This window comes from Citrus sinensis, chromosome 5 (genome assembly GCF_022201045.2).
Source record: "Citrus sinensis cultivar Valencia sweet orange chromosome 5, DVS_A1.0, whole genome shotgun sequence".
NCBI lineage: Eukaryota > Viridiplantae > Streptophyta > Magnoliopsida > Sapindales > Rutaceae > Citrus > Citrus sinensis.
The window spans coordinates 31944399-32223593 of record NC_068560.1 but is presented as its reverse complement, the minus strand read 5'-3'; the positions used below and the strand labels follow the sequence as shown (position 1 = coordinate 32223593).

At 34.7% G+C, this 279195-nt stretch overlaps 37 protein-coding genes, 1 long non-coding RNA gene, 2 other non-coding genes and 1 pseudogene across 60 annotated transcripts; 20 read left to right on the top strand and 21 right to left on the bottom strand.

Moving 5' to 3' along the window:
* Positions 1-2222: 2222 nt before the first annotated feature.
* Positions 2223-6052, bottom strand: LOC102614614 (probable beta-D-xylosidase 7). Its single transcript, XM_006472568.4, has 6 exons — positions 5586-6052; positions 5182-5481; positions 4666-4835; positions 4496-4593; positions 3052-3816; positions 2223-2911 (listed from the first exon to the last, which is right to left on the bottom strand). The coding sequence occupies exons 1-6, from the start codon at positions 5991-5993 to the stop codon at positions 2322-2324; spliced, it is 2331 nt and encodes a 776-aa protein (XP_006472631.2). The 5' UTR covers positions 5994-6052; the 3' UTR covers positions 2223-2321.
* Positions 6053-11938: 5886 nt separating this feature from the next.
* LOC127902629 (uncharacterized) lies at positions 11939-15324 on the top strand. Its single transcript, XR_008055055.1, has 3 exons — positions 11939-12577; positions 12662-13594; positions 15115-15324. It is a non-coding gene; the product is annotated as an uncharacterized LOC127902629 (long non-coding RNA).
* Positions 15325-24915: 9591 nt separating this feature from the next.
* On the top strand, positions 24916-30280 carry LOC102614324 (uncharacterized WD repeat-containing protein C2A9.03). 5 transcript variants are annotated; one of them, XM_006472567.4, is made up of 9 exons: positions 24916-25120; positions 25341-25503; positions 25608-25775; positions 26252-26338; positions 28595-28729; positions 28812-28922; positions 29024-29115; positions 29206-29311; positions 29413-30280. In XM_006472567.4, the coding sequence occupies exons 2-9, from the start codon at positions 25345-25347 to the stop codon at positions 29911-29913; spliced, it is 1359 nt and encodes a 452-aa protein (XP_006472630.2). In that variant the 5' UTR covers positions 24916-25120; positions 25341-25344; the 3' UTR covers positions 29914-30280. The 5 variants fall into 5 exon arrangements, with proteins under 5 accessions (XP_006472630.2, XP_024952864.2, XP_024952863.2 ...); XM_025097095.2 differs by lacking the exons at positions 24916-25120; positions 25341-25503 and adding an exon at positions 27223-28046 and having other exon boundaries at positions 25731-25775; XM_025097096.2 differs by lacking the exons at positions 24916-25120; positions 25341-25503 and having other exon boundaries at positions 25713-25775; positions 26252-28046.
* Positions 30281-41630: 11350 nt separating this feature from the next.
* Positions 41631-43908, top strand: LOC102614029 (ethylene-responsive transcription factor RAP2-13). 2 transcript variants are annotated; one of them, XM_025096479.2, is made up of 2 exons: positions 41631-42615; positions 42799-43908. In XM_025096479.2, exons 1-2 carry the CDS (start codon positions 42492-42494, stop codon positions 43599-43601), a joined length of 927 nt encoding a protein of 308 aa, XP_024952247.2. In that variant the 5' UTR covers positions 41631-42491; the 3' UTR covers positions 43602-43908. The 2 variants fall into 2 exon arrangements, with proteins under 2 accessions (XP_024952247.2, XP_006472629.2); XM_006472566.4 differs by having other exon boundaries at positions 41631-43908.
* A 2763-nt stretch (positions 43909-46671) lies between these two features.
* Positions 46672-53556, bottom strand: LOC102613724 (uncharacterized). Its single transcript, XM_006472565.4, has 13 exons — positions 53162-53556; positions 52627-52700; positions 52213-52296; positions 51997-52077; positions 50804-50884; positions 50200-50292; positions 49402-49581; positions 49202-49269; positions 48989-49040; positions 48075-48128; positions 47896-47988; positions 47697-47763; positions 46672-47289 (listed from the first exon to the last, which is right to left on the bottom strand). Exons 1-13 carry the CDS (start codon positions 53301-53303, stop codon positions 47198-47200), a joined length of 1161 nt encoding a protein of 386 aa, XP_006472628.1. The 5' UTR covers positions 53304-53556; the 3' UTR covers positions 46672-47197.
* A 12273-nt stretch (positions 53557-65829) lies between these two features.
* LOC102613435 (probable trehalose-phosphate phosphatase D) lies at positions 65830-68394 on the top strand. Its single transcript, XM_006472564.4, has 10 exons — positions 65830-66049; positions 66158-66465; positions 66595-66735; positions 66858-66929; positions 67045-67137; positions 67233-67391; positions 67506-67653; positions 67763-67833; positions 67942-68034; positions 68157-68394. Exons 2-10 carry the CDS (start codon positions 66163-66165, stop codon positions 68214-68216), a joined length of 1140 nt encoding a protein of 379 aa, XP_006472627.2. The 5' UTR covers positions 65830-66049; positions 66158-66162; the 3' UTR covers positions 68217-68394.
* Positions 68395-79238: 10844 nt separating this feature from the next.
* Positions 79239-80793, top strand: LOC107176294 (F-box protein AUF1). The gene has a single exon (XM_015528556.3). It carries the CDS (start codon positions 79658-79660, stop codon positions 80606-80608), a length of 951 nt encoding a protein of 316 aa, XP_015384042.2. The 5' UTR covers positions 79239-79657; the 3' UTR covers positions 80609-80793.
* A 1229-nt stretch (positions 80794-82022) lies between these two features.
* LOC102613149 (uncharacterized) lies at positions 82023-84193 on the bottom strand. The gene has a single exon (XM_006472563.4). It carries the CDS (start codon positions 83477-83479, stop codon positions 82310-82312), a length of 1170 nt encoding a protein of 389 aa, XP_006472626.2. The 5' UTR covers positions 83480-84193; the 3' UTR covers positions 82023-82309.
* A 3877-nt stretch (positions 84194-88070) lies between these two features.
* LOC102612852 (uncharacterized) lies at positions 88071-89749 on the top strand. Its single transcript, XM_006472562.4, has one exon. The coding sequence runs from the start codon at positions 88359-88361 to the stop codon at positions 89427-89429; it is 1071 nt and encodes a 356-aa protein (XP_006472625.2). The 5' UTR covers positions 88071-88358; the 3' UTR covers positions 89430-89749.
* Positions 89750-90831: 1082 nt separating this feature from the next.
* Positions 90832-94446, bottom strand: LOC102612550 (TPR repeat-containing thioredoxin TTL1). The gene is made up of 7 exons (XM_006472561.4): positions 92985-94446; positions 92704-92899; positions 92415-92587; positions 91788-92121; positions 91501-91705; positions 91324-91424; positions 90832-91210 (listed from the first exon to the last, which is right to left on the bottom strand). The coding sequence occupies exons 1-7, from the start codon at positions 93998-94000 to the stop codon at positions 91058-91060; spliced, it is 2178 nt and encodes a 725-aa protein (XP_006472624.2). The 5' UTR covers positions 94001-94446; the 3' UTR covers positions 90832-91057.
* Positions 94447-101518: 7072 nt separating this feature from the next.
* Positions 101519-103671, top strand: LOC102612250 (uncharacterized). Its single transcript, XM_006472560.3, has one exon. It carries the CDS (start codon positions 101787-101789, stop codon positions 103065-103067), a length of 1281 nt encoding a protein of 426 aa, XP_006472623.2. The 5' UTR covers positions 101519-101786; the 3' UTR covers positions 103068-103671.
* An 11554-nt stretch (positions 103672-115225) lies between these two features.
* LOC102611951 (uncharacterized) lies at positions 115226-119022 on the top strand. The gene is made up of 3 exons (XM_006472559.4): positions 115226-115640; positions 116915-117666; positions 117800-119022. The coding sequence occupies exons 1-3, from the start codon at positions 115353-115355 to the stop codon at positions 118326-118328; spliced, it is 1569 nt and encodes a 522-aa protein (XP_006472622.2). The 5' UTR covers positions 115226-115352; the 3' UTR covers positions 118329-119022.
* Positions 119023-119432: 410 nt separating this feature from the next.
* LOC102611456 (uncharacterized methyltransferase At1g78140, chloroplastic) lies at positions 119433-122307 on the bottom strand. The gene is made up of 8 exons (XM_025096248.2): positions 121900-122307; positions 121707-121810; positions 121471-121611; positions 121021-121102; positions 120588-120781; positions 120392-120503; positions 120195-120302; positions 119433-119907 (listed from the first exon to the last, which is right to left on the bottom strand). The coding sequence occupies exons 1-8, from the start codon at positions 122065-122067 to the stop codon at positions 119767-119769; spliced, it is 1050 nt and encodes a 349-aa protein (XP_024952016.2). The 5' UTR covers positions 122068-122307; the 3' UTR covers positions 119433-119766.
* A 1291-nt stretch (positions 122308-123598) lies between these two features.
* Positions 123599-123671, top strand: TRNAK-CUU (transfer RNA lysine (anticodon CUU)). Its single transcript has one exon. It is a non-coding gene; the product is annotated as a tRNA-Lys (tRNA).
* Positions 123672-127459: 3788 nt separating this feature from the next.
* On the top strand, positions 127460-130982 carry LOC102611175 (uncharacterized). 2 transcript variants are annotated; one of them, XM_006472556.4, is made up of 5 exons: positions 127460-128156; positions 128248-128321; positions 129319-129454; positions 129533-129841; positions 130424-130982. In XM_006472556.4, the coding sequence occupies exons 1-5, from the start codon at positions 128031-128033 to the stop codon at positions 130694-130696; spliced, it is 918 nt and encodes a 305-aa protein (XP_006472619.2). In that variant the 5' UTR covers positions 127460-128030; the 3' UTR covers positions 130697-130982. The 2 variants fall into 2 exon arrangements, with proteins under 2 accessions (XP_006472619.2, XP_024952544.2); XM_025096776.2 differs by lacking the exons at positions 127460-128156; positions 128248-128321 and adding an exon at positions 128660-128820.
* Positions 130983-135110: 4128 nt separating this feature from the next.
* On the top strand, positions 135111-141832 carry LOC102610670 (putative pumilio homolog 7, chloroplastic). The gene is made up of 6 exons (XM_006472554.4): positions 135111-135273; positions 135473-137496; positions 137616-137778; positions 139542-139705; positions 140971-141226; positions 141329-141832. Exons 2-6 carry the CDS (start codon positions 135815-135817, stop codon positions 141431-141433), a joined length of 2370 nt encoding a protein of 789 aa, XP_006472617.2. The 5' UTR covers positions 135111-135273; positions 135473-135814; the 3' UTR covers positions 141434-141832.
* A 543-nt stretch (positions 141833-142375) lies between these two features.
* LOC102610372 (annexin Gh1) lies at positions 142376-145151 on the bottom strand. The gene is made up of 5 exons (XM_025097044.2): positions 144888-145151; positions 144473-144618; positions 144147-144365; positions 143233-143445; positions 142376-142865 (listed from the first exon to the last, which is right to left on the bottom strand). Exons 1-5 carry the CDS (start codon positions 144961-144963, stop codon positions 142569-142571), a joined length of 951 nt encoding a protein of 316 aa, XP_024952812.2. The 5' UTR covers positions 144964-145151; the 3' UTR covers positions 142376-142568.
* Positions 145152-145434: 283 nt separating this feature from the next.
* On the bottom strand, positions 145435-148929 carry LOC102609085 (MDIS1-interacting receptor like kinase 2-like). Its single transcript, XM_006472549.4, has 2 exons — positions 145970-148929; positions 145435-145873 (listed from the first exon to the last, which is right to left on the bottom strand). The coding sequence occupies exons 1-2, from the start codon at positions 148620-148622 to the stop codon at positions 145563-145565; spliced, it is 2964 nt and encodes a 987-aa protein (XP_006472612.2). The 5' UTR covers positions 148623-148929; the 3' UTR covers positions 145435-145562.
* Positions 148930-149517: 588 nt separating this feature from the next.
* Positions 149518-152789, bottom strand: LOC102609737 (serine/arginine-rich splicing factor SC35). Of its 2 annotated transcripts, XR_003064707.2 has the most exons (9): positions 152601-152789; positions 152421-152499; positions 152242-152321; positions 152059-152125; positions 151834-151905; positions 150447-150653; positions 150188-150356; positions 149929-150112; positions 149518-149752 (listed from the first exon to the last, which is right to left on the bottom strand). XR_003064707.2 is itself a non-coding variant. In XM_006472552.4 (8 exons), exons 1-8 carry the CDS (start codon positions 152674-152676, stop codon positions 150107-150109), a joined length of 756 nt encoding a protein of 251 aa, XP_006472615.2. In that variant the 5' UTR covers positions 152677-152789; the 3' UTR covers positions 149898-150106. The 2 variants fall into 2 exon arrangements, 1 of the variants encoding a protein (XP_006472615.2); XM_006472552.4 differs by lacking the exon at positions 149518-149752 and having other exon boundaries at positions 149898-150112.
* A 1111-nt stretch (positions 152790-153900) lies between these two features.
* On the bottom strand, positions 153901-156376 carry LOC102610051 (MDIS1-interacting receptor like kinase 2-like; annotated as a pseudogene).
* A 9805-nt stretch (positions 156377-166181) lies between these two features.
* On the top strand, positions 166182-167420 carry LOC102608787 (hypothetical protein). Its single transcript, XM_006472548.4, has 2 exons — positions 166182-166494; positions 166629-167420. Exons 1-2 carry the CDS (start codon positions 166273-166275, stop codon positions 167067-167069), a joined length of 663 nt encoding a protein of 220 aa, XP_006472611.2. The 5' UTR covers positions 166182-166272; the 3' UTR covers positions 167070-167420.
* A 4086-nt stretch (positions 167421-171506) lies between these two features.
* LOC102607710 (synaptonemal complex protein 1-like) lies at positions 171507-178555 on the bottom strand. 2 transcript variants are annotated; one of them, XM_006472545.4, is made up of 19 exons: positions 178210-178552; positions 178067-178116; positions 177286-177493; positions 177082-177207; positions 176819-176917; positions 176067-176743; positions 175734-175982; positions 175523-175651; positions 175366-175434; positions 175183-175293; positions 174588-174695; positions 174389-174499; positions 174223-174309; positions 173719-173808; positions 173517-173624; positions 173279-173365; positions 173070-173132; positions 172707-172810; positions 171507-171936 (listed from the first exon to the last, which is right to left on the bottom strand). In XM_006472545.4, exons 1-18 carry the CDS (start codon positions 178352-178354, stop codon positions 172709-172711), a joined length of 2619 nt encoding a protein of 872 aa, XP_006472608.2. In that variant the 5' UTR covers positions 178355-178552; the 3' UTR covers positions 171507-171936; positions 172707-172708. The 2 variants fall into 2 exon arrangements, with proteins under 2 accessions (XP_006472608.2, XP_015384220.2); XM_015528734.3 differs by lacking the exon at positions 171507-171936 and adding an exon at positions 172165-172574 and having other exon boundaries at positions 178210-178555.
* A 2353-nt stretch (positions 178556-180908) lies between these two features.
* LOC102607422 (probable mitochondrial adenine nucleotide transporter BTL3) lies at positions 180909-186797 on the top strand. 5 transcript variants are annotated; one of them, XR_008054623.1, is made up of 6 exons: positions 180909-181581; positions 181743-182046; positions 182276-182743; positions 184060-184166; positions 184751-184831; positions 184909-186797. XR_008054623.1 is itself a non-coding variant. In XM_052440690.1 (5 exons), the coding sequence occupies exons 1-4, from the start codon at positions 181115-181117 to the stop codon at positions 184126-184128; spliced, it is 1308 nt and encodes a 435-aa protein (XP_052296650.1). In that variant the 5' UTR covers positions 180909-181114; the 3' UTR covers positions 184129-184166; positions 184909-186797. The 5 variants fall into 5 exon arrangements, 2 of the variants coding, with proteins under 2 accessions (XP_052296650.1, XP_052296649.1); XR_008054624.1 differs by having other exon boundaries at positions 184686-184831; XM_052440690.1 differs by lacking the exon at positions 184751-184831.
* On the bottom strand, positions 184983-186460 carry LOC107176354 (uncharacterized). The gene has a single exon (XM_052440691.1). It carries the CDS (start codon positions 186458-186460, stop codon positions 185924-185926), a length of 537 nt encoding a protein of 178 aa, XP_052296651.1. The 3' UTR covers positions 184983-185923.
* On the bottom strand, positions 185090-185812 carry LOC127902446 (scopoletin glucosyltransferase-like). The gene has a single exon (XM_052441352.1). It carries the CDS (start codon positions 185810-185812, stop codon positions 185090-185092), a length of 723 nt encoding a protein of 240 aa, XP_052297312.1.
* Positions 186798-188399: 1602 nt separating the features above from the next.
* Positions 188400-193670, top strand: LOC102606844 (uncharacterized). Its single transcript, XM_006472542.4, has 8 exons — positions 188400-189431; positions 189519-189659; positions 189783-190010; positions 190271-190478; positions 190998-191134; positions 191768-191848; positions 192026-192092; positions 192172-193670. Exons 1-8 carry the CDS (start codon positions 189097-189099, stop codon positions 192469-192471), a joined length of 1497 nt encoding a protein of 498 aa, XP_006472605.2. The 5' UTR covers positions 188400-189096; the 3' UTR covers positions 192472-193670.
* LOC102607129 (multifunctional methyltransferase subunit TRM112 homolog A-like) lies at positions 192999-193670 on the top strand. Its single transcript, XM_006472543.3, has one exon. It carries the CDS (start codon positions 193149-193151, stop codon positions 193518-193520), a length of 372 nt encoding a protein of 123 aa, XP_006472606.2. The 5' UTR covers positions 192999-193148; the 3' UTR covers positions 193521-193670.
* Positions 193671-194233: 563 nt separating this feature from the next.
* On the bottom strand, positions 194234-195711 carry LOC102631223 (signal peptidase complex-like protein DTM1). Of its 3 annotated transcripts, XR_008054626.1 has the most exons (3): positions 195183-195703; positions 194599-194749; positions 194234-194546 (listed from the first exon to the last, which is right to left on the bottom strand). XR_008054626.1 is itself a non-coding variant. In XM_006472540.4 (2 exons), exons 1-2 carry the CDS (start codon positions 195434-195436, stop codon positions 194662-194664), a joined length of 342 nt encoding a protein of 113 aa, XP_006472603.1. In that variant the 5' UTR covers positions 195437-195702; the 3' UTR covers positions 194234-194661. The 3 variants fall into 3 exon arrangements, 2 of the variants coding, with proteins under 2 accessions (XP_006472603.1, XP_006472604.2); XM_006472540.4 differs by having other exon boundaries at positions 194234-194749; positions 195183-195702; XM_006472541.4 differs by lacking the exons at positions 194234-194546; positions 194599-194749 and adding an exon at positions 194761-195095 and having other exon boundaries at positions 195183-195711.
* Positions 195712-204633: 8922 nt separating this feature from the next.
* On the top strand, positions 204634-206269 carry LOC102620141 (transcription factor MYB93). Its single transcript, XM_006472946.4, has 3 exons — positions 204634-204802; positions 204912-205041; positions 205137-206269. The coding sequence occupies exons 1-3, from the start codon at positions 204670-204672 to the stop codon at positions 205918-205920; spliced, it is 1047 nt and encodes a 348-aa protein (XP_006473009.2). The 5' UTR covers positions 204634-204669; the 3' UTR covers positions 205921-206269.
* Positions 206270-216080: 9811 nt separating this feature from the next.
* Positions 216081-220961, top strand: LOC102630424 (cryptochrome-1). Of its 2 annotated transcripts, XM_006472537.4 has the most exons (5): positions 216086-216705; positions 217226-217444; positions 218134-218840; positions 219449-220251; positions 220531-220961. In XM_006472537.4, the coding sequence occupies exons 1-5, from the start codon at positions 216393-216395 to the stop codon at positions 220532-220534; spliced, it is 2046 nt and encodes a 681-aa protein (XP_006472600.2). In that variant the 5' UTR covers positions 216086-216392; the 3' UTR covers positions 220535-220961. The 2 variants fall into 2 exon arrangements, with proteins under 2 accessions (XP_006472601.2, XP_006472600.2); XM_006472538.4 differs by lacking the exon at positions 220531-220961 and having other exon boundaries at positions 216081-216705; positions 219449-220255.
* Positions 220962-221191: 230 nt separating this feature from the next.
* On the bottom strand, positions 221192-223125 carry LOC102630930 (nodulin-26-like). Its single transcript, XM_025096336.2, has 5 exons — positions 222377-223125; positions 222060-222278; positions 221751-221957; positions 221575-221636; positions 221192-221461 (listed from the first exon to the last, which is right to left on the bottom strand). Exons 1-5 carry the CDS (start codon positions 222515-222517, stop codon positions 221242-221244), a joined length of 849 nt encoding a protein of 282 aa, XP_024952104.2. The 5' UTR covers positions 222518-223125; the 3' UTR covers positions 221192-221241.
* Positions 223126-227674: 4549 nt separating this feature from the next.
* Positions 227675-232366, top strand: LOC102630126 (probable protein phosphatase 2C 10). The gene is made up of 6 exons (XM_006472536.4): positions 227675-228048; positions 228168-228324; positions 229166-229402; positions 229502-229778; positions 231575-231729; positions 231841-232366. The coding sequence occupies exons 2-6, from the start codon at positions 228286-228288 to the stop codon at positions 231979-231981; spliced, it is 849 nt and encodes a 282-aa protein (XP_006472599.2). The 5' UTR covers positions 227675-228048; positions 228168-228285; the 3' UTR covers positions 231982-232366.
* A 1768-nt stretch (positions 232367-234134) lies between these two features.
* On the bottom strand, positions 234135-235798 carry LOC102629265 (uncharacterized). 2 transcript variants are annotated; one of them, XM_006472533.4, is made up of 4 exons: positions 235075-235787; positions 234876-234968; positions 234707-234774; positions 234135-234610 (listed from the first exon to the last, which is right to left on the bottom strand). In XM_006472533.4, the coding sequence occupies exons 1-4, from the start codon at positions 235702-235704 to the stop codon at positions 234454-234456; spliced, it is 948 nt and encodes a 315-aa protein (XP_006472596.2). In that variant the 5' UTR covers positions 235705-235787; the 3' UTR covers positions 234135-234453. The 2 variants fall into 2 exon arrangements, with proteins under 2 accessions (XP_006472596.2, XP_006472597.2); XM_006472534.4 differs by having other exon boundaries at positions 234579-234610; positions 234707-234799; positions 235075-235798.
* Positions 235799-238358: 2560 nt separating this feature from the next.
* LOC102628987 (14-3-3 protein 7) lies at positions 238359-241859 on the bottom strand. The gene is made up of 7 exons (XM_006472531.4): positions 241690-241859; positions 240662-240968; positions 240161-240248; positions 239939-240048; positions 239604-239752; positions 239113-239147; positions 238359-238545 (listed from the first exon to the last, which is right to left on the bottom strand). The coding sequence occupies exons 1-7, from the start codon at positions 241754-241756 to the stop codon at positions 238540-238542; spliced, it is 762 nt and encodes a 253-aa protein (XP_006472594.1). The 5' UTR covers positions 241757-241859; the 3' UTR covers positions 238359-238539.
* A 1469-nt stretch (positions 241860-243328) lies between these two features.
* On the top strand, positions 243329-246441 carry LOC102628610 (uncharacterized). Of its 2 annotated transcripts, XM_006472530.4 has the most exons (8): positions 243334-243569; positions 243820-243890; positions 243989-244238; positions 244420-244572; positions 244852-244957; positions 245071-245185; positions 245874-245955; positions 246050-246441. In XM_006472530.4, the coding sequence occupies exons 2-7, from the start codon at positions 243843-243845 to the stop codon at positions 245919-245921; spliced, it is 720 nt and encodes a 239-aa protein (XP_006472593.2). In that variant the 5' UTR covers positions 243334-243569; positions 243820-243842; the 3' UTR covers positions 245922-245955; positions 246050-246441. The 2 variants fall into 2 exon arrangements, with proteins under 2 accessions (XP_024952111.2, XP_006472593.2); XM_025096343.2 differs by lacking the exons at positions 245874-245955; positions 246050-246441 and adding an exon at positions 245352-245867 and having other exon boundaries at positions 243329-243569.
* A 479-nt stretch (positions 246442-246920) lies between these two features.
* LOC102628320 (5'-adenylylsulfate reductase-like 4) lies at positions 246921-249688 on the bottom strand. The gene is made up of 4 exons (XM_006472529.4): positions 249146-249688; positions 248247-248434; positions 248034-248158; positions 246921-247580 (listed from the first exon to the last, which is right to left on the bottom strand). The coding sequence occupies exons 1-4, from the start codon at positions 249332-249334 to the stop codon at positions 247120-247122; spliced, it is 963 nt and encodes a 320-aa protein (XP_006472592.2). The 5' UTR covers positions 249335-249688; the 3' UTR covers positions 246921-247119.
* Positions 249689-250331: 643 nt separating this feature from the next.
* LOC102628030 (uncharacterized) lies at positions 250332-255906 on the bottom strand. The gene is made up of 4 exons (XM_006472528.4): positions 254667-255906; positions 252693-252834; positions 251501-252610; positions 250332-251045 (listed from the first exon to the last, which is right to left on the bottom strand). Exons 1-4 carry the CDS (start codon positions 255803-255805, stop codon positions 250677-250679), a joined length of 2760 nt encoding a protein of 919 aa, XP_006472591.2. The 5' UTR covers positions 255806-255906; the 3' UTR covers positions 250332-250676.
* Positions 255907-263139: 7233 nt separating this feature from the next.
* On the top strand, positions 263140-266661 carry LOC102627736 (uncharacterized). Its single transcript, XM_006472527.4, has 5 exons — positions 263140-263375; positions 263678-264114; positions 264247-265588; positions 265685-265831; positions 265966-266661. Exons 2-5 carry the CDS (start codon positions 264061-264063, stop codon positions 266502-266504), a joined length of 2082 nt encoding a protein of 693 aa, XP_006472590.2. The 5' UTR covers positions 263140-263375; positions 263678-264060; the 3' UTR covers positions 266505-266661.
* Positions 266662-268119: 1458 nt separating this feature from the next.
* LOC102627246 (protein WHAT'S THIS FACTOR 1 homolog, chloroplastic) lies at positions 268120-270720 on the bottom strand. 2 transcript variants are annotated; one of them, XM_006472526.4, is made up of 2 exons: positions 269106-270720; positions 268120-268606 (listed from the first exon to the last, which is right to left on the bottom strand). In XM_006472526.4, exon 1 carries the CDS (start codon positions 270386-270388, stop codon positions 269207-269209), a length of 1182 nt encoding a protein of 393 aa, XP_006472589.2. In that variant the 5' UTR covers positions 270389-270720; the 3' UTR covers positions 268120-268606; positions 269106-269206. The 2 variants fall into 2 exon arrangements, with proteins under 2 accessions (XP_006472589.2, XP_006472588.2); XM_006472525.4 differs by having other exon boundaries at positions 269101-270718.
* On the bottom strand, positions 270644-270737 carry TRNAY-GUA (transfer RNA tyrosine (anticodon GUA)). The gene is made up of 2 exons: positions 270701-270737; positions 270644-270679 (listed from the first exon to the last, which is right to left on the bottom strand). It is a non-coding gene; the product is annotated as a tRNA-Tyr (tRNA).
* A 695-nt stretch (positions 270738-271432) lies between these two features.
* LOC102626579 (probable pectin methyltransferase QUA2) lies at positions 271433-277070 on the bottom strand. Of its 3 annotated transcripts, XM_052440813.1 has the most exons (10): positions 276740-277065; positions 276107-276255; positions 275537-276016; positions 275322-275454; positions 274645-274885; positions 273582-273807; positions 273219-273394; positions 272680-272983; positions 272165-272303; positions 271433-271981 (listed from the first exon to the last, which is right to left on the bottom strand). In XM_052440813.1, exons 2-10 carry the CDS (start codon positions 276250-276252, stop codon positions 271823-271825), a joined length of 2004 nt encoding a protein of 667 aa, XP_052296773.1. In that variant the 5' UTR covers positions 276253-276255; positions 276740-277065; the 3' UTR covers positions 271433-271822. The 3 variants fall into 3 exon arrangements, with proteins under 3 accessions (XP_052296773.1, XP_052296772.1, XP_006472586.2); XM_052440812.1 differs by having other exon boundaries at positions 275537-276263; positions 276741-277070; XM_006472523.4 differs by having other exon boundaries at positions 275537-276255; positions 276740-277069.
* Positions 277071-279195: the final 2125 nt, after the last annotated feature.

The window sequence follows — 279195 nt, the reverse complement described above, 5'->3', positions numbered from 1 at the left end:
AATAGATCATGTCATTCAAACCCAAAAAATAACACTTAAGAAGATGCTTACTGTCCGGTTCAATTTCATGGCTAGTTCTTTTCTCAACCTTACGACATAGTATAATTTTGAGCTCACTGATTGTCTAGACACAAACAAGCCTTTGCCTCCTGCAAGTCAAAATTTTTCATATGACCTGGAACTTGGATCAAATTTCATTTTTCTATACAGAGGGTTGAACTTTGACCGTCATTAGGTGCCTTCGTGTTTTGTCCGTTCAACGGCTAGGCAAGATTAGAGTTTGGCTTACTTGATAATAAATTCAGCTTTTAGGGAATTAACAACCTATTTAAGAGTCCTTAACTCTTCACTGTAGTTGCTGAATTTTTTTCTTCTTTTCCCCTTGTTTTAGAATATGCATTAGTGCTTAGCTTGTCTCTTGATACCTGGGGCTTTTGAAATTTTTTGTGGGGCAGAAAATCCGTGTCAATGTGTTTGTGAAAATTGACTCTTCTTACAATGTTGTGATACATTTTGTTTTCTACACACTATTTTTGAAATTTGTCTCTGATTACTTCTCCTGTTGGTTTCGAAACTTGCTTCACAATAATTATAATTGTTAGAAATTAGTTCAGTTTTATCACTTTCGGCATCTGTTTAATGACAAAGCTAGATTGAGAAGAAATGGAAGTGTTATCCTGCCTCTGAATTGTCTTTAGGTGCTAAAATCTTTGTTTTCTCAATCTGCACTACATGATACAATGCACAGTAGTTAACATCTCATCCATTCTTTTGTTAATTAGCTCATCTTTCCACCACCCTAATATCCTATACAAAGCCAGGCTGGTACTAATTCCAAAACCATCTGTTTTTGAGCAAGAAAGCGCATACACAAGTTTTTATTTTCCCACCTAATTCTAGTCGCTGACGGTTGGGTGGAAAAAGTAAAAACTTAACCCGTGTCCCAAGTCCTACGAGTTGGGTCTAAATGGGTCAGGTGTCCAGAACCCAAATTGTATGAGTTGGTCTTATTATTCACCGTATGACATGTCGGTTACCTTTTTAAATTTTGTACGACTCGTCCTATAATCGGTTAAGTTTTCATAAAGATACTGTTAAACTTTTTAGCCCGGTTTGTGACGAGATGCTGCACTGTAAGCAATTGTAACACCTAAAAGGAAAGAAAATAAAAATGGAAAAGCTCAATGAAATCAAGTCAACATAGTTCGAATTTTGACACATGGAATAGAGCTGCCCCGTTGGCCCCTATATGATAAAAAAATATTATTAAATACACAACGTAAATTTATAAATTTAGTGTTTAAAATAGTTGTTTTGTTGATTTGGATAAAGCAATTCATATTTAAAACTTATAAAAACTATAATTTTTTATACATAAATGAAACTATAACTTGATTATTATCTGTTCTTATTTTCAATAAAATTTACACACACATACACACACACACACACACACACATATATATATATATATACATACGGATCACATATGTGTGTGTGTGTATATATATATGTATAAACTTCTTAAATTTTAGTTTGTTTTGTTTACTAGTCCATTATCGTAAGTACTAACAACTAATTCTTGATTCAATACTACATCATCTTCGTACCATAAAATTACAAATCTTCATACTTACATACATTAAGAAATTATATTTGACAAGTCGAGTTTATTAATAATTATCGTCGACAAATCATCTATGGGCTTGAATTTAGTACAATTCTCATCCTATAATTTTCCCCTTGGACTAAAAATTGTATGGTTATTGGTGATCTTGTAAATATAATACGACAAGTAGATTATCTTATTAAGGCTATACAACATATCGGTTGTCATGTAACTGTCATATGACATGTCGGTTTAAATTTATGCTGGCATAAAAGTTTTATTTTCGCCATCCGCCCTCCCCCAATTCAGTCGTGCACGAGCGATATACCGCTTCATCGAATAGTTTGTTTGTCAATCAAGGAGGGTTCAAGTTGTCAGCTGATTTATTGGGTCATAATCCCTATTATTTGATTGTTAATTATTGGTTCCAAATTTAGTTTAACAAGACTGAGAGACCTCGGCTTCTTGTTCCAACGCATTGTCCTCTTTACGATAGTTATGCATTCAGCTTATCCTGAAGCTAACTTCGGCCGTGAAAACACTTTATATGAAGAACGGAGCTCGTGCCTGGAACAGTAATCAAGATGGAAATGCAATAGAAGCGGACTCAGTATGGCTTCATACGCCTCTTTATTTGATCAATGTTTCAATAAAGATTTGAATAGAAAAATTGGCTTCATGTTGTCAAGAACCAATTAATTTCTCATATTAATTAAACGAAGATGCTAATTGGGTATTCTTCATCTCCAACAACCAAGAAATGTGTTCCTTCTTCTATCACCATCAAGCCATCTTCCCTAGCTCTGCTGAGGCTTTCACAGGGGCTAAGCTCAAAAACAATTTCAGCTTTTTCTTTGGCATTTAGAATCACACTTTGGAATCCAACCAACTGCTTTATTGGCCTCCCATTTCCACGCCTTGCAGGCTTCACAAACAGCAACACCGGGTGCTTACCCGCCATCTCTCCATGATTTTTAACTCCGATGGTAACCAAGAACTTCCTTGTCTCACAAAATTCTGTGCCCAACTCTGGAACAGACTTGTAATGGACTACATCTTGATTTTCAACCATCTTTGTAGATGATGACTGATTTAAATAAAGCTTGTTTTGGCTGACAGATTTGAACTTGTAGGAATACTTTGAATAGCTGAGACCACAACCGAATGGGAAGACCTCTTTCCCTTCGTAGAATCGATATGTACGTCCTGGATTACCTGAAGTTGCTTGAGGTCGCATTTTCATGTCCGTCATTGGTACTTTTATATAATCTTGTGGATACCAAGTCATCGGTAATCTTCCTCCTGCATGGCAACATCGAATGCACCATTTTAGTCTAAAAGTCTAAACGACTCGTATGACCACCTTCAAATCTCAGTGATCCAGTTTATAAACATCAAATAAAAATCTTATTGCATTTCAACTGCAATAACAGTAAATTCACCTGGATTATGGTCACCGAAAATGACTTCTGCTAGTGCAACCGCTCCAGCTTCACCAGGATAACCTGCCCACAGAATGCTTCCAATATTGCGGTCGTGCTTGGCAAAAGTTATATCAACAGGACCTCCACAAAGAAGAACCAGAATAACTGGTTTCTTGGCAGCTTCTGCAACTCTGGTGATGAGTTCTTGTTGCCTTCCAGGAAGCACCAAGTCCACACGATCAAGCTCCTCCTTCTCTTGAGTTTGGTCCAATCCCATAATCAGCACCACATGATCAGCCCCTTTTGCTATGTTCACTGCCTTGTCAATTGAAGCTGAAGAGCAGGCCACTGTATCGCAACCAGGGTAATAAACTGTGTTCTCAACATAGTTTTGCAATGCTTGCAATGGGGTAATGGATCTGCAAGAAGGACCTGCATAGTTTCCTAGAAGTGTTTTTGCAGAATTGGCATTAGGACCAATTAGTGCAAGAGACACAGATTTTGATTTTGGTAGTGGGAGGAGCCCATGAGAGTTCTTCAGCAGGACAATTCCATCTTGAGCTGCTTGAAGGGCTAGAACCTGGTGAGCAGGAGAGCAGACAACGTCCGCTCCTATTTTGCCAAAAGGCTGCATTGTTGGGTTGCCATTGAAGAGTCCTAACCTCATTCTAACAGAAAAAAGATTGTGAAGGGCTCTATCTATTTCAGATTCTGGCAATTTTTTCTGCTTTACTGCTGCTTTGGTGTGTTTTTGCAAGAAGGATCCACAATTGACATCCATGCCTGTAATAGTTGTTGCATTAAGACAATCGAATAAGCTTGTTGGTAATGTTACAATGCCTAAATTTTAGTGTCTTACAAACTTTGCAAGCATCTTAAAATCAGTTTAACAGGAACTCAGGTGTGAACTTATGATAAGATTTAATACTTGGGAACTCCAGGCCATTCATGTTCAACGTGACATCAATTTCACCACATTTTAAAACCTTGATCCCAACTTACATTCCAAAAAGAAAAATCTCCTAAACAAAGAGTGTAGACATAGTAGCTATGGCAAAAGTTGGTCTCAACGGTAAGCGTTAGACATTCTTGCATTGTCAGCGTGTTGGTCATTCATCTAATGAATACAATTGTAAGAATCCAAATTGAGATAGGTTTTATAGAACAGGCAGTAAATTTGAATATTTTTGAAATGTACATATGTATGGGTATACACACACACACACTCACACACATATATATAAGCGCAACTGTCCTCAACTGCAGGAATCTGATGGCCATTTAATAGGTTGGTTGAGAGTTGATCACAACCGTTCAAGTGCAAAATCCATGAGGAGAATAAAATATGCACAGCTAAACAAAGAGACAACCGACACTAACGTCAAAGTCTAAACTATAAACACAAGCACATGTCAATTTAGACAATCAACACAAGAGAAACAAGGATAAGGTCCCGCCATACCTGCTTTAAGCACATCGACAACAGCATCTTCGGGTGATTTAGCATATCCTTCAGCATCATAGATGATGGACACCGCATCACAGTCTGATGTTATGTACCTGATTAATTCATCAAAAATACATTAAATATTCTATCAGATTACACATGACAGTGTTTAATGTTATTTTTACCCGTGGAACCCCCACAGTCTTCTGGCAGTTTTGGATAAGAGATTGCGATCAGCACAGCTTGGTATTCCATTAACTCTATTGTAAGCACACATTATTCCACTGGCTCTTCCTTGCTTCACACAGCTCTCAAATGGAGGCTGGTATGTGTCAGCTAAATCTTGCATCGTCACCTAAGCATGGCATGAAAAAAGTTTATAACAAAAATTCTTAAAAAGGGCTTCTTACCCAAAGAAAAAGCAAGAGTCAAAAGTAACAATAAGTCCGAAAGCAGATTGCAGCTTTTCAGCAGTTCATTATGAATTACAAATTAACAATGCGACAAAACCCAATAAAGCACAATTACAGCATCCATGATCCAACCACCAATAACCAATCTGATCTTGGAAAATAAAATATAAAACTTGGCAGCGCATGAAGGCCAAGGAGGAATCTTCGAACGCTTTTCGGAAAGGGTACAAAAAATCAGGAACATGTTAAGAAAAACATCCAAAGGAAAGGGCATTGGTTTTCACTTACACGAGCATCAAACTTGTAACGAGTGGTGCCCTTCCAGTTGTCCAAATCATAAGCAGTAAAATGCTTACAACAAGCAGAAGCTTGAAGCTTCCCTTTAAGCTTCCCTCCATTAAAAGTATCACCTTGAACGCCTCTCACATAAGACACTGCATATTTCCCAGTAACCAATGGATCCTCGCCAGGTGTCTCCTGGCCTCTCCCCCATCTGGGATCCCTAAATATGTTAATATTTGGTGCCCAAAATGTCATACCAATTGCTTGTCCAGCATTGTACAACGCTCTTGCTTCAAGTCCAATAGCCTGGCATTGTCACATAATCAAAATGTTACGTATTAATTAATTTAAGAGTCATGTTAGTTAAAGCAAATGTTATGCAGTCATTTGTATAGAGTATTAATGCTTACTTGGCCAATGCGGTACCACAAGTAACTATCAAAGGAAGCTGCGGTGAGGATGACTTGAGGGAAGCTAGTGGCGCCTCTAATGGTTCCATTGAAGAAGATGCCTTTCCCGACACCGGCGACGCCGTGTAATGCCTCGGACCACCACTCATACGCCGGGATACCGAGTCGGGGAATAGCTGGAGCTGAGTTAACGAGTTGGGAGATTTTTTCATCTAGTGTGAGTCTGGAGACCAAGTCCCTGGCTCTCTGGCTTATGGGCAGCGTGGTTTTGCAAAAAGGGAAGGTTTCGGTCGATGGGTTCGACGGGTCACATGAGAATGGAGGCTGAGTTGAGTCAACTCGGGTGAGGAGTGAAGTGAAGCAGAGACAAAGAAGAGGAAAAACAAGAGAGAGCTTGTGGAATATCATCCTTGCTCTTGTTCGGTGTGAGAAAGCCAAGCGAGCGATGCCAAGTTAAAGGGAGAAAGCTACTTTGGCAGTTGGCTTTGTTAGTGTAAGTTGAATGACAGAATTGACCTTGTGATTTATATTTCATTATCTCTAATGTGAATTATTGGTGTCATTGTGAAGGCCTTGTTTATTATTAAAATAAAATCATCTTGTCTTTGGAATATCAGACGTAGAGGTAGATCCCTTGATAATTGCATGCGACTCTCGAAAGCTTCTTCCTGTGAAGTCATTCGGGTCGACCAATAACCCACAGGCCACACTCATGAATTTAATTTCATCCAAAACCTAAGACATTGCCAATTTGCCATGGCCGCAACATTTCATGACAACGACGTCCAACTTGTATTTGTCGCATTCAAAGAAAAATTAATGCAAAGGCCCGGTTGAATGACTGAACATTTGTACTCTTTCTGTGGGAAAGGATGCTAAATTCTTGCATGATTGTTAACCCAAGAAACTTGAACGAAATCGGGAATGCCAGCTGTTTTAGGGTACTTTAGCAGGTAAAATTAGATATTGATTGAATTCGATTAAGTTGGATTAAATTATTGAATATTGTCTTATGTTTGATCTAATATGAAAATTGAATTATATTAAATTATATTTAAACGTAAATACCAACTATTTATAAATATTTAATAGTAATAATAATTTTGATGAGTAATTAATAAGAAAATTTAATATACAGTAAATCAATTATTGTTTAGTCATAATTATAATAAAAAATATAATTTAATAACAAAATATTTTAAGTTTTTGATTACTTTTTATTACATATTTTAGATATATTTACTTTATCAAAAAGTTAGCAAATAATATATATAAAATCAATTAGTTACTAGTATTATTAATTTCCATGATTATTTTTAATATTACACCAATGATTATTAAATTTAGTACAATCAATTATTGCAATAAATTATAAATGAAAGAAATGTCATAAATGAAAAACCTTTCTTTTTTTTAAAAAAAAATCTAATCCCATTATTTAAAAATTAAATTTAAATTTAGTCTCCCTTAGTCCAGTCCAATAAAAAGTTGTCAAACATAGAATAAGGCACTGTTTAGTATTAAGGTGTAAAAAATATAGTTGCTGCAAAAAAAAATTATAACTATAAAATAAAAGTTAATAATCCATAATAAATAATAATTTTAATTAAATTAATAAAGATATAATAATTGTTTTTATCATACAAATGTAAATTCAAATCAACTTAACTTTTAAACTATAACTACCTGTTCTTAATCCCAAACATAACCTAATATTAAATTCTAAAATTAGTCTAACTCCTTACTTAATCCTTGCTCCCAAATATAACCTTAAATTTTTCTAATTATGTAGAATTTCAGCCCTTTATTAACACACCTTTTCCTCCAAAGGAATATATTTTATCTAAATATGAACTTGAGAAACTCGTATGGGACTATGGAACTATAATTATATCAGTAATCTAAAAGTTGTCAAAACCAGAATAATTAAAAGTAAAACTTGTAAAGTTTTGCACTCTACAAGAAAATTTTGAGCCCACCGTTTCGTTTCGAAACCACCCTTGTTCTCATTTCACCTTTTAGGGGCTATTAATATTATCATCTAGTCACTGGAGTTTTCTCATGGAATCAACTGAGTGTGATAACTGTAAGCTTTGCAACACTACACCACTAAAAAGTTTCATAATGTTGCAGTCCAATGCTATTTCACTAACTTTGTAAAGGCCAGTTGTCAATTTTTGTCAAAACTAATAAAACACACATCTAAAAAAAAAATTTATATTTTTTTTTCTCTTTTACAAAATTAGCATAAATTTTAAATTCAAAACATTTCAATATAACTAGCACATCTTCACTCTATTTTTTTTCGGCATATTAAATCATCTAATATCTGAAAACCACATTGGATCTTGTAAAACTCTTATAACAAGTATTTAACGCAGTTGCATTATCAAATCTCGAATTGATAACCTTAATTAAGTAAGAACAATCTCATATCAGTTGATCTACGCACTTGTTGGTTCACTCTAATTTATTTAAAAGTGTAAAAAGAGAATTTTACAAGTGCAATGGATGGAACCTTTGATGGAGCTAATAAAATAAATACCAATAGGTTGTTACATCTTTTAAGCCTTTAGTAGGAAATTTAGAATCGCTAATGGCGCTAATTTTATAAGTAAATCTCTAGTTTTCTCAGTTTTTATGGCCAATTGAGATATTATGATAATAATTATTGTAAATATAGAATTTCTAACAGGAAGTAAAAGAATGAGTATAAGGAAGAAAAAAAATGGAGGATGCTTTTGTTCCCTCTTAGAAAATTTTTTTAATTCGGATGGTACAATTATACAAGCTGTGAATTCACTTATTTATAGCAATCAAAGACCAATCATTCACTTATTTACAGCAATCAAAGACCAATCCGAATTGGCCATGTCATGCTAGATGGGTAATAATACAAGTTAACGACCTTTATTTATCTCGGCTGTTTTCGATTTGGCCTGTAAATAAGTACTTGATAGTTAAGCCTCCAATCAATCCCAGCGGTGCTTAAAGACATGCCATGCGGGTAGCCAAAACAGTTGAGAGGAATGTTCTCAAGTTGACAGTAGCCTCTCTGATTGGATTCTTCCCACGTGTCCTTTGCTTACTGCAAACTTGCAACCCAAACTGACCACTTGTGGATAGCCACCAATATCACAACAAAAAAGAAATATATAACCCTTTCACTTTTCGAGGTAATTTTGATCTAGATTGGCGTTAAGAATGTCACTGGACTTGGGCCTATACAATTGGGCTTCAATTAAACCTATTCAAGCTCAATTGGGCCGCACATGGATTGGCCTCGATGTTAAATTATGAAGTGTTTGAACTTAAAAACTCACTCTCTCCTCCTGAATAAGAGGGATGATAATTGCGAATCTTCAATTATCTTTAATTACAAAATCACTCTCAGCTCAATTTATGTATATAGGGGAATGATAATCCTAGTAAACTTGTTTGTGTGAATTAGACAAATACTTGTTTCAATCAAAATGATGGGCGTGTCAATTATATTCAAAAGCAAGGAGATCAAACATTTTTATTTAAATAATATGGGCTCAACCCAAATTACATGTTTTCTTTTTCTCGCGAGTTCATGACGTTGGAAATATTTTCTTCGTTTCCTTGGAGAAAAGCCCAATTTCCTCATGTCCCATAATAAATGTTTAATACCCCACATTTTGAGTTATTTTTCAAGGGAAGGTGATGTGTCCTTGAATTCGCAAGCCAAGAGTCATTGTCCCTCTTTTTTATTTCTCCCCCTAAGAAAATAAAGCAAAATATTAGTGATCGGTTCATGTAGCAAAGGAAATGAAAACAAAAAAAATAAAAATAAAAATAAAAATTGCCAAGTGGCCTTATCTCTTGTTTGTTGAATTATTTTTGAAAAGCTATTTAATTGATAAAGAAATGTCATATGAAGTGTAATTAATCAATTCATTTTGATAAATACTAATTTTACACTAAGCGGCTAAGCCAATCGCTGCAAGCTACTTGCTTCTCACCCGTTGGCTTTAGTTTGAATCATCCCATTGTCGTTTAACATTCCCACATACTTCAAAACTATGAAAATGTCGGCAATAAAAAATAAAATAAAATAAAATAACGTTTGCATCATCACGTAATCTGTAATCTATATTATTGATATGGTTAGTAAACTAGATTATCCCAATTTATTAAAATTCTGGACATGGTTAATCGGAAAATTAGGTGTCAAGTTTTAAGTTAGGTTAAAAGTAACTCCTCCTGCGTTATGCTTATAGTGGTGATAAATTAGATTGGGCAGTAGGTTTGTTTGGGTTGAATTAATATTAATTCCTTTTCCTACAAGAAAAATCACTTTCATTTTGCTTTCCGAAGAAAGAATTGTCGTTAGACACGTGCAACTGCCCTTCAAACTGCCACTGATGTTATATTTGGATTATGAATTCATATTGGAATTATTAGCAGATTCCCAACTTTTACATCAAAATAGGACATATCGATCCAAATTCCGAATTTCATTCAAACGATTGATTTCTAATCACATCAGTCTCGGAGGATGAAATTTTAAATTTGTGTTTGCACATGGGATGGGATGGGTTTGACTGTTAGGGTGTAATAGAAAAGAAAAAAATTTGAAAATACACTTTTTTTTAAGATTTAACGGGTAAAGTGTCCTGAGATTTTTAAATTTTGTTAACATTATTACAGATGGGGAGAAATTTAACGTATTTATTTCTCACGTTTTATGAACGAGTATAATTATTCATAGTTTTTCATAATATAACTCAATGTATGTTTTTATTATTATTATCTTTTAATTATAGTATATGTGATGGCAAAATCTGGGTGTTTTGTGTGGTGAAATCTTCCCTCATGATTTGCTACTAGCCGGTAGACCAACCATAAGCTACTATTTCGACATTAATTTTTGAGATAATGTGGACTTTGGAAGATGATTTTATATATTCAAAGTAAAGTAAGAAGCTGACAAATTGACCCTTGAGTTCACATTGTAGATGGTAGTCTTTGCTTATCTCTTTATCCGATTGAATAAATAACAATGTCACTATCCTCCTGATGATCTATATCTTTTGATTTTTTTGCAATTTTTTCTGATTTTTTTTGTCAATCTCATATTTAATATATATATATGGTCTGCCGAAGTTACGTTGAATGTAATTTACGGCTTGACTGTAAGATTTTGTTCAGCTCCTTTTACTCTATGTTATTTATAATTTTTCATGAATATTGTAAAATTTTTTGCATTGTAAAATTTCGTGTAACCCCTTACACTCAATTTTATTTTATTGAAACCCTAGAGTACGAATTTGCCCCCTATAATTTTAAATTCCCAAAATAACCTCTATTTAATTAAAAAATATAATAATTATTAAATGAATTATAATTATAATTATTATAATCATAAATATAATTATATTTTTTAAATAGATGATTATATTTTTTTAACAATATAAAGAGAAGATTGATGGAGAACTTTAAACAATTTGACGTATTCACATATTTATATGTATATGCGAGTTAAACATTTATTTATTTATTTATTACATTCTTTTTGTGAATTGTCAATCATAAGGAAACGACTTTGAGGGAGCAATTAAAGTCACAAGTCCCTACTATTTCTTTTATGTAATACAATTTATGGAGTCAATTAACGGTTGCAAAAAAAGCCTCATGATGCTAAGAGTTTCAATGGGTGTATTTATAGTAACTCCCCCAATGACTTGATGACCCGAGCATTATTAAGTGAGTGAATCTAATTCGAACTGGTTGATGTATTATTCTGTTGCAACTGATTTTTTTAACTTTAATTTTTTTTTTGGTAGGTTGGTGCAGGTCGCTGAGAGTCTTAAGCATTATGGTTCAAGGCTTGAGGGGAGGTCATTTCAAGATATCTGGAAGTACAAGATCAGAGTAGAATCGGAGGGCGGTACAGTCCCACCAATTTGGTGCGTTGACACTAGAAGTAAGGGGTGGGGTTTTTCCATGTTGAATGCTTCATATGCATCAATGGAGCGTGAAATGAAGGACAATCGAGTCAATCTTCAATAATTTATCACTCCGCTCACTGGAATGGATGCAACTGAGGATCCTACTATCTTAAACTCGGAGTTGGAGTATATCGTTAGAGAGACCGGGCAGAAACCAATGGCGGTAGTTGTCTTTCTGTCATTCTCACCTCCGGCTCCATTTTGGTTGCGGCACGCTAGAGCAACTGTGAAGAACAAGCCTTCCAACCAGAAGATCATATGACTACTTAGGTGTTTAGTTTAAACATGCCGTAAACTTAGAAGTGGTAAACTTCTAAGTTCACAAAAATACATGTGTACTTGGACTTTTACTGCATATAGCGTGGGATTGACTGAGTGGTAGTTGCCTATTTGATAGATTCACCACTATCATTTGACAGTGTCTCTCACCTTAACGTTAGTAACATCATCCATTAGATTGTTATTTTTGGGTTCTTTTTTTGTTGTCTCCGGTTTCATTTTCTGCTATTTTTTTATTTTATTTCTTGCTGTTTTTTTACTTTACATTTTTGCAGTTTCTAGGTTAATTTACTATATTTTTTGGTTTTGATAGCCAAATTTTGTAAATTCACTATCATACTTGACATTTAATAGTGATTTTATTTATTCATTTTGACATTTGATTCAGATTCTTATATTGGATCATGCATAGATTATTAGTTGTATAACCTTGTTTTGTTCTTGTTTTTGTCGGTATTAGGACATAAGGCTGCTTTTGAGACATGTGGGTAGACAGATAGTGCGCCATGTTGAAGGTTTAATAATTTAATTTTTTGTATAATTTTTTATTCTTAAAACTTTTAATTTTATGAACTAACTTCCCCCCTTAGGAGAGGCACTTGGCCTCCGTCATTTTGACAGGTCGAGTGCGCGTGGGTCACTTGATAAGGCCGAGAATGAGAACCTGGAGAAATTGTGTGACCCGTCAAAATTGTTTCATGAAGACGAGACTGATCTTGATGACCCGAGCATTATTAAGTGAGTGAATCTAATTCGAACTGGTTGGTGTACTATTCTATTGCAAATGATATTTTTTAACTTTAATTTTTTTTTGTTTGGTAGGTTGGTGCAGGTCGCTGAGAGCCTTAAGCATTATGGTTCAAGGCTTGAGGGGAGGTCATTTCAAGACATCTGGAAGTACAAGATCAGAGTAGAATCGGAGGGCGGTACAGTCCCACCAATTTGGTGCGTTGACACTAGAAGTAAGGGGTGGGGTTTTTCCATGTTGAATGCTTCATATGCATCAATGGAGCGTGAAGTGAAGGACAATCGAGTCAATCTTCAATAATTTATCACTCCGCTCACTAGAATGGATGCAACTGAGGATCCTGCTATCTTAAACTCGGAGTTGGAGTATATCGTTAGAGAGACCGGGCAGAAACCAATGGCGGTAGTTGTCTCTCTGTCATTCCCACCTCCGGCTCCATTTTGGTTGCGGCACGCTAGAGCAACTGTGAAGAACAAGTCTTCTAACCAGAAGATCATAAGAGGGATGATGCGGGTTTCTGGAGCGGCACCGACATGCAGCAACAATTTGTGAAGGTCCTTAACTTGGCGAGTCACATGGCAGGGGTCATCATCGGCTATGGTGATGAGACTTATACCACACAACTGGGCAAGTTGTTTACTCTAGAAGATGCACGATATGGTAAATTACTCGTTGAACCTTATGTCGTCCACGTGAAGGCTAGTATGATGACATTTGTTAAGAATATTTTACGTGTGACAGGTAATATTTATTGCTTTAAATTTTATGCGTGACAGCTCTCTATGATTATGCCTTGATTATTGAATTTTTTAATTTAATTCATCAGTTTTTCGTTTATCTCTTTATTTTCACTTCTAATTGTTCAATACATAATTGTTATGTTTAAATTGTATGTTGGCGTGAGCTTCCTGATCAGGAGAGATAGTGGGAGGAGGTTAGAGAGAAGAGCTGACATATGCGTATCTGTATAGAAAATTGAATAATAGAGAAAGTGACAATTGTGATAGGTAAATAATTTTGTGTTTTTTATGTGTTACGTACGGATCTCCACTTGATGTATATGTACTTGAATGTTTACTTTATGTATATGTCAACACATATTCTTTAACTACATGTAGTGTGAGATGAAGAGTGGTATGTGCCTATTTCATAGATTTGTTATGGTAACTTGACTGTGTTGCTCACCTTGATGTTAGTAACGTCATCCATTAGATTATTGCTTTCACATCCGTATATATTTATAACTATATGTAATATATACTCGTATATCTCAATAATTTGTATGTTTATATGTCTGCTTATGAGTGCATATATGTGCACTTTAAAATGAGTAGAATTTGATAATTGCAATACATTACAACGCTTTAAAAGTGAACATCTAAGTATATGACTACTTAGGTGTTTAGTTTAAACATGCTTAAACTTAGAAGTGGTAAACTTTTAAGCTCACAAAAATACATGTGTACTTGGACGTTTACTGCATATAGCGTGAGATTGACTGAGTGGTAGTGGCCTATTTGATAGATTCACCACTATCATTTGATAGTGTCTCTCACCTTGGTGTTAGTAACATCATCCATTAGATTATTACTTTTACATCTAACAACAATTATATTATTAATTTTATATGTATATGTACTTATATATGTATATATTTTATGTAATGTATAGTTATATATCTCTATAATTTGTGTGTTTATATGTCTACTTATGAGTTCATATATGTGCACTTTGAAATTAGTAGAATTTGGTAGTTGCAGTACATTACAACGTCTTGAAAGTGAACATCTAAGTATATGACTACTTAGATGTTTAGTTTAAACATGTCTTAAATATGTCCAGCCTACAACACACAGCCTCCTCCCTTAAATTTGACCAAGTAAAAGAGGCATTGATTAGCTATGGATCTGTCAATTCAGATTCTCTAATGAATTCATTGAACATCTTCATACTATTAGCCTCTCTACCCCCATTTGATTTCTCAGAGGGGAATCTAATTAAATGAAAATCTCCACTGACACACCAATTAAGACTACAAACACCATAAAGGCCAGCCAATTCCTCCCAAAAAGCCATTCATTTAGTTTTTAAATTGATTTGGCCATTTGATCAGCAGGAATTTAATGAAACTGCAAATTGAAAGGTCTTTAGGTTCTTTGCATTTTTTATTTCCTTCTATTGTTTGGCCTTTTTTGCCCTACTGTTTCTGAGTTAATTGGCTGTAATTTTTTGTTTTCATTGGCTGCTTTTTTGGGTTCATTTTTTGTTGTCTCTGGTTTCATTTTCTGTTGTTTTTGGGTTTTATTTCCTACTGTTTTTTGACTTTTTATTTTTACGGTTCCTGGGTTAATTTACTGTATTTTTTTGTTTTGATAGCCAAATTTTGTAAATTCACTATCATACTTGACATTTAATAGTGATTTTATTTATTCATTTTGACATTTAATTAGGATTCTTATATTGGATCATGCATAGATTATTAGTTGTATAACCTTGTTTTGTTCTTTTTTTTTTTTTTTTGTATTAGGACATGAGGCTGCTTTTGAGACATGTGGGTAGACAGATAGTGCGTTATGTTGAAGGTTTCATAATTTAATTTTTTGTATAATTTTTTAGTCTGAAAACTTTTAATTTTATGAACTAACTTCTCTTCTTAGGAAGGGCACTTGACCTCCGTCATTTTGGCAAGTCGAGTGCGCGTGGGTCACTTGATAAGGCCGAGAATGAGAACCTGAAGAAATTGTGTGGCCCGTCAAAATTGTTTCATGAATATTGCTAGTGTCGATAGTTGAATAGTTTGTGAGCCAGTGGATCTAAAACTTTCTACTCATGATCATTATGACTTAAGCTTCTCTTAAACAAAATACACGCAAGTAAAATTAAAGACTTGATTAATTTTATGTTTTAGTATCAATATAGACTTGCAAAGTTAATAATTTTAAGACCAAATCAAAGCTACTCGGCCTTTGGCTAGGTGGTTAGGGCTGCTGCCCTCCAAATGTGAGGGCAGCAATTTGATCCCCCACAATCGTCTTCCTTAATTATAATCTATAATCAAGTGGAGGCAGTTTCCTCTCTTACCAAGTGTAAGTGGAATATATATCCCTCGAATAGTATTTTGTAAATATCAATTATAGTCTCATGTAATATGAGTTGTAGTATGAGCAATAATTTTATGTAATTAAAAAAAAATACCAAATTAAGTGTACTATATGTTGATTACTGTTTTCCATCTTTTATAATTATCACGACACAATATAATAAGTTTTTAACCCTTGTATTATGGTTATTAGAAGGAAAAAAAAAATGAGAGAAAGAGAGAGAGAGAGAGCATCATATTACAAATTGGGATCCTCTTTTTATCTTTTGTATTATTATTTATTGTTGATAAGAAAAATGCTGCTATTATAAAGTTGGGATACTATTTTACATTTCACTTGATCAGGCATACATGTTGTACTCATAAAATCATCGTGTATTAATACAATTATAAAACATGTCATCATTGACACATGCGACAATTTATATTAATATCACATCACACGCCGCACCTTGAGAAATGCTAGACCAAATCCTTAGCAGCATGAATCTAAATTTCATTATCCCAATACAAAATCAATAAATTGATACATCAGCCATGCTCTTTAAGATTGCTCATGGAGCTAAAGAGTTGATATTCGACTAGTCGTTAAGAATTTTGATGTTTATTATCTTTTTTTTTCCTTTTAATATCCTAATTAAGAACTGGATGATCAAGATTGATGGAAATGTAAAATCTAGCCACTGAAATGGGTGCATGCTAGGCCTTCCGAAGTAAGGTGAAAGAATGGCACTGGCCCGCCAATTAAATAAAGGAACCAATAGGATTCCATTAAATTTGGCTGCACCTTACCCGAAATTCAATCATACGCGACCATCTCAAAAAATTAATAAAATAAAAAATAATCTATCCGTCAATCAATTAGTTATTTAGGCCACGTTTTAGATTGAGATATTATAATTTTTAAGTTATAGTGAAAAAAATATATAATTATAAAATAAAAATTAATAATATATAGTAAATATAAAATTTAAATAATAATTTTGACAAAATATTAAATATATAATAGATTTTCTATTATATAAGTGATAAATTATATCAACATAACTTACAAACTAAAGTAACTAGTGTTTACCAACACTTTAATACTGCCTAACCTCAATATCAAACAACTCTTAGCGGTCCTTTTTTAGCATCCGCCCATTTTTTTAACTCGCCCACTTTTTAATTTGGTGGTCAGCAAGTAGAAAAGATGTGAAATCCCCCCCTCCTCTTATTTTGTGAAATGCATTACAGCCTTATCTTATCTCGTTAGAGTCCTCAATAATTGTATTCTCTTGCAGCTAGCTATGAATGAATGTAAAACTGGAAAAAAAAAAACAAAACAAAAGATAAAGGGTATTTAAAAAAATTGAAATTGTCGATGATGATAATAATTTTGGAAGTGTTTCTTGAAAAAGATTTTGATTGAAAGTTTGAAATGAATGAGGAAGAAGCAGAATAAGTAAACTGTTATATTTCTAGTCTACTCAAATTTATTATTTTGTGTTCTGACCTTTTTTTTTTTTTTGGTATAAGTTTGTTGCTTTTATTTTAGAATCCTCGCTGGGGAAAAAAAAATATAAAAAGATTCTTAACGTCGCCATTCAAAGTTGGAGAAATTTAATCACGATGAAAAGTGAGGAGAGATTCTGGACTATACTAAATATCACAATCCTCATAGCTGGAAATGCCTTGGTACATGAAGTATACAGTCAAGAAAACAACGGCGATATTTAAAAAGCCAGTCTTTTTTTTTCTTTTTTAAAATGCAAGTCCAAGTAAAGGAAATTCCAAAGCATGAAAAAGAAAGGCCCTTTGATTATACTTGTCTTCTTTTTATCCCCTTCGCAAGAGTTGCCGACTTGATTAGGCATTAGCCAAGAAGGCATAAATTGTTCCATCCATTCATTCCTGATGCCTTTCACCTTTTTGACCTTTTCCTTCTCCTTCCCCTCTTACCTATTGGCTACTGACACGAAAAATATTTAATTAGCTTTTCAACTGGAAGGGATTTTTTAAGTAAAATAAAAATTAAAAATTATACAATAAAAAAGGAAAAAAAATGCTGTTGCCCACAATGCGTTTTGAAATATCGGGCGAGGAAATCTGATTTTCTTTTTTTTTCTTTTTTTAAATCAAAACCCTTTGTCCCAATAAAATTTGATTTGTATAGACCAATAATTGCTCTTTTTGAGTATGATAATCTTTGTTTTTAAAAGAATAATAATATATAATAATCCCTTCCTTGGAGCCCAATCCAGGAGGAATATTAATCCTTGTGATTCCTTTAGTAATAATATTAAAGATGATCATTATTATATTCTTCTTCAGAATCAAGCTTGTCTTTTAGTAATTAAATATCCCAAAACGTTGTTTAGAAGATTGAAATCCCCAAAAACTAGGATTTTGGTTGAGCCATTATTATCATATTTAAACAGTGCAAGTACTGCTGCATGCTTTGCTTAACTCATTGTTTGTATTCTTTGGATTAAAGCGTTTTGGTTATACGAGTTAATTTTTTAGCTTTTAATTATTTGGTGGGCGCGGGTGCAGGGACTAGGGTCTAGGATTGATGCTTCTGGCCACTTTGAACTTGCTTAATACGTTTTGCTTTCATGATATTTATGCTAAAAACGATTAGTTAATCAATAAACTTTCACTTTAATTTGTAGTAGTGGCTTAGGAGCTAAAAGCATGCGTGGTTGATATATAATCATAATTAATGATTAAATTAACTAAACAATGGAGGTGACATTTGAATATAGAAAGCATGAATAATATAGTATTCGATATGGCAGACATTTTCCCCTGCACATTCAACAAAAAATTTAACATAAAAGATATCATAATAAATAAATTATAAAGGTCATAATTAAAAAGGCTCCTCGTGCAATGGAAAGCCAAGCATAATATGCAAGAACAGACAAACTTTCGGGAGCAAAGCTCAGAAATAGTGCAACTTAAACAACAATAGGGAACCTGGTACCGGCTACAGCCTACAGGTCTGCGGCCAAGCCATCGTTATGATGAAAGATTAAGGCTTTTAATTAAGTTTTTTACTTTAATTAATATCGGATAACTCCAGAAGAAAAGCAAATGCATATCCTCATCCATCAAGAGGGAGATTTTTTTGTAGCTAATTAATTTATAATAATGTCCGGGGCGGTTGATTTTAGAACCTTTTGGCTTTTCATTGTGCCCCACCGCCACGTGTGTGCTTACACTTAATTTTCACATGTGCGACAAGAATAACACATCCAATATTTATTCTATGGGTATCTTCTGGTAAAGTTGTTCTTCTTTTTAAAAGATAATTTGTATTATACCCGCCCACGAAAAAAGAAAAGAAAGTTATATAATTTTAAAAGCGACGGGAGAGAATTTGATAAAAATGAAGTTGATTAATCAATACAATCAAAAGGAAGATCGCGAGAGCTGAATCAAAACTACATATATAAACAAGTCATGTGCCATAACACAACGCTGGGACAATCTTTTGGAGTTGCTTTTAAGATATTTTACAAAACGGTGGCTGGGACAAAGCTGAGAAAAATCCGTGTAATGAAGTGAGCTAGCTTGCCACATGCAAGCTTAGAAAATAGAAACACAACATCGACTCGAGAAATTAACAACACAAATATGAAATATCTAGCAACAAAATTAATAACCCATGCAATATTTGGACAACCCTGTGACAGCACATGTGATGGATCAACAACGCAACGTACGTCGTCAATGTTGCCACAAGTGAAATGGGTCTCGCGATAATTTTCGGGTCGCATTTATTTATTTTATCGTATTTATAATTTGAACGGTTTGGCTTATTTATTTATTTTATTTTTCGATCTTTTCTTTTCCAGCTTCAGCAAATGAGATTCATATAGATGCAACTACGTAAATGGCCAAGCCCAGATAAGCGGCGGGGACCAGGAGTTTGTCGGTTTCAATAAAAACGAAATCGGAATAAGAACAAAGGAGAACCGAGTCATGCGGGCAGCGGACATCTCCTCTCCGTCTCCTGTTTTGTTCATGCATAAAACAAATGAACACGAAATTAAATTGTCCTGCTAAAGCAAAAAGTTAAAAGTTAGCGCTCCCTACTTGTCTATACCCGAATCTGCCTTCGGAAGTGGTTTTAAATTTTAATGCATATTAACATTGTTCAACATTTTTCGGCGTTAAATGCTAAAGTAGATACCGTTTGCCTGTTTTTTTTTTTTCCCCCAATTCACGTGATCAGTGATCGGATTTGCAAATTATGCCGGTATGATTTTAGCTATAATTTTGTTACCCCTTTTATTTAAATCATTAAAGTCGTTTGACGTTGTCCTTTTTTTTTTTTTTTTGGTAATTTGTCTTTCATTGTAATTTCTCTCTCTTTTATGAATTTTCATGTTAGATTTTCATCATTCAAATCTCAAAAGATCAAGCATCTGCCTAAGTACTATGTATGTAAGGCGTCATTTAGTCATCTATAGCGTTGATCACATGTGAATAAAATATGTAAAATTTAAGAAAACAGATAACACACTACTCTTATTATTATTATTATTATAAAAAAATAAAATTGTAAAAGTAAGAAAAAAAATAAAAAGTAAGGGTAGGGTATCAATATTTTAACGGCTGAGATGTTTCAAGGTATTTTTTTAAAATATAAGGACTAAATGAATACTAATATTAAAATACATGGACTAAATAGATTTTTACCCTTATTATTATTATTATTAGGGTTCCTCTATGATGCTGTAATTTTTTTACAGCATTAATAATGTTTTTAATTGTGCACCATTGGATTTAATCAATGGTATACAATATTTGTAGGCAAAAATAAAAATAAAAAATAATGGTAAACGGTTAACAATCGTGTAAGGGGTGGAGAAGTTTGTAAAATAACTATGACCACCCTTAGAGTTTGAAACAATTTCACTTAAATAGCATATTTTATTTAAAATTATTTTTCAATCCCCCTTTAAATTTGAAATGTTATAATCTTTTTTAAATAAATCTTCCAAAATCTATTTCCATTAAGTATAAAATATAATGGTAGGTTATTTAACACAAATCAAATAAATAAGTTGCAATTACAAAATTTATATATGATATAACACTAATAAATAACACAACTAAGTACATATACTTAAGTAAATGTCATAGTTACATCAATAAACTCATTGTTGAGATTGCTTGCAACATAAAAATTACTTGATCACACATGTTTTAATAAAATTTAATATCGTATATTAAAATACTCATTATTTTATATAATACTATGGGTCATTATATAATTGATCATGAAGTATGTATTATTTTTAATACCCATTTAACATACTTATTTTCTTAACTTTATATTTATCTCATAGTTAATATCCTTACATGTTAGGAGTTTTAAGTTTTATAAGCTTATATATTTTCATTTTATTTTCAAATATCACTTTGTTAATTTCATAAAAGTTAAATTGAATATATATTCCTAATGAGCTTTAGTTTATGAATCGTGAAAGATTATTTTATTGATATCGTTTTATTGTAATTATAAAATTTTATGTTATGACGAGTCATTACTTTTGTTATGATAGTTAATAGTGACAATAAATAAAATATTGCCTTCAATAATATTTACGTGGGAACAAAAGTGAAAGAAAATCATTTATATTTTTAGATTTTTATTGACATGGTAGGAAATTATCTCAGCCTTATAAATTTAACTTTCACAAGCTTGTTTTCATTTTATTTTCAAATGTCACTTTGTTAATTTCATAAAAGTTAAATCTAACACATATTCCTAATTAACTTTAGTTTATAAATCATGAAAGATTATTTTATTGTTATTCTTTGATAGTAATTATAAAATTTATATGCTACGAAGCGTCATTACTTTTATTATGATAATTAATAGTGACAATAAATAAATATTACATCAAATAATATTTAATGGACAAAATGAGGAAAAAAATCATTGTATGTTTTTAAATTTCCATTATAAAGATATGGTTTGTGATACTTTAACTTAAAATTTTGGTGCAATATTTGAGCCACTAATATCTCATAGTTTAATGGTTGATATTGAAAGTCAAAGCACCATTTCATAATGTTATATCATCCACCATTGAATTGTATGAAATAAATAGTTTAATTTTTTGATAAAAATTTAAATCAAAATATTTCTCACTCTATAGTTATATAGACATATATATTTTTCAATAATAATTGGTGAATAAAATATTTCTCATTTGTTATGACTCATATAGTATTATTAATAAAACACATATAAAATCGTTTATTGCAATGCTTTCTATTATCATTATTGTTTAGGTATTAGTGGTTTGTAATTAAATTCATACAATACAAATTATTACAAGACTTTGTGTTAAATAGCCTACTTGATATTATATTTTATACTTAATGGTAACTGATTTTGGAAGATTTATTTAAAAGAAATTATCATATTACAAATTTAAAGGAGGGCTGAAAAGTAATTTTAAATAAAATATACTATTTAAATGAAATTGTTTCAAACTCTAAGGGTGGTCACAATTATTTTACAAAAATTATCTATCCACTTGAACGGTTACCATTATTTTTAAATTATTTTTTAGTACAAATATTGTATACCATTGATTAGATCTAATGGTTCATAATTAATACATTATTGATGTTGTAAAAAAATTTACAGCATCATAGAGGAACCCTTATTATTATTATTATTATTACATCTTTTGCCGTAATTTCTTTTTTCTTTTTTCTTTTTTTCCCCCATTTTAGGGCTAAATCAACTGAACTATTATCATATTATTAGTTAAGGATGTTACTTTATTACATTTGAGATTTTTTTTTTCAAGAAATAGCAAAGAAATTTTTTAAAACAGACACTTCCCAATTGCATGGCCTGGCACAGTGAACCAGGCCAGAAGTACTTTCTTCAAAATTAAGAGGTAACCGTATTTGTCAAAACGTGGCAAGTGCCTTGTTGCTTAAGGATTAAGACTAAGGAAACTGCCTCCTAATACCAACATCCAAACACGCCCTTATTTCATTGCCCAAGCCAGGTTCGTCCGTAGCAGGAAGAACTACTGAAGCTCAACCTGAAAGTGCAATACTGCAAACTCCGAAAGGGACCCGCCCAAAAACCAAAAACAGACAATAATTGTAAGAGTTAATTTTCTTCTTCAATTATAAAATAATTCAATAGAAATAACAGAAATTTATAAGAATAAAGTAAATTAATTTCAATAATAATTTGATTGTAAATATAAACGGTAGTGTAATGAACGGCAATAATCATTATAATATCAATATAATCAAAAATATATAAATATCAATGTAATAAATAAAAAAACGCATCCCATGGGTCCCTTTTAACCGACCCTAAACCGAAATTAGGACTAAAGCCGGTTGACGATAACCATTCGCCAACAAACCACCATTAATAATAATATATTCAACTAACCATGGTTAAATTAACGGTATTGTTTGACTTTAACGCCGTCAATTACGGGAAAATCGAGGTAACACTAGATTAATGACTCGTCATCTGCCTTAATCCACGTGGTCGAAACAGAGCTTGCCATGATTCTCAACTCGTGCCATGAACCAACCACGTGGATTCAAATCGTTACTGGTGGACTCAACTTCAATTTCGCTTGGTAGCTGTCTTGCCCCATCTAACATTATTACTTTATTGTAAATTATGTTTTATTACATTCAATAAGACGTTTTGGGGGGTGCGTTAGTTGTTAACTGACAGCTGTCAGGTCTACCCATTTTTATTGTTTGTACGACGCGTCCGCGGATGATCCGACCGGTAGTCAAATTGTGGCGGTTATTGACTTCACAGTTTACGAGAACTAGTTTTACAGAAATGTCCTTCAGGTGATCGGGTTAAAAGGACAGCACGTTTTTTTCTGATTTTACACATTTAACTTGTAATTTTCACCTTTTAAAACATGTTAAACTTATTACTTCCCCAAAAAAAATGTTAAACATATTTGATTCATTTGAACTTGTCGTGAATGATGATGATCATAATTAACGTTCGTTAACAATATTGGGAAAAAAACAATTTAGTGTAGAATATGTTCGTTAACAATGTTGAAGAACATTTAGAGTAGAATAAAACTAATATATCTTTAATATTTTTAAACAGAAAACAATGAAATCCCTTTCATAGATGTTTTGATGCAGAGTAAATATGTGTATAATACAACACGATATAATTTAAAAACGAATATGTGTTGAAGATTTCGACACGAATACGATAAGATTATTATACAGATAATTTTGATTTGAGACAAACCGATATTTTATATCAACACGTGTTTATTAATTTCGTTACGTAATCATGTTGCCTTCTAATATCATGACCTAAATTATCACTTTTAACTTTAACCTTTGAAAATTTATCCATAATGAATTGATAATACTTATAAAGATATTCAATGTTCATAGATTATTGATTTTTATTGACTTTCGGAAAATGATTATAATTTTCTTGAATAACTACAAAATCATTTAAGTTGAAAATATGTTCAAGAATGACAATATCATGATAAAAATATTGTTCTAAATCTTATAATTTCCGCACACACCAATAAAAAAAATAGTTATGAAGAACTTTATTACACATGATATGCACAATTGATTTCTATTAATTCATAATCTTATATGATAATCCTTATCTTTAGTGCATAATTACCTTTCAAATGAGTGTATAACTTTAAATCACAAATAAAATCATTCGCAAGATTTTTTTTTCTTTACTTAGTGTAGAAGAAATCTCAAACTTAATGTTGATGCAGTCACACAAAAGGAGCAACGTGAAAGTACCCAAAGCAAACAAATCTCGAACTTAATGTTGATACAATCACACAAAAGGAGCATCATGAGAGTACCCAAAGCAAACACGCATTGGTTAAGTTTTGGCACTAATTTAGGAAAAAAAATAAAAACCGGTAATTACGTGCCCAAAATTGGGAAAATGGGGATCCCAACAAGTAATTAATAGTTGCTATATATCGCCACCTCACCAACGCAAAGAATCCCCTCTAATCAAAACTGACAACCGGTAGTTATCGGTAAAAGTAAAACTTGGTGTGGAGCCCATTGGCACACGGATTCCACATCTCAATTTTTTATATGACGGGGGCGCTCCGTTTGTGGGAAACCAAACCGTCTCGTGGGCCCCACAGCTCTTGCTCTTTAGACAAGGCCTGTGGCCCCTGCCGCACTCAACACTATAAATGGAACGTCGAGCTCCTTCGTTTTTAGCTGTTTAGCAAAGCTCCTGTTTTCGGTCTAGATTCTTCTCACTGGCTTTAGTATTTCACATCAAAACACTTTCTCCGTTTGTTTCCCGAGAAAATTGACTATAAAACTGTTTCACTGCTCTCTGTTCCCTCCTTTTGCTCTAAAATCAGTGCTTCCTTGTGATCTAAGTGTCCGCCACAATTCGGAGGTATCAGTTTGTTCTTCGTTCTTTTTCCCCCCAATTCGTCTTTCGAAACTCATTCGTTACTTAAATGTTTACGTTTCATGTTTGGTTACCAAAAAAACGCTTGTAACTTTTCCTTTAAATAATATATAAAAGATGAAAACATGTTTTACATTGAAGGTGACAGTTCATTTCAATTCTATGCGTTGTTCTTTAAGCTGAACAACGTTGATTGCAATTGCAGGATAATGGCTCAGTTCCATTTTAACAACGATGAGCTTGAGTACGTAGTTGATGGTTACTACGATGCTGCTGATTTTGACGATGATCCTTTCGGCGAAGTCGAGTCTCCGAGAGCTAACAATTTCGACGGAGTTGACACGGACTTTGAAGATGACTTTGAAGCGGTAAGTTTATTAAACTATGACTAGTGTCATGAGATTTGGTTTGCAATTTTTTTATTGAAGCATTGTGACGCTGTGAGTGATGATTGAGGCTGTGGCGTGTACAGAGTAATCCGACGACTGATACCTCTGCTTTGGAAGCGAGAAATGGAAAAGATATACAGGGAATCCCTTGGGAGAGGCTTAATTTTACAAGAGATAAGTACCGTGAGACGAGATTGAAACAGTATAAGAATTACGAGAACCTTTCTCGTCCCCGCGAAGAGATTGAGAAGGTATAGCTTCGATATCTCCTAATGAACTATTCTCACTGGCTTTTTAAATTAATCTGTTGATTGCCTTTAAGATTATTATGTAAGCAGCCCCTAGTTTTATGTTATGTTTTTTCTTTTATTCCAAAAGAGATTCTTAACCAGCTTTTTTTAGATTAATTGTAGAAGCTGATGTTCCTGAGAGGAAAGATTTTTATTATACATCATTGTCGTTCTATTTGAACACGACTTTTTTCTTTTAGATTCTGGATACGCTTGGATCTTGAAGAACAAATTTTCTGTTACATAGTTTGGAAATATGAAATAAAAAGAAAAAAAAAAAAAACTCCTTTTCTAGTTTTGTGCCTCTCTCTTTTGTTTTTTTTACTATGGATTTAAAGATTAAAACAATTGGAAACAAGCTTTTCCGTTAAAGTTTGTCTGGGGTCCAAGAACATATATTTCTTTCAGAATTGTTGCTAAACTTGTTATGTTGACAGGACTGCTTGGAAGTAGAGAAGGGAAAAACCTTCTACGACTTTCAGTTTAACACAAGGCTTGTCAAATCGACAATTGTGCATTTTCAGGTAGACTTTGATCATCTCTCCTAACGTTCTGATTGTTTAGCCGTTTCTCATCATACTAGTTACTTAATGAATTGAGGAAACAACCATGTATGTTGAAGTTTGGTCTTTTGTTTTCCTTTTTTATTCAATTTTCTTTACCATAAATTGTTTCTGGCATTGTTCCTTCTGAGCCAAGATTTGTAGTTCTCAAAAAAAAAACATTGAAAATTCATTTGAGCCATGAGCTTTTGGTTATCCTAGTCTAACAATTAAGATTTGCATGTTCCTTTTCATTTATACTAGGGAAAGAGTTGAGTAAGAAGTTCTTTGCACTGGTTGTCACAGTCATTTTTATAAAATAAAAGAAAAGAAAAAATATTTACTCCATGCCTTACTTTCAGTTTTCATAATTGGTCACCTTTTATAATTTATAATTATTCAGAAGTGCGCTATATGCATATCATAATAGATTTATAAGTTTTGCAGGTCCTGTCAATATATTAGTATTCTTAACCGAAATTATAAAATATGATTGTTGTTCTGTGCATCAATCATTCATTGAAGGTATGAATCTTGCTTGAATGTTTAGGTTGAAATCGATTTCTTATTATTACTTAAGAGAGATAATTGACTCACCTACAGCAAAAATGATTTTGAGCACCACTTCAGATCAATATGTGGTCTACTGTGGCCATCATCAGTCCCTTTTGCAGATTTAATAACTGGTGATACAATCTACCCTGAACTAGTGTTGGTATCCATGTTTCTTCAAATGATGAAATCATTTTTCAACAGTAGTTTTTGCAAATTGGTTTGTTTAAACCTTCTATTTTTCCTGTTAAGATTTGTGTTTAACTAAACTCTCCTAGTGGGATTCATTACTACCAGGTTAAATCTGTTTGCAGGATTCTCAAAACCGGATTTTGTTAACTACTCATTTTGGAGTATTCTTCTGTTTTTGGAACTTTGTTTTCCTAGAAACATGCCAAAGAAGCGCCTCACTTGAGCTATCTTGTTCGGGTTTTTATTCACTCAATCCTTTTGGTGCAGAGTTATGAAAGATGCTTACATTATCATTTGATAATTTTATAATAAATTTAGATGACGAATTATTTCCAAAGGTACAATTTTGAACAGACAAGAGGATTAAATGTCTTCTTACAGTTATCCATGTTTTAATGTTGACATATCTTCTAGATGCAAAAAGTTAGATAATAGTAGCTTTGATAAGAAAATTCTTTACTTATTTGTCTGAGCACATGCATCGATGTAAGATGCTCAACAAAAGCATGTTCTCATGCATGCATTGCACAGAGAAATGCACACTAGTCATTGTCTACTCTATATCATGAATTTTTAGAATCCCACACTAGGTTTAAGAAAATATAATGGTGGTGGTCATGAAAATTGCTCAATTCCTGAATCTGGTTTTCTAGTGTGTTACATACCTCTTCAAATTTTGGACTTTTGACTTGCAGTCTGTTTTGAGTGCTCTGTTGCTAGTTATTGATCTAATGGATGGTTTAATTCATCTCTGTGTGTTGTGATATTATCTCTGTATTCTGATGATTACAGCTAAATATATTGTTTGAAGTTGACTGTTGTATATAATTATATGAATTTAACCCTATGTGGCATTAGGACTGCAATTTTCTCTTATTTCAGCTTATAAAGCAGGGTGGGAGTTTTATCTGAGCAGCCGGCGCCATAAGGATACATTGTTTATATGGTATGATAGGAAAATATTTGAGTATTTAGAGGACTCTGTAGCAATTCCTATAGTTTAGAATGAATGTGCACTGTTCATGGGGAGCAACTACATTTGCCCTTTTTTTTATTATTATATTTGTTGGATGGATTTTCTCACATTATTGCTTATCTCATTTTCTTGTCCTGATCCCAATGCACTGCTTTATCATTTTTAATTAGTCAAGCATTTGGTGATTTTACGTTTGAAGATGCATTTTGTATGTCTTTGAAACAAACTCATGAGTCAGTGATAAAAGGATATCTAGCCATTAATTACACTAAAGATGGTAATTCTTCTAGTGAGTTGCGTTTTATTTTGCATCTGAATTCTTTCTAATTCCTGATGGCTGGAAGACTGCTATCCTTGGATTTTCCATGGGTTGTCGGTCTGTAAGTCTGTAATTAAACTTAAGATCACCTAATGGATCCTTAACTTCTTAGACTTGTTTTGAAGATCTGTACTTGTATGTCTTTCTGGCACAAGTTTGCTGATTTGACCTGTTGGCTGTTGTCTGTCCTTCTGTGCAGTTAAGGAATTTGTTATGGGCAACATCAAAGCATGATGTGTATCTGATGCAGAATTATTCTCTAATGCATTGGTCTTCATTGCTCCGTAGAGGCAAAGAAGTGCTCAACGTGGCAAAGCCAATTGTTCCCACCATAGTATGTGGCTTGTTGACCAAGATGTGAACTTTGCCTGCTTGATTAAAGTTAAAAATGGTCTGAATTGATTTCCTGTTTACAGAAACGCCCTGGTTTGTCAGCTCAGTCTCTGAATAGAGTGCAAATAAGCACTATGGCAGTTAAAGATAATCTGATGGTGGCTGGTGGTTTTCATGGGGAGCTTATCTGCAAGGTAAGAAATGGCAAGATATTGGAAATGTCAAATTCAAAATAAAGCATTAAATTGCATCCAGTTCTACATACATTTTTTAATATATTCTTATATTTGCCCAGTACTTAGATCAACCTGGGGTTGCTTTCTGCACAAATTTAACAACAGATGATAATGCCATCACCAATACAGTGGATGTGTTCCAGAGCCCTAAGTAAGGAACTCTGCCTTACTTTTATTAGAAATTGTTGTTATCCCTCTATATTTGTTTGGCAAGAAGTGTAATTATATCTTCTGTGTGTAGTGGCTCGAAGAGGGTCATAGCAGCAAACAATGATGCCAAAGTTAGAATATTTGACGCTGAAAATTTCAGTTGCCTTAATCGCTTCTCATATGATTGGTCTGTGAATGTGAGTGCCCCGCCTGAGATATACTTTATAGAAGTTTGATCTTGATTGTTAGTTGCTTGACTGGCATGGGACCAATATATTCTTGTTTGTTGGTTTTCCAGAATACCTCTGTTAGTCCAGATGGGAAGTTGCTTGCAGTACTTGGGGACAGCACAGAGTGCTTGATAGCTGATGCTCAGTCTGGTAAAGTCACTGGGAACCTTAAAGGACACTTGGACTACTCATTTGCTTCAGCCTGGCACCCCGATGGAAGAATTTTAGCCTCTGGGAACCAAGACACTACTTGCAGGCTGTGGGACATAAGGAACTTATCGCAATCCCTGACTGTGTTGAAGGGAAATATGGGGGCCATTAGGGCTCTCAAGTTCACCTCCGACGGCCGGTTTCTGGCAATGGCTGAGCCAGCAGACTTTGTTCATGTATTTGATACAGAGTCTGGATATGTCAAGTGCCAGGAGATTGATCTATTTGGGGAGATTGCCGGAATATCCTTTAGCCCAGACACAGAATCTCTATTTGTTGGTGTCGCTGATCGCACGTACGGAAGCTTATTGGAGTTCAACAGGAGGCATTACAACCAATATTTGGACTCCATATTCTAATAGGATGAGCCTTAAGACCTGGGAAATATGTATATGCAGTAGAACTTTTTGTTTTTAAAAGTGTGTGAGGTTTTTATAAATTTGGGGTTTTGCCTTATTTCCTCCCAATTGTAGTATAGAAAGCAGGGTGCAATTACAACAGAGGTCTTGGCTTTAGGAAATTTATTTCTGTGAAGGTGATAAATGTCGCCGCTGTGTTGTATATCATGCGAACGCTGTATAATCTATAGATGGCATGTGTTTAATTCATTTATCAAACAATATGAAGTTCTTTTTCAGTTCAGAAAACATTTGCCTTAGTTTCTTAGTTTTGCTATAATATTCTTCTCCCATATTATAAATAAAATGAGAGATTTTTTTTCTATAATTGTGAAATTGCAATGATGTGTACACAGTATTAAGTTATTTTTCAGTTTAGCAACATTTTGTCTTAATTTCTTTAGTTTGTGTATGATCTATTGTTTTAATTTGTCACTCGGAACAATTTCTTTGGAAAGAAATGTTTAAGGAAAGAAAAAGTTTCAACCAAATTCCTTTTACAAGGCGGCGTAGGCGTAGGCTGTTCACCAGGGAAAACAGTTTTAAAGAAAAAGAAAAAGAATGTTCAGCATTAGTCGTGTAAAAAGAGAAGTGAGATGTTTGACGATAGTTATCACTTATCAGTAATAGCTCCATCGTAATCGACATCATCATACTATTCCGAAAATGATGTTCATCTGCTTTATATGCAATTACGTAGCTGGTTTTTTGAGTTCCACCCAACTCGTATTACCGCGAAAGAATCTTCAATAGTTGCTTTCATAATCTACGAGGATGACTTGAGAGTGCAGGCATCTGGCTTCTGAGGGTCCCCCACAAGAATAAATCCCTTGAATAAAAAACGTTGGTGGAACAGAAGAGTTGTCACGTGTTACGTTGCGGCATCGTCTTTCTCGATGGTAAAAGAAATGAAAGCAAGGGAGTGAGTGGGTCAAGTCAACTCAGGACATGTGCAAGAAATAGTATTGGTTTTCAGAAATGTCGGCATTTCCTGATTTGTTGAAATTTATTAAGTCTGCCGTAGCGATTAGGAAATGGTAGACCGGGGAATTTGGTATGTATTAATTGCAACATGTCCCACCGACTACTGCAATTATTGATATCCGCTCGACTTGCATAAGTCTCTAGAAAGCACACAATCTTCTTCCAACGCGTATTCGCAGATTATGAACTCAATGTATGGATTATGAGAGAACTGTCTACACAAACAATATCGGATGGAAGAATAAATTTTATATATATTGCAGCAATATGACAATAGATCAATGCTTTTGTTCATCATCCATTTAAAACACTTGATTTATCTGAGGAGTTTGATTGTGAAATTAAAGAAAGAGCCTTACTAATTAAGGGGATAATTGCGGTGGTTATTTTAGGAATTAAAATGAAATATAATACTTTTTATTAAAAAAAAAAAAAAAAAAGCGTTTGATAATTATGACAGGTGGGGTGCCGATAGCACCACACCTAAACTAATTACACAGTCCCAAATTTTACCTCAACAAGAGTGGTCCATCACCTATTAATTAGTTGCAGGCCGAATTAAATACGCATGGCTGCCACGAGCACTTTTAAACTATCGTTAAAGAGTAAGCATTTGATACAAACTAAACTTCATCACATTAGAGAAGACGACCAAATAAAAAACGTGGGCGGATTTATTTATATAAATTTTTGCTACTTAATATAAAGGATAAAATTGTAAATACAAAACAAGAGGGGTTTTGTAAGAGAAATAGAGAGGTGCGAGTAGCGCCACTCGTTGAATTTGGGCCCAATTTGAAAATGATTTAGCCCAAAGAGCCAAAGGGCTTAAACAGTCAAACCTGCAAAAGTGCCAGCGGCTCCAGCTACAATAACAAACAAGTGGGACGGCGGAGACTTCATAGACTCCCCAAATGCGACCGTCCAATTAATCAATCATTCATTGCCGCTGCCTCACCACTCGCCCACACACCTACCATCGGCATTATCATTAAGCTTCCAGCTTTTCTCCACAGTTTGAAATTAAAATGGGAAAATATATTTTCATATATTCTTTATGATAATAATTATTGTATGCCAAGATTCAGGAGTTTTATTAACGGACAATCTTTATACTAATTACTACTTGATGCTACCCAATATACATTCTCATTATTAAATTTGAAGCCAAAATATAAATTATAACGCAACCTGAATTCCGATGTTCCAGGTTCTGAAATGGTCGGAGCTATGAACTTTTAAAGCAGTACTGTTATACATCTCAATTTTGTGATGCTTTCACACAAAATCCCAACCCCCCCCCCCCCCCCCCCCCCCGCGGCGGGACATAATTTTTGACAGTATAATTGAATTCTGCAATTTAGAGTGGTGATTGGCTTCCGAGGTTGGGGACAGGGGTCATGTTATTTGTCCAACCCAACTCAAAAGCTGACGAATCATCTTTGTCTCTTGTGATCAATGATTAAACAAGAGTCGGTATTAAGTAGATATTGGGGTAATACTATTATACAAGACTGTTAACTGATATTATGTCGTGGCATGACCGATGTAATATCTAAAGCGCTAGCCAAATGCTATCTAAATTCTTTAAACCCTCTCAAATATTCGAGGGTTGTCCACTCCACTCACATTTCATAAGGGATAGACCGACTCTCGGGAGGATTGTAAATAAGCCTCATAAATACTTTTATGAAGTCTCGAACCCTTGCACTCAACATTGTAAGTGCAAGGGTTCTCCCACTGGACCAAAGGCCCATTGGTTATTGGGGTACGCACTTGAAAAGAAACTTAGGAGTAAAAAGAGTCACTAAGCAATTAGAGTACCAATACGCATAGAGTATTGGGATACAAAAATTATTTTTCAAGTGATGTGTATGTATTAGTATGTATTAAAGTAACAATAATTAACTTTATCCTATCATTAATATGTTAATTATGAATATTAGTCATTAACTTACTCATAAATGCGTAAGAACAAATTCTAGAATACCTTTGAAATATCATATCAAACATATAATAAGTAAATAATATTATCGCATGTGTGCATTTATTTTAGAAAACCAGAATACAAGTGATAATTATATAAAATTCAACTACATATAACATCTATTACCTCATAAACCCTTATCAAATTTATGATGCAAATCATATTATTTGTTCCGGAAACATCATTGTCGAACTTCATATATCTTAGATCAGACTTGTAGAATTACGCTTGAGGTTAAATTTTAAATCTCGAAAAATTGGTATCAACATGTCAGTTAGATTTTCGCCGTCAATTAACTTAATTCCAATCAAGTTTTGTGTTACTACCATTCTCGCATCTCTTTATCATAATGACTTTAATATTTTTTAACGGGACATTTGGATGTAAGTTTGTAACCCTAAGTTTGAGGAAAGGAAGATGGCTCTATTGGAACGAAAACAGATCTCGCCAAGCCATCATTCTCAAATCTCAAAGGATATATTGGAAAAGAAAAAATGATTGTATTTCATAGTTTCATGGACTGCTCACTTTTGTGCAACATTCCACAAAGGGGCAGACATCAGTGTATTAAATGTTTTATTTGGTGGGTTCAACTAAACTCCAATCGGTAATTACGGTATATGGAATTGATTTTGATAAAACAACTAAACCGTATCCTGCTTAAAAGAATTTGAAGCCTAAAAGTAAACAAAACTATACATCAAACGTAAATAATTCTGAAGAGGGCCCTTCTTGGGAGGAAAAAAACAGCCAATTTGAAAAGCGCAAGAAAAAGAAACGAGAACAAAAATAATTGCGCAGGGGTTGCCCATACTGCCGTGTTTGGAAAAGTTAAATTAAAGTTCGCCCACGAGATCTAACCAAATATCTTTGGCTGTAATGACAGAAAATTGCTGTGAAAATGACAACAATTTGCTTCCAATTAAAATATAAAATTGGTGGAAGCATTATCAAAGTTACTGTTTACTTTCTTAACTTTCCAGCTCAAGAAACCCAGATGGGAAAAGAATTTTACTCAAGACGCAAATGAAGCTGCGATCATAAATATTGACCTTTGGAGAAATAATGTTTTGGTAGTTGTTGTGTGTCCTCTTTTTTTTTCATTTATCTTCTCTGGAAGCTAGTAGTGGTTTAGGTGGCCGCAATGTAACCTTTAATTAGCTACTTCGAATTGGCCAATAAACAGAGCCGCTGGCCTTGGAACACCACTTTGTGGTTAAATTTTACAATATTTTTGTTGGAATACACCCATCATATATACGATATAAGTACGTGAATTAAATACAACTATCAATTATATGATGGTCTTTTAAAATAAAATACACATATATCATCATACATATAATAAGTAGATTTAATACAACAAAATGTATTTTACTTTGCGATAATATCAAAACTTGGCTTTGCTTCAAGTTTTGCTAATATCAAATCACAATTGAATTTAATTTGTTTGACTTATTCAATCAAATCTATAAAAAATTCAATCACGTTGCTAATTTAAATCAAACACAAAGAAAATTTGTTCTCACTCTCTTTCAAAGTGAAATAAGATTTTTTTTTTTTCAAATCAAACACACGACTAATCTATACCTTATAGTTCCTATAGGATTCTTAACGTAGCGTACACGAGTCTTTGGTATATCTTTGATATATAATATTTACATTTAGTTAAGTATTAAGTTGTATGTATTATAACTTATACCACTCATATGTACAATAAATGAACCCTACACTACCCATTATTTATGTGAGTGAGTGTGTACATGTAACTTAGGGGCTCCCTTACATTTAAGATCATTAAACATCAAATTAGTAACGTTCTATGGATACAGAGCTGTAGCAGATTTTCGCTCCAATCGAAATGAATAATTCTTCTCGCACGTGAGGAACCCACATTTCTCGACAATTCACAAGTACCCCGTGAAATGGGTCACCGACGGTGGTCCGGTGGGTGGGGTTCTACGTACATGTATGTGTGACACGTGGCGCGACGTGAGAGGTTGCTCAATTTTATGAAAAACGGCCGCGTGAAAAATGAAAACGAAGGGACGAAAGTTTGAAAAACCGCGTCGAAAAGGAAAGGGGAAAAAAAAAAAGAAAAAAAAGGAAGCAGCTTCCGTTTTTACATTAGTTGGGCCCTACCGACCTTTATATTCTTCACTCCACTCCACTGGCACTGGACTTCGCTTCCCCTTTACGCTTACGCCAGTTTATCTTCTCCCGATATTTTGACTCTTTGTTTCCCGCTGTTTTGACTACTTCAAACGCTCAACTTAGTTGGCTGGTCGGGTTTTTTTTAAATGCGAGTCAAGTACTCGGGTTAGAGAATCGGAAGGATGAATTATTGTATCATTTAGTCGTACAGACTTTACCGTGCATCATTATCATCGCGCACAGCACGCTGTTAATTTTAAGTTCAGACAGCTATCGCGAAAATGATATTAGGCCTAGATATTGATAAAGAACTTACATTTAATATGTGATAATTGATATAATTATAAGCTTTTGGCTCAAATTCGGCAGCCAGCCTGTCAGCATGCGTGACGATCGAAAGAAATGATCACAAACCATCATTATCTTGGCTTTAATCTTAATTAATTTGTCTCAATAGAATTAGTAATTACCGACTAAAACTTGCGTTTCGGGCTTCAATAGGCGGGGCATATTTGAATGCTTCATATGGACACACATGAGGACACGTAGCCATCAAGAACGTAACGGCAGGCCACGTGTTTTAAAAGAAATACGTGCATGTCTTCTTGACTCCCTCTTGAGCTTTTTCACTGAATTGCAACGCGGTACTTCTTTCACTTTCATTTCCTTTTATTTGTGGGGGAGCGTTGAGGAGCTAATAAGGCCACAAAATGATGATTTGTAAATGAAATTTATTTCAGAAGCGAGTCTGCCTCTTACGTAACCGCATGATTTTAACTTGGATTGGCCCTTTTTTCAAGAGGAAAATGAGTTTTCAGCTGTGATTGATTATCAAGTGGCAATGAACTTTTTATTCCTTTAGTACAAATTTAATGAGTAAATGGTTGATTAAATTTCATTTTTGGTTGTAATAGTTTGATCTAATCTAATACTTTTGGCTTAGCTGATTGTCGGGGAGACTTAACATAAAATTTTTAGGTATCCAACCCAAAATTCTAGTCTTTTAGATTTGATACTTATAAATATTATGCTAAGTCTCCCAACAAGTGGTATCAGAGTTAGACCCTAGTAGCCAGAATGTGGTGGTGAAACATCTCATGTGTGTCGGACCAAAGGATCAGAGTCTGGCGGTGGTTTCGTCCGAGGGAGGATTGTTGAGTTGTGTCCCACATTAGTTAATAAATGGGAGATATTTGGGTTTATAAGGAGGTAGATCACTCCACTTAGAAGACTAGTCTTTTGGATTGAATACCTATAAATCTTATGTTAAGTCTCCCGATACTAAAGTTAACTAAATACAAGCATATACACGTATCTGGTCATCTCATTTTTTTTCTCAAATTAAATGTCCCTACGTATAGAAATGATTTATCAATGATTTATAATTTTATTTTAATCTAGTTGGTGTCTTAAAATTTTAGGAGATTCAATACCATTCTTTGAATATGGTTATACTACCATTTGATTTAACTCATTACATCAACATCAGCTAATGTAAAGTGTCAACTAGTGTTATAATTATATTGCCAATGTTATATTTTTTGGAAAAAAAAAAAAGAAATCATACGATTTTCACTTAAAAAATGAAATAACAAAGTGGTTAGTTGACTATAATACTCGCGTATTAGAACCTAATTCGTCAATTTCATCACATTCTATTCATAAAATTGACATAAATTTACTCTCATTTAAAGAAAATATCGTCCACTTTTCGCATTCTGTACTCCTGAATTAGAAAGAAATGCACCTTCATTCTAAAGGGAGGCAGCCGTAAAAAATGAAACTTGAATTTCAAAAGGTGAATAATGTGTCTGATCATTCGTCATTGGACCAAACCCCGCCGTAAAATACGTCAATTGCATTATTGTTAACGTCTTGTTCACTACAATCAATAGAATATCAAACTCACAGAGCACAACAAATATTTGCGTATCATTAACTCTGGTGATTTGTGAATAAAATACGATTTTATAATCTCAACTTGTATCATTTAAAAGAATAAATAAATACATAAAACAAATATGCATATATATTAATTATATAAAAAAATAAAAATAAAAATAAAAAAGAGTGAAGGCTGCGATGCGAAGCATGTGTTGCGGGTTTTGGATTCCCGCCCGACATGCTCCAAAATTCATTCCGGATCCTCTTGACCTTGATCTGGTCAACAAAACTAACCTGTAACCTCCGTTTCACACTTCACTAAGATTTTCTTCTACTCATCGTCACAATGGCCAAATTGAAAAATTATAATTATGCGCGAAGCCATCACGCACAATATCTCTTCTGACTCAAATGTCAACGCGTGCAGCCAACATTCTTTCTTAGTGCGACACGTAAAAGAGCATGACTCAGGTCCTGGCGTACGCGCGCGTTTTGAGAGTGGGTCATTGGTTTCAAAAGCTGTGCCGTTACAAAGTCCAAACTCTTCCAGTAGCGACTGGCGCCGCAAATGAAGAGCTTGTCCAACGCGCACTACTCTTGCACGTGACTTGTTCTTCACTTCACCCTTAACGGAACCACGGACCGAGTTTTATTAATCATAGTTAGTTTTAGTAATTCAATGCCTGTCTGGCTGTCTCCAGCCTTGCCACGTTCTTCTGTTTCATTTGTTCGCTCATTGAATTTTAACCTCGTTAATTTCAGTTTGATAAATATTCTTTTTCTTAAAGGGTTAAGATACCACCTAAAATTTATATTTTACATGATGTGTTGTACGACATGTAATTAGTTCACTAAAGATTGTGCAAATATTTTCTTAATTATAACATAAAAAAGAATATAATCATTTATCATTTAATATTTTTGACATATTATTTTACCATAAATTTTTTTATAATTATTTTTCATTTAATATTTCAACTTTATTATTTTACCACCAAACTCTTAAAATTAACATAACTTTAATAGAAATTATGGTAAAAGTTTTTTTCCCCCCTAAACAATGTAAGTTTATATATATATTCAGTAGGAAGGACATCCTCACATACTAAAATACAAAAAGATGTACATATTTGAATATATTAGAGAATGTATTTTTTTAGTTGTTAATGTATTAGAATATAATTTTTTTTTTTTTACTGTTAGTAGTATCCTCACTTTATTAAAATGAGCATGCCCTATATATATGTGTGTGTGTGTGCGCGTGTGTGTGTGTGTGTGTGTGTATCATGTCTATGATATATTTGATTCAAGGCAATGATTATGTTTGAGACACATTATCACTTTGATTGTGTAGTTACGAAGGAGTGCTCCACCCTGAATTAACTCTAATATAACACAACCCTTAATTTAAACAAGAGTTTCATAAAAAAATATGATAACGTAAAATAATATACTTGACAAGTTAATTCTGAACAAGCCAGTGGATTTATACCCCAACAGTGAACTGTGCCCCCATAATGTTAAGGGCACCAATTTAAGCACTATGAAAGCTCTTTTTTCTTTTCACAAAATATGGAATAAGGATAAACTTTTCCACAAGTTGCTCATGAAAGTACATTTTAAAATTATGCTTGATAAATATTTGGGTAGTATCATAAATATATGTATTTGGATTTTTGATAAGCTTCTAAATATTATATATAAACTGTTATGATTGAAGAGGAACTAAACAATTGTGAGATAATTATTGTATCTATTAATTTTAGTCAATTATTTATATTTCATATTAAATATTTTTCTTAAAGGTTGACATTTTCAGTAGGATAAGATGTGAGAATTGTATAAACAATGATTAGTGGAATATAAGCTAAGTTTGGAAGATAGTATTGGACTCGATTAACTTTTAGAACTAGATGGAACTGTATTAGAATAGATTTGGATTGGATTATATATGCTACTGTAATGTCGTACAAGATTATGTTAAATGTAGTTTAATAAATGAGAAATTTTAGAATACATCTGAGGTACCATGTCATTTATACAACAAGCAATAGTACCATAACATGTGTACATTTATTTTGAACCACTATCATTCAAGTGGTGGTTGTATTAAATTCAATTATACTTGTCATACATGTATCAATTAGTTGTAGTACATCTGATGTATTCTATAATTTCTCTTAATAAAGATGAATATTATTTATCATTTAAATAGAATAATTTTTTAAAATTATATTAACAAATGTTGAATTTAATATTAATATTATTGTAAATAAATAAATAAATTTATGTTTAATATTCAATATTATTTTAAATAAAATTATTGAATGAATTTTTGGTACTTAATCTTATATTAAATATTGGTGTTAATAAATTTTGAATTAAAATTTTAATTTTTAAATATAATTTGAATTATAGTCTAAATAAATTAAGAAATTAAATTTACATACATACGTATACAGATACACACCCACCCACCCACACACTCATGATAGTTTAAATAAAAAATAAAGTAATAAAGAGAATTCGATCATAATGAATAACACATCATTTTAGATGAAATTTAGAAAAAAAATTTGAGACAATTATCATTATTCTTTATCTGACATAAATGTAAATAGAAATATTTATCAATAGTTCAATCACTTTTGAACTAGTTAGCTAATCTGACAACCAAAATCCCTAAAGTAATGTTTGGTGGATAGGATTAGATTAATTTTTAGGATAAAAATTTGTTTATCCTATTTAAGGTCATGTTTGACTATACATATAAGTCAGTTTGGGATTGCGGAAGCTGATGAAATAAGTTATTTGTGCTGTGCAAATGAAATAAGTTGCTGATTAAAAAAGTAGCTTGGTGCTTGGCAAATTGTGCTGTTGCGGTTGCTGTGAGTTTGAAAAGTAGAGTACATGCATTTGGTAAATCTTATTACGAAAGTGCTGTTGTATAATATAATGATCAAAATGGACATACGTTTTAATTGTTTTTTTTTATTTTATGTTTAATAAATTGTTTAGACATTTTTTTCTTAAATATGTAAAATTAATTAAAAAAATCACTTAAGAAAAATCTGAAGAACTTCATAATCTATTACATAAAATATGATAAAAAGTAATATGTATTACATTCACAATAAATTTTTTGCAATAAAATTGTGGCTGTAATATAATATCTAATGATTTATATATTAGGGTTTATGAATAAATACGATATAATTGTCTTTTTATCAAAATACTAAGGTTATAATAGGTATTTTAAAAAGGCGTAGTAGTTTATTGAATAAGCTGCTTATGAAAAGCAATCATCTACCTGCTTTTAAAAGCTGCTGACGAAATGGAGAAAATTATAAATAAGTCGCTTTTACAAAATTTACCAAACATTATTTTTATCAAAAATTATAAAATAAGCAGCTTATTGAATTTTAACCTCAATCCCAAACAGGGCCTATACATGATTATCAAATTAATCCAACTTTTAGTCCAAAGATTTTGGGACTATTAACCTCTTTTTTTTCATGAATTTAGATAATAATTTATATAAAGTATTATTATAAATTATTCATTTATAATAATACTTTATATAATCTTATTAAATTCAATAATTGGTAATATAATTAAAAATAATTAAACCGTTCAAATAGTTATTTTTCTTTATTAAATTAAATTCAATACAATCTTATTCAATATTATATCAAACAAAAGTCAAAATTATATATAAACTAATTAAATCTTAAAAATTAATCCAATCAAATCTTGTGGGTCAAAACTATCTTAGAGCATCACCAAAAGACTCTGCAAATAAGATTTTATTACTTATTTGAAGAGCCACATCAATATTTAAATCTCCAAAAGACACTTCAATTAAGATTTTTCAAATAAGAATTAATTCTCTCTCTTCAAATTTAGAGAGTTAATTTCTCCCTCTTTAATTTATATTTTATTACTTTTCATTGAATAAAGAGAGAGAAGTGTTTTAATTGCTATTAACTTTTCATTTAAAAAATTAATTATATGATTAAAATAATATTAACTTATTTCTATTTGAAGAGTCTTTTGAAGAATATTATATTTTTTCACCATTTGATTTGCTATATAGGTAAGTAAATAGATATTTAAAGAGTAAAATTTATATAGACTTTTAGAGATACTCTTTTAACTGTGTAATTCTTTATTCAAATATTATTTCTCTAGAGGCTTCCTCCTCTGGCTGTCCACACAATTGAAATTCGGCCCCATGCATTATGGTTTTGGTTCCCACAAAATAGTACTCTCAAATCAAGGCCTTTTTATTATTAATACAGACTGTCACGACATGTCATTTGAAGGCCTAATAATGATCTACGGGTATATCATACTCCAAAAAAATCCATAAAATAATTGCTCGTGGAATTTGGTCAAACCAGGAAATGGAGAAAGTTGGTAACCCATTATTAATTGATCACACCCGTTTTATCAACGGCCTCACATCGTTGCACAACCTTATCCCTTGGATTAAATTAACTCAAATTATTACTGTATTAGCCGTGTGATTTAGGTCGTGTCATTAAATTAATGACTTTTGAGGAGCCAGAGCGTGCAATTTGTGACAGAAGAAAAGCAAATGTGAACGCACCCACATAAATGTCAACATGTGATAGTCGACAAAAAACAAAAAACCTCTCGAGTAATGACAACTACACTCCCACTAACATCTGACGGTCAGCAATGGAAATGTGGGACAGGTGTCAGCAGATAAGCATCGCCTCGATATACGTGTCGAGTTATTACTGGGTGGAGGGCATTGATTGATGAAGCGTTACGTCATGAATAGAGCTGGCAAGTTGAGAGAAAGACGTGTAATTTTTAATAATCGAGGGATAATTGAAATTGACGATATGATTAGGTGAGATAAACAAATGGGCTCAGCCTCTTATATAACGAGTGATGCAGCTGAACGATTGGCACAAAGAAAGGCCGAGAGACAAACACACAGAGAGAGAAATTGAAAAAAAAAAAAAAAAGAGAGAGAGAGAGAGAGAGATTTTTCATTTTTGAAGAGTGGTTTTGGTTTTTGTTCGGGTTTAATTCACAATTTCCCCCTCTGTAATTCCCCGCTTCTCTGAATCCCTTTCTGTTAATCATCTGTCTTTGGAAAATCTGATTTTTGGGTTTGTTTTCAAAAAGTATAGAAAAGAAACAATGAGTTTAAAGCAAACTTAGAAGGATTTCTCGAAAGCCAGGTGTTTTCAGAATCGAGATCCAGATTTCTTTGGATTATTTTTAATAACTTTGTTTTCTCGTTAATTTTAGCTCTTCGTTTTCTTTTTTTCCTTTTTTTTTGGTTAGTTGAATCAGCTTGGAGGGTTATTTTTGGTCCCTCTCGAAGTTGGTTTTAGGTTCTTGAATTCAAGGGGTTGTGTATTTTTAAACCTCTTTGATCTTTTTCAAATCTAAAGGCCTTGTTCTTTAATTTTGGTGAGAACCAGGGTGTTTTTATTTATTTATATTTTATTTTTCTAACAAATTTTACCTAAAGTGTTTGGTTCCAGAAATGGCAGCTACAATGGATTTCTACAGTAGCAGACCAGTTGAATCATCGTGTGATCCGTTTGGTGGTGAACTTATGGAAGCGCTTGAACCTTTTATGAAAAGTGCTTCTGCTTCTACTTCACCAAGTGCTTCTCCTTCTTCTTATTCTTCCTCTTCTTCTACTCTTCCCCCTTCTACTTCTTATAATTACCCGTCTTACCCGCCTCCTTTTCCAACAATTGCATCACAGTCCAATTTGTTGTATCCTGATGCGTGCTCTACGTCGTCCACTCATCTATTTGCTAATGGGTTGTCGATGAATGACTTAGGTCTCCAGCAGCAGCAGCAGCATTATCAACAGGGCACTGTTGGGCTAAATAACCTTAACCTATTCCAGATTCAGCAGATCCAAGCACAGATCCAGCTTCAAAATCCAAACTTTTGGCCACAGCAGCAGCAGAAAAGTCATCTTTACCCTCAGGGTTTGAACTTCCTCTCCCCGAAGCCAGTCCCGATGAAGACGGTGGGCTGTCCTCCGCCCAAGCCGGCGAAGCTTTACAGAGGAGTTAGACAGCGTCATTGGGGCAAATGGGTCGCTGAGATCCGCTTGCCCAAGAACCGGACTCGGCTCTGGCTCGGCACTTTTGACACGGCCGAAGAAGCCGCGTTGGCCTACGATAAGGCGGCCTACAAGCTACGTGGCGACTTCGCTCGGCTCAACTTCCCTAACCTACGTCACAATGGGTCTCACATCGGTGGCGAGTTCGGCGAGTACAAGCCTCTTCATTCTTCAGTTGATGCGAAATTGGCAGCCATTTGTGAGAACTTGGCCGAGACGCAGAAACTGGGGACTAGTAAGAAAGAGAAGCAAAGTAACTCCGCCCAGAAGAAACGACATCGTTCCGGGAATAAGAAAGTTGACGTCGTGGAGGGAGCCGGAGGTGCAGGCGTCGGTGTTAAGAGCGAGTGCAGTTTGAGTGATGGGTCAGCTGGGTCTTCTCCCGTTTCGGATTTGACGTGTCAGGATCTTACCGAACCACCTTCTGAGCTGGAATTGGATGCTGCTTCGGAGAATTTCATGTTGCAGAAGTACCCATCTTATGAGATTGATTGGGCTTCAATTTTATCTTAAGTACAAGTCATTGTTTAAGGCGTGTTTGTAATTTGTAATTTGTAGTTGGGTTTAGGGTTTAGTAGGAGAGACTTAGTTGTTAGTGGCGGCTGCAATGGAGTTTTTGGCATTTGCAGCGCCAAGCTTATTATTAGTATGTTAATATGGATGTAAATCTCCACCGTGGTCAGCTGGTTTTAGTCATGCTGAACCTGGGAGAAATTCGTGTTTCTTTCCTTGTATGTGTCCATAGACTATGTATCGAATGTAATAAGTGTCTCTTGTAATCGAATTTTATGTTGGTATTGAACTAGTTCTAGTTTATTTATTTTTGTGTACCCGTTCTCTTCTTAATCTCGTCTGCGATGGTTGATATGTTGTTCTTGGGAGTAAAACTTCCCACGAAATCTTCTCTTGAAAACTTTTTTGTGGTTCTGGAAGATAAATTAATGGGAGGATCTTGTTACATTAATGATATAAGATTTTTATAACACTTATTCTCGATGAAAATTCTAAGGGGTTTTGGAAATATAAGGTGCTAAATTTTTTGAAAATTCTAACGGTTCTGAAAATTTAAATATAAGATATTAAAATCTTCAATTGTTTGATGAAATATAAATATAAGAGCGGAGAGCCTAACTGTTTGATAAAAATGTTAATGGTGTAGAAATATAAGGCCGTAAAATTTTGTTATTTCTGCAGTCTTTGAATTTTCATCAACGAAGAATTTTGTATGTCACGCATAATTATTATGTAAACTAAAGCCTTAAATGGAAATAGCGTACAGATACAAGGGATACTAGTGACCAGATCTGCTGAATCTGTAATTGTATAGCTCAAGTGGCTAGAGCCACTCTCTCAACGCGTATGAGAGAAATGGTTCAAGTACCGCAGACGCATGGGTTTAATTTAAATTAAATTTTTTTTTGAGCTTCGGAGCTTTGATTGAAGATAATTTTTTTTAAGAGAAGAGTAGATTTTTATCGAATATTTAAGAGAGTTAAAAAAATTTAAACGGTATCATATTAAAATTGATGTAAAATAATTTAAATAATTTATATAATTATAAATATCATAGGTAATAGTTCTCTATAAAAAAAAAAAAATTTCAAGTAGTTACTTCGTATTTTTCAGTCATTACAGATGTAGGTGGGCAAATTGATTCTCAGTCTTGCACTTCAATGGCAGTTCTTTTATATCAGAAATTTGCTTATTAAGATAGGAATCTTAAGCCCTTTCTGTACGGCGAAACCTATTACAATCGTTTTGTGTTTTTTTTTTGGGGGTGGGGGAAGGGGCAGTGAGTCTGGCCTTTTCGCGTGTTTTTCAAAATTTTGTGTTTTACAAAGTATTTATGCGTGAACAGGGTTTCTGCCTTTCTTGGGAGGGAAGCGAATCCAAAGTAGCATGCCATTTGGTGCCGAGACTCTTCTGAGGCACGCGTAATCCGAGCCGAGATCTCAACCACCGCACTTTCTATGACTTTTTGGAGTGATCAACTAAATACATGTACGCAAAAGTACTAGCACTACTGCTAAAGGGATCAATTTATCTCATGATTGGTATGTACAAGATTGTCTTTAGTGCGGACGCAGATCTTCTGTCCTTGTGAGTTGCGCTGTAGCCTCCCCTTACCCGCCCAGCATGAAAACTTGTGAAGTGGGCTTTCGTGAAGTACGAGGATGGTGAATATGATAGTGCGCCATTCAATTATTCAATTACATCGTTCTGTTCGAGGACATAGCAATATGCGTTCCGTTGTGTTTGAGAGGTTCATTGCATATCAGCGCAACAGGAGGGAAGAGGAGACAATGTGTGAACCGGCAAAATATGCTTAGAACAATGCAATTAGTTTAGTTTAAACTTTCTTTTTTACTATATGGTTCGTCTTTTGCTATATATGTAGGAATTTTCCTCGACGGACGCTCTCTCGAAAGTGTAAATACAACCTCAGTTTTCAAAATTGTCTTAATTTTTCTATTTAACAACTAGGAATCAAGTCGGAACAATTTTCCAAGGAGCACGTACGCTGATATACTGACGATCTTTGGTGCTATATTAACAACAATATTTTCTAAGCTTGTTATATATAGAGTATCTATCTCCACATTGTTGTCTCATTGCACTGGACAGCAAACTGCTTCTTTTGAATTTTTTTTTTCACATGGGTTCGACAATATTTCGTTCATAAAAAAAGGTTGATGTCTCCCTGTCACTTTTTTTCTCAATAATTTTGTTTTGCTTTTCATAGGAATTTCTCGAGCTGACATCCAGCTTCTCAATTATTTTTGCCACTTGCTGCTGGCTTCTCAATTTCAAATGTCCTATTACTAGTTTTGTTCAATTTAAAAGATAAATGAGAAACCTCTACTTGCCCTTTTATCATCCTAATCATAATCATATCGCATCGCATATCCATCCTGTCGGTTCATTTTTGAATGATTTTCTCTCTTTATTCTTTATTCTTTCTACGCAAGAGATAGAAAGCGATCCTGGAATTGTTTATTAGAAGCACATTGGGTGCTTCCAATCCTATCATTTTGGTAAAAGAACAATTTCTGCTTACTGGTCAAAAATATTCCGAGCTTCTATCCGTATACAAATGTGAAAGCACCAAACAAAAAGCCCAAAAACTGGGGTGCGGACCGATGGCCAAAACTACGATGTCGGTGGTGACAACCGTAGATCCGCTGGTAAGGTATCTTTTGATCTACAAGTCTAAAAGCTCAGTGCCGCGTCTCCTGGAATAAGAATCTGAACCGCAAACCCTTGTGCATTAATTTAACCGTAGCTCGCAAGATGGGAATACGTAAAGGAGAAAAACAGGTTAAACATACAATTCCAGAATCCAGAGGACATGGTAGAGTCGTCAGACATTTTATGGGAATCCAAAATATTCACTAATGGCATAACAGTATTCCAAAAAAAAAAAAAAAAACCACTAGTGGCTGGTGGGGAACTTCCAGTAAAACTTTCGGTTCAAAGGGGAATTATGGTAACCTTTCATACCTATTGCTGGTCTTTTACTTTTCTGAATATTGAGTTCTTCTCTAGAACATATTTAACAATTTTGAATAATGAAAAAAAGAAAAACAACAAATGATTCTTTGCATTATTTTCCCTGTACTACTTATAATGGTTCATCAAAAACCAAGCCGGATAGTCAAAGCACATAGACCTATTTTGGTACCCGGAGAGACATGCAGAATGTGGACTCATTTTTTTTTAAAATAATAATACACATGAAATTGAATCTTGCAGCAGGACATGACACTTAATGGGTTATAATTACAAGTATACTACTATAACCCCCCTTAACAAGCTCCAGCAAGTTTAGCGGCAAAAAATGAGGAACCTCTGTATCTTTTTTCCAACAAATACAATCATCAATGCAGTTGCAGATAAAATTCACAGAGGCAGCTTTGACATTCAAATGAACTAAGAAATTAGTCTAATTCAGTAATGAAACAGACTTGTTATGACTAAAAAGAGCCGATCAAACCAACTGGGAGAGTCCATTTCATGGTTCCCATTTTCTTCAACTGATTTTCTCACAGGCCAGCCCACTGGTGGACTAACCAAAATACGGCAATTACGGTGGCCAAACAGATGAATTCTCAACTAAATTTACCAATTTCTATCTTCTTCTTGATTGCCCTTTGACCATGATATATAAATGCATCAATTATTCCCGAAACTGTGAAAACACCTGAACACAATAATCGAACATTGTTTTACACTTCCATTCAAGACATTTATCAATAAAAAGATATAACTGCTTATCAGTAAACAGAGACAAGCCAAGGCAGCCAGTCACCCCAATGTTGGCAGCTAAGGGAAGCTTCGTTGTGTTTTAATAGAAATAGAGCAAATGACTAGGATTTTACGCAGAGGTATTTAAAACCTATAACTTAGCAATCTCATCTATTGGAAAAGAAAAAGATGACAAAACATCAAGTTTGAAAGTAGGGTCATTCACTGATACACAATTCATTTAAAGAACCAAAAGAAAGCACCCTACTCACGTATAAATCAGTTTCCTCTCTTTTATCTTCTGTTTTTATGAAAGCTTTTTGAAAGAAAAATGGTTCTGGGTATGGAGAGATTAGGAATTACCTCCAACAATTGCACATACGTTAGTTAGGAAGTGTAGGAATGAAACGTGTTCCTCTGTGAAAGTCACCTGCACAGGCAAACCACATGAGATAAAAGATGGGGAAACCAAAATTTTGAGACACCAAACTTCACCCAGATATCAATAACCACAAAATCAGATCTAAGACTTGCTTATGGAATTGTGTAAACTAAAACACACCTTGATTGGAGAAAGGTCATAAAAGAAGAAGACTCCAGGAAGGGTCTGAAGTCGACCTTGTTCTGAACTCCTAAAATGTTCAGTTACAGAGAACTGCCAAGAAAAAATAGCATTGATATCATGTCATTTTGAATTAGTACAGGATGAAATCAGAGAGATATAAATGAGTTCAGTCATACCTGATTTGACTGGATAGTGTGCCCGCTCACATCGGTGTATACTGTAGGTACAACCTAGAATACAGGTAAAACACAGTAAAAAGTCCTCACTCAACTGAGTGTTTCTCAATTACCAAGGCCGAAAGCCATCTAAATTGACCGGTAAAAATTATAGTGGAAATCGTGGAAGCTTATGTAAAATGGTTAACACAGTATAAAAAAATGAAATGGGATCTGAGTTTGTGTATTTGTGGATATGGAAATGGTTTCAATACAAGTTTTTTCCACGCATTTATTGGCCAAAATATAATTATCCCGACACCGCACTAAAAGCTCAAGGGCTAAGCATGTTGCAGCAATGACCAATTCACTACTATATTAAAATTTGTCTTGACTAATTTTAAAGAAATTGTGGAATAAGCACAAATGAAAAGGTGCTTAATAGACAATAAAGCAAAGCAATTATTCACAAATTTCAAGGTACAGGGACAAAAATTACAACCATAAAAGAAGGTAAAGAAGTCAAAATGTTGGCAGCGTAAGCACAAAGCTGCCAAAGCAAAAAGCCAGAGAAACCAACTCAATATGTCTAAACCTAATTACTTTAGGAAGCATGTGTGCTGATACAATTCAAGTCCATTCGAATCATTGGTTGCGTATTTCATTCAACACTCCTAAAAGCCTAATAAAACCACATTTCCAAACTACGCACTAAAACTATTAAAGTTAAATTTCAAATTGCTTACACAGAATCTTCCACATCAACTCTTTTCTTTTGTCTTTTTTTAAAGAAGAATTTGTTTTTAGATTAAAAAGAAGTCAATTAAAGCAAACTATGTAGAACCAGGACATCATAATGCCCTTAGTTTCCATTATTAAATTGAAAGGGAAACATGAAATGAAGAAATATAGATGCATTAATTCAGATCACTTACCTTGATAAAGTACTGGTACATTCCACTTGGGGTTTCTTGAGTCCAACGCACACTGAAAATTAAATAAAAAAACAATAACAAAATAACAATAAGTCAATATGAACATAAGGAGAAATATAGATAATGCCAGAATCAACCAATTTAGAAGGATCAAGCTCCAGAAAACAAGGCTAAACTGAAAAAAAAACTTCGAGGAAAGAAAATAGAAATTACCCGTCAAGAGGATTCACAACACCGGGAAAATGTTCTCCGAAAGCCAATTTGTTGATCTTGTGACTTATCTGCATCACATACAGTGAATTAATAGTATGGCTTACTTAACAAAGCATGCCAAGCAAATCAAAAAGTGATTTGAAATTTCAGAGGCATTCTCTAATGTCAAAAATAGAATTACAAGTATGACAAAGTCTTACATTAAAACTATCCCTCTGAAATGCTAGTATGTCATGTACATGAACACCTGACTGATGAAAGCTTTTCCCAGGAGCAAAGTGGAAATTCCCAGCCACCTTATTGACTTCCAAGAATCCATATATGTTACACCCTTCACCTTCTTCTTCCTTGATTCTTTGTAAAAATCCTTCTCTTTTGCACTGAATGACCCAAAAGAAAAATATTAAACTTCTACATGACTAACTTTCCAATTTGCATATTATAATCAAAATAATTTTTTGTTACACAAGTAAAGCATTGGTAGCAAGGCCCATTGCGAAGATATTAGAAATGGCAAGATAAAAGATCAATTAAACATATCGATACACCTCTGAAAACTAAGCCAACAGCTTTTTTTCTGACTGACACCGGTGCAGGAAATTACCTATTGACATGTCAGATTTACTTCCATACACAAATCATATTGCCCTATGAAAAATTGTGCTACATGTAATGTCAATATTGTTGGCATGCATTCCAAATCCAAGCATCAGCTAAAATTCAACCGAGTCAATAAGGCCTCTCTCTAAAATGTCTAAGATAAAAAAGATTGATGAAATTATGAGAATAAATTGAAAAATTGGATATAAAGGGAGAATGCATCTTTGATAATGAACAATTGTTTGAATTTTTCTCGAAAATAAATGACCCGGTAACTTGACTATAAACCATTCCATAATGTAATATAGATTATAAATTCAGAATCATTCATAATAAGTCAGTTATGTTTGTGCTATAAGAAGTTTGACAAATCGACACAAACTCTCATTCTCACAAACCTGGTCAATCAGATCTGGATTTGACAAAGCCCAACCTTTCTTTCGGTATGCTTCACGAACCTCCTCACAGTTATTACAGCAATCTTCATCTGACTGCACGGTAACAACAAGGATAATTAAGAAAAATAACAAAAGAAATTTGCTTAGGTTAATCACATAAAGAACTCCTTCTATATGTGTTTTTTTTTTTTTTTTCAAATAATAAGAAGCTCAGACAACATTTGTTAGGCTCAAGCCAGACATAATGCAAAGCCTAAGCAGAGAAAGTGAGAAACTAAGGAGTAAGAGTTAAATTTGAGAGGAAAAGTGACCGCTGTCAAAGCAAACGGTAAAAGTATTGAATCGTACATACATCATTCCAAGTGACTGAATTTTTCTCAGTTTCTCAGTTAAGTGGTACAGATAATATGTCACACATAATTCCACAGCAATGTTTATAGGAAGCACAACTAAGCATCTACAAATAACAATCCACGTTTAGCTGAACTAAAAAGGTATTGAGCTGCCATTCACATGCCATTTACAACTATCAAATAAACTAAAACCATGAACTAGTTTACATGACATTTAAAAAAAAAAAGACGAAAAAAAGAAAGGAGCTCACAGATTCTGCACCGTAACAGGAACCACAGTATGTCTCATTGTGTTCAAGCCTGCCACCATGTCTTTGCAAAGGCTTGTCAATCTGTCCATGCGAAGAACAGTAATGAGTAGAGAATGACATGACTGACAGAGGTAATCATAGCACCCCACATTTATTTGTCAACAGAATATCCAAGCATACTGGCCATATGAGCAGTGTGAAAGAGAACTAACAAAGCTGTGTTTTTGTCTGGAGAATTCACATAATTAATCAATTTCACAGGAAATTCCACCGTTTTACAATCCTAGTTGCTGAACCAAAGTCAGAACTACCTGAATCTGAATTTCTCCTGAGCATCCTCTCCCTATAATCAGATTCACAGACCCTAACACGGGTGACAGATATCTCTCAGATGCATGATTGCACCTGTGCTTACAGACTCAGTGAAAGCTTAGGTATTTGTCTCCTTCAGAGAATCCTAGACTGACAGGTTATTTTTATACTGTAGAAGGATATACCATGTTAGAAACCCTATAAGAAATACTCCACCTGGTTGTGTAACCCTTATCATTGTTACTTATCCCATTCCCAACCACATAACCTTCTCTCTCTCTCCATGATGAAACCTCCACATGCAATTTCAGATGCTTTCCACAATTAATATCCTCTGAACTGAGTTTGCGCTAAAAATACCTTACTAAAAGTGGAAACAGTTCATCCTGTCTCATTTGTCCTAAAAGAGGAAACAGTTCATCCTATCTCATTTGTCAATTCTTTGGTACCTGTCTTTCCCAGATTTAATAATCCCAGGTATGCCAGGGGTCTAATTCTTTTATTCTTAGTTAGTGATCAAACCTAAGCGACTGAACCCGTTACAATCAGAGGTCACGTCCATTATATCAACTAGGCAATATTACCATGATTCTGGACAAGGATAATCCAACCTGATCAAGATGAAAAATTCCTGAAAAACGCTGCTGATTTCAATATAGCAGTTGATTTTCTCTATGGCTATCCCCTGGAAACTCGCTTAGTTATGGAAACATGCGAAACTAGGCTTTAGTGACTGTACCCATTGCATGTGGAAGGCTAAAATCCCCACCCCATATTCACATGTGAATATATATTTTCAATATAAAAAACAGTTCAATCTGCAGATGTTAAGAAAATATCGGTGCTTAGAAACTAACTTCAAGCAATATCATGCCACTAACCTTAGGAGCACCAATCCCATCTTGCCTTGATTCAATAACATTGCCCTGACTATCCAATCTTTTCTTGAAAATGTCATGTTTCTGCAAGGAGCATGAAAATCAATGCAATTCAAACTTTTAAAGAAGTGTCAATCACAGAGATAATTATCACAAACTTGATAGAAGAAATGTAATCAATAAAAGCAAAGTGAGAACACAACCCCGAATGATACATACTACATCAAGGTGTTGCTCCCCACTAATGTCCATGGCATCCACACTTAGTATTGAACATGGAAGGGCAGGAAATGTGACATCAAACTGCAATTTCAAACATTAAAGAGCAGACCAATTAGTTTTATTAAAATTAAAGCACAAGTTATCGAACAAGTGTATTACTACAAATAAGCAAAATCCCAATATCAGAGCATGAAAGATACAATAAGTCATAGAATGTCCTGAATACAAATGTTCTTGATTTGAAAGAAATTAAAGCTAACTGATGCGTAGGACAGAGAGTATACGAGAAGAGAACACAACCCCAATATAGTACTAAATTATTAAACTAGAAATGTAAATAACTTAATGCAAATTCAAAGTTCAAAAAAGAGAAGGTGGAATATTGGAAGTCGCAAGCAGCGAGCACATTACATTGATACGTAGAGTTTCTCCTCTAGAAGTATCTACCAGAAGCTTCGTTTCTGTCACAGCATTGAGATATAATCCTGCAACCAGAAGACAAACTAAAATTATTACGCAAGAAAAGCACAAAACTACATTCCAACTAAATTAACACTGAGTTTCGATTTCTGGCATTCCAACTTTCAGAGGCCTAAAACTACATTTTAGATGCAAACCAAATGGTTGCAAACTAAAGAATTTGCACCAAGTAACCATAGTCAGAAAGCTGTTACATTACAAGACAAATAACCATTCACCAAATTGTTAATTCCACCCTAAGCATTTTGCCTCAACAGCAATCTAAAAAAGCTTTTAAAACTGTGATCTAGTACAATAATTCTCTAAATTAACAAACAATAGCAGACAAAATCACACGCTTTGTCAATTACCTAAAGCAAAACATACAATAGAGAAAGCTAAAGGGCATAAAAACAAAAAATACAGATCTAAACGAAGCAAGAAATATTATAAAAAAAAAAGCAGGGGAGGAATTTGAAAAACGTACGGAGTTCGGAGAAGAAGAGCAAGAGCATGACGATGGAAGAAACGAGAGTGATAACGCCGCCGGAGAATGTACGGCTGTAAAAATCCTCATTGATTTTGGGATACGCGTCCAGACTCCTAATCTTGTTCATTATAGCGTCCATACACAAGCCCACAGGTATCAGCTGCGATTCAATTGATCGGCTGATAATACTTTTTACTTCGTTAATCAAATAAATTTTAAAACCTAAATCTATCTATCTGTCTATCCGTCTATTAAACGAAATTCGTTCCAAAGCTAATCGGCTCTAAGACACCCCGCCCTCCCTCGGTTCTGTTTTCGATCTGACGCTGTGCGTCAACAAGGCGTTTACGATTTTGCAGACCTAAAACTACGGTGTCTTTTTGTCTTTTGTTTTACAACTTTTTAATGTTTTTTCAATACGGCCCTGACATTTTGCTATATTTTCGTTAGGGCCGACGCACGTGGTGTATGCAAAATTTTGTTTTTCTCAATTTGTGTTGATTTTTAAAATTTACTACATCTGTGCATGTTTATATATATATATAATAGGACGGATAGTTAAGTGAACACAAATAGTAAATCATGGTGGATTCAATAAAAATATAAATCAGAAATAGTTTGTCAATTAATCCACGCCGCTGAGGCAGCAACGAATCCAAAACGGATTTCTTCGTGTAATATTTGTCATCAATTTAAATAGCTTTACCGATGTTTGGACTACCGATTTTCCCGCAAAATCTATCTTCTTATTTGCACGGTAAATTTATATGATAACAAAAATATATATATATATTTTTTCTACGTACTGCATTTGAACTTCTGAAATATGAAGTCAGTCAATGCCGTTTTTAAATCCGCTTTTGAGTCATACAGCCGATAAACGATTACAATCTATCCTCTTAAGTGCTGAAATGGTTTTTAAGTCCTTGATCTTATATTTTCTTTTAAACACGTGTTTGAGAGATACAGAGAGAGAGAGGCAAGTTCTCACCTTGATTGGACATGGATAAATTTACTGTCATGCTCATGTTATGCCTTCCGACTTCTTCTATTCAATTCCAACTTGCTGCCCTCAACTCTCAAAAACAACCTACACACACAAAAGATCAAGAGATAACGAGATGAGAGTGACTGCACTCTTGGTCAGGTATCAATTTTGAAAACAATAACTCCGCCAGAGTCACTTATGTATTATGGTTAAGTGTAGAGACTCCCTATGTGTTAGTATAAAATTATTCATTTATTATGAATTACAATAAAATATATACGCGTGCGTGTGTGTATCCATAATATATTGTTGTATAGGGTGTAGTAAAATAGGTCTCATTAATATAATATTTAATTACAAAATAAATAACTCTATCAAAATTAATTCTTAATATTTAATATTAGTCACATATTAATCTAGTAAACCATCACATAATTAGATTGATTTATGTTAGATCTTAATACATGAGAAATAAATGCAACACTAAGGACACATAATCTCATGTGTGCTAGACACTTGAGGTCACTGACTAGGCCTTTTGTCTAGGGCTTAATTTTGATCCATCAAAAAAAGACCTCTTACTATTTGAAAAATAAGCCTAGCATATATAACTGAGCAACATTTTTCTACCGGGCGATGTGAGATTCTAACACCTTCACTCCTAGGCTTGCAATATTTGAAGGTTTACATTGTCGTAGAACAACTAATTTTATGTATAAAATACCTCTCATTCTTCTTCTTTGAGAAGTGGTTGGTTACTGGAGCAAAATGGGGGAGGAAGAGCTACCTTGAAGAGCAAAGAGTGGTTTCCTTGACAAACCCCATCATTTTACTTACACTTTGAGACGGACCCAAAAGCCCATTAATCGATCTCAAGAACTATTGGGCCAATGGAATGTTTAATTGCTTCAAGACCCAACTTCAGAAAAATAGAAACTAATTATGCATTCTCGACATGATTGATTGATGTTTCTCAATCAACTGGACTTTGCTCTGGCGTCAGCTCGCCAATTAGTGCGGTTTAGGTTACTTGAAATGATATTGCCGAAAAGTGACATTAATTATTGCCATCACTGTTAAAATTAACAGTGACTTATGGCTGCAAGGCCCCTGCAACAGCAAACAGAAGTTGTAACGATTATCATCATCTTTTTGTATTTTAGTAACTTAACGAGTCCCACAATTTCGATACTTGATCAGCTCTCCTGTACGAACTCTTTTTTGTTCAATACGAAAACAGAATAATAATCAAGCTGATGATTAAGAGCAGTCAAATCCAAAATTGTATCTTTTTTGACCGTCGATCTGCTTATGTGCTGATAATTTCATAACATCTCGCATGTGATAAAAAGAATATTGTACATTTGCCTTTTAATTTCATTGGAATTTTGGCTTGCCAAATTAAAGTTAATTAGTCGGCCCCGACTAAAACTTTCTTCAGTCAAATTGTATTTGCAGATGGAATCAGAAAACTATTTCGAAAGTACAAAAATAATAGTTTGTTAACAAGTTGGCATTCAATAGTGCAATTTTACAATTAAATCTTGAAAATGCAACTCAAAATCTATCAATTTTGTATCAAATCGGCAAGTGGCAATTAACTTTTATTAAAATCTAAGATGCCAAACACTTTCATTTATTTATTTATTTGTGATTGGACAGGAAATTGTTCCTACTTGGAACCCACAAAATCTTAAGTTCATTTGGGGCAAATGTTCCTTCCATTATGTTTCTCATATATAGGCCACGTGAAAATTTTTCAAAAAATGGGAATATATCATATACCACTTTTTGACTTTTTTAACACATCAGTCTCAATCGCTACGGTGCTCCAAAATCTAATCAAATTATTTTGTCGAACTGGCTTTGGTTTCTTAAGTGAACTTAGAAGGACATTAAATAGTGTTCAATTAAAATATGACTGTCAATTTGGTCTTGTCGTATATTCTAATCAACGTTTCTAGTTCATTAATAATTTTTGGCATTGACTCTAAGCAAAAGATTTTCAAAATAAAAACGAAGAAGAAAAGACTGATTTTATTTCATAATTTTGTCACCTTCAAACTTTTTCCTTTTTCCTTTTTCCTCCCTCTTATTTAAAAAAAAAAACTGACTTTATTCATTTTTTCTGGGAAAAAATTAATTAACATTTCTTGATGATATTCAAAAGAAAAAGCAACAAGCTAGAATAAAAAAATGAGAAGCAACTAAATTCGATGAATGGGACAAAATGCACCTCGCAACACGAAAGTCACAAAAACTTTTATTACGTAAATGGCCATTTCATGTACGGAAGAGCTGCATAACTTCAATGTTTAGAAGGGCACTTAGCTTTGTTGATACCGTAGCCCTTATTCGTTGTTAATCATCTATTTCTTTACTCTCTTTTTCCAGCAAATCCCCGGTTGTGGTAAATAACAAAATAAAAAGGCGAAAAAATCAAAATAATATAATCAACAAGCGCGTAGATCAAATGGCATGAGGCTATTATAGCTTAACCAAGGTCATCGGTTCGATACTTGGGAATACAGCTACGTTAAATTAAATACTTGTTGAGAGAATTTTGCCACCCTAAGTGGTCCTACCCGGCTCGAATCTGGATTAGTCGAGGCCTAATATAATTTTCGGATACCAGATGATTTAATACATCAAAAATCAAAATAATATACAAACAAAAACGATGGCTTGTTAATTTCCGTGAATTAATCTTCCTTCTCCGTTGCCCTATTTCACTGATTCAACGCTAAGATAAAACATGAGTTGATAGCACTGATCTGTAATCGATTCAACTTTGGACTACAAGAGTTGGTGCCAATTGCACTAACAAAACTTTGAAAGGAAAGTGGGAGTACTTTCGGATTTCGACAATAATGATGAGTGCAATCAATGAGAAAAAAATTAAATATTAAAATAATCTTTTCCCAAGAATGTTCTAATTTTTTTTTTCCAAGTACAATCATCCTTGATTTTTACGAGTTAAAAAAATAGAAAAGAGACATACGAAGATTATGTATAGCTAGGGGAGGAACTATGGAGCTGTCATTAAAAACTTAAAAAAAAAAAAGCACCATAATCTATGTCATTTTATCCTTTGTTTGCTAGATATGATGATACCCTAATCTACTTTTGTCCATGATCTATAACTTTCATTTGGTACAAAGATGGTAGATCTTCTTTTAAGCCAGGCACCTAATTAAAGTAGCTGGGCGCCTTTGATTAGAGAAGATCACTAGAATATAACCACACACAAAACGTATTTGTGCATCAGAGCTTTGGAATCATGAATGAGCGACTTTGAATCCATCACTTTTTAACATTCGGTTAATACTTATTACCTATCAAAAGGAAAATTAATACTTGTTAAAGGTGCATCATCATAACGTGGTATTGATGCAGTAACGTAAAATGATAAATTTTAGGATTAATGTGTTTGTAAAATGTTGACACTTAGATGCTCCAAGCATAAAATACCAACATTCTACTTTTATCCTCCATTGAATTGTGAATTTTAAATGCCCCCTGGATATATTAAACTCTAAAAAAATCTTGAAAAGAAAGAAGAGGGGGATATTCAGATATGGGTATCGTGCTTGGTGATCGGTGGTGGGGTTTAGAGATTAGGGTTTTTCTTTTTCGTTTGAGTGGACAATGGAGTGGCGGGCGTGGTGACTGAGTGGGTTAAGCACTATGAGCACAATGTTGTGGGTCCTGATGAATCATTGCCATGGCAATATGACATGTCGTTTTAAGAAAACGAAAGAAAGTGGACCCGAGTTAACTCCTTTACTGCGTCGTCTGGTTTTTTTTTTTTCCTTTCAAGGGTCCCATAACATTTTGTTAACCGAAAGCCCACGGGATCTAGCTAGTTGTTATGGCAGTTTTTTCAGTTGAATTTTCGTTGCCAATTACGTCTAATGTCTGTTGTTGCAAGATCGGCTTTTCCTTTTTGGGAATTTTTTTTTTCCTTTTCCAGGCGGAAACTTTTGGAGGGCTAACGATAATAATCTTTGCCCTTGCCGTAATCGGTAACATCATAGTTTTTCTTTTATGACTTTTGATCAAATTCAAAGGATGGCCAAGAATAATGAACTTAAAATAATCTAACTACTCCTAGAATCCTTAATAAAAGTTATATGCATATATTGAAAAATTATTTAAGCTCTGGATAAATTAAATAAAATGTAAGTACTCCTTTTTGTGGCTGTCCAACATTAAGTGAAAAGATTAATTGCAAAGCTTGCATGATGTATCAATCTATGAGCGAGCTCAAAGTTGGAGTGGTTATCTGTGAGACAATTTACTCAGAACATGTCATGTGTTTTCTCATATGTGATGTCTAATTTTACTAGACCACTTTGCTACTAGGTCTGCATCATTCATCAAATCTGACGTTACATGCATGTGATGCATGAAGTACTTGAGGACAGGAAGTAGGCACGATATCATATGAAGCTTTCCAGAGATGACACAGGACTGACTTGGATTGCCACTACTGGTTAGCTAGCTAGACCTAAGTTTAATTTGTTGATCGAGTTAATGTCATTTTTTGCTTGTAAAGTAAGTAAGGGGTTTTCAAATCTCTAATCTCGTTTTATACGTGAGCCACATTTTTCATGCCAATAGATTTAGAATCGCTGATCTAATTTCGTATTGAGCAAAATATAAAATTTTGATTTGTGATGACAAGCAAAACTTAGATTTGCATGTGATCTAGATACCTTAGTAATTGAGTGGACCTTCTTCTATGGTATAATATAGGTCCAAACCTCATTATAACGATGTTATTTTATTTATTATTTTACTATTCTACCCACACTCTTGATATTAGCCATAAAATTTAAATATTTTAAAAATATTTTTAACCAAAATTACTTATATATCCTTAATGATTAAATTAATTTAATAACAATTGACAAAGTATGGAGAAAAATTACAAGTAGAAGAAATGTCACAAGTACCCTTTCTAATTGTATAAAGTATTCATTTCAATGAATATAGTAAACTTGGTATATTTTATTTGCTTCTTAATATGGTACACAATCACTCGTTTCGTTGGAGAAGTATTTATAAATTGGGCCATTCCATACACATTTTGTTGTTTACCACCGTTATAATTGTTGAATGCTTACTTACTTATGCTAATTAAGTGATCTTAACTTTTTATTTCTCATCAAATAATAGTAAGTGTGTGTGAATTATTATTTCGCCAGTGTTTACTTATATATCCCTTTCATATAGTATTTTTTTTAATCCCTTTAATTTATTATATATTATTCACTTGCAATCAATTGTAGGTGAATTTATTATATTTAGTCCAATTATTTATTTGGCCTTTATTTGCATGCATATTTGGATCTTTCCTTCAATTTTATTTTATTTTATGTTTTCTAAGGTATATTTTGAATCTCAAATTTCATATAGTTAAGTTACGTTTTGGTACATTACGCCTGTTTAATATTATTACTAAAGATATTTATGATATTTCTCCTACTTTTAATTTTTCTCCATAATTTACTATTTTTTTCCTAATTATATGAAAGATACACATAGTAAAAATCTAAGATTAAAAAGAATAGAAAATTTGAGATTAATTAGCTAGCTAGGAACCCTAACAGAGAGAGTAGAATCATATCTTCCATAATCGTATCCTCTTTCAATGTTGGAATATTATGTATTCCTCCAAGTTATAAGAAATAAATTAACTGTGCATCTTCTGATGATGCACCACTGCAAACACTAAATTCTCTATAAATCAAAGATTAATCGGCGTCGGTGGCAAATGGTAAAAATATTCTTATGAGATAATTTAGTGGCTACTTAAAGGTCTAAAAACTAAAATCCGAATATGCCATCAAATCTCCATTAGATTCTTTAAGGAAGATAGAAGAACAAGGTGCTTTTTGAAGAGATGTAGAAATAGATTAATTATGCTTATGGCCCTATGGGTTATGAAATCTTTGGCTCGTGTAACGCAAGGCACATTTAGATACCGTATTTGACTCAAGAGAACATCTATTTTTACTATATAAAATTGACATAAATGTGCTGCAGGAATTATGCTTATGTTGAACAATTGTTGAAAATAAAAGGCTAAAATAAAATTTTCTAAATTAGAAAAAATTTGAGTCAACGTAAGATGTCACGGGATATTAACTTTATTATGAGTGAACTGATGCGCAAGAAAGGAATATCGGGCAGTTGCGACTTGCGACAGCACGCGACGCCCACGAGCGATGAGTTGGCGGGTTGAATCAGCCAACTGTAGCTGAAAATCTAGTGGCAACGAGTCTACAGAAGAGGACGTGGACACACCGCTGCCTTCCTCCTTTTTGAGGCCTCACCAACCAATCAAACCAAATCTCACAATTTCCAAGAAAAACCATAAAAGTCACGCGATTTTTCTTCCCTTTTTTTTTTAATATTTTTTACTTTTCTCGTCAAAGTCGTGAGTTAATAGTACACATCACAGCATTTTTCACACGGCCATGATGCGCTATTTTTTACCTTACAAATTTTTTTGCATTTTGTTAATTTACATGCTGTTGTAATTTAAAACAATTCAAAAGTTATCCGATGTCTAATAATTTGAAAATATTTGATAATTAAATTATATTTAGAGTTAGTTTGTTAATGATGTAGCTCTTAAAATAATTGTTATTAATTATACTTTAAAAATAATTAACTGTGAACAGAATTTATCAAACGTTTAGTAAAATTTATTTTTAAAAATATTATAAATTTTAAAAGAAGTAGTATAAGATTGAATTGCACATAATATTAAATAAAAATTTTACACATTTGTGTGTGTGTGTGTGTGTAATAATTTTTATTGTGTATATATAATAATTGATAACTAAAATGAATATTTTATTTTATTGATTTTATTTTTTATTATGTTATCTCAATATAATTGGTAACAATAATAATTTCTTTAATATTTTATATTTTTATAATATATATATGAGAATTTATGTGAAATTATATTAAGTATAAAACTGATTTTTAAAATTAGATTTTGAAAAGCAACTCCTTCTCTACTTTTCAAAATCAATTGTAAAATATGATGATTTTGTCAAAATTGAATTCTAAAAGAATTTATCAAATATTAAAATTATTTTTTTTTTGCTTTTCATAATTATTATTGAGCCCCAAAAAGCAATTTCAAACGGGTCCTTAATTTGATTGGTTCAACCCTTGAATTGTTGTGAGTTACAAGATTATTTAACTTAGCTACACCTTATTTTTTTTATTTTTGTTTTTTATTGTTATGAGACTCTTAATGGTTTGGTACTTAATATTTAATTGTTTCGCATTATTCGATACCTTCATAGTTCATACTTCGAAATGTTATATGTTAAAATCAATTTGCGTTATACTTATTACTTAAATGATTAGGTGTCAAAAGACATATATAAGCTAGACTGAAAAATAAGGTATAGTTGAAATTTAATTTCTGAACTCAAAATTTATTTCTATACCTCATAAAAGAATGTTGTCAGCTTCCCGATTTTACATTAGTCTAGTAAACTTTGAAACTACAAGTATTATTTTTTGAATTTTAGTGTGCAAGTTTTATAATGTAAATTGTGAAGGAGAAAGATCATGTACATCATCGGTACTAATTTTACCATATAGTATAAGAATCATAATACTGTATGAGCCTTTTTTTCTTTTGGACAAGCCCTAAGAACGGGTAAAAGTTCGTTTAGTCCCTATATTTTGAAGTTAGTGCCCGTTTAGTCCCTATATTTTTAAAAATACCTCAAACCATCCCTACCATTAAATTATTGACACTTTTGTCATTATCTTTTGTTCCTTTTAACTTATTTTTATAATATTGCCCTATTATAATAATTTTTTAGACATTATTAAAAAGAAAAAAATAACCCTATTATAATAATTTTTTTAGACATTATTAAAAAGAAAAAAATAAATTACCAGTTTAACAACAAAAAATAAAATAAAATAATATAATATATATTAATTTTTGTGGAACACACTCTTGAGTTAAAATATTAATTTTTCTAAAAAATTTAATAATTTAATTTTTTACGATATTAATTTTTTAGACATACGTGAGCTTCCACAAAAATTAATATATACATTTTTTGTTTTTATTTTATTTTTGAGTTTAATTTGATAATTTAATTTTTTATTAATATCCAAAAAAGAAACACTATTGTAAAAATGTAATATTGTAAAAGTAAGTTAAAAATAAAAAAAAATAATGGCATAAGTGTCAATATTTAGTAGCAGGGACGTTTTGAGGTGTTTTTAAAAATACAGGGACTAAATGGACACTAACCTCATAATATAGGGACTAAACAAGCTTTTACCCCCCTAAGAACTGTGTGAACAATTAGCTAGTGTGGCTCGTACCTTAAAGTCACACTGCATTATTGTGTGGTTATTGCCGTGGTGCAACGGACAATGCATATGTCACCGTATAGAAGGCAAGAAAACATTATAGAGACCCAGAAACCAATTATTTACTAAATTATTTTGAATGGATTCGCCCACATGCATGAGCGTGTGATTACAAATCGCAATCAGATGTTCAAGAAACATATATTGAAACCTTGAATAACAGTTGAATCCATCAGTCGTCATATTCGATTCATATATAATTGATGTAAACTGTCTTGGACAATAATGCATGCATGGAACTAGCATCGTGCCAAAAGAATAATTTGCTTAACCAGAAAGTTATTCTGAGGACCAAATGAAAAGTCATTCTGCATTAAATTTCTTGGTATGCATCAATAAAGAGACGTTTAGTTTTGCCTAACTCTTTCCTTTTGACAGCCGTCAACGGCCCGAACTTTGAAACTCAGCCTCTACATCACATGGGCAGCATCTCTAAGGCCTCCGGTTTTGACTATTTTTGGCTACCATTTCAGAACAAGATTAACAACTAATAATATTATTCCATTCGTTATTCATAAGAATGAAGTTCTTGTTCATGAATTCTCCGGAGCTCGATCTCCCTTTTCACTCCTCGTTTATGATTCATTGTATTCCTAGGAAACTTCCGCGTAGTATCTTTCTTTAAATAAATTAAATAGACAAAGAAGAAAAAGCTTTCAATCACTGATAATTGAAATGGAATTAATGCTTTATAATTAGTTAATGCTCGACCATAATACGGAGTTTAATTGGCCGACCAAATTAATGAAAAGGAAAGGCCATTAAGCCATGCACAAATGGCCAAGTAATCGAAACCTAATTGAAGGACAAAGAAACGCTGCTGGTTTTAGTTTAAAACTACTGCATGACGGGTTAGGTTTGCAGCTGCTGTTTCACACCACTTTAAACAAGGGGCGTAATAAATTAAAGTTATGCTATTTTTGGCCTGAAATTATGCCATTTGCTCATTTGTACTTTCTAATTATGTATGCATGCATATGGTAATACTCGTAGTCATGAGGATAATCGTACCATGCATAAATATTCCAATATTAGTTATCAGCTAGCTACTATTTTAGCTTCAGAAAAAGTCATTGATTGTTATGGGTGCAATTAATTTTTTCTTTTAACTTTGCTTTCCACCCCCCCTTTTTTAATCATTTTAACTTAAATGTACTTCTCTGACTGTTTGGAAGTTTCTACGTGAAACCTACTTTTTCTTCTTCTTCTTCGTCTTCTTTTTTTTTTTTTTTTTTACTTTTAAACCCACAATTATTGAAAACGAGAGGAGGTGCCGACAGCAACTCAACTTAAGGAATACATTGTTGGCTACATCAAACCTACTTAAAGTCTCATAAACTTACATCATAAATTGTTTCGTGATGATCGTTTATATTATTATTTAACAAATTTTAACATAAATATAGACTTGACATAATTTTATTGTATGAGCAACATGCTATTTCTGATGTATTAATAATTTTCTCCAATAATAATATAACTGTAAAAATTCTTAGGACAATTCATATACAGTAGTTGTGTTTTATAATAATAAATTAATTCTCAACTAAATCTTTTTCTTTTTCTTTTCCGCACACTATATTCGAGAAGTCACTGGCTAATTACCCTTCCCCAGACAATTAACTTTCTTTTTAGTCCTTCCTTGTGGAATAATCTAACCCTTCATGCAAAACGTATGGTTTTTTTTTTTTTCAAATTACCACTTGGAAAATAAAGTTATCACTAGCAAAAATACCTCTGCCGTTTAGTCAACCTAAGAACAATCAAATATAAATAGCAGCGTGAATCAAAGTGGTCCTTCTCCATTTTCTTATTACTGCTTTAAGGAAAAGGCCTGAGGGGGATTTTCCCCTCTGGTTTGTCCATATAGTGAAAATCTCTCCCAAGTATAATTAAAGAATCTATAATTTTTTTAGTTAAGCTAGCTGAAAGTGAAATGTTCTAAAGACTACTTGTTATAGAAGCTTAAAATCTAGAAGGTTTGTGTCCAAATAGTAGCACAATAATGATCTACACGACTTAAAAATTGGCTACAAAAATAAGAAAAAATTGCTCTAAATAAATAGTGAAAATATTTATGAGCCCCACAGGTTAGGTAAGAACCATCTACCCATTAGTCAATAAATTTTAAATGCCGGGGAAAAATTATGAAAATAAGAATTTAATTCATGAAGCCCCACATGATTTTAACCATAGCTTAAAAAAAGAGTTTGAAACTTTGAATTCTAGAAGGAATATCATGAAGTGTCCTTACAAGCCTACGAGTCTCTCCTTAATTAGTAGCCGCAGATATCAGAACTATGATTTTGTTTTTGGGAAACGGAGAAATCATAAACTTGAGAATGTCTAAACTAATGTTAGGATAATAGCATTTGAGTTTTAATTAATGTGGCAATCTTTCTATAATTACTATATTAGCTATAGTATTAATGACATCGAGATAAGCTGACATGCCAATTGAGAAGTTCTGATTCAAATGATAAGATTAGCATCATTGATAAAAATTATGTGAACAATGACTAAAAATGTATATATATTTTTTCAAATGGGTATTGTAAAATTTTAATTAACATCCTTATCTTTTTTTACCATTTCACGACAACATATATTTACCTAAAAGTAAATATATGTTAGTGATTGATTGTCATAAAATAAAGGATAATAAAGTAACAAAATATGACCACCAACAGTAATGTACAAGTGACATGAGATTTCTAAAAATTTAAAATAAGTAAAACAAAAAAGATGATCCTTTTCACTAAGTAATAATTTAAGTGTTTCCTTCCTTTTAGAAGTATTTTCGTCCATTTCACACAAACATCATGAAAATGGACATAATTTTCTTAATAACATAAAAACACCCCAAATACGACCTAACTCACCTCGTTAAAAGTCGAGGGGGAAAAAAAGAAAAGAAAAGAAAGAAAAAAAAAACGCAACAATAATGAGGGCATAAGGTTGAAGAAATAAATTAATAATTAACAAAGCTGATGTTCCATTCATACATGATACGACGCATAATATTCAAAGGGAAGGGAAGTTAATTAGATATAAAAATAAAAAAAAAATTGAAAAAAAAATCGAAAGAGTTGAATGGCCAATGGGATCAGAAAGCGTGGTCCCTCCATTGAAAAATATGGGATGTGGTCGAAAAGTGCAGGTAGCCCAGAAAACGGGTGGTTGTTTCGTCCGCTTGTGCCGTGAAGCAAACTAATATAAATTGACTACTCCATTTTCCTCCCAAGACCAAGTTGTCACTTGTTTTCTATTCCATGTAATATTTAGTTTCTGTGTTTAGTGCGCGTTTCGTTCGTGCATTTTCACCTTTTTGGCTCTCCTTATAACCTCTCCCTTTCTCTTTCACTTCACTTTAATTTCTGTTTGAGCCACAACATTCCATTACCCTCTCTCCCTCTGTTATCTCTCTCCTCTGTTTTCCACTCTGTTCCTCAACCTTCTCAAACTTTCAGGTACTAATTGTTATCATTTACCATCATTTTTTTTTTATATGGTTACTAAACAGCAACGTTTCTTGTTCAATGTTGTTAATTATCTGATTCTTGATGTTTTTGCTGCAGAGAATATGACTAACCAAAATGTGGTGGTGGCTTCTGACCGGAAATTCAGTAATATCGGGTTGAAGATCACAGTCACCTTAACCAACTCCACTCTGTTTTCGGGGGCCGATTCGAAGGCCCTGCCTGCTCCCGGCGGTGGATTCATCACCATTTCTCGGAAGAATATCCTTAGGAAGCCTACTGACACTAGTGATCAAGGAGGGAACAAAATAAATGCATGGGTTAATTCATTGCGAGCTTCTTCTCCTACTCGTCTGAAATCCTCTGTTGCTTTTTCACCCCAAACTGAAGAGCAAACTTCTTGGATTGTAAGTACCTCCCTACCTACACACTCACAGAGGTCCATATATGTATATACACAAGTACGTACACAAAAAGTGATTTCTGATAATATTGCTGATATATTTATACACATTTGTTCTTGAAAAATCCAACAGGCTCGTCATCCCTCAGCTTTAAGCAAGTTTGAAGAGATAGTGAATGCTTCAAAAGGGAAAAAGATTGTTATGTTCCTCGATTATGATGGCACCTTGGCACCTATAGTGGAAGACCCAGATCGAGCTTTCATGACCAACGAGGTTTGTTTTCTTCTGTTTCTTCACCTCTGCACAAACTTTCTCTCTCCGTTACTTGCTTCGAACTAATTACTGTTATGTTCAATACTTACGTTTCTTTTTAATCTTTTCTCGAATGGTACTAGATGAGAGAAGCTGTAAGGGACGTCGCTAGATATTTTCCCACAGCTATAGTGACCGGAAGGTGCAGAGACAAGGTACATTTTTTCTTTCTTTGTTTCTTTCTTTCTTTTTATATCTACTATGGTTTCTAATATTTAATATTGTGTTAATAACAATGTTGTTTCGTCTCTTCTGATTTTTAATTTGCAGGTTTTTAGCTTTGTAAAGCTAGCGGGGCTTTACTACGCTGGAAGCCACGGCATGGACATCGAGGGGCCTTCCAAAAAGCGTCGATACAAGAAAGTGAGCGAGAAATTTTATTTAATTAAGGAAAATGCTGGTACAATTACTTTTTCTCCTCCTTTGTTTCTTAGTTTTGAAAATTCTTTTTCGTTCAGGGTAATCACGGGGTTCTGTGCCAGCCCGCGAGTGAATTTCTACCGATGATTAATGAGGTGTACCAGACATTGTTAGAGAAAACCAAATCAATTCCGGGGGCTAAAGTTGAAAACAACAAGTTCTGTCTCTCCGTACACTTCCGTTGCGTTGATGAAAACGTACTACAATTCAGACTCAACCCACTTGTGCAACTTTTCCTTTTTCAATTCATTTATAAATTTCAACGGCTGATATTGTCTCGTTTCGGTTTCTTATTTTATTTTGATTTGCAGAGCTGGGGTACATTAGCCGAGCAAGTAAGAGTAGTACTTGATAAGTATCCAAAACTGACACTAACTCAAGGCAGAATGGTGTTAGAAATTCGTCCCACTATTAAATGGGACAAAGGCAAAGCCCTTGAATTCTTGTTAGAAGCTTTAGGTGAGTAGTCCTTCTTCTTTTTTTTTTTAATCCTTTGAGGATCTTGATATATCATTATTATTAATGGAGTAATAATTATTTTTTTTTTCTATTACTTTTGGTTCTTTAGGATATGCCAATTCTAAAGACGTTGTACCGGTGTATATTGGAGATGATCGAACTGATGAAGATGCGTTCAAGGTATCTAATTTCTTCAATTAATCAACTTTTTACGTCTATGATAAATTAATATAATATTTCTTGAGTCTGATTAAAATTACTTACTAATTTTTGTGTGACAATGAATAGGTTTTGCGTAATAGAGGGCAGGGTTTTGGTATCTTAGTTTCTAAAACTCCAAAGGAAACACATGCCTCTTACTCTCTTCAAGAACCGTCCGAGGTAATTTTAATATATAGCATGCTATTTATGTTGTTTAGTTAAATATTTATTTATGCTCTTCTTTTTTTGTTTATTTATTTTTTTGAACATTCAACTTTAATATTCTACCAATGATTTTACAGGTCAAAGACTTTTTGCGGCGTTTGGTCCAGTGGAAGCGGCTGTCTTTACGACAAGTATAATATATATTTTGTAAAGAGAGTTCAGAAATTGACGATCCCAACCCAAAATTTGAAGGGTGGATCAAGTAATGTAATTTTCTTGTTAAGAGATTTTAATATATGATTGTAAAAAAGGAAATTTCCACAAGCTTGGGCAGAAAAACAAAAAAAAAAAAGACTGTTCGGTTTCTGTTCTCTACCTGCATGAGCATCTCTAAAAAGCTCTATAAATTTTACTCTTCAAATATTCATTTGCTTACTTATGTGGCAAATAGATGAGTGAAAAAAGATATTGTTCTCCAAAAAACTCTTCAAATAAAAATGAGTTAATATTATTTTAATTAAATAACTATTTTTTTTAAAGGAAAAGTCAATAGTAATTAAAGCACATTTCTCTTTTTTTTCAACAAAAAGTAATAAAATATAAATTGAAGAGGGAGAAAGTAACTCTTCAAATTTGAAGAGAGATGATCATTTCGTATTTGAAGAATCTTAATTGGAGTGTCTTTTGGAGCCTTAAATGTTAATGTGGCTCTTTAAATAAATAATAAAATCTTATTTGAAAAGTTTTTTTGTGATGCTGCTCTTCATTGTTGGTACCGAAAATAAAGGGTAAAAAAAAAAAATTAAGGGAGAAAAGAAGAAGAAGAAGAAGAAGAAGAAAAAGAGGGAGAGTAAAGAGATATTGGGAAACGTTTCATAATCCTGAAAGTGCTTATCCCACGGTTATCTGTGAATTATCGTACTATAATGCAACCGGTCCAGGGTGATACCGATTTATTTTTGATATTATGAATGGTGCTTTGCAACTTGAAAAGCTTCAATCGAAAGAAACCACTTAAGGTTTCATAATCGGTGTATTGATTGATGGAATCAAAGTTTTGTAAAATGTATTTTTAATGGGTACCCAAAGGTTTCATGTTAGTCACACGGTGATATAATCCTTAATTTATCAATATCGTTAAGACTTGTGTTTAATACTCATTTGTATAATTACATATTTATATATTCAGTTAAATTTTTTGATCTAATAGTTATTCTATTGTAGTATTAAAGTCAAGATCTCATGTTCGATTCTCCCATAAGTAAATTAGATTTTTAATTTTTCGTTGGTTTATTAATGAACTATTCTGGCAACCCATTTGTCTCTTTTACACTTCTCCTTTAAGAATCTATTAATCCTTAAAATTATATCATTAAGACTTGTATTTGGTACAAAGTATGTATGAGTCCTTACATATGAACTTAATCTACAATATTAATTAGCTTTTCCAAACAATGGAAATGTGAGAGACGTAGCCCAAGAACTCCAATAATTTCTTAATTAGTTTACCAAATCTTCGAGACCTTGTTTTCTTGTGCGCTTATGGTTTTTTAAAGCTATTGAATAGAATAGCTGGCTGGGTTTCTCAAGTTATATGGTAATTTTTACCCGCACCAAAATCAAGCAATGGAATTGTAGTGTAAAATTATTGAACTCAGTGTGTCACCATCCCTTATGTCCATACTAGAGTGTGCATTATTATTTATTTGTTAAAAACTCAAAGACAATGGAGAGAGAGAGAGAGAGAGAGCATTTATAACAGTTGTAAAGATACTTAAGAAAGACAGCGTGGCTCTTATGGGACATTAAAGATATTTGTATATTTTAATATTGCTTTAGGTTTATAAACCCATGAACATATTCTCTCCTGATCTAGTTACTAAAATATAAGCTTTTTATATATTATAATTTATTGGTATAATTACTAGTAATTAGTTAAATCATAATCATATATGATCCTAAATACACATGTGAAATAAAATCATTAGAGGGGTTTTAGATCAGAAGACAGATCGGAACTCCTCCGGTTAAGCAATGAGAGCCCGTGGCCGCACAAAATGTGCGAGTTATTGATGTTTGATGCTTATACTCTTCTAACGACATGATGACAACGAAATTGAACAATGCTCAAATTTATGTGCCAGCAGCAGCAGCTTTTTTCATTCTTCAATCGTAGCAATTAAACAAATCGGTGAAAGTGAAAACCGGAAGAGTGCAAGATGTCAAATAGTACAGTGTACTGATAATTACCAACAGTTATTGCAACTTCGTCAACGTGTGGGGGTCCTTCACATCATGGGAGCATGATATTGAAAGTAAATTGAATTACGTATATGGTAAACAACTCATCCCTATTTGCTTATAAGGACCTGACATAAGTCGCCTAATTGTTGAAAATAACATTTCTTACCAGATTTCAATGTGATTTCAGCCTGATATTTCTTTCTTTAGAAAACCAACTCCCCTAACCGGCTAACCCAATCCTTCTTGCACATGCACACATTTTATCCTAGTCTCAGAAAATAATTTAATTAACTGGGAAACAAATTAGAGGGTACATAATCATGATTGTGAAGCACGAGTACGACATTATCATGTTTGTGGAGCACAATCACAGTTATTTATTTGCTAAAGATATTAATTTAGGAGAGTTCAAAGTACAGAGATAAGTGCTTTAAAGTAAAGATATCATGAAATTAAAGTTTATTGGCGGTACGAGATCTTCATGATCCTTTAAAGAGACAAGGCGCTCCAATTACCTAGTTCAAAAGATCACTGAAAAATCAAGGCCATTGCTCACAAACAGAAATACAAACATAAACCATTGGGTGCTTAGATCTTAGAGAGCCCACCTCGAAAGCTTAAAGGAATCTGAAAGTTGTAATTTAATGAATCAAAGTTTTCTATTTTAATGGTTATTTTCAGAGAGTTAGGTGGTGAAAAGGAAACCCACTACTTAGCTCTCCAGCTTAGCTAGTGAAGTTGAATGAGGAGTTGGAATCCACTTTATTATAAGCAAGATTTGAATGAAGAAGAGGACACATGGATTTTTCTATCTATATTTATGTATATTACTGGGACACCCCCCAACATGCTTCCAAGCCATGAAACATACACACACTCACAGTATTGATCTGGCTCTTTTAATACGTGTAAAGAAATTTTGCCACTATATTCAACCCATCATTGCTGCCCCTAACCTGAAATAAAATATATAGAAAACTACTTTGAATTGAACCTCCAATTATTGATGGAAAAAAGACCCGCTACTTCCCCCCATAACAACCAACTAGTTCTCGCTAAATGATCCCACTTACACAGAATTAGTGAACCCTTTAACTCAGATCTTCCATAAAGTGGGCTCCCAAGCTTTAATTAATTAATTAAAATAATGTTCGTATCAGAGTTTACAGCTTCAACCCATGATGTGGAACAGTGCTTGAAACTTTAGTTTTTGCTTTCTAGTGAGATGCTCCTGTGCCGTGCCGCATTTCTTTGCCGTGGAGATGCTCAAAACCTTAAACGTGTCAAGCTAAGCCAATGGTCCCCCTCATAGAGGGTCGAGTTTCTCATGAAATAAAATGATAATTTTTGGTACTGAAAGCTGATAATGGTGCAATGATGTTGTGCAGATAATTATTTGATTCCCATGTGATCCAAATGACCTTGTTTCAGGGGGCAAATTTATAAGATGTTTCATGTTCTGTATATAAAAGATTGTCGATTGGAACTTGGATCGTACTAACATCATATTAAAGATTAAAAGATGATACGTACCGACACGCAGGAGAAGAATCAACCAATTACCAAAACAAAACCACCATAATATAGAATATAAATATTAATGTGTATGGAATATATAAATATATGTGACATGTAACATGAATGTTTATATAGATCTGGGCTGGCTGGCAGGAAGATACGGCCTACAATTTAAAAAAGGTAGTAGGTTTTGAACTTCGGATTCTTGAAAAGAGAGGCAATTCTTAAATGTAAATGGTAATTATTAATTAATCCCAAATCAGCTTTGCATATGATAGATAGTTCTAGTTTTCAAATTAATGAGGGTGGAAGCCTGTGTTACCAAAATCCCAATTTTTTTTTTTTCCGAAATTGTCTCTGAAGATGTTACCTCTTCTAATCCAATGAGATACATATTTTTATATGTACACTGATATTTAGTGAAATAACTGTTAGTTGATACAAAATGTAAAATTTAGGTGCTGTAAAGCCATTACTAGAGTTTCATAATGGCCACATGGACTTTCAATATAACTGGGTGTATAACTATATTTATACATACCGGCCTGCCCCAGCTTCATAAATGCTGAGAGTATATTTTATGCTTTTAAGTCTTGTAACCCTCAATGATTTGGCCCCTCGACTTCAGTGATCTGTCTTTTTACCTTGTAAAGTTTCAAAAGCCCAAGTTCGCCGATAAAAATTTATCTTGGGTATACATCATGAGTGAAGATGTAAATTTTGTATCTACTAACTATATTTTAAATTCAGTGTTTACCTCGTGTGTGTGTCTCTCTCTCTCTCTGTGTTTTCGTGTATGCATATACATACATACATATACACACACTCACTTTTGGGAATATTCCCCTCTAATATATATATATATATATATGTCCATTACAAAACCACTTCTTCTGATGACCAAGTAAAACAATGGATGAGTTCCATTACAAAGTTCCATGAGCTTATGCTCGCCTTACAAAACCTTTCCCAAAGCCAGATTTTCTCAAAAGAAGAAAAAGAAAACCATATCTCCAAAGAAATCTCAAAACCCTCTTCTCAAAATATGATTGTCTCTGGTGAAAGCTCTTCTTCTCAAATTGTGCTTTCCTAACCATCACCTTCAAAGAAAACCTCCGATTGGTTTGATAAAACCCATTTTTAAAATATTATTTCTTTAGAAGATGGATTTTACCATGCTGATCCTTTCCAAGCAATTTCAAAGTTCTTCCCTAAGGGCTGATTTTTTAAACCATGGGATTTAACAAAACCCCAGTCCTACTATCAAAGCATTTTAGAAATCACTGATTCAGTTAAGTTCAAACATTTCTTTCTCAGTGAATCTCATTCAGAACCAGCCTATTCCACGGCTACTATTTTAAACGTTTTGAGCCCAAACCAATGGGGTGACCTACTCCATAATTTTAAAATTTTCCCTTTAAATTTTCAAACACGTTTACCTCATTGTCAGACTTATTCCTACTGGGATTACCAACAAGCCTGGTATAACACATTTTTTATCCAAAATCCCAAAAAATCTCATTCTTGGTTATTTTTCTTTAACCCAAAAATAACCGTTTATATATATATATATATAAACCAATTCAATACAACTGGGCTTCATGAACCTTTGTACAGAGAAGCCCATCAGCCCGTCAACTAAAATGGGAGTCATCGCGAAATAGGGGTCCTATTGGCAACATCGTGAATGGGTGTAAAAGGGGTTTTGACTTTTCAAAGAAGTTTGGAGGGGTGTGAATAGTTCGACTATCGCGAAAACTGTGGCACTGGGTTTTGGTGGTTAGGCGTGTTAAAGAAGTTTAAATAATAATTACTTAGAGCTTAAAATGTTGGGTAAGTGATAACTGATAGAAGAATGGTTTGGTAGGATGAGTAGGGAATCTTTCTGAAAGTATAGTAGTTTTTAGTTATTATTATTATTTTTTTTCGTATAGTTCTCAGAATCTTTATTTTTTATTTTGAGATATCGGATTTGTATATTTTTTTTATTTTTCTTATTTAGATTAGGAGAATTTTATTATAAAATAATATCTTGAATTTACTTATTTTGATAAATTCATGATATTTAGAGTTAATATAAAAAGAATTCAAAACCCTACTTTTGTTCACTTACATTTTTCCAATAAAATTTTCATTATTAAAAAACTTAATTTTTTATCTATCAATTTTTTATGTTTTCGCATTTCAATAACTCAACGTGCATTAGAGAATATTTCTTAAAGTTTTGTGTTCGAATTCTACTTAAGCGAATGAGCTAATGTATATTGGATCAATATAACAAACGTGAGAAAGAATGGCGCTATTTTCCCCATTCTTTGCATGTATTCGATAAAATATACTCCCATTTGATTCCCACCTTACCCTAACTATCACTCTGACGTGTTATTTTTTTTTTTTTCATGAAATATGAATATTTTTTTTTCTTTATAACGACTGATTAATTCCTTCCCCTTTGATCTCTAAACTCTGCAATAAAAATACTGCTCAGCTTTCATTTTTGTATCTCTCATCTCTTAAAATATAATCTATCATCCTTTTCTTTTTCCATTTTTTTTTCCCACATATCGTATGCATTTTATCAATCCATAACACACTCACCATCAACACAGCGGTCAGAAAATAAAGAGCATATCATTAAACCACTGATGTTTTACTCTTCTTCAGGTGATAAAATCTAACGAAATTGGAAAATTATATAGAGAATTTGCAGCTCTTCAAATAAGTACCTGTACAAATTGTGCGTGATACGTATCCAAAGGCCCAACTACTGATGCTACGTCGCTTCATCCAATCACAAGTGAAGAAACAAAAAGGAAATGAGCTAACGGTACCCATTAATAACTTACTGTTAATATGACATAATGAATAACTATAGACTATAGTAATTGACGTAATAAACTATACATATAACATTACTCGTATTCATATAGCAATATGGTAAACAAAACTGACATAGGAAGGAGAAAAGCCCAAAGGGTAAGTAATAATATTAATCAGTTAAAAAAAAGGAGGAATAAGGAGCCAAATTGAAAAAAAAAGAAATGAATGTCTCAATGCTATAGTTACGCCGAGCTTGTTACTATTATCGGAATCTAAATGTACACAAAGCCATCATCAAGCTTCAAATGATCAAAAATAATAACAAGTAACAAAAAGGGCTAACCAAAATGGATCAAGAATGAAACTAATTTAACATGTACAATTTCCATTGCTAATCCTCTGTTGATACCTTGGTTTAGAGAGTCACTAGACTCGGCTATCTGTTTTACAACGGTGGCAATTAAGGGGCACGTATTGGTACCTTTTGCCAGATCTTGTTTCCTCTCTACGAGAGGGAAGCAATTATAACACCGCCTTCCATGCTCAGCCGATAATAGTAACACGTTCAAGATGAAAGCAAAGGCTCTTTTCATTGGGTTTTATCTAATAAAAAAGAAATATACTAAAGCGATGCCAAGAAGAATGACAAGAATAGCAGCCAAGAGAGCAAAACACAAACCGCACGACATGCATGCCCTTTTCTTTTGATTAATATCAGGATCGCGCTGCTGAGCGTGCAATGCATTTTCTGGAGGAGGGAAGCGATAGATTTGATCTTTAGGGATTTGAACTACGTACGTGCCCGACCTGAAGGTCGTCTGACCATCATTTGTGATTATACTATTGTGATGGGGATGTTGATCATGTGATTTGGGGTTTGGTTGATCAATTGTGCTGGATAGGACCCGCTCCGCCATAGGAAGATGGGGAGCGGTGGCGAGGCGATAAAATGGAAGGTGGTGTTGGTGTAATTGGAAAACGAACGAAGATGGCTTTGCATGGAATATTTGATAATAATGGGAGGCTGAGAGAGGGATCAAAGGTATTAGTGGATTTTTTAGTGAAATTACATGAGAGCTTAAAACTTGATGTACTACTTTTAGAATCGTTTACTTGGTCAACTTTCTACCCTTATGTCCCTTCAATGGTCTATCTCTATAGAGTCTCTCTTTGCTTCATTCATGACAAAAGTATATATATTTCTTTTAAAAAAATGTTTTCATAATAATAATAAGAAGAAATAGTAAAAATGTGAGAAGAAAAAGAAAAACAAGAAAATCTCTCAAAAGAACATTTTACACAAAATGAAACGAATCGAATCCCAATTGGTTCTTTCACAATGCTGAATTTTGAGTGCTTTTCTAAATAGGCTTAAGGAGGTTTAAAATAACAAGATGCAAGATGTATTATTCATTCATATTTTTAACACGTGAGATAGATTTAAATAAGTTACCCATTTCTCCATATGGCACCACAGCTGTCTCCGCAACATTGGGTTTGGACTGGCATAAACAGCCGTTACCTAAGACACAAAAACATTGTTCCTGCAAATTTTAAAATGGATGAACTGCCTGTGATTAATTGAGACCTCCACCTCTATAGAACTTCGCCAAAGAAGCCAAATTCCTCCAGAAAAACCCACAGCTTCCACCTGGTGCGAGTAATCAAATCCACTTTTCTTTATAAATTCATCGGCTTTCACCCCACTAGTACGAGGTTCCATTAACACCACCATCGATGGGTTGTAATTTGTAATAATAGTCCTAAACGAGCGCCTGAATTCCCCCGAGGCTGCCCCTTGGACATTCCAGAACATAATACTGACTGTCATAAAAAATATAAGAAGAGAGAACATGAGGCTATTGTTGCTGTCCAGAGACATCATCCATCAATGCCAACGGCGTTTCCTGAACCATCGAAAATTCATCATCAGTCATCCCATCTCCATCCATACCACTCATAGGAACATCTGGATGGTTACAAACATGTCCACCTTCTTTCACCCGAGAAGTGTTATGGTTATCAGGAGGGTCTGCTAAGGGTTGCGGATCCGATCCCTGCCTCTCTATATGATCTGTGGCCACTTCCCTTACATCTCCATTAAGAAGTGTTGGGGGAGAACAAAAAACCACTGTGTGTTTAGTAGGATCCAAGGTGGATTCGAAAGAAACCACACGTTGGTTGCTAGATACTTTCTTGGGGAAACTATGTGAATTGGATTTTTGGTTGGCATGGGGTAAGAGAGTTATATCCTCATCTTTGATACTTAAATCACTAGGCTGGAAAGGGTTACTAGTAGGGACCACTGGAGCATTTAGCTTTCTGCTCTGATTCCTTATTACCACGGTCTTATTTTGCAGCTTTCGACGAGCTAAAATCTGTACTGTGTTATCTGTTTTGGCTGTAAATGTAGGGTTTGAGGTGGATATGAAAGGCTGCCGTGAGGTGGAGGGGAAGTCTGTGCAAGCCTCCTGCACTTGGTGTCCTCCTTCATCCGGGACTTGGGATAGAATGTGAAACCTTGAGGTACCAGCTCCAGTAAACTCCCTATTCCGATTTAAGTCTCCAGTATTCACCCTTCCATTATTAGGCTTTCTTCCTCTCCTAGGAGCCATCATCCAGGGACCAAATGGTTCCACAGTGCTGTCGCCATTACAACCTTCAGCCTGTTGGCCAGGAGCCTCGTTTCCCGGCATTGCCTGATGGGATTGACCAGCTTCTTCAGAGCTTGTCGAGTTCTTAGCATCTTTGCAATTACTACTACTGTGCCCGTAAAGTCCACACTTATAACAAATTACTGGCAAGCCCTCATATTCGACCTTCTGTATCTTCCCATCCAACTCAAACTGAGACACCAGTGGCCTAGTTAAAGAGATACTCACTGCAAGGCGGGCAAATCTTCCACGAGATGAGGAGGCTGTATTCGAATCGATTGTAATCACGTTCCCCACTAACTGACCCAGCTTTTGAAGAACTTTTCGATCGTAAAGATGAACAGCAAGGTCAGGTAATCTGATCCACACCGTGACCTGTTCAAGAGCCGTGTTTGTGAAGTCAAAGGATGGCGTCCATGGCTGCACCATTAAATAGTGACCCATGACAAGCCACGGCCCCTTGGTTAATGCATCCATAGCATCCCCTACCGAGCGAAACCGAACCAGATAATAGTTATTCTCAAAGTCTATCACTGAAAACCTCATGGCTGATTTCCACATGCCATTCAATCTTGCACAAAGGGCTCTATAGCCAATTGTGCGGCCAAGCAACTTTACAACAACCGAGTTCTTCCAAGGCTCACTTAACTTAGCATGAACCCTAGCCGAAAAAGTGATGGATGGCATGGATCCCTCGTTACTTTCAGTAACGTCCCCTTCCTCAAAATCCCAGTCATCTAGTCCACCTCCAACTCCTTGCTCCATCGCTTGCGTCGCATTCACTAGGGTTTCTTTGTACGATACCTGAGCAGTGGGATCACCAGCATGTTCCTCATCACGAAACCTCGCTTTTTTAGTCGTTCTAGCCTCCCTAAACGGCGGGGGAAAAATCCCTCTGGAGATAGGGTTTCCTTCACGTCCGTGGTTTTCGGAGCTTTCCATTGAATTTCGCTATAATTGGCAGATTGCTATCACCCATATCTATCGTGAAACAAACTCAGCTGCGGACTTCATGGCTAATATGGCTCATTCAGCTCCTCTTGGATTGCAAGTGTTCTCTGACCCTCCTCTGGGTATATATTCTATCATTTCGCAAGACTTGTTTGGGGTTACTCAACCCCGTTTTGTTTCTGTTTAGCTCGTTTTGACGAGCCCCCTCTCACCAAAAAAAAAATAAATTACCCATTTCTCTTGTAAAAGTCTCATACGTTTTGTATTTACAATTTTATCTTTTATATTAAAAGCAAAATGCTTATCTAATTGAACCCGACTTTTTCTCTCAATCTCTCTCTATATTGCATTGCAAACTCTTTAAACTCACAAAATTTACAAACATAAAATGGAAGTCAGTAGGAGTAAGATTTTGAAATGAAAAGCTACGTTCACAACCAAACCTTGTGCTTATTTTATTTTCTTTTTGAATTCAAAATGCTCAAAAGTAGTTATTCATCTTCTTTATTGTTTTGGAGAAGGCAAGCGTACTTTTTCATGTTGCTTAGAACATCAGGTGCACATTGGAAAAGTGGGGTTTGACTTTAAAATGGGTGGAGAAAGAGCCCTACTAATTGAGGAGGTTATTTTAGGCATTAAGAAATATATGTATAAATATAAAAGTCTCCAAAGTCAATTTTAACATTTTATTTTGCTTGGATGGCACAATCTTAAGAAATGAATCAATGTCTATTAATTTTTAAACTTTAAATAGTCTAAATAATTTTTTAAACAATGCGTGAGATTTTGAGAATCTCAGTTAACATTGTAACATATATATAATCCAATATTTTTTTCTTAATGGATTAAAGAAACTCATACTAATTCCTGCTCACAGAAATGTCAAGGCTTACGCTATTATCTACCAAAGTATCAATAATAACACATAAATTATTGTTAAGTTGAAACAAACTCCAACCACGTTATGTGCCACTTGTATAAAATGATTAAGCACGCAACAACTTCACAAATTCCTGCAAAGATTTTTCCCATAAACGACACTAATAATATAACAACAAAGAAGTGGATAAAGTATGTAACAGACACTGGCAGTTGGTGCTTGATAAAGCGGACGGTGACTACAGCGACAACACCTAGCTGTTGTTCTAACAAACGATCCCAAAAAACTATTCCTTTTTTCTTTAGCGACCTCATTAAATAACTTCACCACCTCCGTAGAAACCCAACTATTAAATCCTTTTGCCAATTGCCGGCATTGAGAAACCCACGTCAACGGTCAAACGTACAACCACTTAAAGGCTAAAGAGCGCGGACACAGAGACACACGCACAGAGAGACAGCCAAGACCCTCTTCTCTTCGTTTTCTCTTCATTAATCTTGGCTTTGAAATTTTATTAAAAAGCACAGAAGAAGCGAAACGACGAAAGCCTCAAAGTTAGCAAAATACGAAAATGGACCATTTCGATCAGCTTCCAGACGCTCTGATATTGCTCATATTCAGTTCAGTTTCCGACGTGAAGACCCTGATCCGGTGCCGCTCCGTTTCCAAACGGTTCAACTCACTCGTCTCACAAACCGAGTCGCTCTCGTTAAGGGTCGACCGAGTCATCTCGCCCGATTCAGACTCCGACTCGCTCTTCGTCACTTTCCTTAAAGTCTTCTTAAAGTCCCTCCAAGACCTTCTAACCAACACCACCTCCAAACCCCAGACCCGGCCTCAGCAGACCCAGAACTCACCTGCCGAAATTCTATCCCAGTTCTTGCGGATCAAGAATCTCCAGATAGAGTTACCCGGCGGTGACTTGAATTTGGACAAAGGCGTGACCGTGAAGTGGAGAGCCGAGTTCGGGAAGAGTTTAACGAGTTGCGTGATAATTGGGTTCAAGTCGGGGTCAACAGCTACAGAAGAGGACGTGGACATTGCCGGCGGATTGAAGATGCGAGTGATGTGGACGATAAGCTCGTTGATTGCGGCGTCAGCGAGGCATTTTATGCTCAAAGAAATCGTCGGAGATCATCACGAGATGGAGAGTTTGCTTTTGGTTGATAGAGACGGGGAGGGTACGGTGGTGATGGACAAGGAGGGGATGAGGGAGTGCAGGTTAGAGGCGGCGCAGGTTAGCGAGGAGGAAGGATGGGGGGGGATCCGGAGTCGGACTCGGACTCGGACAATGGTGCCCAGCGTCAGGATGCGTATGAGGCACGTGCCGCGGCTCATGCTTGCTGGTGGAATTTGGGTGGAGGGCGCCACGTTGGTGGTGGTCAGGGCCAATGCCGGCGGGAAAGATGACGTGGAGGATGCTGAGCTGGCATTAGGAGCGTTTGGTGATGGGAGTTCTAGGGAGGCTGTGCTGGAAATGCTGAAGAGCCGAAGCTACATGCTGGAGATGAACTCCTTTTGATGTTAAGTTGACATAAAGATTTGGTTTTTTGGGATCGCATTGGCCATCCGAGTTTGCTTGTGTTTGTAATTTGTAAAAGCAACATCACCAGTGTTGGTTGTTAAATTGTATGCATATACTAATGGTGATCTTTCTTGGGCAAAAAGACTATCAAGTGCTATCTTCAGAATTCCACTTGAAAACTATGGTGTTTGTTCGTGTGTTTGAGCTTCATTAACATTCCAGGGAGCTGATCAACTACACAGAGTCGCAAACTATAACATGTGTCAAGCTCCCCATCGTGCGCATCACATTTCTAACGTTACAACCACAAAATTGGTCCCACGATGTTACTTTTCTCTAAGAATTTGCTAGATACCAGAGCCATAATCCTTAAAAAAAAATCCCTTCGTAACAAGCAACAAAATGGCAAGGACAATACTTAACATCAATGTGGTGAATCACACATAACCCGCGACTCAAGTTTGATTTCAGTCAGAGAAATTGCTCAAGCACTAAAATCGGCAATGGTGTCCAAAAAACTCATTTCTCTGGCAAAATTGAAATGAACAGCAACAAGAGAATCCACAAATTAAATACATACACAGCAATTAAATGATCAAGCTATGTTTGAGATTGTATTGTCTCTTGCCAGTCTTGTGCACCAACATATTTGACATACAAACTGTAAAGCATTGAGGCAAATCATTATCAGATGAAAATAAATGGGTCTAATACACAGGATTTGCATTACGAGCGTATCGATGTACACATGTTAAAATGCCAAACATTGACATAAACACAGTAATCTGCAAACTATGTCCTCTGTGAGTGGCAGACAAAAACAAACTGGAATCGGCAGGCTAAGTGTGAGAAACCAATCCAGGAAAAATGATCATTCACAACTTACAGGTCCATGATGTTCCGCACATCACAACAAAATTTAGACAAACTATTCTAAATGGAGAGACTTACAAGAATACATGTTTTCCTACAAGAGCAATGATATATTTTTGCATAAAATATCTTTAACAAGTCATGTTTGTTTTAACAGAGAAGTTACGATCGGTGCCAATACCTCGATAGAGTCCTTTACATTTTTTTTTTCAAAGAAATTCCTAACAAGCAGCCAACATATTGTTTCCATCCAACTTCTCCTAGCCTTTCAGGATTTTGTTGAACCAGCAATGCAATGTAATTATACAAATAGTAAGTTATAGGATATGATTACATGAAGCTGAAGTAGTAACGAGCATTCAGCAGTCCACATTTCGGCAAGCAGATGACAACTTTTAAGCAAATATGAAATGCTTTGACGATTTTGAAACAAAAATATCTATTAAAATCTGTATATAAAGCAGCCATCTAAAATATATTCTTTGCAGTTAAATCCATGAAAAAGAATAGGAGACAAGCTCGCGCAGAAGACCAGATATAGGAATCCAAATGCCCCAGATTATATGAAAATCCTCAATACATTCTACTCTGAAGCATAGAATTATAGTTCAATCAACAAGAACAGAGAAGTGAAAGTTTCCTCATCAAGCAGCAAAGAAGAAAACACACAGACAACAGAAAAATTACTACCTAAATATCATAAATCATTTCCAGCTTCTGTTCATTAAAGCTAAAAAATGACCAAAGTTCAACAAAAAGAGAAAAAACCTTGAAATGATTACTACTTCCTTCATACCAGAGAAATTTCACGTGAAAACACATATTTCATTGACTTTGAGGCATAGCTAGAAAGGATAAGTCCCCAAGTTCATCCTGATAAGGCAGGACATATTTCTCTAAAAACTTTCCTTTAGACAACTTACAAACTGTAGCCAAACCAGTTTTTCTTCGGAGCAGATTCTTACTTTTCAGCATGTCATAAACTCTCATCCGCGGTTTTAGATTACTCTCAATGCTGCAAAGAAACAATGAAGCATTATTAACTATAGAAGAAATATCCACATCCCGTCTGCGAAGCAGTGTCTCTACTACCGATCGAATTTTCCTCTCAGATACGGTGAATGCAGGGGGCATGCTCCTGAACATCGAAAGTATATTATCTTCACTAAACCCCAAGCTCCTAAAAAGCTTCAACTTAAGCTCCCATTTTTCTTTAGTCATTGAACTCATTGTCCGAATTGCAGGGAGATACATCTTAGAGTTCCTATCAAATCCAATTTCATCAACTCTTTGCACAAAACACCTAACCTTCTCAGGTTTATACAGAAAAAATGTGGGGTAAGTATACACATATTTAACAATCTGCGACGAACTAACTCCGCAATTCTTTAAAATGTCAATGGTGGGTATTAAAGTCTTCTCCAAATCACGTCTTAAAAACCACCCAGTTGCTTTTATCGCCTTACAAACACCTGCATTCGACCCTAACACACTATTCAGCACCAAAAATGATCGCTGAAACTGATTTTCAGCGCTTCTATGTAAAAGCCAGGGATCAGAAGATATTATATCAACAATATCCGAGGACGAAAACCCAAATTCATGAAAAATCTTGATTTTTGGCTTGAGGGTATTATGGAGATTGATCAAAAGAATATTGGGTTTTTTTGCAACCATTTTCTCAATATGGGTACTGGAGAAACCACTTTCTCTGAGAAATGACAGCACTGAATCTGAATTTTCAGTATCTTTCAGGGAAAAATTGAGAGAAGAGGCTTCTGAAGCAGATTCCGGAGAAAAGTGCTGTCGATTGATCAAGTAATCGGCCAAATCAATTTTGGTTTTTTCCTTTTTCGGAATTGAAGAAGAAGAAGAAGAAAAGAAGAGGAGAGAGATTGAGGACAGAAATGGTGACTTGTGGATGTGTGCAGAGTTGTTGAAGTTGAAGTTGAAGTGCAGCGAATCAATAAGGGTTTTGCAAATAAAGCGATACATTTTTCTCAGAGGTTTTAGCTACTGTTCGGCGTATCAATTACATAAGTAGAAGAAAAATTAAGAAAAGAAAAGAATGCAATACTTGCCTTTGCCCGTTGTAGCCAGATGCTAGCACTCTAATACTGATTGAAACCAGACAGACATAATGATGAATTTATCATATTTTTTATTTTGTGATTAGAGTTTGATGAAACAGGGGGGATGCCATGCCAGTATGGTTTGAGAGGTATGCACCTCCAAATTAGGGTTTCAATCTGGATCCAATATGGTATGGGTTCTGTGCGCATCACGGCCTACAATGCCCAAAGATAATAAGCCCATTTACACAGGTGTTGGTTAGTCTGATGAGTTTTTCTTATGATTTTTCTTTCTGCCGCAGTGTTAAGAGTAAGATAGCTCAGCAACGATGGATTGTTAATTAATAATTATAAAAGAAATGGACGCATTCTCTCTATTACTAAGCAGCAGCAGCAGCAGCATCCTTTTTACCTCTTGAATTTTCCTCGCATATACGGCAAATGTATCGACTGAAGCGTGCTCCAAAACAATGAAAGTATATTAATCCCAGGCTCCTAAAAAGCTTCAACCTATGCTCCCCAATTCCCAGTACTCATTGAACTAATTTTGTTAATAACGGGACGAAACATCTTAGATTTCCGATCAAATCTCGTTTAATAAACTCTTTGCACGAAATCCTTGATGCTCATGCTCCCATGCTTACTGCAAAAATAGGTGCTTAACAATGTGCCAATTGGAACCAGCATACACCATCCAGATACCCTCAACGCCATGAAGGAACGTATACTGTACACACACACACACACACACACACACACATAATGACTTGATCCATAAACAATGGAGAGAAATGCTTATCCTTTTTTATTTCAAACAAATTAGTTAAAAATAAGAAATCAAGTAGTACCCAAACTTCAATTAAGATCTCCAGCAGTAACCAAAAATTTACTCTGCTTGTCCATTTAAAATGCAAGAACCAGTTTCAAAAATCATGTATAGTTTCATCTTTAGTAGAACTTCAATTATATGGAATTGAGACTTAAAAAGGGAAAAAAATTGTTTATAGAAGCTGGAAATTATAATTTATCAAACACGCAGTACGTGGAACTACTGTCTCGTGTATAAAATTTTTTGAAGGGGGTCCTGGAGCTAAGAATGGTAATGGGCACCATTTGTTGTGGGTTTGTCATTATCAAATCTGCACGTGTAAAAAATTTAAATTATTAAACCCACGTGTAATCTCCAGTTGGTTTTTACTTTTTTTTAAAAAAATAAGTTACTACGACTTTCACAATTACTAAATCCACTCGCAACCCACAACAGATTTTTTGCGGGTTTTCTCATTTTAAATCACAAATATTAAAAATATACTTTTAATAATATATAAAAAATTAAATTATATAATTCAAATTATAATTTTATAACAAGAGCTTAAAAAATCAATATACAGTGCTCAATTCTAGATTTTATCAATGTAAATAAGAAATTAAAATTTTAACCTTAAAGCCAATAGACAAAAATGTATTAATCTAACACAAAACATTTTTATTTTAGGCAAACTATCATCACTATTATCAATGTCTTGCTCCATCTTTTAATCAATATACAACTACGGTTAACAATTAATTAATTAATTAAATATTCAATTTTAGTAAGTAATCATTAGGTTCAAGTCATTAAAGGAAAATAAACTAAATCAGTCAAATTAAATTAAAATATCAGTAACATTAAACTCGAAAATTGCAATGAGATAGGTTATGTTGAAAAATTAAGAATTTTAACTTACACATATTTATGATTAAAATTTTAATATAATTTTATGATTAAAATTAAAAATATGCATAATTAAAATAAAGAATACGGTTGATAAATGTTCACGCTAATATCCGGTGGATTTTTTCTAAATATCAAACTCACTCACAACCCACAATATGTTCAAATTTGAAGTGCCTAACCCCCTACAACCGACAAATGAATTGTAGCAGGCGAGGTTGACGGATTTGCGGGTGGTGGGTAATTTCGCCATTTCTAACTAAGATAATATTTAATTGCTCCGAGATGCATACAGCTATAGGATATAAAGCATATATGCTAATATGAATCAAAATAATAGGAAGGTAATTAATATAAAACTAATTAAAAGATGATTAATGATTGGCAGAATTAGCATCTCAATCTGGTAATCACGTAACAGCAATGGGCATGGTATAGGGGCCGTCCTAATCAATAGCAAGTAATCTTTCTTTTCTCGTTGCCATCAAGTAATATATATATATATATATATATATATATGTTTAAGAATTTATAGGACGGTTTGGCTATGATATTTTGTTAAAGCAATAATTTGAACCGAAACCTTAAGCCCATAGATATGGATATCCAACAATATGTTCATAATATTTGCAGTTTGCTAATATGGAATCCATATCCTGACGCTTACTTGTAAGACGAACAAGGGAAATCTGTCTGTGAAGTGTGAACTCACACTCTGCACTACACTCAAATATTAATCATGATAACGGGACATTTAGATTTAAATAAGCAACCATCATTCAACCGCTTGTTCATTGATTAAGAACAATTTCTTTTGACAAATTGTGCGGGTGGTTCCTTAGGGAATAAACAATATGAAAGAAATGGAGAAGATAATAATGATGGAAAGGAATCCTTAGGCTTTCACATCATCAACTCACTCACCCATCACCTCTATAATTATTTGATGCACTTCTTTTAAAACTCAACTTCGCCATTGCCTGCCAATGGGCCTTTGGTCCAGTGGGAGAGCCCTTGCACTTAGAATAATGAGTGCAAGGGTTCGAGCCTCCATAAAAGTATTTATGGGGCTTATTTACAATCCTTCCTCAATTATCACATAATTGAGTGGAGCCAGTCTATTCCTCACGAAATGTGAGTAGAGTGGACAGCCCTCGAATATTTGAGAGGGTTTGAAGAATTTGGGCAGCGCTTCAGAGGAGTACATGCCACGATGAAGGTCCCAATTATAGAATCTGTGCTTAAATATTAATTATAATACCTACAGTCCTGTTTATAAACAGTATTCAAAAAAAAAAAAACTTCGCCATTGCCTGCCAATTCCTAAGTGCCCTACACGTACACGTCTTTTTTATTCATTAGTTGTATTTACCTAACTTTGGGCTCAGCTGCTCGGCCCGCATGCTTTTCTTGCATTGTCTTTAAAAGCTACCGTGAAAACAGAATAAGGCTTACCTTGGCGACTGTGCAAAACCCTTTCTGCATTCTCTGCACCGGTTTTGTTTCCTTTGACCACCATCTGTGACTTGTAATCCCAAGGAAATGAGGAATGCTGTTGGTGCTCGTAAGGATATGTACAGTGATGACTGACAAACAGAGTTATGTTTTATTTTACTTCATTTTATTTTTTTAAAAAAAAAATTATTTATAGACAGATGGAGCATCTTAGTAGCGTAGTATTTTAGAACTGTTGGATGTATGTGACTGAATCTAAATTAATTATAATAACGTGCATCTAGGATTGTTTTATATTAGAGATGTTCTAATTTAATTGGACCCTTATTTATATTGTAATTAAAAATATATTAAGATAGGTTTTCATGGATAAAATCTATCTTGAAATAAAAAGAAACTATTTCAAAACGAAGAAAGATCTACCTCTCTGTTTACCATTGATGAGGACGGAATGGCTGAGAACCACCCACAATTAAGTTTGATTTTAGATGAAAAAAAGAAGAAGAAAGTAATAACCTATCCAAGTTGACTTCAATGGCAGTATAAAGTAGAGATGATCCATTTATGACAAGCTACTACTTAAAAGGGAAATGGGGGTTTTCGTTACCCCACAAGCGCATCTAGTTTTTTATATCAAGATAATAATTATATAAATTAGAAGTGTTAAAGAGACTAAGATAGCAAACTAGACTTCATTCACGTCATAGGTCCCAAACAATAATGCAAAGAAAGTCTAATCGGAAACGCAAAGGTGTTGTTTTAGTGGATGGTGGCGACCGAGGGGCCGTGCCCTCGTGCTCTCGAGTGCTTGACTACCCCCATCATTATAGCATCCTCACTTTACTTCAACCGAATTTTTTTCCCACCTTATTTATATCTTTTGGGTAAAATTTGCAAATTTGCATTTCATTTCATGGTTAAAAAAATAGCACTAATTACATGCACTTCCATTCAGTCTATCAACCTAGTCCAACATAGGTGTCATTCATAATATTATTGGTTTAAGAGAGTTAGGTGTCTCTACTAGTACTTGATTAGCTAATCTCATTTTAAAATAGTTCTTTTGGTGACCCAATTCGAGATGTGTGTGGTTGCTTCTGCCCGATACTTTGAGAGATGAGATTTGTGGGCACAAGCAAATTAGAGGAAGAGCATTGAGTGATGTTTTCGCCCAACTGGCATGAGGATGGGCTCACAAGTTGAGAGCGTGATTGGATCATGAAACAAAGCTCGTGGGCTTTAACTTTCCCATTCAACTTTCTTTAATTTTTTAAACATGTTTGGCAAAGCTATGCATTAGATTAGATGGAGAAAAAAGAGAAAATAAAAATTAAAAAAAAAAAAAAAAAAAGGTGAAGGCTAACAATAATAAAGAAAGCAGCTAACTTGTGACTTGTGAGTCTGTGACCCCATTTCAAAGGAGGCAGCAAAAAGGAGTGCTAGAAAAATGAAGATACAGATAGTAAAGAGAACCACCACCCAAAAAAGAAGAAAGTAGAACAAACAAAGCTGTAAATGCCTCCCTCCCCTCCTCTCTTTAAAAATACCAACCAAATTCCAAGACCAACACAAACCCAAGAACCATAACAAGCGTAATAAAGAAAGGAGAGAAGAAGCAAATTGCTTAAACACAATGAAAGGAAGAGAAGCCAAAGGAGCTCCACCAGCAGATCTATTGGTATGCTTTCCATCTAGAGCTCATTTAACATTAATGCCAAAGCCACTTTGCAGCCCAGCTAGGCCAGCGGAGGCTAACAAACGAATCAATCATCAACATCACAGCCAGAGCCAGCACCAGCACCCGCACCACCACCACCAGCACCACTTAAAGAAACTAAACATCAAAGGAGCTGGCCATGCCAGCCCTCTCATGTGGGCTAAAACAAAGCCGACCGGGCCGGAGATTGCAGAACCAACGTCCCCAAAAGTGACGTGTGCTGGGCAAATCAAAGTGAGACCAAAAGCTAATTCATGCAAGAGCTGGCAATCAGTGATGGAAGAGATTGAAAGAATTCACAACAACAGGAATAAACACAAGAATAAGAGACCTTCTTGGGCTGAGTCCATCGGGCTCAAGAAAGAAGTCATGCAATTCTTGACGTGTTTAAAAAACATAAGGTTTGATTTTCGCTGCTTCGGTGCTTTTCCTCGAGCTGATATTACTACTGACGATGAAGATGATGAGGATGAAGATCAGTATCATGAGAGTAATCATCTGGGTGTGGAGGGAAGTGATGGCAATACTGATCAGGCTTCATCAAGAACTGTCTTTTCAAAATGGTTTATGGTGTTACAAGAGAATCAAAACAATTGTTATTATAAAGAAGAGAAAGAAAGGTCTTCTAATGTTGAGGATTCGTCCGCTGCTGCACCCGCGGCTCCTCCACCAAATGCTCTGCTGCTGATGCGCTGTAGGTCAGCTCCTGCAAAGAGCCGGTTCCAAGACAAAGCGGAGGAAAAAGGAAAAGAAGATAAAGAAGATGATGATCGTGAAGAAGAAGAAGAAGAAGAAGTGACTCAAGTGAAGAAAACAAAGAATTTGAAGTCATTAATGGAAGAAGAAAAGAGAAATAACAAAGAGAATTTGGTGGTGATGGCATATGACACTGATTTCTACAAAATTTCATCTGATGTAGCAAAAGAGACATGGATTGTTGATGGCATGAAAGATTTATTATCAAGGAGTCGAAGTTGGAAGAGATGACCATCATGATCAAGATCCATCGATCCTGGTGATTACTACTACATAGAAATATATATTTTTAATTATTTCATTTTCAATACTTTTTATGTGGGTTGTTTTGTTAAACATATTCCATAAGTTATATTGTGCGGGAACTGGGTAAATCAGTCCTGATCATCACCCATTTTCACTTTCAATCGACGTTATCACGTTTGTACAGCTTAATTTTCTTTTATTTTGAATGTAAAAGATTTTTGCTCATGTACATTTGTGTTCTGTTTTCCCCTAATCCCATCTTAGTAAACCTTATAATTGATACAATGGATGATTTGATTTCTTAAGATCTTTATCTGTATTACGTGCACACATAGAATGCATTTGTACCTTTACATGGATTTTGATCTCAATCCCATTTCAATTGATATATCTACTGTTCATTTGCCTCAAGCAAGCTAATTTTACTTTGTTGTGCTCCATATTCTCTGTTGAAAAAGAATGTGTAAGAAATAAAAATTCAAATAAAATCGAGTACATGGTTATTCACATGGCACTGATGCTGCAATGTGCTGTCTTTTTCTCTGGCCGCCAAACTTATTAGTATTTTGGGATCTAAATCTTTCAAAACAGAGATGATGAGCGTGATGTGCCTGATTAGTCAAATTTTGGGTTCTTGAGTTGTGACTTGGCTTCTTTTCCCCGTCATTTTATTAACTTTCTCGCTCGGTTAAACCTTTAACGAAAAGAAAGTAAATCAGAAGAATGAATGTTGTTTGGCGTCCTAATAATGACTCATAATCGTGTCCTCTCTCATGCTGGGACAGCTAACCACCACTTGATTACTTTGTTCGCTGCATACGTGGCGTAATTTATGTTCCAAATCTTTCATTGTTCGTTGAAATTGAAATATGATAGCCACAGGATTAGGAGACTGGGATTTTGTCTTTGTAAATGCAATTGTTCCACCATCTGAACAGTAAAATCCATCAAATTCATCTGCATAGTGGGCTGAAGGCTAAAGAAAAAAATAATAATAAATGATTAAGTTAACATATTGTTTTTAATGTGCCGACAATCATCAAATTGATATGGGCTCTTGAGAGTTGAGACGTGTCCATGAAACTGATCCAATGACGGATAAGATTCTGGGGCTGCAATAGAGTCGGTCCAATTGTTTTTATGATGATCAATTCAAAACAATCAAGTCCTCACAATCTTCTTGTTAAAAAAATAAAAAATAAAAAAATGAAGTCCTCGCAATTTGATGTTATTTATACCTGGAAGGACAATCATCTGCCATTTTTCTTTTTAGCCTAAGACATAAACAATCATTAGCAAACTGTACTGTTCGCTAAACATAGGCACAAACATCGGTTAAGAATCAAGTCAGAGGCAATCAAAGAACCTTGAAAGAGAAGTCATAATCAAGCACCGCAGATCGACTCATCCTTAATAACTCTCTTTACTAATTTAGTTTACTTCATCGTGCAGCATTGATTCCTTCACATATTTCTGCTAAATATGCAATGCCACAATGTAATCTACAGAGGCTATCAACCCACATTATCTTTTTCTCCCGGATTGAGGTGCTCTGCCCCAATGCATTACCTAGCACAAATGTTCTGTTACTATTTTGTGCAATTTTATATCTTTCAACTGCTGTACAATTTGACTGATTTCTCTAACAATTCACATTGGTGTCCTGGAATTTCTTTGACTCTTGATCCATTCTTGTATATCTTGAAGGCTGGAATTGAGCTCACTCCCTCTGATTTTGCTATATATGGGTGGTCTTCGACCTCCACCTATAATCATCAACCCACATTTAGGAGATATCTGAACCTAAAACATATTTTATGACTGAGAAATGAGAACTGGCCATAAGAAATTTTTATTTATATTTGCAGTTAGACCAAACCTTGAGGAAGTTGACTGAGGGGAATCTCTTGCAGACTTGCTCCATTAGCTGCAATACTTGCTTGTGCTCTGCCTTGCTACAGAATAGCACCACAGCCATCCCTGTTTTGAGAAAGCTCGATTTCTCATCAAATTTGTCCAAAAGAAAGAGCAAAATTGTCATGTATAATGTACTCACCAGGTGAGGTTACAAAGTGTCTGAAACGTTCATTGCTAGAGACGAAAACCAAGTTTGAACCGAATTTCATGTCCTTAACATCTTCTCCACGTTGCTTTTTGAGCTGCACTTGAGCCTCAAACAATGCCCTCCCCACTTCCTCATTTCCTGGAATTTCTCTGATCAACATCTCGTAATCTTGAATCGCAGCTTCTAATCTTTCCAGCTAATGACATCAAACAGGAAACTCCATAAGCAATGGTATTTGATTAAAGAAACTTCATATAATAATAGCACCGACAATTCACCTTGGCATTGCAGTCTGCCCTGCGTAACCTGGCCTTACTATAAGAAGGCATCACGATGAGAGCAGCAGTGCAATCTTCAACAGCTTTTTCGTATTGGCCTAGCTTGGATCTACAAGCTGCTCGATTGCATAGTAAGACTGAGTTGTATGCTTCGTGCTCGAGTCCTTCGCTATACGCATAACATGCCTCCTTGTATTTTGATGCCTTAAACAGCAAGTTACCACGTAATCTAGCCGATGCCATTGCTTTAGCCATCTTTACCCCTTTAATCACCTCCTTGTTATTCGGGTCAATTTGAGCTGCATCCTGGGCTGTTTTCACGGCATCTTCAAACCTATTCGCCAGCAATCAATTTTATAATTCTAAAGCAATGACCCTGAAGCTTAACATTTTATCTCCAGTAAATTGAGAAATAATATGCATCATTTGGGAACACAAACGCTGGGACAAAATTGCCTTGCTTTCCAATGTTTCAGATAATGACTTTTCAAATAGGCTCAATTATATGCTGAAAATAACATGTTGATCTTAGTAAAAGTCAAAAATAGAAAATATTGCATAGAAAAAAAATCCCATATCAAGATATTAGAGCTGGCCTACTTTGTGGAATAAAAACAGTTCACTAACCTGCCAGCAGCGATGTAAACTTGCGCTCTCACTATCAAGAGATAAGCACCACCAGCAAGGCCAAACAACTTAGTAAAATATTCAAGGCAGAACTTCGGACTCTTATTGTAACTGTCATGAGCCTCTTGATGTCTTTGGAGCCTTAGTAAAGCCTCAGCTTGCAGAGCATACACCTATATGCAAACAAATTACATAATCTCTACATAGGGAAGTAATCTGAGATAGGTTAACACATGTAAATTTATGAATTTTTTTAATAAAAAGCGGAGTCTAGACGAGCAAGACTAACCTGAGGAGCTGAATCAGCTCCAAATGATATTACATTCTGGGTTTCTTTCAACAAATCATTCCACCTCTGTAACTCCCGAGCTTCGTTACATTTGGTGAGATGTTTATGAAGAGCCTCAGCCTTGGCAATGTCTTTCTGGTTGGCAAGGGAGCTTGACTTCTTGTAGTGAGATACTGCCTTCTCTGCTTCTCCTAGTCTGTGTAATTTCGCATTATGAGTAATTTATAAGTATGATTTGCAATCAATTAGACCATTTTTGCAATAGTAAAGTGTTTAAAAACCTGAAATATAGCATTGCCAAACGGTGATGAGCCCTGTGATAAGAAGGATCAATCCGGATAGCCTCTTTGCATTCAACGAGGGCCTCTATTAGACGGCCTAAACCTATCAGAGCAGCACTTTTATTACTTCTGTAAGTGGCTTTGCTGGAATTAATAGTAATTGCTCTATCATATAAAGCCAAGGCATCTTCAAATCTAGCCTTATTGTATGCCTCGTTTCCCATGGACTTCAACTCCTCAGGGTCCAATTTATTGAGCGAACTTATACATTGAGGAAACTCACCACTAGGCTGCTTCACAATGTTTCCCATACCACCATTTCGACCAAGTCTACTTTCTCCATATCTCTGTTTAGGCACATCCTGAAGGTTCTTGTAAAGATAGTCAAAGGTTTTGCCTGTTGCATTTGGACAATGATTCCCCAAAATGTTCCCGGTTCCAAGCTGCTTCAAGTTTCCCAATTGGCCAGAAGGCATTATATTACTTGAAGTGGCTCGAACAAGACCTTTTCCGTCATTTGTTTGTTGGTAATCACTGGTGATCACTACAGTGCTAAGCTCTAAGGAGTTGCAGGTGGGATATTTACTTAGCTTTCTCTTATCATCCTGAATTTTTGACGCGTTTGTTAGGCCTGAACTGGTGGAGGAGGATGTTGAGCTTCTTGCAGCATCAGAAGACCTTCTATTATGACGTTTCTGCTGAGAAGTTGAAAGCTTGGGAGGCTCAGAGCTAGTCCTCCTTGGGAGTGTCTGGTTTGGTTTTGGCGAAGGTTTAGCCACATTGGCCGTGCCTATAAGCACATTCTCTGCAGAGCTGCTACGCCGTTTTTTGGAATTTTCTGCAGGAGGCTTCTTATGATTATCAGAGATTGGCAACTTCAAATCATTGTTGCTACCTTCTGTGGGTGGTGAAGGTAGTGATTTTTGGGCTGACCAAAAGCTCCGGCGACTGAAAATTCTTCCTATAAAACCACAGCCCAGTCCACGCTCCATTGAACAATTGGCCACTTCTGCCATGACTCTCTGTTAGGCCTTGACTTGAGTCTCGGGTGATTGTTCTTATACGAATGAATTGTTGTAAAACAATTGAATCAAGTTAATAAAAGCATGATACTTGTACTGAAATAATAAATACAATCAAAGAATTGAAGGAATGTGAAAATTGTCAACAAAGAAAACAAATGACCAAGAGAAGGCTTCTGAGAGAAGGATTCAATGCAACAGGCATAGAGTCCCCAGGAAAATATATATATTGAACTCAAAGGCTCCGAGAGACTGGAGTGGCCTTCACGAAACCACCTTTATTGATAAAAAGAGAGGCAGGTCAAGCCCTTGAATTAAAGAAAGAAAATGATAAATATATTACGGGAGTTGAAGCATTCTGAGCATTTACTTTTTCAAAATAATTTCTTCCCACCAAATCCTTAATGCATCAAGGAGTAATGACCGGATGATACAGAGTTCACAAAAGGAGTAGCGCTGCACAGTAATAATTATTATAACTTACAAATTTGAGAGGGAAAAAAATGATTTCTATTTCGATTTATCCAAAGTTTGTACGGTAGTTGCATGAAATTTTCATTCAGAAATAAAAAGTTCATGATAGGTTTATTTTACTGTAAATTAATCATCAATTACGACATACACACGCACGTGAAAAGCCTCTAACTTAAGCTAATAAATATGTAATATATCACTTTTCAAAACGATAATGATTTGAGTTTGAGCTGTCACTAAATCACAAATAAAGCCTGTACTTGTCAATTTCTATGCCCGTTTTATTTTTTCCCTTATTACTTTGCCCCTATTACCGGCTCTCTTTTCTGCATTTAATATTCGTCTCTGTGTCTTTTCTTTATAACCGCATTTTATTTATTTTATTTTTGAAAGCCTATGAAGTCTAAATCGATGGTTTAAACCTGAGCCTATGTGCTCCATTTGTAGGTAATTTGTCTAATAGCTGGCCCTTCTAGACCTTTTTTTTTTTTTTGGATACGTACTTTTATCACTCCTTAAGTTAGGAAAACGGACAATATAATAAATAGATAAATTGGGAGTGCTTATTACAATTTTGTTTTAATAATTGTAAAAATTGAATACCGACGGCAGCCTAACTGGAAAATTATATGAACCAGAATTTGATGGGTACGATTGGTGCTCACTGTGGACAACAACTGTTGGCGCCGGTGATGCCCCTTTTGAGATTCGAAGAACAAAGACTTGTCAAAAACAAAGAGACTCAAGTTAAATCACTGTTTGGCATTAAACGCCAGCTCTATCCGCTTTTTTGGACCAAATTTTTCAGGTTTAGTCTGATCGCCCTTCCATCTTTTTGATTGGTGGGTTGGTAGCAGTTGCTACTCGGTGTCGTTTTATGTGGCAGTAATAACAGGTCCATCGCCGCATCACCTTCATGCAAAAATGGGATTTTCAAAAAATTTAGAAGAATATTTGTCCATGACCGAGCCTACATTTTGTACCCACTATTGATTAGTCGGTGCCGGCTTCTACTCCTTTCTGTTCATAGCAAACTCCAAACACTTCCTTCCCAGATGCCCCCACCCCCAGCTTCGAGCGGCAGCATAACCATCATCATAATCAAGATCAATTATAGCTGCTTGTTCGTTTTCCGGGTTTTAATTAATCGTTAATCCAGTGTTTAGTGAATGAATGTTAATGATACTTATCAGTCGAATGGCTGGGGATGGTGACACTTGTTCAAAACTATGCCATCCACGTGGTTTTCATTTTTTTTTTGTTTTTTTGTTTTGGGCACAGCTGTAATAATCGCAAACGCTCAAAGAATAATAAATCTTAAAAGCTTAGTCAAAGTTTACTGCTTACATGAAAAAGGAGAATCTATGGTGTATAAAATACAATCTTTTAACTATATACATCATGTATTTGTCTTCGACAGGTTTCACATTTGGACAAATTGAAGTAGCACAATTGCTGATAAATCCAATTCCCAAAAGAGATTAGAGTTAATGGTTTTGGACCTCTGTTGATTTGTATAATTCAGTTCACATATCATCTAACCCAATAAAAGTGATGTATACTGAGTTTAGGAGAATTGTATTTGATTTTAGTTACATGTTCATTTGAGATTAGTAAACTAAAATACCCAAAATTAAATATACATAAATAAATAGATCAAAATTGGAAGCTTATCCATATGTAATGATTTCAGCGTGGACCAATCATGGATATGCCTTCCCCAATTTGCAATCTAAAGGAAAGGCACATGTGATCAACATTGGCAATATCAATTCTTATCTGCAACTCGTTTTTAATCACAAGTAGCAATTAATAACAAATCTTCTTAAATACTCAAGTTTGAAGAAGCTTTAATCACTCGAATAAACAAATCCCCCCGCTGTATATTTGGTGCCAACCAACTAGAGCTTTAAACTGGTGGGGTGCGTTACCGCTTTCCACTCAATGGTGCGTGCATGGCCACGCAATACGCTTCTCAAAGTATACACCAAATTCTTTGATACAAAGCTTAGTCTTAGTAATATGTGAGCCTTAATTAAATGAATGGTAGCCAATTATTGTTCGATCACTAGCTATTAGTAGTCGACGAGACATGTAAGTGTAAAGATACAAAATAAAGATATGCATATATGCAAATAATTAATTAAAATTTTAAAAAGATAAATTTTTTTTCTTCTTCGTCAAAATTGGTAAAATTCTTTTCAAAGGAGCTTCATCACTACGTATAGGATTGGAATCTTCAAAAGGTTGAGAGAGACAGTGGCGATATTGAGGCAAGGCTTGGGATTCAAGCCTTTAAAGAGTATAAAATGATACTCGCAATGTGTGTGAAAGTTGGCAAAGTCTTGAAACTAAAGGCTCGATGAGAAGATACATAAAAAAAGTGATACTGATATACGTAGAGAGATTGAAAAGGGTTTTGTATTAAGCAATTTACGTAAAGGAGTAACATGATCGAACATGTGGTCGCGTGATCCGAGGCCCTCGGAAACTTTGGTTATAAGCTAGCGTTGATGAATTATTGAAGGGACTCGTTGGTTTTGCTTCGCATTGGGATCACCCTCAGCAAGACATTCTGGGCGTTATATCACTGGCCTCAATGCAGTTACATTTCACGTAGAGATGTTAATATTATAAAATAAAATATCACGAACAATCCATCATCTTAACCGTAACATACAGAAAGATTCTTGATCGTTCAATAATTGATAATAATTAATGATTATTCATCTTCTCATATATATGCCACATGGTCCAGTTGTTGCCGTACGTGGTCTGCTGATGATACATATTAGATCCATATTCAACTGTACCTACTAAGACCTAAGACGATAACATGATAAACTAATTAATTAATAATACTAATGCATTATGAAAATATCAATTAAAATATTTCAAACTTTTAACTTGTACTAATACTAATGCATTATGCATTATTCAAGATAAATTTTTTGAATAACTTCTGTCATTATTTCGAACTTTAAGAATGTCAATTAAAATATTTCAATTTTTATTTTCTCTCGTGTAGAATGGAGGTGGGGCTGGAGCTGGTATCAGAGTGAACCTACTCAGACCCCTCAATTTATCACTTTAAACCTTCATTATTATTGTTATTTGTATGTCAATTGCTATTTTTTTTTTTTTCCTAAACTAATTTATTGAATTGGGCATCAATTTTTTTACTATTTCTAGGCATTCTTACTCGACAGTCGATACCAGTAGCTTCTACCTCCTGCACGGCTTCAAAATCTTCTGTACCAATTTCTAATTAAAGTGCCCAGTATATTCATTTTCTTCTCTCCCGAGTTCTATGGGGTATTTTACTCGGCACTTGCTTTGTAGAAAGAAAAATGTAAGGATGCAGGGCAATTCTAAAACTCTACTAAAATTTAAGAAGAATTATCTTCGGAATTGGGGTCTCAATGGAGAAACGATGGGGGTTGAATAGTTGTTCTCATTGGTAGGCAATTACGTACACTTTGAAATGGGTGTTCGTGTTAGTAACAACACCCAGATAAAATAAAAAACCCCTCAAGTAGGCCCAATGGGTTTAGAGTTTGGGGATAAAATTGAGATGTATATGCTTCCTTGGTTTACACTTCACTTTAATAAAAAGATAAAACTACTTTAAAAATCGCTACACATTTTGCACATTGATTCCCGAAAGTCGTGGTGAAGAGGAACTTTAGCATCCGCAGAAAACAAAAGACATAATATTTAATTATTTGCGGCTTCGAATCTATTTATTATTTTGGCTTTTGTCTGAAGGGACAAAGCGTGCTTAGCATCTTAAAAAGCCTTGAAGATTAAATAAAATAATTCTATAAATCTTTTGAGCTTACTATCTGCTGCAATCTGTATGCACACAATAAGAACAAAATTTAAGATCATAATCATGCATTATATAATAAATAAAAAAACACTTGGATTTAAAACCGTTGATGCAATACGTGTAGAAGGCCATCTCAATATGCATGCTTCACGAGGCAAGGTGTCCACATCAAAAAGGAAAAGGGAAAATTAAGCCCATTATTCAATTCAATTCAATCTTTGGGGAGATGGTATAAATTTGGAGCAAATACACATCACATGGAATGGAATAGTTTCTTTGAAAAATCGAAACAAATAATTATGGTAACAAAGAGGAGAGAAATAAAGAAAATGTGATGCGAGTGTCCACGACCACGAACAGCTAAGCTAGCCATCAGCTAATTATCTCGAGCCTTATCACATGCCTTTGTATTGTGTTGTACACAAAACAATTAATGATAGATGTGAAAGGATGAAGCCATCGTTTTGGTACAATACAATTAGAACAAAAATTTTTAATATTCCGTGTAGGCATAAAAGACGTGAGAGAATTCAATTCGGATCTTTTTTAGATTAGAGTTTTTGGGATTTGGTCTACATGAGTAGGGCAGCCCCAAATCTACTGGCTTTATTGCCGCTTTTACATATATATAAAGAAAAGCCATTTATAGTTTTGATGGTTGTAGCCAATTTTGTTATATGGTTGAACTGATCTCCTACCCATCCAAAATTTGTACTTATTATAAGTTCTTTATTATTATTATTATTATTATTAAAGGAATCGAAGGAAACAAAAGAACAGAAAAAAAAAATGATACTAGGGCATCAAAGATTATAAAATGATGATATATATTAAGTAAGTAAATTTTTAATATTAATGAACACATAAAATATATTTAAAAGAATAATGGAAGAAAAATTAATAAAATCAACCATCTTGTTCAATCGATGTGCTTAATTTCTGGCGACCAAAGTGGTGAAGGATTCTGTCACACGCTCTGAGATTGCTCAATTATGGCTTGGATTTTGATTCCGAGTTTGACCTGGTCAAAAGCTGAGGATTTCGGTGAGTTGTTGATGCATCATAATTCTTACTTAGAAAATCGTAGAAAATTATTAGTACATTCAACATTGAATTTGAGAACGGACGCCACAGGAATATTATGCCAGGTCTGCAGTGAAATCATAAAATCTCCTCTGTGCACAGTTGTTTCAGAGCAATCATTAGGAATGGAAAAAACGAAAATAAAAGAAATTTTATTCGTAGGATTTTTTTTTAACTAATTAATTTAATGAATATGTGCGGTGTATCTCTAATTAATTCGATGTATGCATATGATTATCGCATTTATTGTCGTGACTTCACATGGATGGATGGCCATCTCTGGTGCGTGCTTAAAAAGTCCTCTGTTAACGCGAGATTTTATAGTAGAACATCTGTGGTGGTGCTTCTTTTGGGTAATTTTTAAAAATCTCTCTTAAGGTTTGGGTTTGTTGTAAGTAAATGACGAGAATTTATTTATTTGTAAAAAATCTCCTACCATCAGTTAATTTTAATATTGATCGTTAGTTGATTGTGCAAAGATAATATTACCCTTAATAACGATTTGTAGACGGAAATAACTAAAAAAAATTAAAATTGTTGGCTATTTTACCCTCTTTAAATTATTGATATTTTCTTAAAGTTCCTAAAAGAAAGATAAAATTAAAAAATTCTCTTTAAATTATTAATATTTTCTTAAAGTTCCTATAAAAAGGATAAAATTAAAAACTTGAAAATGAAATAGTTATAATCTTTACCTATGATATTGTAAATCTTTGGAATTGACAAGGATAAAATTGTCAAAAAATAGGGTTTGTGCTTTTCGCGCCAACAATTTTAATTTTTTTTTAGTTATTTCCGTCTACAAACTGTTGTTAAGGGTAATATTGTCTTTGCACAGTCAACTAACGGTCAATATTAAAGTTAACTGACGGTAGGAGATTTTTTATAAATAAATAAATTTTCGCCATCTACTTGCAACAAGCCCAAATCTCAGGGGAGTTTTATAAAAATTACCCTGGTTATTTTATTACTCTACCTTCTTACAAAAATAAATAAATTCTCACAACTAACAGATTTTTATCGAGTCCTTTTTTCCTAGTTCCTTTACATTTTTTTTTTTTTGCTGTTAAAGCTTTAAATCCCTTCTTTGTTATACATTCTCCAAGGGGTAAGGCAATAAATCCTCCTAACTTATGTAATTATTTGCTTCTTTTATTTTCAATATATAAAGTTCCTCCTCGTTCCATATCCAACTTTCTTAAAATAAATAGATATGATTATATGATAGTGTTACTATTTAATCTTTTATTCTTCAACAATCACGCCCATATATTTGCTTGTTAAACTAAAAGTTAAGAACATTGTAAAGTTACATTTTATGTAACTTTATATTACTTTAGAATGGTATCCAAAAATAAAGTGTAACTTTAGTTATCAACCTCTGTGTCTCTGAGGTCATTAGATACCACTTATGGGTTGTGACATAAAAAGAATTTGATCCAATAATAATTAATATCTTACCATGAAGAAGAAACAAATATGTAACTAATGAGAATTAAACTTCTCCCAACGAGTATATATTTGTTATAAACTAAATAAATTGCAATATTTGACAACTCCTTTATATATAGGGTGAGAGTCCCTTCCTAATAAGGACTGTACAAATAATTAATTGGAAGTAATTAATGTTTGAACCTAAATGTGTGTGTATACATAGTTGATAATTTAGTTCTAGTATTTCTTGATACACATAGCTCTTTTTTTTTAAATAAATAAATTTGATAACTAATTTGAAGTAATTAATGTATGAATATATATGTGTATATATGTGGGTCATGTAATTCCAATATTTCTCAATAGTACGCAAATATTTTTTAAAAAATAAAATTGATATTTTGTTACAATTTCCCATTTTATTTCCGTGTGAAAATGTTATGGTAATTATTGATGAGAGCATATAAAAGATAGTTTCAACAATATTATAATGGCGGACGAAAAGTTGTTTGCATCACTTGACACCCTAGCCCAACTTGTTCCCTTAAACAGTAAACCTTTTCATTTAATCTTTACATTGCTTTTTTCATTTTTTTTCTCTCGAACTTTTGCATTTTTTCATTTTTATCTCCAAACCAAAACTTGTAGAAGATCACATCACTTTCTCCCCTTTCACATTCGTAATCACTCACACAACACAACATAATAGGTAAAAGCTAGCTAAACCTATGCCACCTTTTATATTTCTCTCTCATATTCAGTTTGAGTTTGACCCGTTGCCAGCCACCGGCAGCTACCCCACCACCCTCCATCTTCTCTAGGCCCCAAGATCTTCTCGGTAGAAACATCTCTTTTAAAGCAACATTAAAAAAGCTTAAACAACCTTTCCTCTCCCTTCTTTTCTCTCTTTTTCCTCCTCCAAAACCCTAATTCAGGAACACATAGAATCCCAAAGCTATGGATTCTGGCAATAGTGGGAGTATGCAATCATCAAGCGGTGACGAAGAGTATGATTCAAGGTCTGAATCAGCAGCAGCGCCACCACCACCACCTGCTTTCTTCAACTTTTCAAGCAATAGTATCAATAACTTTGCTGGTTTCCAAAACCAACAACCACCCACTTTCTTCGATATGATCCCCTCGTCAAGTTATCTCCAAGCTCACTCTCAATCTCAATCTCAATCTCAACCTCAACACAACTCAAATCCAAGCTCCTTTCTGAATCTTGACTTGGTTGGTTCTAGAACTACTAGAAGCTGCAGCCTAATCAGATCATCAGAACCCAGCTGCACCGACAGTAGTACTGTTGCTCATCAAGGACTCATTAATCATGGATCATTTTCAACCGCACCATCATCGTCACACATGCAGCAGCAGTCTCGGTTACTGGTCAACGATCAATATCAAACAAATGTTGTCGTCAAGAACCCGAAGAAGAGAACAAGAACTTCAAGAAGAGCGCCAACAACTGTTCTTACCACAGACACATCTAATTTCCGAGCAATGGTGCAAGAATTCACCGGCATCCCCTCACAGCCTTTTTCAGTTGGCTCTTCCTACTCTCGCCGGCTCGATCTTTTTGGCCCCGGCTCGGCCATTAAGTCATCAGGTAATATTCATAATCATCTTGAACCAATGGGGGGGCCTCTTAATTACCATCTCCGTCCTGCTACTCAAAAGTTTCAACCAAACCTCTTTTCATCTCCTTCTTCTTCATCTTCCATGATTGATGCTATTGCTGCTGCTGCTAGTACAAGCCATAACACTACTAGTAACTACCACGTCCTTTCTGAATTAGGCCTCAATAGTAATAATAATAATAATACTAAAGAGCCTCAAAATACGTTGAACAATATTATGCAATCACAAAACTTAAATCACCACCCAGTTGTCTCATTCCAGTCTATTCTACAACACTCTAGTCCTCTTAATAACCCTTCACTTACTTTTGGTGCAAACAATAAGTCTCAAGCAAGTCATTTTGGTGCGCCTTCTTTTGAAGATCATGATCATCATTTGGCTATGAGCCATCATGCCAGCCATGTTGGGCTACCAAATAATCAGGATCAGTTTAGGTCATTCGATGGGAATTTTGCTAATTCATCACAAAGGGCTACAAGTTGTAAGTTGAACTACTCGGCTTCCTCATCAGATTTTCACCACAACAAGAATTTGGAGAATGTTTCTTCAAGGGGTACTGAAGGTACAGTTGATTCATGGATTTGTCCTTCAGATTAATTAATAATTAGGATCTACTTTGCTGCAGTACTCTCATCACATTATCTTTAATTCTTCTTATATTTTGTTAGTTAGAAATAAATATGAAGTCTAGTCAAAATATCTGTCATCTAATTAATTTCTTCACCAATATATATTTGATCAGTTAAAGATGTAGATGTAATCTTTTCTTCTTAATTATTAGATTAAGTACAATTACACAAAAGAAATTAGTTTCAAACCTTTTAGTAGTTTCTTTTATATTTATAGTTGGGAGTTTCATGATCTTTGAATGTTGGATCAACAATTTCTTCCTCGTACCTTGCCTCCTACTGGGATCGAGAAAATATGAAAAGTCGGTGCCGTGTTCATAAATGGTGCTGCGCGTATTCCACGAGTCATATTTGCCCATATGCTCTTGTTTTTTAGCACTTATCAAACCAAAGAATAATATTATGGGTGGTCCAAGTTTTGTTTTTCGTTGCAATAGGACAAGGGGTTTTAGGTGCCGTGTCCAAAAGTGATATGTTTCAATTTTCATCCAATTTCAATTCAGTTTTGTAGTTGCTACTCTTTTATAATCACACTTTTATTATCAAATAACAAATTAAACCTCCAATAATCATTTTTGGTTGTTAACAAGTTAATCTGTTTACTTTAATTGTATTGATGAATGAGATGATGGGGCATTTATCCTCGTGTTGTGTCGCTTAACTCTATGATATAACTTTTGAGGTTGAGAAATGATTAAGGGAGCGATTGGTGGCAAGATTAGGGGAATCCTTACCTGCCGCAATCATAAACTCTAGAAGTTGAAATTAATTATTTGTTTTCTTCATTGTTGATATATATATATATTTCGCTTATTTTTAATTAATGAGATGCCGGTCAACAAGAACCATTTTGCTTAGTTAGTTCCCTTATTTGATACCCTTTTGTAGACTTCGTATCTTCATAATTCAAGATAGCTAGCCAATCATGTTTAAATATGTGCCGAACTCTCTCTCATGCTCCCTCAGCTAGAGACTTGTCTTTCCATCGTTTTAAAAACAATCCCTAGCTGATCATTATCCGTTTCACATAATTTTTACTTCAAGGCCAGCTATATTTTATTGTTCGATATATTATATAATAAGTATAAAGAGTACAGCTTCAATGAAAAAAAAAAAAAAAAGGTACAGAGAATACAGCCACCGCAAACAGACAATCAAAGAACAGTATATCCATATGTTAAACATCAATGCCACACCACAAAACAGACATTTTTATAATTGTTGTCGTTAAAAATACGATTAGCAGGTGATCCACGCATTCCACTTCTTAAATGAGATGATACAGAAAATGATCTATTTGCATGGGTGCCTAATATAATTGCAATATAACGGCTTCCTCGAAGTAGATGATAGATTATGTTTTTCTATTTTCTTTTTTATTAATTATTTTTGTGTCGATGGGCAATCGATCATGAATAGGTAGATAGTTTGGCATTTAGACTATTGGAAATGAATGATAATGTTATGAAATTAAGAAGTATTATCATCTCATATCGTTATTTTATGAGCTTTTAATAATTTTGTGTGCGAATCCTACTCAACAGAATACGGAGATATTTATGGCAGAACGAGTGAGTTTGGTCTTTCATTAAAAAAAAAAAAAAATTGATATGTGTGTCACCTACATTTGTATCCCAACATTTAGAATGTATCTTAACATCTAAGTCTCAATTTAAGTACTAACGGATGTAGCGTTCATTATTCATTTATAGAATGGTTGTTAAATAATTTTACAAATTATATATGAAATCCATCATCTAATAAATAAGTGACAGATAGTATTGAAGTTTAATTTGATATTGAAATATTAGTATTCCTATCCCTCAATATTATTGTTATTTTTATAACTACAATTACCCATGAGTATTTTACAAATTAAAGGTTACGAACGAGAAGGAAGAGATCATTTTTAAAATGAATATAAGAGAAAGATATCTCATTGTCTCTGAGAGTGGGTTTCATGAATAATAATTTGATAAAATAAGAAAAGAAAAGAAAAGAATAAAATATATAATTAGAGGGATGATTAGCCATGGCAATTTGGGAGAAGAGGACAAATTCAGAGGATGTGGTGACATGTGATTCTTTCTCTTTTTGAATCATGGTGGCCTACGCCAGAGAGTAATCTGGTTTCTAGCAATGATGATCTTTTCCTCCCCCTCTATCTATCCAGTATCCATCGACCTCTCACTCACTTGTCTTCATATGCCTCAGCTCGTCAGTCGTCACTCTTCAAGGCGCTGGCCTCAATGTTTCAAGTACTGAAAGAGGCAAAAGACTAGTGCATATTTGATAATGTCATTCTCTCTTTCTTCATTCAATTTAGATTTTAGAGCCAACCCCAAAAGTTAGAAGCCTTTTTATAGAATCAGACGTTAATTTTCTTTCTCATAAGAGCTAGCAGCCTAGCACACAAATTTAAGGGGAGATTGCCAATTTACTCCTTCTTGTAATTAATGTATACCATTTATTTTTTCTTTCAGGAATAAAAAAAAAATTACGTATTAAAAATAATAGATTAAACAAATCACATAAATAAAAATTAAAATAAAAAATTAAGTATTAAAAATAAGAAATATATGTTTTGATGTGAAAAAAAATAATAAAATATTTTTTTATACTTTTTTATTTTATAAACATTTTCTTATAATAAATAAATAAGAAAATTATTATAAAACGATTAAAAATTTATTATAAGAAAACTTGAATGATAAAAAAATTATTATAAAATAAATAATAAAATATTTTTTGTACTTTTTACATTTAATTTTAAAATATTATAAAATATTTATTAGAAGAAAATGTTTACAAAATAAAAAAGTACAAGAAAATTTTTTATTATTAATGTTTTGTTCACGTCAAAACATATAATTCTCTTTTTTAGTACTTATTTTTCTATTCAGTTTCCATTCATGTGATTTATTTAATTTATAATAAATATAAACAAAAGTATATTTGAAAATATGGGTAATATTGTAAACTAATACTGTGAGAGGGGTTATTGGCTATAATAAAAACAGTAAGGAGGTAAATGGTATATATTAATTATAGTAAGCGAGAAATTAGTAATCTCCTTGTAGTAAAGTATACAAATCACTTAGGTTAACAAATTGCGAGTAGAAAGGATGTAATTGGAACATTATTTTATATAACAAACAATGCATGTTACTTGTTTAGCAACTTTATAATCGATCATTTCTTTTCAATTCATGCTGTTGGTGATTGTTATGGCAACTTGGATTTAACTATTAGTTTATAAATGTACTTTCATTATGATTCAATTGTGTGACTTAGTATGCGTAAGCAATGATGAAATTAGGCTAAGTCCTGACGTAATTGGGTCTATTAGGAAGACTGATGATGATCGGAGCCAGAAATTATAACTTATAGACTTAATGCTGCAATATTAGACCACAAGCTTGGGGTCTTGGCGAGAAGATTTCAATTCCGTTGACAATACCTTGGCTTAATTGCACACCACGTTAAAATGTTATTGATTTGACAGAGATTAATGTTAATCACTGTCGTCACACACTAGCGTTTTCTATGCCTATCCATGCCAACAACGGACAAGTCGCCTGCTACATTTAGCAGCACAAAAACATGCTTTTCATTAGAATTAACAGAATTTTATTGGTAGAAATGGATTAATGAACACAATTTGGGTGTCCTAGTTATGCAACTTGATGGGAGCTATTAAGATTTCTTTAAATAAAATTTTATTCTTGAGTATTTACCTAAGATCATCATTCTCTTACAATGATATGAGCTTCTTCTAGAGGAAAATTTATATGATACAATTTCAATGAGGCCACCAATTAAATGTACATGTTATTTATTCTAAATAATTATTTTTTCTTTATCATGATTGGTCAATTTCAAAATTATTATGTATGTGTCAAAGGGAGATTGGATGGGCGCACGAACAACATAATGTGATTGTCCTATGAGAACTTTTTTCTTTTCTTTTTCTTTTGAACAAAATATAAACATATGATTGGTGATTATTAGATAAAAATATAAAATTAAATTAATGTTACTATTTATTGTCAAAAAACACACAAGATATAAAATCTTTAAAAGTTTAAAAGTGCTCAGATTAATGGAGGATTCTCTAACTCATTTATCTATAATTTAAAAGTTGGAGTCTAGTGTTTAAACTAATATAATATCAAAGATCCGCTATCCAAATCGTCACATACTTATTTTGTAATTTGTATCAATTACTTCGGTTTCGATTCCTGTCCATTTTTCTCGTCGAGGTTCAATTAATAATAGTAATAATTATTAATAACAATAATAAAATCCATGCCCATTTTGACCCGTGTGTTTCAATCCTAAGCCATTTTTATGGCGGGCTACAACTAAATTAAGCTTTTGGGTCTACAGTTTAACTGCCGCAAGTATCCATAAGAATGCAAAGTGCCTATAAAAGAACATGTGAACTCACAAACGCAACTAGCACTGGACCTTGCCATATATGCGAACCATTCTGAACTGTTACATGAAGGAGACCACAACATAATCTTTATTAGAATCCAGTTCTGAACATGAATAACTTGGCATCATGCATCCTCGGTCTTTTTCGTCAGTGCAGTTAGGTAGCCCACTAGAGAAAAGTCATCCGTTGGAAAGATCGCCCAAAACCCACAAATATTGCAAATTTAGTTAAAAGTTGGTCAAGTTGAACTACCAAGTTCCTTATAGTCTAATTCCTTTCATTTTTATGGTTTGAAATAGTGGGCTGCCAACTTTTAACTGGTCTTGCTTTCATAATGTAATCCTAGTTATAAACTTCCTGGACTACTGCTCATTCCCTAGTTGATTCCTTTTATGCAGCATAGGATATAAGCTAGCCGCTAGCCTACATCTTTAATTTCCTTTTCACACCGAAGTCTCGGCAAAACTTGTGGCCATTAATGGCGGTTTTGTGTCCAATGTTAAATTAAGTTGGGCTGGAACTTTTTAAAAATTTTCTACCACGATTGCATTTATAATAAAATATGATTAAGATTGAATTATATATAATTTTTTATTAAATAACTATCGATCAACAATATTATGATTCAGTACAAAACTCAATTTATAACTAAATCCAAATTCCATTAATGATCACTATGCCTTTGATTTGTTTTGTGAAAAAAAAGAATAAACTAAAAGATTTTGACGAGAGACTAGCATGGTCAGTGATGCATGCATTTTTATGGAACCCTAATTCTTTGGCAAAAGATAGCTAGCAAGAGACATAACGAAAAGTCATGGGATTCTTGTAAACATGGAAACTTATTTTGTGTCTGTCTCAGCAGCTCTTAATAGTGTTTTCATGAACCCCACGTGTTCCCCACTATAAATCTTCTTTTCGGTTTAACAGCCCATTGAGATTTGTGATGCCATGATGCCTCTCCATCTGAAGAGCTAAAGATTAAACATGCTTTTTAGCCATTGTGTCGATAATAATTGACAAAATAACCAAATAATGATGAATGTGGCACGAAATATTCTACATTGGAAATTGCTGTAGAATCCAATCCAAATGACTGTAAAATGAGTGTTGTGGGGTTCATATTCCTTTTCCTTTTTCTTTTTTGATAGAGGGTTCGTATTCCTTTTTTCTTCAATACTATTATTATTTTTAAAAACAAATTACTAAAGTTTGCAAAAATGCCTTCCTCCTGTAACCCACATAAAAAAGGCTGCGGCGGCCAGAATATATTTTTACCCAGATCTTTCATATGATATAATTTCGTTTTTGATGCAATGTTAATTGCTGCAGACTGATTATTATTAATTTATTTGGCGAGTTATCATGACATCTTATTATTTGATACTTAGCCATTGATTTAACATTGAATGAAATAATATCGAGCAATCATGTAGTGACGGGGGTTGGCAGATTGAGATTTGGGATCCCGTCTCGAACGTTACGGGATTTAGCATAATTTTTTTTAACCCTTCTTTATTATTAGGATTGAAATTTGGGACTCAATTTTAACTCGATTTGCTATATGGGATGAGGTTCGGGACATTTCAAAATCCTAATATAGATCTCGAATATCCCAACTGTGTGTAAAGTGAAATTCAAAATCTCAGATTCTAGAAGCGTATATAAGTTGGTTTGACGAAGCGTAGACATCTGACATTTCCGTCATATGTATACAACAAATCAGTTTGATAGAGCAAAGAGATCTTATTTGCTGATCATATACAATATGATATGTCGTTTATAATAGAATCTGCAGTGCATGATAGCAAACTCACGTCATTTTGGATCTATATTGGGAATATGAAATTTATGAGACTGGGAATGATTATTTATCTTGATTTACCATTCAACACAATTTTTCTCCATTTCATGATCAAGATGGGATCGGGATTGGCTAATCTTGATCTTGATCAAGATGTGATTGCCAACCCTTATACTGACATAAAGGCACAGTAGTTTTGCGTACAATAAAACCTCATTAAATTAATACTTGATAAATTAGTAATTTCGATTAAATAATAATTTTTTTTGGTCCTAACTTGGGGCAACGTGGTAAACAAATAATTCGAAAAATTTATTAGATAATAAATTTTTAAATAAATTTTATTTTTTTATTGGAACCATCATGAAACATCCCCTAGTAATATCGAGCAGCTCGTCATCTAATTTTCGATTACCTAATATTATTGTCTTCCTGAAAATTTAATTAAGCCTAGAAGTCTCATAACGAGAAAATCAATTTCGTAGCAAAAGTAAAACTAACCTTAAGGAATTTCCTGGACATTCAACAAATAAACTAACACAGGAATTTATTTTATTTAATACAAAAATTTTAAGTAATAAACCAACACAAAAGTTCATCTCTACCGATACACTTCAATTATACAAATCACCAGACACAAAAGTTTTCAAACAATACACAAGAAACAAAACTAGAGCTTTCACATCAGACTTCGATCTAGGGTCCAGATTTTACCTGCTTTCCTCTGAAAAATAAAATTGACAAAAGGGTGAGCTGTCACACTCAGTAAGTAAAAACATGCCTAACAAATAGAACGGTATCTTTACTCAATATTTTCATACATTCAGTTTAACCTTAAGTTTAGAATAAACAGATGAATCTTCATATAGAAGCTTGCTGAGCATATTTTGCTTAAAATAAATTCAAACCGAATAGTTCAAACTAAATTCAAATTCATAAAACATTTATCATATCAAAACACATTAAAAAAAATATAACATGTCAAAACAAATCCGAACATATATTGTATCATGACTTTTCATATAGGAGGCTCGTGTCAAATAATATCGCATGCACCCACAGTGACCCCACATAAATCAAATCATATAATTTGAACAATAAAATATAATTTCATTAGTGAAAGTCACTCGTTTCTCCCGTTGACCTCGCTAGAACAGAATATATCGTATCAGAATATAACTATCGACATTGAGCCAAAACATTTAAACTATATTCACAAAATACAAACTTGAATCTCATATAGTGACCCGTATGTGGCATTTCATGGCACATTGGCCTTCGAGAGGTGGCCTTTGTACAACTCACACTCTTAAATTACAAGCTTTTAATTCAAACTTGTCTAAACTTGAGCAAAGATTATTTAAATATATTTAGTTACACAAAAAAATATACATAACTTAGTTAAAGAAATCATAATTTGAAAAACTTTTGGAAAAAAAAAAAAAAGAGTTCACTATGGATTGGTCTACTTACTTGAATCCAAATTAATCCTTAACCTTTCACTTACTAATCCGAAACATCACCAACACATCCTAAAATTGAAACATATGTTGATTTATTATTAAATCCATAAAGAATAAATCATAACTTTAACTGAAATCTTTATCACAAATGAATTACCAAAATTCTGCACAATAGTCCACAACCAAAATATAATCCACATGCTTAAAGACCTTAAACAATTCTAGTGTTTTCCAGAACATTGTCTCCAGATGTGAACTAATTAATCCTTAAGCTTCAGAATTTGTTACTTAATAGATCAAAAGATCTAATTCTTGGAATGTAGTGAACTCAATCTCCAATTCTCAATCTGCCAATATCTGAGCCAAATTTCATAAAATGTTTGAAAACCAAAACGAACTTCAAAATTCACAAACTTTATACATACCAAAGCTACAGATGTCTAGTGTGATAATCCAAAATTTCATAATCTTATTCCTTATATTTTTTGAGTTATAAATTTTCAAATGATCAAAGGTCAGTTCTGTCAGAATCATCCTTCAGTAAATAAAGCGGATTTTCTCAACAATTTAGCAATCCAAAAGGTCACCAAAAATTTATGGAAATTTACAGCAAAACTTGTCCGCACCTGTATTTAACCACATCCAAAATTCAGAATTTTATTCCTCATATTTTTATAGTTATGAATTTTTGAATACAGAAAGGTCAGTTCTGTCAAGACGTTTCTTCAACAAATAATGCGGTTTCTTTCAATAATTCAAAAACCCAAAATGCCGCAAAAAAACTATAAAATTTCACGGAGAGACTTTTTCATACGTGTGTTTAACTATACCCACAATTCAGAATTTTATCTTTCATACAACAATTTGGCATTCTAATTAGCAAGCAATACATGGCTCATCACGTCTCCAACAACACTCAAACTATTAAACTCTAACTCCAACAATTTTAGTAGCTATAACTTCATCCAATGGCCATGTAGAGTTTATAATAAAGTAAAAGAATTATTCTAAAGCAATCAAAATTCAGATTTTATTTTTTATAAAGAAATATTTTATTTTCAAAACACTTCCAAGATCAAACATATATCCATTTCCCATGCTCATAATATCAACAATTAAAAAGAAGAATTTACTTACTGAAACTGAGAGTGCAGGAAACAATTCTTAAAGTTGTTTGAGAAAAACTTATGCATAAAAGGACTGATGAAAATAAAAATTTGCAACTGGTGGCTTAAGTTCCTTAGATAGAGAAGTTAAAAACAATTATAAAAGAGAAGTTAAGAACGGTTTCAAAGACATAAACAATATGCACATGTTCCTTAAATTAAAACTACATATATATAACCTACCCTTTGTTAAAAGACATGCTTGGATATTACACATCAATACATAAATTAATAGTTAACTAATTTGAAATAAATGCATACGACATGTTTTATGATTTTCTTTATTATATTTATATAATGCTTTACACATCTTTATACCTTTAAGATAAAATGTCAATTTGTATTCCATATACCATGTTAAGATAAATAAGAAAGATAATCGCTTAATATATTGCCTCAAAAAAATTTTATATGATAAGTTACTATGTAATTATGATCCAGTCAAAAGATTGTTAAGTGACTAATTCACTCAAGCAGTATTAAATCAAAATTGTATAAGATGGTTTGACGAAATCAATACATTCTTTAATTATATTGACTCTATACTTTATAAAAATTCATAATATGCATGTGATTTTTTTATAAATTAACAAATTATTAATTTATCAAAAAATTTAAAATTATTAATTATCATTATATTGATATTCATTAAATTAATAAATTTTTTAATGTACCAGGACTATTAATTTTTGAGATCCTACTAAAATTATAATAATTATCATAAAAACATTGATACTCAATTACTCGCCTATAATAATACGAGGAGGGCAACATAAGCGACATCCCCTGATGCTATTTTTGTCGCCCACTTATTATTTTTTGTTTTCCCATAAAATATGGGCAACGAAAACAACTGTAGGGGTATCGTTTTTTTATCGCTCTCCCCTCACCTTTAAGATGGATGAGTATCATTTACCTTATCATAATAATTATAATAAAACATAAAACAATCAAACAAACTTAACATGACTCGGTCTTTCGGCGGAGTGGTCTGTTGTGAGGGTAACAAATTTGAATCCCGACAAAAGTATTGTAGGAGTAAATATGAGTAGTATTCTCGTACAATACGAATTAAAATTTGATTGTAATAGAGGCGTTAAAAAAAAATTAACATGAATTAGTTGCCCGGTAATTATTAACGGTAAAACTGGGAAAAATGGCGAAGGGCACTCTCGTGTCGGAGCCTTCACTCACGGCGTGACGTAAAAACTACGTCAGTGCCAGATCATATGCCCAAAGGAGAAGAATGCACGTGTGAGAAGGACATCAAGAGCGGCAAAGGCGGGAATCGAGGAGCAAGGATCCACGCGTAGGGTCGGATGAGGAAATCCATGTGGGAGATGAGGGAAAGATCATGATTAAAACTTAAAAAGTGGGTGGTGTGGCGGAGCCCATATGGAGCGGAGGCGGTGACGCTGCCCTCTCACTCGTGTAAACTGTACGAACATATAATCATATGCATCCACCCCCGTCCCCTCAGCGATCATGTACTAGATTGCGACCTCTCCGTCGCTTTCACAATTAAAAACTCACCACTTCATAATCCGTGATTTTGCAGAATTCCCACGCATCTCCAAGAAAGAAGACAATACAATCCCCCGTGTGTATATATATATATATATATATAGAGTCAAAAATATATAGAGTCAAAAGCTAAATTATAATTATTGTAACATACATATCTCATGTGAATTATATAAATTGTGGATCCTATAATTTTATGTGGTTCACATGAAAAAGACTCATAATTTGTATGGTTCACATGAGAGATGTATGTTACAATAATTATAACTTAGAGACTCCTATATATATATAATTTTAAAATCGTACGATTTAAAAATGTATAGTTTTAAGTCTTTAAAATTATGTAGTTTTAAAATTTTATTGTACTTTTTCACACTTTAAAATTTTAAATTATAACACTTATATATATATACATATATATATATATATATATATATATATATATATATATATATATATATATATATATTTTCACTCGATACAATTGCTGATAAAATATGATTTTTGTTGGGGTCGAGAGAATCTAAATGCAGAAGTTTATTAAAAAAATATAGAGATGGACCAACTCGAAAATTTATTCCCACACCAATACTATCTTAAAGATCATATATTTTTTAAATGAAAGTAAAAAGTCCTCGTTGGGGCTCGAACCAGCCAATGGACTACAAGACAAAAGCTAAGGTGTCCCTTTTTTTTTATATATATTATTGAAAGGACAAACCTAAGAGTCACGCAAACTCGAGCATGTTTAGAAACCTACACCGTAGTATCTAGGGAGGGAGGAAAAGTAGAAGTAGGCGGAGGCCAAAAACAGAATCTTCTTTCACATCATTATACGAGGCAATTTAGAAGGCCCAGTTGTCAAAATTTGTCACTGATTGACCCATATCTAAAGGACGTACCCAGTTCGTATGGACATGGACATATAATACACATTTATACAAAGGCTAAGCAATTGAGCTTGGGCCAATTCTACTTCCTTTTTTCTGGTTAATCATACGCCCAGTTCCAAGAAACTACAGCAGCATCCCGAGTGTGTTCTTTATTCTGTACACAATGTTAAAAGAGGAAAAAAAAGAAAAGAGAAAAATTGAAGTGGTAAAGAATTTCCAATGTCGAAATTGTTACTATATGAATCTTACACAAAGCGTTTTGCATGCAGGGAAAAGGTGTTTTGGAACTTCCAACGATCAACAGAACATTAACAAAGGCATTCTTCTAGTAACTCGTTTTGGCAATTTCTGTCCCAATTCACACAAAACCGGAGAATGTTAAAACTTTAAAGCAGTATATGCTGGAACATTAATGTGCGAGAGAGAGAGAGAGATATACCGCAATCATAGGAATTGTCTGAACCCGCCACATTTTTGCGTCGTTACACGTACCACACTCTCAAACCCCCCTTTATTTGCCAATATTGTCCCCATAAATGCCGCCACCTGTCATTGACCGACTGACCATGCACATGCAGTCGTTATCCATAATTCATTGCTTGAAAGTAAAAGTGCAAAACGGCTAACAGTAATCCATATCCCCCAAATTTGAACGTTTTCTCATCTAACCACTTAATTTATATCAAATAAGTACCTGCAACCGCGAACTGAACGGTCTGAAGTCTAAACCCCACCATAGAAATAAGAAAAGATAGGGACTTATTTCATACAAATGGAAAGTTACATCCTAATTTGGGAATTTAGAATAACTTAGGGATCTAAATACTATTATTACTCTTAAAATTTGAAGCAAAACGAACAAGACCACTTTGTAGGCAGCAATAAGCCTCTTCTTCTTCTTCTACCTTCACAAAACGAAAACGAAAACGAAAACGAAAAATAGACCAAAGGCAAACAGGAGAATGAAACAGGAAACGGTAACGCTGTTTCTTGTGAACTTAGCTGGGATCATGGAGAGAGCTGATGAATCGTTGTTGCCTGGAGTTTACAAAGAAGTGGGAGCTGCCCTTCACACGGACCCAACTGGATTAGGTTCTTTGACTTTGTTCAGGTCCATTGTGCAGGCTTCTTGCTACCCAATTGCGGCTTACTTGGCGATCCGTCATAACCGAGCCCATGTCATCGCCTTAGGCGCCTTTCTCTGGGCTGCTGCAACTTTCCTTGTTGCCTTCTCCTCCACTTTCGCTCAGGTTCAGTCAAATAAATCGAAATATGAAGTTTAAATCGAATTTTTTTCCCTATTATTTTGGATAGAACTGTTTCTGACTTGCTTGATGCATGGGAAAATTAATTAGAAGTAAGGAATTACGGGACCTGTAATTATGGTTTTGGCTATGTGAAATGGAATAGGCAGTCCTAGTCGACTTAGAAAATTTTCTAGAATTGAATCGATTGAGGCCTGGTTTTCCTTGTGCTTTTACTTTTACTTTTAATTTTATAAGCCATTGAATTGGAAGTTGGAATGTACTAATAGCATAAGGTTTGATTCAATTGTTCTATGTGGTGACGGTTGAATGGTTTGCTTGATTGTCGATTTGATTACTAGGTGGAGTAAGAATTGATAAAAGGTATTTGTTAAGTTTCGTGCGTATCTTTATTGTAATATTATTTGCTATTTGGTAGAACAAATGATGAGGAAAATGTCTTTCTTGGTATTATGTTTTAGTTTGTTTAGAGTTTCTGAATGTGAAATGTTTGATCTAAGATAAGAATCTGGTCACCTTGGTCTATTAAACCAAAAACAGGATAAGAATATAAGGTAGCTTTTCTAAAAGAGAAAAAATAAATAAGTCATTTCAAGCCCCAATGTGTTATATTCTTGGAGGAATATTGTGCTCTGGAAGAGTTTCGGAAGAGAATCTGCATAAATTAAGCACTGTCAATGATAACAAGACAAATGGGAGGATAGATCCTAGATTAGAGTATAAAGTGGAGAAGAAGAAAAGAATATAATTTTAAGGTTTTGGTTTATCAAAAATGAACTTCCTTTCTGTTATTCCCAATGGTTCATTGAGAACTGAAAGGCCATTATAAGAATAGCATACCAAGAGAACTAAGGGAAAAGTCTCAGGTGCATGGATTTCAGAATCAGGCCTAGAGGTGATGTTGCATATAAAAGTACGCAGGCAGAAAGAAATATGAATAGCTTGGGACGAGCTGGTTAATAATTTAGAAGATCAGTATCAGCAAAGAAACCTTTGTGAATCAGTATGATTAGACCAATGCGATAGTGTATACTAGTACTATCTGTTGTTGTGGACCTAACAACTTCCGGTCACTAAACATTAATATAATATGCTGTAAGGATTATACAAAATCTCTGAATACATTCTTTCCATACGTTAGGGTTTGATTGCCGCTAAGCACATTAATGAACTATAAATAGTGTATACGAAAAGCCATATTACCTACGACACCCTAGTTAATCATATTCATCATAAGTTATTCAACTTCTTTTGAGCAGGTGGCCATCTCTAGAGCTCTGAATGGCATTGGCCTTGCATTGGTTGCACCTGCAATCCAATCTCTTGTTGCTGATTCAACTGATGATAGCAACCGTGGTGTGGCTTTTGGATGGCTACAGCTAACCAGCAACATTGGTTCACTTGTTGGTGGACTCTTTTCAGTTGTGATGGCTCCAATGACATTCATGGGAATTCCTGGTTGGCGGATTTCCTTCCATATTGTTGGCCTAATCAGCGTCGTGGTAGGAACTTTAGTCCGCCTCTTTGCAAATGATCCACACTTTCCAGATGGTGGTACAGCAAACAGTGATCAGGTTTCAAGTAAATCATTCAGGTCAGACGTAAAGGTTCTGATTCAGGAAGCCAAGTCTGTAATTAAAATTCCATCTTTCCAGATTATTGTGGCTCAGGGTGTCACAGGTTCATTCCCCTGGTCAGCTCTGTCATTTGCCGCAATGTGGTTAGAGCTTACTGGATTCTCCCACGAGAAAACTGCATTCCTGATGGCATTGTTTGTAATTGCCAGTTCCTTTGGAGGACTGTTTGGAGGCAGGATGGGAGATTTCCTTTCTGCACGATTCCCAAATTCTGGAAGGATAATTCTAGCACAAATTAGCTCATTATCAGCCATCCCTCTAGCAGCTTTACTTCTCCTGGTTTTACCGGATGATCCATCCACACCAGTGATGCATGGTTTGGTCTTGGTGGTCACGGGATTGTTCATATCCTGGAATGCTCCAGCCACAAACAAGTATAGACTCTCATAAAATTGTTCTTCCTTTTGTTACAATCAAATTCGCTAAATATTAATTGCATTAAAATCAAATTTTTGCAAAATTTTGGAGACGTGTTGTTGACTAATCATTTGCAATGTGTTTATGCAGTCCAATTTTTGCAGAGATAGTACCTGAGAAGTCCCGAACTAGTGTCTATGCTATGGACCGATCTTTTGAGTCCATACTATCATCATTTGCACCTCCTGTAGTCGGGATACTGGCTCAGCATGTTTATGGCTTTAAACCTATTCCTAAAGGATCCAGTGCAACTGAAGAGATTGCCACAGATAGGGCGAATGCTGCGTCATTGGCCAAGGCACTTTACACAGCAATAGGAATTCCTATGGCTCTCTGTTGTTTCATATATTCATTCTTATATAGCACCTATCCAAGAGACAGGGAGCGAGCTAGGATGGAAGCACTTATTGAATCAGAGATGCAACAATTAGAGTCCAGTAATTTGCCTGCTGCTGTAGAATACTCCCATGTTCAGTTCTCTGAATCCGAAGTACTCTCTGTTAAGAATAGAACTGTTATTGAAATGGATTATGACTATGAAGATGGTCTCGATCTTGATGATAATGATGAGAAGATATTGCTTCACCGACAGTTGACATTCTCCAATTTAGGTGAATAGTGAGATGCTTTTAACTTGATGGCTATGATGGGATGAATTGGATTTCTGCAGGTAGCCCATTCTACTTTAGCTGAACTTCAAACCAAAGGAGCCGAATCTGACTCTGCCAACCAAGTCATCTCTACATCCAGCTCTTGGCACTAATGATGGGGGGATTCCATAGATTGTGATGAAAGTGAAAATTTTCATTTAGGTGTATACTGAGTATAGGAGGTTTGTTCAGATTTTTAGCAGGAAATTACAATTAGAAAGAAGAAAACAAGAACCCACTGCTTTGTGAAATCAATGTCTTTATAGGTACCTTTTTTTTTTTTTTTTTCCCTGTTACAAACTTCACCGCCAATTCGTTATACTGTACAGTAAAGAGGGGTTTAAGTCTTGAATTGGGGTGGGAAACTTTGGGGGGTTGTGGTGGGGGACGGATGAATTTGATACACAAATTTGACACATGAAAGGAAATTTGAGGACTTTAGAATTTTGAGGACTTGGTGATACCAATTGTTTATTTCACTGAAATGTAAATCGTGCAATTGGATACAGTTTATAACTGATGGTGGTGGTTGAATTACCCGTCTGAAATGCTGTTTGCCATTAACATGATAGTGATTTTGGTAAATTTTGTATATGGCTCCACATATTGATGGCTTATTGTGTATTAAAGCTTTTAATCTAAGGTCCTTTAGACAACTTTAAATTAACTTCTTGTAGACTCATAATTTGTCACATTGATTAGCAGAACTTGATGATGGAGAAAATTCATTGCCTGTGAGAATATCATTGCGGTAAAATCTGACTAGAAGACTTTGATATACGTATTCAGAACGATACAATCAAACACAAAGGACCCTCCTGACCCTTTGTTACAAACCCATAAAAAAATATAAAATCCTTCTCTTATCTATTTTTATTGTTCATCTTTTGGATCCCCTTAAATCGATTTTTCCATGATCAATCGACTTGACTAACTCTTCAAAACTTTCAATTCAGGTTTGAAGTTTCAAACTGACAACTTCTAGGTAAACAATTTAAAATAACAGAGCATCCCTAATTGACAAAAGGGTCAAAGCTGATGGGAAACTGAAAATAATCTAAAACATTTTAAAATTGAAGTGGAAAAGAATTGGAGGTCAATTCTTTGAATTAATAATCTCTTCAAGAATATTAACAAAAAAAAGTAGGAAAGGTTACAAGAACTCGCCTTCCCTTTATTCCATGCACCCAATGATTGGTGTGTGGTATCATCTTTACAGACCTTCACACTATATCACCAAGCATTCTCTAACCTTACACTACATTCCTATATCACCAAGCATTCTCTTAACACAAAAGACAATAATTTATCTTCTGAGACAGTTGGTCCAATAACTGCTTTTTTGTAGACTCAATAATTTGAGAGCACGGAGCAGAGTGGAGAGCAACTGCTGATAGGCAGTCAATTTTAGCTGGGTTTTGTAGCAGTAAACATAACAAAACCTCTGTTCCTTGTACATTTAAAATCAACCAGGCCGCAGGCTCTGCAGAGATCTTCTATTTCCCTTTCAGATAGGAAAGTATAGCTGCCTGATATTTGCATCATGTTCTGTACAAGAAACAAGATGTCCACCATCAGCAACTGGCAAATATGACAAAGAATAATATTCACAAGAATTCGTTACATTCATGTCTTGTACAGAAAACTTGACAACCTTAATTTACATAGTTTAGAAGGTTACACAGACTTGGGATTTTAACAATGTAATGTTGGATGTGCCCATAGAATAACTTAAGATTTACAACTAATTGAAACTGTCTGAATATCCTTTTCAGATCATCAAATCCTAATACAGGTATGCTGAAGCCAACAATTTTCAAGTCAAGAAAACATACCTGGCGTAGAAGCCTTGAAAATGGAATAAGATTAAAAGGCCCATCGACTATGTAGGTGGTGCCAACAAACACTCCTCCAGGTCGTAGAACTCGACTTATTTCAGCTACCTACAAAATTTAGCCACCAAATCTTAAAAGCTCACAGCTAAATCTTCAACAACATGGATAATCAAAGTTACTTGAAAGAAAACACCTACGCCTGTTGATGGCGAAGACCAACAGTGTATAGCAGCACCGGCATGCACTGCATCAATCGAACTTGAAGCAAATGGAAGTCTAGAGATATCAGCTCTGACCAACAAAAAATTCCTAATAGAGAAGAACAATACACAATAAGGTGTATATTTAAATTCTCAAATTATAGGATGAAGGACAAATCAAAGTTACTCATACTCTTTTGGAAAGTTTGATTCCTGCTGAACAAATTCATAACACTGCTTCAGCATGTTCTCTGAATAGTCCAGAGCAACAACAAGAGAAAACAATCCACTCTTAGCAAAAATTCGTGAAAACAGCCCACTACCACAGCTAGCATCAATGATGTTTCCACCTAAAACAGGCTTTAGATAACCCTTCATCAATTCAAACTGCAGTTAAACCCATTAATTGGTTAGTACACCTCTACGAAAACGAAGAATGTGAAATGGCAATGGCAAACATTAGCCCTGAAAATCGACAATTTATTCTACATAAGTTCTATAAGAACAATTTATCATCGCCCCTATGGGCTGAAATTGCAACTGATAGGAAGGACAAAAATGTTCAGATCCTTGAAAAAGAAAATATTAAAAGAAAAAAATATGAAACTGAGAAAAGGTCATATCACCTCCTTCTCTGGGCCTGGAAAACCACCCCATACAAAGTTTTGACGCCAGCCCCTCTCATAGATAAATGACATGAATGGCATCCTGATTCAACATATGATCAATAGATGGGATAAGGTTCATGTAAGATGTATGCCATGGTATTGGACAATCTTAAAATGCTTGATATTGCCAAATGTGCACGTCAAAATGTATAGAATTAGAAGACAAAAATCAACGGAAGTTTATAGATCATTACAGAGTATAATTCCCCATTGAAACTTCACTAAAACCCAATTAAGCTCGCCTTAAGAGTATATAATAAGGTGTTGTGCTTATCAATCCACCACTGCAGTGGAATGAAATTACAAATCGCCGACTAAAAATGGGGGGTTTCCAAACGCAATGCTTTCAAAAATTAAGCAGAGACACAGCAGTTACATAAAGTGAATGATAACAAAAATACACAATACCTGAAAAATTCAGTGGCAGGACTCATCAATTCACCATAATCTTTTGACCCACTAGCCGCAGTCATATCAAAATGAGTTCCCACGCCACTGTAAGTCTTTTTACAAGTGTTACATTGCAAACTAGACCCAGCTGCAGATTCTCTGTGATAATAATACTCAACCAACTCAAAAGGAAACAAACAAACAACAGAAATTTAAGGAAAAAAAAAAAGAGAGAACGTTTTGATATGACTCACATAGACAAGGATGAATCACCAATCCACGTTAGAGGTTTATAACAGATGGGACAAGCTAACACGTTCTTGCTTGTACTTGCTTCATTTTCAACAAAACTCGGCTCCTAAACACACCCAATTGAAAATTTACATTACAAAAAGGGTCATGTACTATAATTTCATGTCATAATAAATAACTGAAATGCACGCATACCGATGGTTTGGTTTCGACAAAGGCTGTTGAAGAAGCCCGAATTTTGGCAACAAACTTGCGTATAAAGATCGGCGAAGGATTGGGTTTGACAGAACACCGTCGCGAGTTACCGAGTCGACCCGGTAGAGACACCGAGAAGAAGCTGCTGCTGCTAACGATAGTCGCCATGATAAAAGTAACTCTCTTTGTATCTTGAGCTTTTATATTTAAGAAAAAAATCTCGCGTTAGCTTTCTTTTACGAACAGTCACGCGCACTCATACAACACACAGGACGTGTGTTAACAGTTGCCTGTAGATTTCGAAAACGTTTCCTGTTGGGGAGGTAAAGAAAATTACATAAAGATTTATTCAATTGCAAGTGGACGAAGTAGATGCTTCGTGTTCTGTTCACTCCTTTACATGTACGAAGCGTCTGGTCTCGGCAAAAGGAGCTGGGACTGGCTTCTAGAATGAGGTATATATAACATCTGAGTCCCTGAATTTTGGAATAATTACATGTAAAAGGCTAGTTTATCTTTTCTCGTGTGGTTCCCTTATGTAATTTTTTTTTTTTTTTTGATAGGTAACGCGATTACGCGAAGGTATGTTAAGAATCTTTTTTTTTTAAAATATATATATATTTGATGTTTCTATCATTAAATCACCTGAGTTAGAGAACTCATTTTTCATATTATTGATTTTGTATAAATATGTAATTAAAAATACAATGACAAGAGGATGAGTAATAAAATTTTTTGAGGTTGTTCGAAGTTTAGAATTGAAATTTTAAAAAGCTTCCATGGGTCACTTCTCAACCAGTCTTCTAATTATCGTGTGCAAATCTCTCCTTCAAACCAGCGACCCAGACCCAGGCTGTGTTACGTGTCGAAATTGATATGGGCCTTCATAGACAAGCCCAAAACTCGGTGAGGACATAACCTGATCCGTTATGCTTGTGGAGTAGAGAAACATCAAGACTTGGAACTGAGTTAGATTCGTCATTTGCTATATATGCAAGTAAAATATTTTCTATCAGATTAACATACATGCACAAATGAAAATTGAAAATGTAAAATTATCAGATAGACAGATACCCAAATGAAGTACTACCATATTAACGACGACGGAAAACCGAAGACGTAATTTCTCGTGTCCTAGACTGTGAAGATGCTTAGAACATGATAGCCGAGACCACAAAAAGTGGACCCAAGTTAACAAAATAATCTGCGCTGTAGCACTCTTGCTTGATGAAAATGAACTAGTAAACTAATCATATAAGAAAATTCCTTTGTCATCGTACCACTAAAGATATCAAAAAGATTAATATCCAAATTATAGAGACGTAAATCCATACACTTATACGTTGTGACATTTGATTCATACATATAGTACAAAAGTTCATATTAAAATCTCATTCTATCGAAAACTTAATTAATAATATATCTCTAAAGGATCTAAATGTATAAAATACGTCTTATTTTTCATGTTTTACTTCTCGTTGAACCTATTCAAACATATGAAAAATTTAAATTTTATATTTATTATACATTTTCAACAATCAAAGTAGGCCAACAACTCGGATTGAATTGATGTGTACCTTCTCCTTTTATCTTCTCGTCTGTCGCAGGGCTACATATTTTCAAGACTAGGCTTTTATGATCTGTTGGGTTGGCCTTTATAATGAGATAATATAGAAACACAACGACGATTAGCGTCCAAGCCCGTCTAGCTCAGTCGGTAGAGCGCAAGGCTCTTAACCTTGTGGTCGTGGGTTCGAGCCCCACGGTGGGCGTGTTGCTTTCTTTTTTGTTTTTCAGTCCATTTTTTTTTAACCAGCTTTGATTGTCAAAGTGGCCAAAGCTTTATTTATATGCTTGTATATAAAAATGAAATACCTTTTATTTTTTTAATATTTCTTTATAGTTTTTGGTGGGTTCTACTTCTATGGACTGTGGAGCAGGCTAAATGTGAATCTGTTCATCAATTGTTCAAGACTCAAGAGCTCACCATAAAAGCAAGCCCCGGATGACAAATTGACAATTGGAGAATGATTACTGGGTTGGTTGGTTCCAAATAAATTTGTTTATTATAAGTGTCAATTTTCTTACCCTGCCGACATATCTTTGTTTGGTTCCGCTTACAATGTTCTATTGGTCCATTAAAATTATTCTTTGGTGTATGACATTGATGTTCAGTCAAGATTGAATAATTTTCTCACTTTTCTAGTTTTCTTATAATTGTAGATGTTACTCCCTGCTTGTATTTAAAAGGATGGGGCGCACTAATTTCACAAGGGCATTATTTTGTGAGCATTATGACCATCTTTGTGCAACATTGATGTTTTTATTGAACTTTTTTGTTTTTCTTGATTGGGATTAATTTTCTTTAACTACCACAATATTTTATAATGACCATTATTGAATCAACTTAAGTTGTGTGCGACATTATTATGTATTGTTTTTTATCAATTAAATTATAATCATAGTATGTACTATGTCAATTTCACTTAAACTTAGACTCTTAATTGGTACCATTTTAAAATATGGTCGATATTCCTTGCTAAATGTGAGATTACCAACAATCATATTATTTTTTAAACAAATCCTCCAACTACAACACTCTTCTTGCAAATTTCTAATTAATAGAAGATTGTACAAATAATTAGCACTAATTTTCTCTAACTACCAAAATAATTATCATAGTTTATTATTCCAATTATTGAATTAAATTAAGTTTGTGTGTGATTTTATTATACATTATCTTTTTTTATCAGTTGAACTTAATTATCGTATCATCATATGTATTATATCAATTCCACCCAAAATTGTACACCTATAAAATACAGTTGATATTCCCTACAAGACGTGAGATTACCGGCAACCATAATATTCTTAGACAAATCCTCCAACGCAACACTCTTCTTACAAGTTCCTGATTGATACAAGATTATACATTTAATTAGCACTAATTTATGTTGGAATAAAAAATAAAAAAAGGTGGTCCTTGCACTCTGATACAACTGGGGGCGACAATGTTTAATTAATCAATGACATAACCTATCATAGTAGCAGTAGTTACAGGTTCGATGACAATGAGGATTCATAAAAATGAAATATTATTCAATTAAGAGAGGACGATGTTATTAAAAAAATTAAAAAAAAAAAACATTATAAAAATCTAGGAAAGCCGACGTTATAGCTGCTTTAAGGAATCTACAGTTTCGTTCGTTTGTTGGGCATGCGGCAAGTTAGGTTGCATTTGCAATGTCGGACACATTATTATTTTCCACGCTTTGTAATGCTAATGGGTCCACTTTTCATTTGTTTTTTTTTCAAATACTAATTTATTAAAATTCATCTTCTATTCTATGTCCCCTCCTCTCCCTGTGGTAATGTTTTTATGTCATTGTAAATTTGCTACCGATTTTTGTAAATGGATTTCATGCGCCTAATATTAAATACATACGGTACATTTATACTCTTGACCTATTATTTCTATTGTAAAATGTGAAATCAATTAGACTATCATTTAGAAATTTTAAAAAAAAAAACCACTTGGCCTTTGGTCCAGTGGCCAGAACTATATTAGTGATTTGTATTTTCTCGAATATTAGAGAGGATAAAATTTGGGCAGTACTATATAAGAAAATATCAGTTATAATCTCATACACACTGAGTTGTAATCTGAACATTAGTTTCTTATAATTCAAAAAAAAATTTAGAAATTAAAAAAAAATTGTTGGACATGAAATTGCTTAGTATTTATAAGTGAACGACTCATGATTCTAAGGTGTATTAGTTATTAAATATTTAAATACATGACATTAAAAAAAAAGTCATAACTTATGATGAATGTTATGATGCCAAAGCTTTTATACCATTTAGTTTTGAAATGTTCCTCAACCAATAAGAATGTTGCTATTTTTTGTATGAGTATCTTTTATTATTAGATTCACAATACTTTACTGTATTAAGGTACACATTAGTTGGTTCGCCTCTTATTAAGTAAAGAATAAATCAATTGTTTAAATTGGAGCGAATAAAATGTATTTACGATGAAATGGAGTGTTGGGTTAAAAAATAATTGTAGGTCACATCATCATCATGATATTTATGTTGAAAAATAATAAACAAACTGTAATTAATTTAAAACATATTATATTATCTCACGTGCACTCTATAGTATCTCTTATTCAACTTTATAGTACCTCTTGCCCAAGGCATATATCAACTTTTCAAAATTTATTATCGATAAAAAGTATTAATTTGATTGAATAATATGGAACTACATTTGTTGCATATATAGTGTCGACATTGTTCTTGTTTATTTATAAACTTAATTAAAATATATTTTTTAAATAAGTAAAATTAATTTAATTGTTATTATAGTTTATAATTTGTTGTCCAAAAATAACGACATTGTGTAATACACACCGCTGTTGTAAAGCAGTCTACCCGTCTTAATTTTACTCGGCCAAACGTGTTTGGCGGTCGAGGTTCAACGGGCTTTTGGGCAATTGGGGCGTTTCTCAATCCTCGTCGCTAAAAAAGTTTCCACTTTGCGTAATGACTGATGGGTGGAGATGAAGATGAAGGTTGAGATGATGAATGATGAATGATGATTGATGATTGATGAGCAAGTCCTGCAATGGGACCGGGTACTAAAAGTAGTTCTCTCTATATACAAGGACTACCTTGTAAATTACCAAAACTAAGAATTTAAAATGTCCAAACTCCCGCAATGGAAGCCGAGATGCAAGTTAAGAGATTGTCTTGTCCAGCGAATCACTTTATCACTACGCCAAGTTCCGTATAAACTACTCAAACGAACAAATTATATGTATACATAACATTATGTGACGTCAATACTCTCAAAATGACTGTCCATACCCTTTTAGCCAACAACGCAACATTTACCTGATTCATAATTATCCTTTAAAGAGCATTTATTTAAATATAATGTTTTGATTTTCTTTATGGATAAGCCAAATCTAATTGTTTGAATTCATACCTCATTTAATAATAATAATTATTTTTTTTTAAATTTACCAACCATTTATCTGTATGAATTAATAAATATTTTTCAAAAAGTCAAAAAGAGGAGGAATTACGGGAGGAGATGGTGAAGTTTTATGAGTGATGATGAAATGATATTCACTCATCACTTGTGCAAGGATTGCCATATTCACCACACGTGAAACTTGGTATAATGCCCCCACCAAAAAAAAATGATGTTGTTTCTAGAGGAAAATGGCATCAGAGCCAACAATTTGATTGCTTTACTCACATGGGTATGAAAAAGAAGATGATGCAGTTTCTTAGAGTAGCAATGAGGAGAGCATCTTGGGTCTCAGAAAAAAAAGAAGAAGAAATAATACTTATTTTAGCTTTGGTCACCTTAAATCACGAGAGTTATCTTATGCAATTTGCACAATGTTACGCGTAAAATTACTAAAATCAAGTTCACAAGAAACAAAACGCATCAAGTTGGCGTCTAAATAGCTAGTTGAATTAGAGATTAGCCTAACGGGAAATAAAATGACAAATCTAAAGTCATCGACGCGGAGGATAAATGAGCTAAACAATGCAAAATCATATATCAGGGTTATTTGGGTAATTTCATAGGGATTAGCCGGTTAATCGTCCAAGGCAACGGGCACTTGCCGGTGGATTGCGTGGCATAGAAACAATGAGATCAGAAATCAATTGAGGGCGGTACAAGATTCAAATTCTGTAGTGGAGACAGAAACTTGAAATTAAGTTTCGAAGTGTCAGTGGAGTGAGAGTCTCGACGGTTATAATAATATTTCAAAATTTTCTCTTTCTTTGCTTTAAAAACAGAACAACAAAAGAAAAAAAAAAAAAAAAAGAGAGTTGTAGTAGCAGCTACTCCTTAATTCTATGATCCAAGGCTGAAGCTAAATAAGCTCTCTTCTCACTCATCATCACTCCCAAAAGCTAAACTTTAAAGCAAGAAAGTTCCAGATCACGAGGACACTTTCGTCATTTCAATCCATCCTTCATTTTTTTCTCTCCTTCTCTTCGGCCTAAAACAGAGCCACAGTCCACAGACACAGTGCGCTGTACAGAAAACTTGTTGAAGAAGAGCGTCTCTTTGTACTATTTTTTGGATAAGTAATTTGATTATTGAAATGGAGAGAAGCACTCCGGTGAGGAAACCGCACACATCAACAGCAGATCTGCTCGTTTGGTCCGAAACTCCACCGTCTGATTCCCCTGCTCAGGCCTCCTCCACGCGCTCCTCCGTACGCGGACAAGTAAAGCTCATTTTCTTTTTTGATTTTGTTGCTTTTTTACAACTTCGTCTGCTTATTTTTTACGACTTTGGTTGGCGTGGTGCAACTGTAGCCGTCGGATGGGATCAGTAAAGTGGTTTTTGGGGGTCAGGTGACGGATGAGGAAGTTGAGAGCTTAAACAGAAGGTGAGATCTGCTATTCATTCCAAATTTAGTTTTATTTATTTACTTTTAATTTTTTTAATGGATAATAAATGCGTGTAGATGGTCCTAAAATTTGTTTTGTTTTGTGTTGTTTTGTTTTGCTGAAATATACACGCATTTGTTTTGTTTGTTCTGTCCTTTGTCTGTAGTCGTCATGGATTTTGGTTTCCATTAATGTTTTACTTGTCTTTTTCTGCAACGGTCTTTCGATTTTTACTTGGATTTGACTTTGAATATTGCTTGTGAACTTATGATTATATATGTACTCCTTATTAAATTTGCATGAAACTTATAATCTTTTAGATGTTTCAATTTATGATGAAAAAGCATTACTAATTAGATTTAGCTTGATTAATCCTGTTGATTTTAGATCTATCAAAGGAGATCTGGCTGTGGTATCCTCGTTAATATTAGTAGGTTTGATGAAAATCAGTATTAGACAGAATGTTCACTTGGGAAGATTCACTTGTGGACTAGAAATGTATGTTTTCTAAGCTATATTTTGCTGCCTTGGCATATCTTTGTAGTCCAAAATGGCATTTATCAATCAGGAAACAAGAAACCAATACAACTACATATCAATTTTTTACCAATTTGTCAGATAGTTCCAATTTAGTGTTTGCAATTGTATGGCTGGCCATTTAAAAGCTTAAAACATCAAGGCACGGAGAAGTGATAGTGGGTTGTTTAGCAAAAATGAGATGGAATGCTCATAAACTTGTTTCTGTTTTCCATAAATGCTTTTTTTTTGGGGGGGGAGGGGGGGAGGGGGGGGGGGGTGTCAGTGTGTCCTTAATATCAGTTTCAGCTCGATCCAGCAACTTTGGTGCAAATAACTGAATTAGATGGCTCCGTTAATATAAAGTTCTGTATTTTATTATTTAAGTGAAATAAACTTTTTATCTCTCTATATTTGGTTCTGTTTTTATGAGAGTATTAAACTACCTAAGACTAAAACCATTGATGTTCTACTTTGCAGGAAACCTTGTTCAGGGTATAAAATGAAGGAGATGACTGGTAGTGGCATTTTTGCAGCTGGTGCGGAAAATGATGAATCAGAATCTGGTAGTGCAAATCCTACTCCAAATAACAAAACGGGACTACGGATGTATCAGGTATCTTAATTCTTGCATTTGAAGAATTTCTGTCGGCTTAAACTGACTATTTTCTATGGTGATGCTTGGAATTGTTAGCAAGCAATTGCTGGAATCAGTCATATCTCGTTTGGTGAGGAAGATAGCATTTCACCCAAAAAACCTACTACTCTACCTGAGGTGGCTAAGCAGCGTGAGCTTAGTGGGACACTGGAAAGTGAGTCAGAGGCAAAGTTGAAGAAGCAGATTTCTGATGCTAAGAGCAAGGAGCTTAGTGGACATGATATCTTTGCACCCCCTCCAGAAATTTTACCACGGCCAGCGGTGCGTGCCTTGGCATTGAAGGAAAACTTCAACTTGGGAGACTCTGCTCCACAAGATGTACAAACATCTGTCGGAGTCCTTACCGTGAGTGATGTTTGGATGCATATACATATTTCTTTGTTCTCCCTCTCAGCTCCCCTTGCCCTGCCCCTCCTTCCCTTGCCGTGGAAATTTTAGGATTAAATTGAGAGGTTGCATAGGAGATCATGCATGAGCCAAGTACATTGATTGAACAACTTCTTGGTTTATATTTTCTTATAAAAGACGAAAAGAATAGAAAAACTTCTAGATTTATTCCTAAAAAAAAAATTGAAGTTATGCCATATTTAGGCTCCATTAAGCCATTCATAACATTGTGTTTTCTTTTGGAGGGTTAAGAAGATTGCATTGAGTGCCCAGTAGTAATTTTGTCTGCTAGGATGTTTTAATTGATTATATTCTTTGCCTTAACCTTTGTTGTTGAAGTATCTGTGGCACAAATTGCACATGGACTTGTGGTTTTGCCCTTTTCAGTTCCAACTGTAATATGTGCTTTTCATGCCGTTTTTCCAGTTCTTTGATTCTCTGCTTCTTTATTATTATCTATGTCTATTTTTTGGCTCTGTTCTTTTATTTTAATGGAATTCAAGTATCTAACTGCATTTGACCCTGGATTTAACTTTGTAGCCTGCTGGAGACCAGAGCAGCATAACTTCAACTGAGGAACCTGTGATGAAGACGGCAAAGAAAATTTACGATAAGAAATTTTCTGAGCTATCAGGAAATGACATATTCAAGGGTGATGTTCCTCCATCATCTGCCGAGAAGCCACTTAGTGTAGCAAAACTACGGGAGATGAGTGGCAGTAACATTTTTGCTGATGGTAAGGTAGAGTCTCGAGACTATCTGGGCGGAGTACGCAAGCCTCCAGGTGGCGAGAGCAGCATTGCCTTGGTTTAACTTGTTAGGTCTAACAGGGTTATTTTATCTACCGTGTCTGGTGTTGTGTTATTCATCGTAGTACGGGTGTGTGATTATATTATTTGACCGTCCATTGTGGGTTTTGGGAATCTTGTTCTATTTAGGGTTTTTAACATGTTGCCTGAGCTATGGACTTTCTTCCTAATTCGGTTTGTTTGTCCATATTCTTGTGCTTTTCAGTGCTTGTTCTAGTGAAATCTGTCGCCTGCTTACCATGTCCAATTTTATTTATTAGTGACACATTATGATTCTAGACTTTTTTCAAGTTCCAAATCTGTTCAGCATTAACGTGTATCCACGTTAAATGTGCAAGTCAAAGTCGCTCGATACGTTTTATTTTCAGCATGTTTCCGAACCTTTCCAAACCAATGAATGGCCCGGTCTTGTCGGCCCATGCAGAATGGGATCTTTAAAGTCTTCAAGGTTCTTCTACAAAATAACTACAGCGAATTGGTGCGGCAGTTACAAATGCAATTGTCATGTCACGCTTTACCACTTCACATTTTAATTTATAAAAATCAGAAGTCGTGCTTTTTAATTTGGATATTAACTTGTAATTTATAAATTACATTTTATGTTAGCGTTTGAGTCTAAATTTAAGTTTTAATAGATGTCATATTTATCCGATAATAGAATATTAATCTAACAAGTTATCAACATTCATAACTATATAAATGAGTTACACGTACAATTAGAATTCAAATTAGTTTGTTAACTTCAACATTGAATTTAAAACTTTTAGCATAAATTTTTAGCCATCTATGTCATTCAATCCAATGGTTACTAGTTTACATAACTACTCTCCATATATAAGGGCATTAAAAAAACAAATTTTAATTCACCAAAAAATTAAAAAAAAAATACAATTTTTAATATATTAAAATATGTTTTTTTGTATTTTAATAATATTTTTACTAAAAATGACTATACACACACTAAAAGATACTCTAATAGTCTAGTATATATAATTCTTCTTATTAATTTGTTTTTGTTATTAAAATGACATTTATACTTGAACCATCTCTTTCAATTTTCAAAATCAACTTCTCTACAATAGGCGCCTACTCTGTCTCGGCCAAACAACCCTCTCCTTTTACGTGACCTCTCTCTGATTTCATCTGTCTGCTTACTGTGTGAAGAACTGAAGATTGAAGCCTAAAATTATAATTATGTTTAGACACATTTTTCTTATATTTTTTGTGTCATTTTTTTAGAACATGTGATATGTTATTTAAGCAAATGATATTTTATTTGAGATTTATAGTTAGATGTCTTAAATTTTATCACAAATTTTTTATCTTAAATAATGTGTCATCCATCTAGTGAATTGTGAATTTTCATAAATTTTAATATATTATTATCATTAAAGTAATATTAAATGTCCCAACATTTATTATAAATCTCACATGCGATGGCAACACTACCAAGTAGATTCACAATTTTTAAAGTAACTCATTGCATAATCAACTATCTGAATATTATTTTAGATGTAGTTCTCTTAGTGACGGACGTAGCTTTATTGTTTCATTTTCTTTTTAATTGTTATGTAATATATGAGTTAGTAACATCAAATACTATTTTTCTCTTTATTTATCCCCTATTCAATTTGTATATGATAACAATCACAGAAAATTTGTGTTTCAATTCAAGCTAATAGAATATATATATATATATATAGAGGCCAAGTTAAAAGTAATCCTAACTATCCCTCGGGAAGGGATAAATCAATTTAATTTTTTTTTAAACTTCGGAAATACAATTTTTAAACCATTGAACTCATAAAATTTGGTGGTGATAAATGAGTTGATAATGTTAAATAGAGTGGGTTATTTTAACTTCAAATTTTGATATAAATTTTGAGGTATTGATTTCAAGCAATCAAATGGTGGATGAATAACCATCACTAAATGGTACTTTACGTTTTAATATTTATCATTGAATTATTGAAATCAATAGCTTAAGATTTGTATCAAAATTTTAAATAAAAAAAAACCTAACCTTATTAAATATGTGTGGATTCTAACAATAGATGAACGAAGATATAAACATTAATTTTCAAGTCCTTATCATTAAATTAAGTAGATTCCAATAAACAAACAATTTAGACACAGTTCTAAGTAACGAATTTAAGTTAAGGGAACTCTCCGGATTAAAATATTATTTTTTTAAACTTTAAAAATCAAGTATTGCATATTATGATATTAATTGTTGAAAATATATGTTTCAATGCACATAAAGGTAAAGGAAATTTAAATTATGGTGCTCTTATTATTTTTGGCATGATTCCACCCATGGTTTAAGACCATGTAACTTATGTCTTTGCTCGAGATAAATGGCTAATTTAGTAATGCTGTAACTTTTAAAACAATTGATGTCAGGTGTACTGTAGAAATAATTAGTTATGAAAAAAATCAATTAAGTGTTTAGTAAAATTTATTTTCAAAAGTTTTTTAAGTTTTAAAAAGCAGTGGTATGCATTTTATAAATCTTATTGTTAAATTGCTATAAAAATACAAATGATTGAAATAGATACAATATTAAATAAAAGTTTACCTACACATTTATAAACATATAAAAATTTTTTTATTGTTTATATATAATAATTGATAATTAAAATAATAATAATTAATTTTTTTTATCATCTCAATATTATTGGTAACAATATTAATCTCTTTAAACTTCTTCATTTAATTTCGTAATTGAATAAGGATAATTTTGGATTTTTATATAATATGTGGAAATATACATGGAACTGTAATCATCAGAGTAAAATTAATTCTTAAAATCAGATTTCAAAAAGAAATTCATTTCCTACTTTTCAAAATTTACTGTAGAATAACTGATTTTACCAAAAGTGATTTTTTAAAAAATTTACTAAATACTAAAATTAGTTTTTTAACTTTAAAGTCACCTTTAAACTCTCAAAAACAATCTCAAATTGGCCAAGAAGTAAAAGACTTTGCATTAGGCCCGAATATGCGAAAAAGAAGAAAAAAGTAAGCTTATTATTTCCTTAATCCTTTTAATGGCTTTAAACTTGAATCGTAATTGCTGAATAGAGAGAAGTTATTTTAGCTCGGGGCTCGACCATGGCTGTAAATTTTTAACGATGTAACAAACTTGCGTGGCGTGCTTGCAGCAGCCACCTAGACAGCTATTGTACATATTTCCTTCATATATATAGGCTATGGTTTTGTTTTGTGCGTGCTACTGCAGTATTGCCGAGTGACAAAGGACTTGAATGTAAATTTTTCACCACTGCTTGTCGTCTACACTCTACGGCTATCGCCTATCCGCCATTATCATGTAACGGCCAGCGGTAATTGTCTTTTTTTTATTTTTTTTATTTTTTTTCTTGCTTTCTTAAAGTTTCCTTCAAAAATATTTATATAAAAAAAAATTACAATGAATATAATAAAAACGAGTGATAATTAATTAGCCCCTTCACTTGACGTGAATAGCAAGCAAATTCGCCGAATCTGCATCGGCTGGGAACTTTTAAAGGAAGGCTTGTTTGCTCTCCATTGGATCATAAATATAAAACGCGGTCTTTTTTTTTTTTTTTTTCTTCTTAATTCTTTAAATAAAGTATACCCGCTGCATGTCACTAGTCAAACACTAAAAAGGGGAAGAAAGGGACTCGCAACAGAATCCCGGTCTCATGATTGATTACCTTCTCTGAGAAGTTATATGGTGAATTACTACTGAATTGCGACCATTTTAGTTTATTATTATTATTATTTGGGGGCTTTTTGCTTTTCGGCCTAGGAATTAATTTCGAATTTTCAAGAGCTAAGTTAACTTTCCCTGTCAAATTATTAATTAATATGCAAAATATTCACACCCTCCCTCCCTCCCTCACCATTATACCAATATGATCGACGACTGGTTCCCCGTTTACTTTATATCAAAAAAAAATTGAGTTGGAAAGCCATCATCATTCCAGTTCCTTTCATCGGTGGACAAAAGGACAAAGTTGGAACATTAATTTGCTTAGCTATAATTGGAAAAATTGTGTAGCCTTTCGCACGACTTATTTCAATTGGTTCGGTCCTCTATTTGCTTTGGTACAAATCCTATTGGCTCTTCAAATTGTCATAAAAAGGTTCGCGAGGGCAAAGTTGAATGAAATTCTCTTCCACATGTCTTGGGTGACAAGAAACCAACGCCCAAGTGGCAATGTGGTACTCGACCATTTCTGTATCATTCATTGCCCATTTGTTTGACTCATGACTCATGAATCATGAGTCATCAGTGCCCGAGATTTATTTAGGTTACGTAATTGGAAGTGACGGTAGATGTGGATTGAAATAGGATTATGCAACAGAGAAACGGCTTGCATTGCGAGATTTATTTATTTATTTATTTATCAGCTGAGTCCGGCTCCAGTGTAAACAATACAATCCTAACCGTCTGATCGATCAATGATAATCAAACTCGATCAACACTCAAAACGAATTCTCATTTGATTTCCATTGGCGTGGGTTTCAGAATGTTAAAGATCCCGATCTCGATTGGTGCCGGTCAAAAATATCAAGAGAAAATCGAGCAGAGAGGTTAGGATTCAGTTTAGCTTAAAAGATACTTATAACTAACAAGATCAAAATTAAACTAGTTAATTAACAAAATAATTATATTTAAATCTCAGTTTATATATATATATTTATTTATTTATTTAAAAAAAAAGAATATAATATATAAAAGAAATTTCCTAGTCAGATCCCCTCTCATTCTCGCTCTCTGCTTTTTATTCAGCGCAAGGTGGTGTGTGCACACTCGACTTCATTTTCATGGCGAGCGACAGCCGCCCGTACGGCGCATACACTTTTGTATAACCGTCTGTATCAAACCAGAAAAAAAAAACAAAAAAAAAAAACATTTCTCTCACTCTCTCATTTGCGTACTCAAAACAGAAAAGAGAGAGGGGGGAAAAGTAAAAAAAAAAAAAAAACGAAAGCCAAAATATAAAATATCCTCTTCGTATGTAGTGTTTTGGTTGCTTTCTGACGTTGTTTCGTGTGTGTTTTTGCGTTTCATATTTAGTAACGTGGTAATAGTATTGCTGCTGCTGCTGCTGCTGTTGTTGTTGTTGAGACGATGGATAAGCAAGCCGAAAAGGAGGAAAAGAGAGTGATAAAAGAAAGGATGAGAAGAGAGGAGGATGAGCTTGGGAGGATGTTGAATGAGATAACTCAAAATCAATCTCTGAGTTTTGCTCATCATCAACATCAACATCAACATCAACATCAACATCATAATCTTGTGGGCGGGTCACCTTTTAGTAGAGTGTCTCTGCAATCTACAACAGAGCACTCTTCTCCTTCAAGTTCTTGTTTTTCTAACACTGGGTTTTGTTGCTTCTCTGAGGATGATGCTTCTCCTTTTTCCAAACCAAACAATGTTCTCTATAATGACAGTGTTGAGAATGCTAACAAGTATAAGACACGTGGTGGTGCTGCCACTGATTGTTTTAATGATATGTTGTGGGATGCCAAATCAACTGATTCTTGTTTTCACAGGGGGAATGTTAATGACGCTTTGGACTATGAAACGGGTTTGTGTGAGAATCTTTACAGAATGAATATTGGAGGAGTTGGAGAGGAGCACTTGGATCATAGTGCTAAATTGAAGAGGCTTGATATCGTGGACCCTCTTGGGGTTCGCTTTGGTTTTACTAGTGATGCTTCTTTGGGAGGGAGCGTTGGTGTACCTTATAATGTCGAGAAATATAGTGTATTTGATGGTCTTAACAACGTTGTTTCCGATTATCAAGGATTAAGTTCCTCTCATACTGCCGTTTCGAAGAGTTTTGATGATGAAAGGAAGTCTTTATTGACTGCTTTTGGTGGGCAGTACGGTGAGGGTGACTTGAAGGAGTCTAATTTTGGTCTTTGTCTCAATCATTCTAATGATTTTCGTTTCGGTCCAAGTTATAGTAGTTTAAGGCATCAGTACCTTCAGCAGAGAATGGAACAGGGGAGGAGCTGGAGTAATGCGGGTACTTGGTTACAAAATCCATCTAGAATTAGTAGGTCTTATGTTAATGATGCTTTCGTTGGTGCACAGCAACTTGGATTGGATTCTAACCGAGATATTGGTGTCATGAATCATTTGTTTTCCAGTCAGCTGGTGCAAACTGAGCCTGATTTAGATTTGGACACTCTGTTGTATAACCATTCAATGTTGAAAGGGAGGACTAATGCAATGACAAACAACAGGGTTTCAGAATCTTTCATGCCTGTCAACGGTGCTGGTGCTATAGAGGGTTTTGGTTGTGAAGATAGTTTCATCATACAAGGAAGAAGTATTAATCAAGCTGCCAGCAAAGGACGTGATTCATTGAAGGGTTACAAGCAGAACAATCTCAATGAGATTGTAACAAGAAACCAACCGGTGAAAATTTGTAAACATGATGGTTGTGCTTATGATGGAGTAATTTGTGATAATGGTCAGAGCTTAATGGATATTCGTTGTCCATTGCATTTGCTATCAAGTTCCAGTTCTTTGGCTGATGTCCGCGGTTATATATACTCGATGGCCAAGGATCAAAATGGTTGTCGGTTCTTACAAAGGGTGTTTGATGAGGGAACCTTTCTAGATTTACAAATTATATTTGACGAGGTCATTGATCATATTGTTGAGCTTATGATGGAGCAGTTTGGCAATTACCTTGTGCAGAAGTTGCTTAATGTGTGCACTGAAGAACAAATGACGCGGATTCTGCTAATGGTAACTGAAGAACCAGGACAGCTTGTCAGAGTTTGCTTAAACACATATGGGTAAATCGTTTGTACATGAATTAATAGCTGCACTGCTCATTGATAATTTTCAAATGACTGTTCTTGCAATTTTTTGGTTCTTTCCAAATAAATTGGTGATTTGGTGTTATGATTACCAGCACACGGGTGGTGCAGAAGTTGATTGAGACTCTAAAAACTAGGCAGCAGGTTTCGCTGGTCAAAGCAGCACTCAAACCTGGCTTTCTTGATCTTATTAAGGATCTGAATGGCAATCATGTTTTACAACGCTGCTTGCAATGCCTTAGCAATGAAGATAATGAGGTATAGTTTTTTCTCTACATTTCTTTAGTAAAATTAGAGTTATGTTAATTTCTTAAGATCAAATGTTATTTAATCTCCTTATCTATAGCATTTGATATTTTGGTATGCTATTTCTAAAAAAAAAGACTCTTAGAATTTGGGTGGTCATTCTCATTGACATCTTCCTACATCAATTTGTGATATGAATCTTATGCATTTGCATCAGATCATATCAGTGTCACTCAGAGCATAGAACTAGTATCTTGGTGGCCTATATTGATCTTTTCACCATTCTGCTTCATGCCTGCATTGGAGGCATAAGCGAAATGGTCATTTTTAAGGGTAATCAAACCATCCTTTATATAATTATTGTAACAACCTATGACTGTCAATAAAAAGCCAATCAACTGACGACAAGTTAATCTCATATGTATACTTGGTCAGCAACAGAAATCCTGCTTTACATTGGCCAGGCACAAGGAACTTATTTGATCACTAGCTAGGAATCAACTGATCTTTACGGAAATGTTTACCTCACTTTCAAGTCATATAATGTCATTCTCTATCAGTGGTTTCCAGAGTATTAAGTGCAGTTTCCGTTCCTTGAATGGTTTGACCTTAGCCTGGTACTTCAGGAAGTTTTCCAGTCATGGTTTCTAATCAATGGACCAAAATTACAAATATTTCTTTCTAAATTAATGCCAATTCAATTTTAGAGATGATCATATTATTTCATGCCTCTGTGTTGAAATTTATGACTATCAACCTCCTTTATTAGTTTCTGTCTTTTAGCTTGTCATGTTCTTTCAAGTTTACTTCTTTGCTCCCTCCATCCAATTCCAATATATCATGTTTTTTTGTGTTCTGTTGACATTTTGAGCCTGTTGCCATTATATTAATGTTAGGAATATATCTCGGTTTGACAACCTATCTTGGTACTTTGAAGTTTTCTAATTATTGAACCAACACATTTATGATTATCACTGGGTCAGCGCAGAATGGAAAATCATAAAGAGGCTTGTTCAAATGTTGTCCAAGTTAATAACCTGGGAATCAAGAATTATTCTAATCTGCAACTTTGCTTAGAGTGCAAATTGTTAGTGAATTAGCATCATCTTAAACTGGAACCTTAGAGGTAATGATTATCTTTCGTTTGATTAGCAGATCTCTCCTGCCACTTTGTACGATAGATGGCTTTTGGTATGAGGGTGACTTTGAAATAGCACCAGCAAGTTCTGGTCATCAATTGGTGCTTGTCTCTAGGTGAATAGATATATGCACACGTGCATGGAGATATAGCTTGTACCAAGTGGAATGAAGCAGATATAAACTTGTGTGTATGAGACCATACATGCAGTTGTAGGCCATGGAAGAGAAACTAATGCTTGACCAACTCATTATTTCTTGGAGATTGCCTCATCATGTGGAGTTTCTAATTGCATTTAGAATGGCAGCTAGGCAAATTTGTGACGACTAGATTCCATTTCAAATCTAATCTGATGCTGATGATATTTGTCTTAGATCCAGCTCAGTAATTGATGAACTTAAACTTAACCAAAGAATTTATGTTCCCAGAATATATATGAAAGTAGCATGTATCACCAACACATTCTCCCAAAAATCTTGGGAATAATTTCTGCTTTAAGCAATTTATTAAACCAGTGTAGATTTTGTCTGGACAAATATTTTTAATTAAAATATATCTGCAGGCCCTTCAATAATTTGCCAACAAATATTTGAAACCTGTTTTAACCTTTTTAATAACCTGTCATTGTGTGTTGTAGTTTATTTTTTATGCTGCTGCAAAGTTTTGCGTTGACATAGCTACTCATCAGCATGGCTGTTGTGTATTGCAACGATGCATTGCTCATTCCATTGGGAGACATCGGGATAAGTTGATCACTGAAATTTCCAAGAATGGGCGTCACCTTGCTCAAGATCCTTTTGGGTAATCACTCATGTTCACTAATTCTTCTTTACTCTCAAACTCTTGATAGGATTTGTAATACAAAGTAATGTTTTCTTACCCTGGTATAACTACTTCTTTGATGAATCACATTGTTCTGGTCCTCGATGTTTTCTTTGACTCACCTCAGTGTTTTAATTAAAGCTTAGCTTAATTGAAGAGGCTATTCTTAATAAAAAATATAAATATTTTTATTCCACCAAATAGTTGTCATTTAAATAAGTATGTTTTGGTTCCTAATGGAAAAATCAGGGACAGTTAAATTTTAAAAAATAGATCCTTCTTTTTTTATGACAACTTTTGGCGGTCTCTACCCTTCTATATTTTGTAGGAAGGGCACCCCATCGTTTCATGTAGAGTACATATGAGTTCAAAAGAGAGTTCCGTTTCAGTTAATTCTCAGTTTTTTGAATCATAAAACTCTTATTGATGAATGTCAGCATATTGCCGTGGTTATTAAACGTAGCCTGTAACAAAGTCCCATCCGTTTTTGTTATATTTGCTACCTCAACTTTGACAGACTTTATTATCATCTAGAATACTTTCTTTCTTTTCATGGACTCACTGTTAGAAGGGTGTCTGATGGATGAGTAGCTCACTCTTATTTCGTGTTTACACCAAGAATTTCTTCAGAGCATGGCCTTTCCTTCTTAATTTTTTTTTTTTTGTAAGAGTGAAACTTTTCATGATGAGAACTTAGGCAGTACTATCATGTTAACATTTGTATGCTTATTATTGCTTCCCTAAACATAGCGACTGTTTGAGGTCTCATGATGATATTATGCCATTCCAATTGACAGACAAATTATATTTTTGCCTTTTGCTCACACTCTTGGTCCCATTTTTATCTTCATCTCATCACCCTAAATTAATGAAGCATGCTCATGATCCTTGCTATGTTGGTGAAAAAATGGGCATCTGATTCTTAAGTATATTTGAAAATTCAGAATAAGTTTGACTGAATGGTGCATTTTATGGTTTGGTATATTTTGTTAACTTTCCTTATTCATTTCTCTTCTCCTTTCTGGCCCCAGCATTTGTGGCATCTTAATTTCTCCTTTATTGTCTTCCTCTTGGGCTTGTAGGACATCCTACATCATCTCGATTGATTCATTTACATGTCCTAAGTTAAATCATCTTGTCTGATTCATAATTTAGTCTTAGAAGTGATAGGTTCTAACAGGTATCTGTACCATAATTTTATCTTTTGTCTCTGACTCAGGACCTCTTTTGTTTTTATGTCACAGAAATTATGTTGTACAATATATAATAGAGCTAAAGATCCCTTCTGTCAGCGCCAACTTGCTGTCGCAGTTCAAAGGACATTATGTGCATCTCTCAACACAGAAATTCAGCAGCCACGTGGTTGAAAAATGCCTCAAGCATTTTGGAGAAAGTCGATCTCAAATTGTCCATGAATTGCTTTCTGTGCCTCACTTCGAACAGTTGTTGCAAGATCCATTCGCCAATTATGTAATTCAGTGTGCTTTGTCAGTGACCAAGGTTTGGAGAGAGAGGTCCTCTGGTTTACTTTTCTGCCTTGATAGTATTGTTTAAAATTCCTGAGCAGTCCCTCTTTGTTTTGTTTTCATTTGTCTGAAGCAGGGTCCTCTTCACGCTTCGCTCATTGAAGCCGCTAGACGACATACTAATTTACGCACCAGCCCTTATTGCAAGAGGATCTTCTCGCGTAACATCTCGAAGAAGTGATGTATATTTGTCTGTGGCAAGAAATGTTGTTGTTCTCCTAAAGTTGCTACTCTGTTCACCACTAATAAGAAGTCTTAATCTATCTTGGGCCGTCAGATGCAAGATAGCAGCCATCAGAAGATGCTGCGGATGTCCCATTACTGAGAAATTTTGCAATTCGGGGCTTTTGTGGATGGATCTCCATGAGTTAAAAAGATTGTAAACTGAATGTGTCTTTCTTCCAGTTGTTTATTATGACTCGTGTATGTAATACACTGTTGTCTATGTTGTTGTCTTGAAACTTCGAATGTATGATATTTTATTAGGTTGGAACCGCAGTTTTTGCTTTGGGCCCCCTGTAAATGTGATGCAGGATATCTTTCCTCTCGTTTCTGAAATAGAGTTACTTCAGATGCGGCTTCTGTGGTGAGAAGGAGTATGAGCCTAGTTATAAACATGTCTGTTTATGAAAATGTAGAAATGAGGTGGCAGTCTGAACTTTCTTGATGGATAATTGGACTATGATAGCAACGATCAATGTGAATCCAGTTAATACGACATCAGAATAATCTTTTACTCTTTGCAGGTTTAAATTAGTCTGTCATAGATAGCTTTCTTGATGGATAATCGGATCATAGTTTCAACTTAAACGTTTCAAACTCTGCTGAGAAATTTGCTACAATTTAATGAATCGCAAACTGCAAAGTGGAAAATGGCAGAAGACATTGGAAGTCTCTTCAACTGAGACTCGTAGAAACCATTGCACCTTTCAGAATAATTGAATTGTACATTTGAAATTTTTGGCTCGGGGAATTCACGAAGTAATAATTTCGAACACGTGAATGTCTCATATTTCTAGCATTACAATTAAAATGGCATAACTAATGGAGCAACCACATCCTGCTTTACCAACCATTCAACATGAAAAAATAATTAACAAAAACACTCTTTATAAAGTAGCAGTTTCATAGCAAATGCTGTCACCATCTTATTTATAAGATCATAGATTAAGTTTTTCAACCGGCATAACCAAAAGACTGAAAATAAAACGATCATCACACATGGATAGAGAACACTGCAAACTCCAAGCAACAGCAAACCTAGATAAATAAAACACATATATTGCCTCTCAATCCTTCAAGAAATAGGGAACAACTCAAGCATCCCCATGTCCTAAAAGTGCCAGAAGCATTTTTTCGTAGTCCCCAGAGGTGTCCTTGACAACGGCGCGATCCAGAGGAACACTGTTCCTCCTCTGGTACTCATCTTTTATGACCTTCAAGTCGACCTCGGCCCTTGTGGTGACGACTCTAGTAAGAGCCCCTTCATCTGTTCCCTGTTTGTTAATTGCCAGACGAAGTATCTTCTCAAAATAATGTTCAGGGCGGACTAAGCACTGAACTGTGGCCCTCAGTAGGTCGAGGTACTCATCTTTAGGGTCAGCCTCTAAGTCCTGCAAATTGGATACTAATGCGATTAGTCACAAATAAACCTAAAAGAGATATGGGCTTATCATGTGGTGAAAGCCCTCGTCAAGACCACAAATGTTTTACCAAATAATCTTATTTCATTCTTGCAATGGTTTCCAATTATTCTTTTATTCTATCATAAAAAGTAAAAACAAACTGTTAAAATCAAAATTTTAATTGAAAATGCGAAAAAGAATTTGTGAGGTCAATCAGTTGGCCTCAATTACCACAGAAAAGATACATAGATTAAGTTTTAGAAGAAGATCCGAAGCCAAAAGTTTTAAAAAAGAGGAAAAATAAGGTTTCAGAAAATATCTGGCCAAACATAGCGTTCAAAGACCAAATGGGTACCTGATCAATATCATTCCCATATACATTCTTGTATTGATTCAGAGTCGCATTGATCTGTGCTTTGCTCCTTGTAGCCAAGATCCTGATGAGATCCTCATCATTGTAAGTCTTATTCGAAATCTTCTCATGGAGAATCTTAGCTTCTGATTTTGCAAGTGTAATGTTCACCTCATCACCCTCATATCGGTAGGCAGTCACAAGGGGTAGCAAAAGCTAGTGTACATGAATATACAATGAAGTCAGTCAATCACAATGCTTAAAAAATGATGACTTCATTGAACATGTAATGCAGAAAGACAAATGAGATAAAATGAGAAAACTACGGAAGACTACAAGAATCCTCTGACAAATAAAAAAAAAGCGGGCAATTCCAGAATCCCAAGTTAGACTTTCATATAGTAAGCTACTAAATCATTGTAAGTAACTGATCTCTTTCACATACTGCCTTTCCACATCCAGTTTTCACCCACCAACCAAAGTATCTTTCATTGTGACTCAGAACTAGTTTCAAGCAGTACTGGCATCACTCTGGTCACAAAATTTGTTTTCCAATCAATTGAATCAAGCATTATTAGCACATGAGACTCAAAACAATGAAGCAAAAGAAAAAAATTATTTCTATCAAAACCAAAAGTTTCTACCCATATAAGTTGTTACATTGCAACATCATCTGCTTCAGGGGCATTAGAATTAGATCATCACACACTCAAGCATCAAGTTGCTAATCACAAACCAACCACCATTTAGATGCATATATAAATCAGATATTATTTTGAATATATATGAGATAACTGAAGCGCTTTTTTTTTTTTGTTGGGGGGGGGGGGGGGAGCGAGGGGGGGAGGAGCATTAATTATAACCAAATTGTAATCATTCCTTTACACAGCTGAGTCACAAAGATTAGAAGCATTTACCTTGCGGAAGTCCCCATTGGTGTGATAACCAACATCCTCTTCAAGGGACTTCTTAAAACGAGCATGATAAGCCTGCCTTGCTTCGAGCAATTGCTTCGAAGACCTGGTGCATGCAATTTCCATAAGAACCTGGTTGCTAGAAGTCCACCTCTTAGTGGCTTCATTAGCCAAAAAGGCATCACGTTCAGCAGGATCAAGAGTCCAGAGCATCACCACCCTCTGCATACGATACATACACAATATCGAAATTTGCCTATAAAAATAACATTTCACACTGATGATACATCTAAGCATTTGAGGGGAAAAAAATAAAATGAAAAACTGACCTCAAAGTCATTAGTGAGTTCCTTATCGAGCGACTTGAGGAGGTCTTCGCCGTAAGTATCAGCATATGTTTGTCGAATCAACTTGCGTTGAGCAGCATTTCTGTGAGCCAGTATCGATATGATCAGTTGCTCGTTTGTTCCCCATCCTGCAAATATAACACCAATAAACCGTTGATCACATCAAGAATCAAGCTACTGTGACCGATCGTGCTACTGACTATTGAGATCGATCGAAAAGTGAGATATGATATGATGTCAAAAACAAGTAAATAATAAATATATTATTTGGCGATGAGATCATCCAAAGAACAGTGCCAGAAGACCGATCCGATGGTTAACAGTGGATATGATCACATGAACATGAATAAAATATATATATATATAAATGGAGAAAGTAGAAAAGAGGAGGGGAGACCTTCAAAGGCTTTTCTGAGCTGCTCACAGTCTTCGGTAACAGATGGAACTTGCGCTGGAACTGTAAGTGTTGACATTGTTTCGTGATCTCCTTGTTCTTCTTTCAGAACTTAACTCAAATCTGATTCTGTGTGCTGCGCAGAATCGAGAACGAGACTCTCTACACAAGAAGGACAGACAGCTGTGCCTCTTGAGGTGAACGTGAATCGCCTGCCTTATATTGTCGGGATATGCCAACTTTTGCCACGTCACTATTCCTAAATTCGGCGTTTCATTTTTTTTTTTTCTTTTTTGAGATTCAACGGGGTGATAATTTTTGTGCGACCCACAATAATCAATAATTGAGGATCATGCAACCACAATTGCCGTTAAGTAATGAATTAGTAGTACTGATTGCGCGCTAATCTCGGAACAATGAGAAACTGTGTATTTCTACATTCTACAAAAGCATTAAGAAAGTTTTGCCACTCCACTCGAATCTAAATTAATCAGAATTCAATGAGATCTTTGAATAGCTGATAGTTTAATATATTAAAACAAAAGTCGAATAATTGAAAACTTTTATTATTATTTTTTTTTAAAACAACAAAATGTTAGGTTTATGACTGATGGGAGCAAATGGTACATGTACATGGCGCCATGATGGCCTTGTACATGACTGACGGAAGGAGAAAATTTATTGGCCTGATAATAGTTTACAAACAATCTGCATGTTTGGCCTACGTTCAGGATTGGCATCCACACATGAAAGGGCCACTTCAATGATGGATTTGAGTTTGTCCTCTACTCCAACTTCAAGCCAAGGTGGCGGAAGCCGAGCGTCAAACATATCGTCAATTGCTTCGTTCATGTTGGCACCTGGTAAAGATGAATCTGAAAGTGAGGAAAGCAAATCTTTTGGATGCTGCCCTTTGATCACTTCCAATGCTAACACTCCAAAGCTATACACATCACATTTTTCTGTTACCTTCATTGTGTAAGCAAGCTCTGCAAATCAAATATATGATCATTATGCACATCCTCGCTCGTTGCAGTTTAATTTATATAATATTACGCAGTTTTGCAATTTCATTAATAATATACCTGGTGCAACGTATCCGTATGTGCCGGCAAGTTCGCTCCAATTGGATGAGTCCGGCTTTAGAAGCTTCGCGGTTCCAAAATCTGAAACGTGGGCCTCGTATTCGAAATCCAGCAACACATTCTTGCTTGATACGTCTCGATGGACAATTGGTGGGCGGCACTCATGGTGCATGTAAGACAAGGCATGGGCCACTCCTTTTATAACATTTACTCTCTTACTCCAATCCATTTCTGTTGCTGTTTCGCTGCTTAGGATTCTGGCCAAGCTGCCCCTCTCCAGGTACTCGTACACTAAAAAAGAATGTCGGGCATGTGAACAAAAGCCGTAAAATTTCACTATATTTCGGTGCCTAACCCCTGTTAATGCCTTTATTTCACTTAGAAACTCTTTTTGATGCGTGGTCTCACCAGTGAAGGAGTGGAGTTTTTTAACTGCTACAGTGTCCCCAGATGGTAGCTCTGCTTTGTAAACACTCCCATATCCACCTCTCCCAATGCAAAAACTCTCATCGAAATTATTTATTGATCTTATTATTTCTTCATACACCAATTTACCTTCATAAGTTAATATTGAAAGCAATGCTTGATTGTTCCTGTTGTTTTCTTCTTGTTCCTGCGAGTCTTTCTTCCTTCTTTGGGAACAAACAAACATTCCAATCAGCCCAATTATAAGTGCAAGTGCCGCTAAAAGAGGGAGCACTGTAAACAGAACTGTCCTCCACTTTCGATGGACGTGTTTGTATGACTTCAAAGCTTTGCAAGGCTGCAATCCGCTAACCTCACCGCACAGCCCTTTGTTCCCTTGTAGTGCTTCTACCGGAGCATGTCGAAATGCTTCGATGCTGGGAATTGGGCCGTCCAACTCATTATAGGATATGTCAATGGACAACAAGCCATGCATATTCTCAAAGTTCGTTGGAATTGACCCAGAGAGGTTGTTATGGGAGAGATTCAGCTTCTCCAAGCTCTCCAAGTTGCAGATTTCAGGTGGTATCTCTCCACTGAGCAAGTTATGACTCAAATCTAGCTCTGACAATTGAACTAGTTTTCCCAATTGAATTGGAATTTCTTGGCTAAACTCATTGCTGCTCATATTCAAATAATGCAATTTCAACAAGTACCCCATATTTCCTGGAATTGATTTGCTAAATCTATTTGCAGACAAGTCAAGGTACCCAAGATCAGTGAGTAAGCCAAGTTCTGGAGGTATACCGCCAGAAAGTTGATTCCCGTTCAGAATCAGATCGTTTAGAGAAGTCAAATTAGCAAGTTCCAGTGGAACCTTACCAACCAAATGATTTGAAGAAAAATCAAGTTCATGTAGTTGGGTTGCGTTTCCAATCTCAGGCGGTATGCCTCCAGTAATATTATTGCCCGCAATCTTTAGTATTCCCAATTGTGGGCAATTCCACCAGTTGGACGACAATTCCCCATAAAATTTGTTGTAACTGAGATCGAAGAGCTTCAGGTTTGGATAGATGCCAAAATCATCAGATATGTTTCCAATGAGTTGGTTTTTCTCAAGACGGACTCTTTCTAGGCTTGTGCAATTTCTTAAGGTTTTGGGTAGCGAGCCTATGAAGTAATTATCATGCACGGAGAAATACTGAAGTGAACCACTCTGACAAATGTTCTGGGGCAGAAAACCAGTGAACTGGTTTCCCCCCACCGAAAGACTAATTAAGTTCATAAAGTTTCCAATTTCCTGTGGAATGTGACCCGAAAGTTGGTTATCATAGAGATGCAAAATCTCTAAGCTACTCAGATTGCTTAAAGAAGAAGGAACGGTGCCTCTGAGTTGGTTCTGGCTCAATGAGAGATCGGTAAGTAACTTCAAATTACCTATCTCTTGGGGAATGGAACCAGAAAGTTGATTGTTGGACAACTCCAACTTAGTTAACTTTCGCAGGTATCCAAAACTAGATGGGATTGGACCTCTTAAATGGTTTTTCTTTAAAAAAAGGTCAACCAGATTGGAGAGATTTCCTATGCTTGAAGGAATGGAACCTGGAAGTGAATTATTATAAAGATACAATCCAACCAAGCTGCTCAAATTGCCAATAGAAACAGGAATTGGACCATCCAAATGGTTGCCGTCCAAGGCAAGATTTTTAAGTGAACTTAAGTGGCCTATTTCTGGAATTGAGCCATTTAGATGATTAACAAACATATGAAGGACCTCTAGATTTGTTAGGAGGCCAATTTCTGATGGTATTTTACCAGAAAAATGATTAGATGACAGGTTAAGGAACTTAAGTTTCGTGAGGTTACCGATTGGAGATGGGATATTTCCGTAAAGTTGATTTGCATTAAGATCAAGATATGAAAGATGGGAGAATAATGAAAATGGGAATTGATCAAGTGTACCTTTTAAACTTGTGCTGGTCAGGTTAATACTAATGATGCGCCCGGCATGATTGCAAGAAATTCCAGACCAAGTACATGGTGTAGTTATGTTGGTGGCATTAACAGGGTCCAGAGTCCATGAAGGAAGTAGAGAATTGTTGTGATTTTGAAGGGTGGCTTTCCATTTGAGAAGACCTCGGGCTGCTTCAATAGAATTGGAAGCAACATTAAGTGAAAAATCTGACAAGATGAATAGAAGGATCAGGGTAACAAGTGAGGATTCTCTCTTTAATGTTGAAAATCCCATTCTGTATTAGTTGTTATGCATAAAGCAGAGTATAATTCAGACTCATATATAGAGTCTCGAGAGAGGTAGGATCCGTCAATCATTCCTCTAAATTAATGCTTGACGAAAGTCTTCCTCCATGGTTCAATCATCAACGCAAGCTTTGTTCTTTTATTGAGAAAGTCAGATGTTCAAACTCTGACCGTCATTTGCCAAAGAAAATGACCTCTATGATCCAATATGATTGGAACTTAAAAAGATGCCGACCCCCTCAGTTCAACCTTACAATTTTGACTGCAATTTAATTCATTTTCATTGCTCAATAGCCATCCTAGTCGTTTGGGATTGAGCTATAGCTAATATTAAAAAAAAATTATAATTATAAAATAAAAATTAATAATATATAATAAATAAAAATTTTAATAAAATTATTAAAGATATAATAAAATTTTCATCATACAAATAAAAAATCATATTAATATATCTTTAAAACTACAGTAATTAGTGTTTAACAAACACTTTAGTACTGTAATTTTTAAAATACAGCTGTTCAACCTCAATCACAAACGCACTCTAAATTCCAAAATTTACTCTCTTAATAGTTCATTCAGCAAGTCCATCTCTATCATGTAATTGAGCCCTTTTAACTCACTCTATCCATGTCCCAATTCGTCAGTCATTCCTGAGAAGTTGCGACAAAAAATAAGGATGGAGAAAATAAAGCAGGCTGTTTGAAAATTGCACTAGCTACGGCCTACGGAGGTACCACAAAAATCTTCTTGGGGCTTGTAGCCGAAATAATGGACCAAATGATAATAAAGCTTGAAAGAATCTCGACTATTTTGATAGTCAATATCTTCCATCATTTGTCCACAAAGTGATAGGAAAATACATGCCATCAAAAGATTAACATAACTAAATAAGCCAATTCGCAAGTTGAAAATGGTATTAAAAAACACATGCACCGAATACCGATGCCTCTGATGTAGGAGGTCATGGGACAAAACCCGGGGGTTTGTTAAACAATTAGACAACTAAATACAGTGTTTTTTAATACTACATTGACCCAGTGACGAATAATTAAGCTTAAAGACATAACAGCAACAGCATCATCTTGCAATCAGCAATACCGAACACAACCATAAAAGTCCCTACATGATCCATCATGAAGAAAGATCGCATTAACTGACATTTATGACAACAATCAAATGCATATTTATGGAAAGATAGAAGAAGAGATCACCATGAGGAATCAGAATAAAAAGATTAAAAGCAAAAACAAAGAGGACAAAAAAATTAAAACGAAGCATGGAAGCTGCCATCAAACCTCTTAAAGGAGGCACCAAGTTTGATAAAGAAATGTGCAAACATCAAAATTGTGCACAGTTATCAGATTTAGCACTGAGTTTTTCGTCGATAACAAGCAAATTTTCAAATATTTCCTCTTCTGGATAGAAGCAGGTACAACTCATTAAATCGAAGAAATCTGCCACATGGCTGCTTCATCATTCCTGCAAAGCAAAGTAAGAATATCACAGTTTGTAAAATTTTTTCCAAACATACCAAGAATGTGTTATTAGACTCACATTGGCAGGCGATCTACGTGGAGATAGACTTCGAGAAACAGATCGCCGACCATCTGGTGAAACACGTTTGAGAGCAGGAGAACGTTCATCAGGGTTGATTTCACCCTTATGAGTCTTACGTGGAGATGGGCTCCTTTTAGAATTGGGACTATGCCGAGGGGGGGAGGCACTTCAAGATGAAGCAATTTTCAATAAGATACCATGTTCAAACATGCAATCAATGATGAGAAAAGTAATAAACAGAAGAAATTTTTAATACCTTTCGTAAGATCGGCTCCTACTGTGGCGCTCTTCATCGTATTTGCCTCTCCCATGGTTTTTGTGACGATCAGGACTGGCACTGCGGCTCCGGCTTCGGCGACGATGATCTCTTTCCTTGCTGCGGTACCTGTCACGATCATATCTATCCCTGCTTCTACTGCGACTTCTCCTCCTGTAATCCCTGTCCCTGTGTTCATCCCTATACCTGAAAATACATTCTTTCAGTCACTGCAGCAAGCAATCACAGCTCTGAGCTGCATTTCTACACTCAATAAAAATAATTATGATTAAATGGTTATGCTGGTGATAAATCAAATAATCATATTCAGTGTTGAGAAAATGTTGGGAAATACTTCATATCATAAGAGAAGTGTTTGTGGAACTTTCAGAAGTGCCACAAAAGAGTGAAGCAGTATATATCACAAACTCATGCTGCACCAACTAGCAGCAATTAAATCATATGGATCAAGATAAGCAACATCATTTTCTGTCATTTATAAAAGAAAATAAAAAATCCACAGACACATGACCCATTACTAAATAAGTAAACAAATGCATGGATATGCCTTTAACACCTTTTTTCCTTTAAGCAATAAACAAAAAGAAAAGAACTTAATTGTCATTAACCATATAACCTTGAAGTTGCTCCACTAATCCCTTGAAGCAAACACTCCCTAAGTTGTCGCCCAAACACAAATGCTGGAAGACAGATGTTTATGAGTACGATGATCTAACTAGGGCAGATTAAAATCTGCCACATTGGTTGTTTGAAATTTAGAGATATGATTTCCTAGAGCAGTGATTAGTGATTACCAGGTAAATACTTTTCAGAGTAAATCAATCACTAAAATCAAGGGGAGAAATTGTTTCAAACGAACAAATCCATCAATGAATTCCATCATGCGTGAGGTAATAGAGAGGAAGAACACCCAAGAATTTGAAGGAACATGGCACCTCTTGTATCCCATCTCGTTTGATCTCATCTAATTACAACTTATAGAAATTTTCTCTCTCCAACAGTTGTTCGAGATAAACATCCTTGGGGGTATATAATACATGCGGTAGGAAGAGTATCCAATCACTTTCTCATCCAACAAATGAGTGAGCCCGCTTTTTCAAATTCATATGCATATTCATACTTAGCAGAAAAATAAACAAAAAAACATAACTTTTAGCAAGTATAGTGACGATTATACCAACAATGATGAACAAACTACAAGTAGTACATTCTAATCGCAATATGATGATGTTAGAAGCAAAAATGTAAACTTTAGTTCCATCCAACTCATTAACTCAACGACAAAACATCCTCCAATATAAGAATAAGAATAAGAATCCAGAGTCCCACTCATTCATTTTCAAAAATGAAGAGAAAAAATCCTCACCTTGGACGAGGACTGCGACTTCTAGACCTGCCTTTTGACTTTGAAGATGATTCCACTATCCTTCCTTGTTGACTGAAAAGAGTAAACAGCAAAATTCAGATAAACAAAAGCCCTGCCACATTGTAAGTACATGGCAATAAACAGCATAAGATAATAGTATAAATAATTTCCTCAAAAAAATAATAATAATAATAAACAACTAGAGAAAAGAAAAGTATGACTCACATTTTCTCTGCATTGGGACCGTACTTGGCGAACTGAACTGTAATTTCTCTTCCATCCACAACTCTCCCTAAAATGAAAAAAATTTAAAAAAAATTAAAAAACCAATACACAAATACAAATTCTTTCTTAAGAATAAACTAGATTTTAGTATTTCATATACGAAATTAAAATTTAAAAATAAACCATCAAGCCTGTCCACAGCCTTTTGCGCCTCATCTGCATACTTGTATCGAACAAAAGCAAAACCTCGCGAATCACCAGTCCTATACCGCCAAAAAAGAGAAAAAAAAATCTTTGTAAAATAAATAAATAGACATACAAACAGTACACAAAAATAAATAAATAAATAACAGAGACGAGACCTTCGGTCGCGAGGGATGAAGACATCGACGACCTTCCCGTACTTTTCGAATAGAGGGAAGAGATCGTCTGCGGTGGTGCCTAGGTTAAGAATAGAATACAATAGAAACGAAATTAGGTTAAATCAGAATCGAATTAACAGGGATAAATGTAAAAACAAAAGGGAAGGGAAGGATAATTACGGAAAGTGATGTTGAGGACGAGGAGAGAGTAAGTGTCTCTGATATCCGGGGGTCCTGATTTGCCGAAGTGCGACATCTTTTTCTTCACTGTACTCACTGAAAACACGCGCTTGTTCGTCTGAGAGAGAGTCCCGAGTCCGACGAAGAGACTGGGGACTAGAGGGCTAGGGTTTATGTTAAGGGACGAATATGCCCTCCCTCTTTTGAATTAATTGCGCTTTTTCTTAAATTAAATCGTTTTCACCTTTTCCCGCCAATTGACTTCCTGCACCGGGATTTTCTTTGTTTAATGTTAAGTTGTTAACCACAAAATTAATATTTTTTTAAGCTCAAGACTAATTAAATCTTACAAATCTTTTGTTCATGTATAATCTGGATTCATAATCATACATTATAAACCATGAGCCCAATAGTATCGGATAAGACTTTGGAGGAACATTTTCAAATTTACCCTGAGTCTAAATTGGCTCTTTTAAGCAAGAATTTTTTCATCAAAAAAAATATATATATATTATCCTAGTCTTTTATCTTAAAAAAATTTATACAAAATTATAAAAGTTGCAACGAAATAAATAAAATAAAAGTATTTATTTATCTTTTATAAATTTTATCCCCATTTTCTTTTACATTTATCATTACTGCCTCTTTATCTTAAATGATATTGTAAGTGCAAGTCATTAATTTGTACACCACCATGCACGTAAGAGAGTATATTTTGTATTGTTAGACACAAACACTTGAGTTTGATTACAACACAAAACTTTAATAAGGAGTTTTAACTTTAGAATTATAAATTTTCACTAAAACAAAACATTTGCTTTAAAGAGCTTGGAAATTGATTAAAGAAACTTTGGATTTAAAGCTATCTTTTAATAATAGCGTACTAGTTGATTGAGAAAGTTACGCGAATTTTTTCAGAGAATGATGATGCATAAAGGACATTAAAAAGGTTATGGCCAAAGCATAAGCGTGGGTGTGAATTTTTCAACAAATTTTGTACTATCACAAACGTTCTTGACCATGCTATGCCACTTTCTATACGGCTCATTCTTGTTCTATGCTGGTTGGATTGCGACAATGATCCTTTTGTGGCTCTTTTCTTGCCTGAAACAAAAGGAATTCTGCTGGATTCTATGCATGCAGTGTGGGAAAAGCGTTGGTACTGGCGCCAGATTGCTAAAGGGCAACTTTAGCTATAATTTTAATATTTCTATCGCAATTCTGGACTTTATTCTCATATTAACCATGAACACAATGAGATTATTTTCGTCACTACACAAGCAAACATTAATCTCTTAAATGAACAAATTAGAAAGAATTTTATTAATAATAAATGGAACAAAAAGCACAAAGTATATTTATTAGAATGTTTGAGATGCTACATATAGAAAGATGAAGTAAGCTTACTACGGATTCCAGACATAATCAGATATCCCATTGGAAGGTCACAAACAAGGTGGGACGACTTGATCCAGGAAATTACAATATTATTATTATCTGCACAAGAGATTACACACTTTCTGCATTGTTGGTCTACAATCTGGATTTGCATCTAAGCACAAAAATGCTACCGCTATCATGGATTTCAGTTTTTCCTCAACTTCACCCAAAGGTGGTGGAAGGCGTGAGTCTATCAAATCATTAACCACTATATTCATGTTGGCAGCTGGAGCTGGTAGAGATAGAAGCAAGGAAAGAAAGTGTCCTGGATGCTTCCCTTCAATCACTTCCAGTACTAACACTCCAAAGTTAAACACGTCGCATTTTTCATTTGCCCTCATTGTGTAAGCAAGCTCTGGAGAGGGAAACGTAAACGTGGTTAAATATCATCATTAATCCATTATCCATGAACAGAATGAAGTTTATTATGAATAAATTTATATTTACATACCTGGTGCAATGTATCCACATGTGCCGGCAAGTTCACTCCAGTTAGATGAGTCTGGTTTGAGAAACTTGGCAGTTCCAAAGTCCGAAACATGAGCTTTGTATTCCAGATCCAGCAGCACTTTCTTGCTTGATATGTCTCGATGGAGAATTGGTGGGAAGCAATCATGGTGCATGTAAGACAAGGCATTAGCCACACCTTTAATAACATTCACTCTCTTACTCCAGTCTAATTCTGCTGCTGTTGCTTCATTGCTCAAGATTGTGGCCAAGCTGCCCCTTTCAAGATACTCATAGACTAAAAATAAGTGCTGTGTATGTGAACAAAAACCATAGAATTTCACAATATTTCGATGTCTTATCTCTGTTATTTCGCTGACAAAACCTTTTTGATTTATCCCTATCTCTCCAGTAGGTAGGGAGTGGAGTTTCTTAACTGCTCTAGTATCTCCTGATGTTAACTCTGCTTTGTAGACAGTCCCACATCCACCTGTCCCATGCAATACCTGTCATCAAAATCCTTTGTCGCTTTTATGATTTCTTCATACACACCATTTTTCCTTCAAAAGTTGAAGCTGAAAGCAACTCTTGATTGTTCACATCGTTTTGCCCTTCTTGAGAATCTGTACGCTTCCTTCTTCGAAAATTAAAACACATTCCAATCAACACAAGTGAAAGCAAAAATGCTCCCGAAAGAAGGGGCACAATTACAAACAAGAAAGTCATGTGCTTTCCTGAGTCACCTTTGTTTGAGGTGAGAGCTTCGCAAGGTGGCAGTCCAGTAACATCACCACACAATTCTTTATTCCCCTGAAATGCTTCAATGGTAGCATTTTGAAATGCTTTGCTGTGGGGAATCGACCCCTGCAACTCGTTATAGGATACATCAATGCTTGACAAGCCATGCATTCTTCTAAAACAGCTTGGAATGGGACCGGAGAGTTTATTCTGCAAGAGATTCATGTACTCCAAGCTTTCCAAATTACAGATTTCAGATGGTATATTTCCTCCAAGCGAGTTATGACTCAAATCGAGCTTCGATAATTGAACTAACTTCCCAATCTGAATTGAAATTTCTTGACTAAATTGATTGTTGCTCAAATTCAAATGATGCAACTTTCTCAATTCCCCTAGATTTTTTGGAATTAACTTGCTTAGTCTATTTGCAGATAAGTCAAGGTACCCAAGTTCGGCGAGTAAGCCAAGTTCCAAAGGTATGTCACCGGAAAGTTGATTGCCATTCAGAGTCAAACTGGTGAGTGAAGTCAACTTTCCAAGCTGCTTTGGTATTTGCCCAACCAAACGATTTGAAGAAAAATCAAGTTTATGTAGTTGGGTCATATTCCCAATCTCCGAAGGTATGGTTCCTGAGATTTCATTCCCTCCCATATTCAATGTGGCCAACTGCGGGCACTTTATCCAATTGGATGAGATTTCGCCAAAAAAATTATTATTGCTGAGATCTAAGAGCTCCAGATCTGGATAGATGCCAAATACTTCAGATATATTTCCAGTGAGTTGGTTACGTTCAAGGCGGAGGCTGTACAAACTTGTGCAATTTTGCAAGCTTCGAGGGATTGGACCAACGAAATTGTTGTTGCGAACAGAAAAGTGTGTTAGTGATCCACTTTGGCAAACATTTTGAGGCAGATAAGCTGTGAACTGGTTTTCAAACAATAAAAATTTATTCAATTTTTTCATATTTTCAATTTCTTGGGGAATTGAACCGGAGAGCTCCTTTTCGCGGAGGGCAAAAAATTTTAAGTTGCTCAGATTACCCAAGCAGTGAGGAATGGAACCATTGAGCTTATTCACACTCAGACTTAACTGAGAAAGTGATTTCAATCTTCCTAACTCCTCAGGAATAGAACCATAAAGCATGTTTTCACGAATGTACAACCCCCTTATGTTACTCAAATTGCCCAGGGAAGGAGGAATGAAGCCACTGAGTTGAGTTTTACTCAACCATAAATGGGAAAGAGATTTTAGATTTCCTATTTCTTTAGGAATGGAACCAGAAAGCTTGTTAATGTTGTGTACGTGCAAATGTTTTAAGCTACTTAAATTACCAAAGGAAGAAGGAAGAGAACCATTGAGTTGATTGTGGCTCAAGTATAGATAGAGAAGAGATTTAAAGCTGCCTAGTTTTGGAGGAATATAACCTGAAAGCCGATTATCATGAAGGTACAAAAATTTTAAATTACTCAAATTATCAACAATAGGAGGAATTGAACCACTGAGTTGATTTTTGTTCAATCCTAAATAAGAAAGAGACCTCAAATTTCCAATTTCGCTGGGGAATAGAACCAACAATTCGATTATTATTTAAATAAACAAATGTGAGATTTTTGAGACCTCCTAATGATCTTGGAATCACCCGGAGAAGTTATTCGTATGTAAGCTTAAGCTAACGGGAGATTCCAGATTTCCTAGATCTTGCGGAATGGAACCAGAATGCTGATTATTGAACATGCACAGTTAACTTTCTCAGGTTTTGGAAACTGGGAGGGATTAGACCGGTTAGATAGTTGTTATCTAAGCGAAGTTCAACCGGGCTAATAAGGTATCCCCAATTTGGAGGAATTTGACCGGAAAGTGAATTATTAGAAAGAGACAATTGAACCAAGTTGCTCAAATTACCCAGAGAAGCAGGAATTGAACCGTTTAGCCGGTTATAGGACAAGGCAAGCTCGTTAAGAGAAGTTAATTCACCTAATTCTTCAGGAATTAAGCCATTTAACTGATTGACAGAAAGGCGAAGAACAACAAGATTTGTTAGAATGCCAATTTGTGGTGGAATTATCCCGGAAAACTGATTAGTTGAAAAATCTAGGTGCTTCAGTTTGGAAAGGTGACTGATCTGAGTTGGGATAGTGCCAAAGAGTTGATTCACGCTAAGATCAAGATATGCGAGCTGGGGAAATAACAAGAATGGAAATTCTTGAAGCGTACCTTTTAAATTTGACCCGGTCAGGTTAATGCTAACAACGCTTCCGGCATGGTTGCATGAAATTCCTGACCAAGCACATGGGCTAGAACTATTGGTGGCGTTAATTGGATAAAGAATCCAGGAAGGTAGCAAGGGAGGTTGGCTTGGATTTTGAAGGCTGGTTTTCCATTTGAGAAGAGCATGAACTTCTTCTGCAGAATCACAAGCAATTTTGATAAGCGAAAAATGCAACACAAGAAACAGGACCAGGGAATTAAAAATTGAAAAACTCATCGCCGATAGGTTATTTTATTTAATTTTGCAATGCTGAACTGATTATTATAATTCAGAACTCCTTGCAAATATATAGTCAGTATCTTGCAATTGATTATGTGAATAAAATGTTTGAAAAGCCTCAAATTGTCTCAATGTGGACATTTGATTTTTCCTCAATCGACTGCTCGTCGTTCAAGGAAATTGACTGAACATTCTGCCTCCACGTGCCGCATTTTTTTCCTTCGAAAAAAGCTTATTTCTTTGGTGGTTCACCGTATAACATCACTAAAATATTCTTCAAATAAAATTTTATTATTTATTTAAACAGTTACATTAATATTTAAGACTCTAAAAGATATTTTAAATAAAATTTTATTATTTATTTAAAAAGTTACATCAACATTTAAGACTTCAAAAGACACTTCAATTAAGATTTTTCAAATAAAAAATTATCATCTCTCTTCAAATTTGAAGAGTTATTTTCTCCCTCTTTAATTTATATTTTATTACTTTTTATTAAAGAAAAAGAGAAATGTACTTTAATTTCTTATTGACTTTTCCTTTAAAAAAATAGTTATTTAATTAAAATAATATTAACTCATTTCTATTTGAAGAGTTTTTTGGAGAACAATATCTTTTTTCACTCATTTATTTGTCACATAGGTAAGCAAATGAATATTTAAAGAGTAAAATTTATAGAGCCTTTTGGAGATACTCTAAACACCTCCCAAAAAAAAACTCACCCACTTTCTTTTCAAATTTCAAGTATAGAAATGATCTTTTATCTTTTTTTAACATTTCAATTGTGGTCCGCCAAAGGGCTTTTAGCCAAGTGTGAGTCCTTACACTTACAATAATAAGAGTAAGAGTTCAAATCTCCCTTAATTATCAAAGTTTATTCTTCGCAAAATGTGAGTTGAGTGGACACCTTTTAAATTTTAGAGAAAATTATGAAATATAAGAATCACAAAATATGAGTAGAATACACATCCCTGAAATATTAAAAAATATTCTATTTTGCTGCGGATAGCTTTGAACTCTTGTAAATGAGATATGTATTAAATTCGGATTATGAAAATAGAGATCACGTAAAAGCTTGCCGATTTGTCTACCACTTTGTACTTGTTTATTTCTTTAAGCCCTTTTACGCTTTATTTATTTGCATTCTTTACTTAAATACTTTAGTTACTTCCAGATAGATCCACGACACGGGGTAAATTTTCTGACAAATAAACCTATGGTTTGTTTTAGTAATTCATCTGGCAAGTAAATTTACAATTAAAATAAAAATGGGGTGATTAATGGCTCCACTGATTTCTACACCATACCAGGACCATGGCGAAGCGCAATTTGACTGCTTGTACGACGTCGTCTGGCAACTGCCTCGTTTGCGAAACTTGACATTTGATAGCTGGACTGGATATTGCTTAAATTGGGCTTGGTTCATATTGAAATTCATGGGCTACGAAATTCAAGTGTAGCTGGCCTTCGCTAATATTTCGACAAGGCTATGCCAACTTATGTTGCGGCATTGTGCAATGTCCTTTTATCCATTTTCTTTTTCTTGCTCAAGACTCAAAAGAAGAAGAATCATTGCGTTAGTGTTTTCAAATCTTTTTTTTTTTAATATTTTAACAACATTCTCAATTTGTTAAAATGAGAATATCCTTATTAGAGGAAAACATTGTGTATAGAGTTATGTTCTACCAAAAGATCTTATATTTTAACTAAAGTTCAGAATCTTAATTAAAGATCTACTAGCTCATTTTTTTTTCATTTTAAAATATACACATAGTAGGGCCCACTATATACAAATTTTAATAACTATTGAATTCAAATCCAATGATTTCAATGGGAATCTCACACTTAGACTAAAGTGCAAGATCCCTTATTAGAACTTGACTCTCTTTATATATAAAATAATGCTTTAATGATGATATTCTCATTTTAATTAAGTGAAGATATTATTAACAGATAAATTTTTTTAATATACTAACTAATAAAAAATACAATCTTCAATATATTGAAATTTGTATCTTTTTTTATATATTTTAGTGAGTGAGGATGTTCTCATTATAAAAATTTTTTGGACAGTTTTAGAAGTGTCCTCACAAATATATAAGTATTAATTTCTATTTATATAATGTAATTCAAATTCGTTTAGTACACTATATTTTAGTACAATGATCATTTTTCAGGGGCCGGGAGTAATTTCATTTTAGTTGAGTTGATTATGGTCCTGTGGATTCTTGTATGGGTAAATTCGGGAAATTCGGGTTCAGATCAGATTTGAATCAATTCAATCGGGGTTTCGTGTGTGCATTATGATTTGAATTAAATCAGGTTTGACTTGATTTTATCGGGGTCCAAGTTAATCGGGTTGACCGAAATTCAACTCAATCAAGTTAGATTATTCATTCGCATCCGATCCGAACCCAAATTTTTTTTGAACGAATTGGTTCTAGTCAGGTTATTTGTGCACACTCACTGTAGCTTGTAAGCGGAGACGCACGTCTTTCTCTCTTGAGGGTCCTTCTAATTACAAAATTGAGTAGCATTAAAGGAGTAGTAGCCAGTGTCAGAGAGCATAACTCCAAATTCTCGGCATCAACAACCATGAGTATTCATTTATTACGTTCGATGATTATATATAGTGTATAAGTAGACGTATTAGTAAACCACGGATGACGGGGTATATTCACCCACATTAAGTGTAATCAAATGAATGTAAAGGTTTGAGATGTCAAACAAATGTAAGCTTTTCACTAATTTACCACTTTGAAGTGAAGCGGCCAAACAACAATATTTAACTTAAGCGTCCTCCTATTTTTTTCTTCTTTTTGGAAACAAAATTTTGAGTTTCTGTGTTGAGTACTTGATCGGATTATGTACGCTATAAAATTGATCAAATGTCAATACGTCATAATCCGCTCTAAACAGACTATACTTACTTGCACAAAACTTGGAGGGGATTAACCCAACAGATTTTATTGCACTCTCCACCTCCAGTACAGGTTTGGACACTGTCAGAAGTGGTTCGAAGTCATGTGATGTCATCATCAACGCCGCTTAAGTTTTATACATTGTTGTGAAATTGATGTAAAACGACATAATTTTCGACAATTCCAAAGACCAAGCCCCTCCATGTCTCGTCAACGAGAGAAACTCGTGAGTTGTGTTTCTAGCAATCGACAATCTACAAAAAGAAGAATCAATCAAATTACGTACAACTCTGTAAGATGTTGATCGATGCCATGCATTTAATGACCCCAGTTGGCTAATCCAACTTGTATTGTTAAACTGAAAAAAAAAAAAAGCTCCGTGCATGAGGCACTCTCTGTCGCTCTCCCCGCTTTGTCTTTGCGATTAAAAATGGAAAATTCAAAAAAGATGGTTACCGAACCTAATTATTTTGGAAGGTGAAGCTGCGGCAGAATTTAAGCCCAACCATACGCACCTAACATGGGCCACTCGCATTTTTTTCCTCCAGTAAGAATCGAAGCTTATCATTCAGATATAATGTTCCCCAATGTTTTCAGTTGTTGTTGTTATTAACGTATCGTTAGGGCTTTTTTGATCCCCACAATGACTGAAGTACCATACAACTATCTCTCTCATTCTTCTCCTTTCTCAAAATCTGTACACACCAATAAGTTTGCTGCATTAAACACTTGATGTGGATTTGTTTTTGCGTCTATAAATGAATTAAGAACACCTTCCAATTTAATGCTCCATCAAACCAACTCTATCTTAACAAATGCTGTAATTAATATGGAAAATGAAACCTTATAATGTTATGCGCCTGTTTGTCGCTTAGAAAAATCATCAAGTTCGTACGTTTAAGTTGTTAATTTATTTTTTTTTGGGGAATTTATTTCTCAGTGTATGCACATACATGTATTTCTCTATACATGACTCAAATGTGAAAGACTGTTGACTGTCTTAACTCAATTGGATGTATATTGATTAATTGAAGTATTGGCTCAGAATAACACAGAGAAATAAGCGACGGCTCTGACTTTGACCTAAAATTTATTGTAGACTTATAGTAATTTCAGTATTTGGCACGCAATTTCAAAAGATTGTATGTTTTTACACATGCATGCAGCAAGAAACGAAACGAGTCGATCATAGATCATCGGACCAACAATTTTTATTTTATTTTAATTATAATTAAAACAACACCGGCCCTTGCAAAAATATCATTTCCAAGCCTTGGCCCACATTCCGTTCCTGATAAGCCCAGGTAATGACATATAGCTCTGGTGGCCCATTAATGACCTTCCCTAATCCCTGCACACCGTTTAGCTGACATATGTAAGATAAGAGCAAGATGAATAAAATTTACTGGGAAGGGTGCTTCTCGACTTAAAATGTTGTCTTAAAAATGTAATTGCATTAACTCAATCCAGTGAAAGGTAGATGGAAACATAAATACTATTTTTTAGCCATAAATTCTTACTATTTAATTAAGTGAATTTAATGAAATGAAAAATTAACTCACATTTTTACGCACCTACATTCATTATTACACAAGGGATCCTAGTTTATAAGTAAATAGATGCTTCAAAATTTTATGAAATAAATGATTCAAATTCGACAATTAAATGGATATATACCCCAACCCCTCTGTTAACATAGCTTGTGCGCTCCTAGTTCTCATTGACATTTACATTTGACCAATCACTACGGCCATTTATTAGAGCATTATAAACGGCACACTCTCACTAAATGCAACTAATTATTATACTATTAATGGGAAAATAAATATAAGATTATTGTTACATGTATTTTCCAATCTGGTATGGGATGAGATATTCCCTCCTGTTGTACGAGCGGAGATAATGTTTGGCTGACCATTTGCTACTAGAAACCGAAATTTGATTAAAGATAATGATATTCAAATGATAATATGATCAAATGGAAAGCAACAATGCATGTGCAGATGCGATAAGAGGGACGTCGATCTCATTGCGAAAGAAAAATTAAAATGCATCACCAACCAACCGTGACTGTGAACTGTATCGGCACTCGTTGCCTCCTCAGGTACTCTTTGGTCTGTACCTGTACGTAAATAATTAATAAGAAATGCGGGCCCCCCCCCCCCCCGCAACCCCTTTAGATTTTGTTCGCCAAAATATGGTCTCACCCACCGTAGAACTCATCTGCCTCTTCTAAAATAAATGCTTCATGGCAGTTAATCCGGTAGTCAATCCTCCATCCGGTCCTACGTACGTTGATCAATGGATTGTGTACTTTTGTTTTGTACGCATGTTATCGTCTCCCCCTCCATTTTTCTTTCCCTTTTTGAACGAAAATTTCAGAACAAATTTGCTGGTAGTAGTAATCGATTTTTTGTTTTGCTAATTTTCTTTTTCTTTTTTTGGGTAAAAATCTACCATTTCCCCATTTCATATTCTTAAACTCATGTAACACACCCTAGACTGTAATATTATTCTATTTACTTTTTGTCTATCGGAAAAAAAAAAAAATTGAATTGCCCTTTCAAAAGTATTGAGGATAGTATCTCACATCGACTGAAATAGTTACTTGGATTAATAATATAAGTTTGAACATAAATCTCAACTCTTAAGTTAACTTTTAGTTGAGTTTCAAACACATTAACTTCTATAAAAAGTGTACTAGATGATTTAATAATGTAAAAAAAAAACAATTAGTGAGTTTTAAAAAATACCAAAGGAATAATTCATTTTGCTCTATATTATAAAAAATTTGCTCGAAATATGATAGGAAAAAAACGGGGGACACAAACCAATAAAATAAAGGTACATATACATATTATAGATTAAATAAAGTAACCATTACTCCATTTGCTCTAATAAATATCATCGTGGTTTAATTCGTTTTTTCCTTAGACTTTGAATGAAAGTAAGAAACCATTGAATCAGGAAGGCAAATACTACAAGCGTTTCAAACTTAAAACATGCACGACACGGAAAGTCGGTGGCATCAATTTGACTTAGAAAACGAACGTGTAGTGACTTAAGAAAACGTACTCAAAATCAAATGGAGTTCACACCAAGAATTGCCAATTATATATATCGTCACAAAATAACTCAAATTCTCCGAAATTATCGAAGGAACTTTCAACCTCAAGAGGCTGGCAGCTGGCTGCAGCTTCTCCAGTCATAGGCTTTGCTAATAATCTCGCCTGATAAACTGGCGCATTTTATATCAAGCATGTTGTTAGCAAAGTACAGTGCCATGCATCACAATCATAATAATACTCAACCGTATCCATACCTACTTTTCTAACTCGATCCAACGCGTGATCTCATTTCTTTCTTTTTGTAGCCAGATCCCGTTTAAAGCACAATTACATTAGAATATAAGTGGGTTATAAAAAAAAAATGATGTGTATTTATAATTAAGCTGTTGGAGTTCATTCTTAATGAATTCCTTTTTTAAGTCCATAATTAAGCTGTTGGTTTAATTAATTTTCAATAGTGGAGTCCAATAAGAGTAATTTCCCATCTCTTAGGGAATGGACTAGTCACCTAGTCGGTATTGTATTTTCAAATATTGCCTGGGAATAGTCTCTGTCATTAGTTTAAAACTTTTTGAGTATGACATTAAAAAATGAAATAGTATTTTGTTGATGTCAATTAAAATTGAAACAAATCTAACATACAACAGTTGAAAAAGTAGAAATTCAATAAATGGATTTTAATGGAAACAAATATATAACAATGACGTTTTATATAATTTTTTAAAAATACATGGACTAACTTAATAATCAGCTCAAATTTTAAGGAGTAGAGGCATCATTTACCCGTCCAATAATTAATTTGTTAGCTTTAATTTTGCTGCTAAACTCTGGAGAGTACAGTGTATTTAATTACTATTATGAAGGAGTTACAATTGATTTATTAGTGGAAGAGATAGATTCTGACAGTTATTGGCAAAAATGGGAAGCTGATGGAAACCAAATTTAGGAGGGAAATAAAACGGAAGAGAGAAATTAAAGAGGGTGCATGCATGAACGGAACAAAAGCATAAATGAAGGGAAGGAAAGGTGGTTTGAGGGCATTTAACAGAAGGGGAAACCGGTGGTGAGAGCGACGATGAGAAAAAAAAATAAAAATATTGAAGAAAGCGAAGTGTTTCAATGGTCATCCTTGAATTCTGCATTTAAGTGAATTCAAGATGAGTTAATGAAGGCAGGTAGACTTACTTCAATACAATTCCCCCTCTTCTCTTTCAATGCCTTTAATGGCCTTTGGTCACTTTTTTTTGTTTTTTTTCCTTTTTTTTTTTTTTTTTGGTTAGTAGGTTTGCTCATCTTAATTTAATTAATTTCTAAAAATTCCGATTTCAGTTTCTGAGGTTACTTTACAAAAATACCCTCCGTTTGGGAAATACACTTTTGATTGTTAGCTTGCAATGAAATGTCGTGGTATTTATGTCATGTAGCTGCTTAGTCTATTTGGGGTCCCTCAACAATTTATATTTGGTTGGTGAAATTCGGTAAAACGACAGCCTTTTATGCTAAACCCCTTCATGCGCAAGCCATATCTTTTTTCAAACAAAGAAAATAACGTACGCCAAAAAAAAAAAAAAAAAAATACTGTTTCGTGTATGAATTTCCTTTTTAGTTCATCTATCAAGTCATTAATTGTGTTATAGAAATTTGCAGTATCATTCAGATCAAGGGATGGGAGATGCTGTTTGATTGCTGGCCATAGAATATAATAAAACTTGGTATTGGAGAGGAAGTGGGTACTTTGGGAAATGAAGAGCATGCAACTGCTAAAAAAATGTGTTGGAATCTCTACATGAAATGATAAAAATTAATAAAAATGTGGCGAGGTGAGAGAGATAGTATTAAATTTGAGACCATAAGATATTAGTTGATTTTATAGCTGAGGGTGTTGAGAGCTTTAAAAGCTTTAGTTCTAGGAGTGATTAATTCGATCGTATAGCTCATGGGATGTGGTTATTGTTTTAATTGCTCGGGGGACGTTGAGAGCCTTAAAAGTTTTTTTGAGTGACCCAATTGAGGATGTTGGAGTTATTATCCATTTAAGATATCCATAGTCTCAAGGCCTTCCTTCAACTGTATACAGACTCTCAACATTAATGACTCTTGTTCACCTCTTCCTCTCCTCTCTCACCGCCTCTAATAAGTACCATAAGTTTCAGCTTTTGGCTTGGCTTGGCTGGTAGCTAAGATTTGTCATGGCTAGCTCCAAAATTCAACACGGCATGATTATGTAATGCAACGTAAGCACGAAATAAAGTATTATGGAGGCCATCGAGAACATGTGTGTATTCATTTTATTATTATTTGACCAAAGAGTTTGCGTTGGTTAGGATTAATTTCACACCTAAGTTTTAAGAGCAGCTTAGAAGCTGCGTCTGTAATTAATAGTAGAGCCAACTTGGAATGCCCGTCATGCATTTGTAGGCCCCATTTAGCTCCTACCTTCAAAGCTGCGTATGTAATTCGATTCTCTCTTGTACAGTTATGTGTGCCATCCCGTAAAGGCCAAAATCATCAGCCTATATAACCACCCAATCTTTTCTCCATTTGCTCACTCTTTACTCATCGTCGACCCTATGGTTTCTCTTCAAGCACCCCTCTCTCCAAACAATGGAAAAGCCAACAAAGAGTTTGATAATCTATCAAAGAAGCGGAAGTTGGAAGAGATCATACCAGGTGAAGGAACTTTTGACAAGAGATCATCAAAAGGAGTAACTACAAAATCATCAATCTTCGATATCGAGCTACAGCTTGAGACTCCGTTGCCTTTGGAGTGGGAACGGTGTCTCGATATTCAGGTATAAATTATTTATGGAACCCCTATTTATAAATACATAAGGTAATTATATTATAGCATTAATACAATCATGACGCGCGCGCGCGCACACACAACAATCCTAATGATTGATTCCTAGCTTTTCTTTGTATGCAGTCAGGGGAGATACACTTTTACAATACAAGAACCCATAAGAAAACAAGCGGGGATCCAAGGGGAAGCCCGGAGCCACCAAACCGTGCTGGTGATCATATGAGTTTAGACCTTGAACTGAACCTACCATGCGATTCACAGAGGAAAAACCAAGGAAGTAACAATATCATCTCAAAGCCAAATTCAGCCAGCCCTCCACGTCACCATCTGGGTGATCATCTTAAGAAGAAATCTGGTGATCATCTATCCCGTTGTCCATCGTGGTTAGCGTTTGAAGGGGATCATGATGATCAGCAAGAAATGGTGGCAACAGCATGCATGCGGTGCCATATGTTGGTGATGCTTTGCAAGTCATCTCCTACTTGTCCTAATTGCAAATTTTTGCACCCACCAGACCAAAGCCCTCCAAAATTGTTCAAGCAAACGTTTAGCCTCTTGTGCTAGCTAAGGGTCAAAATTCAGAAGGGTTATATTATAGTTTAAATTTCGGATGAAATCTCCAGTATCAATTGTTTGTGTTAAAAGTTTTATTCCCTTTCGTATTAGCTAGATGAAGCTCAAGAGGATTTATGTGTGTTGGTTCATTGTTCTTCCACGTCCATTGAGAAACGACTGCTGACAGAGAGAGCCCAGGAGAGGGAGGGGCTGCGGTTGACGTATATGTACTAACTTTTATATATATATAATGTGAACAAGAAAGTGCTTCCACATTTTCGCGTATTAGATGTAATTACTGTGGTCTGTGGATCACTGAACTATCAGCTTAATCTTAGCCTGTTCCTATTTGGAAACGAATTCAATCGTCAGATTACTGTAGCATTTAGAAATTAGACGTGTAATTCAGCCTTGTGAGAATAGAGTATCGCATTGCACCAAGCCAGATAATATATTTCATAATTAACTTACTTTTGTTAATGACTCTGCAGCGGCAGTCCATGAGTGGGCTCGTTTTTGGTTGAGCCTGTGTTATTCACATGTCTATATTTTCGACTAAAACGTAATAATAGTATTACGACATATATAAGCACTTTGATTATTTATAACTGCTAATTTATCTAATAGTTACTATATCAACCAAAATCAATCCTGTGTGTTACATTGCAATTTCATGAGGCTTAGAACTTCAATAGCTATTCATAGGTTAATTGTCTATTATATAACATGCTTGCATAAAGTAATAGACACCCGTAGCTAGAGTCTCTGGGCTAGAGAGTTTTATAGCGTAGGATGACTAATAATCCTCTATTCCTGTGTGTAGTGAAAAATAGAGACATGCTTCTTTTTGTGTGGTATATCTCCGAATTTCAGTGTCAGCAACTCCATAGCTTCTGAGGAGCTGTAGTGTAGGGTGCCTGCGAACGCTGAGCTGAGCCATCTCCTTCTACTTCCGCGGCTGCTTATCAGCCGGTAGCTTGCTTGCAGGCCTTTGAAGACGCTTTTGAAGTTAGCATCTACCAAGTACCAGCAATCGTTCAAGAATCAATTGATTAACCAATTACTGCTATAGATATCAACAAATACAAAATATGGAGATAAGAAAACGGAGAAAGTCTGGCTGTCATCATATCAAATGTGCCAAATTAAAAATTAACAAGATGAAGAATGAGATATATGTTGATTAATCCAAGTTGTGGCATCAAAGTGAAGTGGAGAAGAAAATATAGTCCAAGTACTACTCGTCACCAGAAAGCAAGACCAGAGAAAAAAAAAACTCGGCTATAGTAAACAAAATCCAATGATTAGGAATTGCTGTGCATTCCCAAGTAAAATCTCAATATTTAATTAACTATATATGTGTGTATATATATATAGTCCAAAGAAAATTTTACATCAACTGCAGAAACTATTGAATGTAAAAGTTGTCAGCCAAATGAATTCATTAACTCATATTATTGTTTCTCTAGATAGTATTAATTTAGAATTAACACAGAATGACTTTATAATTTTTCATGAAAAATCTTAGTTTAGTCTCATCTTATATATTTATATAAACTATCAAGCGCCAAAATTATGAGTTTTTTATTCTCAAACTCTCACACAAACAGTAATCTTTCAATGCTCTTACTATGCATGAAAAATAATAATAATTAATATCGATCCCACCTTTACATCTTCTGAATTTTTTTTTTAATTTAAAATGATGTTGAAATATTATATACACGAAGCCTCTCAACTTAATCCAAAATAGAATAATCTCCTTTAAAGAAGAAATTTTGTAATACAACAGAAGTAACATGTCGATTTATAATAACTAAATAATTCTATAATATGTGTGTTTTTATTTTAAAAAATCACCATATAAATGGTGGTTATATATAAATTTAATTACACATGTTATTTATATATTAATTTATTTATTACCTATGATGTATCTAAAATTCCTCCCTTCAAACTTTGTGGCATGAGATTAGAACCTCAATAGTTTGCCTACATTAAGCCAAAGCAACTAACTGTTCCTTGAGACCAAATAGGCAAATAGAATTAATGGCTATTATTAAACTTTTGTTATCACCACTTTAATGAAAAGGAATCAGCTAAGTTAATTTTGCTTTTAATACCGGCACGTGACCTTGCACCATCATGCTTTTCCCCTCTCTTTCAGGACACGTATGACCTACCCATTGGCTGTGTTACTAGCAGAATCTGTAACATAGTTAGGTCCGAATGAAAAAAATTGAAGAATACGAGTGATGACATGCGCGTACACATGTTCCGGTCTCACATCCCTTACCTGATCAGCGCCCACGACAAGTAAAAACATTTCACATCTTTCCCTCGCGTATTTTCGATTCTTACGAATTCAAAAATCTGAAACAGAGAGGGAAAGAGATGGAGACCAAAGAAGAAGGCGTGAAACTGCAGATAGCAATTCGCTGTGCCAAAGCTCTGAATCTGCTCTCTTCCCTGCGAAACCGTGACTTGAAAGCTACAACCAACGATGACGACGAGGTATATACCATCATTCTCTCTTGTTCAATTGAATCGAGCATTTTGCTGTAGTCTTGCAAGTTCTCATCTTCAATTCTGCAGGAGAAGGAGACGATGAAGAGAATTATCGGAGATCTGCAGGTTGAACTGGCGAGGGAGCGTTTGACGACTAAGAAACTCAAGCTTTCCGGCTTAATGGAGCTGGTTCTTCAGGTAGCTATGCTGTTGTTTGTTTCTGCTTACCTTTTGATCATCGCGTTCAACGTTAATGAAAATTGATGATGATATTTGTTGCTCTTGGAAAATTATGCCGATCCAAATAACATTGCCTCGCGTTCTATATTACTTTGGAGGTTGTATTGTGTAGGATACTAGAATGTCGTTTTGTAAAAAGCTATATACATCGTTACAATCACTCTGTTCAAATTTCATTAATGGAGATCGATCATCAGTTTCTGCTCTCTGTTATTGAAGCGGTTGAGTTTTTGTCTGGATGATTAGTGTGAGAAATGGCTTCTCTGTTTCATTTCGTCTCTCAACTACATAGGTATTAGGTACTCAAGAAAAATAGCTCGCAGTTGTGACTGCCAATGGCTCGTGAGTTTCGAGACGCGCCTCGAAGGATGAAGACAACCTGTTTGTTTGTGAAAAGATCACCAAAACTGAAGAAGCCATTTGATAGTAACTTCTAAAAAATTAACATCACCAAAATTATTATCTCATCAGGGCGATGAACATGAACATAATAGTGATGGATAATGAGAATTTAGCTTCAGTCCCAGACACGTCATGTGATACGGTTAAAAAGCATTAGTTTATCTCGCACACGGCACACCACTTTATTAAGAATGTGTGAAATTGCATATAGGCAATTTGAAAGCTGCAATTAGTGACTAAGATGAACTATATTATCGCTTTCTCGCTCTTTTGAATAATTCTCTGTAACAGTAGCGTGCCAGAAATCACAGCCATTTGTGCTTTCTATTCCTTTGTTTTGGCTGCAGGCCTGTAACATGTATGTAATGAAGAAACAAGTTGAGTTATTGTAAGTGATGAAAGGAGAATATTCATTGACAAATGACAGTATCTATTTCGGAGCACGCTGGTGTCAAATGTGTCAGTCAAATTAAGAGTGTAAAAAGAATTAAATAAGTTGTTTATATTTATATCCCCCAAAATTAAAGAAAATAAAATAAATAATAAATATTACCAAATATTTACACGTAGCGGAAAGTTGAAAACTCTAAACAAAATGAAACTAACAGACAGTTAATGCTATTAGTCTAGCTGTAGCAATCGAACCAGCCTTCTCTCTCTGTTCTCTCTCTATTGCTACTTCATGTAATAAGATCGGAATAGAACTACATTTTTTATTTTTTTTTTTGAGCTCTAATTGTTCGGGTAAATTCAAAAGTGTGTTTTGTTTGTGTTGCCTTTACTGTGACAAAACCTCATTTGCTAATTTTTGTTGTTATCCGATAGTGACGAGATAACGAATCATCTTGTTAAAGTTGCGAAATATTTCTTTATCGACAAAAGTTGCAAAAAGTGAAAAACAATTTATAAACTTTAAGTGTGGAGCGCTCAATAAATTAAAAATTTTCGGAATTTTTGTTTTTCAGAATCAGAGAAAACGATGATTGGCCGGTTGATAATTTTCTTTTATCCAATTCATCTGGCATGTTCGGATGAAAAATAGTAACGAGTCCTGATCGTTAAAATTCATTGTTGGTTGTGTCACAGTAGCAGAGAAAAGATTAAGCCAGGTTGAAGAATGAAATCTAAACAAGTTCAATCTTTGCGCAACTTGAAAATACTTGGTAAAAAATAAAGAAAGGATGGGAAAGTAGGCCACTTAGTCGCTTTGGACCATTTCATTTGGGTTCCATCAGGCAATACAGCCAACACTGCATTGCTTCTCCATAATAAACTGCATTCCCAAAATTGGAGGGGTTTAAAAAAAAAATCAGGCGATTCAATTTAAATGGTTGTGGAAATTGATCAAACGTAAAGAGTTTCTAATAGACCTTACACTGCACTGGCCTGCATGTCCTAATAGTTTGATGTCTAATCACAGCATTCACTGATTTACATGCATTGGAGCAGTACTTGAAAAGTCATGATCCTTTTCAGGTTTTTCAAAGTATCTTCTTCCCCATTCTTACAATCCAGGAGCCTTTATATACAAAAGAATTAAAGTTCATCGCAAATTAATCTGTCAGACCAGCATATCAGCAGTGGTACAGGCGTTTGCAAGCAAAGCAGAATCACACGAAGCAAGGATAAAAATATAACATGCTTGGCAACTCCATGGCTATTATCAGCAAGCAGATTGAAAGAAGAAAATGAGAAAGCAGCTTTCTGGCTTCAGTTCCTTGCTTGCCTTAAACCCCAAAATTTTGGTATCAGGTTCAGCATTATTAAAATAGCAATCAAGCTCTAGATGAAACTGCATTTTCTAATAACAGAGGCAAAATGTCCAGAAAAAACTTTGAAAATAACCATAAACCAATGTTTTCCAATAACAGAGGCAAACATGATTCGTCTGATATATCTGTATTGTATGTAATCTCTTAACATTTTTTCCAGATATTAATTTATTGGCCTGTGATTATCAAAACCATGAAGCCCGTCATTTGAGCTGTCTCCTCAGACAAAAACAATTTGAGCAATATGCTCAATTGCAAGGTCTTACATACTTCAAAGGAAATATAATCTGCACGAAGCATCATAGGCTTCTAACAAAATAGTGTCAACTACTGTTAACCATACTCATTTCTCAAGAAAAAGTGCAAAAGCCTCATCTAGTGTGTCTGAAAACAAAATGAACAGGCCATGCCAGATCTAATGAGCTATGTATATGATGCAAAGAGTGACAAAATATCCACCCTTTTCTAACAAGAATTTTAGTACAAGATAGGTCGCTATTTTTTCTTCTCAGAGACCTTCCTAAGATCAGGCCCTAGTTCATGCTCCCAGCTCACTCCATCATGTAGCCAAGAGGGTCCAAAAACAATAAAACTCCTCAAACAGAAAGTATGCAGTTTCAGGAAGTTGATAACTCTCAATGTAGCTAATGATAAAAATAAAGTACGAAAAAGAAGACAGAATTTAGCTAAAAGTTGATGATTCAAGTGATCAATTGAACCATACCTCTAATCAAATGCATAAGGATCATCTGCATATGGATTTAGAGATCCCTCAGAAAACAAGTCACCTATGTTTGAAGGATGTGGATTAGCCCCTCCCGTGGCTCCCTGCATGAGAAATGACACATATGTCATGAACTTACTGAATCAAGAAAAAGCTTTGGAGGGTGATGTGAGCTATCTTCAATATCCAGTTACCTCATAAATTAATTTATCAATCTAAGTTCAATGTTTGTGTATATTCTTTTCAAAAGAAAACATTGCCCCTTTTTCAAAAAAAGAAAGAGGATTAAGCATCATTTATAATACACGGAGATCCGACAAAATGCAAAAATAACCCTAAAAACAATAGTTTGCTTTCAGTTACCTTGGCAACACTTCGTGGGGTTTTGGCTTGGGTTGTGTTCATCTTCTTACGTTTCCCAGGGTCCTGATACAACACAGACAAGAAAATTTGAAAACATATATGTAAAGATCTGCTTCGCTAGACAGTAGACACCCTCCTATTTCACATGCAATCATTGCAAATATGACCAATTTAGGGTACATAAGAGCTTTAAGAAGATACGACAATACCTCAAACATGACTGTACTTTTTGTTTTTCTTCGTTTTGTGATTGTTCTTCCATTACTAGTTTCGACTTCATATTCATGGTGGGTAACCTGTGCGGCCAGAAGGTAAGCCAAGATTGGCTAAGGAGATAAGACTTCATATGGATGTTGAAGGTTGAATACAGATCAAGTACACTATTGCAACACAACATGTATAATATACAATATGTGTATCACTAGCCACAATACAGAAGCAACTGACCTTCTTATGATGCTTAGGAATGCTGATCATGCTTCCTGTGTTTACATTTTCTACTTTCTTCAACAATTGTGACACAGGCGTTTGTGCTTCGTTCAAGAAAGGTGGATCCTACAAACAGTATAGAAAGAGAAACGGCAATTGCTGTAATTCCACAAGGACTGAAAGATTTAGATGTAAGCAAATTGATCTTAGCTCTTGTCACCTTCTCTTCATTTTCTGCTCTTGCAAAAGCACGTTTACTTCTTTTACCAACACCGAGATCTCTCATCTTGCTTGATGAAATGGAATAAGCCTTCAATAAATAAAAAATCACCAAATACATTATATTTTAGAAAGTGCATCATAATAATCAATGCAAGCATATAAAGATAAACCAAAATGTTCCACAGTTTGAAGATGCTCCAAGCAAACTTTCTACATAATCTGCCAATTAGCTTACCGCTGCATATTCCATTATTTGTAGTAGCAGTAGTAGTAGTAACAAAACAAGCATATATATGTATAAAAAAAACATGTAAGCATTAAAAATTATAACTAATAATAATAACAATAAAACATTGATATGTATGAATATATAAGGAACATGTAACAACAAAAAATTTTAACAAAAAAGCAAATGGTTCAAGCTCTGTGAAAAATAATTTTATTATGTCCATAAAAGAGTAGGAGTAGGAGAAATAGCAAGGGGCCGAATAAAGAAGACAACCTGCTTTGAATTAACTTCTTGGTCCTCCTGAGGCTTGTTGCCCATCACTTTCCACTGCAATTGCAATAAAGCTCTCTGCCTGTCTTCCTGCGGCATTTCAAACCAAAGTTAGTTGAAGGCATGGTGGATGGTAAAATTTGATACTGTTGAATATGGAAGTGCTTACTTTGGATTTCTGGAGATGCAACTCCTCGTGAAGTTTCCTACACTCATCTTCATGCTGACACTGCAAAGCTTTCATCTGAACTTCATGTTCACTCTTTAGTTTTGTTGTTTTCTAGAAAATTTTATAAACAGTAGGAAACTCAATCACATATTTCCAATGAATGTGAACAACTCAGACGCAAAGCTAAAGCCATGTGCACCTCTCTCAATTCATTTTCAGCTTGTAGTTCGGCACGCTTCAGGTCCCCTATGTGTTCAGCTTTTAGATTCATTTCCTTCTTATCATACTCCTGTTGAATACTAATGACCTACAGATAAGCAAACAAAACTTAGTACAGTTATAAAAATTTTGAGGTAATGACAATTTCATCTGTAGATTGCCAATGAAGATAGATGCATATGGCAAAGGCAGTGAGGAGCACTCAAACAATGTGCCCCAGAAATCAGTATCCTTGAAAATGATGCAACTTCGAAACAAAAATAGGGGCGAACTTTCCATGAATTCATAACTTCAATTTATAATTGGATTCATGTTCACAAGTAGATTATGGAAAAACTTATTCGGTATGTTGGCTTGTGGAAAAGATACGAGCTCATTGAACCATTGATGTGCAGAGACAATTATTACTATATTCATAGAGAAAAACAAGAATGAGAAATAAAAATAAAGCAGAAGATATATGGCACATTCATTCCCACGAAGTAGCAGAACAGGAATTACTAAAAGATGATTGTGTTTTAAAATAGGATTGCAGAAAATTTGATTTTCAGTTTATATTAGTTTCTTGCACATACAATAGCAGCATGTTCCTCCTGAATGCGCTTAAGTTGCTGCTTTGCCTCTTCTTTGCATTCTGCAAGTTTTTGGTCACATTTTCTTTCCATTTCTCCAATGGTTTTATCTGCCTGAAAATCAAAATTAAACATGTAAGCATGAAACAGAGCCAAGTGTGTGCAGTATCATAATCACAAATGGACCTTTTCTTTTTCCATATTAACAATTTCCAGCTTCTCCACCTCATACTTCCTCCGTATGTCATTAATTTCCTGATAAAATTCCAATTCACGTCAATTTATGCACCTTATACTTCCTTCAAATTACTGAAGGTAAATGTCTAAATGATGTAAGAAACACCTGATCATTTCTCTGAGATATTTCCTTCAAATGCCTTGATAATTCCAACTGTTTACTTTCTAGCATAAGATCATATTGCTTCTTAGCTTCTGAAAGTCTGCTTTCAGCAGCAGTCAGCTGGGCCTGATTCTGCAGTAATATACAGGACTCTAAATTACACCACAGGTCCACATACTTACAAAAATTCATATATTCTAACTGCTTTCAAGACCTCAGTAATCTGATCTTCCAGCTTCTTCTCTTTGTCATTATGTTGCAGTAAAAGCTGTTCTTTCTCCCCCAAGATGTTCTGAAGTTGGCAGAATTGTTTCTCGATCGAATCTACAAGCATCTCCTTCTTCTCATGCTCTTGTTTCAGATTATTTAATTCTTCTTCTTTTTTCTGCATTTCTGCATGAAATTTCTCCATATTTTCTTTGTTCTCCATTTCCAACGATGAAATCTTCAGCAGCTGATCTTGCTGCAAAATGTAGTCGAATAGGTTTACAATGGCAACATGGTATGATCAAATATTTCAGAGATAAGAATATAGAAAATTGCAGACCAGTTTATTCTCGAATGATCTCAAATTTTCTAACAAACTATCAATTTCCTTCTCCAATTTAGAAACCAACAATTCAGTTTCAATCTTCTTTGAGATAAGAGCTTCTGCTTCAGACTCCAATCTACTAATTTTCTCTCCAGCTAAACGGCATTCCTCTAAACACTGTGCCTTAACAGACTCCTGGGTTTTTTGAAGTTCGATGATCTTGCTGTTTAACTCCTGGTTTACTAACTGTAATGCATCTTTTTCAGATGCAATGCTGAAGAACTTATCATTCAGTTGATCATATTGATTTTGAGCTTGCTGAGAAGAAAGGTCTCTCTCCATCTGAACTGACTGAAAGCATGATTCATAATGTGAGTTTAGCTGATAAAACTTTTCCATAAAAGTCAAACTTTGTTTATCCAAATCAACCAGCTGTGCTGCAAACACATGAACAAAGCCTTCAAGATTTTTTATCTCCCGGATTGATGTGACTAATTTTTTCTCAAAACTGTCCCGGCTCATTTGAAGATCACTCTTCTCCTTCTCCAAGTTCTCCTTAGTGATCATCAAAAGTTTAATTTCATCTTCCTTGGATTGTAAGTCAATGTGCATCTCTTCAACTTTAGAGTTTAGACTCTCTGTCTCCAGTCTATTATCAGCTACAGTTACTTCAAGTTTCTTTATCATCGCATCTGCAAAGCAAAAAACTGAAAATGTAAGAAAAATGGTTTTAATTTGAAAAAAAGAGGCATCCATGAGATGTTTACCATTTTTGTCCATGAGATTGGAGGTTCTACAACACTCATCTCTATAAAGCTTATCCCTTTCCTCTCTCTCAATTTTGAGATCCTCCAGTTCCTTCTCACCTACAGTCAGTATTCAAGCGCATCAAATAATCGGAAATCAAATTACGGAAAACATCAAATAATCCATGACACTAGCTTTGGATCGAACCAGATACATATAAATAAAACAGATTTAAGTATAGATACTTGAAAGTTTAACTCAAACAGGGACAATAACAACTAACGTTTTCTAATAATTTCCTCTGCAGAACCTAATTTCAGAGATAAATGATCCATCTGTTGCTTCTGAAAATCGACAGCATTCATGCTGGAGGATATTTTGTCTTCAAAAAACTCCTTATTCTTTTCAGCTGTTAAAGAAAATGCACAGAGTCATGGCCCGACATTGTGAGGGAATGTTACAGCCTTGAATATACATAATTACATACCATCCTGAACCTGACTAGCTAAGTGTTGTAAAGTCTCAGTGAGTTGATCGGACAGAGTCTTGGTTGAAGAGAATTTAGACTCCAGTCCTTTCCAGAGCTTCTCATCTTCTTTCTGCTTTACTTTCAGCTTAGCATTCTCATTAACAGCATTCTGCAATTTTTCCTCTAATATACGGACATGCTCCATTGATTTCTTGAGCTTAGAATTCTACATTTGTTAAATTGTGTCTATCAAGTTGGCCATTCAATCAAACAGTAATTTTGGAAGTACCAACATTTTACCTTAAATAATGAAATTATTGCCTTTATTCATTGATCCAATAACTTTCATGTTACACACACAATCTCATGTTGGCATAGCAAAAATCTCATTGAAATGTGGAAATCAAACCTAATAATCATGTAACAAACCTTCTAAAACACGTAACTGTGTAAATGCCTTAAAGAATTGATGCAATTTTGTTCCAATAATCATCCAAGTAAATAACAAATCCTAATACTCTTGTAAGTACATTAGAAAAGAAAAAAGCGTAAAGATCATGTAAATACACAAACTTCACTCAAGCAAGAACAACTTAGATGCCTTTATTAGCTGACAAAATTACACATTTCCTTCTGTATCCTAATAAGCATAAAAATCAAGTAAATACACAAACTTCACTCAAACAAGAACAAATTAGATGCCTTTATTAGCTGACACAATTACACATTTCCTTCTATATCCTAATAGACATGGATTTTCGTACATAAAGATAAACAGATACGGAGGCATTCATATTACCGCCATTTCAAGATCGGTTTTCACGGAAGCTTGCTCCTTGACCAATTTCTCTGCAATCAATCAAATTAGCACCAAAAATTCATCAAAATCGATGAAAATCTTCAAAGAACGCAACAAACACTCATAATTAAACGATCAAAAACCTGCAGTCAGCTTCAAGTTTGCGAAACTTCCCGATGTAAGCGAATCGGTAGAAGGACGCGAAGAAAATGAGAAAGACTTCGCGGATCCTGACAGAGATTTGAACTGATCCAAGCTCTTCACGCTTGGAAACCCGAGCTTCTGCATTTTCGAAATCGAAGATTGAAAACCCCTAAGAATTTGGTCTCTGAAACACACTCACTTTCTCTTTGTCAAATTTGGAGTATTTTTGAACGCGGAGTTGCAAATGAGTAAGGCGCCAAGCAAAAGGGTATTTATAGGTGCGATCCCAGACGGTGGATTAATAACTAGTTATGTGAGGTAATTAAATGGTAATGTTGTGTGCGTTTAGCTCTAATGCACTAATGCGATGTCGATGTGACCACGCGGGCGACGGATTCTGTCCGTATTAAGCGGCAGCGAGTAGTTGTCCACGTAAGTGTTAAACAGGGCAACGGCCATGCATGAACTTTACAATTATTGAGAAAACATGCTTCAAAATTTGTTACTTAAATACTAAATTATAAATCACGAGTAAAGTAATGTCATTAATCCAAAAAATTATTAACTATTTTTTAAAATAATTTATTATAATTTTCCATTCCTCGTGTGATAAATATCACACCACATGAATTACCTTTAGTGAGTGAATGTCCCTTCCTGCATCCTACCCTCAAAAAAATAAAAAAATTAAGGTTTTAAGAATTTACTTATAATATTGATAACCATAGTGATATTATATTTTTCAAGTAGTATCTCAAAACGTCAAAATTAATTTTTAACTTTTTAAATTACTTTTAAGCTCCAAAAGTAACTGCACATGGGTTTTTAGGGCTAATTTGGTAATGCAATAGTTTTTAAAATAATTGTTGTTAGTTGTACTGTAAAAATAATCAACTGTGAAGAAAATCAGTTAAACATTTGATAAAATTTATTTTAAAAAGTGCTGTGAATTTTAATGTAGTGTTTATTTTTCAGATTGGAATGAAAAATCTTAAAGAATTGAAATCTTGTGATTAGGAGTGTGTAGTGGGATCGGAACTAAGTTGTTTATTTGCACTAGGATGAGAGTATGAAATAAGAATTAAAGTTTGATTTATGTATTTACTTTATCTTGGATTGGAAATGAATTATTTCAAATTACAGTTCTACCCTTATGTAAAGAATTGTAGTTTTTAATTACAAAGTGAAAAAAAAATATTTATAAAATCAATTATTTATTTTATTAATTTTAATTATATAAATTATTAATATTCTTAATTATGTAAATCACAATTTTTTTATCAATTTTAATTATGTAAATTAAAAATTATTGATAAAAGCAACACAAATGAAACACTATTATAAATAATATAGAATAAAATTAATATTTTCTTATAATAACAATTTCTTATTATTAATTATTAATATTAAATAAGTATAATACTATTAAAAATTATTTTTAAAAACTCCAAAAGATTGAAAAAAATATTTTAAAATGATATAAAAAAATGTTTGAAGAGAGCAACACTTTAAGAGATAAAAGAAAATATAACACTAATTTAGGGTTGAATAAGTATTATACGTAAAGTTTCCTTTTAGTTATAACTTATTTATATTAGGTAAAAATAAAATAAAAATTTATTAACCAACATTATAATTGATAAAACAAAAATTATTGAAAAAATTTAAAAAATATTCATATATAATGAGGATTAGGGTGAGGGTGGGGTAGCGAATATATAATCAAATCTCACCCCGTTGAGAATTTGGAGATTATTTTTTTCCTATTTCCAAAAAATTATTTAAAATTCACCCCATTTGGCGCGATTCCAAACTTGTGGAGGATTTTATCATTCCTAAGTAAACACACCATAAAAATAGTCATATGTATTTAGTAAATTTTACTATTAAAATACTATAAAAATTTAAATAACTAAATTGCATATAATATTAAATAAAATTTATTTAAACATTTATAAACTTGTATATAAAAAATATTTTTTTATTACTTACATATAATAAGTGATAACTGAAATAAATATTTTATACTATTATTAGTTTTTTTGTTATCTCATTATAATTGGTAATGATAATAATCTCTTTAAAGTTAATGATTTTGTTTCCTAATTATATTTGGCAACGACGTGCAAATACCTCAAGGAACAAAACGAAAATCACCCTTTACTAAAAATATAAGCAACCATGCATTAATTTTTACTTTTGCAACATATTTATTTGGCCACACACACACACAACATATATAACACGACTATCTCAACACTTTATCCAACCACAAATACACAAATTGTATGTTGTTGTTTTATTTTCTCAATTGAGAATTTTATGTGTGTGGGGAAATTAATTCTTTAACTCACTGTTTTTATTACAATGACCAAACTAACTTAACTAATCCTAGTGGCAAGAGATGTAAAAAACATAGTAATCTATATTTTATAAAAGAATCTCTTAAATTATATTTTATGTACCTTATATCCACTCATATTAACAATGAATGACTCACTTATTATTTATACGAGTGGATGTAAGGTATATAAAATATAATTTAGAGTTTGACTTCATAAAAACATATGTTTGGATAATTACTTAAAAACTACAATTCCCTCTTTATATATAACGATGAAATTCAAATCCAATGTGGCAGTGTTTTATGGATTAATCCGTCCCAAATACCTCTTAAAACCCTGGAGGGGTACTAATAAAGAAAGTGACTGACGAGGCGGTTGAAAAATTAAATAAAATCGAGAAAAATGGAAAACCAAAACGAGGTCTCTGCACTCTTGATGTACGGCGATGGAAGCAAAGCCAACATCGCCATTTTATTGCTCTGACAGTTCCGTCGTCGCTTGAAAATCCCTTACTAAACTGCCAGACCACGCATAATTCACTTTCATTCGATCGCTTACAATGCCAGGATTTGACATCTGGTTCACTAATTCTCTGACTCACGACACCAATTCGAATGAGTTAGTTACCGGTGGCTTATTTCTCGAACCCACCGTCTCTTCCTCGTTTCTATATTTTATCTCACCTACCAATTCTTCACCTAGCATTGCCAGGTCGGTTTCTCCTCCTCCTCCTCCTTCTAAGCCCCCCGAGGTTTTTGGGATTTGGGGGCGGAAAAGGAGTGTTGCGGCTACAAATAGTGGTTTATTTTTATCTGTTAGTTTGAGAAATGACGGACTCCTTCGCGAATCGAATTTTTGCTTGGTGCAAAACGGAGATAAGAGCTCCGATGACATGCCGAAGTTTGAACCAGGCAATGTTGCTGTTGAAGCATTTGAAAAGAAGAGAAAGTCTAGGGTTCGTGGACGAGGCGCGATGAACACGACAAAGCATTTGTGGGCTGGAGCTATTGCAGCTATGGTTTCAAGGTACTACCACAATTTCATTTTTATAATGAAGTACTGTATTTTCTATGATAGTTGATTAAAGAATTAAAAGCTTCTTCGAGGTTCTAATGAGCTTTTTATTTTCGGGTCTTGTACTGATGGCTACTTATCTCTGTGTGCGTGAATGATTGTTGTGGAGTTAGAACTTTTGTTGCGCCGCTTGAGAGACTAAAGCTGGAATATATGGTCCGTGGGGAGCAGAAAAAACTATTTGAGTTGGTTAAGACAATAGCAGCTACTCAAGGATTGAAAGGGTTTTGGAGGGGGAACCTAATCAACATTCTTCGTACAGCTCCATTTAAGGCTGTCAATTTTTATGCTTATGATACCTACAGAAAACAATTGCTTAGATTTTCTGGTAATGAGGAAACTACTAATTTTGAGAGGTTCATTGCTGGTGCTGCGGCTGGCATTACTGCTTCTGTACTCTGCTTACCTCTGGACACTGTATGTGGGAATTTCTATTTTTCTTTTTTGTATGTTTTGTTAACTTGTCAATCTTGTTAGAAGCATAAGATTAATGCAATGTTAAGTTCCGCTTTATATTTTGGAATTGACTGGTGCTGATGATAAAGAGCTATTACAAGCTTCATTCTTCAAAATATGTGTCTTTAATGGGATTCAAGCTTCTGGCAGATATATATAATATTGCTTGTTATGTTGGTATATCTTTCAGATACGAACCAAGATAGTTGCACCTGGTGGCGAAGCCTTAGGTGGTGTAATTGGTGCTTTCCGCTACATGATCCAAAATGAAGGATTCTTTTCTCTTTACAAGGGCTTAGTGCCATCTATCATGAGCATGGCACCTTCGGGTGCGGTATTCTATGGTGTATATGATATACTGAAATCTGCTTATCTGCATTCGCCCGAAGGTAGAAAAAGAATTCAGAAAATGAATCAGCACGGGGAGGAACTTACTGCTTTTGACCAACTAGAGTTGGGACCCATCAGGACATTACTATATGGGGCTATTGCTGGTGCTTGTGCAGAAGCTGCGACATACCCCTTTGAAGTTGTGAGGAGGCGGCTTCAGTTGCAAGTTCAGGCAACCAAATTGAGTGCAGTGGGGACCTTTGTCAAGATAGTTGAACAAGGGGGAGTTCCAGCTCTTTATGCAGGACTTATTCCAAGCTTACTGCAGGTATAGATATGAAGTTATATATATAGAGAGAGAGAGAGACACACACACACACCCCGCCAACTAACTATTGAATTGTTTGATGGACACTTTACTCTAATTATGTGCTCCTGAGTCATAGAAATGCAGTGTTTGATTACTATTACAAAAATTACAAAGCTAAAACAATGATTTTTTCCAATTCAATAATTAACAACTTGGTGGCATTGATTAGTCTCTGGACTAACTACTGATTGTAAATACCTGGTCGTGAGCTATACATATGTAACTCTATACGCCTTGTAAAATTAGAAAATCATACTGTAAAATAGCAAAAGTCATTGTGAAGCCTTGAATCCCACTTTACGATAAGGTTTGCTGTTACTTTGAGATGCCCAACTGGATAGTTCTCAAGCTGAAAAGTTGTCAAGCTCTTCATTTTTCTGGCATAATAGTTTATCTCATGCAGATTTTTCCTCTCTTATATAATAGCGCGATCATTTTCTATGGGATCCACATTGCATTTTATCTGCTAGCTATATGGTTGGGAAAGAATTGTGATTGATATTGTTAGGGAATTTTAATTCCATCTAAGATCTTGCAAGTAAAAATATCAAGCAAATAACAGATAGAAAATATACATAAAGAATAAAACCAATTACGCAACACAAGAATTTATTTGGAAAACTCCTATATCGGAGAAAATCCATGGCTGCTAAGGATGACAAGAGAAAAATTCTCTATGTGAAAAACCCCAATAACACCCAATTTCTCAATATACCTACCGTTTTTCTCTCACTATCAACTTTCTACTTGCAGAGAAAATTGAGTGTTATGTTATATAAACAAGTGAATTTAACCTTCCTCTATATAGTGATTATTTCTTGTAGGAGAAGTATTCCTTTCCTTGTAAGAGTTGTATTCCTCTTTGAATAAGTTAAGTCTTAAAGGGGAAATTACTTATTCCTTAAATAGTAATCCCCCTAAATAAGAAAATAACCTAAAAAATCCTTATTGAAAGGAGATGATATAGCTGGCTCTGCTCCTCTAGATGCTCTCATCTAAAGGAGATGGTCTCTCACTCTATTGAAATTTAATTGAGTTCCATTAATGTAGCCCATCGTCTTTCATGTTACTGTTGGGATACTATGCAGTCTCCATGTCTGGTCGTTCCCCGGAATATGCCTCTCTATATCATTGCCGTAGATAGCTACCATTTCGTGAAATTTGCTTTGCTGTATTATTTAGTAATGACTTCTGAAAACAGGTGTGGAACATTTAAACTTTTTGGATAAAGGTTCTGCCTCATTGCCATATATCTTCATGTTTTGCATCTGCAGGTGCTTCCTTCAGCTGCAATTAGTTACTTTGTCTACGAGTTTATGAAGATAGTTTTCAAAGTCGAATAAGCTGAGGCAGAGGACCTCCGAAGGAATAACTGGTAGAGGTTCGTATAAAACCACGTTAGTAAGAATTAGTCGATTTGCCATTAAAGTTTACCAATTACCATAATTTTTTGTACTGGAAAATGAGGAAATGAGGTTCTTCCAACAATTTGACCTCCTTTTTCTTGATTTTGCTCTACATTCTAATTCGCATGTCCGATTCCTCAGTCCCTGGCCAATTTCTGAATTATATACTGGGTTTTGGTTTGCATATCAAATTTAAACATGATTTGCTGGGGCCTAGTATTTGTGTCACCTAAAATGATTTTGGTTTTGATGTAATCATGTGAAGAAAAGTGAAAATTCCTCGCATGCATTTTAGTGGAGTTGTATTCATTAAGGCAAGTTGGAAGATTATAGGCTATTAACAATAGCTCTCTATAATTGTTAGAGCTTATTATTAGTATTTTCTTTTTCTTTTTCCTGGGATGCTGTTGAATTTATATTCTTTATTCATAGCAAATTGACAATAATATCATGGGGTGCTAATTGCTAATGGTTATGGCAAAGATTGTTTTCAGGAATTACGTCTTCCCTTGCATGTATGTACAACAGTTTTCGGTCTTCTATCACATTTTTGTTTTAGTTTACTAGGTTTTTGACTTAATGCCATTTCCTTAAGCATAGAAGATCAATGTGTCATCAGATACAAGATGTCATCTAATAGGTGAGCATCACACTTCCAAACTATTTTTACAAATTTCCTTCGTTTATGCCTTAATTCAATTTTTTTTTTTAAACCAGGCACTGCATGGCTAGAATCTAGTTATTTCGGATGTTTTACTGAAGAACTGTTCAATTAGTTGGACTATTAGTTGTAAATTCATAATTATCCAGCTATATATTAGGTTTATTGAGTGATGAAAATTAGAACCAAGAGAAGTTGCTCCAATCATGTAACCATTCGCAAATGATGACACATAACCTAAGTTACTTTTCGGCTAATAAAATCGCTGAAAGCATTCAAAGCAGCCACAGAGCTCGCTGGAAAACCTTGCTCAAACTTCACTTGTAAAATTGCAGCTCGTGTTTTCATCTCTTCATCACTCATTAGCCTTTCAATTCCCTCTGCTATATCACCCTTCTTCACCGTCTCTGATAAGTCGTCAGTCACTCTAAGCCCTACCTTGATATAATTCACCACCAATTTGGCATTGAAGTATTGATCGCCTCTGATAGGCCAGGCCAAAAATGGGACCCCATGTACAATCGCCTCCATCGTAGAATTCCATCCACAATGTGATAAAAATCCACCTGTTGATATATGGTTCAGTATCAATGCTTGTGGTGCCCATGCGTGTATTATCAGACCCCTGTTACTAACTCTGTTATCCAAATCATGAGGAATGTATTCTTCGGATCCGGGTTGCACGACCCAAATGAACGGCCCGGTCGATTCTTCTAATGCGCCGGCCAGTTCACGATATTCTTCCCTAGTGGGTCCCACTTCACTGCCGAAGGCCACGTACAGGACAGATCCACGTGGCTTAGAATCTAGCCATTGGATCACCTCCTCCTCTGAACAACTCGATTGGCGCTTTTGCTCTGTAATCTCACAATGCCGGACCAACGAACTGGTAGATTTCCAGTGCTGTTCGGGTAGAAGTAGGCCCACGCCCCAAGCTGGAATGCCTATCTGATCAGCCATGTACTTGATAAACAAACCGTCCAGATCGTCGCACGTGTTGAACATCAACGCGATTGAGCCTTCGATTTCTGGGACCCACGGTGGCTTATCACCGGGTTTGGGCGGTCCCCCTCATCCGCCACGCGACGGTACCGAAGATTTCCGTCTAACATCGTAATAAGTTAAAGCCATTTCTTCCGGTAACCCAGGAATCAAACGAGTTTCACCGGGTTTGATATCCGTAGCATCGAGCTTCCACGCAGCCCACTCCATGGCGGCAGCACATGCGCCGAAAGTAAAAAGACTAACAACAGGAATATTGAATTTCCAAAAAATGGCTTTGGTCCAGCCCACCTGAAAATCAACGATGGCGCATAAAGGCGAAGGAAAGTCAGGGTTTTCAGAGCGGCTTGCAAGGTTGGCCTCAAGGTCTTTTGCAGCTTGCTGGCTCAGCGGGTCGGATGGGGGCATGGGTCCGCCGGAAGAAGTAATCTGGGTGGTTCGGGTGCGTGGATATTGCGTGAAAGAGGGAGGAATGGCAGAGACGAGAATGGAAGGAATGACGAGGGTGGTATGGTAATTGTGAGAAGAAAAGTTCTTGCAGAGCTCCATGCATGGCTGGAGGTGTCCCTGCCCATAACCTGTAACAACAAAGATCCCTCGTTCCATCTCCTCTTGCTTCGCCGTTTTACTTTTGACTGACTGATGAATGATGATGAGACAGGAGGGGGAAATTCGAATTAGGATTTCGGATTTCACCCTTTTCTTTGCACAACACGTTTCCTCTGCCTTGTTATTAGTGGCAGTTTACTGATTAAGAAATGTCATCCACTTTATCAATCAAATTCCCGCCTTCATTTACAAAATTTTTAAGAACATTCAGATTTAATCCAAGATAGTCGTAAATGTTCTCTGGCTGTGGGGGAGCTCATTATTGTAAGTGAATAAAGTTGCATACTCTACTCTTTCTTACTTTTCATAAATAAATATTGAACGACTTTTTAAACTTTCTCCCATCACAGTTCATTCCATATTTATTTATTTTAAGATACATACGGAGGTGAAAAAAATAATCTCCACTTTGTGAAATAAGCCGGAGATTATTTAACTTAACAAGATCCTAAATAACATATGACATCCTCGGTGTGTGCAGGTAGGGATGGCAAAAATCCCCACGGGGACGGGTACCCTCGGGGATTTTCCCCATTCGGGGAGGGTATGGGGAAAATTTTATACCCAATTTTTTTTTCGGGGAGGGGACGGGGAAAATTTTTTACCCAACTTTTTATTCGGGGAGGGGACGGGGATGAGGTGGAATCCCCGTCCCCTACCCATTTCCCCATTTTAATTTTTAATTTTATTTTTATTTTTAAAATTACTAATAAATAAATAACAAAATTATAAATATTGTTAAAAATAATAAATATCAAAATAGTTGTATGTTGGGAAAATGGTCACCCCTTACCGGGAATTAGTTGAAGAGTATTAATTGAAGTTTTCACCAACTGTTTATTGCTTTGATTATACTGGTAGTAGTTCTTCTACTAGATCTACAGGGGATTCTTATAAGAAAGCAACCAAATGGATGACAAGTTTTGATGGTTATGTAAACAATGGAGATTGTGCATTTGTTGCAGATGAATTAGATTCATATTTGGATGAGAAAGTTATACCTCGGATGGAAGATTTTAATATTTTGAGTTGATGGAAGACAAATGCTAATAGGTATCCTACATTAGCTCGAATTGCTAGAGATATTTTGGCAATTCCAATTACAACAGTTGCTTCTGAATCAGCTTTTAACACTAGTGGTAGAGTTGTGAGCCCATATCATAACAAACTTCATCCAAGCACATTGGAGGCCTTAATGTGCTGTCAAAGTTGGTTACGAGCTTACAATAGCGGTATGAGTTTATTTTAATATGATTAATTTAAAATCGAAAATAAAAAAATGTATTAGACTATTAGTTATTCGGGGACCGGGGACCCTCGGGGATCCCCTGTTATTATTCGGGGAGGGGATGGAGATTCTCTCAAGCAATTCTGACGGGGATGGGGAGGGGACGGGGACATATGCAAAATATCGGGGATGGGTATGGGGAGATTGGTCCCCTCCCCTCCCCTCCCCATTGCCATCCCTATGTGCAGGGGCGGAGCTAGTATAAGGCTAAAGGGTGCCATGGTCCTGTAGAATTTTAAAAAATTTTAGGGTTTTTAAAGAAAATGTGAAAAATTAGTATAAAATATCTATACTAACCCCTGTAGAATTAGAGTTTTGCATATATAATAATATAAAAATTAACATTTTAAATTTGACCCCTGTAAAATTTTTTCCCTAGCTCCGCCCCTAGGTGTATGGAATACAAACGTCGTACAATATACCACGCATTCATTTTCTTAGGGATCCAAGGTAACATACACCCACATACAGCAACAGTATTTATTGATGGGATCCACTACTATTTGTGGTGTGTGACCTTTTCTTAATCACTAAACTACGGCAAGTGCCGCGGCAAACGATACACGTGCTCATAGGATAGTTTTCAAATTCATTTTTCTTGGACCAAGTGAGTTTAACCCAACGTCCTTGTCAAAACCTACAAAAAGTAATATTAATGGACTCGTTAATGCAGTTATATGTTCATTCCAGTTCATTAAGCTTTCTACAGAACGACGGTACCATTAATATGCGCCAGCAAAAGAGAAAGACCATGGTACTGGTGGACAATAAGAAAAGAGGATTATAGTTGATGATTTAATATTATTTATTGTTGCGGCTGCGTGGGATTTATTTGTCTAATTACGTAGTGATATGGTGGGTGGGTGGGACGAAGCCATGTACATGTAGCGTGTTATTTTATGTCTCGTGTTCGTGCGGAAAGATATAAAGAATTTCATTGAAGGATTTTTAGGAAAGAAATTGTATTTAATATAGTAAGATGTGATTATGAAGATGAATTTTAAGGGACGGGCGATGTGGATCCACGCATTCAACTGAAGCATCTCTAGAAACGTGCAACGCAAATTCTTTGTTGTGAGACGGCAAAAGATAAGAACACGGTTAAGAGCTAAAACCATCGAACGCGTGTAAATTCATTACTGGACTATCGATGAAGTAACGCTTCTCTCGTTACCACTTTGACTTTGCAGTTTGCTGTGTCCGTCCCATGTTCACTTTTAAAAAAGCAAGACAAGATTCCCACCAAAGTTTCTCTACAGCGATTCACCATTTTTTTTTCTGGGTTTTTTTGCCCCTACACTTGGCATCAAAACCCTGACTCTTCACCGCCACAGCCACAGCCGCCATGCTTCCGGCCGCTGGAGACGCAGCCGCTTCATCCGTCGGCTTCTGCTCCTGCTTCTCCGTCGAGAATGGCGGTTCTTACGATGACTATATCGATGGCTCCGGAAATCGAGGTTGCATGCATTGCAAAAGATCCGATCCTTCTTCTTCATCTTCGTGTTATTCCTGCTCGTCGCTCTGGCTAGACCTTGCTCCTTTTAAGGACTCTGAGAAGCTTCGAAGAGTAATCACTGCTTCGGCTAAAGGTTTCTCGATTGGAGCGGGTCTCAAAGGTGGCTTAGCTCTCTTCTCAATTCTCACTCGGCTTCGACGCCGTCAATCGTCGGCGTCCTCGAGGTAATTATCGCTTATAAGCTTATTTTTTAATTTTCTGTATTGTCTTTTGACAATTTGATTTTGATTTGGTTTCTTTTATTTGTATAGAAAAATTGAAGATTTCTCAAATAAAGAAGCGATTACTATGGCTATCAAGGAGACAATTAGATACGGGCTGTTCCTTGGAACATTTGCTGGTACTTTTGTTTCTGTGGATGAAATTATTGGTGCTTTGGGAGGTCACCGTAGGCAATGCTCTACTTCTTTCCTTCATTTTTTTTTTCTTCCCATACCAGCTTATTATTAGTTGAATATAATTCAACATAATAAGTTTCACTATTAAGTCATTTTCTTCCAATTTTAAAATTTCAGGACAGCGAGATGGAGGGCTTTATTAGCGGGGTTGATAGCAGGGCCTTCCATGCTGCTCACGGGACCAAACACGCAGCATACGAGTTTGGCAATTTACATACTGATGCGGGCTGCAGTCTTGGCATCGCGGTGTGGGATAAATAGTAAACGATTTGGGAGAATTTGTAAACCTCTTACTTGGAAGCATGGAGACCTTTTCCTAATGTGTCTCTCTTCTTCGCAAATTTTGTAAGTTTGCTACTTCTTTGAGCTAAAATGAGTCATTGGGTCAAGATTGCTGCAGTTTTGACTTTTTATTGTACATGGTTATATGCCTTTGCCATCATCAAATTAGTCAGGTGTTTGAGTGTAGCTTGCAAGATTATATACATGATGGCCTCCAGAGGACTTTACTCCGGAGATTTTCCTTGAATCTAAATTCTTAAAAGCTGGAACTCTGAATGTCACATTCTTTCGTCTATTTATTAGATTCAAACATTCTTTTTCAGGTCTGCTTATATATTGAAGCAAGAGAGCTTACCTCCCTCTTACAAGTCTTTTCTCAATAAGCATGGTGGAAAGGATGCCGTCATCCTTCAAGGGGTGAAAGAGATAGCATCTTGTTTGCCTTTCTCAAATTTGGAGGCAATAGAGAAATTTTACAAGACCATGGGTGTTGACATTAAACTAGATCCAGAAATGAGAGTCCCCTGTTCGGTATCGTTATTTTCCTCTTTTAATTTTCTTCTACTATGTGATAATGATGTGTATTCATAGCCTCTCCCGACTCCCCATGCGTCCTATTATTGAAAGAGCATAATATTTTGCAATTGCATACTTTTTTTTTTTTAAAGTTAGTAAATGGGGGGAAATTTCATACTACTGCTGAATAATAATTTGTGGGTACACATGCCTTTCATGTGGATTTGATTGCAGAAATGTCATGTTTTCATCTATTTATAATATGTACTAAGAAATTCAAATTTTGGACTCTTGTAACGGAATCTTTTTGCTTGTATAATCAGTGCGTTTAAGTGTAAATTCAGTAGAATGCTTGCACCTTTTATTCTGTCTATTATTTCTCCTTACAGAGCACTTGTGTACTTATTTGTCGTAAAGTAGTTTTATGAAGTATATTACATTGAACAGTGTATATAAAAAGGAATTCAGCTTATTTGCTGATGCCGACATTCTGATACTTTTTAAAACCTTACTGAAATCTCAATTTTCGTGCAGATCGTACATGGCAATCAAGGTTGCCTCACACATGTGGTATCATTTTTTATTCAAGCCTACAAAAGAGCTTTACCAGTATACCTTCCAGTTTATCTTATTCCAGCACTTATAGTTCATCGAAAAGGCCTTTTGGAAAGGTAAAATATATGGCTTTTTCTGCCCCGAAGCATATTAATCTTCTATTCTCTTGATGTAGACGTAATCTGGTGTTTTGTCTACCGGTCGAAACTGCTAGCAAAATTTGTGATAGATAGCTGTTATGTTCAGAATTATTTTCTAATTCTATATATCTTTAGTTTACCATTAAGTCATTCTATCTGACAGCTTCTCGTCTTGTTGTCTTACACAAGCCGTTCCATGAATACAGGGTTCCGTGTTTCTGTATTTTACCATGCATGCAGGGCAGAATGTCTGTATTTAGTTGCCATAGAATATGGCATGCTGATTGGTTAAATTTTCCTTTTGTGCATTTGTTTTTGAGTGTTGATTGAGTGGTCTGCCTAATATATAGCTTTATGAACACAATTCTTAATACATATTTCTCCCCATCTTACAGGTCCATGTATTAGCAGCTCGCTTTCTAAACTATAGCATATCATATTCTTAAACTCCATTCCTCAGTCCCATTATTCTCTATTTCTTCTGATAAATAATGGCTAGTATTATACATTGATAATTTTTCATGCTTTGAACCCCTATTGTGACTGTTCTTGGGTGTTCAATCTGCATCATGACTATTATCTGACATAATTTCACATGGCTTTATGTAGGCCTTACACTATATTGGGAAAGGGTCTACTTGGTACAACAAGATCAAGCTTGTTTTTGTCTGTATATTGCTCATCTGCCTGGTAGGCAATTCGTTCTTTCAATTGTGTTATGTTTTATGTTGTTGGCCTTGTTCTATTGCAATCTCATGAAATTATTCGATACCATTTGTATTTGGCTGGCCTTTTTCTGTGTTCCAGAGTGAGGTGCTACACACAGAATAACATATTAAAATGACCTTTCAATTTTTTGTTCATCAGGATGTGGACATGCTTTCTTTTTAGGATTTTCGAGAAATGTAACATCCCAATGGTGGCCATGGGAACGGTAAAATTCTTTCTTCATCATTTTTCATTTATGTTGCAAAATATATCTTCCGTTCTGACTGTAGCCCACAACTGTGCAGTTTCCAACTGGTTTAAGCTTGGCTATTGAGAAGAAAAGTAGGCGGATGGAGATCTCTCTATACTGCCTAGCAAGAGCTATCGAGAGCTTCTGTACATGCTTGGCTGATATTGGGTATTTGCCTCAGTCAAAGAATCTGAAGAGAGCTGATGTGGTAATATTCAGCTTATCAACTGCTATCATCATGCACTGCTATGCACAAGAGCGGGAGGTTTTTAGGTCCAAATACTTAAACGTGCTTGATTGGGTATTTGGTGTGCCTCCTCCCCCTTGTGAAACTCCACGCTGCAAAAGCAGTTGAAGTAGCCATTTCAGTAAGAGTCATAGGGGTATTAGTTTAGCAAATATTCTCCCAAATTGATTGGAGAAAGTTAAGACGGCTGTTGTTTGCGGCGGTGCGGGGTACACGTAATTGCAATTAGGGTGATTGCCGACCAACCAACACAACATTTTTGCTTCATGGACTTCACCAAATTGGTACCTTTTTGTAGCTGGTTTTGTTCTCAATCTCATGAGTATTAGTGTTGGAAGTTAGAATGCTTTACATAATTTTTACACATCTGTCCTCTGGGAGTTCCGTAACGCAATTGCTATCAAACGTTCAAAGATTTTGATTTTAAATGGTTCAATCGATGTCCAATTTTGATCCTCCAATTTTAGTTGCACTTTTTATCATTTTGCTTAAAACTGAAATCAAGTACGATTAAGATAGTGAGTGTGTAACCAGATATCCGATGCAAGCAAGTATTAAGTAATTAGCCGGGAAATCAAATTAAAAGTTATAAATCAATTTTGGTCCGAAACTACCCATATGGCCCCGCTCTGGAAGTTAGAAATCCAGTAAGGCTATTTTGGTCATTTCGTTCACTACGGAAAATAACAAGACCGAGAGCAGGCCGTGCTGCCGCCACTTTGTTTAGGGATATGAAGTAGTGGCAGGCGCTCACAGGGACAGCGAGGGGTTAGAGAAAAAGGAAGATGAGGCTACTAACACACAACATGTTATCATCTAACATCAAGGGAGTCGCCAACGGCTTCCCTCTCCTGATCGAGGTGGAGAAAGTCATCGAAAAGCAGGTGGATTTCAACCCCGATTTTCTAAAAAATATATTCCCGAAGATCGAGTGGCAGGCGCTTGTCCAGGCGTCGCGGTCCATGGGCTACGCTGAGCTCCCCGAGGAGTCGCCCGAATCGTCGATGCTTGACTCGGACGATTTTTTGAGGAAGTTCCACCATGCGCTCCTGGAGCTGCATCTGGAAGAGGGTGCTCTGGTTTGTCCTGAGACAGGGAGAAAGTTTCCGGTTAATAAGGGGATTCCTAATATGCTGCTCCATGAAGATGAGGTCTGATTTTGTTGGGTTTTCTGTTTATTGCAGTTGAGAATTAGGGTTAGGGTTTTGGGTTTTACTGAATAGAAGAAACTGTTTGTTTGATTGTGATAATGACCATGTGATGCTTTCTCAATTATGAAATGCAATGAGCGGTTTTAATTTGATGCATTCTGGTTTTGAAGAGATGATTTTAATCGTTGAATTTTTTGTTCCCTGTACCTTGATCTTAATTCAAGCATGGTACAACCGTATCTATCTTTTTGATTTTGCATATCCAGAATCTCTCAAGCAACGGCAATCAAATTTACCCATTTTGTTGCTTCGAATAGTTGGCCGTTCACTTGTCCATATATATACATATCTCAATAATGAAGTTTATGGAGATTTCATGTGTTTGTGTGATCCTTGGATCCATTGAACATAGCAATATCAGATAATCAGAACCAGCAGGATAGCATTCTCTAATGGCTACAACTTTAAATGTAGTTAACGTCCAATCTTTGTATACCTCTAGAATCAAAGGCTACTGTGTTTTTTGTGAATCCAACTCACAAGAAATTGTTTAAGAGGAATGTCAGCAGTTTTAGCATTGCCATTATGATAGTATGATCGAAACATTTGACTTCGACTCTATTGTTTCACCAGCCATGGAATGCGTAACAAAATGGAAGAAGAAAGATGAAACAGTGAGCAAACCACTTGAAGTTCTTCACTCGCGTACCAGACAATAATAAATACAACTTTTAATGTATTACTACTATTTTATGCAGAAGGCTGCAGCCAATCTTTCGCATATTTGCGCTACTTATAACTTTCTAATAACCAATTCCATTTGAAAAGCATAACACCAATGGTTTACACAATCATTTGAAGGACAAAATGGTTTATCCAATCATTTGAAGGACATGAGTATGAAGACATTAAAGACATATTAGGGTTGTTTTCAGTGACAATCTCTGAATTAATAATATTCCGGATCGCATTAACCGGAAAAGAACTTAGTCCATGTCTTCAACAGCCACCCAAAGCCATGAAATCAAACAACCCCCAAGTGCAAAATTGCACCAACAGCCACCCAAAGCCATGAAATCAAACAACCCCCAAGTGCAAAATTGCACACATCAAACGATAGGATCTACCAAGTGGCAGCACAGGACTTCTAATTTGACACGAACTTCCACCACTTGAATAGCGCAAAACCATAAATTGTGGCGTAAGCAACAAGCCTGACAGGATAAATCCTATACCTGTAGGGGGGAAAATTTTTAAAACAACAGAACAACAATTCATTTATGGAAGTTACTGTATTTCAGCGGTGAAAGCCAAAAAAATTCATATACATTCCCTATTTTTCCACCCAATTCGCTAACAAATTAAAGAGAATGATTATGCACATTCACCCAATTTTACAGTCTCAACGGTGACCATATAGCTTGAAGTAACTGTCAAAGTAGATTACAAGACTCGGGCAACCATCTAGTGATCAACTAAGCTATGTGATTGTTCAATCAGAGGATCTACAATTTACCACTTTGGCTTCAAATAAGTGCAGCAACTTCACAGGAAGAATATTCGAGAACCAGAATTGTAAAACTTCAACAGTTGAAAAGTAAAAGAAGTGAGAACAGAACCCAAATGGATGGAAAAAAGGAACAAGTGTATAAGTGTAACAGAACTGACCTTTTCAGGAGAGATGTTTGTCTTTGAGCAAGAATAGAAGCCCTTTCTTCAGCAGTAACTGGACAAGTCCACCTAGAGAAATCACGGTCAAAAAAATCCCAGTCAGGCAAAATCAAACCAGCAATCCCAATAATACCCACCACATAAGTGGCCATAATCTTCTTCCAAGACTCTGTGCATATCCCAACTATCACCATAATCACCGCCAACCAAACCAATGATGACTTTAAAGCAGCATCGTTTCCTTGTGCCATCAAATTATTCAATGCACTCAGCTCTCTAATTAACGAGTATTGGTAATAATTTGATCAATTAGAACATGATATTAGTCCAAGAATAAGTGTAAAAATGGCAAGTTGTTGTAGATTGTCACGGCGGTGTGAGGCCATGATCAAGTTTTTTATTATTTCGGGTGATGTGGGAAATCGTGAAGTAGTTAGGAAGCTTGGCTATTGTTGTGAACCTCAACTGTTTCTGATATTTCCATTAAATGTGCTCAATTATGATAGAAGGCTAATTTTGGATATCTGTCACAACAACTACAGAAATTGATCTGATGATCCATCCGACTAAGGATTATTTACACATGTTATGTATTGTCAAGTGTCTATTTAGAACACCATTAAAAAAAAAATTGTCTATTTGGGAATTATTATATATATATATATATATATATTTTCTCATATACATTCCCTTCCCGTTTTATGATAAGACCTTTTCCTGTATGCGTCAATCAGGTGACAGCACCCTATGATTTTTGTTGTGTCAAAGTGTTTATGAGGCTAATCGAATATTGTATTTATCCAATTTCTAGTCTTTGTTATCGGATGTCTCCGCAGAGACAATTATTCTTGGTGAAAAAAAAAGAAATTTTTTGGTCATATCATATTTTTTGAAATATTCTTTATTATCCATGTATACGTGATTGAACTTTTGGCTCTTTATGGTGACAGGGTTTTCATAATGTCATAATTCAACGTAAAGCCTTAATTACTTTACGACAATGGCTCTTTTATCTCTTACGCTAGGATAGAGTAGTGGACAATCACTCAAGTGGCTAGAGACCTCTCCTCGTAATTGCGAGGATAGTAGTTCGAGCCCTCACAAAGCACTGTAGGAGTTTCGATTAGTAGTCTAATTGTTTATAAAAATAAATATGTCTCTAGTTGAGAAACAAATTTGAGTTGAAGGGGGATTAAATTCGAGAGGTAAAAGTTTGTTACTCAACAATATCACACACTAATCGAAAAGAAATGGTGGGAAAGGAGAGGAATGGAAAAGAAAGAATGAGAGAGAAAATTAGTGTAAAAAATGATCAATCTCATTTTCATTATTTTGTTGAACATAGAATTCATCTTTTTCCCCTTATTTCTTTCCTTTTCTCCTCACTTCCTCTCCTCTCCTCTCCTTATAGTTCTTAAAACCAAACATGCCATAAATATATATATATATATATATATATATATATATATATATATATATATATGTATAGCTATGGAAGTGTATTCGGAAGAGCAGAGGCAAAAAGATAAAAGAAAATGAGATGAAATCAAAACTTTGCTCTTTGTTACTCTTTTTCCAGAGAAATCAATATAAGTTAACCCACGAACATTCTAATAATTAATTTTTTTCTTTTGAAAAATTGGGTCTATACAAATTATAGAATGTTATGATGAGTTTAAATAACTTCATCCTTGATAAAATAACATTAGATCTTAATATACATGTTTTGATTCCAAAAGTACCCTTCGTCAGTAGTTTGTCTTCGTCTACACCCCATGGCCCGTGCCCCTCTTCTCATATTCTCTCCTTTTATCTCTTCCTTTTCTCACTTGCTAAATCTTTTATTCACACGAATAATTTGCTTAGAACTAATGATCGATCTCTCATTCTTAATCTCAATTTGTCACCCCATACATATTTTTTGTTTACTTGCTCTTAAAAAATAAATAAAGAAAATAAAGAAAAAAACTCTATAGATCACTGCGAATTACACTAATTTGCATTTTTTAATTCTTTGAAAAGTTTCTGACAACCTATTAAAAATCAAATTTAAGTGAATGTAATACAAGTACAGTAAAAAGAAAAGAATTGTAAATATTAAATTTAAGCATGATGGGTTGAGAATTCATGTTGCCAATTGCCAAGAAGAAACTTTACCAAGTTTTTGAAAAATGAAAAAATGAGTTGCCGTTTTATCCTAAAAAAAAAAAAAAATTAATAGTCACGTATTCATTTGATTTTTTATCTTAAAGTTATATGAATGAGGTTGGACTTGCAGTGTGTGATTGCCAATAGGTTTAATGAAAGATTTCTTTTAATTTTATTTTGTCCTTTTATGCAGTAGGAATAAAACTGTACCTAAATAAAAGGGGCTTCATGAGGATTTGTGAGGGGTGCAAGTAGTATCTCTCCCTTATTAAAGAGGGTTAATTCTGATATTGTGGATTGGATGGGCTTTTATTGGCGGCACAACGTCAGGCTTATTGAATTGGGTTGAACCCCTGGCTTTCAAAGTGGTTTGTTGAGCAAATTTTTAATTGGCATCTTAAGGAGTTTTTAAGGTGCTAATAATAGCTCCACTGATTGAAATTAGGTGAATAGGGAATAAAAGAACCATTTTGCTTTCAGCTTTTGTAATTCAGGGCCTTTTTGTTAAATGTGGAAGTTTGAAGTTTTATTAATTTCATATATATTTTTTAAAAATTAACTTGTTTGTTTTTTAAATTTATGTCTTATTTTCTAAATATTTACACCTGAATAAAAAGTAAACTTTTGTTACTTTTATCTGAATAAAAAAAAAAAAGCTTGAATGAGAATTAAATATAGTATCCCAAAAAATAGCTCTAGTAAAAATGTTTACTTCCTAAAATATAAAATCTAATCATTTTTTTGTTTTGACTTATAAGGATATAAATATCAAATTATCAAATAATTATGATTGAAAGGTTTTTTATTTAGAAAAATAAATAAGATGCTAATTATATTCATACATTAAAAAAAGAAAAATAATATATCATTCATATATTTATATTTAGGACTATTCAAATTTCAGATAAAAAAACAGTTCACTATCTTATTTATTTTTAAAAAAATATATATCTCAAAATATGATGAATTCATCGAGGAAAATAATATTCAACATCTAATCACCTTAAAATCTCTATCCGACTTGCATTTATGTATATGTACGTGTCAATGTAGTGTATCCAATACCATTGTGTTGCCAGGATTAAAATGACACAAAATATATAAATGAGAACCATGAGGGATACGGCAACTATTTTGTTATATGTCTTAGTCATTGATCGCCCAATTGGATTATATTTGAATATTTGTAATATATTTGCATTGATTTGTTTTTGTTCTTTATGCATCACGAGTTCCCTTCTAATAAAGTTCTCTAAGTAAGGGATAGGTTAAAAGATTAAAAAAAAAATGATAATACTATAAGATAAAATATAGTAAATTAAAATGTGTGTTTTTCTTGTATTTTATTTTGTATCTTAATTCAATAAAATTAAGAATTCCTTATTAAAAAAATTACTTTATGTATCATATATGTGTGTGTCTGTGTAATTTATCACGACATGCAGCATGTACTTGATATATATCTAAGTTGGTAACGAGTTTGGTGATCTCAAATCCTGTTGCTTTCTTGCGGAAGTAATTCAAATTCAAATTTGACTGACAGAAGAATATGTTTTTATTGGAGTTGAATTGTGTAATTAATATATTTGTTTTCTGATTTGTTAATTAACTATCCTTTTCATTTTTCATTGATCCTTCGCTAGCCTGAGTTGTGGTTGTGATGTCAATACCAAGAGAAGAGCCAACGTGATAGCCAGCCGTTAAGATGTATATATATTAAAGAGTCAAGCTAGTGGCAATTCAACTGATCCAGAACATTTTTTAATTACAGTACTTAATCAATATTTTCATAAATATTCGTCGATTTATTATTCACATGATATGCGGCAGGAGTGACATTTTCACAAATATTGAAAATTTATAATTGTTGGGTTTTGTTTTTTTTTGTTTTTACTAGAAGTTGATATTAGTTAACAAAAAAATCATCAATAATTTTTTATGTAGATTGATTAATCTCTTATGATATGTAATCAGTGTCTGAGAAATTTTGTCCTTCAGTTGTTTGTAATTAGCTGATTAACTATATGAGACCATAGAGTTACTTCTTTTCAATCATTAAGGGAGAAAGAATTAATGAAGAAGCAAACTAAAGGCAGACTAGAATTTTTGTGTAGGAACTTAAGTACTTAACATGCAAATATTATTTTCATGCATTAAGATTTGCTCTCCGAATTGCTTCATATACATATTTGCGTTAGAATTATTGGTTCTTTCTTTCCATAAACTGAAGAAAATTATTAGTTTATTGTCTTTTAGGGGACTCCCACTTCCATTATTTAATTGGGTCTGGGCAGACATTAGTACAAATAAATGCATTTTGGTAGCTGCAGAAGAAGCAAATTCAAACCTAAATATAGGACCAATAGGACAACAAATTTCCACATTTTACATATATTTAATCACGTGTGTTAATAATAGAATATATTCACAGCTACATGCCTATAAAATATATGCTTTTTTCTCTGAATCATGCATATAATTGAAAGGAAAAGACCCAGACGAACCAAGTAAAAGTCAATTAGCTAGGGCTTATTCTTTAATTTGTTGCAAATGATTTTTTTTTTTAAAACAAAAAACTAAATTTCAGAGTCTCGATTAGGTTATCAATTAGAGACTTAATGAAACAAGTAATTAACTGCCAAATAAATACACAGCTTCTAACTGTCTCCACTTCCATTGCCCTATCTACAAGACAAGCTTGAATTACAAGCCATATACATATTTTCCAGTTTCTTGGATAACCATACAAACCTTGAACAACAAGGCAATTAATTAGAAGAAATCAATAAATATATCAAAGGGTTTGAATTGAAACAGTAAGAAAAAATAGCAGAATGGGTATTAATTTTTTCTAAGGTGTGTGTATGCCGGTAAAGGGACAGATACGATTATACGTGGCGGTTAGGGGCTTAAGGCAAGTAAACTAAAGTAAAGTAAAATAAATTGTCACAGAGTTAGGTTTTTAGATGTATTGGTTAGAAACCTATTGAAGCAAGCAAATCAGTTTGTTTAGCTGATCACAATAGAAACATATTCAAATGAAATAATCTAAAGTTTATGTGACATCACTTGGCCATTTTTTTCAAAATCATTCATGGTCCACTCGACAAGGAACCTTGGTTGAAGGAAGCATTTATATTATTTTCTCTCTTCGAAATGAACCGTTTACTATCTAAAAATAAAAAAGTGAGCAAGTAGATAGGAAATCAGTGGAGCAAATATATATATGATTGGGAGCAATTAAGCAAAGGATTATTAAAGGGAAAAAAATGGTCTCTCTCATTCTTTTGGCTGGTGGCAATTGATGCCGACAGTAAGTTAAGTCGACGAATTAAATAATAATTATTTAGGTTTCAAAGCGTTAGCTTATCACAAAAATTGACAGTCAGAGAGTTTAAGGCAAATCACAAAAATGCCCCGAGATTAATTAACATGACAACAACATTTGGTGTTACAATTTGAACCAATTATGGTGTGAAGTTAAAATAGCTCAACACCAGCAATAGCACATTTTAAGGAAATTAGTTAGTTACCTATATTGCCCGGCGCCCAAATCTAGCATGCGAAAGGAGACAAATTTTAATAACGATAACAATGTTTACAGTAAAACGGATCAATTCAATGGAAAAATTTAGTAATCCTATCAAACTTGGAATTGATGTGAGAGATGAAATAAATTACTTTTGTTGTACGAAGTAATCTTATTTTGATCAAACTTGAAATTGATGTGACAGATGAAATAAATTACTTTTGCTGTACGAAGTAATCCTATTTTGATCAAACTTAAAATTGATGTGACAGATGAAATAAATTACTTTTGTTGTACGAAGTAATCCTATTTTGGTAAAACTTAAAATTGATGTGACAGATGAAATAAGTTATTTTATTATACGAATGAAATAAGTTATTTTATTATACGAATGAAATAAGTTATAGATTAAAATCGCAAACTAATATTTGGTAAATTGTGTTGAGATAAGCGACTGATTAAAAAAACAAATTGATGTTTGGTAAATTGTATCATTGTGAGTTTAAAAAATACAGTATATGTATTTGATGAAATTTACTATAAACGTGTTGTTTTATTATGGAATGGCCAAAATAAATATAAGTTTGAATTGTCTTTTATTTCTTGAGTAAAATTAATAAAACTAATTAAACATGCCTTTTTCTTTCTAAAACATGTAAAATTACATAAAGTGAAAAAAAATCAATTAAATGAAATCTAAAGAATTTTATAATTTGTTACAAAAAAATTGATAAAAATTCATACTAATACATACATCCAAATAAAATAAAAAGTACTATCTATTACATTCACATTAAGCTTGTTGCAATAATATTCTTCAAAATTTCTATTTCTTGTGATTCAAAGCCATCAGTATTGTGATACTCTTCTTGAAAGTTGTCATTTCTTTCTATTTCTTCATTAAAGATTGAATTAAGGTAGTTTTCAATGTTCTTAAAATGAAGATCATATTGTGTATGCTTCCTTGTTTATTGTGCAATGCCATGGTTGCAATGAAAATTTTATGTAATCATATGTAAATCTTATTGATTCTTATAATAAGTAATAAATGTGAAATATAAAAAATATAAACTTACTGAATCAAAACTTTTGATATTAAAAAATATATATAGCAGTTGTGGAATATAATATGATAACTAATGGTTTATAGTTAGGGTAAAAATAAGACAAAATTATCTTTTCCTTAAAATAACAAGGTTATAATAAAAATTTTAAAACTGTGCGGTGACTTATTTAATAATTAACTTATAAAAAATAACGTCTTACTTATATTTAAAAACTACTATTGAAATTAAGAGAAGTATGAAATAAGTAATTTAAAAAAAATTATTAAATACTATTTTTATTTTAAAAAAAAAATCAAATAAGTAGTGCATAAGATTCCGGCCTCAATCCCAAACTAGGCTTTAGTATCTTAAACTACAGTGTTTGGTACGGTCAAATTTTGAAAACGCTTGTGGCTTGTGCTACAGGATAACTTTCTCCTCTACTTGTTCATTTAAATTTTTTTTTTCTTTGGTAAAAAAAAAAAAAAAATGATACCCGTGGAGCCCCGCCAAAGAAAAATCGCAAGAAAACAAAGAGAACGAGGACAAATAATTACGAATGCGATGAAGTATTCTTAAGCGTGTGAAGAATGTCTTATAATCAGCTACAAAATAATTGGTAGATCTTGGGCGTTTGCTGCACCAACCTCCCCTTTAACTGCTATTCTCTTGGTCAAACGGCTCACATCCTGTAATATCTTACTCTAGCAATAAATTATTTCTGTTGTCCATTTTTTTTTTAATTTTTTGGATTAATTTCCTCCAAATTTATTAAACCTCATTCTCTATTAATATTATTGGTGAAAAATGTTACTTAATTATTTTGAAGTGCTTGAAGGATATAAGATATTAGAGAAGCATCCAAGCTTAATAAACTTGAATTAGGTTCTTGTTTGTTCGGACACATTTGATTGTTTTATTTTGTTTTCTATTTATACAATGGATAAAATTAACTTTCAAGTCAGAGGTAAATTTTAGATTTTAAAGACATATCTTAACATTTCTCTTCATGCGAATCATAAATATCATTTTTAAATCTTAAGTGACTAAGACAAAAGTTCAATAAGAGAGATAGTATAAGGTCACATGAATCTTGACTGATTAAGATTAACACGAAGGTCCAATTTTAGAGAGAGAGATCCACGTATGGAAAATGGATAACTAATTGTAAAGTCAACAAAATCTAATAAGACTAAGACAGAGGCCAACATTAGAGATCAATTCTCATGTTTAATATAGTGAGATAGAGTTAGAGGCTTAATTTACTAAGGCAACAATAAATATTAAAATAATAAATTTATGATATTGTGATGTTTAAATAAGAATTATTTAATTGGTCATCCAAGTTCGAATATTTAAGAGACAGGAGATTAAGAAAATTGATTTGAACTTTCATCGTCTTTATTTTTAGGAAAAAAAAAAAGAATTTGGACTTATCATGTTGAGCTGAGATGTGCTGAATTTTTATAATATTTATCACACATATATTTATAGTAGTGTATAATTAAGATTTAGTTACGTATATACGTATATATTTATTATTCAATAGAACTACCAACCACAACATCTAAATCCATTAAACAGAGCTGTCTTTTTCTTCTTTTTTTTCATTTCTCTTTCTCTCTCTCTCTCAAAAACAATCGTTTGCAGTTCGTTCTGATATCTACGTACGTAGACCCGATGTTTACGGCTAATACCATAGCCTACAGTCTTGAACCTGCCGACACAACAGTTGGCTTTTACAAAATCCTCCTGTTATATATAAACAAATAGATATTGGGAATCCGAAAGCAAAAATTTTGGATACTCTTAAAATTCCCAGTAATGAAAATTAATTGAAACTCAAGTCTTAATCGGCAGCTCCCTGAGGATGAGGCCTCAACCGGAAAAAGTTCAAAAAAAAAAAAAAAAAACTTAAAAATAAATACTCACCTGGATCCTGGACGTATGGTCTTTTATTATACTCCAGTCAATTAAAAATGGTGTGGTCGTACGTACCACGCAGATTCCAAGTTTCTTAATGAATCCAAAAGTCACAAACGCATAGATTATTTGAAGCCATGCAAACAGTGACGAAAGATCCTCTTCTTGCGTGCATGGAATGAATTCCTTCGACCAATTGTGACCTGACACGTATTACGTAATCCGACTTGCACTTTCAGCCTCATTGCCGATTTAATTAACTAATTTTAATAATTTATATTAAACTCTATTTCCCTCATCTCTCACCCCTAAATTGTCGCTAGAGTTAGAATAAAATTTTCCTATAATAGACTCGATTTAAGTTGACTCAATAAACATCTAATTGTAAATATGAGTACATTTCTTAATCTAGATTGTCTTATTAGATTCATAATTGTAAATATTAACATATTTCTAATTGTAATATGCATATGAATTAAAAAAATGTTCATACTTCCATTTTCCTTCAACGACCCCTTGTGTCCTACAATCATCCATAAAGTAAGCAAGCGAGATTATTATCAATTTTTTTTTTCTATAATAACGTGGAAGGATATATTCGTCAATCTACCAAAGCAGAAGGCATCTCTAATATTTTAATTGATTCAAGAAGGGAGGAAGCGTCCCAATCTTGATAGGCCAAACAAAAAGTTGGGAAATATTTTTTTAATTTGGGAGATCTCGGACAAGAAGCAACACTCAAGATTGTGTATAAATAGGAAGCATCAGTTTTGGTGGCGACAGAGAGAAGCAGCCTAGTTAATAAGCATATACTTTATATACATAGTCCCAAAAAAAAATGGGGCGGCCTCCTTGTTGTGATGAGAATGGCCTCAAAAAAGGTCCCTGGACTCCTGAGGAAGATCAAAAACTTGTCGAATTCATTCAAAAACATGGCCATGGAAGCTGGAGAGCTCTTCCCAAGCTAGCAGGTAATCTTGTTATAATTACAGAACTTTTCTGTCGCTCTCGTAGGACAGCAAGGGCAGGGGTCTTTAAATTTTAAATTTTCCTAATGATCATTTCTTGCTTCTGTTGCAGGTCTTAATAGATGTGGCAAGAGCTGCAGGTTAAGATGGACCAATTACTTGAGGCCTGATATCAAGAGAGGGAAGTTTTCTCAAGATGAAGAGCAAACAATTCTACATCTCCATTCCATCCTCGGTAACAAGTAAGCTAATTTTTCAGTTATTTGCTTCTACAGAATACTTATATATAAATTGACACCAAACAAATGCCTAAAACTGTCTGTTTTTTGTACACAAGATGGTCAGCAATTGCAACACATCTACCAGGCCGGACAGATAATGAGATCAAGAATTTCTGGAACACCCATTTGAAGAAGAAATTGATTCAAATGGGAATTGATCCAATGACCCACCAACCTAGAACCGATATATTTGCCAGCTTGCCTCATCTTATAGCCCTAGCTAACTTGAAAGACCTCTTAGAGAATCAACAAATAGATGAACAAGCTGTGAGAATACAAGCTGAAGCTGTACAATTGGCTAAGATTCAATACTTACAGCACCTTCTCCATTCTGCTGCTTCACTCAATACTACAACCCCATATGGTCAGAATGGCATTACAGACATGGAAGCTTTTAATCTAACTAATTCGATCGATCCGGATAGCAGCAAAGAAACCCCAGAGAATATTAACTCAGCAGCTGCCGCATTATTTTCTCAGCATTTGGGAAATATTAATGAAACCCCTCATCATTCACAACCACTCCACTATCCAAATCCATTATCTCACTTTCCAGACCCACAAGTCCCTTTCAGTTTCCAAACATCGTTGAATAATAATGAGATGGGCCCATGTTCTAATAGCTTTACGATGGTCAGCCAAGATGCCAATTACCCAGCTGATTGTTCATGGATTCTTCCTTCTCCTCCTCCTGCTGTCCATCCATCGCTAACCGAAACGACGTCGGTAAGCAATCCAGGTGATGCAAGCAGCACTTCCAGCTATGGTGGAGGAACTTCCTCACCATACATTTGGCCTGAACTTTACTTTGAAGATCCTATTATGCAAGAGATTTCTTAGTTTTTATCAAGGTTTGCAGTTGCATCATGCCAGTTGTCAATTTATGTGTTCGTTATTACACTTTGTATGCAGCTGTGTAAATGGACGAGCTCTCAGAACACATACCCTCATATATACTTGCGTATATTTCATATATACATACACACACCATTCATGTACATATATACCTATCTTTGGGATAATCATCAGTTATCTACTTTGGATTTTGTTTTTGTTTCGTAAAATACAAGACAGTGCTGTGCTTCCTACCAGAAATAGAGAAATATAAATTTGTCAACTTTTGTTGCTTTCTCTTTTAAAAGAACATATTTACTCTCTCGGGTTGATATTATTGTCTTCCGTTTGCTTGATATGTTGGTTTCTGGCTACACAAAGTCGTTGAATACGAGGTTTTTAAATTAATTTTGTGCTCGTGGTGCTTGATAATTAAATTGTACTGAATTGTTATTATCGCCCAAGTAGTTATAAAAATTAAAAAAAATAATAATAATAATCTAAGATGTATGAACAGCTTGATCGTTGGTAGACAACAATATTTGCTCATAGAGTGGCAAGAATAACAACTTTGCACTAGCTCCTGCAATTCACTTGTGGCTGCATTATTATAAACCTGTCCCGCTTGGATTAGCCCGACTTGGTAATAATTGACAGATGAAATCGACACAATTAGTTTATGAACTTATCCTATAAGATTAAAATGACAGCTGATAATTTCTACCTTATTTAAACTTAATGGAAAATTGGGAATTTTATTTAAATAACTAGTGTTTCAGTTTATTAAAGTTTGGAAAAGTAAAAAGATTAATAATTTTTAGGATTTACTTCATCTATTTAGAAAGAGTGTTATCATGAGACTGGTGATTGGTAGTTAATAGATAAAAAAAAAATTAAATTTTATCTATATACTACCACTAAAAGATATATGGTAAGAGATCTTTAAAACTCCATAGAGCTCAATTAGGAGAGGATTCTATTCTTATAATAAAAGTACAAAAAATTTAGCGCACGTAGGTGACATATTTTTTTATTAGGAGCTTCCTCCTCAAAATTTCCCCGGTCTATCATAGCATCGCTTATGCAGAGACCTTGATCAATATTTTTTAAAGGGATGTGCACAAGCTGATGAAGCTACATAATATGAAGACGGAAGAAATTAGAAAGTTCTTTGATTTTGGGGCAACGTGTGGTCTTTAAGGTGCACCTTCTATATGTTCGATTCCTTAGTGTGAGAGATAATTGAAACCCAAACAAATTATTATTAACAATTAGATTGCAGATATAAATCAGTCAATATATATAGGCTATGTATTATATATTTTAGATAATAGAAGCATTGAATTCTAGGATTTAATTACTCTATATATACTCCATGGAAATGTTCTCTCAGTGCTTCTTGTGTTGAGAGATGGCTTGACTTCTATTCAGTGCTGGATGTAGGAGACAGTGATTCAGACAAAGACAGTAACAACAATCGAGAACAATAATAGCATTCGTAATTAAAAACTTAAACTGTCATTAAGCAAATAATAATAGTCCGTACCATAACCAGGATTGTAGAAACTTATAAAGTTGCAATTTGCGACTTGTATATTTCCATGATTAGTTTAACTTTGATGATTTCTTTTCCATCAAGACATTGACACCATGTACATCTTCTATGTAGACCACTACGAAGTCCTTGTGATCAAGCTATAAAATCTTACACATGTCATGGACTCAATGGACTTGATAACTAAGTTTTTTTTTTGAATATATATATGAACGTGTGTTTCACAAAGTGTTTGATAAAAGTCAAGTTGGTCGTGGTTGTCCAAGCGATATATAAAAACATAAACTCTGGTTAGGTTTCCTCTCCTCTCCAGTATCATACACACACACACACGCACAAATATATATATATATATATATGCAGAAGATCGAGGCAATTTTCACCACCTAATCCTACCCCATATGCTTGATATATTACTCAAGTTTCATATGTCATTGCAGTTGTGCGATACCATAAATAATATATAATTTTTTTCTTTTTAAAATCTGACAATGACTGATGAAAATTTAATCTGAAAGAGATCATGATAATGGCCACGAGTGGAAACATCAAGAAATGATGTGTTATTTTACGGTAAAGACTCTATAATCATCACATCGTTTGTCAATCAATCGTGGGATTAAATAATAAAGAGGCAGTTATGCATATTGGAGTTTCTAAATTCCATAATATGTTACAAAAAGAAAAATGCGTGTGCTTATTACTTAATTCTCACATAGCATACAAGATTTGTGGAACAAATGATTTGGCAATATCGCCAACAACCTTGCGGTGGGGTTGGTTGACAGTTTTAGAGGTGTTCAGAATCCAATCCAATTTGCTCAATCCATTCGATCTGTAGATTGGTGAATTGGATTAGATTAAAATTTGATAATCCGCAATCTGTGGATTGAATATGAATCTACTTCCATAAATCCGGAAAAATTCACGAATTCACAAAAAAATAAAAAAGTATTTATTTAATTAAAAAATAAAACTTGTAAATATGGTATTAGTACTTACTAGTAAATAAATAATTTAAAATATAGTTACATTAACATTATATTATATCTTATCCAATAATAATAAAAAATGAAAAATAAATAGATAAATAAATACATCTTTCTGAATAGTTAATTTCCATGTACTGATCTAAATGAATGAGATTTTTTTCGTTTTGGTGTGTTATATTTTAAAACTTTAAATGTATTTTCTAACTTTATTTAAACAATTAATTTATTTAAATATTATTTAATTTTAAATTTAATCAGTAGTAAAATTATTTTTATATTAAATTTTTTTATGTAGTTAGTTTGTGGATTGGAAAGAATTAAAAAATTTTAGTCTGCAAACTAATCCGTAAAATGGTAGATTGGATATGGATTGAGTCAAATCCGCATCCGATCTGTAGATGTATGGATTGGATTTATATTGAATTTCATCAATTCGTGGATTGGATTGGATTAAAAATTTATAATCCACAAAATCGTAGATCGAATATGCATAAATATTCAATCCGTAAAATATGATCCATGAACACCCCTGGTTGACACTTTTGCAGAGTGTTTTAGTCTCACCAAATAGTTATGAGAATTTATTTTCTTTGCTTCTTTGTGTTGGGCTTCAATTATAAATTTCTTTTGGGCTTATATGTGACTTCAGTTGAATATTTTTATAGGCTTTATGCATACAATATAAAAATGTATAATATAATTAAACATTTCCAAAAGAAAATTAAAACGATTTTGCAATATCGGTTGAGAGCTTCAGCAGTTCAGCTTCGCTGGGAGAGAGAAAGCATGGTGTGATTTACTCTTTCTTAGTCATCAAATTTGTGTATTGCTGCATATAAATGGTAGTTTCAATACTAACTGATTGAGGATCTTTGACTATGATAGGGTCTTGGGCCGTATTGGCCCAAACTAATCGTTTGATGCCCCAATTGGGCCAAACATTATGGGCAAAACAGACAAAGGCAAATCTATTTTGTTTCTAAACTAGCACCATAGGAGCTAAATAACTGCATGGCCACGCACACATACGTATATATAATTTTTAAAATCTTAAATTTGTTAAATTTAAAAAAGTTATTAAATCATATAGTTTAATAGTGTAATAACCGTGAAAATTTTAATAATATTATGATATTATTCTATTAAACTTATGGTCTAATATTTTTATCGGATTTTAATGAAGTTTAAAATTCTGAATCAGATAGAACTATATATTTTAATAAACTTATGATCACGAGTTGCACTAAGCTAATTCATTAATTCAAAGTTCTTATAGATTGCTAACAATGAATCTCAGTGCTCTAAATCTGAGCAATTGTATTGCAATAAATTTGTTTAAAGCTCTATTTCGAATTAATGCGGTAGCTTTGCTATAAAATTTAAGCTGCTAGAATATTTTGTAAAGATTTTATAAGTTGCATTGATCTCTAAATTAAACCACAACCCCGACACCCAATCAACCTACTGAATGATTTATAGTCGGTGGCCCACACTTGGCACTACCCAATGATTAACTCCAAGATTTACGTCTCCCGAGAGAAAAGTCACTAGCTACTGTGCGATAAGATTTAATTTCAACAAAAGAAGTCCCCGACTGCGGCCATCGGTAGAGCTGATAAAATTTGACATGACTTGATTACCTCACGCGAATAAATATGTATAAATCATTGAATTTAATATAATTATTAAATAGGTTATATTTGGGTCAACGGGTTAGTATTAAAATTTTTGACCAATTTACCTCATTAACGACTCGATTATATTTTTTATTTTAAAATAATTTACAGGTTCTTGTCGTCAAAACTCAAATATTAGAGATGATTTTTTTTTATTCTTTAAAATGATGAATATAAATATAGTGTTTTATTTATAAAATTTTAAATACATTTAGAGCTTCAATAATGTAAATGTATAAAATATTAGTAGATATGTATATTTTATAATATTGATATATAATATTATTTACATATATATAATTAAATAGTATAAATGTGTATTATTTTGGTAGATATGTATATTTTATATATCGGTAAATTATATATGTATGTATGTACGTATGTATGACACTGTATAAATATTTGATATAACTTTTATTTTATATATAAATATTAAGTAGGTTATCGGATAACCTGATTATTTTTTCGTGTCGGTTTTAGCTTTTAATATTTTAATAAAATTATTAAATGAGTCGAGTTTGGGTCTACTTAAATTTAAAATGATACAAAATTGATATGACACGAATACAATCTGATGATCCATTTTGCTATCTCTAGCCACAGGCACACCTGTGAAATTAATAAATAAAAAACATTCTAAATTAAAAACATTTGATTTGATTAATTAAATAAATAAAAGGACCCACAGGCCACAACCCAGTTACCCAGCCGAGCACAAAAAGTCACAAATTGGCTTTCATTTGCCACGTGGGTTAATAAAAAAGCTAAAATAATTCAAGAGAAAAAATGCTAAAGATTGAGATTCTGGGTGCGGGGAGTTGGCTCGTGATAAAATAATTCAAGAGAGTGGCATGATTGACCTGCTGCTGCTGGCGTGAAAGGTGATGTGAATATGTGATTGAAGCTGGAAAGGAGCGAGGGACCGATTTGAGCAAACCAAATTGGGAATTGGCAGGTGGCAGCTTTGTTTTTTTTATTTTTTGAAGTCTGTTATACACAGATATTACTGACATTACATCAGACATTACAATTAATATTTACAATCATACTATATAACTGGGACCACCATCATACATTGACACACTGAAATATATGCCCAGATATTTTAAACCCTCTCTAATATTCGAGGGGTGCCTGCTCCACTCACATTTCGTAAGGGAGAGACTGTCTCCACTCAATTAATTGATAATTGAGGAAGAACTGAAACTAACCTCCATAATGCTCTTATGGAGACTCTTATGGAGGCTCGAACCCTTGCACTCAACATTGTAAGTGCAAGGTTTCTCCCATTGAACCAAAGGCCCATTAGTGGTGGCAGCTTTGTTAAGTACAAAGAAATGAGACTGATTGCACCCACACGGCATGTGCTGCATATTGCCAATACATATGGAAAAAACGTCTCAATTCAATACATATATATTTTTATCCCAATTACATATGCGGGACGGGAGTGGGATTGACAAATTTCGTCTCATCTCATCTCATTACCGATTAAGAATGGAAATTTTTTCAATTGGGATGGGATTCCGCAGAATCCCATCTCTTTTGGGACGAGATTTTTGTCCCAAAAAAAATATAGAGACGGAATTGAGACGTTTTTTCATCCCATTTGCATATACGGGATGGGTCTGGGATTGATAAATCCCATCCCATCCCGTCCCATTGCCAACCCTACCAGTGACCAATCTTGTACCTGCTCGTCTTTCTATTTTCAGGCATAGAAAAATCAATTGCGATTTGAGTTTTCAGATTTATTAGTGCCCAACCTCCCATTTTTCGCCTGCACAACCCAGAAGTTCGGTGGGTTAAAGCTCTAATTAGTTATTCGTAACCCATTCGGAAGGACATTAGCAAAATTATCATGTTTAAATATTGGCAATAATACCAAGGGAAAAGGACACCAACATCACAAAATTTTAAAAAATAGTCATGTAAACTTTAATGTTTTTAATAAAAAATGTCAAGACTCTTTTTTTTTATATATTAAAATACCCTTTGACTCTATTAACTTAAAAAAATTGACTCTAATATTTTAAAATAAGTAGAAGTATAATATTAATAAAATGCAAAAATAGCAATATGTATACACATATTTTCAAATAATTTCAGTATTTCAAAAATGTTTAATAATTTACAATCTTATAGTGCATTAAACTAGATTTTATAAAAAAATAAAAACACAATATTAAAATAAATATATAAAAATTTAATTTATTTTCAATATTATATAAAATAATTTTAATTTTATTAATACATGAGATATATTTTATTAATTGTGAAATCTATTTAGCTCAAAGATTTATTTAAAATTTTTATAATAAATACAAATATATTTTAAAATAAAGATAATAATTTACATTTAAAAATTAGTTTATATATTAAAAATATTCTAATGTTATTCTTCTATTAGACAAATTAAACTGTTTAATTATATTTATATTTATTACAAAAATTTAAAGTCAATTTTTAATTATTATTAATTGAAAGTATTATAATCAAAAGGGAGTCTTAGTGTCCCTTATTGAAAACTTAAAGGTTTACATGATCATTTCTCTAAATTTTGGAGATAGAAGTATCCTTGTTTCTATTTTCAATAAACACATGCCTTTTTTTCTTAATTTGATATTCTGTAGATGGAATGTGGAAAGTAGCAAAATGTTGAATGGTATTTATGTTATTTCACAAAATTCTACTTGAAATGCCCATATCCAACCATCAAAATAGTCTGGATGGCAATGGGGAGGGGAGGGGAGGGGACCAATCTCCCCGTACTCATCCCCGATATTTTGCGTCTATCCCCGTCTCCTCCCAATCTCCATCAAAATTATTTAAGAGAATCTCAATCCCCTCCCCGAATAATAACAGGGGATCCCCGAGGGTCCCCGATCTAACTAATACATTTTTTTTTTGTTTTCGATTTTAAGTTAAGCATATTAAAATAAAAAAATTCAAATAAAAGTAAAGTTCGAAATATATCTTACATTAATATCCATTTCAAAAGTCACATACATTAATTAGTAAGTAACGCAGCATGCAAGGGATACAAACTATCATGAACAAATTAATAGCCTAATACAAAATTGTTACAAATAAAATCAAATTTAGATTCAAAATTAACTTTTCAATGGTGGCGTGGGCACTTTATAAATGTGGACTATTCCTTTTACAACACAATAGTTAAGTCGAAGCAAATCAATAGCAAATATTAGATTAGATTATATATTAAAATTGTGATTTGATGTGGGCAATTATAACATCTAAAAATAAATAAAAATAGATTTAAGATAAATAAAAAATAGATTTAAGTTTAAAATATTTAATGAATATTAAAATTAAAACAAAAGTTTTGGGCTAATAAAATCTGTTCGGTCTTTTTAATGTCCTAAATAAAAATTTAGGACTTTAATTAGTTAATTAGGCCTAAAAGTTTAATAATATAAATATTTTGATATTTTTATTTTTATTTTTACCAATACTTATAATTTTATAATTCAAATTTTATTATTTATTTACTAGTAATTTTAAAAAATTAAAATTAAATTAAAAATTAAAATGGGGAAATGGGTAGGGGGTGTGGATTCTACCTCATCCTCGTCCCCTCCCCGAATAAGAAATTGGATAAAAAAATTTCCCCGTCCATTCTCCAAATAAGAAATTAGGTATGAAATTATCCACATACCCTCCCCGAATGGGAAAAATCCCCGAGGGTACCCGTCCCCGTAGGATTTTTGCCATCCCTACAAAAATAGTATGTTTCAAGAGTTAAGGAAATGTATTAGAAGAGCTTTTAATCTTTTCCATTTTTACTTGAAAGGTGAAAAAGAAAATATAGGCATCGTATATATAGTGCATGCATATAATTAGAGTGGGTAAATGGATCATTTGGTCATGTTTGTATCATATCAAATTTATGCTAACTCCAACACTACCCATTTAATAACTATGTCAAAACACTGAAACTTGAACTTGGCATAAAAAAATAAATGGGGTGATCCAATACATCCATTTAATATTATTAAATAATTAACTAAAATTAATTCATCTTTATATGATATAATTATGTTTTCAATTCCAAATTAATTTACAAAATCTTGTCATCAAAACTCAAATATTGGACATAACTTTCTCTCTCTTTTTTTTTTGAGTGATTAATATTCATATAGTGTTCCATTTTTTAAAATTTCATATAAACTTAAAAACTGCAATGGTGTAAATATATAATATTTTGGTAAACATATTTATTTTATAACATCAATAAATAATATTATTTATAAATAAAAGAGTGCAATTTATGTCAAATGGGTTTATAATGTTTGAAGTAAATCATGTTAAATAAATATTAAGTGGGTTATTGAATTGTATCATGTTGATTACTAAATATCTCAAAAAATTGAACCCTAACTTGATATGAAAGAAAATTGTGTTGACCCATATTAAATTTATTTAATAATTTCATCAACTTTATAATCCAAACTTATTAATTATTTTCATATTGGTGTTAATTGAATAAACTGTGTCGCTTTAAATGAAACAGTGGATATGGGCTTTTAATATATTTAAGCTGTGGGACCGCCTTTATTGAGGAAGTTTTCGTGGTAGTCCAAAAAGACCGGCGGACCAAAGAACAAAGATGATATAGAACAATTACCCGAGATGTTATAAAAAACAAAAAATAAAATCCCAGGTTTGACATTAGCACAAGATAAAAGAAGGATCAATGAGAATCATTTGCGAGTAGAAATGAATTAAGTAGTACACAAAATGAAGCAGCTCCTTTTAAATTTTAATGGTATTATATTTGATAAGTACATGAATGCTTCGAATTGTCACTAAAAGACTCTCTTAGTTTTATTTTTTAAATATCTATTTATTTATCTGTGAGGTAAATAAGAGAACGAAAATGTTATCCTCTTAAAATATAAATAAATTAATATTATTATAATTAAATAACTATTTTTTAAAAGAAAACTAAACAATAATTAAAAAACTTATCTCTTTAATAAAAAATAATAAAATATAAATTAAAGAGAGAGAAAGTACCCTATCAATTATCAAATAAAAGAGAGGGAAGTATTTCTTATTTAAAAATCTGAATTATAATGTTTTTAAATATTGATATAATTTTTCAACTAAGAAGTATAATTTTATTCAAAGAAAATTTTCTTAGTTTATGCGGGCCAGAAAATCAATCGTGCAAGCTGCTAATGCATGAAGAGGGGAATAGTGACGAATGAACGGAATCTAAGCTTTATTGACAGCCCCAGGAAATTGTAGCGAGGCCCACTAGTTGAATTAACCGAATATAGTCAGGTCAGCAAACTTATCTCTCCCATGACTTCCTGTCTCCCACTCCAACTCCCTCCAATATCCAAGCTTCCAATGCAATCCGAGTTGAGATAATGATAATGATAATGATAATAATAATAATAATAAATATAATTCAATTAGCAAAGTAGCAAAAGAAAAATACTCAGAATCTGATGCAATAAAAGAAAAAAAATTATATTTTATAAACCAATATAGTAGTAAAACCCCAAATTGTCCTTCACACGTTCGAACAAAAGCATGTTTACTGAGGATACAAATGTCTTTTCACCCAGAAAAAATATGGCTGGAAATTTAAAAAAAGGAGATAATATTTTTCATAAATAAATAAAAAAACCATCTTTTTCTCCTGAGCATATCTTCCACCCTGGCAAAGACAGCGGATTGGAGAAGGAGCTAGAGGGTGGGTAGTGTTTTGTTTTCTATTGCTATCATAAGATAAAATAGAAAATTTAAAAAGAAAAAAATAAAATAAAAAGGTTGTGGCTGCAATTTGCCTATCAATTTTGCTGCGTTCCCCACTCTATTAAACAATCTTATTCATTGGCTCTCCCATCTCTCGCGGCCTTTTTGGGTGGGAAATGGGGATCCTGTTGGTCCAAAATGACTAAAAAACCTACATGCATTAAAAGATAAATAATATCTTCCAAATACGTTGCAGAAATACGTAATAAATAAATCATTACCTAAGAGAGAGGCATTGAAGAAGAAGAAAAAGTGTAATTGTGACATCAAGGACACCTTTTTTATTCCTTCTTTTTTAGTTTATTGCTTTATGGTCTAAAATCTCCAGGGAAAAAAATAAAAAACCGGAGGGACCAAAAAAAGATAAGATTTAACTGATGAAAGACATGGTGTACATAACTGAGACATAAATTATAGGAAGTGGGTTTGTTTTGGATTTTTGGTTGGTGGTGAGTTTTGTTGGAGATGTCAGGTCGTGGTTGTAGCATAGTTTGGTTCAGAAGAGATCTAAGAGTTGAAGATAATCCAGCACTAGCAGCTGGTGTTAGAGCTGGTGCTGTAATTGCTGTTTTCATTTGGGCACCTGAAGAAGAGGGTCCTTATTATCCTGGGAGAGTGTCTAGGTGGTGGCTCAAGCACAGCTTGTCTCATCTGGATTCTTCTTTGAGGAGTCTTGGTACTTCTCTTGTCACTAAGAGATCAACTGATAGTGTTTCTTCTCTTCTTGAGGTTGTTAAAGCTACTGGTGCTACTCAGCTCTTCTTCAACCATTTATATGGTCGGCTTTCCTTCCTTTGACTTTCTTTTGATCATTTTAATTTATTCCTTTGCAGTCAGATAATGGATCATGTGGGTTGACTTTTGTGTTGTTAATTTTCCTTTCTCATTTTTTTTTTCCGGGCTTCTTTTGGGTTCATTTGTTTTGTAGTTTGTTTTCTTTTTGGATGGCATGATTATGTTTTACTTGAATATTTGTGTGAGCGGTATCTTCTTATAGATTGGATAAGTCTTTCCTGTTCCTTTATCAATTGCCGGGGAATTGTTCTGTTATTGCTTACTAATAGAGATCATTTGTTTTTGGTAATGGCGCTTATATAATTTTGGAATTTATTCCCTTCCAATTGTTATAGTCACACCTCAATTGTTCTGATCGAACTTTTATTGATCTGGTCTTATTATTCAGTTCATTTGAGTATGTTTTATTTGATTAGGTATTGAATTTTAGGAAATATGTCCCATATGAAATGTTGGACTCCTTGTAAACAATGAAAACAATTTTGCATTCAACTGTTTTTCAGACCCCCTGTCGCTGGTTCGAGATCACCGAGCTAAGGAGGCTCTAACTGCTCAAGGAATAGCTGTGCGCTCCTTTAATGCTGACTTGCTCTATGAGCCGTGGGATGTAAATGATGCCCAAGGCCAACCTTTCGCGACCTTTGCTGCTTTCTGGGAGAAATGCCTTAGCATGCCTTTTGACCCTGACGCTCCACTTCTCCCTCCTAAGAGGATAAATTCAGGTTTGTATTTCTTGTGGCCGTGATGCTTGGTTTTGTTGTTGAATAATATATGATCTTTCATGAACTGTAAGCTATTAAACATTGGATTACTCAAAATGTCGAGCTTTTAGAGAAATGAAGTTTCATACTGCGGCAAAATTCAATTCAGGAAATACTACAAGAATCATTTGAAGCATCCGCATAAAAGGGCAATTTTTCTATGTGGAATTTAATCCACAGGAAACTCATTTACAACACTTATAGTCTAAATATCTAAGTACCACAAGTTTAGTCCGATAAACCACTTGCTAGCCTCCACAAGAAGTTGCACTGACTGGACTTTCCCTAGAAGTCATTCTAAGAGATCTAATAAAAGGAAAATAAAAATTATTATTTCAAAAACATTCAGTGTAATTAAGGCTTGAGCAGTAAATATTCTATGGGTGAACTCTGTTTTCCTTTTGGGTCCAATTAGTAGTAGCCTTGCAGAATTATGAACATGTATTATTTTCAGAAATATCAAGTGTTGTTGTTGACAACATTGTCACTTGTCATTTGAAAAAAAAAAGATTTAAAGGCATATACTATTTAGCTTTGAATATATTGTTTTATTATGACCTATGTTTGTATTATTTGTGTGGTCTTTTCTTTCTCTGTTTTAACCCTCTGGTGTACTAATCTTCTTTTCAACATTGCACGCTCTGTTTAAGGTGATATGTCCAGGTGTCCTTCAGATACATTGGTGTTTGAAGATGAATCAGAGAAGGGAAGCAATGCACTTCTTGCTCGAGCATGGTCTCCTGGCTGGAGCAATGCTGATAAGGCTCTGACCACTTTCATTAATGGGCCTTTAATTGAGTACTCTAAGAATCGGAGAAAGGCTGATAGTGCTACAACCTCATTTCTCTCTCCACATTTGCATTTTGGGGAGGTTAGTGTGAGGAAAGTCTTCCATCTTGTCCGCATCAAGCAGGTTTCATGGGCCAATGAAGGGAACAAGGCTGGTGATGAGAGTGTGAACTTGTTTCTCAAGTCAATTGGTCTTCGGGAATATTCAAGGTACATGAGTTTTAACCATCCTTACAGTCATGAAAGGCCTCTTCTTGGGCACCTTAAGTTCTTTTCTTGGGTTGTGGATGAGGGCTATTTTAAGGCATGGAGGCAAGGTAGAACTGGTTATCCACTGGTGGATGCTGGCATGAGAGAGTTGTGGGCCACTGGTTGGCTTCATGATCGGATACGAGTAGTAGTTTCTAGTTTCTTTGTAAAAGTTCTACAGCTTCCATGGAGATGGGGGATGAAATATTTTTGGGATACCCTCTTGGATGCAGATTTAGAAAGTGATGCTCTTGGTTGGCAGTACATATCTGGTACTATCCCTGATGGCCGTGCTTTTGACCGAATTGACAATCCACAGGTGTGGATGATAATTTTAACAATTCTTGTGCATCTCTGTCCTGTTATTTGACTTTTGGATTTCTGCTTGCATACCTTTTTTTAAAAGAAATCTTAATGATAGAAATCATGACTCTTCTTCTCATTTCTGATACCTTTTTCTTAGTTACCTGTCCCTTTAGTGCTCAGAGATGTGAATAGAGGTGAAGATCCCTCAACCAAGTTTCTGTAGAAAATATTTTCAGCGGTGCTTTTTCCCTCATTGATTCTAGTATCTTATGTAGGCTGAACTTGTATACCAATGTTTCATGTTTCATTTTGGTACTGCCTTTTATTTTTATTTTTTTCTTAACCTCGGTTAATTCTTTCTAAACTGTTTCTGTTCTTGGTCATACTCACTTGTATAATATTGAAAATGCAGTAACAAGAAAACTAGAGCACACGTTGCTGGCTTTATTCGAATTTAAGTTTTCCTGTTTTATAAGTTTTTCTATGCATCTCTTTCTAGACAATGTTTCAGAATGCAATAATGAGGATTTGAAATTTTGATTTATGCATTACATCCTTTTGGCTTTAAATTACTGGCCTTCACCACAAAGAATGTTCTGATTTGTTACTACATTTCAACAGTTTGAGGGTTACAAGTTTGACCCCAATGGAGAATATGTACGACGGTGGCTCCCTGAACTTGCCAGACTGCCCACTGAATGGATACACCACCCATGGAATGCACCAGAATCTGTGCTCCAAGCTGCTGGCATTGAGCTGGGTTCCAATTACCCTTTTCCCATAGTACGGATTGACGCAGCAAAATGCAGGCTGGACGAAGCACTTTCAGAAATGTGGCAGCAAGAAGCAGCTTCAAGAGCTGCAATTGAGAATGGAACTGAGGAAGGTCTTGGAGACTCCTCTGACTCAGCCCCAATTGCCTTTCCTCCGGACATACAGATGGAGGAAATCCCTGAACCTGCTAGGAACAACCTTCCTACCACAGCTCGGCGTTATGAGGATCAGATGGTCCCAAGCATGACTACTTCTTTGGTGAGAGTTGAAGAGGAAGAGTCTTCTTTGGAGCTTCGAAATTCAGCAGAAGAAAGCAGAGCAGAAGTGCCGAGAAATGCAAATGTAAATCAAGAACCTAGAAGGGACACTTTAAACCAAGGTGTTCTCCAAACTGTTCATAACAACAACGCTTTTCAACAATTTAATGCCGCAATAGTGCTGGCAAATGCTGAAGACTCCACAGCAGAATCTTCAAGTACTAGTAGAAGAGAGAGAGACGGAGGGGTGGTTCCAGTTTGGTCTCCTGCAACTTCTAGTTACTCAGAGCAGCTAGTAGGTGATGAAAATGGCATTGGAACGAGTTCATCTTACTTGCAGAGGCATCCACAGTCTCACCAAATAATGAATTGTAGGCGGCTTTCTCAAACTGGGTAAGAATTCTTATAAGTATTTGGCAAGGTTCCTTGGTTCTGTGTAGTACTGCAAATTTTGTCTACCATTTCCTTTTGGCGTAGGGCTGAAATTATATACTATCCAATTTTTAGATTTTTATAGCTGCTCTATCTTTAAGTGTACTGATGACTCCTGAAATTCCTAGCTGCATCCTGATATATTTGTCAATACAACTTTCATTGAAAGTGGACGTGTTATTTTCCGTGATATGAGTAGGTTTTGATTATTCTTACCATGGATCTCTCTTCTTTTAACAGGTAAGACATATGTACATATGTAGATGACACAAACTGGAAGCTGGGAAGATGAAAGATGAAATGATTTCCCAATCCAATGCGCCAAAGGGATGATAAACCAGTGTCACATGTTATCTTTATCCACCCACTTTTCATCTCAATAGTATAAAACTGATAGTTCACTTCCTGCGGCTGAAACTCCATGTCAGTACAGGTGGCTGATCTGCTGTCCTTTTTCGTTGTACCATATACATAGCTCTAGTGTATAGTATTTGTTGTTCTTATAAGGGAGAGAAGAGTCATTGTAGGGGTGTGTAGTCCTCTAATAAACTCAGGTTTGCGAATTGGTTAGGCTGATATTTTATTGTAGTTCCTGTTTATGTCATCTTCAAATCATTCCCTTGTTTCAGCTGGTAGATTTAAGAAGTAATTTAACTGTGTCATTACAGGTTTGGCGAGTTGCAGGATAGGTTCTTGTTCTGAAATGCTACTACCTGGTATTTTGGAATTCATTTTGAGGTTCGCTATTATATGTTTTCCTGAAAAGAGGAAAGAAAATTATATATGGATTCATGCTGAGTGAAAAGACATACACAAGCTTGCTGAGATGAAAAAGTACATTGATTTATGATATCTGATAACATTAGGCAGAGGCTTAAAGTAAACTAATTTTAGACACGCAGCATCATTCCTCTGGTGCTTATGGGCAGTGGAGCAGAGTGACTGGTTAATCTATGGGTCGGCATGAGGGTACAATTGATTTATTGTGCTTTTGGTCTCCTCAGGCTTTTCAGCTACTGGCTTGGGTACTCTGAGTATGCTGTATACCATGGCTGCAGCCAAGGCTCCGATGATGGGAGCAACGATATAAACCCAGAGATTCTTGTAAACACCAGAGACCACAGCAGGACCTATGCTTCTTGCAGGGTTCATTGAAGCTCCAGTAATTGGCCTGCAGAAATATATGTGTTAACCAAATTTATAATTTCTTTTGCATCATCCAGAAATGAGTGGAATAATTATACAGAATTTAATGGTGAAATGGTTGGCAAAAGAGTTAATTACCCAGAAATAACGACATTAAACAGCACTGTAACACCTATCACGACTCCAGCAACGTCTTTGCTCTGTTAGATCGGATGAAGTTGAGAGTCAGTACATTCATATTTCCGAAGAATGGAAGTTATAGCTCAAGTCAAAAAATGGCTGGCAAAAGCAACTGCGATAATTGATTGTCATACCGCTCTGTGATCAGTAGCAACACCAGAAATTGTGAACATCAAAATAAAAGTTACTATGAATTCCCATGCGACAGCTTCAAGATCAGAGGTTGTGTCTTTATACTGAGTCACTGTTGGCTGAATATTATCTTGTTCGTGAAACAATATTCTGAGTGTAAGACTCGCAAGTGTTGCTCCCAAAACTTGAGCCAACATATACATAGGGACCTACATAATCAAATCCAAACATAGTCCCATGGACAAAAATCATAAAGGAATAAATAATACTCTCTTTTAATTACATGCGGTTACTTATCGATGTTAGCTTACCTGTTTCCATGGAAGTTTACGAGTGGCAGCAAAGGCAAGGGTAACAGCAGGATTGAAATGTGCACCAGAGATATGCCCAACTGTGTATATCATTGCGATCAACACTAGACCCCAGACCAGCCCTATTCCGACAATTGTAAGGCTTTGAATTTTGTTAACCAGAATAGAGCCGCAACCCGCGAAGATGAGAATGAACGTGCCTATCAGCTCTGCAACAATCTGTTAACAGAATGATTTAGAAAAAAACTCGTAGCATATGATAAGGACATAACAACGCTTGCCACGGCGGTTAATTTTACGTCACTAACTGGGGTTACCTTTTGGAAATGAGACGGCGAAGCACTGTCGCTGGGAAGCCATTTTAGGCAATGAGCCTTAGCTTCTTCTGCAACTGGTTGTTTCGTAGGCAGTGAATGTTTAGGAGAGAATTCTACAGTAACTGAAGGTGAGCTAGCCATTGCTTTCTGCAATTAGAAACCAGTCTGCAAATTTCAAGTGGCAGTAGCAAGTCTTCTTATATGCTGGTGGCATTTGTCACAAGCACATTCACCTAAACCTTGTTAAGAATGTTATGTTTAAATTATTGTGGCATAAGTTGTCGGACGCACCTTGTTTTCATTTGAAAGCCGGACAAAGTCAAACCATCAAGCATAATCTAAATTGGAGGGAAGTAATCCGCAGCATCCAAGGGCTTTTGAACTAATGAGGTGCTGTATTTGTCTTGCCTGAAGACGTAATTGTCAACAGAATGATAACTGATAATTACATTGTATAAAAATAGTCCTTAGATTCTTCGTCTGCAATTGCACTAAAATCCAATCAGTATAAGCATGTTGTTTGTGCTGAAAGATGTTCATAACCTCATCGAATGTCGAAACATTCAAGGACAAGGACTTGAAAATGATTTTGACCATAAATGTAGCAACATTGTCTATTCTTCATAGCATATCATGGTTAACTAGGCCAACCTGCACAAAAGGTTCGCGGCACAAGACATAATCCAGGAAGCAGGAACCTTGTTGGCTGTCTTGGTTCACCTGGATGAAAATTCCTAAGTGAAAGTGACATATATCCCAGCACCTCTTTAACATCGACTACAGGTCCTTACAAAAAATAAAAAGGGAGAAAAAAAGGGGGCAGAAAGCTTATCTTTCAATGATACTCAAAATCTTGGAACTACTATGCCTATAAGAATCATCCAACTTGATAATCCACAAAGCCCTTCTACTTTTTCCCATTAAAACTTTCAGGCTCGTGGATATAGCTGATCTTGAAGTGGTTAAGTTGCAATGTATATTTTAAGTAGTTAGTGCTAGTCTCTTTATCTACAATTAAACTCTTTAAAAGATTAATTATCATTAGTCTTTTGCAAGAGGATTGCATTAATCAAATAATTTAATCTTGTGATCAGCATTGTTTTCAACTTTTAAACCACTCGTGCAATGCATTATAAATCTTTAAATTTTAACTTTCAAGCAGCTTACCCATAAAAAAGTACTAACCCTCCCTCTCCGCACACGCGCGCCGCGCATCTATGTTTACAAATCAAGATTCTTAATTATAATAAAATTTGGGATAAACTAAAAGATAAAAACACATATTTCAATAAACTACCAAATAAAATGTGTAGTATTAGAGTTTGTTGTTTTTTTTTTTTAATCTTTTGGCTTGTCACTGACTTTAATATGAGTAAAATTCCTGATTAGAATATTTGTGTGTACATATATATTCCTTAAAATGAAAAAAATTACTTCCATTTGCTGAAAATAAATAAAAGAAATGGAAATTGGAATGATGATTATAAATGCATAGGAGTCTATGCAGGTGGTCCTGTAATGAATAATAACGAAACATCATTAATTACAAAACACAATAACACGTAATGCACCTTCAAATTTATTTAATGTTCTTTGAAATCCTGTGTCAGTTTTTTTTTTTTTTTTCGTTTTTCTAAAAGAAAAATTTGAAAATTTTTGTCAAGGTCTCTTTTTGTGGTATACTAAGAAGCAAGAGAGAACGGCAATCATGGAATGATCAATGCTGAGAGTAGAAATTGTACCTCCGTTATAGGGCATAAAGCCTAGCTAGTTTCATAATTCATTAAGTTTAACTGGCCTGGCCATTTCAGTGATTTAATTTTATTGTGTAAAGAAATTTGCATCAAAGGCTCTGCAAATTTTTAAGGAAAAAGAAAGCATTGGATTCGATTTGGGACCACTGAGTAGAAGTAAGTCAACACTTCCGTTTTATTCCCGAAGAAAGATAAATAGAACAATGTGATAAAAGACTCAAATGATTCGATGAAACACCATGAAAATGCAGGCCCTTTACAGGATTGATATGGAATCATGGTTTTAAAAAATAGAAACGAAGGGGGGGAAAAAAGTCCACTTACACGAAAACAAGAGGTTTTTTTAATTTGGATAAAATATTGTGTGCCACTGATGATTCATTCTCACAAACTAAGATTACAGCTTGATCATTCAAGTGTAGCAGTTTTCCAATATTTAAAAATTAAGGTCTTTTTCTTGGTTTGAGAATTTTGAGTGTTTTTTTTTTTTTAAAAGATTTTATGTCATGGGTTTATTATTAATATTGTATTATTAAGATTTAATTACTCTTATATTCTTTTCTACAATTACCAATCACTAGTTAATTTTACTATTAAAAAAAAAAGAAAAAAGAAAAATTGCATCACGTGTCATTATTAGGCGGAACCCTACTGTTCAGAAATTTTAAAGTCATTATACCGGTAAAGCCTAGAGAAGAGGTAGTACGTGAAAGAAAGGTAACTTGCTTAGCAGCAACCCATGTGAGAAGGGGAGCCCATTTTGCGTGTATTTTACTTAAAAAAGAAAGACCAAAGCACTCACGATTGCTATTTTTATGCAAGCGCTCAAATTTATGGTCAATTTTCCTGAAAATTAAGAATGATAATAAAAATAATACGGCTATCGGCACAATCTTAATTATGGTCGTCATTATTCAAAATGATGCACGGTTTCTTCAAACATGCACGGTTTCTTCAAATCGCCACCGTTGGTGTACTTGACAAATTTCAAAGGAAATTCGGTTGACCGTTGGATTGGATGTTATCATTGTTGCGTTGAATGTCACAGTCGGGCTTTTGAGATTTCTCACACAAAAACGGCAGAAGCTATCATCAATCCATCATCATTCCATCCACAAAATCCCCAATTGTTAGACCAATTCAATTTTCGTCCACTAGTCTTACCTTATATGACATGTGGATCATCATCAGACTTTTTATTAATAAGGGGAAACTGGCAATGTATTGGATATATTTTGATTACTTCAAAGATTGTAGATTTGTCAATATGATTCATTCAACTAGTAATAATAATAGGCACTGCCAGAAGTTTAATGCACGAACCAAATATGTAGCCTACAAACAAATTCGTTGACCTAAAAACGAGCCCAAAAACCACGCGGTCTTTGGTTGAGTGGTTGAGCTGCTATTTTGGGGGTTAAAATATTTATAAATTCTTATCTCTTATAAAATATGAGTGGAGTAAAGACATCTTTTGTCTGTGAGGATTATTTATCTGAACATGTAATTTATAGAGTTTAATGTACTAATGTAAGTCTCAGTTATGCTGTAAATATAAGTGTAATCTCTGCTATAATAACAATTATAAATATTTATGTAATACAATAATATGATGTGTAATCAGTATTAAAAAAAAAAGCACCCAAAAGCAAAAGAGTAGTATTACTAACAAACAAATTTTGTGCAACGATATCCATCTTGGCGGGGCCATGAACAGAATATGTTACGCATACCTGCCTGCTTTTATTGTTGCTGGTGAGACTAAAGGGTAAGAGGAAAAAGAGCAAATTTGAAGGAAAGCATACTAAAGAAGGGGAAAATGAGAAATAGACTTTCTTTTCTTTTAATACTTAATTTGTTCTTGCTAATGGGTCTTTGGCCTAGCGGTGAATTTCGTAAGGGTTCGACTCTTCATGGACTCAAACTCATAAGGTAAGTCTCAATTATATATCTAATTTATAAATTATTAGTGTAATGATCTATTGTAATACAGTAATTTGATGTGTAATTAATATTAAAAAATACTTAATTTATTCTTAATACCTAACATACAATGATATTACATATTATAAAATTAGAAAACGGTTTCATACTCTTATGGCCTTAGGATCATCGTATGGTAAAAAAAAAAAAAAATTCAAAAACCAATAAATTAAATAAATTTCAGGATGAGCAACGAAAGTTTTCAGGAAAGATGAGGTTTTTCAACCAATAATAGGAAATGTACTGTTCACTTTTCAAATTTGTTCAGCATGTTTTTATGACTTGGTTGCTTCTTTGTCGATTTTTTTTTCTTTTTACTCGTCTTCTTTATTCCATCCTTTTCCTTCCCTCGAACAACAAAACATACCAATTTAGAAATCAAACGGTCGGTGTGATTGATAGCAAAGAGTATAGCTAATGCTGACCAAATGGACCAAAAAAAGAGCTAATCTAACAAAATTGAAATTGGTCTCATATCGACATTCATTGCACTCAAATCTCAAAAATCGCAATTTTACATATATATATAGAGCTTTATGGGTCAAATCTTCTCTTTCTGCATGTACACATTAACCGGCCAGTCAATGAAGTTTGTTGGCTGGTCGTGGTCAAAATGCATGACGTAATAAACACTGTAGAGATAGTTTAAGAATACATGTGACCATGAGCCATGAGATATACTTTTTATTATTTCTATTCTATTTTCAAATTTTGACTGTTTGTTAATTTATCAAAGATATAAAAAAAAAAAAAAAAATTCTTTTAACAAATATGTTGATGTCTCTAGCCGCTTTGTCAATTACACCAGAATTAGGAAGCTGCATGCTTCTTCTTCGGAGGAAATACACTTGCTAGCCAAGCACTGCATGCTTTGTCGTCGCTTTTACCCTTGTATCTAATACCCACATGGCCCCGGTTCAAAAATATCCTACTCGTGTTGACAAATTAATCAATTTCTAATTGCCTCCCCCCCCTCTCTCTCTCTCTCTCTCTCTCTCTCTCATTGTTAATCACCTGCCTTTTAGGAATAAAATTTAATTATCAAACTTGTTAAAGGCTCGGACTATAGACATCGGTGATAAAATCACTTCTCTTTTCGTGCATGTGAATAGATTCACTCATGCATTAATTTTTTTAACATTCCATCATTCCCATTATTATATCCAAGTTCATTTTGGGATTTGCCTCTACAATAATATATTATAGAAATTAACTAGATTTTGTCATAAGTTTAATGTCCAGTAATACCACGACGTATTATGTTATGACAGCTGTATCTGAAATTATCCAGTTTTAGAATTGAGTGGAATACTAGTTTCAGGTTAAAAAAAAAAAGAATAATAATAAGTTCAGACTGTTCAGTAGAGACTCGAGTGGATTAAAGTGAAAAAAAATTAAAATATGGGGTTGTATGTTGTAAATATTGGAAACATAAAGGGCCAAATGCAAACAAAAAGACTAAAGAATAGAAAGTACAGCAGCAAAGTCAACACGAAAGAAGTCTGGTATTGTGGCAGCCTTTTTCATTTTTTTTTTAATTTTTAATTTTAATTTTCTTTTTAGTATAAAATTTTTCTCACTGGGAAGACTCCCAAAACGCTTATAATACGAAATCATCACAAGAACCAGCGACTCTCTCGATTCCTTCTTTCTCTTTAATTTGTTTATCTTGTTCATAAAATAATTTTTATTTTTTCTCCTTTACAAAAAGGTTTCAAATCTTCTCCTCTCTCCCTCTTTTTTTTTTTTCCCCCCCTTTCTAATCTCTGTTTATAATAATCTATCTCTTTATTCAATTGCTTGCACAAACTAATAAACACAAATTATATTAGAAAAAAAAGAGGAAGAAGAAGAAACATCAAAAACCCCCCACGGAACAAAGATCACCAACAAGGAGCATCAGTTGATTTTTAGCTTTGAATTGATCAACGAGAGGTAATTCTCAACCACCCAGTTTTTGCTTTTGCTTTCTTTTAGTCTATGAATTTATAGGGTTTTAGGGTTATGCTTGAAAGGGTTTTTCTTAATGATCGGATCTGATTTTGATGGTGCAGATTGAGAATTCTGGGAGCTGGGCTTGATTTAAAATTTTGGAGTAGAGTTGTTTACCAAGAGTTTGATGTTGAAATTTTAGTTGAATTAGTTGGAACTGCTTTGCTGAATTTTTATTTTATGGATAGCTTATGCTGCTTTAATGCTTCGTACTCGAAGGTGAGTTTTTTTTTTTTTTTTGGGTTGATTCTTTGCTGATTTTCTGTTTTTGTTCTGTTTTTCCTTTTTAAAGCTAGGTAATTGACTTTGGGGCTACAGTTGGTATTATTTTGGAGGGATATATATATTGTGATACTCAATTTTAGTAGGGTTTTGAGAATTCTCATTGGTTTTGAATTCAGTTGTTGGATTCAAGTGAGAATTGATCCCATTTATGTCTTTTGCATGTTGAGGTAATTTGATCATCATTCTTTGTGGTGCGTGCTGAGTTTAATTTTTGGGCTGGAGGTGGGGTTAACTAGGTTATATTGATCTTATGGTGGTTAAGATTTGGGTTATTTGATAAGTTTGATCTGCTTTGAGGTTTTTAACTACTTGTGTGCTGTGTTCTTGGAGATACTGAAGCTCGGTGCACACTTTATTGAAATTTAAAATGTTATCTTTGTCATCGTAATCATAGTTTAGCTTAACCTTGTTCGCAATGTTAAGTGAACCAACAGCATACTTTTTGCTAACAAGCTTCTCTGTTTGGTCTGAATATAGTGAGTTAAGTGAATAATGGATTTGCTCTGAAGTACGAAGATTTAAATTCTTCTATTGACCATTTCTTAACCCGTCTACCATGTTCTGAAATTTGCTAGAAAAATCCAGTCATTAAGAAATAAAGAGATGCGGAGTTAAATTCATTTCTTTGTATGCTTGGGGTGTTATATTTGATATTACTTTTCCATTTGCACAATGTTATTGCAGCTGTCTGATGCAGGTGGTTAAAATTGAAATTACTTTTTCTCCCCTCTTCTAGACTATGTTAAATATTTTTATTCATATTTCTGCCATATAGCTTGTGGGAGGACGCTCGTCATCTACTGGTAAGGGGAGAAGCAATGTTGGATTAGTCAAGTTTGGTTTCAGCTTGGTAAAAGGGAAAGCTAATCATCCCATGGAGGATTATCATGTTGCAAAATTTGTGCAACTTCAAGGTCATGAATTAGGGTTGTTTGCTATTTATGACGGCCATTTGGGAGAAACTGTGCCTGCCTACCTACAAAAGCATTTGTTTTCCAACATCCTAAAGGAGGTAGGATCTTGCTTTGAATTGTGATGGATAACTACACTTTAAGGTCGAGTTTTAGTTACGGATTATTTTTTTCTGAAATTTCACGTTTTAACATTCTAGGAAGAGTTTTGGGTTGACCCCCAGAGATCTATCTCTAAAGCTTATGAGAAGACAGACCAAGCAATTCTCTCACACAGCTCTGACTTGGGCCGGGGTGGATCCACTGCTGTTACTGCAATTTTGATAAATGGTCAAAGGTTATGGGTAGCCAACGTTGGAGATTCTCGAGCAGTTCTTTCAACGGCTGGCGTTGCAGTACAGATGACTACAGACCATGAGCCGAACACTGAACGAGGGAGCATTGAGGATAAAGGCGGCTTTGTCTCTAATATGCCAGGTTTTCACTACAGACATGGTTTTGAAAGTTCATTACTTATTGTTATTGACTAAAATATATTCTTCTGGAATTCATGTAGACTAAAGTTGATGATTTTTAGAAAATATTGTCGATCCTCTTTTTGCTTGTATCCTCATTTTACTTGACTCATTTTCTAGTTTATGCAACATTTTACATTGGTTAAAATTACTTGGATTCAGACTATTTTTGAAATTTCTATAAGCTCATTCCCATCTTCCAGATTTGTTGTTTAATGAATTGTCAGCTTAGCAATAATCTAGGCAACATTTGGATTGGAGTAGTTCATCAGAGATAGTTAGCAGTCCATGCAGTCTTTTATTATATATCAAGTGCTGAAATATTTTGCTTTTAGGAGTGACAATTTTTCTTTGTTTTGAAAGACAACTTCATTGATTTCCAACTTTTCATTATGAAACTTAGGATTATGCTCTTGTGCATTTTTGAGAAGCACTCTCTTGCTGTTTTCTATTTCTGTTTATGTTATTCATACGTCTTGCTGAATTTTGGGCTTTTGGCTGAGATCTTTGAAGGCCTGTCAATGTGTTTAACGCTAGGAGATTGAATGAGTATCCCTGCTTCATTAGTTTTAATAAGAGCAACCTAAATGAATACTGGCTTCTTGAATTTATAGGTCACAAGGACAGCTCTGTCTGGATATACCATGGAATACTTAATTATTTCATAAGATCACAAGGAAATTTAGAAGAATATGTAGGAAACTACATATGCTCTTCAGTATACAAATCTTTGAAGACAGATTTGTATTTTGGGAGTCTTTGGCATTAGGAGGAATTGTTACATGCCATTTGGCAGAATCTCTTAAAATGCCTCTGAAAATTGCAGCCATCATAATGATCACCACAAATTAGTATGTCTGAGTTAGTACTTAATCAATATGTGGATCGAGGTTAAAAAAAAAATGTAATTCGACTGGGCATTTTCCTTGTTTCATACTTTTCAGACTTACTTTTTTTTTTTTTTTTGGTGTTCAATTCCACCCATCAGAGTATCAAGTTATTTTGGTGGGAATCATCGATTTGATTTGTCCTTTTCCACAAGCGATTGTGATGTCTATATCTGGGATGACTTGAAGTAAATGCCCTCAAATAGACTATGGCCAAATTATAGATGATGGTATGCTTTTCACTTCTGTTTAGTGACTAACTGGTGCCTCTTCTTCCATACACACCCATGCACGGTCTTTAAAAAAAAACAAGTGTAATTCTGCTGAGCATTTTCCTTGTTTCATACTTTTCAGACTTACTTTTTTTTGGTTCATGAAATTCCACCTGTCAGAGTATCAAGTTATTTTGGTAGGAAATATCGATTTGGTTTGTCCTTTTCTGTAAGTGATTGTGATGTCTATATCTGGGATGAACTTGAAGTAAATGCCCTCAAATAGACTATGGCCAAATTATAGATGATGGTATGCTTTTCACTTCCGTTTAGTGGCTAACTGGTGCCTCTACTTCCATACATGCCCGTGCACACCCATGAAAACCTTTGAATGTGTCCCCATTTATCAGACATCAAAGATTTTCTCTCCTTGATTTTTGCAGATTAAGTGATGATTTTTCCTTAGTTGATTTGCTGCATTATATTTTGCAAAGCTGTTGCTTTAACAGAAGAACTGTACATTTTCTCTGGTGTCCTCCTTATGCTGAACTCTCAACACCGAATTCTTTATTGGTGTTCTTGCATTGATCAGACAAGATTGGCAATTGGGCTACAGTTTACATATAGTTAATTCTGCTGTCTTTGCATCTTTTTATCAGGTGATGTCCCTCGAGTTAATGGGCAGCTGGCAGTTTCTCGTGCCTTTGGAGACAAGAGCCTTAAATCACATTTGCGATCAGATCCTGACATACAAAATACTATCTTAGACGGCCGTAGTGACGTCCTAGTCCTTGCAAGTGATGGTCTTTGGAAGGTAAGTTAATTTTTTCCTCAACTTTTTATCTCTTCTTGCATCAGTGTAACTATTGCATACCCGTGCTTGCAAATTACGTTATGAATTCATTTTCTTGTGGAAATAAACCAGGTGATGAGCAATCAAGAGGCTGTGGATATTGCAAGAAAGTTCAAAGACCCACAGAAGGCAGCCAAACAATTAACAGCTGAAGCATTGAAAAGAGAGAGCAAAGATGATATATCTTGTGTTGTTGTTAGATTTAGGGGATAAAAACCTTTTAAACCAAATCGCTGCCAGATGCAGTATATACCTGAAATAATGGGATGCCAATTTCTGACTAGACCAACCAAAGGAAGGAAAAAAAATGAAAAAATTACGGACAATTGGCTGTTCAAGTAATCCTCATCAAGAGTTCTGCAGAAGTTTGGAATTTGTCAAGAGGAACAAGGATAAGAGAAAAAACAGAAAATAAAAAGAAAAGATTAGAGTTTCCCCTTCTGTAAATTTTTATTTGATTGATTAGGTTATGGTGTTTGATATTGTTTGATTTCTTTTATGAAAGTGAATTAGGGACCTGATGTATATTGTTATCCTTCAACTTGCACAAAAGACACCACTGTCTGTTTGTAGATGAAGAATTTGATTTTTATTGTAATTCGAGGATTTTTCAAGCAAGAAGGGCGCCAATGCCATGGCAGCTGCGCAAATGAGTTTAAACTTTATGAGTTTTCGGGCTCTTCGAAATAATAAAATTAATAATATCCCCAGAATCCGGATTGTCAATTAAATAAATAGAAAACCCATAAATTAGCATGCTAGAGTTTTTGGTATTGAAAATTTGGGTGGTTTTTACTTTTTATTTTGATTTTTATTTGAGATATTTGGTGGATTTTACGTAGAATGTATTAATATAATTGGATACAGGGTGTGTTTGAAATTGAGGTATTATAACTTTTAAGTTATTGTTGTGAAAAAAAAATTGTAACTAGAAACAAAAGTTAGTAATATATAGTAAGTGTAAATTTTAAATAATAATTTTGATAAAATTATTAAAGATATAATAGATTTTTCATTATATAAGTGAAAAATCATATCAATATATCTTTTAAATTACAGTAGTTAGTGTTTAATGTTTATTAAATACTTTAGTGCTTCTAACTGTCCAACTTTAATCACACACGCACCCATAAACATGTGAAACAAAATCAATATAAATTAATTATTTTTCTCGGTTGATATGCACCTTTTATGCGATGAAGCACAAAATTTCGTGAAAGTTATGAAAGCATTCACAAGTCTAGTGGCATTATTTGACTTGACTATAAGAAAATGGATGTAGAAAATCTAATGAGCTAAATTCTGACTTATATGGCCATCAAAATGGAAATTAGACAACACGGGGACCATCTTTATATATTCAATTGCTCCAATCTGTCTCATTTAACAACAACGTTTCGGCTGATTCATCATTTATTCATTAAGAATGTAATTTTTCTTATATGGGATAGATTATCTCTTTATCAATTGCGGGAGTAAATATTTGTTCAACAAATTTATGAGGTGTATATATATGGACTTCCAACGGATTTCAGATCGTAGTATACATGTAAATATAAATAACAATTCCAATCCAAAAAAGTTGTACCTACCCACATGCAGGACTTAAGTTATCCTTCAGCCCAAAGGATAGCCCAAGCCCAACTACAAAGTAAAGCCAGCTCAGGCAATTTTAGGGTTTTGAGACTCGTCGTTTATTTATACCAGCACTTGTTCGTCAACATTTTGAAGTTTCAACACCTTCTGCTTTCTGCTGCGTGTGCGTTTTTGGTTTTTTGTCTGATTTCTTGTTACGTGAGATGGTATCTAATATTGCTGCCTCCCCTTTCGGCTGCAAGGGTTGAGATCTTCGGGTCTATTTCTTGACGGCTTTGTTCTGGAGGCATATAACAAACCCAGATGCTTTTGGGGATTATTTCTAGCCAAATTATTTGCACTTTTGCTTATTTGGTTCCCCTTGCTTTGGTACATCATGAATCTCCAATATTCTGTTCCTCCGTATGTCATTCCCTCTGGTTGCTGACAGAAACTTGTTACACTATGTTGGTGTCTGTCTTTTGACAAATTTTAATGGGGAATTAGAAGCTTAGGTTAGGTTCTTATGCTAATTTTAGATTTAAATTATAATGTGTTTTAAAGGTGACAAGTTTTAGTCTTTAATGGGTGAATTAGAACTGCTTAATCGCTTACATATATAGTGTGTTTTAAAGGTCTTGACAAGTTTTAATCTTTTATTTAATGTATAACAGATATATAATATAGTTTGATTAAAGGTTCTACATGCTCCTGAAAAGTCGACTCTGCTTTATCTTCTGGAACAGCCAAATACTTCACATCGTTAAAGAATCTTTTCTTGGATGGAAGCATTGAAAAATCACACACAACAGCCACATACATTATGACAGTACTGCGCACAAACGGAGCATTAGTGGCTGAAATCCATTTCTGGAAAATGTTTTGACAGGTAGAACCATTAACCTGTTACGCATGGACTCAAAAACCTGTGCGTAATCAAAACAGAAGCCACACATGTGGCCGGCGCCAGACAGACGGCCTCAACAGAGACATCACTGAGAAGTCTATTCAATGGTCTTGACCACATCTCTGCCTTTTTAATTAATTAATTAATTAATTAAAGTTAGAGATATGAGAAAATACATTATCGATCCAGAATCAGTACAGTAGCTAAGCATTTGCGGATTGGTTGCTGGGAGGAAGAGGAGATGGCTGCGAATCAAGTAGAAAGGATTTTAAGTGCTTGTAAAACTCCTTTGGCTTCTCATAATTGAAAGCATGCCCTGCTTTCTTGATCACTATGAGCTGAGCATTATCACCCAAATGGCTGCGTTTCAACAACAATCTAGGCTCAGACGAGATGACCAAGTGACTTGTTCAAAATAAGGAATGCACTGTTCATTGTTGGATATGGAGATTTTACCTTTTCAGCCTTCGACCCAACTCTAATGGAAATATTTGATCATGCTCTCCCCAGAGTATCAAAGTGGGCTACCATTGAAAGTGAAGCCATTTGCTTAGAAGAGAAATCAACTCTGGTAGATTAATTAATTAATTCTAACTATATAATCATAGATAGAAGGGAAATCTACCTGGGTAATCTTGTCAATGTTTGAGATCTTTCTATCTTTGGGTATGGCTCTTACCAATTCCCTCTTCTCTTCTAAATACTCTGTACACATTGCCTGCCCAAGTAACCAACCAAATAGTTCTTTTAAACATAATGCTTAAATGTTTGGTCGTGTGATCAACAACAGTTGAAACCAGGAAAAGAAAAACATTTACTCATACATCAATGTAATCGGAGAGCAAGCACGATGGCACCAAGCTCAAAGGAGGCCGCTTAAAGAAAGTGTAACGCATCAATTCTTTAAGCTTTCCTGGCGACTGTGGCACTAAAATCTTTGAAGCCTCTTCCAAATCAGAAACTTTAAACATCCTGTCTCTCAAATCCTGCTCCTCTAAGCACACCCCAGAGCAGCATATCACCACCTTCTCAATCTTCTCCTTAAACTGAGCAGCCATGCTGTACCCAACAAACCCACCATAGCTCAAGCCCACCAGGCTGAGTTTCTTCACCGAGTGAGCCTCCATGACTCTCATCACGCACTCAGCTTGGAACGACTCGGAACGCTCAGGTCGAGTCGTGAACGAGTCGCCAAAAAAGAGCAAGTCTGGGACGTACACGTTGAAGTAGTGAATCATGTGTGGGATTATGTTAGTCCATTGCCACAATGCGTTGGCGCCGAGCCCATGGATCAGGACAAGATCCGGTTTTGAGTCGTTTCGGGTCTTGGGGACCCAACAGTGCATGACACTGCCGTCTTGAAGATCAGTGACTGAGGATCGGAATCCCAGTCTTTTGAAACAGGACTTCAAGCACCAGTTCTTGGCTTCGGTGAAGCTAAAGCACCTTGACATTCTTCCAGAAGTGAGTAGAATTAGAAACTGGGGATTAACTGGTGAGTTAGTCGATGCTTTACTAATAAAATACGTTGCGTCTTAAAAATCAAAAGGGGTTTTTGAGTCAAACAAGTAAGGGGTTTGGACATTGTGTATGATGTGATGGGTTTGTTTTTTAATCACGTGGGAATGAGAATCAGGAAATGATCTTAGATAGGCTGTGAATTATTGTTTGTGGACAAGACTAAAAAGAGTGGAAACGAGCAAGATGATGTAGAAGTGCTCTTCAGGATGGACCGTTGAATAATCATGCAGTCGGATACCTTGGGGTTAAGCTTATTAGTGAAAGTATGCAAGGTCAATTCATGATCTTAAGATTCATAATTATGAGAAACCTTTGTGCGGGTAGTGTAACAGCTCTGCATGATGAGCAGGAGGAGTGGTTGCAAATTAGGGCTGGATGTTAAATTTAAGGGAGTTTGAATGAGTTCTGACCAATTAGGTAAGTAAGTTGGTGATTTACATTGATAGCCATGCACGGGCAATGGATTAGCAGGAAGAATAATGGACAACCAACCATCAACACCATTAAGGAATTCGCAATAAATTTATGAATTTTCAGAAATTAGAATAATTTAGTCACCAAAAAAAAAAAAAAAAAAAAGACTTGGACTTTGAAATTAGTAACCAAGGAAAAATTAAAACTTCCTCTAGCAAGAATGACTTTTTCAGATATCATGTCAATTTTTAGTTCATGCAATTAGAAATCTAATATATTTATAATTAGAAATTTACTTTGGTAGCGTTTGTTTCTTAAATTTTAACAAGTCTAATTTTTTTTTTGTAAGTCTAAATGAGTCTGAAAATAAATATTTGAATGATATGTTTGTTTTTCTCTTTTTAATATCTGAATATAAGTGGCATTTTGTTTGTTTTAGCAAATAAAAAAAATTAAACATGGTTATTTGACATTTATGTTTTTATAAGTAAAAAATAAAAAAGATTAGATTTTATAGTTTAAGAAATAAGTATATTTAATAGAGATATTTTTAGAATATAATATTTACTTTTTATGCACACATTTTTTCATTAAAATAAAAGTCATAAAAATTTACTTTTTCTATTCAGATAAAAATATTTAAAAATTAGAAATAAGTTACAATAAACAAACATGTAAGTTTAAAAAAAAAATGAATAAAATTTCAGACTTGAGATTTTAACAAACAAGTCCTTACACTAATTTATACCAGTTTTATTATAGTAGAACCCATATTCTTTTTTTTTTTTATTAAGATTCTATTATATCTACGAAGAAAATGAAGACTGTTAACACAAGGTTTGTAGCTCAAACATGCGCCCTCATTCTGAAGGAAAAATGGTTACCAGCATAGAGCCTAGTGGCTTATTAAGCAATCTTAAGATTAATTTCATAGTATCCCCACATGTAATGATGTTCTTCAAAATATTGCTCAACTTATTATAAATTTGTAAATCTCAACTTGCCCTTATTTTTATAAATAAGATAAAAAAAAAGAAAAAAATTAATCAATTTACCTCTATTTTTTTTTCCTTTTTTCTTAATCTTTAGAAAAAAAAATAAGGGTAGGTTGTAATTCAAAATTTGCCCAAAATCGTAATTTTAGCAGAAGCGAGGAATTATATATACACAATAAGTAAGGAGTGGCGCTATTTTCACCTCAATTTTTCATTTGAAATCTTCACAAAAGTTTTAACCATCAATCACCAAAAATTCGGTGGCAGAAAGGTTAAAATCGTCGCATTCAGAAGATTGGGTTATTGCATTTGATGCTTGTTGGACTTTAATCAGAAATTTATTTAATTTAATTATGGAAGAATAGATTAATTGATTAAACGGCAATAAACGTGAGAAGCATCTTGCACGTCGAGCATGAAACACATATCACATTCTTTGGTAGACCGTTTGTTTGTTCGTCCATCCAATGCACTGCTGGCACATCCTGTCTGTCCCACTCCAATTTGCCACTTTATTTGACATCACGTTAATTTTAAACTTTATAAAAAAAATTTTTGGGATCAATTGACGACAACAGCCTCCATAAAAAGTGGAAAAAGGCTTCTTGAATGTTCTCGTTAGGGAGGCGCAGATCATGTCGATGTCTTGGCCATACAGGAGAAGTCTGGGTTGCGCAAGATTTTTCTCTTTTTTCAAATTCACTCATTATTATCTACTTCTTTGAAACAAAGTTAACGAACACCTGATGCTAGGAGATGTCCGCTTGTTAGTTAATTGGTAGCGGTCCCAACTTACTTATCTTCTTGCATTGGTTTGAGGCTATCCCAGGAATTTCTCGGCTTATTTTGAATTTTCAATTGGCCTTGCAGGTTCGGCAGATCAAACTTATCAGCGGATATTTAGGCTTTTTGTTGATTTAAATAATCAATTTAATTGCCTTGTTCTTGCGTATTTTTAAAAAGAATATGCTAACCCTCAAAAAAATATTGTTCTTTTCCTATACCACATCTCATGAAAATTAAATTTTGTACGAATTGGAATTATCACTGGTGCCCCAGTCAAGAGCGGAAGAAGCCCAATAGTAGGGCTTCAATTTTCAAAATAGGAGAGTGGAAATTGCAAAACCTAGAACGTAAAATAGTTTTAAACTAGCACTAAAATAGCATAGCAAGTCCTATCTCGAGAAGTAGCAAACTCAATTTATATGTAAACAGAAAATAGCACAACAACCTGAAATTAAAAACATGTAATAAGTATTATACAAGCCAAATGTTCTTTCAATCCCTATACTACTAATACTAATAGATATTAGAACCCAACTAGCACAATTTCTCCTCCTGATGCTCATGCATCCCCGGCTAGCTCTGCAAAATTTAAACCTCATAAATTGGTTTGATTGACAGCTAATAAAGTTTTACATAATACTTAGTTTTCAATATATATATAAAATAGAATTTAGAAATGTACACAAACACAACTTCGAAGCACAAAATTGATCTACAAGATAAGGAGATAACTGCTATAAAAATCAATACCAAAGTTATCTTAAAAACTGGTTGAACAAGTCATTGCTATTAAATTATATTTATCGCCAACATATTGGCCAAAGAACAAGAACAGTAGAACACATACCTTATATTTACCAAATACATATCTTTTCTTTAACAATAAAATAATAATTATCTTTAATTCAAGGAAGTGTAATCATGCTGCAGATAATCTTTGAAATTTTTTTCTCTGAAATACAATACCCTTTCATTTAAGAACAAAAAAGCTGAAAGCAACACAAATGACCATAAAAGTTTCAAAAACCATAAAAATACTAATAATAACAATCTTTAAAAACATCAAACTGATTATCATACTAAAGATATTACTTGGATAATGGTAATATAAATGTAAACAAGGATAGGAAAGCTTAATTCTCTCACCTCTGCTTGAACTTCATCACCTTTAGATTGCTCACCTGCCAAATCAATTTTAAGATTAGAATCAATGCATCAAAAGCCCCTGTGCACAGATGTCAGATTTCTATCCAATCCGTATACTAACTACATATATTAAAAGAAAAATAAATAGATAATAGATATAACAAGAAGTATAAGAAACTGCGATAAGCCTCTTGAAGTAAACTGCAGGAAAGAAAAATCTGAAACCAGTGATAAGAGAAAGAAAAAAAAGAAAATACTGTGCACAATTGGAACCGTGATACTCTCAACCCTTGTATAACAAGCTTGCTCTTTGAGCAATCAAATTGATATTTGATTTCTAACACAACTAAGTTTTCATAATTTAATCAAAGAAAAAATTTTGAGACGAGGATAATTCTTGAGGACCTCTGAACCTCAAAACCAAAATAAATAAATAAAAAGTTGACAGAAGCTTCAAGAAGGGAGGGAAGAGAGAAATTTATAGCATTCACCTCCCTCCTCCGGTAGATCCGAGGTCCACAAGGTGAGATTATCCCGAAGAAGCTGCATAATAAGGGTGCTGTCCTTGTAGGACTCTTCATTAAGGCTATCAAGTTCAGCAATCGCCTCATCAAATGCTTGTTTAGCCAGGTGGCAAGCCCTACACAACCAGAACAAAGTATGAGAATACAGAAAGAATAGAATCTACAGAGCCACAGTTTGTCTAAGAATATATAAATAATCAACGACATGTATGCCATATTTGAAAACGTAATTAAAATGAAAAGAAAATTTTATCACTACAATTAAGGTCTGTCGAGAAAGAAAGAGAAAGATGCAAGTTAACCTCTCAGGTGAGTTCAAAATCTCATAGTAGAAAACAGAAAAGTTAAGAGCCAGGCCAAGTCTGATTGGATGAGTTGGGGGTAACTCTGAGGCTGCTGCAGCTGTAGCAGCCTACAAATATTGAAAAAACAACACTCTGTGTCATATTCTACAACAAAATAATTAATGAAAAGGAAGAAGAACATCAAGAGAGACAGTTAGGAAGGAAAAGAATCAAATGCACCTCGTAAGCCTTAAGTGAATGATCTGCAGCTTCCTTACGATCATCAGCACCTTTGAACTCAGCTAGGTAACGGTAATAATCTCCTTTCCTGCCACATGAAAAGGAAACATATGGATCTGCAAGGCACATACAAGATATAAAAGCAGTAAAAGAACATGTTTTGGAAGTTGTGAATGAGTTGAGAAAGATAGAAGCATTTAAAGAAAGAACCATGTTAAGAAATTGAAATCCCCTTCACAAGCACAATTATACGCCAAAAATTGATCTCATGCCATTTCTTCTCATTCTTCTTATGCTTACTCCAACAATAATGTTTAGACTAAATAGTTTTTAAATCGACAGCCAAATAATCTAAAGCTATATTTACTGAAAGTTTATTCTTGAAAATTTCACAAGTCTGCAAATAGACATTTGCTTTCTTCTATCTCATAATTAAGCATTTCTTGCTTCAGAATAATTGAACACTTAAAACCACAAAGAAGTAAAGGCAAGAATCCTCACATCTTATAGTAAAACACGGTTGATTCTCCAGATGTGGAGGATGGGATTAGGTGTTCATCAATGACAGACAATATATCATTACAGATCTTTGCAAGCTCATCTTCAACCCTCTGCCTATATTCCTTAATCCTCTTCACATTTTGTTCATTACCCTTGGCCTCCTCCTTCTGTTCAATGGAAGACAAAATCCTCCATGATGCTCTTCTTGCCCCAATCACATTCTTGTACCCAACAGACACCAGATTCCTCTCCTCCACAGTCAGTTCCACATCCAACTTGGCAACTTTCTTCATGGCTTCAACCATCTCTAATATAAGGAAAAAAATAACAATAAATGAGAAAAACTCAAGTAGAAAATACTGAAAATGGTCCCACTAACAAAAAGTTCAATTTCATCTTTCAAATATGGAACCTACTACATTTAAAGGTTTCTTAATCAGACTTTGGGAGGGGGGGGGGGGGGGGGGGGGGGAACTGTCATATCAACATTTACTTTGTGTATACTGCACTTCATATACATATACCATATTAGAAATATCACACAAGACAACAAATCAATGTTTCCACACGAAACTCTGGGCAAGTGATCAGGTTCAACCTTAGCTAAGAGTCCAGCCACTTCCTCATTCATCATTTTACACTAGCTTCATAGCAGTAAATTTACAAAAGAACACAAATTAACAATGAAATTATACTCATTTCTTGAATGCACTACATAGATCTTCTAGATCAGCGACCAAATTGAGGAACAAGCCCAAAAAATAGTCTCTTCTAGCAGCATAAACTCCCTTAAAGCGTAAAACAAATAACGCTGAAAGTAACGAGTAGCTGACACCAACACAGCAACAGTACTTGGTGAAGCTCATCAATTGCATGAATCAAACAACTAATTAAAGCACAGAAACTAACATAATCAGAGTAATTATAACTACTAATCCATAAATCTATGAACATATGCAAATTAATTTGCCATGCACCAAACAAATTGAACACACAAAAAAAAAAAAAAAAAAAAACTGAAACGCTACCGTCGTATCTCTCGGCTTGCTCAGCAAGTCTGGCCAAGTAAACATGATGCTCTCTCTCCTTCTCCATTTCGTTCAGTCACTCACTCTTTCTCTCGCTAGCTCTCTTCCTTCTCTCTCTCTCTCTCTCTCTCTGAGCTTTGTTGCTTTTTGTTTTCAATTTTGCTCCATAACTGCTGTTGCTAGATATGCCGAACTTTGTAAACAGGCCGTTGGATTTGTTTGATAAGGGTCAATAGTGAGATCGACGGTCATAAAAGAGTCTGGGGATTGGAAAACACTAATATGCTTCATGTGGTAACTGTATCTTGGCCGGTCGTGCGAGTATTTGCCTTTGGGTCAGATCTGACCGTTGGATGGAAATTTGGTCACATGGGTCGCGACGTTGACTCGAAAGACCATTTCCTCGTGTTCTGATAAGAGCGCCAAGACTACACACACACAACACAACAGTAGGCTCCAATTGTAGTTTTGTCAAGTTCCTTTTCCTATTTTTCTTGTGCAATTACGCACTTCGGTTAATTGATCATCACTCCCGTCGTCGTCGTCGTCACTAACGAAGTTTACCTTTCCCTTTCTTAATTTTTTCTTGGGTCTCTTGATAAATGGACTTGTTATTTAGGTTAAAAAAAATAAAAAAAAAATAAAATCTAAGAATTTTTCAATAGAGGAATAACCGGATAGTGTTTTATTATAATTATGTTAACTGTAAATTGGTCTTTAAAATTTTGTTATTTTTATCTTTTAAGAAATATCACGTAACCCATGTAGCATTTTACAGAAAAAGTGTATTAAAGTAAAAAAAATTTAACACAGAGAATTTTGTTATGGTATTTAAGGCGGATTTCCACCACTTGCACGGATGATATCAATCTCATTTTACTTGCTTCATCAGCCCATTAGCTAGCTAATATTGGCTAATTAGCGAAAGGGCAAAGCTATCTAGTATAGTTAGCCTCTAGTCAGGCCCTCCCTATATCATGTGATTATTTGTTTGATTTACACACATCTCCCTTGGCCCACATACATTCCGCTTGATTGTATTGGCCAAGTTTCACCATAAATAAGCAACAATTGCTTGTAATCTTGAACGTAAAATTCTTTTTTTTTGTTTTTATTTATTTATATACTGATATACTCTTACTTAATACTGAAGCAAGATTTGTAAGAGATATCCTATTATGAGGGGAGTTAAATCCCAACTATTGATGGAATTGGCACATAAAATCTTTTTTTTTTTAACCAACTTACATCAATGCTAATGGAGCTCTGTCCAGATTTTAACCCTCACAAATATTCGAGGGATGTCTACTACTCACTCATAGGTAAGAAAGAAGATTATCTTCACTCAATTAATTGAGCCGAGTGGTTACATAAAATCTATTTTTGAACTAACTAATAAGAGAAATTGTTCTCATGGCTTATAACTTCTAATTGTGTTTGGTTACTTTATTTAATACTTCCTGCAATACTACAAACACATTTTACAAAATTATAAAGTAATTTTAATAAGAAAATCCAATAACATAACAAGGTATTGCGATTAGCATACTCATAAATCATTTTATCGGTAAGTTTATTTATACTAGTTAAATGAAAACCAAACTAGATAAATTCTGCTGTTTGTTTAACTTTCTAATATAATATGGATGTGATTTTGTAAAGAGTTAGGGAATGAAATTTCCTCGGGCTTTGAAGTCAGCATCATCTAAGACTAAGAGTGCTGGAGTACCGTCCGAAGGGTACTGGGACGCCACCGGACCTCCCGCCCGCAAGCGTCCGATGCTCAGTTCATCCGTAAGAAGAGACGAGCGTGATATCCACTGATAAGGCTCACCAGCAGGTTCAGGGGCAGTCAAGGTTTTGTAAGAAATTTCCTCAACGTGAGTACAGAGATTTTTTTTTTTTAAAAACAAATACTACTATGTTTTAGAATTTTGGAAAATATAAAAAAGATAAACATTCACACGAGTGGATATGGCTGATTTTCCCGCCACATGTTCTCATTTACCCTCCTTGGAAAAATCTAAGTCTAGGGTTCTCTTCTCTGAAAAAATAAAATTAAACCGGCCTCCACTTTTACTCACCCCGGTTCACTACAAGGTAATTATTTTATTTCCCTTCTTCTTTCAGAAATAAGTAGTACACGCTTCAGGATGGCCGGCGCTACCCAAGATTTCTCTCAATTTGATATATCGAAAGAGGTGACCTTTTTATTTACTTATTTTAAATATCTAACAAGTTGAGAGGAAGCTAAGTATTGTCCAGTTGGTATTAAAAATAATTATTGTTGTTGCTATAGGAAATAGATAAGCTTGTTGCAGAAGTTGTACGGTATGTCCTTTTTAAGACTCACCAGAACTCCGGGTGTCCGATCAAGAGAGAAGAGCTTGTTCAATTGGTTACCAAAAACTATAGCCAGCGTGCTCTTCCTGCTCATGTGATCAATGCGGCTAAAGAGAAGCTCTCTAATGCTTTTGGCTATGAATTGAGAGAGCTTCTGAGATGCCGCCCTTCATCCGCTACTCAGGGCCGCTCTACTCAGCAAACTGGTGAAAACTATTGCCCTTTTCTTCATATATACGTGTACACACACAATTAATAGATTAATTGTGAAATTACAACAGTAAAATGTTTAGTAAAAACTCACTCATTTCCTTGGGGCATTTCATATACTGGTTTTTTATTATTATTTTTTGGCTAATTTTGTAGTTCTAATGATAATTTTTTCAGGTGTTGCCGAGGCAAAGTCCTATGTTCTCATAAGTCAGCTACCTGCTGAGGTGTACAAGAAATATGTAGAAGATGAAAATTCAGCACATCTATCTGGTTTTACATTTGTTGTAATTAGCATTGTGCATCTTGCTGGAGGTAAAATCCCAGAAGGTATGCTTTCGGGTTTGGTTGTTCAAAGTTATGCTTAGATAAAATCCTGTGGATAAAAATTTTGGATTTGAAGTAACCTTTTGGTGAGAGAATTTCATGTCAGTTTGATGAACTTAAATTCAATGCTTGAAGTGCAATTAATCAGGTGTTATTGTAGCTACAGGAGGTTGTTTTTAGTGATTGACTTAATGAGAATTTGTGAGGGCAGGTTTTCTGTTTTCTATCATGATTTGGTTTCATGTTCTTTCCTTGCATAAGTCATACTTGCTTCTTTTGTAGATATCCTTTGGCGTCACTTGAAACGTATGGGATTGTGTGAAACTGATGTAAGCCATCCGGTGTTTGGAAATGCCAAGCAGGCGTTGGAGATACTGGTCCAGCAAAGGTCGGCTTTTCTCTATGACATGGAATATTTGTTTCTGGTTCTTTTATCCACAAGAGTTGCTTCTTCTAGACAGATTACAAGCATTTATCCCTAATTTTTTTCTCTTTTTCCAGATATTTGCAGAAGGATAAGATTAATGGCCCTGAAGGCAATACTTTGTTTTATGAGCTTGCTGAGAGAGCTCTGGACGGACCAGTTAGTGAGAAAATGAAAGAATATATATCAGAGGTACTTTTTAGAGATGATAGCCATTTTGTCATTCTTATGTTATGAATCTCATTCATCTGCATATTGAGCTCTCTTGGAAGGGTATTACTAATCATATTTGGTAAAATGATTTTTTTTCTCTTTTCTGATTAACAAATATATTACCTTGAAATTTGTTGTAGTGTAGGCATTTAAACTGATGTAGCTGCTCAGGAGCTTTTATGTAGACCCTCTTGGTACTGCACACACGGTCTAAAATTTTGAATGCCAAGGTTTTAGGGACAATTACTCCCTATAAACAGCATTACACAAATGAAATTACTTGGAAAGCAACATGGAATTCTAATGAATTTATGTATTATCATAGAGAAGAACAATGGCATGCGATCCATTCTCAGATGTTTTCTCGGTTTATACCACCAAGCGCATTTTATTCTCTTTAAGCATGTTTTTTTATTGCTTTATAGCAATTTGCCCCGCGCATAACAAGGGATTTTGGTATTATTGGGTTGGGTTCTCCCACCAAACAGACAAATACTAACTCCCTTCTGTTTTGTCACAAGCTTCTTTCTCGGCTTTAATATCAGGGAAAAATTAAACTTTGGAGGGCTGTAAAATGCATTTTCTGTATGTGATTAATGAGTTTAGGCATTATGTTATTACATAACGATTTTGAGTTTAGGTATTCTGTTATTAACTAATGTTTCAGATTGTTAGCAAAGACGTTGTCCCTGTGGATGTTGATGAAGCTGAGTAGTTATGTAATGCTAATCTTCATTAACTTTTTAGAGGTATGTTTTGTCGGTGTTAAATTGTTTTCAAATGATCTTGACTCTTTTGCTGGAAGTCCAGATGCTCATATCAGATGTTTACTGACCCTTGCAGACTGGGCATGTTAAAAGTTTCTGATATCGGGTGACAGCAGTGGTGTAAATATGGGGAAGCTAGCAGATTAGGGAAGGCAATGGCCTAAATCACCAATCTCATTTCTAGAATTTGAATGTAAGAGAGGTTGCTGCACCGCACTAATAGCCAATATTGTATCTATGAATTATGTAGCCTGACCTGAGAATGGTTTGTACAAACAGTGATGTTTTCAGACTTGGAGTAACTACAGATTTTTGGGACAAGCTAGAGCAGTTGTCGGAGCAAAATGAGTCAAGTAAAATAGGCTTCAATTGGATATCTTTTAGCCTGTCTGAATTCTGATGATTGATAAATGAAAATTGTCAGCTACCGGTTGCTTCCTAATAAAAATTTTTAGTGGATATCATATACATTTCTGCCTGTAAATCAATCCCCAACCTCTCCTTCAATAACAAGTGTAATGAATTTTTAACTCGAGACAACCGCAAACGTAAGCTTCTGGTTGTCACTACATTGAACAAAAAATCTTGTACAAACTGCAATATCAATGGAAGGCCGGACTGTTATTCTCCTTGGTCATCAACAGCTTAGGATGAATTTTCAAGCATTTCAGTCCAATTAGGTCGATCCCCTAATTCTAAAATTTCTAATTTTAAGCATGCTTGTAACTATTGTACTTACTCTCGAAGTTGCAGTCTCTCTCTTTGTAGACAGTTTTTACCATCCACCCACCTCGCCTGATAGCCGGTAATTTTATTCGAACAATTGTATATTAAAAGTAAAAGCACTTCAAACTCAAATACGCTCTTAATAATCAAGACTTGAAAGTTAAGTAGCACTAGAGACAAAAAAAAAATGCAAAATCAGTAAGTAAACGTGGCCCAAGAAGTGCAAAATCAATTAAATTCTTAATTATATAGACAAATAACAAATGGACCAATAATACAGCATCAATATCACTTTTGTCATACAAAGATGGACCCTAATCCAAACTATCAAAATTATCCTGAAAAGAAGACAAAGAAAATTCTACCATAACAGAATCGGCAGCCAAAGCTTTCACAGGACATCCAAATATCTATCCCATATTAATGGAAGTGGCATTCATTCACACATGCACCCCGGCTGCTGCTTGCATCCCCAATTGAAACCGTGGCAAGAGACTTGGAAGCCCATGCTCTAGCATTTAACGCTCCTTCCTGCAGGTTGCTTCTCTTGCAAGGCTCATTTAGAGTTTTAAACAACTGTATTGCTCGATTCAAATAAGTCCGAGGATGCTCCAACAAGCTCCCCGGTTTAAGATTTCGGATGAGCCTTCTCCAAGTAAATTGAGCAAATACAAGCAGAGTTGGAAGGAATATATAAACCAATCTCAAAAGCACAAATGCAGTAGCCAGAGCCAAGTATGTCTCTTGTTGAAGTAAATTCTCCGGTGATCTTGCCCATGAGAATGGGCAGCTTTCCTCTTCTGTGTTATTGTGCTTCTCATGATTTGATGCCTTCCCAACTTTGTCTGGGGATATTTTATCCAGTGATGCTGTATTCATCCCTATAATGCATGAAATTCATCAAGTCCCATAAGAGAAAATTTAATGAACACTCTCTTACAAAATTACATGGAGAAAACAACAGAAATTCTTTTTTTTTTAACTTATAAATAAAACAATATAATAGCCAACAGATATTTGCTACTAAAGGGACAATCAAATATGTTTATCTGTCCCCATTCCCAGTCACATGCATGTGTGAACAGTCTCTTACTTCGGAACAATATTAAAATTATGGAACTAAACAAGGCATATCCTACAACATAAGACAATAAGAAACCATGTTTAAAGCACACCAACGCATGTTTAATCATCTGTTGATATACTCAGTTTAAAAAGAAGAGAGTAAGAATTTGTTTGTAAATAAGAAGCAACTCTCATTAAAAAAATCAGCAAATCATCTTTATGGTCCAAAGTATCCCATGACAAGTAACTCCAAAAATAAAATGCCATACCAGTGACGTCACTATAGAAAGCAACAAGTGAATCAAGAGTCCGGGAGCCATGGTATCGCACACGCATAGATGAATTAAGTAGAAAAAGAGTTGGAAACCCATGAACTCCATACTTTGAAAGTATGCTGTAGAATCAATCCAAAAGTTAATCCAACAGCCAAATAGATTCATTCAAAATTGTAGATATAGAAAGATGGATAATCCTTTGCATACCTTGGCCTGATGGCTGATTCTTCTATTGCAAAATGGGGGATGGAGGAATATAAAGAGGAAAGGACAGAGAAACTTGGTCTAAAATTCCGAGAGAAAGGACACCAAGATGCGTAGAAAAGAACAGCTACATATTCATGACTATTCTTCTGAACCATATTCAGAGCCATTTGCAGTGAAACCTCATCCCCCTTCACAAAAACCAAATTGCACACTTCCCATCAAATATACTAACAGACTTAAATTAATAAAGCAAATAAATCTTATAAAATTATAAAACTGATCAACATCTATGTCACCCAAGTATATCGTCCTTTTCTCATTATTAACCACGATAGTAAGTTTTTCCAAAACCAAAATTAACTCTACCAACAACTTTTCCCATGTATCTGATTAGCAATGTCCCACTGGAACTTGGGAATATCAATATTCAGTGACATTTTAAGAATCCAGGCAAAAAATCATTATCTAAGAACTTTTTCTTCCCTGCATGTTTAGTCAAAGTTGGTTGGTTTTGCTAGGAAGGAAAATTTACCATGAGAAGCTTCAAAACTACTTCCAAAAGGCTTGTACCTTTACAGAACTCTAAAGCGACAAAGCAGCTAAAATACAAACACTAGAATATCAATCCTTTTCTTTTGCCCAAAAATCCTTTAATTTCTTTTTCCAAAATGATCATTAATCGAAGTTTATTGCTAAATTTTGAATACGGAATCCTCTAAATTTAACTCCAATTTTTTTATATAATTAGAAACAAAAATCAGACTTCCAATTTTTAAATTTCAAACAGCCAAATTCGAACAACAGATTCTGTCCCACAAACAGCTAAAAAGAAAAAAATGAATAAAAAATTCCAGTTCTCAAAATTCAATTGACATGAATACAGAAGCTTGGATACGTACCTCGATAACACCGACGATATCCTGAAAGTCATTGCAGCTAATTGGACAGAAAGAATCTTGAAACCTAAAGATCGAGTCCGTAACGGATTCTGTCGGACATAATGGAAATCTAACTGCCACGACAGCGCACGTCAGCCTTCCCCACAGCACCAGCATCAGGATCCCCGTTTCCCAGAATCTCAACCCCATCGTCAATAGCTACCACCAAATCGTGCCCACCGCAAAATCAAAATCACAAACAAATCCAAAATCAAAGCTTTAGGAATAATAGAAGAAGATAAGAGGGGCCCGGGTCATTAGAGCAAAAGGATGTTGTGATCTTATTAATTGCTAGATAAATGCTAATTTCGGTTGTTAAATTAAAAACGGATTTTGTTGTTTTGGTTCATCCCAAGATTGGAAGAGGAGGGAGCGAAGGGGAGTGCGCAGTGCGCACGGCTGGCGTTTGGGTTGTCGACGGTGTCGTTTGGTTGTAAATGCTGGAGGGGTGGGTGCTGTCTGCAAGTGCTAACACCAAACACAATCCTTGCAATTTGCAAAAGCCTATATAAATAAGCGAATGGTGAAAATTAAAATTAAAATGTGTCCTCCAGTCGCAAGCATTTGGTACACACGTGCGTAAGTCTGACCACGTTGGCTATTGACTTTTATATTTTTTTATATTTAAATGCGTATATTATAATGCAAATAATTTTCGGATGAGGCTAATTTTACCACAGAAAAGATTACACCTGTAGTGTTTGCGATACTATAAATAGCAAAGATTATCGGGAACAAGAGTTTTAGGCAGCTTGCTGTTGATATTATGATGATGCGCCACTGGGTTGTGCCTGTCGTTGTGTCTCTTGTTTCTAGTAACCCTTTTCTTAAATGTGGGAACAAACGCCGTAAGAAAAAAAACAAAAGGGAAAAACAACTGTACAAACGAAACTATTGCCTTGGTTTTTTAATGCTAGGTAGCGAAGTGATACGATCGTTTAATGGAATTATATTATTAACAAAACTCAAAATTAAAACAAAATGAGTACCAATCCTCTGCTAAAAGCAACTGAATTTGAACATTCGAAAGGAACACTGAACACTACCAAGTTGGCAATATATTGATCAATTGGCTACTTAATATTTGTGCGACGCCTCAAACAGGGGGAGAAAACAAGAACTAAGATAAAACCCATAAAATAGTATCTAAGAAACAAAAGAAACCCTAGTAACAAAAAACTTCATTAAGGAAAATAGCCAGTTTGTTACATACACCGACAGCATCTCAGCTGATCTGGTTATGTTAAAGACAATTAGCAGGAATCAATTCTCAGTATGCCACTTGAAATATATGACAACTTATACGCGATCCAGAACATTGGTATTTACCAACTGGATCCCTGCCAAACTGAGAAAATTGGCTGCCCTATAGCCAAAGATGGTCTTCCTCGGATGCGGATCTACCTTTTCCCGATTATCCTTGATTAAAATAGAGCAGATGAGAAGCAGCTCCTCAAGGGACGAGAGCTGAGTTCTTCGTAGAAAAACCGTTCTACACTGAATTGTGGCTGCCAGAGAATTTAGCCTTGCACGTGGGACACATAAAACCCACCGAGCCAGTTTCACCTCCGGTGTCAATAGGCTCATGATGGAACTCATTTCTGCACCAGGCACACACGGTAGTGACTCGATGCCTGCTCCCTATCTTTGGCAACAAAGGCAAGGCTTCCTTCTCAAGCCAAACAGAGGAGTCAAACCCTTGCGACATCTCTGCATCATACGACAGGACCTTGGAAACCTCTGAATGACGGCCTGGTTGAGTAGTCAGAAAATTATATTCCAGATGTTCTGTGGTGCCCATTCTCATCCCTTCAAAACCTGATATACTGTCATATTTCTCATCAAAGAGTTCGCTTACACCCTGTCCATCAAAATTAGAAATTCCACATTATATTTTTTTCATGTCATTCAGAAGTTTATGTGCATAGCAATTTTGAGTAATCAAAAAGGATTTATTCATGAAATCCATCACTAACCGATCACTAACAAGGGCTTCAGTTTCCTCTAATAAAGCAGCGGTAATAAAATTCAACAGAGAGTTCTATTAGCATATATTGGGAATGCAAACTCGACATGGAATACACTACAACAGCAATTGAAAACATACACAAAATCTTTTTATGGTGCTAGAAGATAAGAAATCAAGAAAAAAGGAAAAAAAAACGAAAGTGTGGCAGTTGTCAACTAAGTTGTTCGCAGTAATATGCTACATACAGGCATGCGGCATGAATAATACATTACTTCATCATGCACCAGAAAATCCCATGCTTCCTGACATCAACATACTACAACTTAAAGAACGGACAAACCACATACCTTATCCGACATTGTTCCAAATGCAGATGACTGCAACAGTCGAGATGAAGTATCTGTTAAACTACTCAACAAGATGTTTTCTTCATCAGTTCTCCACAAAAGCTGAGTCACGAAATCCACACCAGATCGGTTGTGATTGCTTATATCAGACATTAGTTCATTATTCCTAGCATTGTCTGAATCCTCTAACCTGGACCCCTGAACTGTGCATGTGTCAACCCTATAATTATTTTTAAGGCCGTCAGCATGTTCGCTCGAGTTCCTGACTTCGTCAAATTTGGGGACCTCCATTTTATCAACAGAAACCTTGGTCAAATTATTATCAAAACCAAAGATTTTTTCACTCCCAAACAAATTAAGCAGGCCATCTTCAGAATCCTCTGGCCTCCCTGATTTGTTCACAGCATTCATGGAACCACATTTTAGCTCACTCCCAGACAGAACAACTGAACAACCTTCAAAACTTCCACGCCCCTTTTCATACGTCATAGTATCCACCAACCTGGAGCAACCATATACAGAACCAGCTATTGCCTCATTTCTCTCACATTTATCCACATCAACTTTCATATGTTCCATGGAGCTAGTAAAAAGTCCTTTCTCTAGATTTTGACAACTTGATATTTCATCCTTGGCATTTGGAGAAACAAAACCACTATCATCACCTATCTCTTGCTTCTGCTTCTCCACTGAGCTAAAATAAACACCATTACCACTACTGTCAAGTATCAGTGGTTGAAAAACTTGATCCTGTCCGCTCATATTATTACTACTACTAATGGTGTTCTTGGGAACATCTCTTTCACTACAGGATCCAAAATGTTTATTATTCTGATGATTACACATGACTGCTTTAGCACCAAAACTAACATCGAGTTTAGCAGCAGTGACCTCAGTGGCCGCGTTCATCTTCTCCACTTTCTCATCAGTTATGTTAGAAACACTATACTTCTTATTGCAATTTTCCTGTCCTTTGTCTTCCCCTGGACTCATTATCTTCGGTAAAGTGGCTTGCTTCTCATGCCCAGTAGATACAGAAGAAGCAGGAAATGGCAAATGGAAAACCAGGTCAGCCCCATTCTTGTCATCCTTGAGTATAGGATCCACAGCCTGTATGCAATATAGCTTGTATATGGAAACCACACAAAAACTTGCAATGCATAAAAAAAAAAAAAAAAGATGGATGACTTACATTTCCAAAAGTCATTTTGTTATCCAACTGAATGCAGTCACCAGTATGAGCAGCACTTGGCTGACTTGCAACTTTATGTCCAGATAGGGAGAGCAAGTATGAAGAAACTTCCTTGCAGGACACAAACTGCCGCCCATTAGGGCTGGATGGTATTGAATTAGGGAAAATAGTGTAAGAACCACACAGCTAAGACTATAGAATTTCAAAATAACCATTAAAACTTGTAAGTATAGTGTTGCAGCCTCAACTCACCACTAAATGAACAATGTAGTTTTGCAAACACAAAAATAGAATCACAACATGAGTCATGAAATAAATGATATGAAAGGTATATACTATAAAGAAGAAGGCTTCTTAGTATAAGCAATAACTCCACAGCATTCAAAAACTTATTTTCTTCCCATTTAAATAGGGTTATGTAGATCCTAATTCAGCAGATAGAGCTGCAACCCTACGCCTTTATCAGGATGACTTAAAAATTTGTAACTTTTTTCCAAATGAGATGAGATTCTTGAAAAATAACACAATATATGTCCCCGGCGGGGGGAGGGCAAGGCGGCGGTGGTGGAAGATAAACTAAAAGACAGCTGTGGTAGAAAATTCTTTTACTAGAACAATGGTCTAAATAACTCATTCTGTTTACACCCATATTTTTCAGCATGGTTTATAGAAAAGCATTATCACTTAGAAGTCTCATTATGCATGCTATGCCCTCATCTTTTCCATGGCCTTTCCTAACAAGATAAACTCGGTAAGAGGTCTAACGACGGGCAGACAAACTGATGAAAAAAACTTCAAATACACAACTTATACAGGAAATTGTTCTGATTTACAATACAGGAAATTGCTCTGATTTACAAGTACTAAATAAATAATGTTGAATATTATTACTTCAGTGCTTCCAAAGTATCTAGGGCTCAGTTCAAAAGTAGACAACAAATGTAGTAGATTTTTGGATAGAATGATGCAGATCGCAGAGTCTGCACAGATTTAGTAATAGATCTCTAAAGTAACTGGGTTTGGCTAATAATGATAATGATCATGGAAACAGGCAATAATAGTTTGATAACAATCTCAAGTAAATGCAACAGATACTTAAGACCTAATATATAGCAGTCCAAATGAGCAATGCGTAGATTCTATATCATGTATTTATCTGAAGGATTATAGCACCTTCAGGCAAGTTAGGTCGCTGATCGACCAGCTCAACAAGCATGTACTTGTTATGTTTCTTCACCAAGGCATTGATTTAGAAAATAACAAAATTCATAAACTCGACCGATCCTTTTTTCACTTTTTCAATCAAACAATTTTGCTTAGAATGCTACAAGGTAAGCCAAGCATGCTACTTCCCACACGTCCTAAGTATTCTTTGTCACTTACAATGTTTAAGATTCAGTACAATTCCATAAAACAGAAGCAGTTAATCTGCCACTAGCATTGATTTAAATGCTTAGAATTACTTTTTCTTAAAGGAACATGGAAGGAACATGGCATATACTGAACTTATGGCATCTCGAAAGTTGTGATAGGAATCTTGGCTTATTTGGTTGGATGGAAACTTATCTTGTATCATACCAGCAGAATAACCCCATAAAGTGAATTGGTAAAATCATGACTCAGCAAAAGCTGTCTATAAACTCCATATCATACTCAATAGCAGTGTTGACAGGTTTTGTTTTATGAGAATTTTGGTCTAATCACTCAAAGAAGAAACATAAGGCATTACAAGTGAACTAACAGCAAACAGAAATTCCATAAAGACTCCAAATAATATATGCTAGCATTTTTATTTTCAAATAGCTCTTATTCCCATCAAATAAAGTAAGGGGAATTGACTTTAAGAAACAGAATACTTGTTCAATATTTGATTGCATATATGCAAGTGGATGTAACCAAAAATAAAATATGCAAATGCTGGAAATAAAGCATTTAATAGAACACAACAGGGTAAAAGACATAATTGAGAGAAACCTTATATATCGGCGACAACCTAACCACATGTGCCCCACTTTCTTCTTGATGCAAAGCATGAGCTTCCACCCCCTTGGCAATACATCCCCAAATTCACTTGCATCAACAATCTTCCTCTTCTTCCTATAACTCACCCACACTCCCTTTAATCCCGTCAAAAAGCCTAACAACTCTTCTCTCTTCTCACTCCCCCCTGTTCGCCTCCTCAACTCCTCCCCAAAAGGATCCTCCGTGTTTGCCAATGCAACCAAATTCACAGCAATCCCATCCCCGTTCTCCATCAATGCCTCATTCACCAAATCCTCTTTACTCTCACTAACCACAATCTCCTTCTTGACAGATTTATCTCCATTCTTACCCTCACCTTTCCTCGGCCGCCCTGGCCCCCTCTTTCCAACATTTGGTGCGCTCTCACTCACCGCATTCACTTTAAAGTTATTATTTCTATTCTCACTCTTCCTCGGTCGCCCTCGCTTCCTCTTTCCTATCTTACAAGGAACCACATTAACATTATCTGTAATATTAAGTGAGCTTTTGCTCACCACATTCACCTTATTCTCACTCTCGATAAACCACCAATTATCACTAGACGTCATCTCATCTTTCCTCGGCCGCCCTCTCTTTCTCTTTCTTGCACTATAAGTAACTACACTAATTGGAACATCATGCAAATTCTCGTCTACATTCACATTCACATTCACATCATTCAAGTAAGCTTTATACTCAACCTGGACAGGGACTAACTGCTGGTCATTTACGATTGTGCTTGACGAGTGAGATTGAATATTGAAAAGAGACTCTAATAGGCCTACGATTTGAGGATTATCTTCGTCGAGGGTTTCGGCGCGAGCAGCCGTGTAGGGAATTTGAGGTGGAATTTGGGGGGAATTGCGAGGCGCAAGGCGGAGGCGTGAGAAGGTTTGTTTGCGGCTGCCAGCTGATTCGTTGAAGACGGAGCGGTCTATTTTGGGAGTGGAGACTTCGTCTTCGTCTTCGTTTTGGGAGGAGGTGGTGGTGGAGACGCGGGAAGAACAGAGAGAGAGGGAGAGAAGTTCTGATTGAGCGAGAAGGCGGAGATCGATTAAAGGGAGGGAGTCATAGTGGAGGTGATGGTGGTGGTCAACGGTGGCGGTGGCCATCGGATTTAGAGTTTTGAAATTTTGAGCGAAATCGGAATCGGAGAAACGACCAAGGGTTAGGATTAGGAGTGTCGACTATAGTCTATAGCTTTGCTACTCTAACCAGAGAGATCGTGTGTTTTGCATCAGGTTCAAGTGTACGGGTGACACGTGTATTTTTGTTTTTTTAGTGCTCCGCCTAATTTGTGAAATGTATTAGTGTTTGTGTTTTGAAAAATAGTATTGGGATAGTTATCAAATTCATCTGGACCTAGGTCCTCTTTCCCCCCCCCCCCCCCCCCCTCTCTTTTTTACATGAATAGAATTTTACAAGATACGATTACGTAAAACTACAAATACAAAATTAATTACCCCAATTAATATATTTTCTTTTTAATATAATCTCTTCGCAGTTCACACCCACACCTCATAAACTCCTTATTTCCAGTATCTAATACATATTGGATTCAATTTTTCATTTTTTATTCCAAAATGATTTTGAAGCGATTAAGAGAAAACGTTTAAGTCTATCAAAATTTTATTAAAAAAACAAACTTTATCAAATCTATTGAATTTTCTTCACTAAGTGGACAATTATTTTATTTTTCAAAAAAACTATAATCAGAAATTAAAGGCAAAATTACAAAATTCCCAATAAAATAATTGATTGGGTGTGAAGATTTTGTAACAAAAAAGAAATTATGTTTGATTTTAATTGAATTTATTTTATCATTTTATGTAATTTTAACTATGAACGAAGCTATAAACATGAAAAAAGGGTTTCAAGTCAGGTTTAAGTAAGTGCCAACAGCACCACTCAAAAAAATAAAATAAAATAACTGGACCTAGCTAAGTAAGCCGATAGATCATCCAAAGAACATAACAGGCCTTAAATATTTGGCCCACTTCGCTCAACAGCCGAAAGTAGAGTTGGCAAAATTTGACACGACCCGATTACCCGACACGAACACGACATAAATAAATGGGTATGGGTCGTCAAATTTAACACGATTATTAAATGGGTCGGGTCCGGGTCAACACGATTTTTTTCCGTGTCGGGTTTGGGTTAAAATTTTTGACCCATTTACCCGATCAATGACCCGATTATATTTTCTATTTTAAAATAATTTACATATTCTTATAATTAAAACTCAAATATTAGAGATGATTTTCTTTTTTTTTATTCTTTAAAAGGGTGAATATAAACACAATGTTTTATTTATAAAATTTTACATACATTTAGAGCTTCAATAGTGTAAATGTGTAAAAATTGATAGACATGTATATTTTATAATATTGATAAATAATATTATATATATATATATATATATATATATATATATATATATAATTAAAACCTCAATAGTGTACATGTGTAATATATTGGTAGATATGTATATTTTATAATATCGATAAATTATGTATGTATGTACATACGTATGTATGATAGTGTGTAAATATTTGATGTAACTTTTGTTTAATATATAGATATTAAACGGGTTATTGGGTAACCCGATTATTTTTCCGTGTCGGGTTTGGGTCTCAATATTTTGACACGATTATTAAATGGATCGGGTTTGGGTCGACCTAAATTTGACACGACACGAAGCTGACACGACACGAACACGACCCGATGACCCGTTTTGCCAGCTCTAGCCGAAAGTATTGTTAGTAACCTATCCAAACACCGACTCTCTTAAATGAATATGTTATAATCTGAAATTCTTATTTTTGTAGCATATCCAAAAACTTTTGAGTATTAACTCAAAAATTTACTTCCATTAATGTTCGACGAGATATATTGTCCAACCTTATCACAAATAAATTGAAATGATACTGATTCCAACTTATACCTCAAAACATTAAGAATGTGAGTGACAAATTTAGGGGTTGTCTCATCTAGTTGAAGACTGAAAATCATTTGAGTTGTGTGAATTTAATCTAATATAAATTTATGATCTTTCTAAAACTTTGTCTATACACACACATAATCATTCTTTAGTGAGGACATCCTCATTTTATTACAATAAGGACGCCACCAAAAAACTAAAAACACAAATTTCAATACAGTAACAGACAAAAAAAATACAATTCTCAATGTATTGAAATTTATATTTTTTATATTGTAGTGTGCATCCTTTGTTAAAATAAGAATGCCTTAATATGTATTTATGCATATAGTATTCTTTCAACGACCGAAGCCCTCATTTTAATGAAAAGAGGCCAATAAAAAAGATAGAAAAAAATATAAATATTAATAAAATATAGGGTGATGTTATTTAAACCCATCAATTTTCTCTCTACACCCTCTTTTTAATTAAAAATTCTATTATTAGAATAATTTTTTATATAATTGCTTAATTAAGCATTTTTTCTCTTTTCATTCTCAATTCTTCAATTCTCATCAATTCCTTCATATATTTTCTTTTAGTTACGAAGTGTAAATAATTAGTTTCATTATATGCTATCATAAGCTAAGAGGATCAAAACCCATCATTCAAAAATGAATATCACCAAATTTTTTTCAGCAATAAAAGTTAATAAATATTAAGAAATTAATTTGACTGACCACAAAAGCTAGTAAATATTTAGAAAAAAAAATTCTTATATACAAAAAGTATGGAATATAGATTATGGTTTAGTTAGAAAGACAAAAAAATTCAGTTCAACGTTGAATTCTAATTCCGAAAGCAAACCCTGAACTACCCAATTCAAGAAAATAAAGCAGCTGACATGCGTATTGAAACCCTTGGAAAGCTTTTGTATAATATAGATGCCCTTGGAGAAAGGAGTCTTTATTTGATTCAGTTAATAATAGCCGGCTCTTGGATTACTGAAGAGCCTGCTTTTGTGTACGTACGTACGTATGTGGTAATGGTTACACATCAGGAGAAAATGACAACAGAGAAACTCAGGACAAACGAGCAAAGGTCTCACATGTGGTTCAGGTTCAATCTCAATGGCCTCAAAAGAAAGCCTTCCTTGTATAATGCCGTCACGATAGTATGATTCATGAATATATCAATCAACAGATAGCTAGAGTGTCCCCAGTGGCTTGATATTAAATCGATTTGTATAATGTGTCAAGTTTTTAATTAAGTTGGGTGTCTCATTCACGTGTCAAGTTTTTCGTCTTTTGCATTCACGATCAGGCTCTCTCATTGGGATTGGGACGTTGTGATTAGATTAGATAATTAAAAATATACGGTGCATGTTTGAGCTTAAAAGTAAGGGTAATTTGAAGGCTCTGCCAATAACAAAAATATCAAGACGTAAAGATAATTTGATTAGAAAAACAAACAATATGCATCGTTAGATGCATTTGTATGTAATGTCCACCGTTGCATGTGATTCTCGGCGGGGTCATCTAAAATCAAAATGATTGGAGCAAATCGTGAAAAGGATTAGGTGCTAACACGAATCAAATCTGCTGTATATCAAACTTTTGAAAAAGACGAATGATTTCATTCGAATCTGCTGAGACGCATTATCTCATTTTGCGCTGTGAGTAGTGTGTTTGTCCATATATGTGAGTGTGTGCATATAAAGTTGCGGGCGTGATAATTTGTCATCAGCCCGTAACTAAATTAATGAAACTGAAATGGCGCCCAAGTTGATATGAAAGTAATAATTAGTTGCGTAAAGGTATTAATACTTAAAATACTCTAATTAAGTTAAATTATTGTAATTACTCCTTTTTTTTTCACTGATTTTTCATTCCTTCCTCCATTTCTCCCTCTAGCGCTTTATCCATCACAGCTTCAGACCCAAATCATTTAATTTTCTTTCTAAAGTAGCTTTTTTTGCTAATATTTCGTGCATGAAACAATATCTTTAACATTCAAGAAATAAATGGATGATAAGATCACATTTTCAATGGATACGGGTCTTGCATGGACTTTTTCGGAAGGCTTTCAACGTAGAAAGAATTTGTTGTTCAATATTATAAAAAAAGTTTGACGGGAATAGAATGAGGATTGAAATCAAGAGGGAGTTTTATCAATGACAAACTTTTAGCCAAATTTAAATATTTAAAAATTCCTTGAAATTTCATTCCATGAACTAACAGACGCATAGATGTAAGAAAATAAATTCAATAAATGGGTAAAAATTCAAAGAAACATAGGAACTGTTCATAGAAAACAAATGGCTTGAAGATGGGAGTGAATAATATATTTTTCTTCAGTAATTGATGGTTATATTGTCTTGCCTGTAATAATAGTTTACGACTTTACGTCTTGGACAATTTAAAGAAAATAATTTTTTATTTAAAAGTGAGTTCAATAAATATTTTAATACATTTAATTAACCCATCATAATTAATTCTATTAAGAAAAAATGCTTGGTGAAAAGAAGTACGAGAGAAATAAGAGAAAAATAAAGAAGAAAATAGTAGAGAAAAAGTGAGTGGATAAAAAAAGAGGATCAATTTCTCTCGTACTTCTCTACACCTAGCACTACTCTCCTGCTAAACGCGTCCATGTCAGAAAAAAAAATATATTGGAATATTCTTGTGAGTCTCAAATGAATAAAGAATTTGAGGCACTCGCTGGCTCTTGCTGAACCAAGTTTGCGTTTTGCACGCAATAGACTAGTGGTAGTAAATTAAAATAGGGAATTAAATGAACGAATGACGTCAGCGATGACTTCAGCGACACTGAAAAGATGACATGCATGGTACTCCGTACAACGCGAGCGTAGGTCTGCGTGGCATGACAGTGGCGGCGTGCCGGCAAGGTTCTATAAAATTCATGAATTGTACGTGTCCTCCGTACAACTAAAGTCACCAATTTTTCTTTGGGAAAAAGAAAGGGCAAACGTTTTTTTTTGTCGTTAAGATATTAATTTTATCACTTATTATTTAATGAATTAAAATTTGATAATTAATATCTTACGAATAAAATCTCAACTAGTATTATCTATCTTTTCTCTCACATATTATTAGATGTATTCAATAGCAATTTACAATTTTACATAATCAATTAATCTATTCTTTTTTGTATTATTTATTATTATTAATAGTGCTGTCGTCGTTGTTGTTGTTGAAGAATAGAGGCGATGTTAAAGATGGTGCATTTTTATTATTTGAAGCGTTGGCGTGGCCAATTAAATCGTCATCCAATACAATGTTGATTATTTAGCCTTTACTAGTAGGAGTCGCTCTTGGATTCACTAACAGCTAGCTCTTCAATTTCTGAAAGGCACTTTTGTAAAATTAATTCAAACATGAAGGCTACGCGCCTAGTACATAACATATAAATGATGCATGTTTAAGCAAAGAGATCATCATGCATTATTGAGACCAAAATTATTTTCTGGAAAAGGTGGTTTTGTTTAATAAGTCAAATAACTTTTTAACACATTATAATATATAATGCACAGCATGTATCATGCTCATTACAAATTGAAATAAAATATATGTTCTTTGAATATAAATTTGCTTAAAATAGTTTATCTCATTAAAGGTAGGAAAATTATTTCACAAAAGCAACTTAATTATATGTCAATAAAGAATAACCAATTCAAAATTCTCATCCTTGGGTCCACGAATCTAATTCACTAAGGCATTTTAGTCCCACTTAAGTTTGAAAACATTATCTTTATCTTTTCTTGTCGTTTCGAGCAAACCAAAATAATTAATGAGATGTAAGTAGGCAACAACAAGGATTTAAATATCGCTAATAGATGAAATTACAAGCGGCCAGCATTAGACCGCATGATCATGTATAAGAGAGAGCATTATTTGCCATCGAAGTCCGAGTGGTGTTTAACATTTCAAGAGAAAAAAAAAAAAAATTGTTACCATATCCGCTGGGCTCCGTGGGGCATCATGAATATAATTCGATTCGATTAGGAGACAAGTGGCATCACAAGCAACAGGGGAAAAGATTGAGAGGGCTTGGCATTAGTATTGGGTCCCTTTTGGTGGGTTACTCGATTGGGATTGCTTTTGCTTTCCCAATAAATTCGATTCGATTAGGCTTGGTGAAGCAGCATGCACCACCCAAGTGTGTGTTGAAACCATGACGCGTCCAACCGACGACTACGAATCGCAGTATGAGACCACCAGAACCTTCATCGACATTGGCTGCACTTTTTTTTTATAAGAGGTATTTTTAGAATTTTAAATTATTAATGGAGCAGAATCGTTATTCTTAGGATTGAGAGATTGATTTCCAACTTTTTTGAGAATCAATCTCTGATTCGTTATTTACAAATTAAGGTAAGATTTATGATTTCGATTTCCGCAATATTGTCAATAATTTTAATTTTAAATTCTAATTTTCTAATTCGGAAAGTAAACATACGATAATAATTGATGCATTGAATGTTTTATAAATATTCTAAAAATTGATTTTGCAAAATTTTTATTTTCGTGACAGAGAATAAGTAACGCAAGTTATAACTGATTAGAACGCGCAAGGGTTACTTGAGTCTCAATCGAGCGAATTACAGAAGAGAGAGGGGTGTCATTGTCTACTTGCACCGACATGCACAGTCCGTGTGGAAATTAATCCCGTGGCTAGATTCCTCTATGCGCCGCCCGCGACAACGGCCCAAAATTAACCGATAAAATCAAATTGTTGATATGGAGATGGTAATATGTGATAGGACACGATCATCGTTGCTGTGTTGGAGATCATAATTCATACGTGGCAACTGATGGCACGACCGCACAGGGAACCGCAACCGTCACCAGTAACAGTCCAAAGACATACATCATCATTCACCATGCAGGCAGGTACAATTCAAATTTCGTACTAAAATAGAACATTTCGTACGACCTGACCCAGCCTCTTCTCGAGCGACGTGAATTTTTTTTTATTTCATTTTAATGCCCTTTAATCAATAATAATAATAATAGTGATGGTACAGCCACAAACTCTTATATAAATTTATTTTGTACATACTGATATAGTATCAATTTATTGATTGAATAAAAATAAATCATGTGGACTAAGAGATATTTAATTTAACTAATTTTATTATGCCACATCAATTTATACAAAATAAATTTATACAAGAGTTTGTGACTATATCATTACTCTAATAATAAATATAGGGTAATTTTTTTTTATGTTTTTTGTGCTACGTTCTTAATTAATTAGTATAGAGAAAAATAAAATTATACACACTGTCTGCCCCGAAAACTAAAGAGGTCAACAACAATAACGGTCACGCTGGCTTATGTGGTTGCCAATTTCATTTTTTTAAGCGGCAGATATTTGATTAAATTCCAGTAATATATTTCATGTTAGTAATAATAATGTCTAATTTTTAAAGCTTAGTTTGTCGTTGGCCTGCCATGCGCATGGTGGCAAAATAGAATTAATTAATTGTAAAAGGTAACCCAACCCACGACAATCATGGTGCCGTGTTTCAAGCGCGTATGTCGTTTAAAAGAATATAATTCTGAAATAAGTCGCACCTATTTCTCAAAAAACACATTCCGTCCCATCAATCCCAACTCTTCACCCAACTACTCACGGCCTCAGTTCCTTCTCTTCGTCATCTAATATCTTCAGGTTTGAGCTCAAGAATTCTAAATCCTCACCCTTTAACACAACCTGGCGAAGCTCGGCCTTAATAGGTACGGCTCTTCTCTACAGGAACTGTTATATTTTATGTTTTCTTGTAATGGAGTTTGTTAAATCTTGAATTTAAAGAAAAAAAAGAAAAAAAATGGACTTATTGTTTGCTCTGACTCGGACTTGATAAATTAGTAATCTGGGAGTGTGGGGTTGCTTGGTTTGGTGTGTTTTTGAAAAATATCTAAAGCGGATGGTGTGGTTCACATGTTTTGATCAGACAACGCTTAACAAATAATCAGAGTGGCTTTTGGAATTTTCTTACCTTGGGTTTGGATTGTGTGTTGTGTGAATGAATAAGCAGGTTTGGCCTTGGACAATTTAGATTCCGTAAAGCTTCTGGAGAGAAGCTGAAGCAATTTCAACTCTGGCCGACACTCTGGTGATACCCTCGCTTGCCGGAGGAGGATTTGGTTCTCTGTTTTCCAGACCTCAGTCGTCATTTCATTATGGCTCACGCCCTTTGGTTTGGCGCCTTCCCATTGATTATGGCTAATGTTGCCTCAAATTATTTTCAAATGTGATCCTGCTGTTTAATGAATACATTGCTGTTAGAACCAAAAGCAGAAACCATCGGAGATGTGACCACCAGTAGCATAAATTTGTAAACTGAAGAGGTAGAAGAAGTAGAAATTTGCTTTATTTTGGGGCTCTTTTTTCGAAGTTTGAGTTTGCTGATCTTAAGATATGGCAAAATTCAGTTGCTTCTTTTTAGGTGGAGGGAGGAAGAAGAAAGATAAGGTAAGAATCGATCTTGATATTCGCATATACTGTTGCACAAAACGGAGTCACAAACTTCTATAATCTCTCAGACACCAGCACAAACATCATTTTGCCTTTTTGTAGTTTTTCACCTTGAATTTTTGCTTGTAGGGAGTCGAGGGATCTTCAACATCTGTTGAATACACAAAAAAGATTAGAGCCCTGCAAATAAAGCTTGAACACCCAGTGAAACCTTTTGAGAATGATGAGTCAAAATCAACATCTTTTAGCATCTCGGTACCTTATGACATCCAGAACAATTCCCCCTGCAATGTAAAGGTGATGAGTCATGAGAGTCCTGTAATTCCTATTGGGGTTGAACCAGCTGAGATAGCATACGAAGGGGAGGATGAGCATGAAGATACCACATCAATCAAGAGGGACTTCTCTGACTTGGATCTTCAGGCCCATGATGCGAATGTTGGTAAAGAGGAGTTTGATCTTAGAAACACAAAATCAGATTATTTTACTACAGCTAGTCCAGAGGTGAATGCACAATCAGTGAACGGTGCTGAGAAAGATGAGAAGAAGGGCATTGATATGATCCAAAGTGGACATCTTAGTGATCCGGGGGTTGGGAGGACTGAGTTCTGGGGTTCACCAAAGCTTAAACGTTCTTGTTCTAACCTGGAATCGAGGGTAGTGCTGAATAAATTAACGGATCGATTGCCTCCTTCAAAATCTCAGTCTTTTGAAGCATTGCAGGAACTCTCTGAGAAGGTAAGAGAGAATTATCATTCTGGCAGTCCTATGTCTGTGACTAGCCATTTCAGTGCTGATAGAGTAATGCTAAAGAAGCATTCCTCGAGCCAAATTCTTCCTTCAAGGAGTAGAAGGTTGTGGTGGAAATTGTTTCTTTGGAGCCACAGGAATCTGCACAAACCATGGATTTTAAAGCCACAACCACATCGTGCTGTTGTCTTGAACCAGCAAGGTGGGTACACTTCAGATACCCTTGAGCCAAATCAAGCAACGAAATTAAGCAAGACAGAATCACCTGGATCATGCACTGGAGAATCCTTGAACAAAGGTTGTAATGGTAGTTACAACGAGGACAGGCAGAGCTGGGATGGTTTTCAGAATGAAGTTTCTGCTGTATGGCCTCAGAGACAATGGGTTGCATTTCCAGCAGAATCATCCTCCTTCAAAAGAGTAGATGAATGGGTGAAAGATCTTGGGATGGAAACTCCATTTGAAGATGATGAGGTTGCTGAAGGTGTCATTTTCCCACCATCACCTGAAACTGGTAAATCACCGGCAAGAAGCACTGCCCATTTGACCCGTCGTTCAGAAATCAATCTATCAGAGGAAATTTTACACGCCAATAGTGTCATTCGGTCTCTAAATTCTTCCTCAGCTGTGGCTCACATTGCGGGTATAGGCTTGAAAGCCATTCCCACAATCTCGCATTTCTCCAGTCTCCGGTCTGTCAACTTGTCGAACAACTTTATAGGTATGTTTTTGGCCCCAAAAAATGGGGAAAACAACTCCTGTTTCTAGAAATAAATATTTTTTATAATGCTAACTGATCTTCTTTATCTATTTGCAGTCCACATACCCACAGGATCACTGCCGAAGGGCCTTCACACACTCAATTTGTCAAGAAACAAGATCAACACTATTGAAGGACTACGAGAACTGACCCGATTGCGAGTCCTTGATCTTAGTTATAACCGTATTTTTCGCATTGGGCATGGTAATATCCTTAGTAAACCTGTTTTCTGGCTTTCGTTTAAGCTTTTTGAATTTCTTATTATAATTCCCAACTGCAAGAGACTCTCCTGCAACTTGTATAATTCTAAATCACATTCTGCATTCTGATGTCGTCAGGCTTGTCAAACTGTACACTAATTAAGGAACTTTATCTTGCTGGGAACAAGATTAGTGACATTGAGGGACTGCATAGGCTTTTGAAGTTGACTGTCCTAGACATGAGCTTCAACAAGATAACTACTACAAAAGCTCTTGGTCAGCTAGTGGCTAATTACCAGTCATTGCTAGCTCTGAACCTGTTGGGTAATCCCATTCAGAGCAACATCAGTGACGACCAGCTGCGCAAGGCAGTCTGTAGTCTCCTTCCTAAACTTGTGTATCTAAACAAGCAGCCCATCAAACCACAAAGAGCACGAGAGTTGCTCACAGATAGCATTGCCAAAGCTGTACTTGGAAACAGTAGTCAGAGCTCTCAAAGAAAAGCAGTAAAGAGAACAGGCCGAAGTGGATCACTACCCTCCAGCAATCAAAGGAGCAGTACGAGCATTGGGCAGAGAAGCAGGAGCAAGTCCAAGACCCGAAATCATAGCCATTTGGCCTCGAAGACGGTAGTCTCAAAGATGGTATCATCTGCACAAGCTTCTTCATCTCGGTAGTGTGTCACCTTGCATGTTTCTTTTACGGCTTGATGTTTTGCATCCTTGAGTAAACTGCCTAAAAGCTCAAGTTTTCTTCTTATTCACCTCGAGACTAAGGAAAATATCTTATTCTTTTTCCCTTTCGTTTAATGGTTGGATTGGTTTGGTTAATCAATTTGCGTTCGTTATGGTATGATTTAATGTGGGGATAGTGTTTTAAGGCTTCATTGTAATGATTCATTGGGCAAGCCAATAGTTAAGAACATCCAATGGCCTTATCACTTTGAACAGAGCATTCGCCAATCAGCTTTTAAGTAATAACTTAATATTATAATCAATGACCAAAAAAATGTGCTCAAATCCATTCATTATGATTTTAAAAAATATATATATACTACAAGATGTGCTTAAATCCCCTCATTATGATTTAAAAAAATAAACTACCACAAGCAGGGTTTATCACTAGCTTTTGAATCAAGCTATTAATTATGACTAAATCTTAGGGTCTATTTGAAATTAAAGTGTTGTAGTTTTTAAATTATAATTATTATATAAAAAAATTACAATTATGAAACAAAAGTTAATAGTATATCTTAAAAAAATTTTAAATAATAATTTTAATAAAATTATTAAAGATATAATAATTTTCTCATTATATAAGTGAAACATCATATCAATATATTCTAACAAATATTTTAGTATTATAATTTTTAAAACTATAATTGTCTAACCTCAATTCCAAATACATATTTAATCTAATAGGATCTCCGTTACAGCTCTTGTCCTACCAAAGACTGAATATCGGTCGGGCGTTTATTTGGAAGACATGGCGTTATATTTGGAATACGTGTATGCCTTGAGCCCTTAACCTTCCTCTTGTGAACAAATGGACCACTCTCGTCACACGTCTGCTCTGCTCTTGTAAACAAGACAACTCATATCTCATACGTGTTCTCCCAATTAACCCTGGCATGCTTCTTTTGCGTCTCCAGACAGAGGCTAATGGTTTTCGAGGCACGCAACTAATAATCTTTCTGAGCAACTTATAGGCTATTTCTAATTTCCCCTTTTTCTGGGAAAGATTACAATCATACATCTGACAGCCTATCAACTCGAAGACGTATACTTTTGACAACGACAACATTATCAAAATCATCAGCAGCAGTTATCGGTGGATTAATGCAATGGGACCTCGCTTGTCTTCCATCGAGAATGCACCTGGTCCTGTGACCATAGAGGCCACGAGATTTTGAATTTTTTGGTTCATTTGTAGATCTGTAAAATTGGTTCCTCAATTTGATACAGTAGAGCTGTAGATACTAACGGAGACCATTTTGGATTGGATTCAACATACAGACGTACAATTGTTACTGGAAGTGAAATCTCAAATGTGTCCCCAATTTCTTTTGAAAAATACACACACACACACACACACATATATATATAGCTACAGCATTAATCTGTTATCCCAAGAGAAAAAGAGGCTGCGAAAGAGACAAAAGACAAAGTAGAAAAGACTGTATGTATATAGATACATACAGCAAAGCTTAATGAAGACGAACTAAAATGATATAATATTTAAAACTAAAGAAAAAAGAATGAAATTGAAGAGTTAAAAAGAAGAAAGAACTAATTAACTGCAAAACAGATCTTTTTAACTAAAGAATCAAATTCGTCCATTGCTGTAACTACAATTTCACACATACCATGTATACAGTCAGACGTTAAATTATGTTCCCAGTGTTAAGGACCATTTGCCAAAGAAACCCTCATACATCTATCGTATGGATTTCGTAATCCATGTCCCCACGTCCCTACCACTCTTCACTCCGGACTAGGGTAGGGAAAGCTCAAAGCCGGCAAGCCTAACGTAGGCAGGCAAGAGGGTGGTTCAATCAAAGGCAGTGAAAGGGATTCACCTTTCAGTTTATCCTAAAGTCATGATAGTTTGACTTTGGGAAAAACAAGAGGAATTCAGCAAATTAATGATCCGAAAGCAAAATGAGACATACAAATGCAGTGAAATTAACCATAAAATGTTTAGTCAACACTTAAATAACTTCCCCCCTCCACTGGTCATACTGTGCTCAGCAAGGTTCTCAGTGACCTATGCAACCACACTGCACAAAAAAAGGGGAAATAAATAAGGATGATCACACACAGAGAGAGGAAATTACTTCTAATATGAAGTAAAATTGGTTTCAATATAATGGCATTTACAGAATCAAGAAAATAGTAAACAGAAAAACTCCTGGATTGCTCTAATCAAATTTTTACTTTCTTAGTAGTGGTAAGTGCTTTGACATCACAGGCAAAACAATAATCTTGCAGCAACTATCTAATGTCAGCATAGAAGACATCAGGACTGCCAACATATTGGGTACATCCAGTAAAAATGAATTCGCCTTAGGTCAAAAGGAAAAACAATTGGTAAAATAATTAACAAGCCATTTTCACATATGCTATTGGTAATGTAATCTATTTTACAACAGATTAATGTCAGTTTATCTAGTATATTTTAAGCAAGGCCAATATAGATTAATATCATTTATAGCGTTACAAAGTTCTATTTTCTAAATCATACACTAAGATGTAATTTATCAGTCAGAAATACCTTACATATGTGCAACACAACGCTGATCTTGATTCATCTAAATCTCCTTCTCCCTCAAGCAAAACTCCGGAGTGCTACTCCACTCCCAAAACTGCCAATCTCCATATCATTCCTCCCCAACACCAGAAACCACTTCCCCTTCCTGCATTTGGGCAAACTTACGCAACTTCTCATTGAAAACAACCTGTGGATCCTTCTGAATTAAAATCCCATTCTCACCATAAGCATCCTTCAAAAACACTGCCCAATTCATCTCCGTTCCAGCTAAATGAAAAGTCCGTGGCTGCTTCTTAAGCATCTCATACGTCCGCCTAGTCAAGCTAAACTCCTCTTTAAACTCCACTATATTATGTATACTCGCTCTCTTCTCTAGAGTCAAACTCAAAAACTCATGTACAACACCTACCCTATACTTCTCTGCCTCCAAACTCCACATATCAAACTTCCACCCATCGCTATATGGAGAAACCAACGGTAATGTGTTCAACAAATTAAGCTTTCTCGTGTCGCTCTCATCCAATCCCAAATCTTTCCCATACTTCACCGGGAACTTAAATGCTTTCTTGACCTTATCCTCATTAACAATAAACTCTCTCTCTAACTCACTTACAGCTAAAGTGGGATCCCAATTAACCAATTCAAGAATCCTCTTGCCATCATTTTCAACCACAATCCGAAAATATTCAGGGAATTTTGCAACTCGGTCCCTGAAATCTTCAGGAATTCCAAACAGTAACCTGTTATGATAAATTTTGCTCAAAGGAATCCTCTTTTCTTTTGAAATCATCAACAATTTTCTTACCTTATTAACCCTATCGGTTTCCATCGACTCCATGATCGACCTCTCTTCCTCCAGCAATCGCTCCACGAAATCAGTGAAGCCAAGCCACATTTTGTTGTCCACGTGGCGGTAGACATCGAAGATTAAAGGATGGCGTTGAATTGACTTGACGACTTTGCGGCCGCGAGGAAACCCGAGCTCGCGGTAGAGTTTGCCGGCGTCATCGAGGCGGAGGACGCGTTCGGGCTGTTTGGAGAGGAATTCTTTTGTTTTCGTGAGGAATCGGAAGACGGAGTCGCGATTGAGGATCGATTCGAAGTGAGGGATTCGAGCCGAGTCGGGTTGTACTGGCCGGGTTCGGGGAGAATCGGGCTTTTTGTGTTTTTTTCGAAGCCTTTTGGGGATTTTAGTGACGAGAAATGAGGTGGAGAATGGAGAGGTTTTGAGAAAATTAGGGTTCGGAAGGGTAGGTGTCAGGATTTTAGTTAAGAAGAGGCGCCAAGCCATGAATATCGAATTGGGAATTGATCAATTGAAGCTAATCACTTCATTACACTGCGCAATGCAGATTCACCATTTTCCTGTTTTATTCCAATGCTGAAGGATATTTATAGTGTACATGGTTAATTATCAACGGTGATCGGGCGTTCGGCGCCAAAAACGATTAATGGCGCAATTGTCGTCGGATTAGGACTTTTAATTGGAGATGATCGTCGCTGGATACAAAGGCTTTGAACAGCTGATTAAAAAGATTTAAAAAAATCCGACCTGCCGGATTCGAACCAGCGACCTAAGGATAACTTTCAGGATTTTAAGCTACTACAGTCCTCCGCTCTGCCAACTGAGCTAAGGTCGGATGCTGATGGTCATGTTCCGTGTTTATAAATTTATCTACAGAAAATGCTCGGCGTAATAAACACAATAAAGTTCTGAGGTTTTGATTCAGAAATTTCATTTTTTTTTTAATGTAATCATTAGCTGTCTAATTATTTTCTACCAAACAGAAGTGGATGCTTGCCAAACACTTTGTTTACTTTCAAAGCAAAACTGAAACATAATTGCCCCCTATATGCTCTTAGGCTGCGTTTGGGGCAGCTGCCCACCCTATATTATAGGGGATATTCCCCTTAAATTCAAAACGGATGCTTAGCTTCTTACTGCAATCAGTGACTATGAACAGTAAGTGTTGGATTGTTGCAAGCATAAATGGGTGTTTTATAAATATTTTAAGTTGAAGCACCGTCCGTTAGAAGAAGCACACAATTCATTTGATCATTAAGTTTTTTTCACTTGCTATGATCATGAAATCAACATGAGATTACCTTATCATGTTCTCCAGGAAAGTGAAAAAAAGCTACCAAACTACTCTAAAAAAGGAGAAGGTACGACATCCATGTTGTTGTAAATAAAACAGGAGTTGTGTAGAATGGCATGGGTACCCAAATACCCCATTCACTTTTTGATTCTCTATTGCAAAGAACCTGATTAAATTCTTGCATAAACACATCAAACTCTACAGAATAAATGCTCAGCAAATGCAAGAAAATGACATGAGAAAATGAAGAAAAGAATTTCATTCACCGGTTTCTTTTATATACTACAGTAAATAACCTTTATTTGTAATTATCTTCACAATCTTAATCATGTAGTTGTACAGTTATATAATGGGACAACAGGAAGAAAAATCTTTAAATCTAATCCTATACTTTTCATTTCAATAGCGCCTTAATTTTTGAGTAATTACATGGCCCCATTTACGCCTTGCGGCTCCATGGGAGCTGTGGTTGGTTCCACCAAGATTTGTTTGTTTGGCTTTCCTCTGTTTCTTCTTTCTGTTCAAAATTTTGTTCTCCCCTCCTGAAGGTGGAGCTTTATGGTGATTTAATAACATCCTTAAAATGAATATAAATAACTTATCAGGCTTTCTTCGAGAACTCTGAATTAGCTTGCTTGTCTCTTGAAAAAAGGTTTCTGACAGATAAGAAGTCTCTCATCACTGTTACTCTCAATTTCTATGACTCGCGCGTCCCACTTCAGCCTAGTAGTTAGAGCTCTTGCTGATTCAATAAGACGAGCTGTGTCACGGATGATAACCCAACCCTGTTGCAAAAATCATTGTCAATGAATCAAAAAAGCACAAAAAGATTTCAATCACACAAAACAACCGTACTAAGTGTACTTTGCAACAATTCACAGGCATTAACAATTTATTTTGAGGACAGAGGTGAACAGGCACAGCAAGCATATATGACATGTAGAAATAGGACAATTGGATTTGGATACCTCTGGACGAAGTATACGATCGATCTCTGTGAAGATGTCAAGGGTAGAGCACCGATGCCGATGACCTGATTCAAGTGATAGAAGTCCCTCCGCATGCACCAGATCATAAGTTCTAGGGTATGTTGGGAATGCTTCACACCTGCAGGAAGTGAACACCATAAATTATTGTGCATCCAAAGTTCAAATATTTCTCCAATTAGAAAAATACTATATTTCATGTTTAATATCCCTCCAAATGGAATGCAAACAAGTAGCCTAGATCAATCTCCATTCTCCAACACTGATTTATCAACAAAGTGGGCATGAATCATATCTTTGTTTACAATAGAAACCCCAATGACAGAAAAACAGGGCACGAGACAGTATGAATTTCAGATTTCAGCTTAAGCAAGAAACCATAACAGAAATAGACTGTCATGAATTTCAGATTCCAGCTAATGCAGGGAAATCATAACAGGAATGTGATATATCAAAGAAAATTAAAAAAAAATGGAGCAGAAGAAAAACAAACTTACCAGTCATGCAATACACCAACAAATCCCCTGTCAAGAATCATTGGAAGGTAGTTGGTTCCAATAGTTGGGACCACATTCATGACCCACACAGACTTCCCTTTTTCCAACAGTGCAGAATTAAAGCCACCAAAATGAGCATTCATGTCGAGCACATTTCTAACCATGTTATAAGGCGGTGAAGGATCCTCATCTCCAGGCCTCTTTGGATGATCTGAAAAGATTAGAGGTGACAGAAGAGACCAAAAGTTACCAACTGCCGTTTTCCAATTTTCTGTATCCTCAGCAAACTCTTCTGGATGTACACCTGTTAAAATATTTAAATGGATATATAAAATCAAACAAGGGAGAGAATATAATGGGAAAGAGCATAAAAGAAACAATCATTTGTTATCAATTTAAAAGCAGGTTGATTTTGACAGCACTTTCTGGGTTGATTGATTTCCGTGATTTGGGGTATGGCGAAAATATGTACTCCCAAAAAAAAAAGCTTTTTTTTTTCCCTTTTTTTTAACCATCTCACAGAAGAGCACCATAATTACCGTATACTGCAAGTTCATTCTTGTTTAAGTTAGCCCTAGACGGCCAATTTCTCCTTTCTTCAATAGGAATCCATCGGCGATTACGTGTTCCTCCTATACATGGTTGGAGAGGTCGATAATATGGAGACTCAACATCATTGCCTTTACTGCAGATAGAAGGGCCAGAACCAGGCTTCCTAAACATACAACCAGTTGGTACCAAAATTAGGACCAGTAATATTCTCAAGTAATGAAAGATCCACATGTGTACAACATTTATTATTGATTCAGCATAATTAAACACTTTTGAAAGATTATGCAGCATGGAAAAAAGTAAATAAAAAATAAAAAATACACAGAATTAATATATGGTTGTTCCCTCACCTAGAACTATAACAACTAGCTTTACTCGTCTTTTTCCACACAACAGTTTCATCCTGTTGTGATACTAACTCCCAACAGAGATTTTCCACAAAGTCACGAACAAAGTTCCACCTTTTCTGATTCTCCTTGTTACGAAGGAAAGCCTGGGGATTGGTGAGTGGCGAAGTCCAAACAAAGTATCCACCAGGCTTCAAAACTCTGTCAACTTCAAGTAAGAGAATTCCATCTGTCCCACATTGCATAAAGATAAATTCAGTTCAAAGATCTACACAAAGACACTATGTGAACCAAAAACCCGAAATGAAGCTTTTCGAAGGTAGACCATTTACAGAATCCAACATCGAACTTCTAAATAATAAATTAATTTATAATAAAGCTTAATTTAGAATACATTTTAAGGACAACAATATCCTCTCTGTAATAAGGATAACCTCACTTTTGACCATGTACATCCAAACAACTAAGTTTTATGATCCACACTACAGATATTTTTCTAAATATCATCTTGAAGGCATTTGCATCAGTTGCCATCAGAACTAAGCCATCAAAAAGGAGAATGAATATCAGCAATAAAACAAGGTGGTAAGTAAACATATTTATTGACTGTCACTTAATAAAACGCAGCCCAAAACAAAGTTCACATATGACTTCTGTAAATTCCTTGATACTGAACTGATTGCAATTGCTTTCAGCCAGCTGAGTGAAGGACAGCAAAACCTTGTTATAAATCTCCACTCAGAAAATCCATAAGAAGAAAATAAATTACATTACAATGCAAGTATAATTTCATAAGGTACCTTCAGGATATACAAATGGAAGATTAAATTTTTAAAAATAAAATAAAAAGATAACCCTTGGATTAGTAGTTAAGTGCAGAAGTGATATGGTCGGTAGGTCACACATATCATCATTTAAATGTATATTTGCTGTGGTGATCAATATAAAGTAGATTTACCACTCGCAAATAAAATAACAAACAACACAATGGATGGGAAATTACATATTTAATTACTACACCCCAGATTATATCAAGTATCACTTCCCAAAAACTTTTGACATTTACCTTTTTGGTCCCAGTCAACGCCACAGCGTGCACAATGCAACATATCAAAAGAAAGTGATGGATATGGCAACTGTTTGGACGCAAAAGATCCAATCATCGCAGGAAGCCCTCTTTCAAGAGTTAGTTGAACTTGACTACCTGAGGCCTCATAATTTGCAATGCACATTGTTAAGAGCTCTTTGGAAAAGAGATGTGCTCCAAAGCTACCGTATCCACATCCTATATCCAAGATGGTTCTTACCTACAAAAATTTTTAACACTTAATAATTGTCTTGGCGAATAGAAAATATGATGATGTCCAAATATCATGATTGATTGGCAAAAATTTTCTTCAGGGAATTCCGAGTAACATAGACATTATCTATCTACAACATGATCTGGACATCAAAGCAACTCAGTAAATCATTTAATGCAGTCAAACAGATTATGTTGTGTTATGAAGTTTTGTTGGTAATAGCTACAACAGATTCTGGCTGAAGGAACAATTGGATATTCGATTTGCAAGACAGCCAGAATTGGTAAAACTCCTTTTTGAGCTTAAAAGTAAGTTAAGTAACAATGCTACGACCTAAGGCATATAAATATAATGGGCAGGAATGAGCCTAGAAATATGAAATGAATTCGAATTGAAAAGACTATATCTTCTGTGGTTCCAACATTGCATAATCAGCACTTACCCCAGCCAGTATGAAATTAGATTCGTTTCTCAGCCCAATCATTTCCGCTATTTGATGTGAGTAGTCTTCAACCCCATCAAAAATTAGCGAGGCTGAACGAAACGAAATCTGTTCTTCCTCCAGCATCATCATCCTGCAACCACATGAAATTAATAAATGGACTGAAATGTACAGTTCAAAAAGAGAGCTTGATAAGAAAAGAAAGCATTGCTAACCTCTTGGTCAAGCTGCCAGAGGAAAGTACCTCCTGTGCAGTAATTTTAACATTAGAAACCCAGATAACATCTCTTCCAGTGGGCCACCTAAGTGGAATTCTGTATTTTACTGGTGGAAGAACTAAACAATGTTGCTTCAGCTCTTGTCCACAATGTCTATCAACCTCATCGCCATTGGAATAACCCAAAGCAAGATTCCGAGATTCGTTGAAGCAAGGAACATAGTTTTCAAAGTCCTCAGAACAAAACTCCAAATCTTTCGACCTTGAAGAACCCAGAGAAATCTCCCCAATATCCCATAAATCGGATACAAGTTGCTCTTGAAGTCTCCTATAGCCATGATATATGTGACCTCTAGATGAGGTTGAAATTGAAATTGTCCACCAAAATGATCCAGTAAGGGCAAGAAAAACAATCGCAATTAAACTGAACTTCAAAAATAGCATTGTAAAGTTTTGCCGGCTTCTCGGAGTGCCAGAGCTGAAAATATCAGAAGTAAAACCATTTTCACTAATACCATACTTGGAAGGAGAAGTATTATTATCATGGGAAAGAAACCGAAAAGGAAACCTCAGAGCTAAATAGCTTTGATCAGTGGAGTGATCTTTTTCCAAATCTTCCTTCTCATTCCTTTCTTTCATTTCCAAATCCCATGGATCATGACCGTTCCCTGAGATCCGCATACCAGATACACCCCTTAGGAGAGGCCTTGACATTTTCTACAATCCGAAACCCCCAGAAGATTAATTTTATAAGAAGTGAACAAATCAAATCACTGATCCAACTTCACTTTAAACACTGAAAGAGCTAAACCCAGATACACTTTCAATCAAACGAATATATGTAATCCCAAAATAGTTGGAACTTTTAATCACAGCATAAGATCAGTAGGTAGTTTACGATATGAGATCCATTAACATATCAGAGCAGTAAGAAAATATAAGAGTAAGCACATAAAACAAACACAGTGCTGAAGCTTAGTCAAATACAAAAAATCAGTTTCAGTAAGTTACAAGTCCATTTTCCCAGTTAAATTCACTTCAAATCAGTACCCACCACTAAAATCTAAACCTAGCCCATAAGAAATAAACACCCATTTCAGATCAGTACACAGTCAACTTTAAGGACTGAAAAAAGCATAACAATGAAACATAACGTATCATTTGAGAAAGTAGAAGTATCAATTATAGAAGTGAACACTACCTCAAGTGGCAACACAAGTGAGGATTAATAAGTATAGCGAGAAACACAAGCCCACAGAATCAGCAGAATTTCATGAGCAGTTTAAACCCAAGCCAGAATATGGACTTTTTGTTGTTGTTGTTTCTTGACGCCGTCGTCGAAAGAAATTTTCGGCGACCTGAAGTTATCTTTTCTGATAAGCTCCGATTATTAGCTCCAAACTCAATTTGATAGTCGAGCTCGGCCACACCGAGCGGGTGAAAATAAGAGCTTTTGTATCGATCCAATCACGACACAGCTCGTGAATATATAGTGTGTGCTATGTGCTTTTATACAAAAGCTTTCATTTTCGCACCGCATACAGTTTCCATATATATAAAATTTATTTTACAACTATAATAAATGTAAGTAACCATTAACTCGCTCTAATGTACTTAAATGTCTACTGGGACAATGTTTGCGAGGCACGTAATTTCCTAGAACCACACCCCAGATTAATTGCTTTCTTAAGATAAAAAATTAACATCTCGTTATTATTTTTAGAAAAAAAAAAAGAGAGTAATTAATTGTAACTCTGGAAACTATGAGAACTTACTTGGCACCGTCATGTGCGTAAAATTTATAGATCTGAGGCATATGGCAGTGAAGGAGACACAATTAAACACCGAGTTTAATAAGATTTGTTTATTTATTATTAGATTACATTTGACTTGCATCTTAACTGCAGACAAAAATTTTATATAAAGTTGTTTGTTACCATTAAAAATTTAGTAATTTCATGGTGGCTCCACTTTATTTATATTTACTTTCACCTCTTCACAGCATTTTAATGTTTCACTTTAGTCCAAAAAAGGGTTGTTTTTTTTTTTCCTTTTAATTATTTGGCCCCTGGGATGTCGACCGTAATAATTTAAGCTTCGAAAGCATAGTCTTGAGACAGATTTTCAACACGTAATTACAGAGGGCAGTGATTCCAAATTGTTAAAGGATGCTTAGCGAATATTTTAATGTTTCTTCTTTTTAAGATCACTAATTATTGCTATAATGAATTTAAAAGGAATATAAGAAAGTTTTGTGAGGCCCCCCCTTGACAGATAGGGTCGTGAAAGGATGATCTTGCTCAGAGAATCAGAAAGGGAATCTCGTAGACGAATAGAGGAGCAATGCTTTTGCTCTTAAGGGTAGCATCGTCATTTGAAGATGTATTCCGGATGACGTGGCGGGTTCTATTGGTGGAGGAATGTATTGGATCAATACACGAAAACAAAATTAAAATGTGGGACGCAAACTATAAAAACTATTTCATGGATGATCGAACGGAAGGCGCCAAGACCGAGACGATTCATAAATATAAAATATCGCAGAACCTGTTAAGCGGAGATTTTTATTCCTTTCTTTTTTTTAATGTGATGTAGAGAGAGAAAGAGTTCACATGCGACGAGAATAAATCTTTGCATACGAATATTGTGTAAGTTTCGAGAGACGTTAGGGGCAAAAGTGGGGCCCCAATTTGCCGCGTTCGTCTGTCGGTGAACAAAATTGTTGACGTGGCGGCTGCAAATGGGCCGTTTAATCTCAGTGTGATGCAGCGGATCAGGTTGTCTTCATTAACCGACTCGTGATTTATTTGTTTGGATGCGGGGTGACGGTGTCGAGCTGTTGTAAACGCGGGGTTGAAAACTTTTGCAGGGAAGTGGGAACAGACCCATTTCTCGCGAGACTGGGTTTCTATCTCGTGGGGCCGAGTGTATTTGCCACCGGTACTTCGGTTGCGTAGCATTCCGGATTGTCAAATAGACACGCAACCTTCGTGGCGTGCACGTGGCGATTTAGTACAATGCGATCTGACCCACGTGTAACGGATTTTAGGAATTCAAATTAGGCAAAAATTTTCCCAATTTTACAGCCAGGGACGGAGCCAGCGTGGGACGAGGTGGGGCACAGGCCCCAGCTGGCTTTAAAATTTTTTTTTATAATTATACTAAAAAATTATATTTTATTTGTTATTTATGAAAAATGCCCCAGTTGAATTATAAAATTTAAAATTGACTCCACTAATTTTAAAATATTTCATATTGTCCCTAGTTTAAATTTCTAATTATAAATAATTTAATTAGTTATTAACATTTCATGAAACTTAATTAAAGACACAAGAACAAATATTAAAATAAAAAACAATCATAACAAAATGTTAGTATAATGGTTAATGGACCGGTCTTTAATCTTTTTATTTTTTATTCAAGTAAAATCAATTATTTAGTCTTTCAACACTGAACCATAAGTTGTAAGTCTACCTAATTCTAATTTTTAATTTTCTAATTAATCTTTTGTCTAGTTTTAAAATTTATAATTTTATCATGCATTTCATATTTGTTTTGTGTGTTGCAATATATGAATATTTTTGTTATTATTAAAAGATTTTAAGAGCAAATTAAGTAATAACCTAGTCTTGTATATTGAAAAATATATTTTTGCTT

Bases quoted from the DNA above. Each gene is read 5' to 3' on its own strand.
- LOC102613435 (XM_006472564.4), top strand. From the start codon at position 66,163: ATGACTAACCAAAATGTGGTGGTGGCTTCTGACCGGAAATTCAGTAAT. The intron at 67,834-67,941 runs GTATCTAATTTC...GACAATGAATAG, and splicing joins CTGATGAAGATGCGTTCAAG to GTTTTGCGTAATAGAGGGCA. The intron at 68,035-68,156 runs GTAATTTTAATA...ATGATTTTACAG, and splicing joins CTCTTCAAGAACCGTCCGAG to GTCAAAGACTTTTTGCGGCG.
- LOC102610670 (XM_006472554.4), top strand. From the start codon at position 135,815: ATGGATAAGCAAGCCGAAAAGGAGGAAAAGAGAGTGATAAAAGAAAGG. The intron at 137,779-139,541 runs GTATAGTTTTTT...TGTGTGTTGTAG, and splicing joins TTAGCAATGAAGATAATGAG to TTTATTTTTTATGCTGCTGC. The intron at 139,706-140,970 runs GTAATCACTCAT...TTTATGTCACAG, and splicing joins CTTGCTCAAGATCCTTTTGG to AAATTATGTTGTACAATATA.
- LOC107176294 (XM_015528556.3), top strand. From the start codon at position 79,658: ATGGACCATTTCGATCAGCTTCCAGACGCTCTGATATTGCTCATATTC.
- LOC127902446 (XM_052441352.1), bottom strand. From the start codon at position 185,812: ATGGCTGATCAGATAGGCATTCCAGCTTGGGGCGTGGGCCTACTTCTA.
- LOC102628320 (XM_006472529.4), bottom strand. From the start codon at position 249,334: ATGGGGTTGAGATTCTGGGAAACGGGGATCCTGATGCTGGTGCTGTGG. The intron at 248,435-249,145 runs GTACGTATCCAA...GTTTTTGTGAAG, and splicing joins ATATCGTCGGTGTTATCGAG to GGGGATGAGGTTTCACTGCA. The intron at 248,159-248,246 runs GTATGCAAAGGA...TTGATTCTACAG, and splicing joins GAATCAGCCATCAGGCCAAG to CATACTTTCAAAGTATGGAG.
- LOC102607422 (XM_052440690.1), top strand. From the start codon at position 181,115: ATGCCAGGATTTGACATCTGGTTCACTAATTCTCTGACTCACGACACC. The intron at 181,582-181,742 runs GTACTACCACAA...TTGTGGAGTTAG, and splicing joins ATTGCAGCTATGGTTTCAAG to AACTTTTGTTGCGCCGCTTG. The intron at 182,744-184,059 runs GTATAGATATGA...TTGCATCTGCAG, and splicing joins TTATTCCAAGCTTACTGCAG to GTGCTTCCTTCAGCTGCAAT.
- LOC102611456 (XM_025096248.2), bottom strand. From the start codon at position 122,067: ATGGCGACTATCGTTAGCAGCAGCAGCTTCTTCTCGGTGTCTCTACCG. The intron at 121,612-121,706 runs GTGAGTCATATC...TTATTATCACAG, and splicing joins GGTGATTCATCCTTGTCTAT to AGAATCTGCAGCTGGGTCTA. The intron at 120,303-120,391 runs GTAGGTGTTTTC...TAAATTTTGTAG, and splicing joins GGTCTTCGCCATCAACAGGC to GTAGCTGAAATAAGTCGAGT.
- LOC102609737 (XM_006472552.4), bottom strand. From the start codon at position 152,676: ATGTCGCACTTCGGCAAATCAGGACCCCCGGATATCAGAGACACTTAC. The intron at 151,906-152,058 runs GTGAGTCATACT...TACTCTTTTCAG, and splicing joins GGTCCCAATGCAGAGAAAAT to TCAACAAGGAAGGATAGTGG. The intron at 150,357-150,446 runs GTATTAAAAATT...TTCATCTTGAAG, and splicing joins AGGAGCCGATCTTACGAAAG to TGCCTCCCCCCCTCGGCATA.
- LOC102614029 (XM_006472566.4), top strand. From the start codon at position 42,492: ATGGCAGCTACAATGGATTTCTACAGTAGCAGACCAGTTGAATCATCG.
- LOC102612852 (XM_006472562.4), top strand. From the start codon at position 88,359: ATGAAAGGAAGAGAAGCCAAAGGAGCTCCACCAGCAGATCTATTGGTA.
- LOC102614324 (XM_006472567.4), top strand. From the start codon at position 25,345: ATGGCTCAGTTCCATTTTAACAACGATGAGCTTGAGTACGTAGTTGAT. The intron at 25,776-26,251 runs GTATAGCTTCGA...TTATGTTGACAG, and splicing joins CCCGCGAAGAGATTGAGAAG to GACTGCTTGGAAGTAGAGAA. The intron at 29,116-29,205 runs GTAAGGAACTCT...TTCTGTGTGTAG, and splicing joins GATGTGTTCCAGAGCCCTAA to TGGCTCGAAGAGGGTCATAG.
- LOC102628610 (XM_006472530.4), top strand. From the start codon at position 243,843: ATGGCCGGCGCTACCCAAGATTTCTCTCAATTTGATATATCGAAAGAG. The intron at 244,573-244,851 runs GTATGCTTTCGG...CTTCTTTTGTAG, and splicing joins TGGAGGTAAAATCCCAGAAG to ATATCCTTTGGCGTCACTTG. The intron at 245,186-245,873 runs GTACTTTTTAGA...CTAATGTTTCAG, and splicing joins TGAAAGAATATATATCAGAG to ATTGTTAGCAAAGACGTTGT.
- LOC102629265 (XM_006472533.4), bottom strand. From the start codon at position 235,704: ATGTCAAGGTGCTTTAGCTTCACCGAAGCCAAGAACTGGTGCTTGAAG. The intron at 234,775-234,875 runs GTAGATTTCCCT...TTTCAATGGTAG, and splicing joins ACATTGACAAGATTACCCAG to CCCACTTTGATACTCTGGGG. The intron at 234,611-234,706 runs GTAAAATCTCCA...GTTGAAACGCAG, and splicing joins TTGGGTCGAAGGCTGAAAAG to CCATTTGGGTGATAATGCTC.
- LOC102607710 (XM_015528734.3), bottom strand. From the start codon at position 178,354: ATGCAGAAGCTCGGGTTTCCAAGCGTGAAGAGCTTGGATCAGTTCAAA. The intron at 175,652-175,733 runs GTCTTGAAAGCA...ATATTACTGCAG, and splicing joins TGGAAGATCAGATTACTGAG to AATCAGGCCCAGCTGACTGC. The intron at 173,809-174,222 runs GTTGTCTTCTTT...TATTTATTGAAG, and splicing joins AAGAAGTTAATTCAAAGCAG to GCTTATTCCATTTCATCAAG.
- LOC102631223 (XM_006472540.4), bottom strand. From the start codon at position 195,436: ATGGCACAAGGAAACGATGCTGCTTTAAAGTCATCATTGGTTTGGTTG. The intron at 194,750-195,182 runs GTCAGTTCTGTT...TCCCCCCTACAG, and splicing joins CAAACATCTCTCCTGAAAAG to GTATAGGATTTATCCTGTCA.
- LOC102626579 (XM_052440812.1), bottom strand. From the start codon at position 276,252: ATGTCAAGGCCTCTCCTAAGGGGTGTATCTGGTATGCGGATCTCAGGG. The intron at 275,455-275,536 runs GTTAGCAATGCT...ATGTGGTTGCAG, and splicing joins TCTGGCAGCTTGACCAAGAG to GATGATGATGCTGGAGGAAG. The intron at 272,984-273,218 runs GTAATTATGGTG...ATATTTTAACAG, and splicing joins GAATGAACTTGCAGTATACG to GTGTACATCCAGAAGAGTTT.
- LOC102630424 (XM_006472537.4), top strand. From the start codon at position 216,393: ATGTCAGGTCGTGGTTGTAGCATAGTTTGGTTCAGAAGAGATCTAAGA. The intron at 217,445-218,133 runs GTTTGTATTTCT...GCTCTGTTTAAG, and splicing joins TCCTAAGAGGATAAATTCAG to GTGATATGTCCAGGTGTCCT. The intron at 218,841-219,448 runs GTGTGGATGATA...ACATTTCAACAG, and splicing joins ACCGAATTGACAATCCACAG to TTTGAGGGTTACAAGTTTGA.
- LOC102627736 (XM_006472527.4), top strand. From the start codon at position 264,061: ATGGCAAAATTCAGTTGCTTCTTTTTAGGTGGAGGGAGGAAGAAGAAA. The intron at 265,589-265,684 runs GTATGTTTTTGG...ATCTATTTGCAG, and splicing joins CTTGTCGAACAACTTTATAG to TCCACATACCCACAGGATCA. The intron at 265,832-265,965 runs GTAATATCCTTA...TGATGTCGTCAG, and splicing joins TATTTTTCGCATTGGGCATG to GCTTGTCAAACTGTACACTA.
- LOC102628030 (XM_006472528.4), bottom strand. From the start codon at position 255,805: ATGGCCACCGCCACCGTTGACCACCACCATCACCTCCACTATGACTCC. The intron at 252,835-254,666 runs GTTTCTCTCAAT...AATACCATCCAG, and splicing joins GGTTGTCGCCGATATATAAG to CCCTAATGGGCGGCAGTTTG. The intron at 252,611-252,692 runs GTAAGTCATCCA...TATTGCATACAG, and splicing joins ACAAAATGACTTTTGGAAAT to GCTGTGGATCCTATACTCAA.
- LOC102630126 (XM_006472536.4), top strand. From the start codon at position 228,286: ATGGATAGCTTATGCTGCTTTAATGCTTCGTACTCGAAG. The intron at 229,403-229,501 runs GTAGGATCTTGC...TTAACATTCTAG, and splicing joins TTTCCAACATCCTAAAGGAG to GAAGAGTTTTGGGTTGACCC. The intron at 229,779-231,574 runs GTTTTCACTACA...TCTTTTTATCAG, and splicing joins CTTTGTCTCTAATATGCCAG to GTGATGTCCCTCGAGTTAAT.
- LOC102611951 (XM_006472559.4), top strand. From the start codon at position 115,353: ATGAAACAGGAAACGGTAACGCTGTTTCTTGTGAACTTAGCTGGGATC. The intron at 115,641-116,914 runs GTTCAGTCAAAT...TCTTTTGAGCAG, and splicing joins TCTCCTCCACTTTCGCTCAG to GTGGCCATCTCTAGAGCTCT. The intron at 117,667-117,799 runs GTATAGACTCTC...GTGTTTATGCAG, and splicing joins AATGCTCCAGCCACAAACAA to TCCAATTTTTGCAGAGATAG.
- LOC102611175 (XM_006472556.4), top strand. From the start codon at position 128,031: ATGGAGAGAAGCACTCCGGTGAGGAAACCGCACACATCAACAGCAGAT. The intron at 128,322-129,318 runs GTGAGATCTGCT...TCTACTTTGCAG, and splicing joins GTTGAGAGCTTAAACAGAAG to GAAACCTTGTTCAGGGTATA. The intron at 129,842-130,423 runs GTGAGTGATGTT...TTAACTTTGTAG, and splicing joins CATCTGTCGGAGTCCTTACC to CCTGCTGGAGACCAGAGCAG.
- LOC102613149 (XM_006472563.4), bottom strand. From the start codon at position 83,479: ATGTATCGCTTTATTTGCAAAACCCTTATTGATTCGCTGCACTTCAAC.
- LOC102620141 (XM_006472946.4), top strand. From the start codon at position 204,670: ATGGGGCGGCCTCCTTGTTGTGATGAGAATGGCCTCAAAAAAGGTCCC. The intron at 204,803-204,911 runs GTAATCTTGTTA...CTTCTGTTGCAG, and splicing joins AGCTCTTCCCAAGCTAGCAG to GTCTTAATAGATGTGGCAAG. The intron at 205,042-205,136 runs GTAAGCTAATTT...TTTGTACACAAG, and splicing joins CATTCCATCCTCGGTAACAA to ATGGTCAGCAATTGCAACAC.
- LOC102608787 (XM_006472548.4), top strand. From the start codon at position 166,273: ATGGTTTCTCTTCAAGCACCCCTCTCTCCAAACAATGGAAAAGCCAAC. The intron at 166,495-166,628 runs GTATAAATTATT...CTTTGTATGCAG, and splicing joins AACGGTGTCTCGATATTCAG to TCAGGGGAGATACACTTTTA.
- LOC102630930 (XM_025096336.2), bottom strand. From the start codon at position 222,517: ATGGCTAGCTCACCTTCAGTTACTGTAGAATTCTCTCCTAAACATTCA. The intron at 221,958-222,059 runs GTAAGCTAACAT...TTGATTATGTAG, and splicing joins GTAAACTTCCATGGAAACAG to GTCCCTATGTATATGTTGGC. The intron at 221,462-221,574 runs GTAATTAACTCT...ATATTTCTGCAG, and splicing joins TTTAATGTCGTTATTTCTGG to GCCAATTACTGGAGCTTCAA.
- LOC102612550 (XM_006472561.4), bottom strand. From the start codon at position 94,000: ATGGCAGAAGTGGCCAATTGTTCAATGGAGCGTGGACTGGGCTGTGGT. The intron at 92,900-92,984 runs GTTTTTAAACAC...GAAATTACACAG, and splicing joins TTGGCAATGCTATATTTCAG to ACTAGGAGAAGCAGAGAAGG. The intron at 91,425-91,500 runs GTGAGTACATTA...TTCTCAAAACAG, and splicing joins ACACTTTGTAACCTCACCTG to GGATGGCTGTGGTGCTATTC.
- LOC102628987 (XM_006472531.4), bottom strand. From the start codon at position 241,756: ATGGAGAAGGAGAGAGAGCATCATGTTTACTTGGCCAGACTTGCTGAG. The intron at 240,049-240,160 runs GTGCATTTGATT...CAATATTTGTAG, and splicing joins ATTCACTTAAGGCTTACGAG to GCTGCTACAGCTGCAGCAGC. The intron at 239,753-239,938 runs GTTAACTTGCAT...CTGGTTGTGTAG, and splicing joins ATTTTGAACTCACCTGAGAG to GGCTTGCCACCTGGCTAAAC.
- LOC102610372 (XM_025097044.2), bottom strand. From the start codon at position 144,963: ATGTCAACACTTACAGTTCCAGCGCAAGTTCCATCTGTTACCGAAGAC. The intron at 144,619-144,887 runs GTCTCCCCTCCT...TTATATTTGCAG, and splicing joins GCTCAGAAAAGCCTTTGAAG to GATGGGGAACAAACGAGCAA. The intron at 142,866-143,232 runs GTACCCATTTGG...TCCAATTTGCAG, and splicing joins ATGGGAATGATATTGATCAG to GACTTAGAGGCTGACCCTAA.
- LOC102607129 (XM_006472543.3), top strand. From the start codon at position 193,149: ATGAGGCTACTAACACACAACATGTTATCATCTAACATCAAGGGAGTC.
- LOC102627246 (XM_006472526.4), bottom strand. From the start codon at position 270,388: ATGGCTTGGCGCCTCTTCTTAACTAAAATCCTGACACCTACCCTTCCG.
- LOC102613724 (XM_006472565.4), bottom strand. From the start codon at position 53,303: ATGGACGCTATAATGAACAAGATTAGGAGTCTGGACGCGTATCCCAAA. The intron at 52,701-53,161 runs GTACGTTTTTCA...TTCTGGTTGCAG, and splicing joins GCTCTTCTTCTCCGAACTCC to GATTATATCTCAATGCTGTG. The intron at 47,764-47,895 runs GTGTGTTTTAGT...TTGCCTGTGCAG, and splicing joins ATGACCTTTCTCCAATCAAG to GTGACTTTCACAGAGGAACA.
- LOC107176354 (XM_052440691.1), bottom strand. From the start codon at position 186,460: ATGGAACGAGGGATCTTTGTTGTTACAGGTTATGGGCAGGGACACCTC.
- LOC102612250 (XM_006472560.3), top strand. From the start codon at position 101,787: ATGGATTCTGGCAATAGTGGGAGTATGCAATCATCAAGCGGTGACGAA.
- LOC102614614 (XM_006472568.4), bottom strand. From the start codon at position 5,993: ATGATATTCCACAAGCTCTCTCTTGTTTTTCCTCTTCTTTGTCTCTGC. The intron at 5,482-5,585 runs GTAAGCATTAAT...TGACAATGCCAG, and splicing joins TGTGGTACCGCATTGGCCAA to GCTATTGGACTTGAAGCAAG. The intron at 3,817-4,495 runs GTATGGCGGGAC...CAACTATTACAG, and splicing joins TGTCGATGTGCTTAAAGCAG to GCATGGATGTCAATTGTGGA.
- LOC102609085 (XM_006472549.4), bottom strand. From the start codon at position 148,622: ATGGGATTTTCAACATTAAAGAGAGAATCCTCACTTGTTACCCTGATC. The intron at 145,874-145,969 runs GTATATTATTAA...TTTGATTTGCAG, and splicing joins ATACGGATACGTTGCACCAG to AGCTTGCTTACACAATGAAG.
- LOC102606844 (XM_006472542.4), top strand. From the start codon at position 189,097: ATGCTTCCGGCCGCTGGAGACGCAGCCGCTTCATCCGTCGGCTTCTGC. The intron at 190,011-190,270 runs GTAAGTTTGCTA...ATTCTTTTTCAG, and splicing joins CTCTCTTCTTCGCAAATTTT to GTCTGCTTATATATTGAAGC. The intron at 191,135-191,767 runs GTAAAATATATG...GGCTTTATGTAG, and splicing joins CGAAAAGGCCTTTTGGAAAG to GCCTTACACTATATTGGGAA.